Consider the following 257,562-nt stretch of genomic DNA (forward strand, 5'->3'; position numbering starts at 1 on the left):
GAATAACAATCTCCTCTATAGATTTCTGATTTTTTCCCCCGTAAATATCGAACACAGAAAAAAAAATTAAAGGAAAAACTGCCCGTTTCTTCTCTATTGGTCTTGAATCTTGCTGGAGTCTCCGTTGCCATCACAATTGATAGAGCCTTTAGGCGCCGATACAGCAAACATTTTACTTGCTTGTAGTGCTCACACACATCCCTTCCCCCCGCTTTCTGACATTTCTGATTGTGTCCCGTTTCCCTGTTTTTCCTAAGGGATGCAGGGTATCCAGATGCATGTGTTTTGTTGTGGCGTCAGAACCCGGGGCTGCTGCTGCTGTTGCTCGGGCACCCAGTGTTTTGCAGTAAACAAAAACCTAACAAAAAATGAAAAATATTGTTTTCTTCATCTCATACGTCTTGTTCTGTCGCGTTGCTCTACTTATGCAGTGGTTATTTGTGACACACCTGTTCAGGCACCTACGATGGGTATTTTTGGAGCCCACGCCCGCTTTTTTAACGATCCTGTCCACGCAGGCAGGGCTGCAACTATGGGGGAGCAGGCGGAACTGGTGCCCCGGGTGCTAAACCAGGAGGGGCACCGAATTCATTCTTTAACTGCTTCCTCTACATGCAAGGGGCACTAAAATTCTGGCTTGCCCCGGTTGAAAAAGTTGCGACCCTGCACGCAGGCATACTTCCTTTATCTCAGGGTAAAAGTGTTTTACAATAAATGAAGTTCTGCATTGATGGGATGATCCAGACACACGTTTGAATCGAGTAAATGAATGCCTGCAAAGATTTTTTAAGGAAAATTTGTTCCCTTGTTTATGACTGATACCGGCAGACATTGGCGTACACACAAGGTCCCCGAGCCAAGATTATAGTGTTATTTTGCAGGAAAAACCCTCCCCGAAGGAAAAGAAATCTGAACCCTCCTCGAGAAAACTCAGCGTACGCCTATGCCGGCAGATATGAGATAATTTGCTTATAAGGTTTTGACAGTGGTTCAATTGTGCGTGCATTTATTTCCTTAGACCAGCGGTTCTCCACCGGTGCTCCACGGAGTCCTTGAGGCTCCATGTACACTTTGGGAAGGGATCCGCAGTCACTCGAAGAAAATAAAATAAATCAGTAAATTTGATAAATAAATAAAAGAGACGAATCTACGGAGCTCCGTCATAGAAATTATATACTAAAAAGGGCTGCGAGTAGATAAAGGTTAAGATCCGCTGCTTTAGACTGTTCATCAAGTCCTCCGAGTGTTTGGACCTTCTTTCATTTACAAGCAGCTATGTAAGCAATAGTTCCACTTATACAATATCAATTGGTTCTCAAGTGTTTGCGAACCACGGCTCTCTCGTGCATGGCCCCTCCAGGATGTGGAGGCCATGAGATTGTGAGGGCGCAAAAGATGCCAGCCCCTAGAATGGTATATTTTGCGGGGGGGGGCAGCAACCTGACATTCACGGGCCCCTTTATAATGAATTTATGGCGTGAAATACAAAAAAAATGAGAATCGTCCCGGGCCCAGGACTGCAGCCTGTCAGCCCCACCCTTGTGGGGGGGCCCCTGGTCCTAGCCATTGTTTCTCCTCCGCCTTTTAGAAGTACTGAAAGAAATTAATTTAGAGCACGGAACAGGCACGCATCAATGTTGCAAAGTCACAGTGACACCCACTAGGAACCGCAACGTGCACTTTTTAGAACCACTGATATCTAAATTTGTTTATGTAAAAAAATTTCGTTACATTAATGTATAGCAAATTTGTTTTTTTCACTTTCCATTTTGTTGAAGCAGACCAGACCTAGGCAGTTGACATTGAGTTGACAGGTCGATTGGGGTCCCGGAAGCCACTGTGGTAGTGGTCCATACCCCCTTCATCATTTCGCCGCCATCTGCGTAGCGATTAATGCGGAGTAGCCATGGCTGTTGTGCAGATTAATTATATATATAAGTTGTTCTCCTTATGAGAACTAGCGCCCCCTTACGGGGGATACCAGAGTTCAGAATGTTTAGTTCATCGTGCAGTATGGATAGTGTAGACCTGTAGCAGCATGTGCATGATCGATCGTGCTCGTTATTTTGCGCTTTCTCTTCCGTCGGCTGTTGCGAGGGGGGGTGGGGGTGACTTGCCCAAGTCATGACTTTCTATCAAAAAACGGATTCTCCTAAGGGCCCAGGTGTTGATCACCTGACTGATATGTTCTGATACTTGTACTACTGTTTATTAGGTATGTTCTAATCATAATGTTCTGATAATACTAATTCAGAAATCGAGGATATATATATATTCAATAAGGGTATCTATACTATATTTACAACATTAATCCCACCACCAATAGTTATATACGTGTTATATGGTATATTCTTATCATAAGGTTCAAATAATTCAAGTTCAGTAATCAAAGAAAATTATATTCAAAAAGAGTATCTACACTATATTTACGACATTTAATCCCACCACCAATAGATATATACATATTTTTACAGTTTATTTACACCGTCATACGACGGGGGGTCCTAGGCAGTTGCGGTCGCACCTGGCCGCAAAATTTAGGGGCGGGGGGGACGCAATTTTCGTAAAAGAAATCCTTTTCTTCTGAAATGGGAAACATGGCCTCTTTCTTTTCTTTTTTCCGAAGTTCTTTCATTTTCCCCAACGCTAAAAATGCTATCAAACGATCAGTGAAGTCTGCCGACAACCAGCTGTAGACGCTTGTGAGATTTTTTTGGTTGTCCGATTTTGCCAATGGCCAATTCTTTATGTTATTAGTATGGTTGTGCCTACAGCAACGGCATTGTGCTAATTGCCTTAGTCGTCGTCGTCTTTTTTTTGCACGTTGGATAGCGAGTAAAAGTACAGTACTCCCGATTTTTAGGCTGCCGGCACACTACGGTTCGGCTGGCGCGGTTGATCTTACCAGCAACCGTGGAATTTCGCGTGAAACACACACTGCTGTTAGCAACCGGGGTTTTTTTATTTTTTAATGTCACGTGACATCTCGGGATTGGCCAAATTATTTTCGCCAAGCTGAAGTTGGCTCCAGTTAGCATGCAAATTCGTGATCATAAGCTGCATTGCAGTAAAACCCCCTCTTAACGGATACTTCCTCTTTTACGGTCAAATAATAATTTACAGTTGTATAATATATAAAAGTATGAATTTCAAACCTCTTTTTAACGGTGACCCATTTTACATGTATTTAATTTTTTTGTCCTGTCCGTGTTCACAAGAAGGAGTGGTTTCACTGTATATACTAATAAAAATATTCATGTAATGGAATTTAATTTTCTGTAACAATATTTGCCGTTTGAAATTAATTCAAAGTTGAAGAAAGACAACCTACAAGTTGACCCATTTTTGATGCTTTTACGATTCGTGACCAAATCGCACAAATTTTTTTATATATCATGACTGGAATCATCATAATTTATTTAAATAACATATATTATTAAAAACTATTTAAATAACATATTTTTGTCATGTAAAGCTGGTCTTTTTTCAACCGCGCTTATGATTTTTTTCGGAATAACTATCGCTAGCCATTAACGAATCAGAATCTGCTGAAGACATGGTGGCACAAAAAAATTTCGTTGACACAGCTGACTGATGGAACTGGTAAATAAGAAATGAGATGGATAAAATATGATTAGTAATGTACTGCAACACTGTGCAAGCGCCCTCACGCGTTCCAATAATAATCGTAGCTGCGGCTTCAGATTGGCTTACTGATACCAAAACCTTTCTGAAGTGGACACCTCTACGGTTCCATTACAATTAAATTAAGCCGTTCGGTATTGCCGACATTCTGTGTTGTAGGATTATGACGGTGCCTTTCAAAGTTGCCCCCATGTAGGAGATGTCCGAGTTGACAGGATCCACGAAATTTGTTTTATGTTTCGCGAAGTCCCCTTTTTTAAAAGACCATTCGTTTTCCCAAGGGCGTTCATGGAAGGCTAGTCAATTGGGCTTAAATGGAAGTACAGTATCTAAATTTTATTTCTTTTCCCAACAGGTCTATTGCCCTTAAAATAGATAATGGTTTTTCTTATAATTCTCAGAAATCCGGATGAAGGCAAACAAACTGAAAAACGGTTACCGACTGGTATACCCGTTTGGAAGACCTTGGCAGGGGTTCTTGAAACTTTTGCCACTCGCGGCTTCTTCGGGCTGCTCGTGAGAATAGCAAGAGCCATTCCAAAGCACTGCAGGGGTTCACGGCAATGCAAAGTCGTCGTGACGTCCTTCCGAGCGATAATGCCGAACATTCCCAGAAAAAGCGACCCACACCTCGAGAACTTCTGTTTTGGGTTTGGGGTGTACATCAGAAAGAAGGGGGGGGGGGGAAGGGACTACTTTGCGAACTCAGCAAAGCTGTTCGTGGGACCAAGGCCATCTTAAAGCCACCCGTATTCGCGTGACCCTGGGCTTCTTGTTCACATAGGGCCTACATGACCAGATGTAGTATAATGGTTTAGAGCAGGCATCTTCAACCTGTTGCTCGTGAGCACCACGGTGCTACCTGAAGCAACTGGAATTCTCGAAGCTCCTGTCCAATAATTGCTTGCTAGAATTCGATCGACGTTTCAATCAAATTACCTCGTTCAAATTGCATTCGAGGATTAAAATCATCCTAATTTTTCATGCATACGTATGATCAAACTTGTAAGGGTGCTCTCCTTTCGATGATGGGTACAGCCAGTGCCCACAACTAGAAAAAGGTTGAGGACCTCCGGTTTAGAGTGTAAATAATTACATAATGGGTGATTACAGTTTAAGTTCTCGTACTTCGAGTAGTTTTTCCTCAAAAACTGCTTAACCGAGTACATCCAAATTTTCAGAATATCTCAATGAGACCATGGGGAGATTTATGAAGTAAAACAAATACAGTCTAACTCCGTTTTAACGAATACCGTTACAGTGAAAATCTCGTTCTAACGAAAACTTTTCTAACCTCCCACAACAGTTTACATAGGCACAACGGCAACAACCTGGAATTCCTTTACAAGGAAATTTCGTTGTAACGAAGTGATTTCTCCGGTCTCTTGGAAGTTTGCTATAATGGGATTAAGCTGCAGTTCAATTTTCGACCAACAAGTGAAACAGTGCCCCACCCGGGGTAGAAGGTCCTGGGGAAAGATGGGGGGGGGGGAAGCACGAGAAGGAAATACGGTACAAAGGGCCATTAGCTCACAAAATAATTGGCAACCACTGGAACATATGATATTTTAGTTTAATGTAATTTTTTTTTTAATTTATTCAATCACACATGATACAGTATAACACTATATAATAATACTAAACATCCATCAACGGAGGATTAGTAAATTCGTTGTGATGAGCACGAAGAACCGTGGTAACGAAAAACGTCATAAAAACTTCTTCGTTTATCATTTCTACCGATCAGTTATCAGATGATTTTTTCCAGATGATGCGATGACACGAAGGGAACGTAATGTCCTTATACGAAATTATTTACATGCTTCACACTAAATCCGTTTCCAGACACAGATTTATGTATGCGCCACGTGCTGGCTATTCGAATTGCTCTGCCCCCATTCACGTTATAATTTAAAGTTCTTGACCACGAATTACTCAAATTTGCCGCCCCTCTGAACTTGCTACCCCGGCCCACTTCTGCTGGCCAGAATGATTGCCAATATAGCGGCATTGCCCCTTTCGCAGCTCCCCACAATAGTCTAACAAAGAATCGCTTCAAAGCACCGCACCGGCACACACATCAATATCGACGGCTCAGCGCGGTGCCCCTAGTAGCCGCGACGCACACTTTGAGAACCATTGTTGTGAACTGTGAAGATGAAGTGCAAACATAATTACTCTATCGAAGATCTAGGCATTTCGTATTTGGATTTTCCAACAGGCGAATTCACTAGATAGTGGTAAGATTCATATATATAATTCGATGTTAAATGAAACTGTTATCAGCGATATCTCAGTTGATTTTTCGTACAGAAACTGTTTCCCATAGGATCTTGTTTCGAAACTTAACGGCAGAGTGTTATTTCTATTAATTACCGGACTTGAATCGATAGATTTACAGTTGAAACTGTCGTGCTCGAGTGTGTAAGAAAAGTTTTTCTTCGATGAAAATACATCAGGGTGAGTTTGTGTATTCTAATTTTCATTATTAATCTTATTATTTGAAAAATAAGCAGTGCGTGAGCTGAATCCAATGAAGATTGGCGAGAACAGGTTATGTAAAATGCAAAGAATTCTATATTTCATGTGAAATTCATTTTCCCCGACGATTTCCTTATATGTATTTCAATTTTTTTTTATCACTATTCAAAGCAGGGCCGTAACTAGGATATTTGCCGCCCCCCACAACTTTAAAATTCTGTAATGGTGTTTTTTGTTCCCACCTAAAATTGCGCCCGGGGCAATTGCTCCCCCCCCCCCTAGCTACGGCCCTGTTCAAAGTACGAAATGAAATATTTTACTGCGGTATAAATTTTCATGATGATAAATTAATGATGTATTCGGTGCCCAAGCTAGCTACTGTCCTGAAGTTGGTGCACCTGACTGCGTGAAAATTGCTGGAACAGCCAAACCTCCTTTTCATTGCACTCTTAGGAAAATTTTTCAAACTTTTCTCTAATTATTTTTTTCCTTAACCCTGATGTGGTGCCTCTTCTGTGGCTCCATGGGTCTGCGTGAGTCACACTTCATTTGAGCCGCCACTGAAAAAAAAATGTATTTTAATTGTTGTTCCCCCCTCCCTCAATTGTAGAAAAAACTGATAACCAGTGCTCTGGCACGGCTAAATACTAATTCAAATACAAATACTACAAATACAACGCCACAACAGGCAAATTGCCCAACGAGGTGGCTGACTTAAGAACATCATGGATCCCCGAGCCATTTTTTGGAGGCCCTACCACTTTTGGAGGCTACTACTGCTACACCACACATGCACCCCGCACACAACCCCCCCCCCCGCGGAACCCCCAACGAATCGGTACATGCGGGAATGTGCGTGTACGTGTAGTGAAACCTGTCGTGAAGTTTTTTTTTTGTTTCTCTGTAATGCTTGTTATGTGTAGTGCTGCCATCTGCCACCAGTTTTTCTAACTATGAGTGAAGTGTTATGATTGAATGATCTATCGTTGTAGGACTGTTGCTCTCTGTGGCGAGACTTTTTAACGGGGAGATCGGCTCGCATTTGCGCCTTGAAGTTGGGAACCACAGAAAACCAACTTCAGCCGACCACCACTGTGGGGTTGGAACCCGGATCCTCGCATCGCGAGTCTGTCACTATAACCACTCGAGCACCACAGCGGCTCAATTAAATTGGTTATGATTAGCGCCACAATAAATTTGGTTGGTAGTTGCCAAATTATTTGAAATTTAATTTACTCTTCGATGGCTCGACAGTCTGCTTAAAGACCCTATTTTTAGTTGACCTCTTCACAGTCAGCATTTTCAGGTTGTAATTATTGTATGCTATTCCGAAAGTACCCATCTACCTTAACCAGTCAGGTTTATTTAATCTAATTATTTCAATTTTTGAAAATTAATTAGTAATTATTTAAATTCTCATATTCTTTTTTTGGTTGGTGATTTAAAAAAAAAAAATGAGGAAGTCAGTTTAAATGTATTCATAAAAAATTGTAATCAGGAAAATTCCTTTTATTAGCTTCAAACTTTTAAAAAGGAGAAATTAATTGGTCACCTGACTGGTTAATTACCTTACCCTATCATAATTACATGCAAGTAACCGTTGAAAACATTCTGTATAAAAATTCAAAGATTTACGTAATAAAATATTTTCATAGATTAGGCTCGTAGCAAAAATAGTTATAAGGAAAAACCATGACTCTTGTTTATATAAGATTCCAATAATGAATTATTAGAAATTATTACTAAAGTATCTTATCACGGGAAATAAAAAATTAATTTATTAAGTACTGGAGCCGAAGAGTAAATAGATGAGAGATACAATATTGTAGCAGCATATAAACAGGGATGGCTCTTACTTACTATGGGGGAAAGTATTAAATCAGGAGTAAAGAGAAATATAATTGCAGAAAAGTTTAGACTTGAACTATAGTGCATTAATGACTCTCGGAGAAAAATAATTTTTTTATGCATTTTATCTAGCTAGGAACACAGTTGCGAATTTTCGGGATCGCTTCACTGAAGCGGCTTATACACCATAGTGACGTGTAACCAATGTCGTCTCGCATGGTGAGAACTTTTGCCCCGAGGCTCAAGCCACCCATGACATACAGAATTTATACAAAAATATATTTGTGTTTTTTTAAATATTTATTTTTACAAATACGTTTTCAATTTTTGATATCCTTCAAGGAGCGGGGGTGTCCCCCCCCCCCCGGTGGACGCCTGTGTGAGCACCCACTGGTCAAAATACTTCCGACGCCCCTGGTCGGACGAATATTTATAGGGAGTTATAACGTTTTGCACGTGTCATTTTCGTAACGATCAGTCACCAAACCCCAGCAGAGGGTTACAGATTTTTAAAAATGAACCGATATTAAATCCCGTGAGAAGCCAAGTTTGATCTTGAATCACGATTGACACCTTTTCTCTCCATGTGGCGCGTGATGTTATAATCTTGTTATTACAAAACAAATTCGCTCCACTATATTGGCAAAATTTTCACGAGAATCGTAAAGTGTTAGCCAAATGAGATCTATTTGAGCAATTAGTGTTAACCAAATCAACGTTTTTTTTTTTGCCAAAATGTGGTAATTTGTTCTCCATTACAATACATAGTGTTAAATGCGTGATTTCTTTTTTCTTCACCTTGTCTTTCGAATCAGATTATATGTTGATCAACATATAAGAGGATATACGGGGTGATTATAAAAAAACTATCCCGACATATGGGCCCCTAACTATCATACCATTCACAGAAACTGAATGAAATTTTGGCATAAGGTATTTTGATGTATGCGCTCAAGAATGATATGGAAAACAATAGTGTCATTCTAACAATTACGGTTACAGTGAGAAAATTTCGAAAATATCAAATGGCAACACCAAGTTTTTTGTATTGGAATGCGATCTCCATACTGAAAAACACTAAATAGCGTTGGAATGGCACCTGTAGCACGAAAATCCCCGGAGCAAGGCAAAAGTAAAAAGGATTTTGCCGTGCATTAATGTTCGTTTCATTCGTCACACCGTTTCTTCGGCTGAGATCCCAGCCTGATTAGTCCTCCACAAGGTCATGTGGAAAATTTGTGAAACACAATAAAATGCTTTATTTTATGCTGCTTCTCTGTCCTTATTGGTTGTCCTCACTTTTAGCCTATCTACCGCCGGTGATTTTCATGCTACAGTTGCCGTTCGAACACTATTTAGGGTTTTTCACAATGGAGATCACATTCCAATACAAAAAAACTTGGTGTTGCCATTTGATATTTTCGAAATTTTCTCACTGTAACCGTAACTGTTAGAGTGACACTGTTGTTTTCCATATCATTCTTGAGTGCATACCTCAAAATACCTTATGTCAAAATTCCATTCAGTTTCTGTGAATGGTATGATAGTTAGGGGCCCATATGTAGGGATAGTTTTTTTATAATCACCCCGTATATAATATTTGTTCAGAGTTATTTTAAACTTATTTCATCGAAACTATTACACGTACAAAAACTTCAATGAAGACTAAAAATGGTAGTTTGTGACAAAGGTAACTGGTGGAAATAATAACGATTCAATCAGATAATTCTAATCAAACTAATTATATTGTGAATTGACATAATCAAAATATTTAGTAATTTCGGATTTTTTCCCATTGATTATTCATCCTATCATATTTTCATACCAAATTCCACATGTTGCGATGAAGATGTTTTTTTATTTTCTTGTGACTGCATTTAAAATTTATTGAGCTGGATTGTTATCAAATTTACTTTATACCTTTTTACAAGAAAGATTTTGACGACTTCGAAATTTATCCCGGGCTGCGTGATTTACGCAGAACTTGCTCATTTTTTCAAATGAATTTTCATTCTGGGTCGTATTTATTAGGGGGCGGTTGCCTCCAACACTCTTAGCAGAGACGGTATATCTAAAAATACTAATTTTTATCAGTTGTGTTTCGTTTCATGATGCAAGTCTAAGAAGGGGTTTTTCAAAATTTGGCACCTAAAATGTGGCGCCTAATGGGGAGGGGGGGTCATAAGGGGGGTTCAAAGGTAACATGGCGAAAGATGTTACCATCATGCCGAGATTAAACCGCTGAAACTGTGAATATAAATTTTTTATCAGTAAGTACATTTCATGATGTAAAGACTCACTAAGAAGAATTTTTTTATATCCGAACCCCCCTATATATATATATAAGGAGGTCATAAGGGGTGTTCAAAAGCTATATATATGGGAAATCACGATGAGACAAAACCGCTGAAACTATGAATATGAAATTTGCCAATAATTTCGTTTTATCATGTAAAAGCTCAGTTGAAGTGATTTTTTAGAAATTCGACCCCGAAAGGGGGTCAAAGTCTGGATGGAGCAATCATCGCTGAGCCGAAATCGCTGAAGCTATAAATATGAAATTTGGTTACTAGTTTCATTTCGTAATGTAGAGACTTATAAAAAAGGGATTTTTTTTGTCAAAATTCACCCTCTAATTGGGTCATAAAGGGGTGGAGTTTCGATGGTTACATGTGGCAATCATCACTGAGCCTAACGTACTATAAATATATGAAATTTTGACAATATTTTATAATATAGTCAGACTCACTAAGAGACGAGATTTCTGGAAATTCAACCCCCAAGGGTACCATGGGGTGTTCAAATTTTATATGGGGGGAAATTGTCGACAATCAATTTTCAGATTACCAAGTCCACGCGAGTGAAGCCGTGGGTACAGCTAGTTTTATACAGGGTGGTTCAGAAAAGAGAAACTTTTAAGAGGTGATAGTACACACCAATACAAACAATTGTTATCAAAGAATGCATGGTCTAACGTGGAACTCAAAGGCGCCAGCGCGTTTCGAAACGGCCGCTCCGCAAACGTTAAAATGACATTCCTGTTGAAATTTATCGGGAGAAAAAGAACGCCATGCATGCAAATGTAACCTGGGGAAAATACGCTAAGTACTTTCATACTGAAATGCATGTCTGCTTTCCCAGTATTCCTAAAGTGCGCCATTACCCCGTACATTACAACTGTTAAAACGGTTACACGCTGGAATAACTTCACGGGGCTGCCGTCCGCGCCTTTTATTCACTGTGACGCAGATTTGCAAGATTTGCATATGGTTTCTTCTTCTTCCCCAGGTTACCTTTGCATGCATGGTGTACTTTTCCCCCGATAAATTTCAACAGGAATTCCGTTTTAACGTATGCGGAGCGGCCGTTTCGAAACACGGCTAGCGCGCTTGCGCTTCATGTTAGACCATGCATTCTTAGATGGCAATTGTTTGTATTGGTGTTTACTATGACCTCTTAAAAGTTCTCTCTTTTCTGAATCACCCTGTATACATAATATTAAAAACAATACCATCGTATACCAAAATCTACTCTTACTATTTACGAACAATTAAAGAAATATACATTCTATATATACGCAATTCTATATTTTTTCCTGTACTTACATCTGAGAACGGAAAGATAATGATAACATTGTAATGAAATCGAACTCACATAAAATATGATACAATGTATAATGAGCAATGAAAACAGCATAAATTTTAACAAAAAGTATTGAGCCATTTGACTGCCTTTCTCTTTCTTCTCTTAAATAGTACTGGAGTGAACTTGAATATCATTTCCTGATAGAAAATGTCCCAAAATGGTGGAAACAATAATAAATTTTGGTCTACTTACGGTATCCGACTACGTTGAAAACGTCATTTTGGTAGAAAATACAGATTTTCATTTTTTTTCGTTTTTATAAAAGCCCTGTCTGTTGTAATTCCAAAACGGGCCTTGTTTTGTTTATATGATGCTTGGAATCAAAGTTACGTTCATTTTCGTGTTGCGTTTTTACATACAAGTAATACCCGAATAAAGACTTTAAACGACTTTAAAAGACTTTACGAAGAATGCTATTTTTGACATTTTACTTGAGTTTGTGACATGACAAAAATTTATTCATTGCATTCTTACGAAATTTTAATGTGATATTTTGCTATATATTGTTGACGTTATGAACCAAAATCTAAGGTCTACCACATATATTTTTTGAATTACAGTGTTTTATAGACAAAATGTAGGATGAAATTTGAAAAAATTCACACGTACATAAACATATTTTGGTGTAACTTATGACAGCATATCATGCAGTCCTTTAAATTTTGGTTCGTAACCTACAACATTACTAGCTAAATGCACTGTGAAAATCACGAAGCATTTCATTAACAAAAATCTTTTGCAATCATGTTTCGAATGTTACATGAATTTTGCCTAAAATTTGACACAAAAACGACGTTTTCATAGAAAATGTCGTAGGTAGACCAAAATTTATCACAGTTTTCACCGTTTCGAGACACATTCTATCAAAAAAATTTATTAAAGTTCACTCCAGTACCATTTTAAAGAAAAGTGACAAGAAAGGTAGCCGGATACCTTAAATGTCATTTTCTATGAAAAATTCGTTTTCACGTAAAATTATAATCAAAATTCCTGTAATATTTGGAACACAATCAGAAAAAATTCTATGAATGAAAAATTTGGAGGATGTAAGGTATACCTGATTTGACTAATTTTTGAATTTCGTTTAACATATCGTGCGTATGAAACATTGCGATTAGACAAATACATGTATGTGATAGACCTTGGATTTCGATTCATTGCGTTACAATGGCAGAATATCCTACTAATAATTTCGTAATATAATATCAAGATTTTTAGAAAAATCATGTTTCAAACTCATGTAAAGTGTCAAAAATATCCTTCCCCTCGTGAAACGCGTTTAACGTTTCTGTTCACCGATTATTTGTATGTAGAAACGCGCAGCAGCACTAAAATGGACGTAACTTCAGTTTTAAGCGTCATAAACAAGTCCCGTTTTGGAATCACAAGAAATGAGGCTTTCATAAAAAAATTGGAATAAAAAGAATCGATATTTCCTTTCAAAATTACGTTTTAAACGAAGTGTCGGTTGCCTTAACGTCATTATGTCAATCATTAATAATAAAAATACAGGGTGGTCAAAACTTTAAAAATTCATAAAAACCGGAAAAATAACCGAAACAAAAAACGATTTGCAGGGTTAGCATCTCTGGTGACGGGAATTTTTTTTTTTTTAAGACAGCGGAAAAAATAGCCAATAGGTGGCGCTGGTACGAGTGACTTCGGTGGAAATATGCGAATGAGACAGTTAGAAGAACTTGTGCTCCTAATCCACAAGCAGTTGACCGTTTTAAACCGTGTATGTGGACCTGCTGCACTCTGGCGTTGCTGGATTTGTGACTCGCCTGCAACGTGTTATTCCCGTGGTCATGTGGAACACATGCTGCAGTAATGAACGAATTGGTGGCATTCTGTTCGTTATTCGAGTACCTTTTCTTTGACTTGTGTGCGTCACGCCACCTATCGGCTGTTTTATGTACCCTGCAAAATGTTTTTTGTTGCGATTATTTTTACAATTTTTATAAATGTTTAAAGTTTTTACGCACTTTTTTGCCCACCCTGTATGACAATCGATCGATATTTAAAATATTTATTTATAATAATTAGTCAAAATTTCATTTATAAACCCCGAGTGTGACTGAAATACCCTTTGAATAAAAATTGTTCTAACAATGAAACAATTTTAAAACCAACAGAAAGGCTATCTGGAAATGTCATACAGCCGTATCATAATATAATTGCTGTCAATAGCACTGATCTATATATTATAGGTGATATTTTATTATCAATCATGTCCATGTGGTAGAGAGAATGTCACGAGCCTTTGACATTTTGCGATACTCGTGAAAATATAACTTCTAGAACGTTAAGTATCCTCCTATTACGTGGTCCTCCAGTCAAAACTGACCGTGGTCGTGTGGCATCGTGAGGATCCGGGTTTGAACCCCGTTGACATCCACACAGTGGTGGTTGTCTAAAGTTGGTTTTCTGCGGTTTTCCAGCACCGAAGCGTGAATGGGTGCCGGTCTTCCATCAAAAAGAAAAGTCTCTCCGCAGGCAGACCTACAGCACCCCGACACTGACAACATTAATTTGCATAATAAAATTTCCTACGTCATATCTACTATTCCTCTTGCTCAACTGAGTAAATAAGCCGTCGTGTAATAAGTACCCAATCCTCTTGCTCGAATAAGAAAATAAGGTATCGTGTGTATTGGGTACGAGTACCTATTAAATGAGAAGTTTATTTTCAAAAGAGAACATTTTTCCACTTTTGCTAAATTTACAGTAGAAGTAAACTGAATACGTTTGCCTTGCAAAAGTGGGAAATAGCCCAACACGTAACATATAGGGGAATGATGGGAAGAATATTTAAATATTATGTTTCTTGATCAACATTCAATGGAGTTTTATTTGCATTTGAATTTCCGAAATATGCTCCGTTTTGAAAGAAAATTATTGGAAATGTTACCTTTTGATAAAAATTGGAGCTGGTTAACTTTGATCACTTTTGTCGCACACGAGGGCTAATTAAATACAAATACAAATACAAATACAAATACAACGCCACAACAGGCAAAATTGCCCAACGAGGTGGCTGACTTAAGAACATCATGGATCCCCGAGCCCCTACCTACTACTGCTACACCACACATGCACCCCCCCCCCTACAATTTATTGCCGATTCCGAACGCCAGGCTTGTTTTTTATACTCATCGAGGGGTAGGTGCGCCTAACCCCTCGATGGGGTCATGTCGCCGTTTCTTCTGTTGTATCCCTGTGTCAGAAGGACGAACCGGGTATCGAACTCGAGACACCTCTAAACACCCTTCGGTACTTTAGGCGAGCATCTTGTCGACCTGGGCTACCGCGCCCGCTGGTCAGGTTTGAAGAATTGGAAATTTGTACAGAGCCTGTTGATTCCAGACGGTTTTACCTATCCCATGAAGGTACCTTTACTCTTGTCATTAAGATAAGTAACACAATCATTCTACAGTGGAACCTCCCATAACGGACATTCCCGTTGGCGGACACCTTCCGCTAACGGGCACTTTCTTTCAAATTGAATTGACGGGGCTCGATGTGTTTTGTTATCAACTAACGGGGACACTCTTCCTCGTTAGCGAGGATTTCGTTAGTTGCAGTTTTTACGAACTTTGAGGGCTCGACGAGAGCCGAGAGAGGTCTGGGGGTGCCCTCAAGGGAGGACACCGAAGACCACTCTCCCTCCCTCTCGTGGGCGGAGCTCGAAGAGAGCTGAAGATGGGGGGGCTTTGGGTGCAATGCAATCCCGCCCTATGAGCGCCAGGGCTGGTGGCCCCTGTCGCCAGAGGCGAATATAAAGGGGCTACAGTTGGCGGGGGGGGGGTGTTGGTTACAGGGGCTAGAATCGCGGTCTTTTTAACCGCTATTGCAAAAATTCGTGATACTGCTGTAAATGATGTTATATTTTTAGATTAAACAGAGTGCCATAAGAACTAGGGTAGCCGGTTTTGAAATACTATCGTATGAGGGTTTTTAGGGAAACGGGTGACCTTGGGGCCTCCAACCCTGTGAAAAAAACTATGTTCATTTTTCTTTTCGAATTTACATTGGTATATATTATTCATAGATTTAAAAATTTCGGAATGTAAATTGTTCCACGACAATCAAGTGATACCCCCTCCAAGGGGTTCCGATAAGACAAACAAATGAAGGGTTGCTAGGGATGCCAGAATTTTCGTATGTATAGGATCCAATAAGACACGCGTGGTGGGGGCAGGGTACGGGTATTGCTTTGGATGTCCATGAAGTAGTGACGGCACGCTTCACAAAAAATTCTTGTGGGGAATCAAGTGGTCCATAGGGTTCCGCGCCGCACCCATTCCAGTTAGAGCACTCAAGAGAATTTACGTTTGAAGCTAATACTCGATTTACTAGCAGAAAGAACGTGAGGTGTTGCCGTCGCAATTCTGTTGCTTTTGTTTTCAAGTTGTTGCAACAGGCAAATAATTGTATCATTTCTCATATAACTGCATAATGATGTCAAAATAGTTTTGTTATATACATGTAAAGACAGATTATTTGAATGCATTCTACCGACTTTTAGAAATTAGCCCTTCTTTTTTTTGAAACACCCTGTATTTTTGCTTAGGCCTAAAATGTAACAAAGCAGGGTTGATTGGGTACTCTATTTTTAGAAGAGGAAAAAATACATAATAATATTGTATTTCTCTCTCTCTCTCATAAAAAATGTATCCATAGTGTATTTAAAACCTGGATAAAACAAAATGTCTCCAACTGCGTTCAAAATGACTAATCCGTAGAGTTTCGGACAGTGCAATAAACGGATGTATGTGGACCTGCTGCACTCTGCCGTTGCTGGATTTGTGACTCGCATGCAACGTGTTATTCCCGTGGTCATGTGGAACACATGCTGCCGTAATAAACGAATTGGTGGCATTCTGTTCGTTATTCGAGTACCTTTTCTTTGACTTGTGTGCGTCACGCCACCTATCGGCTGTTTTTTGTACCCTGCAAAATGTTTTTTGTTGCGATTATTTTCACAATTTTTATAAATGTTTAAAGTTTTTACGGACTTTTTTGCCCACCCTGTATGACAATCGATCGATATTTAAAATATTTATTTTTATAATAATCAGTCAAAATCTTTATAACCAACAGAAGGGCTATCTGGAAATGTCATACAGCGGCATCATAATATAATTGCTGTCAATATGGTCCAACTGCGTTCAAAATGGTGTTTCGGACACCAACCAGTACAGTAGCTATCAAAGCACAAACCAGTTCATAACTATTGCTTTTCCAACTGAGTCCTGGTTACACGGATTTTATCCCATCGTGCATCATTTCAGAGCACAGGAAAGTGCGATCATAGCCTATGAATAATACGTAACTCTGTGTATATATATATATATATATATATATATATATATATATATATATATATATATATATATATAAAAGCATATTTTGAAACTTACCCTGTGCATATGACACTGAAGGAAAAGAAAACGACAATAAATTTAGAAGAAATGCAGAATATTGAAATAAATCTCTCGAAAAGAATTCACACAATGAAATAACATTAGAAAAGTTTTACTGAGATCGGTAACGCAAGTTATTATACAGGGTGATGCCACAAGTCCCTTGGCCGCATTTTGCTGGCGGACCGTTGATCCTAGAGGCATTCTTCCCATTAGAAAAAAGTATCCAAACAACACGCAGACCTCAGATACATCATTCATGTCACAAGAGATTGTATAGTTATTAAAATATATATATATATTTTTTAAAAATTTGTATGAACACCCTGTCCTAAAAACCCAATAAAAAAGTTATTTCCCCGTCTCTTCTGAGGGCAGCAAAAGTAATTGCCATGTTTACTTCATATTTGAATTCAAAATTCATTTCCCCTCAAAACTTTTCTTAATTGGGTTTCTTTAGGGCAGGGTGGCCAAATAAAAAGATAATTTTTTTCCTATTTGAATAGCTGTACAACTCCTTGGCCGCTGTGGTGGTCGCGTGGTTATAGTGACGGACTCGCGATGCGAGGATCCGGGTTCGCACCCCACAGTGGTGGTCGGCTGAAGTTGGTTTTCTGTGGTTCCCAACTTCAAGGCGTGAATGCGAGCCGATCTCCCCGTTGAAAAGTCTCGCCACAGAGAGCAACAGGCCTACAACGTTACAAATATTCAATCATTACACTTCACTCACAATTTGAAGTATAGATGGCAGCACTGAAATATCATACACAACACTAGCTACACACTCAGACTGTTAGGTGCACTCACTTTGTTACAGACTCTGCCACGAAGCTGGGCTGGAAGAGATCTCGGCAACGGGATAAGTCTGGTGGCAGAGACCCTGGCGTTCATTCATGTACAACTCCTTGCAATATGAATGACGTAACTCAGGTCTACACGTTACTTGTGGATACAGTTTCCTACTTGGAAGTGTGCCTCTAGGATCAATGGTTCGCCATTCATTTTCAGTAGTAAAGGCGACTTTCCTAAGCATTCTGTATGAATACATACTTAGCAGCTTAATATTTGTAAATGATGAGAGACTATTATACATATCCATTATCGAATGCTAACGATACGTCTTGAGGGCTTTCAAATAATCACTTCGTTCATATTCCCTACCCACACAGTTACTGTTACGCGCAGCACAGTTTCAGAACACTTAAGAGACCCCCGTTGGCACATTTCCAGATTATTTAAGGAACCCTCGTACATTTACAGATAAAGTATTTAACCTGCGAGAGGTGATGTTTCACATCGCTCAAGTGACCCACACTCTCCAACACACAGCTACTGAACAGTGAAATCATTGTCACTGATAAAGTCTCTCGCCCCCTAGAGCTTTATGAATACTAGTGTGACTCATCCGCCATCTTTGAGCGGAACTGTGACGTCAGTATTATTTCTACATCCAATCGCTGTTTGCTATAATGCTTTTTTTTTTCCCTGCTTATAAATGCTCTGGAACTGTGCCGAAAGTCAGAGATTGGTAAATATGATAGGGGGTCACTTAAGTGGTCTGCGAATGTGGGGTGGTCACTGGAGTGATGTGGAACTGCATCGCGAGTCACTCAAGTCATCTGCAAATGAATCGCTCAGTTTATTTTTACAAAATTAGGATTTGTGGTCATGGATCATATCAGATGTAAATATGTATGTGTTCCGCGGGCCATTCGAGTAATCTGAAAATGTACCAAACGTGCCCACTTAACCCTTCCAGTAAAACATAATGAAAAAATGAAATAATTATAGCAAGAAAATTTTGGTGGGTAGCTTTAGTTCCAATTCAAGACTAGAAACTACAACCATTTGACAGCGAGAATGTTTTCCAATAATAGAGGACATTCTATCCGGTACTGCTCAACGTGATGCAGCCGCTGTGATGGTCAAATGGTTATAGTGACGGACTCGTATCGAGAGGATACGGGTTCAAATCCCACCGTCACCGCAGTGGATGTCGGCTGAAATTGGTTGCCTGCGGTTCCCAACTTCGAGGCGCGAATGCGAGAGTCGATCTTCACGTTAAAAAAAGTCTCGCCGCAGAGGGTCTCATGCCTACAACGCTACAATTATTCATTCATTATACTAATTCACTCACTATAAATTGAGGGAAAAACTCAGTTTATAAAAAATTGATTGCAGATGGCAACACTACAAATAACAAGTGTTACTACTTTAGTAGTATCAGTACTTTTAGTAGTATCAGAAACAAACATCACGGAAGTTTCATTATATGTACACGCACATTCCAAAATGTAGAAGTTTGAAGTTCCGCAGAGAGAGAAAGAGTGAGGAATACGAACGAGAGGTGCATGTGTCTGGTTTAGTAGTATCAATGCCATCTATTGGACTGTAAAAGAACTAAAACAATGATTCATACTCCTACCTAAAGATGCCACCACAAGTGCAAATTTTTGTCAAATCGTAGCAATATTACTACTACAGTCTACCATCGTTGCAGTTGTGTTCTTTCTTTTGCGCGTCAATTTGATTTTATGTTTCCTTTATTTAAGATTTTTAAACACAGTTGCAAAATGTTTAGAGGCTAAGCAAGGTTGTGAGTCCACAAAACAATATCCGATACATATCTGTCGGCATAAGCAATAACGAGAGAAGAAAAGAAAGAAAAAAATCACACATATATATATATAACACCAACAAATAAGTGGCAACAGGGAATGGGATTGATAAACAAAAAAATTTGGCATTTAGCGGTGTTATGCAAGATAAAAGAATTTACAAGGATGACGTCACTCTCCGCTACCATACACGAAGGTTTTTAACAACTGGCTGTTGCGAAGATATATTTCGGAAAGAGAGAAAATTCAACTGCCCCTGCGGGGGCATAAAAGATTGAGAGATTCGGTGCCTCTGTAGTCTAGTGGTCTAGGGCGTCCACCCGGAAAGTGAAAGGACGTGGGTTCGATTCCCCGCAGGGGCAGTTGAATTTTCTCTCTTTCCGAAATATATCTTCGCAACAGCCAGTTGTTAAAAACCTTTGTAAGAATTTATTGGTCTATATTTTTTTGTGACATTTGATATTATTTTTTCTTATGGTAACTAATAATTTTGCCACCTCCACAACTATAAAATTCGATAATTTTTGTAACAGTGCTCCTTGTTCCCAACTAAAACTGCCACCCCCCATAAATTTTACCGCACGAGGCAGTTGCCCTTTTCTAGTTCCAGCCCTGCGTGGACCACTAGTAAAAAAAGCCGTGGACTCCAGAGGGTCCAGGCATCTCCGATTGGGAACCGCAGCACTAGGTGTTCCTCAGAGGAATTTTACCGAGATGCGTATGTGGTCTCCGAGAGAACCATTGAGCGACTCAAAACTGGCGCTGGTCAAAAAATGTTGTGTACATTTTTTTTTTCCCCCGAAAGATCGATAATTATCACTACTAACACAGATTTCGATACATATCGCTAAAACATAATGCTACCTACCCATGAGACATACGGTCACTAAGACCAATCCAATGACCAAACAGCTCTTGGACAGCATCTTACTCCAATTTGTATATGGTAGTTCGTTTGTGCGGAAAATTTCGAGATCGCTGAGGCTATTTATAAAGTTATCAAACAATGAGTTAGTTCACTATGCATGCATGTTGGCATAAACGTCCTGCGTAAATAGAGCTTAGTCATGTAAATCATTTGGCAACAACTTGAATAGGATCACAATTTCTTGTTCCGAACTTCGTTACGCTCGTTTCGAGCGACTCACCTGCTCCATACGCAAATGCCTAATAGCACAAATGTTCTTATTTCTAATTACCTGATCGTGTGGTTGTCCTGGGGAAATATGATTATCGTGCATGATTTCCCCGGTATGATGTCCATGCAAATATAGGAAATAGTTATATTGCAGGTGGGATATGCGTTTACTTGGAAGAGATATCTCCTTCCACATATATTTTTCAGTCATTAATTTCGACAAAACGTTCCTCAATGAACACAAGTAAATACCTCATATTTTTTTTCAAAAAAAAAAAAAACCCCCATTAGGAATTTAGTCTAAGGGTGCGTCCACATTTGTGCCCCACTTCCCGCTTAAGCCGCGGCAGTTGCAGAAAGCGGGATGACCCCGCTCGATTCTAGCCGGTGGCGGTTAGTGCACCCCTCTCGTCCGCCTGCATGATCATCAGTTGGCGTCGTAGGGATCTATTATGTGTTTTGTTGACAACTGATAATATTTATCATCAAATTGAACATGAAAAAATGACAAACGTCCATGAAATCAATAGGACTCACCTTGTAGCTAATTAATTAATTGACAATTTTATAGTTAATTAATTAACGATTAATCAGCGATTTCACTTTCGTCATAACTAATTTTCAATTAGAAAAACGATAATTAATCGTTACTAAATTCCGTTGGTTTTATCGTTACGGTGAAACAAAATCCAATGGAATTTTGATTAATTAACGATTTCGTTTTTATCATGTCAAAACTAATTCACGATTGGTGCTAACAATTATTAATCGTCACAGAAACTCCATTAGATTCACTACAATCATTGATTACCTTATATTAATGACTAGTTAACGATTTCTACGAGTAGGTTATTATGTCATAACTAATTAACAATTGGTATCAACACCAAACCGTCACAATATTCCGTTGGATTCAGTACAATCATTAATTATTGTCGCTTCTCAATTTTCATCAATTGCTGAATTATTAATTCCATTTATTTCTCTATTTTAATCAATTTCGGCATTATTACTTTTATTAATTCTGAATTTTTAATAGTCCTGGAATTATTTTTTCCGTTAATTCTAAATTTTAATCTATTCCGAAATTATTTCTTTTATTATAAACTAGCTGATACCCGGCGACGTTGCCCGCCTCGTAAAAAATGTATGTAAGCATAGCTTATTAATTATTTCTTAATCAAAAACATTTCTGCATAAAGCAAGAAAAAATTATTTTTAATGTATTTTTAAGTAGTTTAATTAAAAACTTCAGGCAATCACTTGTGGATACACAATACATTTTGTTTTTCAATCTGGTGCGCAGATGTACAAATTTTTTGGATTACCAACATGCAAACAGTCCGTGTGAAAAACAGGGCTCAAGTAGGTTGATACCTGCCACTGCTAACGACTGGCCTTGCACTTTGTTGATTGTCACGGCAAAAGCTAAATGAATCGGGAACTGTAATCGCTTGAAAGTGAATGGCATTTCTTCGGTGATAATTGGGATACGTGGAATGAATACGTCTTCTTCTCCGGCACATCCAGTTAGAATCGTGGCTTCAATGATGTAATTGTGCAATTTCTTCACGCAGAGGCCGGTGCCATTGCAGAGTCTCGGTGTCTCCAAATTTCTTAAAAGCATTATAGGTGCTCCGACATTGAGGGTCAAGTTGTATGGTGGCACACCCGGAATATCCAAAGAGTTCAGAAATTCTGCAGGATACAGAACTATCTGCGTTGAGTCTGTGACAGTGTCAACCGATTTGTAAGATGTGGTGTCTCCCGGAATAATTTTTAGGACTTTTTCGTTGATCTTGTTCACACTGTCATTTTTCGGTGCCACAATCGCTCTCTCACAAAGCCACTCATGGTTTCGGTGATTTTGTTGAATGTTTGGGAAGACTTTGTCTGCAAGTTCTTGAACTGAGTTTAACAACTGGCAAAATCCATTTGGGAACGTAATGAGTCCAGTGCTTGGATCTACGGGAATTCTTCCATTGCCAAGTTTGACCAAGTTTGATGTGAAAATGATAGCAGTGCTGAGTAATTTTGCAGTTGAAACTCGCCATGTTGGTGGATAATAATTTTTTTTTTAACTTCGTGCCAGAGTGTTGATGATTTGAGGTAAGCATTGAGTTCATCTGATGGCATTGAACAGTTTTATTCTCAGTTTTGTCGCCGTAGTAGTTGTTCTCTGACGTCAGTGACGTCATGCGTCCAGCTTGTGCAGCGAATATTATTCAAACGCCTTTTAAGCATTTTTTAAATTGAAACTATACCTCTACGATTAGCGGATGATGAGATAAAGGCCGCATTACACTTACAGAACACCCTGTATATAGGCAAGGAAAAATGCCTGGCGCTTCCCGGGTTTTCTTCAATTACTGGGAGGATTGGAAAAGTGACAAACCATTATAAAGGAATAAACTGTTATAATGGCAGAATTAAAGATTTGACAAACCATTGTAAAGGCATGTATACACGTCTGAAACGCATTGTTGGGAACCACGGCAACCAAAGTAAACGTTCCGAAAGTGATTGTTGAGGCCCCCAAAACCATTGTTTCCCGACAGTTTTTCGCCCATTTCGGGCATTTGCCCAGCTCTGACGAACTTTTGAAGTAGCCTACGGTTCAGTCCCGGTCCTCTTTGGTATACATGCAAAATCTGGCGACGATTGGCCTAAAACTGTAGATTTGTATAAAGGACATACATACATACTTTCACATTTATATATAAGACTAGCTGATACCCGGCGACGTTGCCCGCCCCGTAAAAAATTTATTATATGTATAGCTTATTAATTATTTCTTACTCAAAAATCTAATTAAAATCTTCAGGCAATCGCTTGTGGATTTTTGTTTGTCCATCTGGTGTGTAGATGTACAAATTTTTGCTATTACCAACACGTGAACAGGTGACGAAAAGGTGTCCGTGTGAAAACAGGGCTCAAGTAGGTTGATACCTGCCACTGCTAACGACTGGCCTTGCGCTCTGTTGATTGTCATGGCAAAAGCTAAATGAATCGGGAACTGTGAGCGCTTGAAAGTGAATGGCATTTCTTCAGTGATAATTGGGATACGTGGAACGAAGACGTCTTCTCTCCTTTGGCACATCCAGTTAGAATCGTTGCTTCAATGATGCAATTGTGCAATTTCTTTACGCAGAGTCTGGTGCCATTGCAGAGTCTCGGTGTGTCCAAATTTCTTAAAAGCATTATAGGTGCTCCGACTTTGAGGGTCAAATTGTGTGGTGGCACACCCGGAATATCCAAAGGAGTTCAGAAATTCTGCAGGATACAGAACTAAATGTCTGCGCTGTGTCTGTGACAGTGCCAACCGATTTGTAAGATGTGGAGTCTCCTGGAACAATTTTTAGGATTTTTTCGTTGATCTTGTTCACACTGTCATTTTTCGGTGCCAGAATCGCTCTCAGAAAGCCACTCATGGTTTTGGTCATTTTGTTGAATTTTTGGGAAGACTTTGTCTGCAAGTTCTTGAACTGAGTTTAACAACTGGCAAAATCCATTTGGGAACGTAATCGGTCAAGTGCTTGGGTCTACTGGTTGGTCAACTGATGTGAAAATGATAGCAGTGCTGAGTCATTTTGCAGTTGAACTGGCATGTTGGTGGATAATGATAATTTTTTAACTTCGTGCCAGAGTGTTGATGATTTGAGGCAAGAATTGAGTTCATCAGCTAGCGTTGAACATTTTTATTCTGAGTTTTGTCGTCGTAGTTGTTGTTCTCTGTTGTTAGCGACGTCATATGTCCAGCTTCTGCAGCGAATATTATTCAAACTCCTTTTAAGCACTTTTTAAATTGAAACTATACCTCAACGATGGGTGGTTGATGAGATAAAGGCCACATTAGCACTTACAGGATTACAGGACAACCTGTATATAGGCTAGCAGAAATACCCAGCGCTTCCCGGATTTTCTGCAATTAAATTGGAAAAGTGACGAACCGTTATAAAAGAATAAACTGTTATAATAACAGAATTAAAGGTGTGACAAACCATTGTAAAGGCATATATTCACGTCTGAAACGCATTGTTGGAAACCACGGTAACCAAAGTAAACGTTCCGAAAGTAATTGTTGAGGCCCCAAAACCATTGTTGCCCGACAGTTTTTTGCCCATTTCGGGCATTTGCCCAGCTCTGACGAACTTTTAAAGTAGCCTACGGCTCAATCCCGGACCTGTTTGGTATATATGCAAAATCTGGCGACGATCGGTCTAAAACTGTAGATTTGTATAAAGAGCATACATACATACATACATACTTTCACATTTATATATAAGACTAGCTGATACCCGGCGACGTTGCCCGCCCCGTAAAAAATTTATATATGTATAGCTTATTAATTACTTCTTAATCAAAAAAATTTCTGCATCAAGTAAGAGAAAATTACTTTTATATTTAAATATTTTAATTAAAATCTTCAGGCAATCGCTTGTGGATACACGATATATTTTTTTTTTCCATCTGGTGTGTAGATGTACAAATTTTTGCTATTACCAACACACGAACAGGTGACGAAAAGGTGTCCGAGGGCTCAAGTGGCTTGATACCTGCCACTGCTAACAACTGACCTTGCACTTTGTTGATTGTCATGGCAAAAGCTAAACGAATCGGGAACTGTAACCGCTTGAAAGTGAATGGCATTTCTTCGGTGATGAGTGGGATTTACGTGGAATGAAGACTTCTTTTTCTTTGTAACATCCAGTTAGAATCGTTGCTTCAATGATGCAATTGTGCAATTTCTTCACGCAGAGTCTGTTGGCATAGCAGAGTATCGGTGTCTCCAAATTTCTTAAAAGCATTACAGGTGCTCCGACTTTGAGGGTCAAATTGTGTGGTGGCACACCCGGAATATCCAAAGGAGTTCAAAAATTCTGCAGGATACAGAACTGTCTGCGCTGTGTCTGTGACAGTGTTAACCGATTTGTAAGATGTGGAGTCTCCCGGAATAATTTTTAGGATTTTTCCGTTGATCTTGTTCACACTCATTTTTCGGTGCCAGAATCGCACTCTCACAAAGCCACTCATGGTTTCGGTGGTTTTGTTGAATGTTTGGGAAGACTTTGTCTGCAAGTTCTTGAACTGAGTTTATATATATAAGAACTGGCAAAATCCATTTGGGAACGTTATCAGTCCAGTGCTTGGGTCTACGGGAATTCTTCCATTGCCAAGTTTGATCAACTGATGTGAAAATGATAGCAGTGCTGAGTCATTTTGCAGTTGAACTCGCATGTTGGTGGATAATGATAATTTTTTAGCTTCGTGCCAGAGTGTTGAACAAACTCGAGACGACCACCGATAGATAGAACCTTCACTTCCAACCCATCTCACTAATGGCAGTAAATTGCAATGTAGCGATATGGCCAGAGTTGGTGTTTGGTGAAGTAGAGTGCTGATGATTTGAGGCAAGCATTGAGTTCATCAGCTGGCGTAGAACATTTTTATTCCCTGTTTTATCGTTGTAGTTGTTGTTCTCTGTTGTTAGTGACATCAGATGTCCAGCTTCTGCAGCGAATATTATTCAAACTCCTTTTAAGCAATTTTTAAATTGAAACTATACCTCAACGATGGGTGGTTGATGAGATAAAGGCCACATTAGCACTTACAGGACACCCTGTATACATGCAAGCAAAAATATCTGGCGCTTCCAGGGTTTTCTTCAATTACTGGGAGTATTGGAAAAGAGCCAAACCATTATAAAGGAATAAACTGTAATGATGGCAGCGTTAAAGGTGTGACAAACCATTGTAAAGATATATACACGTCTGAAATGCATTGTTGGAAACCACGGTAACCAAAGTAAACGTTCCGAAAGTGATTGTTGAGGCCCCCAAAACCATTGTTGCCCGACAGTTTTTTGCCCATTTCGGGCATTTTCCCAGCTCTGACGAACTTTTAAAGTAGCCTACGGTTCAATCCCGGACCTGTTTGGTATATATGCAAAATCTGGCGACGATCGGCCTAAAACTGTAGATTTGTATAAAGAGCATACATACATACATACATACATACTTTCACATCTTATATATAAATGTGAAAGTATGTATGTATGTATGTATGTATGTATGTATGTATGTATGTATGCTCTTTATACAAATCTACAGTTTTAGACCGATCGTCGCCAGATTTTGCATATATACCAAACAGGTCCGGGATTGAACCGTAGGCTACTTTAAAAGTTCGTCAGAGCTGGGCAAATGCCCGAAATGGGCAAAAAACTGTCGGGCAACAATGGTTTTGGGGCCTCAACAATCACTTTCGGAACGTTTACTTTGGTTACCGTGGTTCCCTAACAGTGCGTTTCAGACGTGAATATATGCCTTTACAATGGTTTGTCACGCCTTTAACGCTGCCATCATTACAGTTTATTCCTTTATAATGGTTTGGCTCTTTTCCAATACTCCCAGTAATTGAAGAAAACCCTGGAAGCGCCAGATATTTTTGCTTGCATGCATACAGGGTGTCCTGTATGCATATGTGGCCTTTATCTCATCAACCACCCATCGTTGAGATATAGTTTCAATTTAAAAAGTGCTTAAAAGGAGTTTGAACAATATTCGCTGCAGAAGCTGGACATCTGACGTCACTAACAACGGAGAACAACAACTACGACGATAAAACAGGGAATAAAAATGTTCAACGCCAGCTGATGAACTCAATGCTTGCCTCAAATCATCAGCACTCTACTTCACCAAACACCAACTCTGGCCATATTGCTACATTGCAATTTACTGCCATTAGTGAGATGGGTTGGAAGTGAAGGTTCTGTCTATCGGTGGTCGCCTCGAGTTTGTTAGGACATCAACACTCTGGCACGAAGCTAAAAAATTATTATTATCCACCAACATGCGAGTTCAACTGCAAAATGACTCAGCACTGCTATCGTTTTCACATCAGTTGATCAAACTTGGCAATGGAAGAATTCCCGTAGACCCAAGCACTGGACTGATAACGTTCCCAAATGGATTTTGCCAGTTCTTATATATATAAACTCAGTTCAAGAACTTGCAGACAAAGTCTTCCCAAACATTCAACAAAATCACCGAAACCATGAGTGGCTTTGTGAGAGTGCGATTCTGGCACCGAAAAATGAGTGTGAACAAGATCAACGGAAAAATCCTAAAAATTATTCCGGGAGACTCCACATCTTACAAATCGGTTAACACTGTCACAGACACAGCGCAGACAGTTCTGTATCCTGCAGAATTTTTGAACTCCTTTGGATATTCCGGGTGTGCCACCACACAATTTGACCCTCAAAGTCGGAGCACCTGTAATGCTTTTAAGAAATTTGGAGACACCGATACTCTGCTATGCCAACAGACTCTGCGTGAAGAAATTGCACAATTACATCATTGAAGCAACGATTCTAACTGGATGTTACAAAGAAAAAGAAGTCTTCATTCCACGTATCCCACTCATCACCGAAGAAATGCCATTCACTTTCAAGCGGTTACAGTTCCCGATTCGTTTAGCTTTTGCCATGACAATAAACAAAGTGCAAGGCCAGTTGTTAGCAGTGGCAGGTATCACATCAACTTACTTGAGCCCTGTTTTTCACACGGACACTTTTTCGTCACCTGTTCGTGTGTTGGTAATAGCAAAAATTTGTACATCTACACACCAGATGGAAAAAGAAAAAATATTGTGTATCCACAAGCGATTGCCTGAAGATTTTAATTAAAATATTTAAAAATAAAAGTAATTTTTTCTTACTTGATGCAGAAATTTTTTTGATTAAGAAGTAATTAATATTAATAATATAATTATTATTAATATAATATAATTATATAATATATAATATTATAATATTATAATATTATAATATATAATATTATAATTATATAATATAATTATATAATTATATAATATAATATAATTATAATTAATATAATTATCTTATATATAAATGTGAAAGTATGTATGTATGTATGTATGTATGTATGTATGTATGTATGTATGCTCTTTATACAAATCTACAGTTTTAGACCGATCGTCGCCAGATTTTGCATATATACCAAACAGGTCCGGGATTGAACCGTAGGCTACTTTAAAAGTTCGTCAGAGCTGGGCAAATGCCCGAAATGGGCAAAAAACTGTCGGGCAACAATGGTTTTGGGGGCCTCAACAATCACTTTCGGAACGTTTACTTTGGTTACCGTGGTTTCCAACAATGCGTTTCAGACGTGTATATATGCCTTTAGAATGGTTTGTCACGCCTTTAACGCTGCCATCATTACAGTTTATTCCTTTATAATGGTTTGGCTCTTTTCCAATACTCCCAGTAATTGAAGAAAACCCTGGAAGCGCCAGATATTTTTGCTTGCATGCATACAGGGTGTCCTGTATGCATATGTGGCCTTTATCTCATCAACCACCCATCGTTGAGATATAGTTTCAATTTAAAAAGTGCTTAAAAGGAGTTTGAACAATATTCGCTGCAGAAGCTGGACATCTGACGTCACTAACAACGGAGAACAACAACTACGACGATAAAACAGGGAATAAAAATGTTCAACGCCAGCTGATGAACTCAATGCTTGCCTCAAATCATCAGCACTCTACTTCACCAAACACCAACTCTGGCCATATTGCTACATTGCAATTTACTGCCATTAGTGAGATGGGTTGGAAGTGAAGGTTCTGTCTATCGGTGGTCGCCTCGAGTTTGTTAGGACATCAACACTCTGGCACGAAGCTAAAAAATTATTATTATCCACCAACATGCGAGTTCAACTGCAAAATGACTCAGCACTGCTATCGTTTTCACATCAGTTGATCAAACTTGGCAATGGAAGAATTCCCGTAGACCCAAGCACTGGACTGATAACGTTCCCAAATGGATTTTGCCAGTTCTTATATATATAAACTCAGTTCAAGAACTTGCAGACAAAGTCTTCCCAAACATTCAACAAAATCACCGAAACCATGAGTGGCTTTGTGAGAGTGCGATTCTGGCACCGAAAAATGAGTGTGAACAAGATCAACGGAAAAATCCTAAAAATTATTCCGGGAGACTCCACATCTTACAAATCGGTTAACACTGTCACAGACACAGCGCAGACAGTTCTGTATCCTGCAGAATTTTTGAACTCCTTTGGATATTCCGGGTGTGCCACCACACAATTTGACCCTCAAAGTCGGAGCACCTGTAATGCTTTTAAGAAATTTGGAGACACCGATACTCTGCTATGCCAACAGACTCTGCGTGAAGAAATTGCACAATTACATCATTGAAGCAACGATTCTAACTGGATGTTACAAAGAAAAAGAAGTCTTCATTCCACGTATCCCACTCATCACCGAAGAAATGCCATTCACTTTCAAGCGGTTACAGTTCCCGATTCGTTTAGCTTGACATTCGTTACCATGACAATAAACAAAGTGCAAGGCCAGTTGTTAGCAGTGGCAGGTATCACATCAACTTACTTGAGCCCTGTTTTTCACACGGACACTTTTTCGTCACCTGTTCGTGTGTTGGTAATAGCAAAAATTTGTACATCTACACACCAGATGGAAAAAGAAAAAATATTGTGTATCCACAAGCGATTGCCTGAAGATTTTAATTAAAATATTTAAAAATAAAAGTAATTTTTTCTTACTTGATGCAGAAATTTTTTTGATTAAGAAGTAATTAATAAGCTATACATATATAAATTTTTTACGGGGCGGGCAACGTCGCCGGGTATCAGCTAGTTTATATATAAGATTCTGAATTTTCATTGGTACTGAAATTATTTCTCCCAATTATTTTTAATCCCTCGATTCTAAATTTTTCATTAGTTTCGAAAACGGTTTCTCACATTAGTTTAAAATTATGTCCATCAATTTTTGTGTTAATTAACATTTAATTGTGTGTTTAATTATTTTTTTTTGTACGGATATTTCTCAGCGCTAACTGGGACATTGAGAATGAGTGATTTGAAATTATTATCGTAATACTGCCGAAGTTTCAACATTTAGTACAAGTTTCAAGGCTTTCCACATGAGCTTAAAAATATTCCCTTTCAGACAAACACCCCTCCCCCTATTTAATAGCATGTAACAAAATTGCGTTTGGAGATTTCTATTAAAATAATACACTGGTGTAAGAAATTAAGAGAATTTGCAGACTTGGTCGATTATCTCTAGAACTACTGGAACCGATTTTAATGAAATTTGATACGTACATACATTGATACAATACAAAACAAATAACCATTCAATAATTGTAATACACACGCATGATCGTGCGTAACACTCGTTGTAGTCGGAAGGTATGAAACAGCGGTTGCAGAATAAACAAAAAAATGGGTTAATAGGGGGGTATGGTCCCCTCTTACAGATATACAGGTCTCGCAGTGATTTCATACTTGAAATAAGGCAGTTTATCATTTCCTGTGGCAATTGGTCCCACTCGTTCAGCAACGCTGTTTTCATTCAAGGAGGGGGGTTGCGAGTTGCAATTGCCGTCCCCAGAACGTCCCAGACATGCTCTATAGGGTTAAGGTCTGGAGATCTGGCTGGCCAATCCATCCGGCAAATATCCTCACTCTCTAGAAAATCGTCGAGCAGAAGAGCTCTATGTGGCCTCGCGTTATCGTCCATTAAAATGAACTCAGGGCCAACTGCACCCCTGAAAAGGCGGACATAGGGCTCCAAGACCTCATCCCTATACCTCACACCAGTCACAGTGCCTCTTTCAAAGACATGGAGAGGTGTGCGGCCATCCAACATGATGCCTGCCCAGACCATTAAACCTCCTCCGCCATAATGGTCGATTTCACGGACATTGGAGGGTAGGTAGCGGGTCCCTGGTTCTCTCCATATGAACGTACGGCGAGAATCGGTGCTTAGGCTGAAGCGGGACTCATAAGTGAAGAGAACGGTCGCCCATTGATCCATACTCCAATCTCTATGCACCATGATAAACGGATTCTCCTGTCCGTAGAAGTGAGCGGGAAGCAAACAGCAGGTCTTCTTGCAAACAACCGTCTCTCATGAAGTCTTTTGGAAACAGTCACCCTTGATACACGGGTTCCTGTGGCTGCATACAAGTCACGAGAGAGCTGAGAAGCTATAGCACTCCTGTTACGCCTCGCTATAATCGACAAATGGCGATCTTCTCTGGCCGTCGTGGCTCTTGGACGACCTTGCCCAGGCTTTCTCTCGATGGATCCGGTATCCTGGAACTGTTTCCATAAGTTACACACGACGCTGGGCGTTACAAATCTGGACTTGAGATTGGCCTGCTTCTAGCCTCCCCACAATTCGCCACCTCATTCCATCACCTAAACGTTGGTGGTTACTCATTTTTACTATTACAATTTGAAATTAACCGATTGCTGCAAAATAACACCAAGAAATTCGCCGAGGTGTGCTAGCGAACGGAATGCGTCTTAACTTACTCGCGCTTATGCAGCCTGTTTCTCTACTGGCTTCGCCTACACACACGCGTACGCTTACGTATTTGACGTACAAGATTTGCATTTTTGTCTAGAAGCAGTGGTTTTACATGCAGTTCAGTTCTTTTCATGAAATTCGATAAAATATGCAAATTCTCTTAATTTATTTCACCAGTGTAATAGAATAATGAACTTAAAAACTTTGTGAATGTGTTCAATCCTCAATGCTCCATAAATAAAACACTATTTCGGTTGGAACATGCATTCGATAGAAAATGGTTCAAACTTTTTTCCCCGTATATGAAAATATAGGAAACATTTTAAATTCAGTACTTACCCAACATGAAAGAACAAGAATCAGAACACGCAACATGCTTCGCTATATCCGACATGCCCCCCCCCCCACACACACACATCCTGCAACAGGATCCCTGGGCTGGGATCTTTGGTGGGTTTCCAGATCGGGCTTTTTATGGGGGATCCTGTGTAGTAAATTTATGCAGTGAAAAAAAAGAGATAATAATCGTCTTAGTTCCCGGGGCTGGTGCTCTATCATCACTCCTCCACTGAACACTATTCGGTGCTCTCTTGTGAAGGCCATGACATCGGACATTGCTGTTCGAGAGACTGACTTTGGCAATAAATACTTTAAATTATCGAATATTGTTATGTAAACGGAAAAAACGCTCTGGGAGACCAACGATTTCCACTACATTTGTCACCAATCGCAATGTGCAGAAGGGCGAATTCTGGGTTAGAAGATTCTACATACGTACACAAAGTGGGATATGCTGCTTCTATGTAACTGTGAGGAAGGGTAGTATACACCCACAACTGAGGTCTTATCGCAATTTGACACCATCAGACAGAGTTGCCAGGTCCTTCAAAAATTCCCAGCTAAAATCCTCTTCAAAAGTAGCCAAAAAAATGGAACTCGTGCTGCCATCTATGAAGCAACAAGCGAGCTACAGTTTCACGATATTCTAGCCTGCAAAGGTGTGGTTTATAGCTCTCTTTTCTTGTTATAGTCCCCCCCCCCCCAACTTTTCACTTTTTCGTAAAAAATATGTTTTTTTTTACCGAATAAATTGATTTTGAAAATTTGCGAAAGTCAGGGCTACACATTCTCTCTCCTGGGAAAACGGCCCAGAGATGGCCTGGAGTCGAGGCCGTCTTAAAAGGATCATGAGCCCCCCCCTGGGCAAATTGATTCTGCTCAGCCCGCTATCCACACTGCAAATGCCTACTTATCAATTCACATGCTTAATCTCGCAAATCTTAACCATATATCATTTTTTATTCCCCCCCCCCCCGCTCTTCATTCAAGGCCTCCGTGACGTGCCCCCGGGTTGGCCCATGCGTCAAGACGGCACTGCCTCAAATTGTGCATTGGTGTCTATGAAATTTGGTACAATGATTTTAAATATTAGGAATGGGTCCCAGACCAGATTTTTCACGGTCTAGTAAACAAAAAAATTAAGAACTCTTCTGGGTTCCTGGCAGGGTCGTTTTAAGAGCATCATGGGCCCCGAGAGCCAATATTTTTCTGATTCCCTACATGGAAAATCCCCGAAAAATACAACTACCTCTCGATTTTCTGAGGCCCCTCTTCTCTTGAGGCCCCCGGGCTCATGCGTTAAGACAGAACTGGTTCCCGGGCTTGAGCCCTGCCAGCTCCACGCTTGTAGAGGTCTAGACATGGCCCCCAGAAAGGGTGGGCTGTCAAGGCTTCAGCCCTGGGACCCGGGATTTTCAACTTTTTTTTTTTCACGCTATAAATTCATCATAAAGGGGACCCGTGGAAGTGTTGTCGGGGGCCCCGCAAAAGCTCGCAGCCCGGGGTCCTGCTTCAGGATGGGGGGGGGGCCATGGGTCTAGATACTGTGTTTCCCAACCGTCGGGCCGGAGCAACACCTTCTATAGCAGAAGGCCTCCGCGCGAAGCTCGTGACGTCACTGATGTCTCCCATTTCCCTTATAATGTTGGATATACTACTTCCCTTATACTACATTGGATATATTATAACCGATTGGCCGCGGTAAAGGTTGAAAACCACTGATCAGTGGACAAGGACAATAGTGGAACCTAGGACAATTTCCCAAGTTTTTTGTTTTACGGTCCCTTCAATTATTGGGTGGCAAAGGCATTATAGTTGAAAGTTCTGGCTTTCCATAGTTGGGTGAGATGCCCCCCACCCCCTTCTGCCTTATCAGGAACAAAACACAACATGAAGTGGGGACTGAAGTGAAAAGGAAAAACTTTTCCTTCAAGCAAAGAAAAATAGGGAGAAATTTGCTATGAACAAAATTTTGGAAAAACCGCCACCCGCCAAAGCCAAAAATTTCTCGCCGAACCGTTTTCAAACCAGCCCAATTTGGCAGGAAAACCGCCGATCTGGCAACTCATCAGATGACTGCTGATTCTGAAAAATAAAATAAAATGTGTGTGTGTGAGGAAGAGTAACTCTCTCCACTGGTATTTCTTACTTTTCAGTGACCTTTTTTCCTCAATACATCTCTCCAGGAAATTATTTCCTCTCTGCCAACGGCATATAAACAAAAATATAAATATACACACGGTCAAATAGCACCGGGCCTGGCCATCTCTCTTTTTACTCTCAGCTGCTCTTAGGATTCTATAGTTCTTGCAAGTTCCTGTTTGGTACCTACAAAACAATTTGGTGCAGGTTAGTCCAAAACACCACACAGAGACAGAAGAAAAAAATTATATGCATATATGGATAGATTATTCACAGTAGGAGTATTTACTTTATTCATTCCATACATTAAATTGTTCTACACGCATCTATGAAATATTTTTAGAATTTACATTTAAAAGTGAAAACCCAAATAAAAAACTTTGCAAAAAAAAATAAGGATTTTTCTTGAACAGTTTTTCAATCTAAAATTTTCAAGTAAACAATAATTTCTTATTAACGCCTGGATGTAATGTCAAATAAATTATGGCCTCGTAGCGTAGGGAGAAGATTATATTACAAACATTAACGAAATTTTGTGAAAATGCAAAATTAATTTAATAAAATTTTTTCTGATTTAAATGGAAGCATTTAACTACACACATTTTGACATCTTATCCATGAGACATTTATACTTTTATAAAATCTGTTTCGCCGTCCCAAAAAATTGAATTCAGTACAATAGAGATGTGATTGTTAATAAAAACTTCATTTACTTGCTTCAAAGCACGCAATTTTGCAATAGCTTTTGTTTTACCAATTTCTTTTCCTCGATTTTGCAACTTTTATTTTCAAATTCTCCTCTTCCTCCTCCTCCTCTAACGACAGGGTTATTATAGCCAAATCACCATTACTAAATTTGCTGAGCAGTTTTGAACCGGCTACGTACAAAATCATAAAGCAAACTGACACGGTTCGATGGCCAGCATACGGTGACGGCACGGGCTACACGCGGAATGGTGTGGTCTGAAGGGGGACGAGTCACGGCCAAGGGGTCGTTCAAGTATTACGTAAACAAATTTTTCAGCCTTTTTTGACCCCCCCCCCCTTGTCAGCAAAATTTCGTCCTTACTCGTATTTTCATAAGGGGTGGTTGACGACGAAAGCATTATTCACACCCCCCCCCCCTTGTCATCAAAAGTCAGCGAATCAGACCCCCTCCCCCATCGATAATGACGTAATACTTGAACGGCCCCCAACTGATGCCCAAGCTACGGTCCATGCACGGTGCGGATATGCGTGTCCAGACCTTTAAAGTGCAAGCGGTGAGCAGGGGAAGCGAAACAAATAATAACAAAAATAATTAATTTCGGTTAAAGCGGTTTGAGCCAGTGAAAACAGGTAGGCGGTCGCACTATGGCCGCCGTCCCATTGAGTTTTTTCACAACCTTTTTTTTCAACGCGATAAAGGGATTCACTATGGGGACCGTACCCTAAGAATGGAATCAGCAGCGTTGCGACGCTCGATATGCCCTTCTCTCTCGGGTACAAGTACAATACAATACAAATACAACGCCACAACAGGCAAATTGCCCTACGAGGTGGCTGACTTAAGAACATCATGGATCCCCGAGCCATTTTTTGGAGGCCCTACCTACTACTGCTACACCACACATGCACCCCGCCCACACCCCCTCCCCCCCGCGGAACCCCCAACGGATCGGTACATGCGTGAATGTGCATGTACGTGAAGTGTTTTTTGTTTCTCTGTAATGCTTGTTATGTGTAGTGCTGCCATCTGCCACCAGTTTTTCTAACTATGAGTGAAGTGTTATGATTGAATGATTTATCGTTGTAGGACTATTGCTCTCTGTGGCGAGACTTTTTAACGGGGAGATCGGCTCGCATTTGCGCCTTGAAGTTGGGAACCACAGAAAACCAACTTCAGCCGACCACCACTGTGGGGTTGGAACCCGGATCTTCGCATCGCGAGTCCGTCACTATAACCACTCGACTACCACAGCGGCAAAAAAGTACTATTCGATTTTTTTTTTAATAGAGTGAAACACCCGTTTCTCTCAATGAATCAAAGAACTGAATGGATGAACGCCAGGACTCTACCCCCTGACTTATCCCGTTGCCGAGATTTCTTCCAGCCCAGCTTCTTGGCAGTTTCTGGACTAAAGTGTGTATGTATACAGAGCGTAGGTGAAAATTAACGGTCGCCAATCGTCACGTGGCGCCCAGACATTTGAGAGTAGAGAATGTTTTTTGCTCTATAGTCACCGATTTTCCAGTCTCACAACTATGAGAGAAAAAATAAAACAAATGTGAAGGGTCATTTTATGGTATATGGCACTTGGCAGTCATAGGCGGGAATAGACTTGGAAGTCTGGGGGGGGGGGCAAGATGATGATGATGACAATTCATATATGCATATATACATTAGATCAGTCGACTCCACCTTTGACGCTGGGGGGGAGCAATGCCCCCACGCCCCCCCCCGTATCTCCGCCCATGTTGGCAGTGTAAACAATTGGGGAAAATACTTTTTTGGAGATGGCTTTGTGGAAAATCAACATGTGTTCCCATGGGTCAAAAAAGTAAATATCATTTTCCCTCATTCAGACGGGTAGTTTCAACAATATGGGGACATTGAGACGAAAAAAATGTGCCAATTATTTGGTCTCCCTACAGAAAGAGCACGTCTGACAGTGAATCCAGTACTGCAAAGGGGGTAGTTGGGCATTTAGGAGTAGGATCCGGCATTTTAACTCGGGCCTAAAGCCGGGTTTTCCTAGGAATAGGTTTCTTGCGCCGCGTGAACCGAACTGGATCATTTCGCGTCGGCAGAAACTTGTTACGTAATCACGCTACGCGTTTGTGTTTTCCTAGCGTGGCACATCAGCTCACGGTGGCTACATAAAGTATATGGCCCTGGCATCAGCTACTCTGTCGTCTGCATGCTCTGGTTTGAAGGGAAGGGAAAGAAAAGCACAACAAAAAATGAAGGGAAGATCGGTGAAACGCGCGACGCACGACGCATTTGACTCCTCCAGGAGCAGTCGGCCAATCACGCCAGACGTAAATCTCTGTCGTGAGCCGCGTTACGCTCTGTAGCCGGGTTTTCCTAGGAGCAGGTTTTCTATGATGCGTGCAACGTGAAAACGCGGATTGGTCTACGGGAATTCTTCCATTGACATGCATTGATCAACTGACGTGAAAATGATAGCAGTGCTGAGTCATTTTTCTGTTGAACTCGCATGTTAGTGAATAATGATAATTTTTTAACTTCGTGCCAGAGTGTTGATGATTTGAGGCAAGCATTGGGTTCATCAGCTGGCGTTGAACATTTTTATTATCAGTTTTGTCGTCGTAGATGTTCTCTGTTGTTAGTGACGTCATTTGTCCAGCTTGTGCAACGAATATTATTCAAAAGTCTTTTAAACATTTTTTTAAATTAAAACCATACCGCTACGATGGGCGGTTGATGAGATAAAGGCCGCATTAGCACTTACAGGACACCCTGTATATAGGTTATCAAAAATACCCAGCGCTTCAATTACTGGGATGATTGGAAAGTGACAAACCATTATAAAGGAATAAACTGTTATAATGGCAGCATTAAAGATGTGGTAAACCATTGTTGGGAACCACGGTAACCAACGTAAACGTTCCGAAAGTGATTGTTGAGGCCTCAAAATCATTGTTGCCCGACAGTTTTTAGCCCATTTGACCAGCTCTGACGAACTTTTAAAGTAGCCTCCGGATCTTGTTTGATATATACGGGGTGATTATAAAAAAACTATCCCGACATATGGGCCCCTATCATACCATTCACAGAAACTGAATGAAATTTTGGCATAAGGTATTTTGAGGTATGCGCTCAAGAATGATATGGAAAACAACAGTGTCACTCTAACAGTTACGGTTACAGTGAGAAAATTTCGAAAATATCAAATGGCAACACCAAGTTTTTTGTATTGGAATGCGATCTCCATACTGAAAAACACTAAATAGCGTTGGAATGGCACCTGTAGCACGAAAATCCCCGGAGCTAGGCAAGGAAAAAGTAAAAAGGACTTTGCCGTGCATTAATGTTCGTTTCATTCGTCACACCGTTTCTTCGGCTGAGATCCCAGCCTGATTAGTCCTCCACAAGGTCATGTGAAACACAATAAAATGCTTTATTTTATGCTGCTTCTCTGTCCTTATTGGTTGTCCTCACTTTTAGCCTATCTACCGCCGGTGATTTTCATGCTACAGTTGCCGTTCGAATGCTATTTAGGGTTTTTCACAATGGAGATCGCATTCCAATACAAAAAACTTGGTGTTGCCATTTGATATTTTCGAAATTTTCTCACTGTAACCGTAACTGTTAGAGTGACACTGTTGTTTTCCATATCATTCTTGAGCGCATACAGCAAAATACCTTATGCCAAAATTTCATTCAGTTTCTGTGAATGGTATGATAGTTAGGGGCCCATATGTCGGGATAGTTTTTTTATAATCACCCTGTATATACAAAATCTGGCGAGACGATCGGCCTAAAACTAGATTTGTATAAAGAACAGACACTTTCACATTTGTATATAAGATGATAGTTGTGGATGGCTCAGGCCGTGTAGTCATTACGGAATCTCGGGCAAACGATTGGGATGAATCATTCGTACACATATCAGGCTGCGATACTTTTTATTTCTCGAAAATAAATCTGGCAGGAAAAGAGATGGAGTATTGATTTATACTTGAAATTCATGTTCGCTGGCTCGAGAGGGTTACAGTAACGATCCTCCCTCTTCGTGGCCGTGTAACTGAACACGTACTCATTGATGAGTCGTCTTTCAAAACAATAATCATATTTATTTTGATTAAGGAGGATCGAGAAAAATGCTACACGTACACAACGAGCACATCACACCTTACAACACCCCACTAATCGTCATCGTCAGGAAAAAAGACAAGAATCCCCAGGGGGGAGCGTTTTTTCTTTTCTTTCTGTGGCTCCCGCGCTCTCTTTTTCAGGGTAGTTTTTCCCTCTTTTGCTTCTTCGTTTAGCAGCTTCCCTGACGATTCGTCCCGGAACCTTACTCGTCCCCCCCTGGGAGCTCATTGTCTATTTTTTTTGAAGACAACTGAGCTTACCACATTTAGGAAAAGAAATGAACAAAGAAAAACATGTTCAAGCACACATACAAAAATCACTAAATCAACAATTACCATCGTGGGATCAATGAAAATACCATACTGAATACACATTAGTAATACATATGCACTGAAATACATTCACATTTACAAACATTTTCCGTGTACTTTCCTAATATATACATTTCCCGACTTTTGCTTGTCCAGGCGTGCTGCTGAACGTCTGAAAATTCTTTCGGTTTCGAATAATTGCCTGTTAACTTCCAGCTTATTAGATAACCCCATTACGTGGTTCTGAATGTGCTGGACTGATTTCATTTTTATGTGAACAGGAGCGTAGTCCACATCTCCAAATTCTACGTCCTGATCAAATATCAGTCCCACGTGTTGTACTCTGGCAATGTATGGCCTCTGCTTGACTTGGGTTCTAAGGGTCAAATATAGTCATCGCTCCAGACCTCGAATGGGTTTTCGGGTCTCACGATTGGTTGGATGGGTAGGCGATCTTTATACGTGACGGTGCGTCTGACTTGGCATTCTCGACGACTCCTACGAAACTTCTGAACATCCTTATTGATGGTAGGCCAGTAGGACGAAAACTTCATGCGTTGTTTCGTTTTGCGCTCCCCTAGATGTCCTGCCAAAGGTATTTCATGGGCCATCCGAAGCATTTCCATTCGTTTGCAGGTGGGAACGACAACCTGTACGATATTTTCGCCGTTTACGTTCTCGGAGTGAGTGAGAACACCATTCCTTACGCCATAAGATTTTTGCCCCAGACGTACTAAGTTACAGCCCTCCTTGAGATCGCCATCTCCAATTTGCAAACCGATAAAGTCTTTGTCTCCTTTATCGGGGACTTGTGATGCATCAGGGATGCAGTTCCCTCCTTCCACGTTCGAATCCAGGAGTTGTACGACCGACATCGTTGAGTCTCCGGTATGCCGAATGGACCCAGTGAGCTGCACACTTTCTGACAGCGCCTCGTACGCAGTTGAGAATATTAACATGTCGTTAACAAGTTTCTTCGACACGGCACAAGTTACAGGAATGTCGCTGTGCATACCATCATCGATTCTTATCGGGATAACTTTCAGTGCCGCTACCTCAGTTTCCCCGAACGCAGATATTATTCGTATAGTACCTTCTCCGTCGCAGTTCAAAGGCACCAAATCCTCTCTCAGAACTGATATATGAGCTCCATTATCAATAATCGCTTTAAATTTTTTCGTTCCGCATTTGATGGGTGCTATTTTAAGTTCATCGATTTTCCCCGTGACCTTCGCAGAAGACACAGGAACTGAAACCTTCACCGTCAAAATATTCGAGGCTTCACTTGGTTCCACCGTCGTTAATTGACTCTGTGCATTCACAACGGCATGCCCTTTCGCGTTATTGTTGCAAACCCTCGATATGTGCCCAACCGAGCCACACGAATAGCAAGTTGGCTTCACAAAGGTTCTACGTGTTTCGGTTTTGAGTCCTGGCCTGGAATTCGGTGCTTTAGGAGGAAAACTTCTACTGTTACCATATTTGCCTGCTTCATCTTTCACGTTATCATTGCCCGAGCCCACCTTCTTGAAGTTTGACCGCACACTTTCGTATTCATCTAGCTTGTCAGCTAGGATAGACGGAGATATGAAAGAGGCCCATTCGTCCACGAAATGGTCACGTATATCGCCGGGAACTCGTCGCTTTAGTTGGTCAGTAATGACAAGGCTCTTCAGTGTCTCGAAGTCACCATCGTCCAGACCCCGGATCCACTCTTCGAAGAAATTCGATATTTCGAAGACAAATTCTCGCCATGATTTCGCCGGGTTGCGTTGATGTTTGGTGAATTTTTGCCGGAAATGTTCTGGACTTAATTTGAATTTCCTAAGGAGGATCTCCTTAATGTACTCATAATCATCAAACTTCTCTTCCGATTCTCGGGCGATTAATTGGGTTATGTCTGACGGCAATAAGGTCAGCAAAGCTGACACCCAGTTTCTTTTGTCCACCCCGATCCTATTCGCCTGGCGTTCAAATATTATGAGAAATATGGAGATGTCATCCTCCTTGGCGTCAAATTTTGGAACAAGCCTCGTCAGTTCCGTACTGAATGAGGTTAAATTCTGTCGTCCATTTGTGGACGCGTTCGTCCTTTCCATCTCCAGACGGAGTTTTTCCATTCGAAAGAGGTGTTCTCGTTCTTCACGCATCCTCCCTTCAGCTAGGTCACGCTCTTCTCGTGCTTCCCTGTCTCCCTTGATGACGGCTAACTGCTCTCGGATGAACTCCTCGTCATAGCCGTCACATTTGAGAATGCTATTCCTCAAGTCCAATATGTTCGATCCGTCCTTGACCACCAGACCCAACTCCTCTGCCAAAACCACCAAATCATCCCTCCTTGCACGCCCGAGGTATGCCATGTTGCTTGGTATATCGTTGTTTCCCCCCCCCCCCACTTATATAAATGTTCGCACCTAGTCTACGTCATATACTAATGACTAATCATTCGAGAAAAAAAAAAAATATATATAGACAGATATATGCTCAATAATACTGACGTATTTCCAACAAACCAAAAAAAAAATAAAATCGTGCGATAATACTGCTGCTCAAATAATAATAATAATATTTTCAATTATAAACTGACGTTTCAAAAAAAATAATAATAATATGTTCAACTGACGTTTCGAAAAAAAAAAACCATTTGCTGAGCGAATAATACTGACGTATCTTTCCAAGAAGAAAAAAAAAATCAGTACTCACGTAATTACCGCCGTTTCAACACACAACAGAGCAATGATGCTCTCACTTAATAAACAACAGAGCAATGATGCTCTCACTTAATAAACAACAGAGCAATGATGCTCTCACTTAATAAACAACAGAGCAATGATGCTCTCACTTAATAAACAACAGAGCAATGATGCTCTCACTTGACACACAACAGGGCAATGATGCTCTCACGTATATCACTAGAGCTGATGCTCGCCACCCAAACTGCTGGAGCTGATGCTCGCTCAATACGCCACTGAAGCTGATGCTCGCTACACAAACCACCGGAGCAATGATGCTCACCACCTATGCCACTGGAGTTGATGCTTGCTGAATACGCCACTGGAGCTGATGCTCGCTGCCTACGCCTCTGGAGCAATGATGCTCGTCAACTATGCCGCTGGAGCAATGATGCTCGTCAACTATGCCGCTGGAGCAATGATGCTCGTCAACTATGCCGCTGGAGCTGATGCTCGCTGAATACGCCACTGGAGCTGGTGCTCGCTGCCTACGCCTCTGGAGCTGGTGCTCGCTGCCTACGCCTCTGGAGCAATGATGCTCGTCAATTATGCCGCTGGAGCTGATGCTCGCTGAATACGCCACTGGAGCTGATGCTCGCTGCCTACGCCTCTGGAGCTGATGCTCGCCACATACGCCTCTGGAGCAATGATGCTCGTCAACTATGCCGCTGGAGCTGATGCTCGCCACCTATGCCACTGGAGCTGATGGTCGCTGAATATGCCATTGGAGCTGATGCTCACTCAATACGCCACTGGAGCAAATGATGCTCTTCACCTTTCAACTGCAGAGCAATGGTGCTCTCAGGGACCACCCGTCATCAGCAGTCCATGCTTTCTCTTTCAGCTTGACAATGGAGGGACGCTGTGGCCATTTTTTCCTTCTTCATAAGTGTTATTCTTCAAAAATGTTCCCCCGATTTTTTTTTTCAGTTCTAAATCCTGTCGACTGCGCCAGTAACGATCCTCCCTCCTCGTGACCGAATAACTGAACACGTACTCATTGATGAGTCGTCTTTCAAAACAATAATCATATTTATTTTGATTAAGGAGGATCGAGAAAAATGCTACACGTACACAACGAGCACATCACACCTTACAACACCCCACTAATCGTCATCCTCAGGAAAAAAGACAAGAATCCCCAGGGGGGAGCGTTTTTTCTTTTCTTTCTGTGGCTCCCGCGCTCTCTTTTTCAGGGTAATTTTTCCCTCTTTCGCTTCTTCGTTTAGCAGCTTCCCTGACGATTCGTCCCGGAACCTTACTGTTACCAAATACAGATGTGATATTCAAACTACATGGGTTGAGTTCGAAAACAAAGTGTTATAAGCTTATAGTAAGGCCGGTATTAACACTATAAAAGTTTGATAGAATCCCTTGTATAAAACTCAAAAAGTTCAACCAATAAAGCTCATAGGTTATATTCGAGCAAATGAAACTGATAATCTTATTGGTGGCATTTTTCAAGTTTTATAAAATTACTTTTATCAAACTTTTATAGTGTAATCCCGGTCTAAGGGTTTGCTATAATTTGAAGGTTTGTGATTTCTAATTTTTTTTTTTAAATAGTGATCATCACGTATTCCCAAGAGATCTTTACGATCTGCCCAGGGAGAATTGAATTGTCGCTTGAAGTGTTTAATTTTGATTTATTTACAGAATTTTTGAGGTAAGTATAACTGTCTGTTACCCGCGGCTTCGCTCGTGCGGATTTGATAATCTGAGAATTGCTTGGCAATTATTCCTTCGAATAACATTCGAATCGCTGATGACCCCCACTTGGGTATTGCATTTCCAGAAATCCCGTCTAGGCGAGTGTCTATATTATAATACTGGAGGAACCGCGAGACACCCAGGCCCTGTCGCAAGAAACAACGTAAGCTCTTCGTGCCTCCCCGAAGTGGGGAGGTCCAGGGCACATCTCCGGCAAAACCAATATTTATTGATACGTCGAAGATTACATATAGTGAAAGGAAATTAAAAATTATGTAAAACGAAGAATCAAATTAATCAAGTTAAAATGCAACGAGCACGGATAATAATCATAGAAAGTTGTCATATCGCAAAAGGCGCAATTTGATTAAATTAAATTGAAATTAAATAAATTCGATCAAGGATTGATTGTGACAAAGGCAGAGCAATATTGGAAGCTATAAATATGCAATTCCATCAGTACTATTTGTGTTTAATATTATAATACTGATGGAATTGCATATTTATCGCTTCCAACGGCTTAGGCTCAGCGATGACACCACCATAAAACTTTTGAACCCCTCCCTATGTCCCTCTTACAGTATTAATGTTTGAAAAATCTATCGTTAGCGAGTTTTAACATTACAAAAAAATACTCACCAAATTTCATATTTAAAGCTTCGGCGATTTCGGCTCAGTAATTATATATTGTCCTATATAACCTTTGAACAACCCACGACCGCTTTAAAGGCCGAATTTCCAAAAACCCCTCTTGGTGAGTCCTGACGTCATGAAATAAAAATACTAACCAAATTTCATATAGCTCCAGCGGTTTCGACCCCTCTCATCCTTTCTGCCGAGGGTTATTTAGTGGTGGTCCCATGGCTCTGTGACTTCTGGTTCGCGAGTTATAAGGGTTTGTATCAGAGGGTTGACGAGAGCTCGTCCACTCCCTGGACCAGCGGCGATTGGCGGAAATTTTAAAACAACTTTTGTTTTTTGAACGGTTGCACGTAGAAAAACGCGACAAATACCTTGGTCTTGAAATCGACCATGGCCGAGCCAATGGAGTGGTTGCCGAAGCTCTAGAACGAATGCTTGATATTTTCCCATGGAATTCACCCGTTTTCGACCCGATTAAAATGCGATGACAACGGTGGGAATATGTCACCGCGATGGGCGGAGATACGGGGGGAGAGTCAAACGTGGAGTCGACTGATCTAATATATATATATATATATATATATAGATGAATTGACATCATCATCATCGTGCCCCCCCCCCCAGACTTCCAAATCAATCTCCGCCTATGGTCACCGCCGCGAGGCCTGTGATCTGCGAGACGAAAGGAAGACGACACCTATAAGGAACAGGCAATGACTGTCAGATTGTCTCGAATCAACGAAATTAACACTTTCTGAAAGTGTAAACCCGAATTCTCCACCCCGATAGCTTGGTTGATGTCATTTATATATCATCCAGCCGCCGCCTGGCAATTTGCCCATTGAAATGAAAAGTTCGGCCTCTAAATAATGCATCTTAAAGATAAAAAAAAAAGATGGAGAACTCATCGTTTTCCTTTTTTTGAAAAGATTTCATTAATGCTGGAATTATTTCCTTTAATTAAGCCGCTGTGGTGGTCGAGTGGTTATAGCGACGGACTCGCGATGCGAGGATCCGGGTTCCAACCCCACAGTGGTGGTCGGCTGAAGTTGGTTTTCTGCGGTTCCCAACTTCAAGGCGCAAATGCGAGCCGATCTCCCCGTTAAAAAGTCTCGCCACAGAGAGCAACAGTCCTACAACGATAAATCATTCATTCATAACACTTCACTCATAGTTAGAAAAACTGGTGGCAGATGGCAGCACTACACATAACAAGCATTACAGAGAAACAAAAAAACTTCACGTCAGGTTTCACTACACGTACATTCCCGCATGTACCGATTCGTAGGGGGTTCCGCGGGGGCGGGGGTGTGCATGTGTGGTATAATTACAAAATTAATAAGATATAATTTTCACAATCAATGAAGCAAATTTCAGTATTAATGAAAGAAACGTATCTCCGGAATCGAAAGCAATTATTTTCCAGAAGTTACGAAAAAAATACAAATACAACGCCACAACAGGCAAACTGCCCAACGAGGTGGCTGACTTAAGAACGTCATGGATCCCCGAGCCATTTTTTGGAGGCCCTACCTACTACTGCTACATGCACCAGGCCAATGCAAACCTACAGAAGATGATGGCCATAGCAGGTCCAAGATGGGGAATTAACCAGAGGATGAGGAGAGTGCTCTATGACCAGGTGGCAACCAAGACAGTAACGTATGGAGCAGCCGCGTGGTACGCTAGCCCGACAGACAAAATGAAAAGACAGCTCGATACCATCCAAAGAGGGTTCCTGTTCTTTATGACAAGGGCGTATCACAAAATATCGACGGCGGCAATGCAGAGCATAGAAGGAGTACCCCCCCTGAGTTTGTATACCGACTTCGTATGCAAATCAGCGAGAATATCCAGACTCAACAGAAGGGTGACAGTTGCAGAAAGGCTGATAGTACCAGAGGAGGTGGAGGGAAGAGCTATAGGATGGGGCGACCACCCAGCTAACGAAATCCAGGAGCAACAGGTCGTAACGACGGAGCGAGAAGAAGCCATCTCATACGAGGGAAGGACAATATTTACGGATGGGTCCAAGACGGATAGTGGAACAGGAGCAGCGTACGTGGAGTATCAAGGGGGTGAAAGAATCAAGTCCTGGAGAGAGAAACTGAGAGAGGGATGCACGGTATTTCAAGCAGAGCTGTGGGCGATCCGAAAAGCAATGGAACAACGGGAGGATAATTTGGAGAAGATGACCATATATTCAGACAGTAAATCAAGCTTGGAAGCTATCAGGGACCCTTTAACAAGACACGAAGATGCTAGAGCCATAAGAAGAATACTGAAAAAGAAGAGGAATGTAGCACTGATGTGGGTGAGAGGCCATGTGGGCGAACGTGGAAACGAGGAGGCAGATCAGTTGGCGCGGGAAGCGACGAAACTGGAGACAACGTCCCAGGAGAAGAAGATCGCTGCGGCAACGGTCAAAAGAATAATTAAGGGGCAGACAATAGTGGAATGGCAGAAGCAATGGAATGATCCAAAAACAAACGGACGGCTTATTCATAGAGTCATCCCAAAAGTCCAGTGGAAAGAACGTTACTGGAGTAGGGAAAAGACAATCTTCTTCTCGGGCCATGGACCATTTCCCACCAACTTCAAGCGCTTCAAAATTTCCGACAACGAGCAATGTATATGCGGAGGAGTGGGAAGTCCAATTCACTTTGCTACGGAATGTGTCCACACCAGTCGTTTCCACTTAGTTAAGCCACGGCCGCAATTGGAGAACGAGTGGTTTAAAAGAATGGCCAAGGATGATGAGGCACTCGGGAAAATCAAGGAACTGGTCGGCTTTCTGGAAGAGAGTATGGAGTGGCTCCATAATAAGCGGACGGGTGCGGCAGATCGAGCGACGAGCCCACCTGCACCCAGGAGAAGGAGTGAGAGAATCAGAAGGCGTCAGGAGACAGAACAGGAGACGGGACGACAGGGAGAAGAAGAATGGACTGAGGAGGAAAACGAAGATCAAGAGGCAGACGATCCAGGCTCCGACTCCGACTTCCAATGAGGACGAGGCGAAGAAGGAGGAAGTCACGAATTAGTATTTAATTAAATAAGGGTGTCAGGCAGTTGAATGCATACAGTCGCTTTCGTGGCCCGGGGTATTTGGGGGGGACACACACTCATACTTCCGGCACAACTCAATCGGTAGTAAATTGCCTATGGCGATAGACCGGAGTTGTGCTTGGTTTGAATGAATGAATGAATGCTACATGCACCCCGCCCCACTGGAAAATAATTTCTTTCGATTCCGGGGATTCGTTTCTTTCATTAATACTGAAATTTACTTCATTGATTGTGAAAATTATATCGCATTAATTTTGTAATTTATTGCTGCAGTTATTTCATTGTGAAATCATACTCATTAATTCTGGAATTGGCACTTTCATCAATGCTGAGAAATTATCTTTAATTCTAGAAAAATTTTTCCTTCATTAATTTTAAAATTCTCTTACATTCCGGTATTATATATAACGCTTTCATCAATCGGAAATTACCTCTTTCATTGATTTTTTTGGAATTATCTGTCTCCCTTTATAATATTACTAGGGGGGCAAAGCCCCCCTGACGCCTACGGCGTCCAACCCCCCCCCCCCTCCCAACTCCTCCAATGGAGCTAACTACTCGTCACATCTTTTTTAATTATAAAGCAAAATATTCCTCAGGCATTCCAAATGCCAGCGAAATAGTCAGTTCCCATTCTGATTTTGATAAGCAATGCACTGCCATCATAAATACAACAGAATACTCGATGCACCGCAATACATACGTGATACATACACCATGATAGGCAATACAGCATAATAAGTAATGCATCACTATATGCAATGCACCACCATATCAGCAATATAGCAAATTAAGTAGCGATTCACTATATACGGTGTATCACAACACGCAAAGCACCACTATCGGCAATAAAGAACAATACTCAATCCACCACTATATGCAGTGCACCACAATACAACACAAAACACAATGTACCACCATCGGCAATGCAGCAATAAGCAATGCACCAACATCAGCAATACTGCAAAATAAGTAGTGTACCATGATAAGGAATGCACCACAATACGCAATACAGCGCAATACGCAATGCATCGCAATAGGCAAAGTACCATAATATGTACCACATTACACCGTAAGCACTGCATTACAATAACAATACAGCACAATATGCAATGCACCACAGTACGCAATGTATCGCATTCAACAAAACACAATAATACGCAATAAGCACTCTGCGTTGCAATAAGCATTACAGCATGCGATGCACTACAATATGGAATGCACCACTATTTGCAGTACGCCGCAATAAGCAATACACCCCAATATACAATAAGCACTCATTAAAATAAGCAATACAGGTGGATATGCAATCCACCACAATACGCAAACGCGATGTATCGCATCAAGCAAAGCAGAATAATACGCAATGCACCTCAATACGCAATAATAACTGCATTACAATAAGCAATACAGCACGTTATGCACTACAGTACGTAATGCATAACAGTAAAAATCAACAACCAGCAAAATCCGCAATGCACTGCAATCAGCGAAACATCGCAGTAAGCAATATACCACAATACGCAATACAGACTGCATCGAACTGCATTATAATAAGCATTATAATAAGCAAAACAGCATGCGATGCACTACAATATGTGATGCATAACAATACGCGATGCACCACAATCAGCAATGCACCATATTGCAGTGCACTACAATAAGGCCTACAGCACAATCAGCAGTAGACACAGCATTATACTAAGCAATATGGAACACGATGTACTACGTAATGCATACAATACGCAATGCACAACAAAACGCAATACACCAAAATACGCAATACGTACTGCATTATAATAAGCAATACAGTACGCGATGCACTACAACACGTAATGCATAACAATACGCAATGCACACCATAATGAGCAATACAGCTCAATGCGCAATAAAGCACTATACATCGCAATAAGCACCGCAATACGCCATAAAACCACTGAAACACAATAAGCAAGCGATACACTATAATCAGCGATGCACACCTATTTGCAGTACACCAAAATAAGCAATACAGCCCAAAACGCAATGCGCCACAATAAGCAATACAGCCCAATACGCAATGCGCCACAATAAGCAATACAGCCCAATACGCAATGCGTCACAATGAGCAATACAGCCCAATACGCAATGCGCCACAATACGCATTAAGAACTGTATTGCAATGATAAATACAGTACACGATACACTATAATGCAATTAGCAACGCACCAGAATAAGCAATTCAGCACGCGATGCACCACAATACATATAACTATATGCACAATACAGTACAATACGCGATGCACCACAATACATATAACTATATGCACAATACAGTACAATACGCGATGCACCACAATACATATAACTATATGCACAATACAGTACAATACGCGACGCACCACAATACATATAACTATATGCACAATACAGTACAATACGCGACGCACCACAATACATATAACTATATGCACAATACAGTACAATACGCGATGCATCACATAAGCAATGCATTAGAATAAGCGATACAGCCCAAAACGCAATGCGCCACAATAAGCAATACAGCCCAATACGCAATGCACCACAATACGCATTAAGAACTGCATTGCAATGATAAATACAGTACGCGATACACTATAATGCAATTAGCAACGCACCACAATAAGCAATTCAGCACGCGATGCACCACAATACATATAACTATATGCACAATACAGTACAATACGCGACGCACCACAATACATATAACTATATGCACAATACAGTACAATACGCGATGCATCACATAAGCAATGCATTAGAATAAGCGATACAGCCCAATACGCAATGCGCCACAATAAGCAATACAGCCCAATACGCAATGCGCCACAATACGCATTAAGAACTGCATTGCAATGATAAATACAGTACGCGATACACTATAATGCAATTAGCAACGCACCACAATAAGCAATTCAGCACGCGATGCACCACAATACATATAACTATATGCACAATACAGTACAATACGCGATGCACCACAATACATATAACTATATGCACAATACAGTACAATACGCGACGCACCACAATACATATAACTATATGCACAATACAGTACAATACGCGACGCACCACAATACATATAACTATATGCACAATACAGTACAATACGCGATGCATCACATAAGCAATGCATTAGAATAAGCGATACAGTCCAAAACGCAATGCGCCACAATAAGCAATACAGCCCAATACGCAATGCGCCACAATAAGCAATACAGCCCAATACGCAATGCGCCACAATACGCATTAAGATCTGCATTGCAATGATAAATACAGTACGCGATACACTATAATGCAATTAGCAACGCACCACAATAAGCAATTCAGCACGCGATGCACCACAATACATATAACTATATGCACAATACAGTACAATACGCGATGCATCACATAAGCAATGCATTAGAATAAGCGATACAGTCCAAAACGCAATGCGCCACAATAAGCAATACAGCCCAATACGCAATGCGCCACAATAAGCAATACAGCCCAATACGCAATGCGCCACAATACGCATTAAGATCTGCATTGCAATGATAAATACAGTACGCGATACACTATAATGCAATTAGCAACGCACCACAATAAGCAATTCAGCACGCGATGCACCACAATACATATAACTATATGCACAATACAGTACAATACGCGATGCATCACATAAGCAATGCATTAGAATGAGCGATACAGAATGCGATGCATTACAATACGCAATGCACCAAAAATAGCAATGTACCACTATTTACAGTGCCTCGCAATACAGCATAAAACGTAATGCTCCACAATACGCGATGTATGGTGCGACGCAATAAGCGAAGCACCATAATATACGCAAAAATTACTGTATTACAGTAAGCAATATATCACGCGATGCGCTGCAATGTGCAATGCACCACAATAAGCAATACAGCATAATACGCAATGCACCACAATAAGAAATACAACATAATACGCAATGCACCACAATAAGCAATACAGCATAATACGCAATGCACCACAATAAGCAATACAGCATAATACGCAATGCACCACAATAAGCAATACAGCATAATACTCAATGCACCACAATAAGCAATACAGCATAATACTCAATGCACCACAATAAGCAATACAGCATAATACGCAATCCTACGCCATCGGCGATTCGGTGCAATAAGCACTGCATCATTTTAGGCAATGCAGCACAATAAGTAGTACCTTATATTAAGGGCACCACAAAAAACAATGCACCACTATATCAGGGCACCACATTTAGCAATACAGCACAATACATAATTCACCTCCATCGGCAATACAGGACAGTGCTTATTGCTCCACCATCGGCAATACAGCACAGTGCTTATTGCACCATCATCGGCAATGCAGCACAATAAGCAATGCGCCACCACAGGCAATACAGCACAAAAATTAGCGCACCACCATATTCAAAGCACAACAATAAGAAATGCACCAGTATATTCAGTGCACCACATTAAGCACAATACGCAGTACACCACAATAGGCAAAACGACAAAATGCGTAATTTATCCCCATCGGCAATACAGCACAATAACAAATACACCACCACCGTAGGCAATACAGCACAATAACAAATACACCAGCATACCTCATGCACCGCAATACCGCATAATATGCGATGCATCGCACTAAACAAAGCACCATAATACGCAATGAGCCACAATAATCCATAAGCACTGCATTACAGTAAGCAATACAGCACTCAGTGCACTACAATCGTAAAGCATCACAATCAGTAATGTGTGTAATCAGTAATATTGTATACCACAAATAAGCAATGCAGCATAGTATGCGATGCATCGCAATAAGCAAAGCACTATAGTACGCAATGCACCACAATACGCATTAAACGCGGCATTGCAATTGACAATACAGCACGCGATGCACTACAATATGCAATGCCCCGCAATCAGTAATGCACCATTATTTTTTCAGTGCCACAATAAGCAATGCAGCACAAGTATTCATCCTCGACGCAAAATGAAACCTGTCAATTTCCCCATAAAGAGATCTGTCCAATTCCTCACCCTGGGTACCCGGACCCTGTGTGTTGGAAGCACTGGTGATGTATACATACCTCTGGGTACATGCACAAAACTTGATCCCTACAGCTCAAGCGGTTCCCGATGTCCTCAGGTGTTAAATGAATACTGGACCCAAAATCGTAACTGACTTCCGTCACTCGGTTGCTTAGCAACAGGCCCTTTTCGAGTTTGTGATTTTATATTATAGAGTAGATATATATATATATTTATTAACAATCACATCTCTATTGCACTGAATTCAATTTTTTGGGACGGCAAAACAGATTTTATAAAAGTATAAATGTCTCATGGATAAGATGTCAAAATGTGTGTAGTTAAATGCTTCCATTTAAATCAGAAAAAATTTTATTAAATTAATTTTGCATTTTCACAAAATTTCATTAATGTCCGTGATATAATCTCCTCCCTACGCTACGAGGCCATAATTTATTTGACATTATATCCAGGCGTTAATAAGAAATTATTCTTTACTTGAATTTTGGATTAAAAAACTGTTCAAGAAAAATCTTTTTTATTTGGGTTTTCAATTTCAAATGTAAATTCTAAAATATTCAATAGATGCGTAGAGAACAATTTAATGAAAATGGAATGAATAAAGTAAATACTCCTTCTGTAAATAATCTATCCATATATGCATATAATGTTTTACTTCTGTCTCTGTGTGGTGTTTTTTATTTGTACTAACCTGCACAAAATTGTTTTGTATGCACCAAACAGGAACTTGCAAGAACTATACAAGCTTAAGAGCAGCTGAGAGTAAAAAGAGAGATGGCCAGGCCGGGAGCTATTTGACTGTGTATATACATATTTTTGTTTATATGCCGTTGGCAGAGGGAATAATTTCATGGAGAGAGATATTTTTTGAGAAAAAAAGTCACTGAAAAAGTAAAAAATACCAGTGGAGAGAGTTGCTCTTCCTCACACACACACATTTTATTTTATTTTTCAGAATCAACAGTCATCTGTTGGGGCAGATGGTGTCAAATTGCCCAGCCTCAAAGACCCCAGCTGTGGGTGTATCGCATCCTCACAGTTACGTAGAAACAGCATATCCCACTGTGTGTACCTATGTAGAATCTTCTAACCCAGAATTCGCCCCTCTGCACATTGCGATTGGTGACAAATGCAGTGGAAATCGTTGGTCTCCCAGAGCGTTTTTTCCGTTTGCATAACAATATTCGATAATCTAAAGTATTTATTGCCAAAGTCAGTCTCTCGAACAGCAATGTCCGATGTCATGGCCTTCACAAGAGAGCACCGAATAGTGTTCAGTGGAGGAGTGATGACAGAGCACCAGCCCCGGGAACTAAGACGATTATTATCTCTTTTTTTTCACTGCATAAATTTACTACACAGGATCCCCATAAAAAGCCCGATCTGGAAACAGACCAAAGATCCCAGCCCAGGGATCCTGTTGCAGGATGTGTGGGGGGGGGGCATGTCAGATATAGCGAAGCATGTTGCGTGTTCTGATTCTTGTTCTTTCATGTTGGGTAAGTACTGAATTTAAAATGTTTCCTATATTTTCATATACGGGGAAAAAAGTTTGAACCATTCTCTATCGAATGCATGTTCCAACCGAAATAGTGTTTTATTTATGGAGCATTGAGGATTGAACACATTCACAAAGTTTTTAAGTTCATTATTCTATTACACTGGTGAAATAAATTAAGAGAATTTGCATATTTTATCGAATTTCATGAAAAGAACTGAACTGAATGTAAAACCACTGCTTCTAGACAAAAATGCAAATCTTGTACGTCAAATACGTAAGAGTACACGTGTGTGTAGGCGAAGCCAGTAGAGAAACAGGCTGCATAAGCGCGCGTAAGTTAAGACGCATTCCGTTCGCTAGCACACCTCGGCGAATTTCTTGGTGTTATTTTGCAGCAATCGGTTAATTTCAAATTGTAACAGGAAAAATGAGTAACCACCAACGTTTAGATGATGGTATGAGGTGGCGAATTGTAGGGAGGCTAGAAGCAGGCCAATCTCAAGTCCAGATTTGCAGAGAGTTCAATTTAACGCCCAGCGTCCTGTGGAACTTATGGAAACAGTTCCAGGATACCGGATCCATCGAGAGAAAGCCTGGGCAAGGTCGTCCAAGAGCCACGACGGCCAGAGAAGATCGCCATTTGTCGATTATAGCGAGGCGTAACAGGAGTGCTACAGCTCTCTCGTGACTTGTATGCAGCCACAGGAACCCGTGTATCAAGGGTGACTGTTTCCAAAAGACTTCATGAGAGAGGGTTGTTTGCAAGAAGACCTGCTGCTTGCGTCCCGCTCACTTCTACGGACAGGAGAATCCGTTTATCATGGTCCAGAGAGCATAGAGATTGGAGTATGGATCAATGGGCGACCGTTCTCTTCACTGATGAGTCCCGGTTCAGCCTAAGCACCGATTCTCGCCGTACGTTCATATGGAGAGAACCGGGGACCCGCTACCTACCCTCCAATGTCCGTGAAATCGACCATTATGGCGGAGGAGGTTTAATGGTCTGGGCAGGCATCATGTTGGATGGCCGCACACCTCTCCATGTCTTTGAAAGAGGCACTGTGACTGGTGTGAGGTATAGGGATGAGGTCTTGGAGCCCTATGTCCGCCTTTTCAGGGGTGCAGTTGGCCCTGAGTTCATTTTAATGGACGATAACGCGAGGCCACATAGAGCTCTTCTGCTCGACGATTTTCTAGAGAGTGAGGATATTTGCCGGATGGATTGGCCAGCCAGATCTCCAGACCTTAACCCTATAGAGCATGTCTGGGACGTTCTGGGAGGGCAATTGCAACTCGAAACCCCCCCCCCCCTCCGGGAACCATCCAGGGAATGAAAACTGCGTTGCTGAACGAGTGGGACCAACTGCCACAGGAAATGATAAACTGCCTTATTTCAAGTATGAAATCACGCTGCGAGACCTGTATATCTGTAAGAGGGGACCATACCCCCTATTAACCCATTTTTTTGTTTATTCTGCAACCGCTGTTTCATACCTTCCGACTACAACGAGTGTTACGCACGATCATGCGTGTGTATTACAATTATTGAATGGTTATTTGTTTTGTATTGTATCAATGTATGTACGTATCAAATTTCATTAAAATCGGTTACAGTAGTTCTAGAGATAATCGACCAAGTCTGCAAATTCCCTTAATTTCTTACACCAGTGTATTATTTCAATAGAAATCTCCAAACGCAATTTTGTTACATGCTATTAAATAGGGGGAGGGGTGTTTGTCTGAAAGGGAATATTTTTAAGCTCATGTGGAAAGCCTTGAAACTTGTACTAAATGTCGAAACTTCGGCAGTATTACGATAATAATTTCAAATCACTCATTCTCAATGTCCCAGTTAGCGCTGAGAAATATCCGTACAAAAAAAAAATAATTAAACACACAATTAAATGTTAATTAACACAAAAATTGATGGACATAATTTTAAACTAATGTGAGAAACCGTTTTCGAAACTAATGAAAAATTTAAAATCGAGGGATTAAAAATAATTGGGAGAAATAATTTCAGTACCAATGAAAATTTAGAATTAGAATAAAAGAAATAATTTCGGAATAGATTAAAATTTAGAATTAACGGAAAAAATAATTCCAGGACTATTAAAAATTCAGAATTAATAAAAGTAATTATGCCGAAATTGATTAAAATGTGAAGAAATAAATGGAATTAATAATTCAACAATTGATGAAAATTGAGAAGCGGCAATAATTAATGATTGTACTGAATCCAACGGAATTTTGTGACGGTTTGGTGTTGATACCGATTGTTAATTAGTTATGACATAATAACCTACTCGAAGAAATCGTTAACTAATCATTAATATAAGGTAATCAATGATTGTAGTGAATCTAATGGAGTTTCTGTGACGATTAATAATTGTTAGTACCAATCGTGAATTAGTTTTGACATGATAAAAACGAAATCGTTAATTAATCAAAATTCCATTGGATTTTGTTTCACCGTAACGATAAAAGCAACGGAATTTAGTAACGATTAATTATCGTTTTTCTAATTGAAAATTAGTTATGACGAAAGTGAAATCGCTGATTAATCGTTAATTAATTAACTATAAAATTGTCAGTTAATTAATTAGCTACAAGGTGAGTCCTATTGATTTCATGGACGTTTGTCATTTTTTCATGTTCAATTTGATGATAAATATTATCAGTTGTCAACAAAACACATAATAGATCCCTACGACGCCAACTGATGATCATGCAGGCGGACGAGAGGGGTGCACTAACCGCCACCGGCTAGAATCGAGCGGGGTCATCCCGCTTTCTGCAACTGCCGCGGCTTAAGCGGGAAGTGGGGCACAAATGTGGACGCACCCTTAGACTAAATTCCTAATGGGGTTTTTTTTTTTTTGAAAAAAATATGAGGTATTTACTTGCGTTCATTGAGGAACGTTTTGTCGAAATTAATGACTGAAAAATATATGTGCAAGGAGATATCTCTTTTTTTCTAGTAAACGCATATCCCACCTGCAATATAACTATTTCCTATATTTGCATTGACATCATACCGGGCAAATCATGCACGATAATCATATTTTCCCAGGACAACCACACGATCAGGTTATTAGCAATAAGAACATTTGTGCTATTAGGCACTTGCGTATGGAGCAGGTGAGTTGCTCGAAACGAGCGTAACGAAGTTCGGAACAAGTAATTGTGATCACATTCAAGTTGTTGCCAAATGATTTACATGACTAAGCTCTATTTACGCAGGACGTTTATGTCAACATGCATGCATAGTTGAGCTAACTCATTGTTTGATAACTTTATAAATAGCCTCAATGATCTCGAGATTTTCTACACAAACGAAGTACCATATACAAATTGGAGTAAGATGCTGTCCAAGAGCTGTTTGGTCATTGGATTGGTCTTAGTGACCGTATGTCTCATGGGTAGGTAGCATTATGTTTTAGCGATATGTATCGAAATCTGTGCTAGTAGTGATAATTATCGATCTTTCGGGGGGAAAAAAAATTTACACGACATTTTTTGACCAGTGCCAGTTTTGAGTCGCTCAATGGTTCCCTCGGAGAAGACCACATACGCATCTCGGTAAAATTCCTCTGAGGAACATCTAGTGCAGCGGTTCCCAATCGGGGATGCCTGGACCCTCTGGAGTCCACGCAGGGCTGGAACTAGAAAAGGGCAACTGCCTCGTGCGGTAAAATTTATGGGGGGGGGGGTGGCAGTTGGGAACAAAGAGCGCTGTTATAAAATTATCGAATTTTATAGTTGTGGAGGTGGTAAAATTATTAGTTACCATATCAAATGTCACAAAAAAATATAGACCAATAAATTCTTTAAAAGAACGCAACAGCCAGTTGTTAAAAACCTTCGTGTATGGTAGCGGAGAGTGACGTCATCCTTGTAAATTCTTTTATCTTGCATAACACCGCTAAATGCCGAATTTTTTTGTTTATCAATCCCATTCCTGTTGCCACTTATTTGTTGGTGTTATATATATGTGTGATTGTTTCCTCTCGTTATTATTTATTCTGACAGATATGTATCGGATATTGTTTTGTGGACTCACAACCTTGCTTAGCCTCTAATCATTTCGTAACTGTGTTTAAAAGTCTTAAATAAAAGAAACATAAAATTAAATTGACGCGTAAAAGAAAGAACACAACTGCAACGATGGTAGACTGTAGTAGTAATATTGCTACGATTTGACAAAAATTTGCACTTGTGGTGGCATCTTTAGGTAGGAGTATGAAACATTGTTTTAGTTCTTTTACAGTCCAATAGAGGACATTGATACTACTAAACCGGGCACATGCACCTCTCGTCCATATTCCTCTCTCTCTCTCTCTCTCTCTGCGGAACTTCAAAATTCTACATTTTGGAATGTGCGTGTACATATAATGAAACTTCCGTGAAGTTTGTTTCTGTGTAACACTTGTTATTTGTAGTGTTGGCATCTGCAATCAATTTTTTATAAACTGAGTTTTTTCCTCAATTCATAGTGAGTGAAGTAGTATAATGAATGAATAATTGTAGCGTTGTAGACCTGAGACCCTCTGCGACGAGACTTTTTTTAACGTGAAGATCGTACACGTAAATAACCTGCGCGCGGTACAATTTCACATCACTCAAGTGACCCGCGATACATTTCCAGTGAGGTGGCCCACACTCTCCTTAAAGGTTGAGCTACATTGCCTTGAAAGCAGAACAGGGATCGCAGATGATGGTAACTCTCGAGTTTTATCCGTAGGCAACTCTGTCAGATGAGTTAGAGTGAGTTAAGGAGCACATATAAAAGACAACGGACTCGTCGCTCTGCATCTTTGAGCGAGCAGGAGTGATGTCTCGGAAATCATCGAAGGGAAAAAAAAAGCATTATAGCAAACAGCGATTGGATGCAGCAGTAATACTGACGTCACAGTTCCGCTCAAAGATGGCGGATGAGTCACACTAATATTCATAAAGCTCTAGGGGGCGAGAGACTTTACCAGTGAGAATGATTTCACTGTTCAGTAACTGTGTGTTGGAGAGTGTGGGTCACTTGAGCGATGTGAAATATCACCTCTCGCAGGTTATATACGTTATCTGTAAATGTACGAGGATTCCTTAAATAATCTGGAAATGTGCCAACGGGGGTCTCTTAAGTGTTCTGACACTGTGCTGCGCGTAACAGTAACTGTGTGGGTAGGGAATATGAACGAAGTGATTATTTGAAAGCCCTCAAGACGTATCGTTAGCATTCGATAATGGATATGTATAATAGTCTCTCATCATTTACAAATATTAAGCTGCTAAGTATGTATTCATACAGGATGCTTAGGAAAGTCGCCTTTACTACTGAAAATGAATGGCGAACCATTGATCCTAGAGGCACACTTCCAAGTAGGAAACTGTATCCACAAGTAACGTGTAGACCTGAGTTACGTCATTCATATTGCAAGGAGTTGTACATGAATGAACGCCAGGGTCTCTGCCACCAGACTTATCCCGTTGCCGAGATCTCTTCCAGCCCAGCTTCGTGGCAGAGTCTGTAACAAAGTGAGTGCACCTAACAGTCTGAGTGTGTAGCTAGTGTTGTGTATGATATTTCAGTGCTGCCATCTATACTTCAAATTGTGAGTGAAGTGTAATGATTGAATATTTGTAACGTTGTAGGCCTGTTGCTCTCTGTGGCGAGACTTTTCAACGGGGAGATCGGCTCGCATTCACGCCTTGAAGTTGGGAACCACAGAAAACCAACTTCAGCCGACCACCACTGTGGGGTGTGAACCCGGATCCTCGCATCGCGAGTACGTCACTATAACCACTCGACCACCACAGCGGCCAAGGAGTTGTACAGCTATTCAAATAGGAAAAAAATTATCTTTTTATTTGGCCACCCTGCCCTAAAGAAACCCAATTAAGAAAAGTTTTGAGGGGAAATGAATTTTGAATTCAAATATGAAGTAAACATGGCAATTACTTTTGCTGCCCTCAGAAGAGACGGGGAAATAACTTTTTTATTGGGTTTTTAGGACAGGGTGTTCATACAAATTTTTAAAAAATATATATATATATTTTAATAACTATACAATCTCTTGTGACATGAATGATGTATCTGAGGTCTGCGTGTTGTTTGGATACTTTTTTCTAATGGGAAGAATGCCTCTAGGATCAACGGTCCGCCAGCAAAATGCGGCCAAGGGACTTGTGGCATCACCCTGTATAATAACTTGCGTTACCGATCTCAGTAAAACTTTTCTAATGTTATTTCATTGTGTGAATTCTTTTCGAGAGATTTATTTCAATATTCTGCATTTCTTCTAAATTTATTGTCGTTTTCTTTTCCTTCAGTGTCATATGCACAGGGTAAGTTTAAAAATATGCTTTTATATATATATATATATATATACATATATGAGTTACGTATTATTCATAGGCTATGATCGCACTTTCCTGTGCTCTGAAATGATGCACGATGGGATAAAATCCGTGTAACCAGGACTCAGTTGGAAAAGCAATAGTTATGAAACTGGTTTGTGCTTTGATAGCTACTGTACTGGTTGGTGTCCGAAACACCATTTTGAACGCAGTTGGACCATATTGACAGCAATTATATTATGATGCCGCTGTATGACATTTCCAGATAGCCCTTCTGTTGGTTATAAAGATTTTGACTGATTATTATAAAAATAAATATTTTAAATATCGATCGATTGTCATACAGGGTGGGCAAAAAAGTCCGTAAAAACTTTAAACATTTATAAAAATTGTGAAAATAATCGCAACAAAAAACATTTTGCAGGGTACAAAAAACAGCCGATAGGTGGCGTGACGCACACAAGTCAAAGAAAAGGTACTCGAATAACGAACAGAATGCCACCAATTCGTTTATTACGGCAGCATGTGTTCCACATGACCACGGGAATAACACGTTGCATGCGAGTCACAAATCCAGCAACGGCAGAGTGCAGCAGGTCCACATACACGGTTTAAAACGGTCAACTGCTTGTGGATTAGGAGCAGAAGTGCTTCTAACCGTCTCATTCGCATATTTCCACCGAAGTACTCGTACCAGCGCCACCTATTGGCTATTTTTTCCGCTGTCTTAAAAAAAAAATTCCCGTCACCAGCGATGCTAACCCTGCAAACCGTTTTTTGTTTCGGTTATTTTTCCGGTTTTTAGGTTTTTCACGAGGGGAATGCTATTTTTTTGATATTTTACGTGAGTTCGAAATATGATTTCTAAAAATCTTGATATTATATTACGAAATTATTAGTAGGATATTCTGCCATTGTAACGCAATGAATCGAAATCCAAGATCTGTCACATGCATGTATTTGTCTAATCGCAATGTTTCATACGCACGATATGTTAAACGAAATTCAAAAATTAGTCAAGTCAGGTATACTTTACATCCTCCAAATTTTTCATTCATAGAATTTTTTCTGATTGTGTTCCAAATATTACAGGAATTTTAATTATAATTTTACGTGAAAACGAATTTTTCATAGAAAATGGCATTTAAGGTATCCGACTACCTTTCTTGTCACACTTTTCTTTAAAATGGTACTGGAGTGAACTTTAATAAATTTTTTTTGATAGAATGTGTCTCGAAACGGTGAAAACTGTGATAAATTTTGGTCTACCTACGACATTTTCTATGAAAACGTCGTTTTTGTGTCAAATTTTAGGCAAAATTCATGTAACATTCGAAACATGATTGCAAAAGATTTTTGTTAATGAAATGCTTCGTGATTTTCACAGTGCATTTAGCTAGTACTGTTGTAGGTTATGAACCAAAATTTAAAGGACTGCATGATATGCTGTCATAAGTTACACCAAAATATGTTTATGTACGTGTGAATTTTTTGAAATTTCATCCTACATTTTGTCTATAAAACACTGTTATTCAAAAAATATATGTGATAGACCTTAGATTTTGGTCCATAACGTCAACAATATATAGCAAAATATCACATTAAAATTTCGTAAGAATGCAATGAATCAATTTTTGTCATAAATAGCATTCTTCGTAAAACACGTTTAAAGTCTTTATTCGGGTATTACTTGTATGTAAAAACGCAACACGAAAGTGAACGTAACTTTGATTCCAAGCATCATATAAACAAAACAAGGCGAGTTTTGGAATTACAGCAAACAGGGCTTTTATAAAAACGAAAAAAAATGAAAATCTGTATTTTCTTCCAAAATGACGTTTTCAACGTAGTCGGATACCGTAAGTAGACCAAAATTTATTATTGTTTCCACCATTTTGGGACATTTTCTATCAGGAAATGATATTCAAGTTCACTCCAGTACTATTTAAGAGAAGAAAGAGAAAGGCAGTCAAATGGCTCAATACTTTTTGTTAAAATTTATGCTGTTTTCATTGCTCATTATACATTGTATCATATTTTATGTGAGTTCGATTTCATTACAATGTTATCATTATCTTTCCGTTCTCAGATGTAAGTACAGGAAAAAATATAGAATTGCGTATATATAGAATGTATATGGCTTTAATTGTTCGTAAATAGTAAGAGTAGATTTTGGTACACGATGGTATTGTTTTTAATATTATGTACACAGGGTGATTCAGAAAAGAGAAAACTTTTAAGAGGTCATAGTAAACACCAATACAAACAATTGCCATCCAAGAATGCATGGTCTAACATGAAGCGCAAGCCGTGTTTCGGCCGTTACACGGCCGCTCCGCATACGTTAAAACGGAATTCCTGTTGAAATTTATCGGGGGAAAAGAACACCATGCATGCAAAGGTAACCTGGGGAAGAAGAAGAAACCATATGCAAATCTTGCAAATCTGCGTCACAGTGAATAAAAGGCGCGGACGGCAGGCCCGTGAAGTTATTCCAGCGTGTAACCGTTCTAACAGTTGTAATGTACGGGGTAATGACGCACTTTAGTAATACTGGGAAAGCAGACATGCATTTCAGTATGAAAGTACTTAGCGTATTTTCCCCAGGTTACATTTGCATGCATGGCGTTCTTTTTCTCCCGATAAATTTCAACAGAAATGTCATTTTAACGCTTGCGGAGCGGCCGTTTCGAAACGCGCTGGCGCCTTTGAGTTCCACGTTAGACCATGCATTCTTTGATAACAATTGTTTGTATTGGTGTGTACTATCACCTCTTAAAAGTTTCTCTTTTCTGAACCACCCTGTATAAAACTAGCTGTACCCACGGCTTCACTCGCGTGGACTTGGTAATCTGAAAATTGATTGTCGACGATTTCCCCCCATATAAAATTTGAACACCCCATGGTACCCTTGGGGGTTGAATTTCCAGAAATCTCGTCTCTTAGTGAGTCTGACTATATTATAAAATATAATATTGTCAAAATTTCATATATTTATAGTACGTTAGGCTCAGTGATGATTGTCACATGTAACCATCGAAACTCCACCCCTTTATGACCCAATTAGAGGGTGAATTTTGACAAAAAAAAAATCCCTTTTTTATAAGTCTCTACATTACGAAATGAAACTAGTAACCAAATTTCATATTTATAGCTTCAGCGATTTCGGCTCAGCGATGATTTCTCCATCCAGACTTTGACCCCCTTTCGGGGTCGAATTTCTAAAAAATCACTTCAACTGAGCCTTTACATGATGAAACGAAATTATTGACAAATTTCATATTCATAGTTTCAGCGGTTTTGTGTCATCGTGATTTCCCATATATAGCTTTTGAACACCCCTTATGACCTCCTTATATATATGGGGGGGTTGGGATATAAAAAAATCTTCTTAGTGAGTGTTTACATAATGAAATGTACTTACTGATAAAAATTGATATTCATAGTTTCAGCGGTTTAATCTCGGCATGATGGTAACATCTCTCTCCATGTTACCTTTGAACCCCCCTTATGACCCCCCCCCCCATTAGGTGCCAAATTTTGAAAAACCCCTTCTTAGACTTGCATCATGAAACGAAACACAACTGATAAAAATTAGTATTTATAGATATACCGTCTCTGCTAAGAGTGATAGTGATAGGAACCGAGAGACACCCAGGCTCTGTCACACTCAGTGATATAAGCACATTGTCCCTGGGGACTCGGGTGCCTCCGGGGAAACCTAACCATTTATTGATCTTGAGAAAGATATAAAACATACATGGGCAGGTGCCATTATGCACCTCGCCAGTAAACAAGTATAAAATTTGTAATCGAAAAATGGTGATTCATGTAAATAAATCACAATTGTAAATCACAGGTTATAAATCACATAATAATCGTCATAATAGGGAATAGTTCTTGATAAAATTGATCTGCTTCTCTTCAGGGATTTTCATTGGATCAGTAACTATCACATCAATGAAAGCTGTCAATCTGCTGCTGGGTTGATCTAATCGCTGCACCGTGTAGTTTGATTTGGTCCAAAGATATTCGTCAGTAATTGCTGCTGCCTGTATCCATCTTTTCGATAAGCCAGCGTGGATCAAACTATTCTTGACTACTCAGGCTCCTCTTCTTCTTCCTCTTCTCTAAACAGATGTACGAGATCGCTGTCTGGGTGTAGTTGACGTCGTAGTCTAGTGGATCTCCTAACTGGCATAGGTGGCTCTCTATCTAGTTCTGGCTCCGGGACTGTAGTCTGATATCCTCAGGGTGCTGCTCTAGAAAGCGGACCAGTTTACGTATTTTACTTTTCGAATCTTCCCGCTTCAGGATGCACTCAAGCCAAGGTATTCGCAGATGTTCAGCTGGCTCTCTGAAGTGGAAAGCCGTTGTCTTGGGGCATAGAGTTGCGTAGTGAAGAGGCGTGCCTATGGCCAAACATGAGCATTTATCACTGGGGATTGATTTGAACCTATGAAGGTTAGCCGGAAATGGACCATGGCCCGTTACGAACATAATCATCTCACGTGACCATTTATGGTTCCGAGGCATTACATGTCGGAGGATGCTATGACTTGATCGACCGGCTCTGTGTTGTCATCCCACCTCTGTTGCCATTTATTCATTAGATCCTTCCATAGGATTGCTTTGGCGTGTTATGCGGGAAGCAGCAGATCACCTGTAATGATTCCGCCTTCGGTAGATTCCTTCGCCGTGGTATCCGCCAATTCATTACCCCATTGGCCTATATGTGCTTTTACCCAAGAGAGGCTCATTCTGGTATGATTGCAGAGAAGTTTTCTTATTGTCCTAGCCATTTCATGACTAGACTGAGGATTAGAGACCGCCAGTATGCTGGAGCGACTGTCAGATCTAATTAGGGCAGCTTTTCGATGTAAAGAAGCATCTAAGACTGCGTTGTAGATGGCGAAAAGCTCAGCCTGAAACACTGAGTTATCATCCTTTAGCTTGACCGACCATCGGGCTATTACTTGTTTACCTTTAGTCTTAACGTATGCTGCTCCAGTCCCTTTTTCCGACTTTGATTCATCCGTGTAGTATATAAGTGTGGATGACTGAAGCAGCTCACCTTCGTTTTCTGGTACGCCAAAACGTATTTGGCTATTCCGCAGCCCGACTGACGGGTGGGATGACCAACCCTTTATTTTTCGTTCATATGCCTGAGGATCCAATGTATTTTCCGTCGTTGAGACTGTCTTGCGGAGCTGGAGTAGGCGAGCCGACTTAGCTAGAAACTCCATTTTCAGGCTCAACGGAGGGAGGCCCAAGATAGTCTGGAGAGCATTTGTCGGGGTTGTACTATAAGCTCCTGAGGTGTACAACAGGTATCCTCTCTGAGTTGAGTTCAGTCTGTGTGAAAGCTGTACCTGATGCGATGCACACCAGATTGACGCACCGTAAGCCATAGTTCGCTCTGCCACCGTCAAATAGAGGATTCTGCGCATTTCTTGATTAATGCCCCACTTTGCTCCGGCCATAAGTCGCATCTTCTGCATGGTAGCAGCAACTTTATCCTTCATTTTCTGGATATGGGACTCCCATTTGAGATCTTGGCTAATGGAAACTCCTAGATACTGCAATACTGTAGTTCTTTTTATTGTCTTTCCCATCATCCAAATCGATGGGGAACGCTTCTTTGAGATCCAGAGAAATCTCGTCTTGCTCGCCGACAGGCAAAGGCTATGGGATAATAACCAATTTGTGATGGATTGGAGCGCCTTTTCCGCTAGCTCTGCAGTTCCTTTGATCGTCTGGTGAGACGCAATAACAAGTATATCATCGGCAAAGGCCTGGACACGGATATTGACTGGCCACTCCATTTTCAACAGCTCTCGAGAACTAGATTCCATAAAAGAGGACCCGAGCACGACCCTTGTGGTGCTCCCTTTTGCAGATATTTAGTAGTCGATCCCGCGTCAGTCACAATCGCAGCTTGTCGATCGTGCAGAATGTCACACAAAATTGCCTTGAGCTGTGGAGGGACAGGCATTTCCACGATTCGGCGAAGGATAGATTCGTACCTTATGTTATCAAAGGCACTTTCAATGTCTAGAGATATGACGGCTACATCGTTTCCTTTGTCTCGCTGAGACTTAAATTTCTACCATCATACCTTCCAAAGCCATCTCAGCTGATTTGCCTTGTCGGAACCCATACTGATGAATGTGCCACCAGTCAACCCTTTCCGTGTAATACATGATACGCTGAACTATAATTCGCTCCAATATTTTACCAACAGAGGAGAGTAAAGATATTGGCCTATATGACCTCAAGTCATTGGGGTTACGGCCTCTTTTAAGAAATAAGAGAAAGTTTTATTCGATGAGAGTTAATTAATCGTCGGGGTCATTTCCTGTAGTTAAGAGAGGCTACTGAGCTTCTACTTCACCGCGTTCGCAGTAAGTAAACGTAAAGGCGCGTATACACTAGCGCGCAGATCATGCAATGAAAGCATTCGCAATTGGTTATCCAGTAATTTGTACGGTGTTGCGAACGATTCTTGAGCTGTTTTCACTGGACCCACCTGGAATCGGTTTTTTTCAACGAACACAAAGGAAAAAAAAAGGGACACAAAGGAAGTTTGTGTTCCTTCCCACGAGCGGATTAGAACCACTGCAGGGGGGTCGTGCGTTGCAAGATCAGCCCGCCGGTGTTGTGGCGACAGCGTCCACCACTGGATGGCGCTGTCCGCCTAATAGGGAAAAGAGCGCGCCTGCACGATGGTGGAACGGGAGCTTGGACTTGGCAGCTCAAACGAGACAGTCACGCGGTTCACTCGTTCTTGTAGATTCTGTTTATTTATGTTTAATCGTTTAATAAATGTTCAATAATATCTCTGGATCGTAGAGGGAAGTGTTTGTCGTCAATCGCATTATCCCTTCTGCGACAAGTACCTGAATGGGCCAGACATCGAAGTTCCATCAACACCAGAACAGCAGATGACAACGACTATTCCAAGCCCCCGACACGTGTCATTTGCGCCCACTACGACTCAGCGTACCCGGTCTGGCAGAATAGTCCGAGCTCCGGATAGACTAAATTACTCAACGATGTGACTCCGTCACTTAGAGGAGGGGTACTGTGGCGACAGCGTCCACCACAGGATGGCGCTGTCCGCCTAATAGGGAAAAGAGCGCGCCTGCACGATGGTGGAACGGGAACTTGGACTTGGCCGCTCAAACGAGACAGTCACGCGGTTCACTCGTTCTTGTAGATTCTGTTTATTTATGTTTAATCGTTTAATAAATGTTCAATAATATCTCTGGATCGTAGAGGGAAGTGTTTGTCGTCAATCGCCTTATCCCTTCTGCGACAGTGTATATGCGCCTTAAATGAGGAAGGAATAGTCATTTCCCCTGTGGCGTATATGGATAGCGGCGCGCTTGCCCGGTTTACAAGAAGACCTAGGTTCGATTCCGGGTGAAGATCAGTACACTTTTCTTTCCGAGTTCACCTCGGCATGATATGCAAAAAAAAAAGTATATCCCAGTTACGAAAATAGTTCACACTGCCGTATAGATGACATTGTATAACATGCACAAAAGAGAGAGATTGTTACCGAAATTATTATGTTCATAACATTTTTTTTTCACCGACCAACACACACTACCAAGTACTAATTATGTCGGCTAAGTTTCAAGAAAACATGGAATTTATATCTAAAAAAGAATAAATTTCATTGAATATGAAAAAACAATCTATATTCATAAAAAGACCTGCTAGGGAAGGGGTTGCACAACCTTCGGCGCAAGGGGCAAATGAGGCTCGCCAAGGCTTTTCCATCCAGCCCGCGAAAATTTTTTTTTCGCAGGAAAGGATCAGACACACAATATGAAATGACGATATTCTTAAGCCGGCTGATATGACGATATTCCTTTCATAAAAACAGGGTATCACCAAAAAAAAGGTTTCGAGGCAAGTAAAATTGCCAACTACACACTATCTCGCCCCTTCCCCATTCTATAATTAGATAAATTGGATTGGAATATTCAAAATTATTCTATAAACTAAACTTCAACGTTTCAGAATTACTTATTAGTTCAAAATTGGTTTGTCAGGCTGCATTGATAGCTGTTGCTGCCCACCCACGATCCGTGAGTTGTACATCCATGCGTTAAGATTATTAAATAAATAGGGATAAAATGATGAGAGAGTTGACACAGACATTCCTGTATCAGACTTGAAAATCAGTGAATTCAAGTTGCTGATTCAATTGATCCAAATTGCAATGTTTTCATTCTATATGACCCGTAATGATTCTATCTTCTGTATTTTCCATTTTCAGGAGGTTCCAGTAGGAATGCCAGCTCCTGATGTGAGTATAGTTTTCATTACAGTGCATAAAAAAAAAAATTTCGATGTTGTTGTATTATACGCATATTTTCTACATGTGAAAATGTCACTGCCAAGTGCTCAACAAAAGTGATCCGTAGTTATTACTCAGACTAGTGGTTTTCAAAGTGTAGCTCGGGCCCTCCTGGAAAAAGGGCCATGTTAATGAACTATGGAGGGGGGGGGGTCTCTAGCTATTTCGAAAAACAAAAACCTGTTAATAAGAAATTTGTTTTCATCTTTCGCAATGAAAATAAGAATATGTCAAACCTTTAAAAAAACTTCAAATCCAAACTGATACTTATATCCATGTGAGCACTCAGTAGTCAAGGGTGAAGCACATAACGATAAAGCATTTTCTGCATCCGAGACGAAAATACAGTCGGACCCTGATTTAACGAACTACGATTCAACGATTTTTTCTGAAATTTTGGCGAAAATAGAGGACAAGCCCCTATTTAATGAATTAAAAACATCGTTAAATTATATTTTTAAAAAATCTTATTTATTTACCCCAAAACCACAATCCGAAGATTCGACCTTCAATTCCCAGGAATTGACCTTCAGCCCTTCTTTAGAAACAAAGTAGAAATGAAGGAACAGGAATCTGTTCCTTTTTGAGAAAAGGAGACAATATAAAACTATCCAGAATGTACGGGGAAGGTTTCAGCAATCGATATAATACCATAAAACATTCTGCTGAGGATGATGTCATTCCCCGCTATCCGTACAAAAGTTGTCAACAGCTAGCTGATGCAAAATTGAATTCAGGAAAGAGCGCCCCAGACCGTTAGACTACAAAGCCAACGAATGCCAATCTTTCCTTAGAACTCGTGTGCCCTGAAAGGGGACTGTACATGGACGGCCGCGGACCTGACTCGCGCCAAGCTCACAACTGCTGACGCTGCCACCAGATGTCCCTCTTTCTCTCCATCCAAAAATCGCGCACACAACGGCAATTGAATTTTCTCTTATTCCAAAAAAAAATTCATCTTTGGCTAGTTGTTAAAAAAACCTTCGTATGATAGCGGAAAGTGACGTCATCCTTTAATTTCCATCTTTACTTTAGGAAATGAAATACAGATAGCAACACACGAAAAAAGTACATCTTGACAACATGAATACGTTAGGGCCACACACACTCAGGACACACCGCTTCGTTAGCATTCCCGTGGAGGAATGTGCACTAGGTACACATGTACGGTTAAGTAGTAGTAGTAGAACCTCTTGACAAAACGGACACCTATGGGAACCACATCTTTTGTCCTCTAACGGGGAGTGTCCGCTATTGGGGAGGTACGACATACCGTAGAACCTCGTTTATACGACTTTCACATTTATACGATGAAAATTATTGCTTCCGTCGCAATTGGTTCCTATATGTTACTGTGCGTAAAAGTGATGCACCAAAGGTTATGCATAGTCATCTCAATCGCCTCGATATATATATATAAAAGAAAGTCCGATTAAATTTCACTATATTTATCACTTTTACCAGTGATTATGCATAGCTCCCAAACAAAGTCGGAAAGTCTAATAAAAATATAGAAAAATTTATAACCTAAAAACCTACTCTTCATTAAAGCAATTAATTATCTTTACTCGTACATGATACGTGCATTACGCATATTTTGCAATAAAAATTAAATTGATAAGATTGTGAAGAACAGAGGGAAATGAACGTTCATAAACAACATTATCAGTTATGTTGGCTTTCTTCACACATGCCTGCATGTGCAAACAAAACCAACATTACCATTCACCATCCTGGACCAGCTATATTATGTTAATGAGATAATTAATTGACGATTTATCATGGATTAAATTTGGCCGAACATAATCGGTTTGGATTAAACATAATCTTAGTTGAATACGATAAATGATCGGTTTGTGACCAAAAAATTAATAAATTAGAATTTTAAAAAAAAATTAAAGTTAACCTGATTTTACTGCCCGCTATCGAGAGTGTCCGCTTACGGGGAGGGAAATGCATAAAAGCCCTATTCCACGGGACCGGCGGAATCATAAAAGTGTCCGTTAACGGGAGTTGTCCGCTAACGGGGAATGTCCGTTAAGAGAGGTTCCACTGTATCATCGGACCGTTAGTCGTGATCATCATTACTGTAAATGAATGCAAGTAGCTTGATTCTATAAGGTTATGATGCCTCGTGATCATAAATATGATCTAATATGATTCTTTTTGCGTTTTCAGGCGGCTGACGAGGTGAGTGTAATTACATAGAATGTTATTAAAAAAACATGAGGTTGCTTAATTTATTCATTTACTGGCAAATGAAATTTTCTCACAGTCACTAAAATTTAAAACTCCAATGTAGCGTTTGTTAGATGCAGTACAGACGGGAAGTTTCTTCTCCAAAATTATCTGGAAGTGTAAATAATCCTTTCCTCGATATATAACCACAAACCAAGATAAAGAAAGAAACAAGGCAGAGATGCATTGTAAAATACAAAATCCCTAATGCATTTCGACGCACTATGGGTGAAGATGACAATGACCACTATCCACGTTGACTGGAGATCTCACCTGAGTTGGATCTTTACTTGCTCAGCGGTAAAAAGACGTCTGCTCAAGTCAAACGTCATGGTCAGAATGAAGCTGAGCGCCTGCGCGTAAGTCTAATGTGACGATCTGATCACCGGCTTGAGAGAAATTGGGTTTTATAAATGAGTATAAAGTTTACTATTGTACTTTTGAAGACACGTATATATTCGTGCTTTCAAAAATACATTAGTAAACGATAACAAATCAACATCACCAATCACAGTGACATGACTTAGGCCGGGATTACACTATCGAAGTTGGATATAATATAGATCATTTACAAAACTTGAGAATACAATCAATAAGCCTAACGGTTGCATTTGCGCGAATGTAACCGGTACGATTATTGGTTGCATTTTTCCAAGTTATATAAATGAACTTTTATAGTGTAATCCCGTAATTAAAGAAATAAATTTCCAAAAAAGAATAAATTTCATTGAATATGAAAAAACAATATATATTCATAAAAAGACCTGCTAGGGAAGGGGTTGCACAACCTTCGGCGCAAGGGGCAAATGAGGCTCGCCAAGGGTTTTCCGTCCAGCCCGCGAAAATTGTTTATTGGCAGGAAAGGATCAGACACACAATATGAAATGACGATATTCTTAAGCCGGCTGATATGACGATATTCCTTTCATAAAAACAGGGGTATCACCAAAAAAAAGGTTTCGAGGCAAGTAAAATTGCCAACTACACACTATCTCGCCCCTTCCCCATTCTATAATTTGATAAATTGGATTGGAATATTCAAAATTATTCTATAAACTAAACTTCTCAGAATTACTTATTAGTTCAAAATTGGTTTGTCAGGCTGCATTGATATCTGTTGCTGCCCACCCACGATCCGTGAGTTGTACATCCATGCATTAAGATTATTAAAAAAAAGATCAGGGATAAAATGATGAGAGAGTTGACGCAGACATTCCTGTATCAGACTTGAAAATCAGTGAATTCAAGTTGCTGATTCAATTGATTGAAATTGTAATGTTTTCATTCTATCTTCTGTATTTTCCATTTTCAGGAGGTTCCAGTAGGAATGCCAGCTCCTGATGTGAGTATGGTTTTCATTACAGTGCATAAAAAAAAATTTCGATGTTGTTGTATTATACGCATATTTTCTACATGTGAAAATGCCACTGCCAAGTGCTCAACAAAAGTGATCCGTAGTTATTACTCAGACTAGTGGTTTTCAAAGTGTAGCTCGGGCCCTTCTGGAAAAAGGGCCATGTTAATGAACTATGGAGGGGGGGGGGTCTCTAGCTATTTCGAAAAACAAAAACCTGTTAATAAGAAATTTGTTTTCATCTTTCGCAATGAAAATAAGAATATGTCAAACCTTTAAAAAAACTTCAAATCCAAACTGATACTTATATCCATGTGAGCACTCAGTAGTCAAGGGTGAAGCACATAACGATAAAGCATTTTCTGCATCCGAGACGAAAATACAGTCGGACCCTGATTTAACGAACTACGATTCAACGATTTTTTCTGAAATTTTGGCGAAAATAGAGGACAAGCCCCTATTTAATGAATTAAAAACATCGTTAAATTATATTTTTAAAAAATCTTATTTATTTACCCCAAAACCACAATCCGAAGATTCGACCTTCAATTCCCAGGAATTGACCTTCAGCCCTTCTTTAGAAACAAAGTAGAAATGAAGGAACAGGAATCTGTTCCTTTTTGAGAAAAGGAGACAATATAAAACTATCCAGAATGTACGGGGAAGGTTTCAGCAATCGATATAATACCATAAAACATTCTGCTGAGGATGATGTCATTCCCCGCTATCCGTACAAAAGTTGTCAACAGCTAGCTGATGCAAAGTTGAATTCAGGAAAGAGCGCCCCAGACCGTTAGACTACAAAGCCAACGAATGCCAATCTTTCCTTAGAACTCGTGTGCCCTGAAAGGGGACTGTACATCATAGTTTCCCAAACTTTTTGTTCCATCGCCCCCTTCTTCAGAGAAATTTTTTTCTCATCGCCCCCCAACTCAAGCGAACCCATAGGATCCTATGTTATACCCGTGGCTTCTATCGCCCCCTTGGACCTTTCCATCGCCCACCGGGGGCGATATTGCCCACTTTGGGAAACACTGCTGTACATGGACGGCCGGACCTGACGCGCGCCAAGCTCACAACTGCTGACGCTGCCACCAGATGTCCCTCTTTCTCTCCATCCAAAAATCGCACACACAACGGCAATTGAATTTTCTCTTATTCCAAAAAAAAAATTCATCTTTGGCTAGTTGTTAAAAAAACCTTCGTATGATAGCGGAAAGTGACGTCATCCTTTTATAAGTCGCCATCTGGCGGCAGCGTCAGCAGTTTTGAGCTTGGCGTGAGATTGAGGGGTTCGTTGGCGTTGTAGTCAAGTGGTCTTGTGCGTTCTCGACGTGGGTTCAATTCCCCGCAAAGGCAGTTAAATTATCTCTTTCCAAAAATTCATCTTTCGCAGGATGCCAGTTGTCAAAAAAACCCTTCGTGCGATAGCGGAGAATGACGTCATCCTTTAATTTCCATCTTTACTTTAGGAAATCAAATACAGATAGCAACACACGAAAAAAGTACATCTTGACAACATGAATACGTTAGGGCCACACACACACACACACACTCAGGACACACCGCTTCGTTAGCATTCCCGTGGAGGAATGTGCACTAGGTACACATGTACGGTTAAGTAGTAGTAGTAGAACCTCTTGACAACGGACACCTATGGGAAATACATCTTTTATCCTCTAACGGGGAGTGTCCGCTATTGGGGAGGTACGACATACCGTAGAACCTCGTTTATACGACTATCACATTTATACGATGAAAATTATTGCTTCCGTCGCAATTGGTTCCTATATGTTACTGTGCGTAAAAGTGATCCACCAAAGGTTATGCATAGTCATCTCAATCGCATCGATATATATATATAAAAGAAAGTCCGATTAAATTTCACTATATTTATCACTTTTACCAGTGATTATGCATAGCTCCCAAACAAAGTCGGAAAGTCTGATAAAAATATAGAAAAATTTATAACCTAAAAACCTACTCTTCATTAGAGCAATTAATTATCTTTACTCGTACATGATACGTGCATTACGCATATTTTGCAATAAAAATTAAATTGATAAGGTTGTGAAGAACAGAGGGAGATGAACGTTCATAAACAACATTATCAGTTATGTTGGCTTTCTTCACACATGCCTGCATGTGCAAACAAAGCCAACATTACCATTCACCATCCTGGACCAGCTATATTATGTTAATGAGATAATTAATTGACGATTTATCATGGATTAAATTTGGCCGAACATAATCGGTTTGGATTAAACATAATCTTAGTTGAATACGATAAATGATCGGTTTGTGACCAAAAAATTAATAAATTAGAATTTAAAAAAAAAATTAAAGTTAACCTGATTTTACTGCCCGCTATCGAGAGTGTCCGGGGGAGTGAAATACATAAAAGCCCTATTCCACTGGACCGAGGAATCATAAAAGTGTTCTTTAACGGGGAATGTCCGTTAAAGGAGGTTCCATTCTATCATCGGATCGTTATAGTCGTAATCATTATTACCGTCGTACATGAATGAAACTAGCTTGATTCTATAAGGTTATGATGTCTCGTGACCATAAATATGATCTAATATGATTCTTTTTGCGTTTTCAGGCGGCTGACGAGGTGAGTGTAATTACATAGAATGTTATTAAAAAAACATGAGGTTGCTTAATTTATTCATGTACTGGCAAATGAAATTTTCTCACAGTCGCTAAAATTTAAAACTCCAATGTAAAGTTTGTTAGATGCAGTACAGACGGGAAGTTTCTGGAAAGTTTCTTCCCCAAAATTATCTGGAAGTGTAAATAATCTTTTTCCCCGATATAATCACGAACCAAGATGAAGAAACAAGGCAGAAATACATTGTAAAATACAAAATTCCTAATGCATTTCGACGGCACTATGGGTGCCGTGTTCGGGTGATGAATGACACACAACTATCCACGTTGACCGGAGATCTCACCTGAGTTGGATCTTTACTTGCTCAGCGGTAAAAAGACGTCTGCTCAAGTCAAACGTCATGGTCAGAATGAAGCTAAGCGCCTGCGCGTAAGTCTAATGTGACGATCTGATCGGTTGCTTGAGAAATTTAGTTTTATAAATGACTATAAAATTTACTATTGTACTTTTGAAGACACGTATATATTCGGGCTTTCAAAAATACATTAGTAAACGATAATAAATCAACATCACCAATCACAGTGACATGACTTAGGCCGGGATTACACTATCGAAGTTTGATATAATATAGATCATTTACAAAACTTGAGAATACAATCAATAAGCCTAACAGTTGCATTTGCGCGAATGTAACCGGTACGATTATTGGTTGAATTTTTCCAAGTTATATAAATGAACTTTAATGAAACTTTTATAGTGTAATCCCGGCCTTATTCTCATTACGAGCTGGAACTGTAAGGAAAATTCGAACACACCAATTACATAATTACATTTCACAAGCAACCCATTAGAATAGGAAATTAGACATTTATCTGGATATTATACCTCTATGTTTACACGGAAAGGAAACCCATCTTCTGTTCTCCGCCTGGATACGAAACCAGGTACCCCCCCCCCGCTAGAATACACACCACTGGAGACGTGGCCCTGCTTTCCTTATTTCTAATTGCCAGTATCTTATATTCAAAACATCTGGGTCCTTGATGGATCGGACTGAGAAAAAGCCATTTCACTATCTCAATAAATCAGAGAATGTTGCAATAATCTTACACGCAGGCGCTCATTTCCATATCTTTTAAGCTGCCCCCGAAACACCTCCAGATCACTTAAGCGACCCAAATCACATTTCTTGACTTGTGTTATTCCTCCGAATCCCTTAAATGATCTTCAGCACATCTCAGATCAATCAAGTATACCCGCGATATGTTTCAAAACCAATGAAATGACTCGCACTCTTCAAAAGGTTAATGGGTTGAAAAGTTGGTGTTAGATCATTCAATCATGTATGACGTTCAAGCATTAATTAATTATTAGAGATGATTATGAACTCGTTTTTTCTACGCATTACGCCAATGAAAAAAATTTCTCAAACCTATTTAAATCCAGTCACCAGATATCCATGCATTCATTTACAGAATGTTTGCATTGAAAATGCAATTTTCATTCTCATTGATACGTTATGCCTCGATATCATAAGCACATCGTTATAATGCTCATAAAAAGCACAATAATATATATTCACTGAATATATTCTCATAATATCCTCCTATTTATGCAGTGAAATTAGGTCCTTCATCTTTAATCAGTTATTATTTTTTAATACTTTATGCCAGGGGTGGCCAACTTCTGTTCACGGGCCAACATAATGGTCAGCTATAGCGTCAAATTCGGTGTAGAAGCCGCTCCATTATTTATTGAATTAATTAGTTATTAAATTAATTCACCACGAATAAGAAGATTGTAAGCGGTTTGTAATCAAGAAATCTGCTGTTGTAACCGATATTTCAAATAATGATCACAAATTCAATTTTTTCACGGTACATTTACCTTGTCGTGGACCGCACAAAATCATTCCACGAGCCACATGCGGCCCGCGGACCAGCTGTTGGCCACCCCTGCTCTTTATGCAATTAATACAAATGAATTCGCTTCATCATTTTAAATATTATCGATCAATAAGTATTTATGCATGTGTGTTTTTAAACGCCCGTGTCTCTCTTTAACTAAATTTCTTATTTCTGCACAGAATGTAATAAATTATAAACGAATGTAATGTGCCGCTTTTTGTTTATATAATGCTTATGTTTTGTTTTTTTTTTCAGTTGGATGCAAAACAAGAGAAAGTGAGTCAAAAAACTTATTTTAGACTTAAGTCTTAGCAATGCTATTGACGTTGATGACAAAACTCACGTTAAAAACTCATATATGAAAAGAAAACGTTGACGGCAAACTTTTCTATCCCTTTAACTGTTTTTAAATAAACAATCAGAAATATACAGAAAAAAAAATAGTTGTTTTTGTTAAAAGCATATCAAGGAGATTAAAATTTCACGAATATTTTACTGCAAAGGAATTTACAAAAAAAAAGAAGCCAAAATTAGGTATGTAATGTAACTCCACTTTTGTATGCAATTGTAGTAAGCTGTCCCGCGCGCTCCTGGAGGCATACAGAGATTCTGTGGTTCACGCTGCGAGACCAATCCGTCCAATACAAGAAAATTTTAGCAATGGTATTATGAGGGGAAATTACTATTATTGAGATATAAGATCGAGTTATTTGAGCTTCAGAGCTTAATTCAAACCTATAAACTTTCAGTGGAATAAATGTTCGCCCTATTTACAATTCCAAACCAATCAAAAATTTACCCATTTACTTAACTATAAAAATATCTCTCCAGTCTATACAGTGCAACAACATAACATCTAAATTTAAAAAAAAAAAAAAAAAAACGATTACACGATTCTCAATTCGATCTACTCTCAATACAATGATTATATGCTTGTCAGCCTCATTTCAGCACATAATTAACAAATAGCAAACAATAGGAATAGCTCATAGCAAAGCTGCTGATGACATTGTGTATATACAGTAAAACCTCTCCTTCACGGACACCGGCGGTACAAAAGAATTTGTCTGAAAGAGAGGGGTGGTCGTTAATCAGGGATTTGGAATGCATACTTTCATTATGAACGAGGAAATTATTTTTTAGCCGTAAAAGAGGGGTGACCGCACTTGAGGGGTGTCCGTTAAGAGGTGATTTACTATACATAAAATATGTGTTTTTATTTCAATATATATGTAAATATGTAAATCCGCTAAGCCAAGAAACGGTTGTTGATTACGTACTTTTTTTCCATGCATTTATAGTTCGTGAGTAATTAAATTGATTTAATTCATTCTGAGTGTTATAAATGTGCGTTTCTTTGAATTAAGAGTTACTGTAATTATCATATTAATCAAATAATTATCATTATTAATCAAACATAACGCACATGATAACAAAATTTCACGGTTTATTCTTAACAAAAATGAAATACTATAAAAACAGCCAAATTTATATACTAAAAAGTTGCTCTGCTGCAATAGCTAATAATTTAGGAATCATAAAAATTGAAATTTCATACGACTCATTTTTTGTACGCCAATTCATGCATGAATGATGACATGAAATTTGGGGGAAAAAAAACAGCATTAAATGCGGGAAGAACGATTTACCCGCATTTAAAACTGTTTTTTTACAAACTTTCTGCCATTTCTTCGAATTAGAATATTTCAGTGAATAATGCATTCTGCATTTTAAAAAGACAAAATTACACTTTTTCTAATCTATTTTTTTTCCAGTTAATACTGATATTTGCTTGATTGATTGTATTCAAAATAATAATATATCCATTATATTCATTGATTACATTCTTATATCCCTTATATTCATTGATTACATTCTTATATCCCTTATATTCATTGATTACATTCTTATATCCCTTATATTCATTGATTACATTCTTATATCCCTTATCTTCGTTCATTACATTCTTATATCCCTTATCTTCGTTCATTACATTCTTATATCCCTTATATTCATTCATTACATTCTTATATCCCTTATATTCATTCATTACATTCTTATATCCCTTATATTCATTCATTACATTCTTATATCCCTTATATTCATTCATTACATTCTTATATCCCTTATATTCATTCATTACATTCTATTCCTTATATTCATTCATTACATTCTTATATCCCTTATATTCATTGATTACATTCTTATGTCCCATATATTCATTCATTACATTCTATTCCTTATATTCATTCATTACATTCTTATATCCCTTATAATCCATAAACATTGATGCCAAAGTATTTTTAGCAAAAAAATCACAATGAAAATATTTCTTTTCGGAGGACTTGATTCAATGGTTGCGTGAATAAATCAAGCTTATATCATTCCAAAAAAAAATTTTTTTAGCACAGTACTTCAAAAATAAACCACATGAAATTACAAAGTATAGTTTGTATTTTGGATATCGATCACTGATCACATACTTCGTGTAGAATGGAATTTCACACAAAATATAAGAAAAACAACCGATTATTTAAAATTAAAATATATACACTTGAAAAACACATTACAGTGGAACTTCGGTTAACGAGCTTAATTCGTTCCACCAACGTGCTCGTTATGCAAATCAAACTTCCTCATAGGAAATAATGGAAACTTGGATAATTCGTTCCACAAATATTCTTTTACATGCAAATGACTAATAAAAAGTTCTGCCCTGATCTTTTTTGGAGTATTTTCCATGGTTTATGTGCTTTTTCCTTGTAGTCACGACGAATTCCTTTCGAGGAAACACGATAGGGTCTCACATTGCATGATTTTCAATTTTCTTAAAAGTGACTGAAGAAGTTATTCTATATTTAGACAAAATTTAATGCTTCGAAGTTCAAGGGAATGGCTTAAATTGTGTGTGTGTGTGTGACTTTTCATCAATGTACGGGGTGATTATAAAAAAACTATCCCGACATATGGGCCCCTAACTATCATACCATTCACAGAAACTGAATGAAATTTTAGCATAAGGTATTTTGAGGTATGCGCTCAAGAATGATATGGAAAACAACAGTGTCACTCTAACAGTTACGGTTACAGTGAGAAAATTTGGAAAATATCAAATGGCAACACCAAGTTTTTTGTATTGGAATGCGATCTCCATACTGAAAAACACTAAATAGCGTTGGAATGGCACCTGTGGCACAAAAATCCCCGGAGCTGGGCAAGGAAAAAGTAAAAAGGACTTTGCCGTGCACCAGAGCATTAATGTTCGTTTCATTCGTCACACCGTTTCTTCGGCTGAGATCCCAGCCTGATTAGTCCTCCACAAGGTCATGTGAAACACAATAAAATGCTTTATTTTATGCTGCTTCTCTGTCCTTGTTGGTTGTCCTCACTTTTAGCCTATCTGCCGCCGGTGATTTTCATGCTACAGTTGCCGTTCGAACGCTATTTAGGGTTTTTCACAATGGAGATCACATTCCAATACAAAAAACTTGGTGTTGCCATTTGATATTTTCGAAATTTTCTCACTGTAACCGTAACTGTTAGTGACACTGTTGTTTTCCATATCATTCTTAAGCGCATACATCAAAATACCTTATGCCAAAATTTCATTCAGTTTCTGTGAACGGTATGATAGTTAGAGGCCCATATGTCGGGATAGTCTTTTTATAATCACCCTGTATTTGATCAACAGACTCGTTGACCTTCTAAAAATCAAGACCAATCCACCATTGGTACTGTGATTAGCCATACGTAAAGTAATTTTAAAAACTTATTACAAAAAAGGGGTGGCAATGGATCAACAATACAATGCGTTCACCCACAACATGTAAAACATCCGAAAAGAAGTTTCACGTTGGGACAAAGTTGGACTTTTTTCGTAAACCCGGGATTATACTATAAAAGTTTTATAAAAGTTCGTTTATAAAACTTGAAAAATGCAACCAATAGGCCGATCAGTTTAGTTCGCTCGGATGTAACAGATGTGTTTATTGGTTACATTTTTCAAGTTTTATAAAATAATTTTTATCAAAGTTTTATAAAATAATTTTTATCAAAGTTTTATAGTGTAATACCAGCCTAAAGGCGGATACACACTACACTGACGTGGCGTGTTACCACACGTTAATGCGTGTGATATAAAGTTCCACCAATGAGTCTTCTGTAGGTACGTTCACACTGTGCTGACGCAACGTGGTAAAGTCTGTGATGATGTAATCTGACATAACGCGCAAAAATCCGTGCACACTACTCTGACGTGACGTGGGACCACGTAGAAATGCGTGCGATATAAATTCCACCTATGAGCCTTCTGTAGTTGCGTTCACACTGTGCTGTCGCGACGTGGGAATGTGTCGGATGATGAAATCCGACGTAACACGCCTTATTACGTGTCACAAAAAAATCAAATCGTTCAGATTTTCGTCAGTCGTGCGATGGCACGTGAAGACGCCATATTTGTTTCCCTCGTTCTTTTTGCTTCGTTCGTGTTTTGATCAATTTTGCTTTTTGTTCGTGTTTTCATTTAATTTGTTTTTTGCTCGTGCGTTGATGATGGACGAGCAACTGATCGAACACGTTCGGTCAAATTCTTTGCTCTATGACCCTACCCACTGAAAATACAGAAATCAAAATGCGCGGAGGAAGGCCCTGGACGAGATCGGAGAAAAACATGGAAGTTTCCGGTCAGTAAACAAATGATTTATTTAGTATTTGAAATTTTAAAATTTAACAAGTGTATTTGAATATGAGATAAATAAACACATAGGCTACGTTACGGTAAATTTCATATATGCGGTTATTACACATAACTGATTATTATGTACTTACTAATCGTCTTGGTGAGTTTGATAAATTGTCCTAAATTTATATCACTTTTACCGGTGATTATGCATAGTACCCAAGCATCATTGGTTAATTTAATAACTAATAAGAAATCGTAGCTTTTACTGGCGATTATGCATAATAACCATGCGATAAAACATGATAAAACGTATTATGTATATGATATACATAATAATTCATACATGTATTGTATCAATATATTGGAGTACGATAGTAAAATTTATTATCATTATATCGGGGCACGATCGTCAAATTTGTTATTATATCGGGGTCCGACTATATTCATCAGACATAACTAACTCATTTGGAGTTTTAGGGAATTATTTTTTTTATATGCAAATTATCAAAAACAATACATTTTGTGCAGGGCCGTCATTTCAACTTTTTCCAGGGGGGGGGGCAAAGAACATGCACTCAATGCATTTATAATTATATATATATTTGTGTATATGTATATATATATATGTATATATATATATATATATATATATATATATATATATATATATATATATATACATATACGATTTTTAGTGTATTTTCAAAAGCCGGGGGGGGGCAACGGCCCCCCCGACCCCCCATGACGGGTCTGACATTTTGGACAGAGGCGCCGACATGTAGAAAACATTGAAGGGAGATGAAAATCATTTTTATTCCTGTATGTATATACCCCCATACGCGAAAGATGCGAAATGCTGCATTGCATTGCACATTAATTAATTATTTGGGGGGGGGGGAGAAAGGCTCAGCCTCCTCATAAAATTTATTTGAGGAGGTCTCGTATAGCTGCAGTCCCCAGCGTCTATGATTTTAAATTTTATTTGGGGTTTGCATCTCGAAATTGAACTTCAACACAAGAGGTCGGTGATATCAAAAATGTTGAGAAACGCTGCAATGTAACGACCAGTAAATATCATTAAATCGATCAAAACAACGACGGAAATCAGCTTCCTCCCTCCACCACCAAAGAAATGGACAAAATTCGTCTTTGAGTGTGTTTAAAATTTCTGTTTAATCCTTTTTTTAGAGTACAAAATGGCAGCCAAAGTACGATTCTCGGCCGAAGAGCACAGATTGAAGAATGCAGCTGAATGACAGAATAGCTGAGATGGGCCACGCTTGTGGAAAGCGCAAACGCCTAGCGCAATAAAGTTGCACGTCATGCCAGAGACGTTGTGAATTCAGATTCGTGGAAATTCTGTGATGTAGGAATTCCACGTCACATAATTTGTACGTCACAGAATTTCCACGAATAAGATTCCACAAATTCGACATCGTAGTGTGTTTCGGTCTCGATGCATCACACCAGTGTGCACACAGTATGATGTCTGATATGATCCCGTGCCATCTGACGTCACGTGGTTACACGTCACGTCATAGTAGTGTGTATCTGCCTTTAGTCACTTTTTGCGCTCAAAACTACTATATCTACTCAAAAATAAGCAAAACCGTAGCATTTGCTAAACCAGTTTGTTCGACAAAAAAATTGACAAACAAATAAAATTGCAACCATAAATGATCCTTCAAAATAGAATTATTGAGCAAGAATGTGTGCGTAAAAAACCAATATAGTTTAATATCAATAGTTATTTTTTAAATAATAATATAAATTAAATTGACAAATTTGCTGCAAAATTTTATCAGTTGATGTTTTAATACAATAAAGTAACATTAATAAAACGAACATCTTTGTGATTATAACCGAATAGTGAATTATAATAGAATTATAACGGAATAGTGGTTGGGGGGAAATTCATTGAACCTGTTATAAGTACTAAATACCTGGGAATAATAATTGACAAACGATTGAAATTTGTGCAACAACGCAATTATGTAATACGAAGAGCAGACGTAGCAAAACACACTTTAAAACGCATACTTGCAAGCAGATCAACATTGACAATCAAGAACAAATTAAATGTATACAAAATGGCTATCAGATCCATACTTTTATATGCTGCACCAGTGTGGCTCTACTCGAGCAATCAACACATGGTTAAATTAGAACAATATCAAAACAAAACAATTAGAGCTATGCTGGGAGCCAATTGGTTCATCAGAAATAGAAGTATAAGAAAGGATACTGCAATGCCCACAATACACGCATTTGCACAAAAGCTGGCTAATAATCTCTTCCAAACTCTTGAAGAGTCAGAATACCAGCATCTTAGAGAAATATCCACTTATCCAAAAGATCAGATATCAGCTTTCTCCAGACCCAAAAACTTTCTGGTTATGACAAGACCGGAGGTACCGGGTTTGTGAAAAATGTATATAAGCAACTATATATAGTGTAAATAATTAGACCAACTGCAAAATATCAAATTTTGTAGATAATATATATTTAATCAAATAATCATAATTAACTGCATTTAATAACATATAATAGCATTTGTTAGTATGGTGTATGGTTGACGCTGAATATAAGAATGAGAGTAGGTAATATATGCATTGTGATGAATGATTGGTGTTAAAAGAATAGCATTAATTATAACTTAATGACGTCCTAACAGGCTGATGAAGTGACATTCTGCCACTGCCCTGTTGAGTGACACTTTCTGCTTTTTATTTCCCCTCCAGCCTACTTAAGCTTTCATTTCCCCCTAGATTAATAACCCAATATGGGTAATATTAAACTCTAAGTAGTTTAAAAATAATAACATATACAACCATGGCGAAAATCGCACTACTAGTCCAGGATAGCTAAGAAATGACTCAGGGGTATGCACTGTTTGCCAATTTCAGTCGGAACCCACAGGCCACTATGTCATATTTAGGATGATTATAACCGAAAAAACAGTTCGTTCCAGTTTTATATGCTTTATCGATTATAATTATAAGAAATGAAGGACATACTTTTTGAATGTTACTCATGTTAATTTACTTTATACAAATATCAACTGTTAGAATTTTGAAGTAAATTTGAAATTTTAATTAATATTATTGCTCAAAAAACATTATTATCATGGTATATTGCACTTTATGCGCAATTAATTTTATTTTTTTTTACTTTACGTCTGAAAGCATGTAAATCCACCAAGCTAATAAGTAGTGAGGGAAACAGTTGTTGATTATGTTTTTCTTTTTCCATGCATCTAGCTTGTGAGTAATCAAATTGTTTTAATTTATTCAAGTGTTATAAATGTGTATTTCTTTGAATTGTGTGTGTGTGTGTGAGGTGCTACTGTAATTAATAACGAATGAAACCTACCATGCACGATATCAAAAATCTAAGATTCATTGTTATTAAAGATGAAATACCATAAAAAAAAATCCAAATTTATGTATTAAAAGTTGCACTGCTTCAATAACTGATAATTCAGGAATTATAAAAATTGAAATTTTTGTTTAACTCATTTTATATACTAATTCATACGTTATGCCTTGATGACATGAACACATGCGTTACAGTGTTTTAAATACTCTAATATTTACAGAAGATTCTCATAAGATGATAAATTCGTAATGACATAATACTTTTAGATTACAATCAGCACATAGCCGATGACAGGATAAAGATTTGAATGAAATTTTTTTTCTTTTACAAATCAATACTCACAAGCAGAATACGTAGATCCACGAAGTTGAAACCAACCCCTGGGGCTCTTTCTGCATCATCCCCAACGCTGGCCGGAGGCAAAAACGTTTCTGAGAGCACACTTTAGCACTGCTAAAACAAAGCACTCGAACCCCCAACGTTTTTGCCATATAATACTGTACTTTAGATGTCCATGAACATAGAAATCATGAATAAAAACTATACATTTAAATCATAATATTCTGTACAGATGAAGATTACAGTATGAATGCAGTCCAAAGAAAAAATACAAAATACTATTGTTGAAGTTGAAAATACGTACCACGTGAAGTTTAGGCTTAGTGGAATATAAGTTAAAACATAAAATATTATATGTATGTATCACACTGTATATTTCAGCTATCTATGGCGTCAGCATTGATGTTATTCGACAACTATATTCAACTTTAGAGTCAATTTCAACATTTATGTGTTTGTACTTATATATGTATGTTTTTACTTAGCTAAAATTAGAGCTAAATAGAGAGGCAGAAACGGTTGTTGATTGTGTCCGTTTTTTCCAAATGTATCTAGTTCGCGACTAATTAAATTGATTTAGTTTATTCAGATGTTATAAATGTATGACGACCCTTAACGTCGAATTTTCAAAAATTACTTCAAAAAATATTTCATTCGATTGCAAATAAAATACTAAAAATTTCGTGTCAATCGGTTAATTTGTTCTTTCATAGTTAAAGAAAGAAATACTGGATTACAGTGTAAGCGTATACTAGAAAACTCACTTTGAATTTCTCAGATTGCAGTTTTTGATCTCACCCGTAAGATTTAACGAAGATTACTGCCCCAAAAATTTTGAATTTTTGCAAAAAGTTTAGTCAATATGTGTTAGTAGAATAGACCTCGGATTTAGTAATTGGGAAGTATTTTTTTGGAAAAAATGTTGAATTTAGAGTTTTGAAATTTATATATATTTTTTCAAAGTTTAAAAATTGTAACGAATAGTCAGATATCGAAGTCCGAGATCTATTCTACTAACACATATCGACTAAACTTTTCTGCAAAAATTCAGAATTTCTCTGGCAGTAATTTTCTTTAACTCTTACGGATAAGCTCAAAAACTGCAATTTGAGGAAATCGCGTTCAAAGTGTTTTTTCTTGTATACGTTTACACTATAGTCCAATATTTCTTTCCTTAATTATGAAAGAACAAATTAATCGATTGACACGAAATGTTTAGTATTTTATTTGCAATCGAATGAAATATTTTTTGAAGTCATTTTTGAAAATCCGATTTCAAGGGTCGTGAGACCCCTTAAGAGCCACTGTAATTGATTAATAAGGCATGAAACAACACGCACGATATGAAAAATTTACGGTACATTTTTATTAAAAGTAAAATATGATAAAATACCTAAATATAAAATATAGTTAAGAAATAAGGGAAATTGAAATTTTTATATCATTCTTTTTATATACAAGGTGCATCAAAATATATGTACCCGTGTTAATCTTATACATTAAATACGGGTAAAACGGTTTTCCCATTGTATATAACGCTTGTTTTTTCCGAACTTTCCTTTGTTTTTGGGATTTGAATTTCCCAGTAAATATCGCGTTTAAAAACGTGGAACTTTTTTTTTTTGGCGTCAGGAGAGACAGAGCAACAGCTTTCTTATTGCGTTCTCGGACACAGGGTGTCCGTATAAAAAAAGTTAGCATTTTTATTTCAATAACTAGGCAGTGCCCCTCGCAACATGAATGCCATATCCCAGTACTACACGTTAGTTGGATACTTTTATTTAATTGAAGTACAGTCGAATCCCATTTTAACGAATACCGTTATAGTGAAAATCTCGTTTTAACGAACACTTTTCTAATCCCCCAGATGCGTTTTCATAGGAACAATGAAAAAACCTGAAATTCCTTTATAACGAAATTTCGTTATAACGAAGTGATTTCTCCGGTCTCTTGGAGTTCGTTATAATGGGATTCGACTGTACTTCCATTCTCAGTCGTTTCTGAGACTCTAAATGTGTATGTTTTGTGTGCTGATTAACCATAACAAAAACATAATATAACATTTCTTAGTTCATAGCCAACAAACCGGCAAAAGAAAAACAGCCAAAATATATCACTTGACCCTTTTTCCTGCCATCTATGAAATAAAATTGCAACCATAAATGATCTTTCAAAATAAAATTATTGAGCAATAATGTGTGCGTAAAAAACCAATATAGTTTGAAATCGATAGTTATTTTTAAATAATAATATAAATGAAATTGACAAATTTGCTGCAAAATTTTATCAGTTGATGTTTTATTACAATAAAGTAACATTAATAAAACAAACATATTTATGATTATAACCGGCAGTGGATTTGCACTGTAGCGCTTAGAAATTCTGATGATCTTGACATTACCAGCCAATCAGAGTCAAGCAACTGTGATGTCATAGAAACGTCACAGTAGGCCACGAGGCTACCGTAACTTTTGATGCATTTGGCGCCACCATATTTCCTAGCGACATTTAATAATGGATATTCTAAATTTAGCTACAGTTCGGCAACCAGGATTGATGCAGTGGGAAGTTCACGGGACGCTCAAAACGAAGGTTATGAGTTCGAGTCCCTTCGTAATCATCCAATTTTTTTTCTAACATCTTCGTTTGAAAAGTTTAATTTCTTATTACATTTAATTTTTTTCTTTTAACCGTTGCACGGGATAAATGTGATTTATCATATTATAATTCACCACCAATTGTCAGATGCACGGGAATGGGGGGGGGGGTGTTCCCAAACAGCGAACTTGGCGATACGGGGGAATAGGGGGGCCACCCCCGTATAATAAGTTATCGTTTATTGAATCACTAAAAAATGTTTTCATTTTTTTTCTGATTTAATCCAAATGTGGTTCAGTTGCATCAAGTTGATAATAGTAACGGCTCGCGAAGCGAGCGCCCAGCGAAGCTGGGCCCTGCTATCATTTATTGATTCATAATGCTAATAGATTCGTTAGAAAATCAAACATAGAAATTGTGTTTCGGCAAGCCACTGTATTTATTGCATGTCAATATAATTATTATTATATAATATATATCATTATTATTATGATCGTTATAGTATTATAGTATTGTTAAATTATATAATTGTAATATTATAGTGTGAGCAAACGAGACGTAATGACAAAATAAAAGCGAAATCGTTAATAGACGCTGGTGTTTGGCGATAAGTTGCCAAACGTAACAGCAGGAGGTACACTTTACACATACGGTGATGTTTCTATAACGTCACAGTAGCCTGATTCTGATTGGCTGATAATGTCAAAAATATAAAAACTTCTTAGCGGTGATTTAAATTCTAAATCACCAATTTGGAATTCAAATAATTACAATGCAGCAGGACGTATATTAGAGCAGTATTGCAGAAATAAAAATATTATTACATACGGGCCAAGTGCTGCGACACACTATCCGGATGACAGCAACCGAACACCAGACGTCCTAGATATTACACTGGTCAAAAACCTCAGTGTTCCTTTAGCAGTAGAGGTAATATCTGCACTTACATCAGATCACATTCCAACAATTATTGATGTTGATTTCGAAATTCCCATACAACAAAAAATCAAAAAAATTACAAACTGGCCACTATATAGGCAAGTGCTTACAGGAATTGAAACACCAGATAATGTTAGTGAGTGTACCATAGATATAGAAAATGAAATAAACTCATTAACACAAAAATTGCAGGACCCTGTTAATAATTCCACTCGGGAAAGGTCAAACGAAAACAACCCATTAGCACTCCCCAGATATCTGAGGGAAATGATAAGAGAAAAAAATAGAGCTAGAAGAAGGTGGCAAAAAACCAGAGATGCTACACATAGGCTCAGATATACAACATTACGAAACAATACACGTCGAGAAATCAGGGAATTTACAAGTGAACGATTTCTAAGGTTCCTAGAAGATGCTAATTGTGAGGATGGGTCGTTTTATAAAATTTATAGAGCACAAAAACCCCGTAGCCAAAGACTTACATCTATACATGGCCCGCATGGACTGGTATATACAGATGAAGATAAGGTAGAGGTATTTGCAGATACCTTTGAACTGCAATTCTCACCAAACACTAATACTTCAAATGTTCAGGTCGAGAGAGTGCTTAGAACTATTAACGAATATTTTGATAATCCTCCACCTGAAACACAAACAGCTCTCACTCCAACAGATATCAATGAATTAAAAACAATAATAAAACATTTGAAAATTCGGAAAGCATCTGGGCATGACCTAATTTCAAATATGGCACTGAAGAATTTGCCCAATAATATTTTAGAATATATTGTCAAAATTTTTAATAGATTGCTGGAGCTCAAATATTTCCCATCTAACTGGAAAACAGCAATTGTTAAAATTATACCAAAAGCTGGCCAAGATTTGCACTTTCCAAGCAATTGGAGACCCATCTCATTGCTTAGTAATTTTGGAAAGTTATTCGAGAGAGTTGTGGTAACACGTATCAACACTTACGAAAAGTCTCATCCAACAATTGGGCCCGAACAACATGGATTTAGAGACGGTCATTCTACAACCACATAATTATTAAGAGTTATAGAAACACTCCAAGAAGCTAGAATTTATCATGATACAGCTGCAGTTGCACTGTTGGATTTAAGTAAGTCATTTGACAAAGTGTGGCATGAGGGGTTGCTCTATAAAATGATTAGAATGGCCCTACCCTTTAGCATAATTAAAATTGTACGTCATTATCTTGCAGCAAGAACTTTTTATGTAAAAATCAATGACACAATATCTACAACTAGACGAATTAGATCATCTATAGTGCAAGGCAGTGTTATAGGACCTTGCCTCCACAATTATCACATGAATGATTTTCCAGTGGCAATTAAGGGTATTACTGCGCTGTACGCAGACGATTCAATGATAATTTGTACAGATAGAAAACCACAGAAGGCATTAAGTAATTTACAAGAATTAATTGATCAAGTCGAAACATGGTGCGAAAACAGCAGAGTTAAACTTAATGCAGACAAGACAGTATTTATGTGGATCACAGGAAAACTAGATCTACCCCCAGATGCCGGAATAGTGGTTGGGGGGAAATTCATTGAACCTGTTATAAGTACTAAATACCTGGGAATAATAATTGACAAACGATTGACATTTGTGCAACAACGAAATTATGTAATACGAAGAGCAGACGTAGCAAAACACACTTTAAAACGCATACTTGCAAGCAGATCAACATTGACAATCAAGAACAAATTAAATGTATACAAAATGGCTATCAGATCCATACTTTTATATGCTGCACCAGTGTGGCTCTACTCGAGCAATCAACACATGGTGAAATTAGAACAATATCAAAACAAAACAATTAGAGCTATGCTGGGAGCCAATTGGTTCATAAGGAATAGAAGTATAAGAAACGATATAGGAATGCCCACCATACATGCCTTTGCTCAAAAGCTGGCTAATAATCTCTTCCAAACTCTTGAAGAGTCAGAATACCAACATCTTAGGGAAATATCCACTTACCCAAAAGATCAGATATCAGCTTTTTCCAGACCCAAAAACTTTCTGGTTATGAAAAGACCGGAGGTACCGGGATTGTGAAGAATGTATATAAGCAACTATATATAGTGTAAATAATTAGACCAACTGCAAAATATCAAATTTTGTAGATAATATATATTTAATCAAATAATCATAATTAACTGCATTTAATAACATGTAATAGCATTTGTTAGTATGGTGTATGGTTGACGCTGAACATAAAAATGAGAGTAGGTAATATATGCATTATGATGAATGATTGGTGTTAAAAGAATAGCATTAATTATAACTTAATGACGTCCTAACAGGCTGATGAAGTGACATTCTGTCACTGCCCTGTTGAGTGACACTTTCTGCTTTCTATTTCTCCTCCAGCCTACTTAAGCTTTCTTTTCCCCCCAGATTAATAACCCAATATGGGTAATATTAAACTCTAAGTAGTTTAAAAATAAAACATATACAACCATGGCGAAAATAGCACTACTAGTCCAGGATGGCTAAGAAATGACTCAGGGGTATGCACTGATTGCCAATTTCAGTCGGAACCCACAGGCCACTATGTCATATTTAGGATTTAGGATTATAACCGAAAAAACAGTTCCTTCCAGTTTATATGCTTTATCGATTAGAATTATAGGAAACGAAGGAGGACAGACTTTTGGAATATTACTCATGTTAATTAACTTTATACAAATATCGACTGTTAAAATTTTGAAGTAAACTTGAAATTTTAATTAATATTATTGCTCAAAAAATACATATTATTATCATGGTATATTGCACTTTATGCGCAATTAATTTTTCATTGATTCTATTTTGAAGAATTCCTCAACAGTTGTGTTTTTTATTTGATAGGTGGCAGAAAGGCATTCAGTTTAATGATGTTTATCAATATACATTCTATGATGTAAAGTTATTTTCTCAAAGGCATATTTTATGGCTGATAAAATTTTAGTTTTACCCGTTTGTTGGTTATGGACAAAAGTAACTAAGAATTTCACCATTTTTTCCATGGTTTATAAGTTTACAAAATATGTGATATCTCCGGTCTCTTGGAGTTCGCTATAACGGGATTCAACTGTATACCTCCAAGATCAACGATCCACCAGTAAACACCCTATGCACCCTGTATCTATTTTACTTTACGCTTGTGAATATATAAATCCACCAAGCTAAATAGTGACAGAACGGTTATTGATTACGTATCTTTTTCCCATGTAATATAGTGGGTAAGTAATCGAATTGATTTAATTTATTTAGAGTGGTGTAAGTTTACATTTGTTTGAATTAAGAGCTATTTTCATGAATAACGAATCAAACATAACACACAATTATTTTTTCTCTGAATATCGGTATAACACGTGTTTTCAAATACCGATTCGAATTTAGAGCCGTTTGAATTTGGACTGTTTTTTTTTTAGAAAACACATTTGCAGTAAAACCTCCTCTAACATTTGTTGGAACCGAAAGCGTCCCATAGACTTATCATTGCAGGTACCCTCCCAACAACGGCCACTTTAGACATGAAGTCCGGAAAAAATATGCATATCACTATGAGAATAAAATAATATTCTGCGTATTCCCTGGCCACACGGGACTATATTTCGCATTCAAATGCATGTTTTGTGACGTCACAGTGCCAGCACCTAATTGGCTGCACTGTTATGACACTGCACATCCAGAGCGCTTTACTTTTTTCTTACTCTTCACTCGTATTAGACCCCTGTACTAGACAACGGTTCCTAGAAAAAGCACCTCCCCCCACTCTGATTTAGAGCGAACCACAATTATCGCCAGAGCTTTTAAGCGGACAAATCTGCCAAACATGGGATTATTACAGCATTAAATGAATTTAAAACTTCCAAATTACGAGGAATAATTCTTCCTCGTAAAAATAATTTTTCCTCGTAAAACTATAATAAAATTTTTTTTTATCTATTTAGGACCAAAAATTTACAATACCTTGGATTCACACATAAAAAAATTAAAAATGCATAAAAAATGTAAAACTCTGATTAAAACATATGTGTAAAATATCAATATCATAAATATTGTATGAAGTTTTAAGACACACCAATAAACACAAACATAAAAACCATGGGACAATATATATATATGTTTGTGCATGTACGTGTAACACATACGTGTATATATTAAACGATGTGTTGCCACGAGAAAACATTTTGGTGTTATTTTCATGGATCTGCCCTGGATGGCCATAGGTCCCTCGGGAGATCATACCCTTGTATACAGTTTTTGTGTAGTTCATGTGTTGTGTTGTTTTTGTTATGTTGTTGTATGTAGTTTATTCATACAAATAAACCTTTACTCTCAAATTCAATTTTAAATAATTAAAATTAAATTGTGGTTTATCTAGTCATGTAAAGCCTAGAAGTTCCACTTGTATCGCGCGAGATTCTCGTGCAGATTTGTTTTTATTTATTTTGACAACTATACAACCCCTTGCAACACGAATGGCATATCTTAGCACTACATGTTATTTGGACACTTTTCCAACTGGAACCAATTAATTTCTCACTCACAACCTAAGTAAAAACACAAGCAACAATATTGACAATGGACAATTATAAGCTGAATATTGACAAAGCGGTTATTGATTATGTATTTGTTTTCCAATGTAATCTAGGCGGTAAGTAATTAAATTGAATTAATTTATTCAGAGTGTTATAAATGTGGATTTCTTAGAATTAAGAGCTGTTGTAACTAATTACGAATCAAACATAACGGGTTTTTTTTCTCTCTCTGAACACGTGTTTTCAAAAACCGATTCGAGTTCAGAGCCGTTTGAATGTGGACGGTATTTTAGAAAACACAATTACATTCTTTTCGCAATTTTTTATTATTATTATTGTCAAAATCCCATCAAAAAGGAATTAAAACGTCACTGTATGTTTCAGTTTAAAAGATAATATCGGGTGGGCAAAAAGTCCGTATAAATTTTAAAAATGAATAAAGACCGGAAAAATAACCGAAATAATAAATTGTTTGCAGGGTTAGTATCGCTAGGTCACGGGAATTTTTTTAAGACGGGGAAAAAATTCAAAAAATAGCAGATAGGTGGCGCTGACTTACACAAATCGAAGAAAATATACGCAAACATCGTAATATACGCATAGCAGTACGTGTTCCACATGACTACCACCACCACAGGGGTTAACATATTGCAGGCGAGTCACAAATCCAGCAACGGCAGCAAGTCCACATACACGGTTTACAACGGTGAACAGATTGTGGATTAGGAGCGCAAGTTCTCGTTTGCATATTTCCACCGAAGTCGCTCGTACCAGCGTCACCTATCGGTTTTTTTACCAATTTTTTTCCTGTCATAAAAAATTCCCGTGACCTAGCGATACTAACCCTGCAAACCGTTTTTTATTTCGGTTATTTTTTTCCGGTCTTTATTCATTTTTAAAGTCTCTACGGACTTTTTGCTCACCCTGTATAGTGGAAAAATTCGAAATTAAATATGTAATGTAACTGCTTGCATAAATAACAAATAGCTTAACCCTGCTGTACTGTTCATATTTACCCCCTACAGCTGTAACGTTCGGGTCAATTTGGCCCGACTTGTTTGTTTTTACTTTAACGCTTGTCTATTATTGAATAAAATTAAGAACTTCAAACCTTTGGAACAATTATACATAAATACAACATTATTTCAATTTAGTCATAAAATTTTAATTTTTAATTGCATTAATTAATTGCAAGTACAGAGATAGCTCAATTTGTGGATATTATAAAAATACCCTATAAACTACTACCTCACCAAACACCAACTCTGGCCATATCGTTACACTGAAATTTAATGCCATTAATGAGATGGGTTGGAAATGGAGGCGGTCGCCTCAAGCTCATTGGGGGAAAATATATTATGTATATCCTCCCTAGGGTATAAAGATCCTGATCCCTGGACTGTGACGACAACATTCACTTGGGCCATATAAACTACTGGTTTCCCCGAAAACAATTATCTGTTTCTACACAGAAACATTATACACTATGCACTCGGTATAACATCAACCCCCCTTTTAACGTCGCGCCGCTTATAAGGTCACTTTTCGAAAGTCTGTTCTTTTTGTATTATATATCATGGTTGTCTTACTTGTTCTCAAGTCACCTCGCTTATGAAGTCATCATCGATATAGGTGATATATCGATCGCTTATCCGATATAGGTGATGTTATACTGAGGTCTGACTGTAATATGCAGGAGACGTCCGGTTCCCTCCAACATATGAGGGGGGGGGGGCAGCATGATAAACCCAGGGTCCAAGGATGAATCTGTTGTTTATACCCCATATACAGTATTTACTATGCAGGCCCCCAGGCTCAATGATATCTGGGTTTTCTTTCAAACGGAATACGGTCCATGCTCTAACACCGTGATATTTGGGCTGTGCCTATTGTTCATATTTCAATACTTTAAGACTATTTTGCATATTTGAAGGGACCAACACCTATATACATCTAACTAACTTATCGTCAACTGTACAACTCTCACGAGGTATATTACAGTCCAGGAAAGTTCTTTACTCGATTTTACGGCTAAATATTTAGATTTGCAGCTGAAACAATCTCTGTGTTGTCTTAAGCAGCCAACTGGGAGATGAACGATTTCAAGATATATTTTCGAAACCTGTAACTTTTATACCAGTTTTTTTTATCATTCATGCTTCTCAGCAAGCATCGAAATTCTGACTTGACATTTCATTCCTCGATCTTTATTGCACACAAATCAGTATTAGGAAATATTATTTCGGACCTAATATTGTTTCGAAATATTATTCAGACATAGATTCTCCGCAGTCTGATATTTCAAATGTTTCATTTTTTTTATTGGTGAGAGTTTTGATTTGAATAAGAAAATATAACTACGTATTTAAAGAACGTGAATAAATATTATTATTTCATAGCAAATAGGAACAGAAAATACTGAGAAGTATTTTGATTACACTGTTCAACAGTTTTTCATTTTCTACCGGAATGAAAGTAACCACCTTTTATAAATTTTGGGTCGCTGAACATGAAAATCACCTTTAAAATTCTATCTTGGCTCAAAGTTTTGAGAAATTTTACTGTTTACATTTTGCATATTACGCTATGGGACGTTATAATTACGATACGCGAAATATAAGAAAATAAATAAAGGAAAAGAGAAATAAAATAGGTATATACTGTCGTGTTCTCTTGATAAAGCTGCTATCGACTTGGAACCTTTTCTTCCGGTCAATCACCTGATTGAGCGGTGACTTACTGCATTAATGACTTAGTAGATTTTAACATTTTACGCGTAAATTTTGTGGTCCACTGAATGTGCAGCAATGCCCTGCTGCTGTATAAATTCGCCGGATAACTTTTGCTTCATATGCGCTGACGAGATTTGTATTTCCAGGAAGCGGCCATTGACTCCAGCAGTGAAAAAGGCATATGTACTGTACTTTTGGTGGGTGTTGCGTCGGAAACCATGATAAATCGTGGGCTCCTCACGTTTGTTGTACGACTTGTTCATCCACCCTGAATGCTTGGGAAAAAAGTTTCCTTGCGTTTTGGTTTGCCCGCCGTTTTGGAGAGAACCAATAAACCATAACACTTATTTGCTATTTCTGCATGGTAGTGCTTGAAGGAAGGAATAAGTACGAAGAAGATTGAAAATACCCAGTGAAACCATCTCTCATTGCAAGGATGACATCACTCTCCGCTACCATACGAAGGTTTTTTAACAACTGGCTATTGCGAAGATGAAATTTTTTGGAAAGAGAGAAAATTCAACTGTCTTTGCGGGGAATCGAACCCACGTCTTTTGACTTTTCGGGTGAATGCCCTAGACCAGTAGACTACAAAAGTGAAAGAATGTGGGTTCGATTCCCCGCAAAGGCAGTTGAATTTTCTCCTTTTCCAAAAAGGAAAAAAAAACCATCTTCACGCAACAGCCCAGTTGTTAAGAAACCTTCATCTTTCATTCGTCCAGTGGTCCTTGGAGAAGGATTGCGAGTTCCCCCGAACCCCCGGTAACATTGAGGCAGACAGTAATATGGAGGATGGTCGAAGTGAACTTGATGTGTTATAGAAAGTGTTCCAAGCATCAGTGATGCAGATCCAACATTTCAACCGACAAGTACTTCCTGTAACGTACACCGAATCACACAATGTGAACTTCATGACCTGATTAGAGATTTAGAACTGCCAAAGAATAAAGCTGAACTCTTAGCATCACCACTGAAGCAGTGGAACCTCCTGGCGGACACAGTTAGAGTATCAACTCTTCGCCATCATCAAAAAGAACTGTCAACATCTTTCATCAGTGACGATGATATTGGAGGTTTAATGCTGAAACCGAGCATTCCAAACAAAGCAGACGATCGGGATGTTTATAGGTGACTCAAAAACTAGCCTGAAGGCTGTGCTGTTGCATAATAGTAATGAAAGGGGTAAAAGAAGTATCCCATGTGCCGACACCTTCTGGATCTTATAAATTACAATCAACATAAGTGGTTAGTATGAGGTGATTTCAAAATGATAGCAAATGTGCTTGGTCTACAAGGTGAGTACTATCAGCAGATTTCTGCTGGATGATCCATAGAGATGCTCCGGACGTTCCCTACAACCGACAGGTAAAAAAGACAGCGTGTATAAGAAAGAAAGTTTGTTGAATGTTATTCGTACTATTGTATTCTTATAGCGTTATATGCAAAATGTAAACAGTGAAATATTCCTCAGAAACCTGAGGCAGGAGGCAATTTTAAGCTCAATTTTCGTGTTCAGTGACCTGAAATCTATAAAGCACGGATATCTTCACCTGCGTAAAATTTTCACTGTTGAACATTGTTATGGAAAAAAGCATGTTAGTTCAAGAACCACGTTCAAGTAAATAAGTGAAAGAATTATAAGCCGCCTGTGCACTAATATGCAATTGAATTAAGCTCAAAAATCAGTATTATAGCAATAAACAATGTCCCCCTAGGTGAATGATTTTCTACAATTCCTATAAATTATGTGGAAGGGATTATTCAAACGTTTTTGTAGAAAAGCATAGTGAACAGAAAGCTTTCCCATCGCTGATCATCCCCTCACATTCATGTGTATTAGAAGACTTCGAAGTGCTTTTTCAACGTTTTCCTGTATAGCGGAACCTCTTAAGTACCATTCAAAGCCTAAGGAGTCCAAAAAGTGCATTAAAATACTTAGGGCAACCTCGATAAAGCTACAACATGGTCTAGACTCTAGAGAGGTATTTCGAACTATTTTTAACCTTACTGTTCATCCTCGTTGAACCGCTAGTGAAGTCATATGCCCCCCCCCATGTTCCGCAGACCACTAGTTGGGAAACCCCCGTGCTTCAGTGATCTTAAAAGGAATTTCAGAGATGCAAACTAGTTCCAATAAAAAAAATTCATCCTGAAATTAATGTTTAAAAGAGACTTTTAAGGCCTTTGAAAGGAATTCTTCTTCAGGTCATATTAACTCGAACGTAACAAATGGTAAAAAATGGAAATTAAGAAAGGAAAAAATAAAATGATTCGAAAATACATCGAAAATTATTCAAAGTTGGGTTATCGCAACTGATAAAGTCAGAAAAAAAACCATAAACATTCATTAACATTTATCTAATAAACGAAACAATTTTCGTATCCGGTCAAATAGACACGAACAGTGCAGCAGTGTTAAAGAGTGTAAAATTGAATTTTTGGAAAAATTGAATTTTGCAGTGCTCTATCTTTAGTAAAAAGTGACAAAATTGATACAAATACAAATACAAATACAACGCCACAACAGGCAAAATGCCCAACGAGGTGGCTGATAAAAAGATGCCCATAAAAATATGGATGTCATATGTTTCAAAAATACAGCAACCCCATTAAAAATGCAATTAACACAAATTATAAACAATATATACACATGATAAAATATTATACAATGCCCATAAAGAATAATTATGGTTGTCTTATTCTAAGAATGGATAGCTTCTCGATTTACCCCAACATGTTTATCGTATTTCTTTTTAAACGTGTCAATTGTGTTACAATTTACTACCTCCGGGGGTAAGCTATTCCATTTATTAACAACCCTATTAGAGAAAAATTCCCTGCGACACCATAACCTTGCATTGTCCCTCACCAATCGATACTGGTGTCCCCTTGTAAAAGCGGTTGATTGGCGGTGTACTAAAAGTTCATGGTCCATCCTATCCATCCCATTGAAAATTTTGAACACTTCGATCATATCTCCTCGACACCTGCGTTCATCCAATGTAAACATATTCAAAAAATGAAGTCTCTCTTCATAACTCAAGCCCTGTGTGCCAATAAGGACACGCGTAGCTCTTCTCTGCACCCCTTCAATCAAGTCTATGTCCCTCTGTAGGTATGGTCTCCAAAACCTTACCGCATACTCCAGTCCAGGACGAACTAAGCCTCGAAAAAGCGGAAGAATGACTTTAGGAGAACGCGAAGAGACCTTTTTGAAAATGAGACCAAGCATTCTATTCGCTTTTTTGACAACCGCTGAACAATGTTCAGAAAACTTAAGTCGCTCGTCAATGAGAATTCCCAAATCGGTGACTCTAGTTGCATCCGGGATAGTGACACCATTCAACTCGTAAGAGAACCGTGGGTTGTTCGAACCAAAATGAGCGACCATGCACTTATCTACGCTGAACGTCATGCTCCATTCATTTGCCCATGCTGCAATCTTGTTTAAGTTGGTCTGGAGCAACTCCCTATCGCTTTCATTCCCGATTACCCCCATTAGCTTCACATCATCTGCAAATTTGCTAGTAATTCCATCGATACCCTGATCGAGTTTGTCGATAAAAAGTGAAAAAAGTATGGGGCCAAGGACACTTCCCTGAGGAACTCCACTTGTGACGTCTGTCCAACCAGAGAATTCCCCGTTCACCATAACTCGTTGCGACCTATCTCTTAACCACGATTCTATCCAATTCAGCAAGTTGCCCCCTATTCCAATCTCGTGTAAACGCTTCAAGAGTTTGCCATGTTGTACCCGATCGAATGCCTTCTGGAAATCAAGGTAAACAACGTCGACATTTTTGCTCTTACCCAAAGCCTTAGTCACGTAATCATAGAAGCAAAGGAGGTTAGTTACACATGAATTCCCCTTCCTGAACCCATGCTGATTATCCGACAATACATTATTCTCGTCTATCCACTTCACAAACTGCCTTTTGATGATAATTTCCAAAATTTTCGAGAGGGAGCTCGTCAAACTCACTGGACGATAATTAGACACCACTTCTCTACTACCCTTCTTAAATATCGGAACAACGTTAGCCAGTTTCCAATCTCTCGGGACGATACCCTCAGCAACACTGCTCCTGTATATCTGTGCGACTGGCCCCAACAATTCATTAGCACCTTCCCTGAGAACCCTGGGATAGATATCATCTGGTCCTGGTGCTTTGCTTGCACATACATTTCTGAGAAGATTTAGGAACTCCACGTCTTCTACTTGAATATCGTTGAGGGTTTTATTACCCCATGCAACACCCGTATATCGAATATCATTATCTCCATTAAAAACCGACGCGAAAAAGTCATTGAAAGCACTACACATGCCTACATTGCTCTCTACCTTAGAGCCTCCTATCGAGAGGGGACCAACTGCCCCCTTACATCCATTATTGACGTATCGAAAAAATGATTTTGGGTCAGAGCCAATGTTATCTGCCAACCTAGATTCAACTTCCTTTTTACTATCCCTTATCGCTTTCTTCAACAGTCTTCTTTTATCAGTAAACAATGATAGGTCACCACGTCCACTTTTATACTCCACGTCCACTTTGATGTTTTTTTAATATTTTTTTAAGTCTTTAATGTTTTTTAATTGATATTCATCATTATTGATATTTTTATTAAAAGCTTATCGAATAGATTTATATTATTACGGTGTGTTTTTTTATTTAAAATTGAGTGAAGGTTCAAGGTTGAATAAATAACAAATAAAAGAGCACCGCTGGTGCTCATTATCGAAGACAGAAAATGAGTAGAAGAGAGAAAGATAGTATTCCATGTGGATATCATTGACTGATGAGAGTGAAAAATTTAATATATTTAATTATTATAAAAGTTTAATAATAGCTCTTTTATAAAACTTAAAAAATCCAACCGATAAGCATATTGGTTACATTTGAGCAAATGCAACCGATGATCTTGTTGGTTGCACATTTAAAGTTTTATAAAAGCACTTTTATCAAACGTTTATAGTGTAACCTGGCCTTACTGTGTGCTGCCTATGCGAATTAGCTTTAGGCCGGTATTACACTGTAAAATTTTGATAAAATCCCTTTTATAAAACTTGAAAAATCTAACCAATAAGGTTATTGGTTACATGAAATTTTTCCTCCACCCCCCCCCCCTTTCCCGAAGGGCCCACGAGACAGTCAAAAAACCCAAGGATTACCATCGATATAGACACCTTGGAGAGTGGTATTGCAACATTTTCTAGTCGTCCTGCTCCTCCACGGATTAAAGGGTGTTGCAGATGACCTTGGAACACACACACACACACACAAGACAAAAACACGATGGTGAACTCACGAGAACGAAGAAAATCACAAAATGGCGTACCGACGCCACAGACAACAATCTCTCGGTAAATGTCTGGGCCAGAGGCCGGCTAGAACTACGACCATTGGCCGGCGATCGGAGCGTGATAAAAACACGTATTATCTCATCCGTGGCAAACACGAGTTTAAATCAACCGTGACTTCAATGTACTACTGCCTTTAATGGGCTGAGCGATGATGGAGGGCGTATGAGCTATTATAGTTTCATCTACGGTACCCCGATATATGGGTAGAAGCTCTAGGTGAATTGTTTCTTCAGCCGACAGCAGGCAATGGGTAACTTTTACGAATGAAATTATTTCATTCCGTCGCAAATTCGTCACTCACATACGAGAACCATTTCCAATATATCGTTTTCATAATCCAGTCAGACCTCGATATAATCAGCGCCTGTGGCCCCAGATTAACAACGATTTCCTAACCGGGTGATGAGTTAATCAGAAATAGTCATTTTTTGCTAATTATTTCTACAGAAACCTTTGAAAAACTAACCTCATCAGTGGGGTGAAGGTGAGAATTACACGCATTCTGTCGAGGTCTGATTGTGTTACATTTATTTGAGATTATTGCAATTAATATTACTATTTTCGCTATGAAAATTGAAATGCGTCTACTTATGCGAAATTAGTTGTCTAACTGTGCGCGGCTGCCTATCCGAATACGCTTTTGTTGGGCTCACGAGATTTGGTATACGGTACTGTCAATGTGTGTGAGATAAATCTGGTTATATTATGCATAATCGTCGACCATTTTTTGGTAAGTTTGACAAATGTCCCAAAATCTATATCACTTTTCCTGGCGATTATGCATGATATCCCGGCGTCATTGATATATTGGTAGTCAATTTGATAATTGCTAAAAAATTATCGCTTTCATTAGCATTTGTGCATAATACACAAGTGCCTTTGTTATCATGATAATCCCTACTAAATTCATCGTATTTGCTGGTTGATGTTATTTATTATTTAGAGAAGACCGTCTAAACCATCTCATAATGAACTCTTATTCAACAAATTTTTCGACCACCGCCAAAAAAAATTCTATAATTTACTCCTATTTGACGAAATCTGTAATCGGACCTCCATATGACACGACCTCATGTTCACTAAATTTTAAGATCTACCACACGATGTGACAAACTCTCATCTAACAAATTTTACGATCGTGCACCGTTATAACGAACTCTAATTTTAACAATTTCTTTGAGATAATGAAATTTTACGAGTTCATGTGCGTATGCGATCAGACGCCAATAGAACAAACTCATATTTAACGAATTCGATAATCGGACGTGGATATGACAAACTCCTGATTAAGAAATTTCACAATTGCATCCCCCCGAGCCAAATTACCAAGTACCAAATTACCAAATCACTGGTAATTTGGTAATTAAATTTTTCTTCACCAATGTTTAATGTTTGTTTTTCAGGCGCTTTGGTCACTCTTAATGTCTAACAGTCCCGCATAGTCAACTTTACAATCCCAAAAACAAAAGAAGTAGCATTCATAACCAAATTAGTGAATTCCCCTTTAACCAGCTACATGACGGCATCATTTGGCGACTTTATCATTATTTATTATAAATTGAATCATATATTATCACATATTATTAACTGACATCAATTATCATTAATACGAGGGAGTAACCAAAAGTAACCGGAATCGCCTTTCGTTAACCGGAGCATCCGTAGTGCGCAGTTCTCCCACTGAGTAAGCATAAACCACTCTAAAGCCGGGGTTTCCAAGGAACAGGTTGTCTATGGTGTGCGTAGCATGAAAACGCTGATTGGTCAAAAAACCTGAATTGCAGGTTTTCAACCAATCAGCGTTTTTACGCTGCACAGAATTGTTTTTACACTGCGCAGAAATTCTGCACCTAGAAAAACCCGGCTTAATTGCTGGGATGTTAGAAACAGCTTACGGGGATGCTCCCATGGGTAAAACTCAAGTGTACGGCTATTTGTTTTACAAGCTAGCTGCTAAGAAGATTGCACAACACTGTGCGAAGGAAAGACACGATTTGCATCACGGTTTTTGCATCACGACCATGCTCCGTTTCGCACATCCTCCACAGTGCGCCAATTGTTAATTAACAAGAAACAGTATGGCTCCTATGCCCCATCCGGACTATTCACCTGATTAGATTCGTGTTACTTCTCTGTATTATTCCGGATGAAGACCGATCTGAAATCAAAGCATTTTTCCATCATGGATGTGGCGAAAAGAAAAAACGATAGAGGCATTGTTGTCCGGCGTCACAATAGATGGAATGTTTTCAGCAATGAAGAAAAGACTCGGCAAGTATATTATCTCTAATGGGGCGTAATTTCAAGGGAATTGTGGAATTATTATAAAAAAAATGAATAAACACACATAAATAATTGGAATAAGGAAATTCCGGTTACTTTTGGGGTACCCCCTCGTATATTATCCATTAGTTCTTGTAAAGGTGGCTGATAACTCACGGGGTAAATATGTGCAATCTTCCAGTCCCATTTCTTTTCTGAAATTATCACCATGTTAGTGATTGAGTGACATGGCACATGAATTGTCATAATCTGTATTCTCCTATACCAGTGTTTCCCAAAGTGTGCAATATCGCCCCCTCGTGGGCGATGGAATGGTCCAATGGGGCGGTAGAACCTACTGATTTAACATAGGATCGTATGGGTTTACTTGAGTTGGGGGGCGATGAGAGGAAAAAATTTCTGATGAAGGGGGCGATGGAACAAAAAGTTTGGGAGACTATGTCCTATACCAAAGCTCATGTTTGAGTTAGGTCCGACCGTCTATGAGCGGTCCTATTCAGCGCACGCGAGCTCCGAGGAAAAGCGTGAGAATCGTTGCCTTTGTAGCATAGGGCGGGGGATAGACTTGAATGTGTGGAGGGGGCATGATGACGCCAATTCATATATACGCAAATACATTAGATAAGTCGGCTTTATTTTTAACGCTGGGGGGAGGGGTGCCCCCATGTCCCCTGTAACTCCGCCTATGCTTTGTAGTCTAGTACGCTCAGCCGGCAAATGTGAAGACGTGGGTTCGATTCCTCTCAAGTGCCGTTGAATTTCCTCGCTCTTCGAAATTCATCTTCGCATCAGCCAGCTGTTGAAAACTTACGTACGGATAGAGAAGAGTGACATTATCCTCGGTTATCTCATTTCGTCGCAAATTCGTCAAACACGGGCGAGAACCATTTCTAATATAAAATCGTTTTCATAATTCAGTCAGACCTCGGTATTACCAACCCGAGGGGGGATCCAATTCAAAAGTAGAGTAATAACTTACTAAAGAGTAAACTCTTTTTATCTGGCAAATAATTTCTACAGAAACATTTGAAAAACTGACGCCATAAATGGGGTGAAGGTGAGAATTTTAGACATTCTGCCGAGGTCTGACTGTATTATAATTACCTGAGATCACTTGCCATTAATATAATACTAATTTTAATAAATGAAGTTTTCCAAAAAATAAAAATTGAACATTTATCGCAACTTTATCTGTCTTGTACAGCCAACAGTAAGTAGTATCATAGAGAGTATCATCGATATGCATCTCCTTATGCGAAATTAGTTGTCTAAGGCCGGCATTACACTATAAAAGTTTGATAATAGCTCTTTTATGAAACTTAAAAAATCCAACCAATAAGCATATTGGTTACATTTGAGCAAATGCAACCGATGATCTTGTTGGTTGCACTTTTAAAGTTTTATAAAAGCACTTTTATCAAACGTTTATAGTGTAATCCTGGCCTTACTGTGTGCTGCCTATGCGAATTAGCTTTAGGCCGGTATTACACTGTAAAATTTTGATAAAATCCCTTTTATAAAACTTGAAAAATCTAACCAATAAGGTTATTGGTTACATGAAAGTTTTCCTCCACCCCCCCCCCTTTCCCGAAGGGCCCACGAGACAGTCAAAAAACCCAAGGATTAGCATCGATATAGACACCTTGGAGAGTGGTTTTGGAACATTTTCTAGTCTTCCTGCTCCTCCACGGATTAAAGGGTGTTGCAGATGACCTTGGAACACACACACACACAAGACAGAAACACGATGGTGAACTCACGAGAACGAAGAAAATCACAAAATGGCGTACCGACGCCACAGACAACAATCTCTCGGTAAATGTCTGGGACAGAGGCCGGCTAGAACTACGACCTATTGGCCGGCGATCGGAGCGTGATAAAAACACGTATTATCTCATCCGTGGCAAACACGAGTTTAAATCAACCGTGACTTCAATGTACTACTGTCTTTAATGGGCTGAGCGATGATGGAGGGCGTATGAGCTATTATAGTTTCATCTACGGTACCCCGATACATGGGTAGAAGTTCTAGGTGAATTGTTTCTTCAGCCGACAGCAGGCAATGGGTAACTTTTACGAATGAAATTATTTCATTCCGTCGCAAATTCGTCACTCACATACGAGAACCATTTCCAATGTATCGTTTTCATAATCCAGTCAGACCTCGATATAACGAGTGCCTGTGGCCCCAGATTAACAACGATTTCCTAACCGGGTGATGACTTAATCAGAAATAGTCATTTTTTGCTAATTATTTCTACAGAAACCTTTGAAAAACTAACCTCATCAGTGGGGTGAAGGTGAGAATTACACGCATTCTGTCGAGGTCTGATTGTGTTACATTTATTTGAGATTATTGCAATTAATATTACTATTTTCGCTATAGGAAGTTTTCCAAAAAATATATATAACATTTATTCCAACTTTACCTATCTTGTACAGAGAAAAGTAAGTAGTACTAGAGAGTATATCATTGAAATGCGTCTAGTTATGCGAAATTAGTTGTCTAACTGTGCGCGGCTGCCTATCCGAATACGCTTTTGTTGGGCTCACGAGATTTGGTATACGGTACTGTCAATGTGTGTGTGTGATAAATCTGGTTATATTATGCATAATCGTCGACCATTTTTTGGTAAGTTTGACAAATGTCCCAAAATCTATATCACTTTTCCTGGCGATTTTGCATGATATCCCGAAGTCATTGATATATTGGTAGTAAATTTGATAATTGCTAAAAAATTATCGCTTTCATTAGCATTTGTGCATAATACACAAGTGCATTTGTTATCATGATAAACCCTACTAAATTCATCGTATTTGCTGGTTGATGTTATTTATTATTTAGAGAAGACCGCCTAAACCATCTCATAATGAACTCTTATTCAACAAATTTTTCGACCACCGCCAAAAAAAATTCTATAATTTACTCCTATTTGACGAAATCTGTAATCGGACCTCCATATGACACGACCTCATGTTCACTAAATTTTAAGATTTACCACACGATGTGACAAACTCTCATCTAACAAATTTTACGATCGTGCACCGTTATAACGAACTCTAATTTTAACAAGTTCTTTGAGATAATGAAATTTTACGAGTTCATGTGCGTATGCGATCAGACGCCAATAGAACAAACTCATATTTAACGAATTCGATAATCGGACGTGGATATGACAAACTCCTGATTAAGAAATTTCACAATTGCATCCCCCCGAGCCAAATTACCAAGTACCAAATTACCAAATCACTGGTAATTTGGTAATTAAATTTTTCTTCACCAATGTTTAATGTTTGTTTTTCAGGCGCTTTGGTCACTCTTAATGTCTAACAGTCCCGCATAGTCAACTTTACAATCCCAAAAACAAAAGAATTAGCATTCATAACCAAATTAGTGAATTCCCCTTTAACCAGCTACATGACGGCATCATATGGCGACTTTATCATTATTTATTATAAATTGAATCATATATTATCACATTATTAACTGACATCAATTATCGTTAATACGAGGGAGTAACCAAAAGTAACCGGAATCGCCTTTCGTTAACCGGAGCATCCGTAGTGCGCAGTTCTCCCACTGAGTAAGCATAAACCACTCTAAAGCCGGGGTTTCCAAGGAACAGGTTGTCTATGGTGTGCGTAGCATGAAAACGCTGATTGGTCAAAAAACCTGAATTGCAGGTTTTCAACCAATCAGCGTTTTTACGCTGCACAGAATTGTTTTTACACTGCGCAGAAATTCTGCACCTAGAAAAACCCGGCTTAATTGCTGGGATGTTAGAAACAGCTTACGGGGATGCTCCCATGGGTAAAACTCAAGTGTACGGCTATTTTTTTTACAAGCTAGCTGCTAAGAAGATTGCACAACACTGTGCGAAGGAAAGACACGATTTGTGATAGACTGGTGATTGGTTTTTGCATCACGACCATGCTCCGTTTCGCACATCCTCCACAGTGCGCCAATTGTTAATTAACAAGAAACAGTATGGCTCCTATGCCCCATCCGGACTATTCACCTGATTAGCTTCGTGTTACTTCTCTGTATTATTCCGGATGAAGACCGATCTGAAATCAAAGCATTTTTCCATCATGGATGTGGCGAAAAAAAAAAAAACGATAGAGGCATTGTTGTCCGGCGTCACAATAGATGGAATGTTTTCAGCAATGAAGAAAAGACTCGGCAAGTATATTATCTCTGATGGGGCGTAATTTCAAGGGAATTGTGGAATTATTGTAAAAAAAATGAATAAACACACACAAATAATTGGAATAAGGAAATTCCGGTTACTTTTGGGGTACCCCCTCGTATATTATCCATTAGTTCTTGTAAAGGTGGCTGATAACTCACGGGGTAAATATGTGCAATCTTCCAGTCCCATTTCTTTTCTGAAATTATCACCATGTTAGTGATTGAGTGACATGGCACATGAATTGTCATAATCTGTATTCTCCTATACCAGTGTTTCCCAAAGTGTGCAATATCGCCCCCTCGTGGGCGATGGAATGGTCCAATGGGGCGGTAGAACCTACTGATTTAACATAGGATCGTATGGGTTTACTTGAGTTGGGGGGCGATGAGAGGAAAAAATTTCTGATTAAGGGGGCGATGGAACAAAAAGTTTGGGAGACTATGTCCTATACCAAAGCTCATGTTTGAGTTAGGTCCGACCGTCTATGAGCGGTCCTATTCAGCGCACGCGAGCTCCGAGGAAAAGCGTGAGAATCGTTGCCTTTGTAGCATAGGGCGGGGGATAGACTTGAATGTGTGGAGGGGGCATGATGACGCCAATTCATATATACGCAAATACATTAGATAAGTCGGCTTTATTTTTAACGCTGGGGGGAGGGGTGCCCCCATGTCCCCTGTAACTCCGCCTATGCTTTGTAGTCTAGTACGCTCAGCCGGCAAATGTGAAGACGTGGGTTCGATTCCTCTCAAGTGCCGTTGAATTTCCTCGCTCTTCGAAATTCATCTTCGCATCAGCCAGCTGTTGAAAACTTACGTACGGATAGAGAAGAGTGACATTATCCTCGGTTATCTCATTTCGTCGCAAATTCGTCAAACACGGGCGAGAACCATTTCTAATATAAAATCGTTTTCATAATTCAGTCAGACCTCGGTATTACCAACCCGAGGGGGGGATCCAATTCAAAAGTAGAGTAATAACTTACTAAAGAGTAAACTCTTTTTATTTGGCAAATAATTTCTACAGAAACATTTGAAAAACTGACGCCATAAATGGGGTGAAGGTGAGAATTTTAGACATTCTGCCGAGGTCTGACTGTATTATAATTACCTGAGATCACTTGCCATTAATATAATACTAATTTTAATAAATGAAGTTTTCCAAAAAATAAAAATTGAACATTTATCGCAACTTTATCTGTCTTGTACAGCCAACAGTAAGTAGTATCATAGAGAGTATCATCGATATGCATCTCCTTATGCGAAATTAGTTGTCTAAGGCCGGCATTACACTATAAAAGTTTGATAATAGCTCTTTTATGAAACTTAAAAAATCCAACCAATAAGCATATTGGTTACATTTGAGCAAATGCAACCGATGATCTTGTTGGTTGCACTTTTAAAGTTTTATAAAAGCACTTTTATCAAACGTTTATAGTGTAATCCTGGCCTTACTGTGTGCTGCCTATGCGAATTAGCTTTAGGCCGGTATTACACTGTAAAATTTTGATAAAATCCCTTTTATAAAACTTGAAAAATCTAACCAATAAGGTTATTGGTTACATGAAAGTTTTCCTCCACCCCCCCCCTTTCCCGAAGGGCCCACGAGACAGTCAAAAAACCCAAGGATTAGCATCGATATAGACACCTTGGAGAGTGGTTTTGGAACATTTTCTAGTCTTCCTGCTCCTCCACGGATTAAAGGGTGTTGCAGATGACCTTGGAACACACACACACACAAGACAAAAACACGATGGTGAACTCACGAGAACGAAGAAAATCACAAAATGGCGTACCGACGCCACAGACAACAATCACTCGGTAAATGTCTGGGCCAGAGGCCGGCTAGAACTACGACCATTGGCCGGCGATCGGAGCGTGATAAAAACACGTATTATCTCATCCGTGGCAAACACGAGTTTAAATCAACCGTGACTTCAATGTACTACTGCCTTTAATGGGCTGAGCGATGATGGAGGGCGTATGAGCTATTATAGTTTCATCTACGGTACCCCGATACATGGGTAGAAGTTCTAGGTGAATTGTTTCTTCAGCCGACAGCAGGCAATGGGTAACTTTTACGAATGAAATTATTTCATTCCGTCGCAAATTCGTCACTCACATACGAGAACCATTTCCAATATATCGTTTTCATAATCCAGTCAGACCTCGATATAATCAGCGCCTGTGGCCCCAGATTAACAACGATTTCCTAACCGGGTGATGAGTTAATCAGAAATAGTCATTTTTTGCTAATTATTTCTACAGAAACCTTTGAAAAACTAACCTCATCAGTGGGGTGAAGGTGAGAATTACACGCATTCTGTCGAGGTCTGATTGTGTTACATTTATTTGAGATTATTGCAATTAATATTACTATTTTCGCTATGAAAATTGAAATGCGTCTACTTATGCGAAATTAGTTGTCTAACTGTGCGCGGCTGCCTATCCGAATACGCTTTTGTTGGGCTCACGAGATTTGGTATACGGTACTGTCAATGTGTGTGAGATAAATCTGGTTATATTATGCATAATCGTCGACCATTTTTTGGTAAGTTTGACAAATGTCCCAAAATCTATATCACTTTTCCTGGCGATTATGCATGATATCCCGGCGTCATTGATATATTGGTAGTCAATTTGATAATTGCTAAAAAATTATCGCTTTCATTAGCATTTGTGCATAATACACAAGTGCCTTTGTTATCATGATAATCCCTACTAAATTCATCGTATTTGCTGGTTGATGTTATTTATTATTTAGAGAAGACCGTCTAAACCATCTCATAATGAACTCTTATTCAACAAATTTTTCGACCACCGCCAAAAAAAATTCTATAATTTACTCCTATTTGACGAAATCTGTAATCGGACCTCCATATGACACGACCTCATGTTCACTAAATTTTAAGATCTACCACACGATGTGACAAACTCTCATCTAACAAATTTTACGATCGTGCACCGTTATAACGAACTCTAATTTTAACAATTTCTTTGAGATAATGAAATTTTACGAGTTCATGTGCGTATGCGATCAGACGCCAATAGAACAAACTCATATTTAACGAATTCGATAATCGGACGTGGATATGACAAACTCCTGATTAAGAAATTTCACAATTGCATCCCCCCGAGCCAAATTACCAAGTACCAAATTACCAAATCACTGGTAATTTGGTAATTAAATTTTTCTTCACCAATGTTTAATGTTTGTTTTTCAGGCGCTTTGGTCACTCTTAATGTCTAACAGTCCCGCATAGTCAACTTTACAATCCCAAAAACAAAAGAAGTAGCATTCATAACCAAATTAGTGAATTCCCCTTTAACCAGCTACATGACGGCATCATTTGGCGACTTTATCATTATTTATTATAAATTGAATCATATATTATCACATATTATTAACTGACATCAATTATCATTAATACGAGGGAGTAACCAAAAGTAACCGGAATCGCCTTTCGTTAACCGGAGCATGCGTAGTGCGCAGTTCTCCCACTGAGTAAGCATAAACCACTCTAAAGCCGGGGTTTCCAAGGAACAGGTTGTCTATGGTGTGCGTAGCATGAAAACGCTGATTGGTCAAAAAACCTGAATTGCAGGTTTTCAACCAATCAGCGTTTTTACGCTGCACAGAATTGTTTTTACACTGCGCAGAAATTCTGCACCTAGAAAAACCCGGCTTAATTGCTGGGATGTTAGAAACAGCTTACGGGGATGCTCCCATGGGTAAAACTCAAGTGTACGGCTATTTGTTTTACAAGCTAGCTGCTAAGAAGATTGCACAACACTGTGCGAAGGAAAGACACGATTTGCATCACGGTTTTTGCATCACGACCATGCTCCGTTTCGCACATCCTCCACAGTGCGCCAATTGTTAATTAACAAGAAACAGTATGGCTCCTATGCCCCATCCGGACTATTCACCTGATTAGATTCGTGTTACTTCTCTGTATTATTCCGGATGAAGACCGATCTGAAATCAAAGCATTTTTCCATCATGGATGTGGCGAAAAGAAAAAACGATAGAGGCATTGTTGTCCGGCGTCACAATAGATGGAATGTTTTCAGCAATGAAGAAAAGACTCGGCAAGTATATTATCTCTAATGGGGCGTAATTTCAAGGGAATTGTGGAATTATTATAAAAAAAATGAATAAACACACATAAATAATTGGAATAAGGAAATTCCGGTTACTTTTGGGGTACCCCCTCGTATATTATCCATTAGTTCTTGTAAAGGTGGCTGATAACTCACGGGGTAAATATGTGCAATCTTCCAGTCCCATTTCTTTTCTGAAATTATCACCATGTTAGTGATTGAGTGACATGGCACATGAATTGTCATAATCTGTATTCTCCTATACCAGTGTTTCCCAAAGTGTGCAATATCGCCCCCTCGTGGGCGATGGAATGGTCCAATGGGGCGGTAGAACCTACTGATTTAACATAGGATCGTATGGGTTTACTTGAGTTGGGGGGCGATGAGAGGAAAAAATTTCTGATGAAGGGGGCGATGGAACAAAAAGTTTGGGAGACTATGTCCTATACCAAAGCTCATGTTTGAGTTAGGTCCGACCGTCTATGAGCGGTCCTATTCAGCGCACGCGAGCTCCGAGGAAAAGCGTGAGAATCGTTGCCTTTGTAGCATAGGGCGGGGGATAGACTTGAATGTGTGGAGGGGGCATGATGACGCCAATTCATATATACGCAAATACATTAGATAAGTCGGCTTTATTTTTAACGCTGGGGGGAGGGGTGCCCCCATGTCCCCTGTAACTCCGCCTATGCTTTGTAGTCTAGTACGCTCAGCCGGCAAATGTGAAGACGTGGGTTCGATTCCTCTCAAGTGCCGTTGAATTTCCTCGCTCTTCGAAATTCATCTTCGCATCAGCCAGCTGTTGAAAACTTACGTACGGATAGAGAAGAGTGACATTATCCTCGGTTATCTCATTTCGTCGCAAATTCGTCAAACACGGGCGAGAACCATTTCTAATATAAAATCGTTTTCATAATTCAGTCAGACCTCGGTATTACCAACCCGAGGGGGGATCCAATTCAAAAGTAGAGTAATAACTTACTAAAGAGTAAACTCTTTTTATTTGGCAAATAATTTCTACAGAAACATTTGAAAAACTGACGCCATAAATGGGGTGAAGGTGAGAATTTTAGACATTCTGCCGAGGTCTGACTGTATTATAATTACCTGAGATCACTTGCCATTAATATAATACTAATTTTAATAAATGAAGTTTTCCAAAAAATAAAAATTGAACATTTATCGCAACTTTATCTGTCTTGTACAGCCAACAGTAAGTAGTATCATAGAGAGTATCATCGATATGCATCTCCTTATGCGAAATTAGTTGTCTAAGGCCGACATTACACTATAAAAGTTTGATAATAGCTCTTTTATGAAACTTAAAAAATCCAACCAATAAGCATATTGGTTACATTTGAGCAAATGCAACCGATGATCTTGTTGGTTGCACTTTTAAAGTTTTATAAAAGCACTTTTATCAAACGTTTATAGTGTAATCCTGGCCTTACTGTGTGCTGCCTATGCGAATTAGCTTTAGGCCGGTATTACACTGTAAAATTTTGATAAAATCCCTTTTATAAAACTTGAAAAATCTAACCAATAAGGTTATTGGTTACATGAAAGTTTTCCTCCACCCCCCCCCTTTCCCGAAGGGCCCACGAGACAGTCAAAAAACCCAAGGATTAGCATCGATATAGACACCTTGGAGAGTGGTTTTGGAACATTTTCTAGTCTTCCTGCTCCTCCACGGATTAAAGGGTGTTGCAGATGACCTTGGAACACACACACACACAAGACAGAAACACGATGGTGAACTCACGAGAACGAAGAAAATCACAAAATGGCGTACCGACGCCACAGACAACAATCTCTCGGTAAATGTCTGGGACAGAGGCCGGCTAGAACTACGACCTATTGGCCGGCGATCGGAGCGTGATAAAAACACGTATTATCTCATCCGTGGCAAACACGAGTTTAAATCAACCGTGACTTCAATGTACTACTGTCTTTAATGGGCTGAGCGATGATGGAGGGCGTATGAGCTATTATAGTTTCATCTACGGTACCCCGATACATGGGTAGAAGTTCTAGGTGAATTGTTTCTTCAGCCGACAGCAGGCAATGGGTAACTTTTACGAATGAAATTATTTCATTCCGTCGCAAATTCGTCACTCACATACGAGAACCATTTCCAATGTATCGTTTTCATAATCCAGTCAGACCTCGATATAACGAGTGCCTGTGGCCCCAGATTAACAACGATTTCCTAACCGGGTGATGACTTAATCAGAAATAGTCATTTTTTGCTAATTATTTCTACAGAAACCTTTGAAAAACTAACCTCATCAGTGGGGTGAAGGTGAGAATTACACGCATTCTGTCGAGGTCTGATTGTGTTACATTTATTTGAGATTATTGCAATTAATATTACTATTTTCGCTATAGGAAGTTTTCCAAAAAATATATATAACATTTATTCCAACTTTACCTATCTTGTACAGAGAAAAGTAAGTAGTACTAGAGAGTATATCATTGAAATGCGTCTAGTTATGCGAAATTAGTTGTCTAACTGTGCGCGGCTGCCTATCCGAATACGCTTTTGTTGGGCTCACGAGATTTGGTATACGGTACTGTCAATGTGAGTGTGTGATAAATCTGGTTATATTATGCATAATCGTCGACCATTTTTTGGTAAGTTTGACAAATGTCCCAAAATCTATATCACTTTTCCTGGCGATTTTGCATGATATCCCGAAGTCATTGATATATTGGTAGTAAATTTGATAATTGCTAAAAAATTATCGCTTTCATTAGCATTTGTGCATAATACACAAGTGCATTTGTTATCATGATAAACCCTACTAAATTCATCGTATTTGCTGGTTGATGTTATTTATTATTTAGAGAAGACCGCCTAAACCATCTCATAATGAACTCTTATTCAACAAATTTTTCGACCACCGCCAAAAAAAATTCTATAATTTACTCCTATTTGACGAAATCTGTAATCGGACCTCCATATGACACGACCTCATGTTCACTAAATTTTAAGATTTACCACACGATGTGACAAACTCTCATCTAACAAATTTTACGATCGTGCACCGTTATAACGAACTCTAATTTTAACAAGTTCTTTGAGATAATGAAATTTTACGAGTTCATGTGCGTATGCGATCAGACGCCAATAGAACAAACTCATATTTAACGAATTCGATAATCGGACGTGGATATGACAAACTCCTGATTAAGAAATTTCACAATTGCATCCCCCCGAGCCAAATTACCAAGTACCAAATCACTCGTAATTTGGTAATTAAATTTTTCTTCACCAATGTTTAATGTTTGTTTTTCAGGCGCTTTGGTCACTCTTAATGTCTAACAGTCCCGCATAGTCAACTTTACAATCCCAAAAACAAAAGAATTAGCATTCATAACCAAATTAGTGAATTCCCCTTTAACCAGCTACATGACGGCATCATATGGCGACTTTATCATTATTTATTATAAATTGAATCATATATTATCACATTATTAACTGACATCAATTATCGTAAATACGAGGGAGTAACCAAAAGTAACCGGAATCGCCTTTCGTTAACCGGAGCATCCGTAGTGCGCAGTTCTCCCACTGAGTAAGCATAAACCACTCTAAAGCCGGGGTTTCCAAGGAACAGGTTGTCTATGGTGTGCGTAGCATGAAAACGCTGATTGGTCAAAAAACCTGAATTGCAGGTTTTCAACCAATCAGCGTTTTTACGCTGCACAGAATTGTTTTTACACTGCGCAGAAATTCTGCACCTAGAAAAACCCGGCTTAATTGCTGGGATGTTAGAAACAGCTTACGGGGATGCTCCCATGGGTAAAACTCAAGTGTACGGCTATTTTTTTTACAAGCTAGCTAAGAAGATTCCACAACACTGTGCGAAGGAAAGACACGATTTGTGATAGACTGGTGATTGGTTTTTGCATCACGACCATGCTCCGTTTCGCACATCCTCCACAGTGCGCCAATTGTTAGTTAACAAGAAACAGTATGGCTCCCATGCCCCATCCGGACTATTCACCTGATTAGCTTCGTGTTACTTCTCTGTATTATTCCGGATGAAGATCGATCTGAAATCAAAGCATTTTTCCATCATGGATGTGGCGAAAAAAAAAAAAACGATAGAGGCATTGTTGTCCGGCGTCACAATAGATGGAATGTTTTCAGCAATGAAGAAAAGACTCGGCAAGTATATTATCTCTGATGGGGCGTAATTTCAAGGGAATTGTGGAATTATTGTAAAAAAAATGAATAAACACACACAAATAATTGGAATAAGGAAATTCCGGTTACTTTTGGGGTACCCCCTCGTATATTATCCATTAGTTCTTGTAAAGGTGGCTGATAACTCACGGGGTAAATATGTGCAATCTTCCAGTCCCATTTCTTTTCTGAAATTATCACCATGTTAGTGATTGAGTGACATGGCACATGAATTGTCATAATCTGTATTCTCCTATACCAGTGTTTCCCAAAGTGTGCAATATCGCCCCCTCGTGGGCGATGGAATGGTCCAATGGGGCGGTAGAACCTACTGATTTAACATAGGATCGTATGGGTTTACTTGAGTTGGGGGGCGATGAGAGGAAAAAATTTCTGATTAAGGGGGCGATGGAACAAAAAGTTTGGGAGACTATGTCCTATACCAAAGCTCATGTTTGAGTTAGGTCCGACCGTCTATGAGCGGTCCTATTCAGCGCACGCGAGCTCCGAGGAAAAGCGTGAGAATCGTTGCCTTTGTAGCATAGGGCGGGGGATAGACTTGAATGTGTGGAGGGGGCATGATGATGATGACGCCAATTCATATATATGCAAATACATTAGATAAGTCGGCTTTATTTTTAACGCTGGGGGGAGGGGTGCCCCCATGTCCCCTGTAACTCCGCCTATGCTTTGTAGTCTAGTACGCTCAGCCGGCAAATGTGAAGACGTGGGTTCGATTCCTCTCAAGTGCCGTTGAATTTCCTCGCTCTTCGAAATTCATCTTCGCATCAGCCAGCTGTTGAAAACTTACGTACGGATAGAGAAGAGTGACATTATCCTCGGTTATCTCATTTCGTCGCAAATTCGTCAAACACGGGCGAGAACCATTTCTAATATAAAATCGTTTTCATAATTCAGTCAGACCTCGGTATTACCAACCCGAGGGGGGGATCCAATTCAAAAGTAGAGTAATAACTTACTAAAGAGTAAACTCTTTTTATTTGGCAAATAATTTCTACAGAAACATTTGAAAAACTGACGCCATAAATGGGGTGAAGGTGAGAATTTTAGACATTCTGCCGAGGTCTGACTGTATTATAATTACCTGAGATCACTTGCCATTAATATAATACTAATTTTAATAAATGAAGTTTTCCAAAAAATAAAAATTGAACATTTATCGCAACTTTATCTGTCTTGTACAGCCAACAGTAAGTAGTATCATAGAGAGTATCATCGATATGCATCTCCTTATGCGAAATTAGTTGTCTAAGGCCGGCATTACACTATAAAAGTTTGATAATAGCTCTTTTATGAAACTTAAAAAATCCAACCAATAAGCATATTGGTTACATTTGAGCAAATGCAACCGATGATCTTGTTGGTTGCACTTTTAAAGTTTTATAAAAGCACTTTTATCAAACGTTTATAGTGTAATCCTGGCCTTACTGTGTGCTGCCTATGCGAATTAGCTTTAGGCCGGTATTACACTGTAAAATTTTGATAAAATCCCTTTTATAAAACTTGAAAAATCTAACCAATAAGGTTATTGGTTACATGAAAGTTTTCCTCCACCCCCCCCTTTCCCGAAGGGCCCACGAGACAGTCAAAAAACCCAAGGATTAGCATCGATATAGACACCTTGGAGAGTGGTTTTGGAACATTTTCTAGTCTTCCTGCTCGTCCACGGATTAAAGGGTGTTGCAGATGACCTTGGAACACACACACACACACAAGACAAAAACACGATGGTGAACTCACGAGAACGAAGAAAATCACAAAATGGCGTACCGACGCCACAGACAACAATCACTCGGTAAATGTCTGGGCCAGAGGCCGGCTAGAACTACGACCCATTGGCCGGCGATCGGAGCGTGATAAAAACACGTAGTTATCTCTTCCGTGGCAAACACGAGTTTAAATCAACCGTGACTTCAATGTACTACTGTCTTTAATGGGCTGAGCGATGATGGAGGGCGTATGAGCTATTATAGTTTCATCTACGGTACCCCGATATATGGGTAGAAGTTCTAGGTGAATTGTTTCTTCAGCCGACAGCAGACAATGGGTAACTTTTACGAATGAAATTATTTCATTCCGTCGCAAATTCGTCACTCACATACGAGTACCATTTCCAATATATCGTTTTCATAATCCAGTCAGACCTCGATATATTTAGCGCCTGTGGCCCCAGATTAACAACGATTTCCTAACCGGCTGATGACTTAATCAGAAATAGTCATTTTTTGCTAATTATTTCTACAGAAACCTTTGAAAAACTAACATCATCAGTGGGGTGAAGGTGAGAATTACACGCATTCTGTCGAGGTCTGATTGTGTTACATTTATTTGAGATTATTGCAATTAATATTACTATTTTCGCTATAGGAAGTTTTCCAAAAAATATATATAACATTTATTCCAACTTTACCTATCTTGTACAGAGAAAAGTAAGTAGTACTAGAGAGTATATCATTGAAATGCGTCTACTTATGCGAAATTAGTTGTCTAACTGTGCGCGGCTGCCTATCCGAATACGCTTTTGTTGGGCTCACGAGATTTGGTATACGGTACTGTCAATGTGTGTGTGATAAATCTGGTTATATTATGCATAATCGTCGACCATTTTTTGGTAAGTTTGACAAATGTCCCAAAATCTATATCACTTTTCCTGGCGATTATGCATGATATCCCGAAGTCGTTGATATATTGGTAGTAAATTTGATAATTGCTAAAAAATTATCGCTTTCATTAGCATTTGTGCATAATACACAAGTGCATTTGTTATCATGATAAACCCTACTAAATTCATCGTATTTGCTGGTTGATGTTATTTATTATTTAGAGAAGACCGTCTAAACCATCTCATAATGAACTCTTATTCAACAAATTTTTCGACCACCGCCAAAAAAAATTCTATAATTTACTCCTATTTGACGAAATCTGTAATCGGACCTCCATATGACACGACCTCATGTTCACTAAATTTTAAGATCTACCACACGATGTGACAAACTCCCATCTAACAAATTTTACGATCGTGCACCGTTATAACGAACTCTAATTTTAACAAGTTCTTTGAGATAATGAAATTTTACGAGTTCATGTGCGTATGCGATCAGACGCCAATAGAACAAACTCATATTTAACGAATTCGATAATCGGACGTGGATATGACAAACTCCTGATTAAGAAATTTCACAATTGCATCCCCCCGAGCCAAATTACCAAGTACCAAATTACCAAATCACTGGTAATTTGGTAATTAAATTTTTCTTTACCAATGTTTAATGTTTAATTTTCAGGCGCTTTGGTCACTCTTAATGTCTAACAGTCCCGCATAGTCAACTTTACAATCCCAAAAACAAAAGAATTAGCATTCATAACCAAATTAGTGAATTCCCCTTTAACCAGCTACATGACGGCATCATATGGCGACTTTATCATTATTTATTATAAATTGAATCATATATAATCACATATTATTAACTGACATCAATTATCATTAATACGAGGGAGTAACCAAAAGTAACCGGAATCGCCTTTCGTTAACCGGAGCATCCGTAGTGCGCAGTTCTCCCACTGAGTAAGCATAAACCACTCTATAGCCGGGGTTTCCAAGGAACAGGTTGTCTATGGTGTGCGTAGCATGAAAACGCTGATTGGTCAAAAAACCTGAATTGCAGGTTTTCAACCAATCAGCGTTTTTACGCTGCACAGAATTGTTTTTACACTGCGCAGAAATTCTGCACCTAGAAAAACCCGGCTTAATTGCTGGGATGTTAGAAACAGCTTACGGGGATGCTCCCATGGGTAAAACTCAAGTGTACGGCTATTTTTTTTACAAGCTAGCTAAGAAGATTCCACAACACTGTGCGAAGGAAAGACACGATTTGTGATAGACTGGTGATTGGTTTTTGCATCACGACCATGCTCCGTTTCGCACATCCTCCACAGTGCGCCAATTGTTAGTTAACAAGAAACAGTATGGCTCCCATGCCCCATCCGGACTATTCACCTGATTAGCTTCGTGTTACTTCTCTGTATTATTCCGGATGAAGATCGATCTGAAATCAAAGCATTTTTCCATCATGGATGTGGCGAAAAAAAAAAAAACGATAGAGGCATTGTTGTCCGGCGTCACAATAGATGGAATGTTTTCAGCAATGAAGAAAAGACTCGGCAAGTATATTATCTCTAATGGGGCGTAATTTCAAGGGAATTGTGGAATTATTGTAAAAAAAATGAATAAACACACACAAATAATTGGAATAAGGAAATTCCGGTTACTTTTGGGGTACCCCCTCGTATATTATCCATTAGTTCTTGTAAAGGTGGCTGATAACTCACGGGGTAAATATGTGCAATCTTCCAGTCCCATTTCTTTTCTGAAATTATCACCATGTTAGTGATTGAGTGACATGGCACATGAATTGTCATAATCTGTATTCTCCTATACCAGTGTTTCCCAAAGTGGGCAATATCGCCCCCTCGTGGGCGATGGAATGGTCCAATGGGGCGGTAGAACCTACTGATTTAACATAGGATCGTATGGGTTTACTTGAGTTGGGGGGCGATGAGAGGAAAAATTTCTGATGAAGGGGGCGATGGAACAAAAAGTTTGGGAGACTATGTCCTATACCAAAGCTCATGATTGAGTTAGGTCCGACCGTCTATGAGCGGTCCTATTCAGCGCACGCGAGCTCCGAGGAAAAGCGTGAGAATCGTTGCCTTTGTAGCATAGGGCGGGGGATAGACTTGAATGTGTGGAGGGGGCATGATGATGATGACGCCAATTCATATATACGCAAATACATTAGATAAGTCGGCTTTATTTTTAACGCTGTGGGGAGGGGTGCCCCCATGTCCCCTGTATCTCCGCCTATGCTTTGTAGTCTAGTACGCTCAGCCGGCAAATGTGAAGACGTGGGTTCGATTCCTCTCAAGTGCCGTTGAATTTCCTCGCTCTTCGAAATTCATCTTCGCATCAGCCAGCTGTTGAAAACTTACGTACGGATAGAGAAGAGTGACATTATCCTCGGTTATCTCATTTCGTCGCAAATTCGTCAAACACGGGCGAGAACCATTTCTAATATAAAATCGTTTTCATAATTCAGTCAGACCTCGGTATTACCAACCCGAGGGGGGGATCCAATTCAAAAGTAGAGTAATAACTTACTAAAGAGTAAACTCTTTTTATCTGGCAAATAATTTCTACAGAAACATTTGAAAAACTGACGCCATAAATGGGGTGAAGATGAGAATTTTAGACATTCTGCCGAGGTCTGACTGTATTATAATTACCTGAGATCACTTGCCATTAATATAATACTAATTTTAATAAATGAAGTTTTCCAAAAAATAAAAATTGAACATTTATCGCAACTTTGTCTTGTACAGCCAAAAGTAAGTAGTATCATAGAGAGTATCATCGATATGCATCTCCTTATGCGAAATTAGTTGTCTAAGGCCGGCATTACACTATAAAAGTTTGATAATAGCTCTTTTATGAAACAAAAAATCCAACCAATAAGCATATTGGTTACATTTGAGCAACCGATGATCTTGTTGTTGCACTTTTAAAGTTTTATAAAAGCACTTTTATCAAACGTTTATAGTGTAATCCTGGCCTTACTGTGTGCTGCCTATGCGAATTAGCTTTAGGCCGGTATTACACTGTAAAATTTTGATAAAATCCCTTTTATAAAACTTGAAAAATCTAACCAATAAGGTTATTGGTTACATGAAAGTTTTCCTCCACCCCCCCCCCTTTCCCGAAGGGCCCACGAGACAGTCAAAAAACCCAAGGATTAGCATCGATATAGACACCTTGGAGAGTGGTTTTGGAACATTTTCTAGTCTTCCTGCTCCTCCACGGATTAAAGGGTGTTGCAGATGACCTTGGAACACACACACGCACACACACACAAGACAAAAACACGACGGTGAACTCACGAGAACGAAGAAAATCACAAAATGGCGTACCGACGCCACAGACAACAATCACTCGGTAAATGTCTGGGCCAGAGGCCGGCTAGAACTACGACCCATTGGCCGGCGATCGGAGCGTGATAAAAACACGTAGTTATCTCTTCCGTGGCAAACACGAGTTTAAATCAACCGTGACTTCAATGTACTACTGTCTTTAATGGGCTGAGCGATGATGGAGGGCGTATGAGCTATTATAGTTTCATCTACGGTACCCCGATATATGGGTAGAAGTTCTATAGTTCGTTTCAGGTTAACTTTGCAGTGAAAGGGAAGCTACGAGGGAACCACATCACACGTTGCTATGACAACGAAAGCCTTTCAACCAATGTATCGATGCGCAGTCGTGGTAAGGTATAGCTGATTCTCGCCAATCTCACTGAGAAAAACCTTTTTTTTACGCATAATGGTGATCATTTTTTTTTTCTATTTTAAAATTCTTAAACGAATAAAGATCGATTCAGAACACTATTTTTTCAGTATTCATTTTCAATTATTCAAAAAATTGAAGTATTCTGCATAAATGATGATCGTAAGCCTCTGATATATGGGAACTATATTTTGCGGCGAAGGAATACACTCTCTACCTTTCTCTGCACTGCAAAGTTAACCTGAAACGGACTATAGGTGAATTGTTTCTTCAGCCGACAGCAGGCAATGGGTAACTTTTACGAATGAAATTATTTCATTCCGTCGCAAATTCGTCACTCACATACGAGAACCATTTCCAATATATCGTTTTCATAATCCAGTCAGACCTCGATATATTTAGCGCCTGTGGCCCCAGATTAACAACGATTTCCTAACCGGGTGATGACTTAATCAGAAATAGTCATTTTTTGCTAATTATTTCTACAGAAACCTTTGAAAAACTAACATCATCAGTGGGGTGAAGGTGAGAATTACACGCATTCTGTCGAGGTCTGATTGTGTTACATTTATTTGAGATTATTGCAATTAATATTACTATTTTCGCTATAGGAAGTTTTCCAAAAAAATATATATAACATTTATTCCAACTTTACCTATCTTGTACAGAGAAAAGTAAGTAGTACTAGAGAGTATATCATTGAAATGCGTCTACTTATGCGAAATTAGTTGTCTAACTGTGCGCGGCTGCCTATCCGAATACGCTTTTGTTGGGCTCACGAGATTTGGTATACGGTACTGTCAATGTGTGTGTGATAAATCTGGTTATATTATGCATAATCGTCGACCATTTTTTGGTAAGTTTGACAAATGTCCCAAAATCTATATCACTTTTCCTGGCGATTATGCATGATATCCCGAAGTCGTTGATATATTGGTAGTAAATTTGATAATTGCTAAAAAATTATCGCTTTCATTAGCATTTGTGCATAATACACAAGTGCATTTGTTATCATGATAAACCCTACTAAATTCATCGTATTTGCTGGTTGATGTTATTTATTATTTAGAGAAGACCGTCTAAACCATCTCATAATGAACTCTTATTCAACAAATTTTTCGACCACCGCCAAAAAAAATTCTATAATTTACTCCTATTTGACGAAATCTGTAATCGGACCTCCATATGACACGACCTCATGTTCACTAAATTTTAAGATCTACCACACGATGTGACAAACTCCCATCTAACAAATTTTACGATCGTGCACCGTTATAACGAACTCTAATTTTAACAAGTTCTTTGAGATAATGAAATTTTACGAGTTCATGTGCGTATGCGATCAGACGCCAATAGAACAAACTCATATTTAACGAATTCGATAATCGGACGTGGATATGACAAACTCCTGATTAAGAAATTTCACAATTGCATCCCCCCGAGCCAAATTACCAAGTACCAAATTACCAAATCACTGGTAATTTGGTAATTAAATTTTTCTTTACCAATGTTTAATGTTTAATTTTCAGGCGCTTTGGTCACTCTTAATGTCTAACAGTCCCGCATAGTCAACTTTACAATCCCAAAAACAAAAGAATTAGCATTCATAACCAAATTAGTGAATTCCCCTTTAACCAGCTACATGACGGCATCATATGGCGACTTTATCATTATTTATTATAAATTGAATCATATATAATCACATATTATTAACTGACATCAATTATCATTAATACGAGGGAGTAACCAAAAGTAACCGGAATCGCCTTTCGTTAACCGGAGCATCCGTAGTGCGCAGTTCTCCCACTGAGTAAGCATAAACCACTCTATAGCCGGGGTTTCCAAGGAACAGGTTGTCTATGGTGTGCGTAGCATGAAAACGCTGATTGGTCAAAAAACCTGAATTGCAGGTTTTCAACCAATCAGCGTTTTTACGCTGCACAGAATTGTTTTTACACTGCGCAGAAATTCTGCACCTAGAAAAACCCGGCTTAATTGCTGGGATGTTAGAAACAGCTTACGGGGATGCTCCCATGGGTAAAACTCAAGTGTACGGCTATTTTTTTTACAAGCTAGCTGCTAAGAAGATTGCACAACACTGTGCGAAGGAAAGACACGATTTGTGATAGACTGGTGATTGGTTTTTGCATCACGACCATGCTCCGTTTCGCACATCCTCCACAGTGCGCCAATTGTTAATTAACAAGAAACAGTATGGCTCCTATGCCCCATCCGGACTATTCACCTGATTAGCTTCGTGTTACTTCTCTGTATTATTCCGGATGAAGACCGATCTGAAATCAAAGCATTTTTCCATCATGGATGTGGCGAAAAAAAAAAAAACGATAGAGGCATTGTTGTCCGGCGTCACAATAGATGGAATGTTTTCAGCAATGAAGAAAAGACTCGGCAAGTATATTATCTCTGATGGGGCGTAATTTCAAGGGAATTGTGGAATTATTGTAAAAAAAATGAATAAACACACACAAATAATTGGAATAAGGAAATTCCGGTTACTTTTGGGGTACCCCCTGGTATATTATCCATTAGTTCTTGTAAAGGTGGCTGATAACTCACGGGGTAAATATGTGCAATCTTCCAGTCCCATTTCTTTTCTGAAATTATCACCATGTTAGTGATTGAGTGACATGGCACATGAATTGTCATAATCTGTATTCTCCTATACCAGTGTTTCCCAAAGTGTGCAATATCGCCCCCTCGTGGGCGATGGAATGGTCCAATGGGGCGGTAGAACCTACTGATTTAACAATTTCTTTGAGATAATGAAATTTTACGAGTTCATGTGCGTATGCGATCAGACGCCAATAGAACAAACTCATATTTAACGAATTCGATAATCGGACGTGGATATGACAAACCCCTGATTAAGAAATTTCACAATTCCATCCCCCCCGAGCCAAATATGTCCCATGTATCTCCGCCTATGCTTTGTAGTCTAGTACGCTCAGCCGGCAAATGTGAAGACGTGGGTTCGATTCCTCTCAAGTGCCGTTGAATTTCCTCGCTCTTCGAAATTCATCTTCGCATCAGCCAGCTGTTGAAAACTTACGTACGGATAGAGAAGAGTGACATTATCCTCGGTTATCTCATTTCGTCGCAAATTCGTCAAACACGGGCGAGAACCATTTCTAATATAAAATATTTTTCATAATTCAGTCAGACCTCGGTATTACCAACCCGAGGGGGGATCCAATTCAAAAGTAGAGTAATAACTTACTAAAGAGTAAACTCTTTTTATTTGGCAAATAATTTCTACAGAAATATTTGAAAAACTGACGCCATAAATGGGGTGAAGGTGAGAATTTTAGACATTCTGCCGAGGTCTGACTATTATAATTACCTGAGATCACTTGCCATTAATATAATACTAATTTTAATAAATGAAGTTTTCCAAAAAATAAAAATTGAACATTTATCGCAACTTTATCTGTCTTGTACAGCCAACAGTAAGTAGTATCATAGAGAGTATCATCGATATGCATCTCCTTATGCGAAATTAGTTGTCTAAGGCCGGCATTACACTATAAAAGTTTGATAATAGCTCTTTTATGAAACAAAAAATCCAACCAATAAGCATATTGGTTACATTTGAGCAAATGCAACCGATGATCTTGTTGGTTGCACTTTTAAAGTTTTATAAAAGCACTTTTATCAAACGTTTATAGTGTAATCCTGGCCTTACTGTGTGCTGGCTATGCGAATTAGCTTTAGGCCGGTATTACACTGTAAAATTTTGATAAAATGCCTTTTATAAAACTTGAAAAATCTAACCAATAAGGTTATTGGTTATATGAAGAAAATGCAACCGGTGACCTCATTTTTCAAGTTTTATAAAAGGACTTTTACCAAACTTTTATAGTGTAATACCGGCCTTAGTTGTCCTCATGAAATTTTGTATTTGGTGCGGTGAATGTGATGAATCTGATCTGATCATAATATGCATAATCGTTAATCATTTTGATAAAATTCATAAATTTTTTCAAATTGTATATCACTTATACTGGCGATTATACATGATATCCCGGCGTCGTTGATTAACGCTAGAAAAAAGATTACCGCTTTCACAGGTGTTTGTGTACCCAAGTGTCTTCGGTAGACATGATACATCATACTAAATTGATCACATTTGCTGGTTACTATTATTTATTATATATTTAGAAATCCGTACTCCAGAGGTAGAGTCTAAACCGGGCATAATGGATTCTGATTTAAGGAATTTTTCCGAACAACCCCGAAATAACTCCCATAATCAACTCATATTTTACGAAACCATATAATCGGACCTCCATATGACGACCTCACATTCACCAAATTTTAAGATCTTACCACGATGTAACAAACTCTCATCTAGTATCTTCTACTACCGTGCACCCGTTATAACGAACTCTAATGTTAACAAGTTCTTTGAGTTAACGGAATTTTAACGGCATTCAGACGCCAATAGAACAAACTCATATTTGACGAATTCGCGATAATCAGACCTGGATACAACGAGCTCCCACGTAACAAATTTTATGATTTTACCCCGATTTAATGATCTCCCATTTAACAACGCCTTAACTATAACCAAGTACACGCTTTGTATTATACACTGAAGAGCCAAAAAAAATTGTTCACCTGCCTAATATCGTGTAGGTCTCCCGCGAGCCCGCAGAAGTGCCGCAACACGACGTGGCATGGACTCGACTAATGTCTGAAGTAGTGCTGGAGGTAAGACACCATGAATCCTGCAGGGCTGTCCGTAAATCCGTAGGAGTAAGAGGGGGATCTCTTCTGAGCAGCACGTTGCAAGGCATCCCAGATATGTTCAATAATGTTCATGTCTGGGGATTTAGGTGGCCAGCGGAAGTGTCTGAAGTCAGAAGAGTGTTTCTGGAGCTACTTTGTAGCAATTCTGGACGTGTGGGGTGTCGCATTGTCCTGCTGTCCTTCGGAATGCACAATGGACACGAATGGGTGCAGGTGATCAGATAGGATGCTTACGTACCTGTCAGAGTCGTATCTAGACGTATCAGGGGTCCCATATCACGCCAACTGCACACGCCGCCGCATACCATCACAGAGCCTCCACCAGCTTGAACAGTGCCCTGTTGACATGCAGGGTCCATGGATTCATGAGGTTGTCTCCATACCCGTACACGTCCATCGGCTCGAAGCAATTGGAACCGAGACTCGTCAGACCAGGCAACGTGTTCCCAGTCCTAAACAGTCCAATGTCGGTGTTGTCGGGCCCAGGCGAGGCGTAAAGCTTTGTGTCGTGCAGTCATCAAGGGTATACGAGTGGGCCTTCGGCTCCGAAAGCCCATATCGATGATGTTTCGTTGAATGGTTCGCACGCTGACAATTGTTGATGGCCCAGCATTGAAATCTGCAGCAATTTGCGGAAGGGTTGCACGTCTGTCACGTTTAATGATTCTCGTCAGTCCCGTTCTTGCATGATCTTTTTCCGGCCGCAGCGATGTCGTAGATTTAATTTTTTACCGGATTCCCGATATTCACGGCACACTCGGGAAATGGTCGTACGTGAAAATCCAAATTTCATCGCTACCTCGGAGATGCTATGTCCCATCTCTCTGCGCGCCGACTATAACACCACGTTCAAACTCACTTAAATCTCGATAGCCTGCCATTGTAGCAACAGTAACCGATCTAACAATTGTGCCAGACACTTGTTGTGTTATATAGGCGTTGCCGACTGCAGCGCCGTACTCTGATTGGTTTCGTATCTCTTTATTTGCATACGCATGCCTGTACAAGTTTTTTTCGCTCTTCAGTTTATATAATCACTGGTAATTGGGAAATTATATGTTCCTTCTCCAATGTTTAATGTTGGTTTTCAGGTGCTTTGCTCACTCTTAATCAGTCCTGCATAATCTACTCTATAATCCCAAATAAAAACTCGTCAGCTTAATTACGACATTACTAAATTCCTCTTCTGCAGCTATGTGACGTGTGACCGTGAACTTTGGCAGGAATCTTGTGATTTACAGAGCTCTCCTCATTCGCGAAAATATTTACGTAAGCAGCCTATTATTTACTGATAATTAACTGCCATTTCACTTCTGAAACAGGGGATTCATAGTCCGTGGAATCTATAACGGTACTAGATCTAATTATACGGTATTTGTGCATTCAGGTGACGCCATCGGTATTCAGAATCAGGAACGGCAATCGATAAATATTTTTATGCGTGCATTTAAATGTTGTGATGAGTGATTGTCAAATTTTGTGACCGTACAATGACCATCACTTAGGGGGGTCATTTAAGTATTACGTCAGCATCGAGGGGTGTTTCGGATTTGCTGACTTTTGATGACAGGGGGGGGGGAGTTTGAAGGTTGCTAACGTCATCAACCACCCCTTTTTGAAGATATGAAATATTCTAAGCTGCTGACGAAATTTTGCTGACGGGGGGGGGGGGGGAAATCAGTGTTTTGCTGACTTTAGCTGACAGGGAGGGGGGGTCAAAAATGACTGAAAATCTGCTAACGTAATAGTTGAATGGCCCCTTATAAGAACCACCAGTTATAAGAATCAAATCAGCCACAAACGAAAACCAAACACCTTTTTAACATAGGGAAATCAACGGTTATAAGCGGAGCCCGGAAGTTCAGGCAAAATGCCATAAATGCCTTTTTTTGCCTACTTTCAAACTTTTATGGTGAAATTGCCTTTTTTTCTTTCATTTTCGTCCCACAAATGTGCTTATTTCAACATAGTCTGAAGTTTATTAGTGAATTTTAGAGGCCACATAATCTCTAAAACTTGGATATTTTGAGAATTGAGAACTTTCAAACTAATTTCTACAATTTCAGAATCAATTGCAGGATTTTTATTATCCCTTTCGGGCACTTTATACATGTATTTATATATACAGTATATAGTCTTTTTTAAAAAAATATATTTTAATTTCTTACATACACTTAAAAAGAAGCTTAACTAATCATCGATAAACCGTTCTAAACGATGAAAACGACTTCTTTACAGTTTCCCAAACTTTTTGTTCCATCACCCTCTTCTTGAAAAAAATTTCATCTTATCGCCCTCCCCCCGTACCTCAAGCCAACATATAGGATCTAATACTACTCTGTTTTCCATTGATAATACTATACTAATTTTATATAAGGAAGTTTTTTCCCAAAAAAAAAAAAAAATAAACAACGCTTATTGCACCTTTTTTCTGTCCTATACAGACAACTGTAAGTAATACTGGAAGGTATATCGAGATGATGCAGATATTCCTCCGCCATCTGTCTTTAAGGGGGTTGTGGCTCGCAAATTTTACAAAATAATATATATTTTCCCATTTTTTCAATTTTTAAATACTATGAAATTTTCTGCGTCTAACTGTGTTAAAGTTTTTGTTCTAGCTGTATTAAAAGTATTTTGATATAAACTGCTGGGCAGGCATTACACATGCTAATGTTTTTCACTAAAATGCGTTTTTCTCAAAGCTATGTTTTTTTGTTAGATAAGGAACATTTTTTCGAACACCGCTCATTCAAATGTATTGGAAATTTGTTTGCCTCTCAACACTATAGGTGTTACACACTTTAACACGAGGATTTTTTTATTAAAATTATTTTAAAAAATTTTATGGCACAAAATATGGGCAAATTTTAATCATTTTGATAAAATTCATAAATTTTTTCAAATTGTATATCACTTATACTGGCGATTATACATGATATCCCGGCGTCGTTGATGAACGCTAGAAAAAAAATTACCGCTTTCACAGGTGTTTGTGTACCCAAGTGTCTTCGGTAGACAGGATACATCATACTAAATTGATCGCATTTGCTGGTTACTATTATTTATTATATATTTAGAAATCCGTACTCGAGAGGTAGAGTCTAAACCGGGCATAATGGATTCTGATTTAATGAATTTTTCCGTACAAACCCGAAATAACTCCCATAATTAACTCATATTTGACGAAACCATATAATCGGACCTCCATATGACGACCTCACATTCACCAAATTTTAAGATCTTACCACGATGTAACAAACTCTCATCTAGTATATTTTACTACCGTGCACCCGTTATAACGAACTCTAATGTTAACAAGTTCTTTGAGTTAACGGAATTTTAACGGCATTCAGACGCCAATAGAACAAACTCATATTTAACGAATTCGCGATAATCAGACCTGGATACAACGAGCTCCCACGTAACAAATTTTATGATTTTACCTCGATTTAATGATCTCCCATTTAACAACGCCTTAACTATAGCCAAGTACACGCTTTGTATTATACACTGAAGAGCCAAAAAAAATTGTTCACCTGCCTAATATCGTGTAGGTCTCCCGCGAGCCTGCAGAAATGCCGCAACACGACGTGGCATGGACTCGACTAATGTCTGAAGTAGTGCTGGAGGTAATTCACACCATGAATCCTGCAGGGCTGTCCGTAAATCCGTAGGAGTAAGAGGGGGATCTCTTCTGAGCAGCACGTTGCAAGGCATCCCAGATATGTTCAATAATGTTCATGTCTGGGGATTTAGGTGGCCAGCGGAAGTGTCTGAAGTCAGAAGAGTGTTTCTGGAGCTACTTTGTAGCAATTCTGGATGTGTGGGGTGTCGCATTGTCCTGCTGTCCGTCGGAATGCACAATGGACACGAATGGGTGCAGGTGATCAGACAGGATGCTTACGTACCTGTCAGAGTCGTATCTAGACGTATCAGGGGTCCCATATCCCGCCAACTGCACACGCCGCATACCATCACAGAGCCTCCACCAGCTTGAACAGTGCCCTGTTGACATGTAGGGTCCATGGATTCATGAGGTTGTCTCCATACCCGTACACGTCCATCGGCTCGAAGCAATTGGAACCTAGACTCGTCAGACCAGGCAACGTGTTTCCAGTCCTCAACAGTCCAATGTCGGTGTTTACGGGCCCAGGCGAGGCGCAAAGCTTTGTGTCGTGCAGTCATCAAGGGTATACGAGTGGGCCTTCGGCTCCGAAAGCCCATATCGATGATGTTTCGTTGAATGGTTCGCACGCTGACACTTGTTGATGGCCCAGCATTGAAATCTGCAGCAATTTGCGGAAGGGTTGCACGTCTGTCACGTATAATGATTCTCGTCAGTCCCGTTCTTGCATGATCTTTTTCCGGCCGCAACGATGTCGTAGATTTAATTTTTTACCTGATTCCCGATATTCACGGTACACTCGTGAAATGGTCGTACGTGAAAATCCAAATTTCATCGCTACCTCGGAGATGCTATGTCCCATCTCTCGTGCGCGCCGACTATAACACCACGTTCAAACTCACTTAAATCTCGATAACCTGCCATTGTAGCAACAGTAACCGATCTAAGAACTATGCCAGACACATGGTGTGTTATATAGGCGTTGCCGACTGCAGCGCCGTACTCTGATTGGTTTCGTATCTCTTTATTTGCATACGCATGCCTGTACAAGTTTTTTTCGCTCTTCAGTTTATATAATCACTGGTAATTGGGAAATTATATGTTCCTTCTCCAATGTTTAATGTTGGTTTTCAGGTGCTTTGCTCACTCTTAATCAGTCCTGCATAATCTACTCTATAATCCCAAATAAAAACTCGTCAGCTTAATTACGACATTACTAAATTCCTCTTCTCCAGCTATGTGACGTGTGACCGTGAACTTTGGCAGGAATCTTGTGATTTACAGAGCTCTCCTCATTCGCGAAAATATTTACGTAAGCAGCCTATTATTTACTGATAATTAACTGCCATTTCACTTCTGAAACAGGGGATTCATAGTCCGTGGAATCTATAACGGTACTAGATCTAATTATACGGTATTTGTGCATTCAGGTGACGCCATCGGTATTCAGAATCAGGAACGGCAATCGATAAATATTTTTATGCGTGCATTTAAATGTTGTGATGAGTGATTGTCAAATTTTGTGACCGTACAATGACCATCACTTAGGGGGGTCATTTAAGTATTACGTCAGCATCGAGGGGTGTTTCGGATTTGCTGACTTTTGATGACAGGGGGGGGGGAGTTTGAAGGTTGCTAACGTCATCAACCACCCCTTTTTGAAGATATGAAATATTCTAAGCTGCTGACGAAATTTTGCTGACGGGGGGGGGGAAATCAGTGTTTTGCTGACTTTAGCTGACAGGGAGGGGGGGTCAAAAATGACTGAAAATCTGCTAACGTAATAGTTGAATGGCCCCTTATAAGAACCACCAGTTATAAGAATCAAATCAGCCACAAACGAAAACCAAACACCTTTTTAACATAGGGAAATCAACGGTTATAAGCGGAGCCCGGAAGTTCAGGCAAAATGCCATAAATGCCTTTTTTTGCCTACTTTCAAACTTTTATGGTGAAATTGCCTTTTTTTCTTTCATTTTCGTCCCACAAATGTGCTTATTTCAACATAGTCTGAAGTTTATTAGTGAATTTTAGAGGCCACATAATCTCTAAAACTTGGATATTTTGAGAATTGAGAACTTTCAAACTAATTTCTACAATTTTAGAATCAATTGCAGGATTTTTATTATCCCTTTCGGGCACTTTATATACTGTATATATAAATACATGTATAGTCTTTTTTGAAAAAATATATTTTAATTTCTTACATACACTTAAAAAAAAGCTTAACTAATCATCGATAAACCGTTCTAAACGATGAAAACGACTTCTTTACAGTTTCCCAAACTTTTTGTTCCATCACCCTCTTCTTGAAAAAAATTTCATCTTATCGCCCTCCCCCCGTACCTCAAGCCAACATATAGGATCTAATACTACTCTGTTTTCCATTGATAATACTATACTAATTTTATATAAGGAAGTTTTTTCCCAAAAAAAATAATAATAAGCAACGCTTTTTGCACCTTTTTTCTGTCCTATACAGACAACTGTAAGTAATACTGGAAGGTATATCGAGATGATGCAGATATTCCTCCGCCATCTGTCTTTAAGGGGGTTGTGGCTCGCAAATTTTACAAAATAATATATATTTTCCCATTTTTTCAATTTTTAAATACTATGAAATTTTCTGCGTCTAACTGTGTTAAAGTTTTTGTTCTAGCTGTATTAAAAGTATTTTGATATAAACTGCTGGGCAGGCATTACACATGCTAATGTTTTTCACTAAAATGCGTTTTTCTCAAAGCTATGTTTTTTTGTTAGATAAGGAACATTTTTTCGAACACCGCTCATTCAAATGTATTGGAAATTTGTTTGCCTCTCAACACTATAGGTGTTACACACTTTAACACGAGGATTTTTTTATTAAAATTATTTTAAAAAATTTTATGGCACAAAATATGGGCAAATTTTAATCATTTTGATAAAATTCATAAATTTTTTCAAATTGTATATCACTTATACTGGCGATTATACATGATATCCCGGCGTCGTTGATGAACGCTAGAAAAAAAATTACCGCTTTCACAGGTGTTTGTGTACCCAAGTGTCTTCGGTAGACAGGATACATCATACTAAATTGATCGCATTTGCTGGTTACTATTATTTATTATATATTTAGAAATCCGTACTCGAGAGGTAGAGTCTAAACCGGGCATAATGGATTCTGATTTAATGAATTTTTCCGTACAAACCCGAAATAACTCCCATAATTAACTCATATTTGACGAAACCATATAATCGGACCTCCATATGACGACCTCACATTCACCAAATTTTAAGATCTTACCACGATGTAACAAACTCTCATCTAGTATCTTCTACTACCGTGCACCCGTTATAACGAACTCTAATGTTAACAAGTTCTTTGAGTTAACGGAATTTTAACGGCATTCAGACGCCAATAGAACAAACTCATATTTAACGAATTCGCGATAATCAGACCTGGATACAACGAGCTCCCACGTAACAAATTTTATGATTTTACCCCGATTTAATGATCTCCCATTTAACAACGCCTTAACTATAACCAAGTACACGCTTTGTATTATACACTGAAGAGCCAAAAAAAATTGTTCACCTGCCTAATATCGTGTAGGTCTCCCGCGAGCCTGCAGAAATGCCGCAACACGACGTGGCATGGACTCGACTAATGTCTGAAGTAGTGCTGGAGGTAATTCACACCATGAATCCTGCAGGGCTGTCCGTAAATCCGTAGGAGTAAGAGGGGGATCTCTTCTGAGCAGCACGTTGCAAGGCATCCCAGATATGTTCAATAATGTTCATGTCTGGGGATTTAGGTGGCCAGCGGAAGTGTCTGAAGTCAGAAGAGTGTTTCTGGAGCTACTTTGTAGCAATTCTGGATGTGTGGGGTGTCGCATTGTCCTGCTGTCCGTCGGAATGCACAATGGACACGAATGGGTGCAGGTGATCAGACAGGATGCTTACGTACCTGTCAGAGTCGTATCTAGACGTATCAGGGGTCCCATATCCCGCCAACTGCACACGCCGCATACCATCACAGAGCCTCCACCAGCTTGAACAGTGCCCTGTTGACATGTAGGGTCCATGGATTCATGAGGTTGTCTCCATACCCGTACACGTCCATCGGCTCGAAGCAATTGGAACCTAGACTCGTCAGACCAGGCAACGTGTTTCCAGTCCTCATCCAATGTCGGTGTTTATGGGCCCAGGCGAGGCGCAAAGCTTTGTGTCGTGCAGTCATCAAGGGTATACGAGTGGGCCTTCGGCTCCGAAAGCCCATATCGATGATGTTTCGTTGAATGGTTCGCACGCTGACACTTGTTGATGGCCCAGCATTGAAATCTGCAGCAATTTGCGGAAGGGTTGCACGTCTGTCACGTTTAATGATTCTCGTCAGTCCCGTTCTTGCATGATCTTTTTCCGGCCGCAGCGATGTCGTAGATTTAATTTTTTACCGGATTCCCGATATTCACGGTACACTCGTGAAATGGTCGTACGTGAAAATCCAAATTTCATCGCTACCTCGGAGATGCTATGTCCCATCTCTCGTGCGCGCCGACTATAACACCACGTTCAAACTCACTTAAATCTCGATAACCTGCCATTGTAGCAACAGTAACCGATCTAACAATTGTGCCAGACACTTGTTGTGTTATATAGGCGTTGCCGACTGCAGCGCCGTACTCTGATTGGTTCCATATCTCCTTATTTGCATACGCATGCCTGTACAAGTTTTTTTCGCTCTTCAGTTTATATAATCACTGGTAATTGTGAAATTATATGTTCCTTCTCCAATGTTTAATGTTGGTTTTCAGGTGCTTTGCTCACTCTTAATCAGTCCTGCATAATCTAAGTCATTTAAGTATTACGTCAGCATCGAGGGGGGTTTCGGATTTGCTGACTTTTGATGACGGGGGGGGGGGGGGGTTTGAAGGTTGCTAAAGTCATCAACCACCCCTTTTTGAAGATATGAAATATTCTAAGCTGCTGACGAAATTTTGCTGACGGGGGGGGGGGGGTGGAATCAGTGTTTTGCTGACTTTAGCTGACAGGGAGGGGGTGTCAAAAATGGCTGAAAATCTGCTAACGTAATAGTTGAATGGCCCCTTATAAGAACCACCAGTTATAAGAATCAAATCAGCCACAAACGAAAACCAAACACCTTTTTAACATAGGAAAGTCAACGGTTATAAGCGGAGCCCGGAAGTTCAGGCAAAATGCCATAAATGCCTTTTTTGTTGCCTACTTTCAAACTTTTATGGTGAAATTGCCTTTTTTTTTCTTTCATTTTCGTCCCACAAATGTGCTTATTTCAACATAGTCTGAAGTTTATTAGTGAATTTTAGAGGCCACATAATCTCTAAAACTTGGATATTTTGAGAATTGAGAACTTTCAAACTAATTTCTACAATTTTAGAATCAATTGCAGGATTTTTATTATCCCTTTCGGGCACTTTATATACTGTATATATAAATACATGTATAGTCTTTTTTGAAAAAATATATTTTAATTTCTTACATACACTTAAAAAGAAGCTTAACTAATCATCGATAAACCGTTCTAAACGATGAAAACGACTTCTTTACAGTTTCCCAAACTTTTTGTTCCATCACCCTCTTCTTGAAAAAAATTTCATCTTATCGCCCTCCCCCCGTACCTCAAGCCAACATATAGGATCTAATACTACTCTGTTTTCCATTGATAATACTATACTAATTTTATATAAGGAAGTTTTTTCCCAAAAAAAAAAAAAAATAAACAACGCTTATTGCACCTTTTTTCTGTCCTATACAGACAACTGTAAGTAATACTGGAAGGTATATCGAGATGATGCAGATATTCCTCCGCCATCTGTCTTTAAGGGGGTTGTGGCTCGCAAATTTTACAAAATAATATATATTTTCCCATTTTTTCAATTTTTAAATACTATGAAATTTTCTGCGTCTAACTGTGTTAAAGTTTTTGTTCTAGCTGTATTAAAAGTATTTTGATATAAACTGCTGGGCAGGCATTACACATGCTAATGTTTTTCACTAAAATGCGTTTTTCTCAATGTTAGATAAGGAACATTTTTTCGAACACCTCTCATTCAAATGACGTGAAACTTTGTGTGTCTCTTAACACTATTATGTTACATACTTTAACACGAGCTTTTAGTATTTTAATTGTTGGTTATGTTTTTATCGAAATTTAACCCGGACAACATGCAACTTTTTCAAAAATCATCAAAATTTGCCCATATTTTGTGCCATGAAAATTTTTAAAATAATTTTAATAAAAAAATCCTCGTGTTAAAGTGTGTAACACCTATAGTGTTGAGAGGCAAACAAATTTCCAATACATTTGAATGAGCGGTGTTCGAAAAAATGTTCCTTATCTAACAAAAAACTTAGTTTTGAGAAAAACGCATTTTAGTGAAAAACATTAGCATGTGTATGCCTGCCAGCAGATTATATAAAAATACTTTAAAAATACTTTTAATACAGCTAGGACAAAAACCTTAACACAGCTAGACGCAGAAAATTTCATAGTATTTAAAAACTGAAAAATTGGAAAATGTGGTTTTTGGAGAATTTGCGTGCACCAACCCCCTTGAGGAACGGAGATTGATAGATATTTTTATGCGTGTATTTGGATTTTTTTCACGTGTCGCTCGCTTTGGGCGTCTCCCTAAAACGACTGAGTTTGCCTGTCGTAAACTGCAATTCACTTTTCTAATAAATTTGTATATGAGACTATTTATACTATTCAACAAAAATATTTCTCAACGAGAAATAAAAACCATCCCTGATATAGAATCGTTTTCATAATTCAGTCAGACTTCGGTACAATTAGCCCTGGAGGCAGGGTTAAAAACGATTTCTCTCCTTAGCAGAGCGATGACTTGTTAATGAATAAATTAACTTTGCTAATTATTTCTACGGATACCTTTGAAAAACTAACGTCATAATGTGAGAATTATAGACATATTCTGCGAGGTCCGACTGTATAATAATCATTCGAGATTATTTGCCATTGATAATACTGTACTAATTTTATATAAAGAAGTTTTTTTTCCATAAAGAATAATAAACCATACTTATTGCACCTTTTTCCTAACCTATACAGACAACTGTAAGTATTACTGGAAGGTATATCGAGTTGCATATATTCTCCCGCCATCTGTCCTTAAAATAAGGAACGGAGATTGATGGATATTTTTATGCGTGAATTGAGATTCTGTGATATGTGCCGGTCGCTTTAGGCGTTTTCTTAAAAAAAATCAATTTATTTTATGTGCCCTAAATTGCATGCCATTTTTTCAATGGCTTTAAATGGATGGATAACTAATTAACATTCATGAACTATAACAGATCAGAGAAGTAGTAAGGGATCTTGAAGTCAACACTAGTTGTGATGAAATGCAAGTGCCACTGAAACCTTAGGCTTTTAGGTAAATAATGTTGTCGTTCAACTCAAAGTGCTTTGAAGCCGAAACAGTAAGTGTTCTCATACGTCTGTGGGTAGTACACCTCTCCAGAATGAATGAAAATAAAGAAACTTCTCTCATCGCCTGAACTATTTGAGAAACAGAGATGAATAGAAAAGAAACGAGAGACACAACTCCATTTAGAAAAGAAACTAAGTCACGTTTGATGACATAGTTATAAGTATGGAAACATGCAAAACGTAATTTAGATAATGAACCGAAGTGAGCCAAATGCATTGAACACCGTAACAGCTTTTAGTGTTCAAAAATGAAAGGTAATAAGGTAATGGCATTACTCAGTGCATTAATTGCCACAAATCCTTCCTAGCAGTTATCGTGAATGCATATCTTATCCTGTAGTCAGAAAAAAAATCAACAAATTGTTAGTGACAATAACAAAGCCATTTGAAACAAAACCTAATAGGAAAATAAACGAAGCCTGATCAAAAAGTATGATAGCAGCCAGCTCTGAGTCAGATAGCAGTTCTACATCGATTAAATCCAGAGCAGTAGCTAAGAATATTTTATCCAAAAACGCCAGATATATATAGTCACTGCACTCCAGAGACGATATTATTTTTGCATCCAGCATCATCCAGCAAAAAGTAGCTTTGAAGAAACATTTCTCTCATGCATAAAACAAATGACTTCATTAATGAACTTTAGTGATGGAGGGACTCTTTCTACTGCAGCCACTACTTTACCGCACGCACACCAACTCCTTTCATGTCTCGTCATGTGACAATTTCCAACCAGTGAAGTTAGGTTGGGAAATGAAGGTGCCATCTATCAGTCGTCACCCCAGGTTCAGTAGGTAAAGAACTTGTTCCTGATGTTCATGCCCGGATGCGGGCCCTTGACGGTAACCTTCACAGGAGAAGACGGACATCTTATCACTGCGCCAATCGGGCGATAACGAAAGCTACTGATAATCAAACAGGTGCACCTGTATAAAAGACTGGAATCATGGTAGAGGAGATGGCGTAGCTATTTACACTAAGCGTAAGTTTACCAATGATGTTTTCGATTTGTCCACATCTAATCAAGTTAAGGCACTTGCTATTGACTTATACACTTCACCAAACAGAAAAATAAGAATCGGAAATTGTTATGAAATTCCTAATAATAGTCTTTGACACCACACTTCGGCAGTCATCATCCTGCAGTTTTATCGAGTCCTGAACTGCAAAAGTTTTATCCAGTTTAGGAGAAGAAATCTGGCGGCACCATAATATTTGAAGTATTTTCTGTATATCCTATTAGTCATTTGCTTAGCGCAGGAATGTTCTCGAATCGGCATAGATATGATGAAGAGGCTATCAGCTGAGCCGGCACCCAGCGAGGAAACCTCGTTCTACTGTTCAAGGTTTAATGGATTGTTTCTTCAGTTGACAGCACGCAATAGATTATTCTGACGATTGAAATTATTTCATTCCGTCGCAAAATTCCTCAACCAAGGATGAGAACCATCCGTAATATGTAGAATCGTTTTCATAATTCAGTCAGACCTCGGTATAATCATCCCCTGGTGATTAAATACGATTCCCTAAGCCGGGTGATGACTCAATAAAGAGTATAAACTCATTTTGCTAATTATTTTTACAGAAACCTTTGAAAAACCAACTTCATAAATGGGGTGAAGGAGGGAATTTCATAGACATTCTGCCGAGGTCTGACTGCATGATAATCATTTGAGATTATTTCCCATTCATATAATACTAATTTTAATAAATGAAGTTTTTTTTTCAACAAGAAAAATAAAACACACACACTTATCGCAACTTGTTTCTGTCTTGTACAGACAACTGTAAGTAATATTGCAGAGTAATTCCGAGATGCATCTGCTTATGAGAAATTATTAGTCTAACTATATGTGATCCCTATCCCAAATGGCTTTGTTGGCTTCGTCGAATCCTAGTATATACACAATTTCGAAGCCGCTTCGAAATATTGTATATGCTACGAGCGAGGTAAATGTGATAAATCCGGTTATTATGCATAACAGTGGACCATTCTAATGAGTTTGATAAATTTTCCAAAATCTGACACTTTTTACTAGCGATTATGCGTGAGCCGTTGATAAATTTGAGCTCTAGGCTTGCTTCAAGAACTGTTCGTTGGATCTTTCTTTCTTAGCATTGTTTCTAAGTTATGCCATTGTAAAGTTATAGTGTACTGTACACCCTGTATGGCCGAGTCATGTTATGCTTCGCAAGCTGTAATAATTAGAAATCAGCAATTGGTGCTGTCGGGGGATTTCATAAACGTCAGCCCCATCCCCTATGTTTGTTGTCCTGCTTTATGGAAGAGTCTTTCTGTTCCCTAATTTATAGAAATTATGTTTATTTCGAAAACAAAACGAACGCGTTTCTTATTTTTCTTCCCAATATAATATTTTACAGCCTGTAAGTATAATGAAACCGAATTTGAATCTGCATCAAAGTTAATGGGATGGTGAATTGATTTTAGTTAATCCCATCATAAGAATACTCGCGACATTCATTCGCTTGTACACTTATTAAAGGCTGTAAGTATGACTGGATTGTTAAAAACAAAGCTTCCGAATCGTATCATCTTCTCGTTTGAGAAAAACACAGTGTTAAAATTTTTTTTGACTGAATTTTGTTTATTGTTACTTGAAAATTCACTTTGAAAAGAAAAAAAAATCAATTAACTAATTGAAATGTGACGCTATATATTCACTAGTGCCATTTGAGTTAGTTACACTTCTGTGTACTTCAGGTCGTAATTTCAAAGAAGAATCATTGAGAAATCATTTATGCCGTTGAAAATGAGGTCCACAAATGCGTACCTGTAGAGCGAAGAGGTTACAAAATGCGATCCAATATCTCAATGAGTATAAAAGTAATCAAAATGCTTAAAGCTGCCGTTTGGAATCGACAACATATGGTCCCACACTCTTAGTTTGTTTTTCAGGCACTTTGGTGTGAATTACTCTCAGGCCTGCATAATCCATTGTATAATTTTAAATAAAAAATTCGGTAGCATTTACAATATTAAATTAGTAAACTGCTGTCCCGAAGTTATATTTCTACATCTGAATTGCAGATGACTGGGACCGAAAACCATCTTTAATACACTCATGTCCATAAATTAAGGATAATGCCAGCTCCGGCAAATAAAGGTTCAGAAAGAAAACAAACGTTACTTATTCATAAAATCCATTTATTAAACGAAAGGTAAAGAACAAAAACGATGGTGTATGCATGATACCATTCATATAAACTACGATTTTTGCTCCCTGGAGCAATTGTATAAAAAATATCTCCTTTACAAAAACTTACTATTACATGGTTGGTATGATGGTTAATACATTGTATGTCTCCCATGCGATGAAATACAGTCCGCACAACGCCTAGGCATGCTGAGTATCAAATTATCGATCTGATCTTGGGGAAGATCACTCCACTCAGCAAGCAATGCTCTCCGAAGTACCGGTACCATGTATGAGGTGGTTGACGGGCTGCAACTTGTCGGCCAAGCATGTCCCACACATGCTCTATCGGATTCAAGTCAGGTGAGAATGCTGGCTATTCCATACGGGTTATATCCTCAGATTCAAGGCATTCGTTTACGATGTTTGCTCGGTGAGGACGGACGTTGTCATCCATAAACACAAATTCTGCGCCCATGGCACCCCTAAACAAACGTACATGTTGTTCCAGAATGATGGCCCGATAAATTTGGGCTTTCATGGTTCCGGTTTGAACATGCAGATCTGTTCTGGAACCCAGTATAATTCCACCCCAAACGAGCAATGCTGCACCACCGTAACGGTGTCGTTCAATGATGTTGTTTTGGTGGTAACGGGTACCTGGCGTTCTCCATATGAAAGTCCGACGTGCATCAGACTGCAAGCTAAACCTGGACTCGTCGGAAAACATCACACAAGCCCACTGTGACGATGTCCACATTGCATGTTCTCTAGTCCAGGCTAATCGCTGCCGACAGTGAGTTGCCGTTAGCGGACACACATCTGACAGGCCTGCGAGCATATAGACCAATATCTCCCAAACGTCTGTACACGGTTTGCCTTGAAACTGTGGTACCCGTGGCTGCAGATAGCTGACGAGACAGGTCGGATGCTGTGCTCCGTGTGCTTCTTTTGACAGTTACTGCCAAATACCGGTCTTCATTCGGCGTTGTAACTCGGGGGCGACCTGTACTGTAACGTCTACTGACATTTCCGTTATCTTGGAATCGTTGCCAAAGCCTAGAGATGACACTTTGGGCAATTCCAAGTTCCTCGGATACTTCCATCTGAGTGCGCCCACATTCCGATAATTCTACCACGTAAAAAATCACCCGCATGCGTCCTCTGTGTCATAACCATTCGCTTATGGCACTGAGCGCCTTACAGAACTCTTGTGAACAATTTTACTTCTTTGCCACCATTCCTTATATATCCCCTCCCCTCTTACACTCTCGTCATTGTGACGTACTATCGGCATCATCTGGTGGCTTCCTGAAATTTGCATATCATTGTTGCAGATGCGTGTGATAATTCTACAGGTGAAATTTTTACTTCAGATTTCGATTTCCGTGTGATTCTGAATTATCCTTAATTTATGGACATGAGTGTATTTACAGCCAGAATCTTGCAGTTGAGAATCCAATTTCAAAAGTTCGAGCCAATGTTACGACTCGCAAGCTGTAATAATTATAAATCTCAGTGTTTGCTGCTGGCTGGATTATACATAAACACCAGCCCCCCCCCCCCCCCACAATTTTTGTTTTCCTTCTTTATGGAAAAGTCTTAACTCTCCGCTAATTCATAGAAATGACGTGTATTACGAAAACAGAACGAAAATTTTCTAATTTTTCTTCCCAATATGATATTCTACAGCCTGTAAGTATAACCAAAACGAATCTGAATCTGTATCATAGTTAATGGGTTGGTGAATGAACTATAGTTAATCCAATCATTAGAACGCTTTCGACATTCATTTCATCTATATTGTATACATATTGCAGCCTGTAAGTATGACTGAATTGTTAAACGTAAAGCTTCGAATTGTATCCTCTTCACGCCTGAGAGAAAACAGACTATTGACAAAAAAAAAATTTTTTGATTCATTAGCGCTTATTTATTGCCAAAATATCCTTTATATCTTTATGTCCTTCTTGTATCTCTGGAGCGAAGAGTTAACAATATTCGAATGAAAATCCGTGGAAAAGATCGAAGAAATTCATAGAACGTTCATCGTGGTTGGAACTTTATTTCTCACGAAAGGATGACCAATATCCAATTTGTCCAAAACCAGGCAATCAAATCATTTTAGCATAAGTATTGCGAAATAATGCCTATTTATGACCAAGTTTTATGAAGTTTTTGTGGATCGACTCACGGAAATCTGAAGGGGTGCGCGCGCACAGGTCACTTCCTTCTTTCTCTATTTCGTTTTGCTCTAGGCCAGGGTAGCATAACCTCGTCGATCCGTGGGCAAGAAAATTGCATACCAGGGTGAGTGACCATATGACCCGTATTTCCCGGGAAATCGTATCTCGTCCCCTCCCCCCTCTTCTTATTTTCAACGATGCTAACTTGAATTTCTGAAATCAATAACTAAGATTATTTTAATGATTTATGAGATATAGCATACAGTATTACGTTATGATAATTATGACTATTCATGATTACTTACAGTCATATAAATGCATTCACCTCATTTGTCAAAGTACACATTTTTTACAACCGATTATTTGAATTACATTCTCACACGTTGCGACTCCCAGTAGCCGTCTAATTTCCGCCGTTGACGAATATTCAACAATTTCAGCGACAGTTGGCCACTTCACTCGCTTTTGATAATGTTTTGCCCGCAATTAGCTGCTCTACTTGTCTGGCATTTATTTTATTTATTTTTTGGCTGATTGCCAGCTTTACTTGCTTTTGACAATTTGTTTCGATGAAACTGACAATTTTACTCGTTTTTGACAATTTTTCAGCTACTGTATATTGGCGTTATTACTTTTTTTTGGCAGTTCATTGGCGATATTTCCCAATGAATTCTGATTTCTCATACATTTATGAAGAAAATATGGTTAAGTATTTACCGTGTTGGGTGTATGAATACTTTTCAACCGGAACAATTTTAGCGAGCCGGATAGAATGTTTGGTGGGCTGCGTTCAACCCCGCGGTTGAGCTCTCCTGCTCTATCACAGAGCCATTCTGGATGAAATCTCAGCAACAGGACAAGTTCGGTAGCAGGGTTCTGGCATTCTTATCATCGACAAAGCCTTTCGAATCGAGACTGTTTGGTACCTATACGTTAAACTTTACTTTTTGCAACATTTCAATGAACCACACCAGAATTGAACATTTTTGTCGGTTCCTAGCTTTTGCAGGCTGTCTTCCGACCTACATATTGCCTGGGATTGGCATATGAAGGAAAAGACAAGTTTGTGGTTGCGTGTCAGTAGTGTAGTGAGTGTATATTTAGAAATAAATTTTCATGTAAATCCAAGTGGGCAATTTACAGATCTTTGAATTCAGAGCACTCATCACGAGAAATATGTGCTGTATTCTGAAAAAATTTAGGGGGGGGGGAAGAGTAGCTGATGTTGTGTTACCCAAAAATCCCTCACGGATAATGTGACATAATTGAGAGATGCTAATCAGTGATTTATGTTTATAGAGCATGAGTAACTTTTTGTTAAATATCGTTCATTCGTTTTAAACAGTACAATAATTATACACTTTCACTGTCAACATGAGTGTTTTCCCTTCCAAAAGAACATTTCATTCAGTGATAATTTAACTCTGGGAGTTAGAAACAATGTGAGACCAATTTTTATGAATTTTAGCATAATCAGTACCTCCAATGCTAGCAACGCAGTGCCGTGGAGCATTAGTGTGCACAATAGCACGTTTATCAACATGTGCACAAACATTATATTTCAAAAATCTTTGTGTTAGAATGCAATGAATCATTTACAACATCAGTTTTATCGTTCAAAGTGATATTACCATTAAGAATAATTTCAGTGGTTTGAGCATTACACTCTGAGAGACAATCATTAGAGCAAAATATATTATAATCAGTACCATTAGTAATAGAAACACAATTTACATCCAAAAGTTTTTTGTCCACTCAGAGTGGCACTATTATTAGGAACTTCTTCTAAAGTTGGAGCATCACACATAAAATTATAATCAGTTGTGTCACAATATATGTCAGAATTATCACATATAGAAACACCTTTTTTCATCAAAACATTTTGTGACATTCAAGGTGGCACCATCACTAATTATACCTTCTGAGATATTAGCATCACACACTAAATGACGATCATTAGCATCACTATATTTATCGGTGTCATCAACAGATGTATCATGTTTATCCAATGATTTAATGTCCCCCAGAGAGACACAACCGTTAGTAACTACTGAGGTTTGAGCACGACACACAAAATGTCAACCATTAGTTGAATTTGGAACAAAGGAAACACTATTTTCATCCAAAACATTTTCACTCTTTCTCAACACATTTTGCTTTACGTATACTTTTTTTTTACTAATTACTGGCAATTTATCGTCTGTTTCAAAGTGAAAGCTCTTTTTGAAACCACAGTCAGTTTATGTGGTTTCGTTGTGAGATTGTGTTCAGTTTATGTATACAATCAAAACCATCCAAATTATTAAAAAATCTGACAGCTTCAATTACTACTTTGGGGCCATTCAATTATTACGTCAGCATCGGGGGGGGGGGTTTCGTATTTGCTGACTTTTGATGACAAGGGGGGAAGGAGGGTTTGAAGGTTGCTTACGTCATCAATCACCCTTTTTGAAGATATGAAATATTCTAAGCTGCTGAAGAAATTTTGCTGACGGGGGGGGGGGGGGGGGAAGGGGGTCAAAAATGGCTAAAAATCTGCTTACGTAACACTTGAATGGCCCCTTTACGGCATATTTCTCCATTGGACGGCTCTACCAGATACTCGACATACACAGAAATTTACATCCAATAACTTCACAGTCCTCAACAAAACCATCATTGCCTGCATCATACTGAGCTCGAATCCAGGGAAAGAAATTTTCCGCGGAGGTTTAGGGATCCCTCCCTTTGTCATCGTGACCATTTACCGCAAGCCTGCGAATCCCCAGAATTTCGGCCCTGTCAACGGAATACATACAGCAAAGTGGCATGACGAGCTAAACCTTCGGTAAGGGCCAGGTTTTTACCCCGGGAAAAGCTATCATAACACTATTCACGGGGCAAAAACCGTTACGACACTAGTCGATCCGGCGGCGAATCACAAACTCACACCCACCATATTGTTGAATCAAAAATTATTTGCTTTGTTTTTATAATTTTCAATACTTTCTTTAAAAATCAACGAATCATTATTTCACCGCTATCATACAATTTCTTGAGACTTTAGAATCCAAAAGTCATTGATATGATTTAATATCGTACGGGATAGGCGAAAAACTCTACGTTACATTTTAAAAATTGATAAAAGAAATCTCCTTATTCACATTAAGAAGTCTGGTTATATCTAAAATGTGTGCTCATTAGTCCCGTTTACACGGGAACTCCCAACGCTACCGCAATGTTGCACATGTAAACGGGAATTGTGATAGAAAAACTGTAGCGTTTAACTTTGTTTTTTTTCCCCAAAAAGTTCAAAATTTCACTCACAGATGGCACTTTATCGTTTAAAACTTGGTATAACTCGAAACACGGCACTAACAGTGCATACTTGGTGTTTATATAACGGTATGCGTCACATTTTACGAGTTGATGTCTAGTTTTTCGTGGTCCATCAATGCATAGTTCCTTTTTTTTTTCTTGCTAAGTACAATGAATGAATGAATGAACGCCAGAACTTTGCCACTGGACTTATCCCGTTGCCGAGATCTCTTCCAGCCCAGCTTCGTGCCAGAGTCTGGAACATTTGCCAAGTACAAAGAGTTCAATTTACGTTGTTTTCTAAAGAAAAAGTTTTCTCAGTTTTTTCAGGATCGATTAATGAATAATTTTCACCGGAAAATTGTATAATATGTGTGTAAATATATATTTGTAAATTGTATAATATGTAAATGCAGCAAGTAAGTGTTTCTATTCATTATTCTTTCCAACAACTTTTTTTCCCCCCTTACAAGTGAATATATACTTACAGAGGGACACTGACTTGATCCAAGGAAGAAGAGCCACGTTCCCTCTTGATGACACGGGGATTAAGCTATGAAGAGACTTTTTTTTAAATGTATACATTGGTGGAGCGCAGGTGCCGGGGCGGGAGGATATGATCGAAGTCTTTACAGAGATGGATATTATGGACCATGAATTGTTGATACACCGTTAATTGGCTGCTTCGACAACGGAACAGTCAGTATCATTTAGTAACGGACAGTTAAAGGTCGTGGTGTGTCGCAGGGAGTTTTTTCCTAATGAGGTTGTGAATATAAATGGAATATCTTACCTCTGGGGAGTCGTGAATTCTGAAACAATTGACACATTTAAAAAGCAACACGATAAACATATTGGGTAAATCAAGAAGCTATCCATTAAGTTTATATTTTACCATAATTACTGTATTTTATTGCTGTTATTGGGTTGCTGTATTCTTGCTATAGTTTATAGATATATTCGACAACCATATTTTTATGGGCATCTTTTCCCAGCCACCTCGTTGGGCATTTTGTCTATTGTGGCCTTTGTAGTTATACTTGAGTAATTATTTGACGATTTCAATCCTCGTTCACTTTAAGACAGTGGTTCTTAAACTCTTGTCGTTTGCGGTTCCCTTGACCAGTTCATGCTCATCCGTTTCTCCCCAGAACAGTTTTGTAGATATTTGCACTTATGAAAGAACCAGTTCAAAGCCTGAATAGGCATACAAATGAATATTTCCAGCTCTAGCAACGACACGCTCTTTGAGAAACACTGCCTCAGGCATTTAGGCGTATGCATCGATATCAACTAAAGTGTTCGTAAGCCGAATCCGTATTTGTTAGCCGAAGAAAAAAAATCTTCGTTATCATAAAAATCCGTAAGCCGTGCTGTCACTGTATACGAGGTTATATTTAACAGTATTATATAATGAGTATTATTAATAGTTGCAAAGGGTATAACGAGAAGAATCATTTGTTCAGCGTGTAAGTACCGTTGTCTATTTTTAAAAAAAATTTTCTCAGAACATAATATGTATTTCAACTTATATTCTCCCACTTATTGGTAAAAGACTACTTTTTGTCCATTATTGTTATTAGTCATTGATGAATAGTAATGAATAATCCTAAGTACATTGAAGTAGATTTATATACAGTATGATTTTAAGTAAATGGGACAAAATTTAAGAGGCGTTATAATTGTCCTAAACAAGCATTTTCTGGTCTTAGGTTGTGCTGTCGAACCGCAACATCAAAAGTGGTAGAGGTTTTTACATAAATCCGTAACAACACTTCAACAAAAACAATATCGCGTTTTTCAGACGGATTTACTGTAATAAGCTCAATAAACCATTCGAGGGTGCAGTATTTTGTAATGCGCGGTAGTCCTTCTCATGGTGCAACATGGGCAACACAAATTCTATGACAAGTCATTGTAACACTTGATCAGAGTTGCTCAAATCCCAGGCCCCAGGTCGCCCCGGCGAATAAAAAATTGGTATTGACTTCCTAAAATCTTCTTTGTGTAGTTACTAAATTTCGGGTTAGAGCAGCACAGAATGTTTGGAATTCATATCAGCACATATCTGCTGACATGAAAGAGGGTCACTATGTCCTGAAAATGTCAATACAAGTATTATTTTGGACCTTTTTCTTTGGTTAAAAATAATTTTTAGCTCTTAGGAAATTGTTCTGGCGCCTAGATATTTTGCGATTTGTCTATCCCTGCGCTTGACCATTGTATGGCGGCGCAGCGTAACCCTGATGGTCCATGATGCACCAGCAAAAAAAGCAAACTCCTATCCAATCCGAAAGTACGTATGCACCCTCGAATGGTCGATAGCACATATCGCAGCAAATTCGGCGGGAAAAAAATGATATTTGTATTTGATGAAATGCTGCTGTGCAATCTCTATATAAAAACCATCCTCTAATGCCTTTGCTATAGTGATTCAACCGCACATTCTATGATCAAAAATGTTGGTTAGGTGTCTTACACAGTATCACCTCTTAAAGTTTGTCCCATGAATATTGAATCACCCGGTACTTGTTCTAATAATAAGAAGGCTGATCAGTAAGAATGCTATCTAATGACTTATACACAGGGTGCATAGCAAACGATATCTTCTGTACAGCGACACGGCGCATGGATCACATTTTACTGTCGGACCACGGATCCTAGCCTAGAGGTACACTTCCCGTTAGAAAAAGGTTCCAAAAAAACATCGTTGAATGTGGGTAAAAGGGTTTATCTCCGCATTTAGAGCTGTTTTTTCCCCCCAAATTCCCTCCATTTTCCGATTTCGAATATGTCAGTGAATATTGCACTTACAAACATGGAATTTTTTTGTTGGCATCGGGAGAGACATGGCAACAACTTTATAATTGGGTTTTAGGGTACACGGGGACTGTATATGTAAAAAGGTAGTTTTTACACTCATTGCCATAAAAATTTGCGCGCCAAGAAATAATTGTGGGATCGAAACGAAAGTTCGCCTGAAGGTACATGTCGGGCAGATATGCAAATGATTAGAAATGCAGCGTGATTGTGCATTGCGTAATGCCACTAGAGGGCGTTGAACTTCGTTCTCCTTGGAGTATAAAACAGGTAAGCAGAGCTTGCTGGAGTGTATTTAATCGTTTGCAAAGCAAATGCTGAGGTAGACATGCCGTTACGCCGCCGTCGAAGACCATATGAGCAGTTGTCAGAGTTCGATAGGGGAAGAATCATCGGGATGATGGATGCTGGGTGGTCAGCTCGGCGAGTAGCTCGTCAACTAGGCCGTTCTGATTTTACTGTGAGGAGGTGTTAGGACCAGTGGACAGAAGAGACGTCATTTACACGGCGACCAGGTTCAGGACGCCCTCGACAGACCAGTCGTCGAGAAGACCGTCACATCATCGAAACGCACGCGTAGAGCCAACTGCCTCATTGGCCGCTATCCATACACAGACAGCAGCTTCACTACGGGCCCCTGTGTCTTCCCGAACCATCGTAAGGCGCCTGGCTGAAGGACATCTGGTATCGCGGCGCCCATTACGTGTGCTGCCAATGACACCCACCCACCAACGCCTCCGTTTGGAGTGGTGTCGAGCACGACGGGATTGGACTGCAACGGAATGGAACCAGGTCGTCTTCAGCGACGAATCGAGATTCAACTTGAGCAGTGATGACAATCGTGTTCGTGTGTGGAGGCCCCGTGGTGAACGCTTCAATCCTGCCTTCGCTTTACAGCGACACACCGCTCCCACTGCTGGTGTCATGGTATGGGGTGCCATTGCTTACGATACACGGTCACCCCTAATATTGATCCAATGGCACAATGACAGCCCAGCGGTACGCCCATAACATCCTTCAGCCACATGTGTTGCCATTCATGGCAGGGCTCCCAGGAGCCATTTTTCAACAAGACAATGCTAGGCCACACACAGCAAGGATGTCACAAGACTGCCTCCGCCACATTACCACCCTTCCCTGGCCTGCTCTATCCCCAGATTTGTCACCAATCGAGCATATCTGGGATCATTTGGGACGGCAAGTTGGATACCCTACGAGGTTGGTCGAACTAGAGGCGCATTTACAGCAACTGTGGAACGAGACGGAACTTGTATGCCTCAATGCCCGCTCGTATTGCAACCTGCATTCGCGCTAGAGGGGGGTCCAACAGAGTACTAAAACTTCTGTTCATCTGTACTTTTTTCTGCAATAAATGATCCTTTTTCTTGGATTTTCTAATCACTTGCTTATATCAACGTAGTACTTACATGTGTAAAATTTCGTTTCATTTTGACGACTTCTTCTGGGTGCGCAAATTTTTATGGCAATGAGTGTATTATTATTTAATAATTATGCAACCCTTTGAAACATGAATGACATATCTGAGTATATATTACACGTTATTTATAAACCTTTTCCTTATTGGAAGCACATCTCTAAAATCAACGGTTCGCCAACAAAATGTCACACCCTCCGTTTGCGCTATGCACCCTGTATATATTAAGTAACGCAATTAGTTCCGTTCGATTCGGGAGAAAAATAAACATCTTCTCTCGAACGTGAATTTCACTAATTTCTGATATTAATGATATATTTGATTTTTAAAAAAAATCAGCGGGTAAGTAAGATATTGCGCAATTATTACCTGCAGAGATTAAAATACAAACACGTATTTGAAGGGGGAAAAAATGATTTTTTTTAGTTCAAAGACGACGATCCGATGTGTGAACAGAGAAGAAGGAAAAATTAGCATTTTTTACCTAGAAGTAGAAAAAGTTTGCTCCTGTGAATTAAGGTCTGGACACACATATCCGCACCGTGCCCGACACGTGCGTCGGCCGAGTGTAGGTCATCACACGGTCAAAGAGTAATTCTTTGCTAAGCAATGCAGGCGTTCACACATATCCGCACCGTAGCCGAGCACCGTCACCGCACCGTCACCAACTAGTTTATTTTATATTTTTACGGTGACGGTGCGCTCTCGGGAGAGAGAGAGAGAGCGCAGATTTTTTTTATAAAAGAGGAGAGAGCGCTCATTTATTTTATGTCGCTTCTCAATTTTCATCAATTGCTGAATTATTAATTCAATTTATTTCTTGATTTTAATCAATTTCTGCATTATTACTTTTATTAATTATGAATTTTCAATAGTTCTGGAGTTATTTCTTCCTTTAATTCTAAATTTTAATCTATTCCGAAATTATTTCTTTCATTAATTCTGAATTTTCATTGGTACTGAAATAATTTCTTTCAATTATTTTTAATCCATCGATTCTAAAGTTTTCCTTAATTTTTGTGTTAATTCACATTTGTGTAGTTATTTTTTTTTGTATGGGGGGGGGGTATTTCTTAGCGTTCGTGTATATTCAGTATGCCGATTCCCTCTTCCCACAAAATATATGAAATCTTGTTAAAGAGAGGGGGGTGTCCTAAACATTTTTCGTGCCCCGAAATTGTTTAGACGCACCTGGCCTCGCTTCTGTGGTACTAGCGTAATATGTAGAAAACATATGGATAAACATTTTCACAACTTTGATGGGAAAACAAAGTTTAAAATTATGTTTCACTTAGTATATAACGAAATTTTGCCGGGGAGATTTTTGTTAAAATAATAATGTAAACTTGGAAAACTAACTGGGTTTAATTTCCGATGCTCTATAAATGAATCATTGTTTTGGTTTTAACATAAATTATATATATAAATAGAAAACGGTTCGAAAATTTTTGGGTTTTTTCTTATGGGAAAATATAGGAGACATTTTAAATTTGGTACTCACATCAGATGCAACATGTTAAGCCATAAATGCTTAACCCATGTCCTGTGCTCCAAATGCGGCCCTCGGAAGCATTTGATATGGCCCGTGACAACAGAAAACAAAACAAGGCTCTCGAGTGGTCTCAAGCACATTTCAAAATAACTTGAACGACTAACGGCGCACCTCCAGTTCACTTAAGTGGATCGTGATACATTTGCAGATTATCCTATTTGAGTGGTTAGTGGCACATTTCCAGATCTCTCGAGTGGCCCGCGGCACGCCTGCAGATCACTTAAGCGGCACGTGCTACTTCTTTTTAGATAATTTTGGAGGATCGAAACTCATTTCTGGATAACTTAAGAAGCCCGCGAAATATTTCAAAACAATGAAGTGGCCCACACCTTCCAAAAAGTCGAGCACCTTTGTGCTAAATATCTGACAAAGGTGTTTCAGCGACTGGGACTTTGGCAATGAGTGCTTTAAATTACTATCGAATACTGGTGAGGCTTTATCATTGTGAATCAAGCCCCGGCAGACTAAACACCCCAATTGCTATTGATTTTAATATCCATTTGTGCCATCTGCAGAGGAGCCAATTTTTATAAAAAATTATACGTTATTATACGTTATTATTTACGTTATAGTTTAGAAGATTCCACGTACACACACACACACACACACACACACACAGTAAAAGATATGCGCGCTCTTCCGTACAATATGCTCCTACTGAGCTGAGATACACTTCTCCGAGGTGTTATCGGAATTTGACACCACCTGCCCCTACAGATGATTATATTTATGATGGCCGTTGACTTTGAATAAAAACGAGTGTGTACGTGAGGAAGAGAGTACCGCTCTCCCCCACAGATTGTTTTAATTTCTATATGGCTTTTTTCTTCTCTCTCTCCATTTTTATCACTCCGTAAATAATCTCCTCTCTCCAAACTATAAACAAGAATGTATACAGTCAAACTAAGCAAATGGCCGTCTTTTTATTTCCAGCTGCATTTAAAGATTCCATCCTTTTTTGCGGGTTTGTCACATACAAAAAATCAATCTATCGGAGATCAATCCAAAATAAAAACAAAATTAAAATTTCTATAAAAAACACATCCACACACACATATACAGACAGATAAAAAATTTATATACATGTGTAGATTATTTACAGAAATGTTTAGAACAATTAATTATTGTTAATTTACGCTAGGGCTATTATATCCAAATCACTCTTGTTAATTAATTTACTGACCATTTTGATTACACCGAACCGGCTGCGTTAAAGACGAAGCAATCGACACAGCTTCGTAGTCAGCATACGGCAGCGACACGGGCAACACACGGAAAGGTGTGGTCTGAAGAGGAACGAGCCGAGCCACGGCCAACTGACGCCCGAGCTACGGTCCTGGCACGGTGCGGATATGTGTGTCCAGACCTTTACACGCGAGAAATTTCTGTATATAGAGCCGTGTCTAAGGGTAGTATTACACTGTAAAAGTTTTGTAAAGTGCTTTGATAAAACTTGAAAAATACAACCAATAAACTGATCGGTTGGATTGACTTGAACGTAACCCATCAGCTTATTTGTTGTATTTTTCAAGTTTTATACAAGCACTTTTATAAAACCTTCATAGTGTATGGAATACACTATAAAAGTTTGATAAAATTCCTTTTATAAAACTTAAAAAATCCAACCAATAAAGCTCATAGGTTACATTCGATCAAATGCCACCGATAATATCATTGGTTAAATTTCTCAAATTTCATAAAAGCTCTTTTGCACAGCTTGAAAAATGCAACCAATAAGCGAATCGGTTACATTCGACGAATATAACAAATGCGGTTATTGGTTGCATTTTCAAGTTTTATAAAAGAACTTTTATTAAACTTTTACAGTGTAATTCCGTCCTAAAGCGGGTAGAATGTGAATATAAAATGTGTGATTGTTCATACAAACTAAAATATTACATATATTTTTGTTTTTATGGCAATGATGATGATGACGACCAATTTGAAGGTGTAATTTATTACATTCGAACTACAGTGTATGTAGCAAAATTTATATCAGCAAAACTTGTTTATTTCTATATCCCAGAGCCAGATCAACGTACTTTGAATTTTCGCATTTTTCAACGTTTTATAATGATTGAATTGTTGAGTTTTGTTTTTGTTTTCTCACGTTCCGTACTCATTCTACGGATCATTCACCTCAATCATAGGCATTCATTGCTTTAGAAATGATCAAAATATAGCGACTCCGATTTAGGCCAATCCTAAAAATTTGATTTTTTTTCCGGCTACTCTGTATAAAATCAGGTTCTTTATAAATTTTTGTTATTCCCAGGCACAGATTTATATTTCTCTGCATCTCACTGATGAGTATTTTGTTCAGGTCGGTAAGTACGCGCAAGATCCTTCCTCCATATTTTGGGTTCACTAGAGCAGGGCTGAACGAATCACCAAAAAAGCTTTCGTGCCAGAATTTAAAGTAGCACATATGGCCAAATCGATGTTACAGATAACAAAATAACTTCGCCGATATATACGAGCCACTAGCACCCACGAAAAGCAACGAATTTGAAAGAAATTAGAGACATAGGTGTTCGAAGTTGCCCTCGACAACGAAGAGAAGAACAAAACCATAGCTTTGGCGGTTACGGTCTCACAGCAATAAAATTTCTAATACTTCGAATGACAACACCCACTTTTCTGTGCATTGCAAAGTGATCGGCGCAGTAAAACACCGCGAATGACGTTGGAACGCTACCTGTAGCAAAATAAACGCCGGCGCGCTGGGCGCAGACAAAGATATAATATCTCACCAAGGTGTTGGGGGGTACGCCAGTGTAGGGGCGTACCAACACCTTGGTACATCCATATGCACTGTAGGGGAGTTTCCCGTGGTAGTAATGTGATTTTCACTGGTTGTTTCCGCATAGTTCTGCGTCTCCGACACCCACGAATAAGTGAAAATCTGAAAAAAAAAGTGGAGCTGTTTGATTCTTGCACCCACGTCTTCAATTTCATTCGCATTCGTTGAATTTTTGACGACGCTAGCGGTGCTCGTATATTGGCAAAGTATTTTATTACCATAATGCACCATCCTTTTTTAATATATAGCGAAAGAGGATGTATATATATATATAGAAAATTGGCATTTCATATTCCAGTATTTGCCATCGAGAACTTAAAATTATAATAATCTGGCATAATTTCCATCTCATAAAATCTGCAAATGCAAATTTCATCTAGAAGTAGTAAAATTTTAAAAGATTAGTCGGGAATATTAATCCCGTTTTTATAGAGAAAAAAAAAGTAGATTTTCATTTTCGTACTCTCTTAAGGGGTTTCCACGACCCTTGAAGTCGAATTTTTTCAAAAATGACTTCAAAAAATATTTCATTCGATTGCAAATTAAATGCTAAAAATTTCGTGTCAATCAATTAATTTGTTCTTTCATAATTAAAGAAATACTGGATTATAGTGTAAACGTATACTAGACGCGATTTTTCTCAGATTGCAGCTTTTGAGCTCATCCGTAATGATGATTTAAAGCAGCGGTTCTCAACCGGTGCTCCGCGGCCACTCGATTGAAATAAAATAAATTAGTAAATTTGATAAGTAAATAAAGAAAAAAAAAGAAGCTTACAGGGTTCCACCATAAAAACTATTCACAAAAAGGGCTTCTCGTGTCAAGCAGGGAGGGCTCCGCCATAGAAATTATAGACCGAAAAGGGCTCCGCCAGTCAAAAGAGTTGAGAACCACTGATTTAAAGAAAACTACTGCCCCAGAAAATTATGAATTTTAGCAGGAAATTTAGTTGGTATGTCTTAGTGTAGAATAGACATCGAACTTCAGTATCTGGCACTTTTATGAATGCTTGAAGTTTGAAACAAAATGTATAGGCCTATAAATTTCAAAAAATCTAAGTCCAGTAATTCTTTCTTTAATTATCAAAGAACAAATTAATCGATTGACGCGAAGTTTCCGGTATTTTATTTGTAATCGAATGAAATATTCTTTTGAAAATTCGACTTTAAGGTTCGTGAGACCTCTTAGGAAAAGGAAATCTCTCCAAAAGTTTGGTCAGCTAATCCCTCCGTAGCGGACTACCTGCGGTGGTAGTCATGTAATCTGCACAAGTTGTTTCTACATGTTTGTTCGTCTGCGTTTAGCTCCGGCGTTTATCATGCCAGATGGCATTCCAACGCCTTTCGTGGGTTTTCACTGCGCCAATTGCTGTGTAATGTATGAGAGTTGGTGTAGGGATCCGAAATATTTTTGCTGTGGACCTAACCGCGAGAGTTTGTTTTTCTTCTGTTTCATGCTACTGAAACACACTGTTTCTCGATATTCATACACAATCGTTGGTGTTTGCGGCCACACAGGGTTCGTATATCGGCAAAGTTATTTTAGACCACCCTGTACTACCACCAGCCATGTGATTGAAAATATACATACTTGATTGAAATTTATGCATGTTCCGGTCACGGAGCGCAAAAAATCCTTCAAACCAGTTGTTTAGAATTATTTCCATGCTTAAGAATTATAGAATTATCAATGCAGTATGTCTACGTAATGAGGTTAACTCAAAATGTACTTTTTTTTTGTCTACTTTATAGTGTACAGATACCACAACGTTGACAAATGAGCTCAAGTCATCTCATGAGCAACATGAAGTTATTCATGTGCGCGGCAAGTTGGATGATTGTGCAACCCGGAACATATATTTTCTCAATAAACTTGTTTTTGATTTTTTCCTCCATTTCGGTGTCGTTATTTTCACTGACGTCTCTGCATTATTCATAAATAAATCAAAAATTAATATAAATAATAAATTTATTTCTTTCGTTTTAATCATTGCTTCCTTTCGGAGCATCCGTGCATACGTTTGTAAAAGCACGTTACTTGACCCTCTAAGCGGAAATGACGAGATATCTCGCCTTCATACACGCCTCTTATTTCAGCATTGACAAGCCCAGATGATCTGTACGGTCAATTTCTCCTCCGAGTAGGCTTGCTGTATATTCCTCTTCATCCTCACCATTGTTACATAAATCCGGAGCCGTGGCGTGTGCAGGTCAGAATAGAGCGCACATGATCCCCCCCCCCCCCCCATAAGACTAAAAATGCAACTTTTTAAAAAATATTTTAATGAAAAGATTACAATGCAGTAAAATACCTTCCTCGCGGACACCTGCGACACAGAAAAAGTCCTCCGTAAAAGAGGGGGGATGACCATTAATCAAGGGTTGGAAATGCATGTTCTAATTATACAAGGGAAATTTTATTCCGCTGTTGATGGAGGTTTTACTGTGCATTTTATGCGATATTTCAATCAATTTCTGCTAATACAAATGCTTTTTTGAAGGCTGGTAACTCGAAATTTCTCCTGAACGAATTCAATGTGCCCCACCCCTTTCTTCCCGAAAAACAGATCCTGGGTACGCCTCTCCAGTCTGGAGTAATGTTTTCTCCCGGCAGAGAACATGGCCCTGCTTCCCGTGCATGAAAATAACTAAATTTACAACGTTAACGAGTATTGAGGTAAATAAGGTAAGAAGTTGAATGTGTGGGACTTGTGGTAGAAAGTTTCCTTCAGTGTAAACAGCCACGGCAACGCCGATCAATGCCTAAAATAAGGAATCCCGTGAAAGGTTTGTGGTATCAGGGCTACACACTGCGGGTGATTCCCAAATCTCACTGTTAGATAGTGACTCTTCGGGAAGCAAAATAATCAATAGACCAGTCCATTATACAGGGTGTTACTCATATCGTTTCTTAAAGGTGATTTCACATCTGCAGGCACGCACCGTGGTTTGTGCGTATTGTTGTGTCACACACACACAACATATTTATTTATTATTGCTTTTAGAAATCAATGAAGATGTTCATATCTATCCTATCATGGCTGCGGAGGCGCAGACAGATACGTACCACGTTGGAGCGACATTCGAGGTCAGAATATTTTATGCCTGCACTGAAAGCATGTCTTTGCATGTTTTTGTAGCCATGAATAGGCCGATGAGTCATCACTTCAGCACGCAATATAAATTCGTTCATTGCATACCAACTATTGGTAGCGGAAATTTATAGAATTCGCGAGGGATTAAATTTTTGTTTATGAACCGCATGAAAGAAAGTACACTGAAGAGAGAGATCAAAGGAGGATGAGACATCGAATCTAATCATAGAGAGAAACGATGTCACTCTCCGCTGTTCATACCAAGTCCGCTTATACGGTCAATCACTCACTTGGTAACTCATACAGGCAATCACGCGGTCACTCGCTCGGTAACTCATACAGGCAATCACTCGGTCACTCACACAGGCAATCACGTGGTCACTCATAAAGGCAATCAATCGGTCACTCACTTGGTCAGTCATACAGGCAATCACTCGGTCACTCACACAGGCAATCACGTGGTCACTCATAAAGGCAATCAATCGGTCACTCACTTGGTCAGTCATACAGGCAATCACGCGGTCACTCACTTGGTCAGTCATACAGGCAATCACGCGGTCACTCATATGATCAATCACTCCGTCACTCATGTGGTCAATCATTCAGTCACTCACTTGATCTAATAATGATTTCAATTAGCATCAGGATCATTAATAAATGTAAAACTATCGAAAAACAAGCTAAATTAAACATGGTTATGCCGATGTTGACGTGATACAGCGCCATCTGTGATTTATTATATTTACAGGTGCCGTTTCATCGAAGCTCACGCGGTTTTCCACTGCGCCGTTCACTTGGCAATGCAAAGATGTGTGTTGTCATTTGAATTTTTGAAAATTTTGTTTGAGTCAGTGTCGGCTCGTCGCAAAAAATTCTAGGGGGTTGCCAAAATCGTTTTGTAGTTGACTATGATAAGGACAGGAAGAGAGAGAGATCGAGAGTATTTTATACTCATGTGGGCAACTAAGACATTTGCCCAGGGTCCTCAAAATTTAAACAATGCAAACTCGGTGACAAAAATATTTGATTTCAGTTGCGGGGGGGGGGGGTGCTTTTAATTTCTGCTTAACTCAAGGATCATTCACTGCATTGCCTGTGAACATATTCAGCTAAATACCCTACTGATATATTAGCAATGTCCCTATTGTTGAAATACATAACAATTCACATAGTATCTGTTTGTCTGATCTCATGGTGCAGGTCCCGTGGACGACCGTCCCGTATTTCGGGCAAAATTGTAATGGAAAATAGCATGCGTATTTCTCATCACATATAACCCTGAACGTCAAAGCCGTTCTCCTCGCTTATCGTGTTTCACCACAAAGAGTGCCGTAGCTGTCATGCTACGGCAGTTTCTTGAATCTTTTCTGGTTTTCTTTAAAAATATAATAACTCGCAGATGGCGCTGTATCAGGACAATCTAGTCATAACCATGTCTACTACAGCTTGTTTCGACAGTTTTGCATATTTATTTATTAATATTATATTAAAGCCCGAAAAAACGTATTCATGTCGGGCTTTTACCAAACAAAAAACTTCGATAAGTGCTTGGTAAAAGTCATGATGTCATTCATGTCTCAAGGGATTGTACAATTAGTAAAATAAAAAAATTAGCTTTATATACGTTCCCAGTGTGCCCACAAACCTAATCAAAAAAGTTATTGCCGTGTCTCTCCTGATGCCAACAACAAAAAATTCCACGTTTCCAAGTGCAGAATCCACTGTGATGTTAGAATTCAAGAAACGGAGGGAATTTGGGGGGAGGGAAACAGCGTTAGAGAGACAGCGGGTAAAACGATTTTTTCCCACATTTAGAGATGTTATTTTTCCTTCGTTTTTCGAATTCAAATATCTCAGTGAATATTGCACTTAGAAATGTGTGATTTTTTTTACATGCAGGGAAATACCTGTAGGTTTAGAGTGACCATTCCCCGATATGGATTAAGCAACCTATTCTTTCTTTTGATCAATCTAAATAATCAGAGGAGAACCATGGTGCGAATTTACTTTCCTTAGTCCTGAACATACGAATACACTTATTCAATATGTCGTAAATCACATCATCAAAAACGTGCAAGACTTTATCAACATTTGAAAATTTTAACAAAAAATTCCAATTGACAGAACGTAACGAATCTCAGTTAAAGCAAAAAAATTAATGATATTTCTTGAAAAATTACTTATATTTCAAATAAAAATTAAAACTAGATTAGAAGTAGAGTTGACTGTAATACAGTCTCCTAAACGTATATTTAGAAAACTATAATACGTTTAAGAAATAATATGAGTATTACATTGCCAATCGATCGAAGACATATTAAAATCACCAGAAACTAAAATATTAGATCTACAATTTAGATAAAATATCAACTGTATTGTAAAATTCATTATACAGTGAGTGAGTAGTTGGGGGAAGGTAAATAACACGTATATGAGGATGTTTAAAACGCATCAGCAATGTACATCCGGTAAACCTATCGCGCAACAAAACATACCGATGCAACTCTCCTGTTCGGGAATGAAACGGAATTGAATTATCAACAAAAGTTTCAATTTTAAGAATGAGAGAGAATTTCAACAATGTCGGTGAAATTAATTCTATCTACATTGTTGAAATACATTCCTAAACTGTCAACAATAAGCACTCTGTATCATTCTTTAACAATGGATACGACGGGATCAAACATTATAAAAAAGAAAGGTTTGGTGCGAATTCTTTGTATGCGATGTCTGGGTGAGAAGGACTCCTTCTTCCACGAAAGGCCTATTACAAATTAGGTTCGTGTCAGCCTATCGTTATCGTTGGCTCGACAGTGTTCGGAGCTATTTGGCTTGCCCATATAGAAGACGGCTGGATTCATTTCTTGGTTTTCTTCTGAGTGAGCTGAGTGAACGGCAGGCATACCGCGGTCACTCCTTTCAGAGTTTTCTCTTAATATGCGAGATTAGGAGAAGCGATCGGCAACCCGTCGGTCGTGATCGTCAGAGCGGAAATCGTTCGGAATTTGATCAATCACGAAAGATATAAAACAATCATTAAATTAGACTTTCGTTTTCGATATATTTGAATTTGTAATATCCATTAGGTGTGCGAAATAACGCGAAGTTTTTAGTTATTCACGATCTAAGTCGATTGTCATGGGAGAGAAAATCGACGAAATTCTGAAATGATTTTTTTGTTACCAAATGAAATACGAATTCCTGGTGTAATTTTTGGTGCAAACCGCATGTCAAATATACGGTTGAAAGTTTTGAGTAAACTATGAGTTTGCGTAGTTTATAAAGATTAAAAATGGTTGTAGAGTAGAACCATGTTGCATTGTTTTTTGTGTACAGTATCATAGTTTGCAGTGAAACCACGAGGCTGGAGGATTTTTTTTTTCTCCACTCTCTTTAAAATTCGAGTTTTAAATTCCGCTTTTTCTATAGAAAGCTCCCAAGTTGAACTAAACTCCTCTAAACTAATGTAGGACACCGCACTGGCTGGCTGATTGCATGTTTTGGAAAACAGTGGAAGAATCTCAAAGTCTTCACTCATTAATAGTCCCAATCTGGAACAGAGAAAGCTTGATAGGAATTCCGGGATAGCATGTACACTGCTGGCCACCCAAATTGCAACACCAAGAAAGACAAGAGATATCGCAGCAATATTTATTTTGTAGATAACATGTTGACCAAGCATCAAATGATTAAATTTATAGACTTCTGTGAAGTGTGGTTCCTGCCAAAATCAGTAGCCAGAGTAGGCGCCATTGTTGGAGATCACCGCTGCCACACGCCTCGGCATTGATTCAAAGAGACTTTGGATGTGTTCTTGGGGTACAGCAGACCAAGCAGCTTCCACGCGTTGCCAAAGTTGATCTGGTGTGGCAGCTGGGGATGTAATCTGGGTCAATCGTTGAGCAACCATGGACCACATGTTTTCTATCGGCGAAAGATCCGGAGAGCGAGCTGGCCTGGGAAGCAATTCAATCTGGCGATTGACGAAGAACCTTTTGACAATTCGTGCCACGTGTGGTCGCGCATTATCCTGTTGAACTATGGCTGTGGGCAAGCCCTGAAGGTAAGGAAGGACAACTGGCTCCAACACCTCGGAGATGTAGCGCTGGCTTTTTAAAGTACCGGCAATGCGTACTAGAGGAGTGCGAGAGTGATATCCAATACCGCCCCATACCATAATACCGTGCAGGACCAGTGTGGCGGTGCATAACGCAGCTGTTCAGCATCCTCTCTCCACGGTGTCTCCAGACTCGAATCCGACCATCGTGGTGTGGCAGACAGAAGCGTGACTCGTCAGTAAAGACAATTTCATTCCATTGTGCCGTCCACATCCTTCTTTCATCGCACCATTGGCGGCGGAGACGTCTGTGGTTCTGCGTCAATGGTAGACGAAGCAATGGACGTCTTGCGGACAGACCACTCTGCTGTAAACGGTGTCGAATGGTACGCGCAGACACTGGATGATGCGGTACAGACTGAATGTGCTGTGCTATGGTTCGTGATGTGGCTGAGCGATCCGTCACTGCCATACGCCTGTCATCACGTGAAGTGGTGCACTGAGGTGGATGCGATCGAACACGTCGGTCCGTCGTACCCTCCTGCATCCAACGATCACATATCCGCATTACAGTTGTTTGGTTTCGTCCAACACGACTACCGATTTCCCTGAAAGATAATCCACAATCTCGGTAGGCCACTATCCTTCCTCTGTCGAACTCGGATACTTGATCAAAAGATGATCGTTTTTTTTGAAAAAACCACAAGAAAAACACAATTGCCGTACTTCAAATCGTCGAAATCTCCAAGCCTTAAATAGCGCTTTGAAGTGGCGCCACAGGCGCGCGTGATGTGCGTCTGCGCTGAAATTCTAATCATTTGCATATCTCACCTCCGCTAATGCATGTTGTAAATTTCATATTATTTGCATGCTTCCTTCAGGGTGTTGCATTTACGGTGGCCAGCAGTGTATTTGGTGGACTCCAAATAGTTTTGGACACGGGATTGAGTGAAACACGGAAAAGAGCTCATAAAGGGTCATTGAAGTATTGCGTCAGCATCGTAGATGGAGGACGGGGGTTGAATAATGCTTACGTCATCAATCACACTTTATAAAAATGTGAAATATTCTTATGGCATCTTATACTGGGTGTTACCATCTTATACTTCCCCTTGTTTGTGAGCACCTGTATGACTTATCTCTGTGGGACTTATCAATGCGAAGAATGTGAATTCTTTGCATTGATAAGTCCTCTGCAGAACCTTAGTGATCTGTAAATGTCCCGCTGATCCTCAAGTGATCTGGAAATGTGTCCGGGCCGTTGAAGTGTTCTGAAACTGTGCCGCACGTCACTCAAATGATCTCTAAGCATGCCGCGAATCACTTACATAATCTGAGAATGCCCCCGGGTAACTTGAGTGATGTAGAACTGCACTGTTGGCCGCTCCAAACAATGCCACGGGCCTGCCCGAATGATCTAAAAATGTGCCAGGGCCGCTTAAAAACCCTGAAATTGTGCCACGGGTCACTTAAGCGATCTGCAAATGTGCCGCTTTGTTCATTTTTACAAAATTAGGTTTGTGGTGGTGTGCCACATATGGCGCTCGGGCCATATGTTTAACATATATGGCTTAGAGGGTTTGTCGTAATGAATTTGTTCTAGAGAAATTTTGAGTTCTTAGACTTCAAATAGCAATGAAATTAACAGATATTGATTATAATAACATATAAAGGTATTTTCTTCAGAAATTTTAATTTGCTTTTAAAAATATTTTTTTGCAATCATCGGGGGAAGGGGGAGGGATAGCGGAGTTCCTGCCCCCCCCCCGTTCTTCTCTGATCCCAATTATGACAGCGTTAGGAGGTGGGGGGGGGGAGTACTAAAAAATGGCTAAAAATCTGCTGACGTAATACTTGAACGGCCCCCTAATAAACACAGACAGATTAGAACTCCAATGGAGAGCTCAACGGAAATTTCAATAAACCGGCGTTGTAACACACACATCTATCCAAAATCCAAAGACAACAATTGTTTACGAGTAAATTAGTCTGGAGAACACAGACATCATTTTGCTCTTGCCCACCATAGTGTAACCTCCTTTGGTTTCCAGGCGAGGTAGCTAACACGGGAACAGTGCCGGGGACCAAGTGACTAGGTCTAACTAAACCAGGACTGTATATCTAGACTGGGTTCATGATATAGTTTTCACTTTCCATTGTTTATAATTATTTTTTATTTTCTTATTTTTCGTTTAGCCGTCAAATATTATTGTTACAATTCCAGAATTCTGTGTTGTTTTCTTCTGTTTCTCATTAGACTATTATGACAATTCCGACAGGATGTTAAGCACACACACACACACACGTGGTACTCAAAAGAGCATAATAAATTCATAATGAACATTGTGTGATGTGTGTTTTTATAATAGAAAAATATTTATTTGGTGTTGTCTAGTCGGACCCGCCAGTTTGGCATTCCGGGCATTAAGTATATCGAAAAGTTGCAAATAGCTATTACAGGTATGTATAGAAAGCATGAATATGCAAATAAAAATCGCCAAGTGTTATCGCAAATGAAATACGGACAAGGTTTCAAACTTTTTCCCGAGAGCTAAATAACTTACGATCGAAAAATATGACCGCACTTTACTCGACATATCAACAAATATTTCACCGATTTTAGTTAATCCACCAAAATTTACTGGAGTAAGCAAAAAATGAAATGCATTATCGAAAACTAAATTTCGGATGTTCTGCCATCTGCCGACGATTGCAAAAAACAAATGTAGAATACCCGTTTTAAAATTTCAGCCGTATTATTATTCAACATGAAATTGATATAAACCAGATAAAAAAGTCTTTTGGATATGAAAATATGCTCAAACTAAACAATTAATATATTTTTGTTATATTTTTGAAATCGAACTTATCTTCGGTTTAATTAAATTAAAGTTGAAATTTTATACATTTTTTTGTCCCTTTCTAAATATTTTTTTGATTTGTAGCATCAACTTAGTACGGCGCTGTCGTTACGTAGTAACGAGCGTTTACATCGTCGCGCTTATTGGTCTGCGGCAATTCTTAACCATTTTCAGAACATCTTTGGGACTTCGTTTTTCAAAATTAGTGATGCAATATGTGCATTTATAAAAGGACTGTAAGCGAGTTTGTGGAATGGGAAAGTGTTTTGCCCTCAGGGCTATTTCAGCTGCTTAAAGATCTGGCAGGCCGAATTTATGACTGAATAAAATGTTTTAGACTCTTAATGACACAACCTAGTGTTTGCATATACATAACTACTGTTTTTAGTTTAGTGGGTGCCGATAGGTGGTAGTCAGTGCGTGTATGTGTGTTCGTTTTTTTTCTCTTTTATATTATATTTTTTATTCTATACGGATGTGTGGATCTTGTTGTAACGTGTGTCCAAGTTGATCATTTTTGTTGCACCACGGTCATTTTCTGCACACGAGGGCTAATTAGACCGGGACGCACAAGTCCATTATGTACACATTATGTACATTTTAACATGGGATACGCTCATTGGCGAAGATCACAATGACGTCATTTAAGATCGAGGGAAATTCTGACTCCGAACCTTTCTCGTGACGTACTAGCCGAAGAGCCGAACATTACCGATTCTAGAACATTAGCTATGGCTGTTACGTTTGGCAACTTATCGCCAAACACCAGGATTCATTAAAGATCACGATATAATATTACAAAGATATAAAATTTTATCGCAACATAATATGATTATCATAATAATGATATACAATATAATATCACAACTCAAAAAAACATGCTTCCGACTACTTTATTAATAAATGTAGGCCGAACTTCGTTCGTGCTCGGACGTCGCTTCGCTCCTCCGGCCGTTACAGGGGGACCCTGCCCCCGGACTGAAAATATCAACTATATTGTCACCACAACCGAAAATATGGCAAAACTTGTAAGTTGAAACAAGATATTCCAAAACAGACCGCGGGTAACACTATTAAAAAAAGAATTCGAGCGGGTTTACATTGAAATTCGAACCCACAACCTTCAATACACAAGCCCTGTATTCTAACCATTACACCGATTGCCACACGCTGGTTGCGCCTAAAATTAGGTATATGTATTATTAAACGTTGCCAGGAAGTATATTGGCGCCAACCAACATTCGCCGGAAAAACGCGCGCCAATAAATATGTCGCGCATGCGCATTACATCGAGTTCCGAAGTCACGATCGGGTGTGACGATTTAGTGACGTAATAGTAATCTTAGCCAATGAGGCACATCCCATGTTAAAAATCCTATGTACGGTATGGAATTACGCGACCGACCGGGACCTACAATTTATTGCCGATTCCGAACGGAAATTTATACTCATCGAGAGGTTTGTGTGCTAACCCCTCGATGGGGATTCCCTGCGGTAGCAATTTCTTTAGCGCTCATGTCACCGTTTCTGTTGTACCCCTGTGTCAGGAATGTTTTCTGACAAGGACGAACAGGGTATCGAGCTCGCGACACCTTTAAACATCCTTTGGTACTATAGGCGAGTATCTTACCGATCTGGGCTGCCGCTCCCCGTGTCCAAGTTAAATGTGTGGTCGCCTTTCCTAAAGCATACTCGTGAGACAATCCGGAGGCTGCGGACTCCACTCAGCGCTTCACGCTACTAATGCGTTTTAAAAGGCATTGAAAAGTGTGTCTCTGGTGTATTGGTTAACGCATTTGCCCGGCATTCAAGGGGATCGGGTTCGATTCACAGTTAAACAATAAAAATGTATGAGGTTTATCCAGTGGCCCTGACCTGGAGGTTTGTCGGAAATCCCTCCTGTGAGGGGCCAAGAAAATTTTTGATTTTTATTAATTTTACAATGAATAATATCCAGGGCCCCACATCCAGTAGTGGGGACCCAATACGCAGATTTTAGTGGAGACCCAGACTGCATTTATCCGGGCTTCATCTGTTGCAAATTCCACAATTTTAAACAGAAAACTGGAATTAATCCAGGGCCCCCAAAATGAAAACTGTCAATTTCTACATGGGGGCCCCAACTTGGAAGCTTGTGCGAAATCGAGAGAATTCCCGCTGCGAGTGAAACAAAAAATTTTCATTTGTATTCATTTTACGAACGAAAAATATACAGGGCCCCAACTAATTACCTGGTTCCCAATTCGCATACTTTTAGTGGGGCCCCAGACTTTCTTTATCTCGGGCTACCGATTTTGCAAATTTTACAATGTTTAACAATAAAAATATATGAGATTCATCCGGGGGTCCCGAAATGGAATCTCAAATTTTTCATGGGGAGGCCCTGAGCTGGAGGCTTGTCGGACATCCCTCGTGTGTAGGGCCACGAAAGTTTTTGATTTTTATTAATTTTATGACGAATAAAATCCAGAGCCCCATATCCAGTAGCGGTGAACCACTACGCAGATTTTAGTGGAGACCCAGACTGCATTTATCAAGGCTTCAGCTGTTGCAAATTCCGCATTGTTTAAACAAAAGAAAACAATGAGATTAATCCAGGGCCTCCAAAATGAAACCTGTCAATTTCCACATGGGGCCCACGACTTGGAAGCTTGTCCGACATCCCACGCTGCGAGTGCCACGAAAAATTTTCATTTGTATTCATTGTATCAACGAATAGGGTCCCAGACTGGCTTTATCTTGGGCTTCGGCTGTTGTAAATTCTACAACAGAAAAGAATCAGATTCATCCAGGGCCCCAAAAATGAAACCTGTAAACATAGGGCCCCCCGACTTGGAAGCTTGTCGGTCATTCCCCGGAGCGAGTGCCATGAAAAATTTTCATTTGTATTCGTTTTACCAACGAATAAAATCCAGTGCCCCAACCAATTACTTGGGTCCCGATTCGCATACTTTTAGTGGGGCCCCACACTGGCTTTATCTCGGGCTACCGATGTTGCAAAGTTTACAATGTTAAACAGTAAAAATGTTTGAGATTCATCCAGCGGGCCCCCAATGAAATCTGTCCAGTTTTTCATGGGGCCCTTAGGGGCCGTTCGAGTATTACATCATCATCATCGATGGGGGGGTGAGGGGGTTTCCGATTTGCTGACTTTTGATGACAAGTGGAGGAAGGGGTTTGGATAATGCTTACGTCATCAACGATACCTTTATGAAAATATGAGTTGGATTGAGAGGGGCTGATGACGAAATTTTGCTGACGGGGGGGGGGGGGTCAAAAATGGCTAAAAATTTGCTTACGTAATACTTGAACGGCCTCTTACCTGGAGGATTGTGGGACATCCCTCGTGTGAGGGGAAACGAAAAATTTTCATTTTTATTAATTTTACGACAAATAAAATCCTGGGCCCCATATCCAGTAGCGGGGACCCAATACACAGATTCTTAGTGGGGGACCCAGACTGCAAATTCTACAATGTTGAACAACAGAAAAAAATGAGATTCATCCAGGGCCTCCAAAACAAACCTGTCAATTTACAGATGGGGCCCTCGACTTGGAAGCTTGTCGGACATCCCCCGCTGGAGTGCCAAGAAAAAATTTCCGTTTTTCTAACGAATAAAAACCAGGGGCTCCCAACAAATTACCCCAAACCCAGAAAAGAATTAGATTCATCCTGGGCCCCTAAAATGAAACGGGGTAACTGACTCGGAGGCATATCGGGCATCCCCGTGAAGGCCCCGGACACAAATTTCATTAGTATTCATTTTACATTCATCAGAGCTTATATTGATGACTTAGTATATAAAGACTCATTAGATGTCACGGCGAACAGTTACTTGTCTGTAACAAATATAATTAAACAAATCTACTTTGTACCAATCCCTAAAAGGTAGTAAAAGCCCAATACACTTTTCACAGCTCATGATATCATTGCATATAAAGACTCAATAGATGTCAATGTGAACAGTTACTTGTCTGTAACAAATATAACTAAACAAATCGACTTTGTGCCAATGCCTACAACGTAGTAAAAGCCCAATACACTTGTCAGAGCTTCTGATATCATTGCATATAAAGACTCATTAGATGTCACTGCAAACAGTTATTTGTCTGTAAGAAATATAATTAAACAAAACGACTGCGTACCAATGCCTAGAATGACCATATTTCCTCGAGAGAAATACGGAAAATTGGAATTCCCTAACAAAAATTTTTTAGTTTTAATGAAACAAATTTTTTTTAGTTTTAATGAAACAAATTTTTTTTAGTTTTAATGAAACAAAAATTTTTTACTTTTAATGAAACAAAAATTTTTTACTTTTAATGAAACAAAATTTTTTTACTTTTAATGAAACAATTTCAGTTCCAAAATAAATGAAAGAAAAATTCTAGAATCAATTAAAAATATAATTCGAAATTAATGAAAGAAAAAATTACAGAACTAATGGAAGAGATAATTCCAAAAGCGATGAAAGAGGTAATTTCAGCATTAAGGAAGTGGTAATTCCAAATTAATTGAAAGCGATAATTCCGATCCAGCATTAATGAAAGATAATTTCAGATTGATGAAAGTGATAATTCCAAAATTAATGAAAGAAAAAATTCTAGAATTAATGAAAGGAAAAATTCTAGAATTAATGAAAGGAAAAATTTCAGAATTAATGAAAGGAAAAATTTCAGAATTAATGAAAGGAAAAATTCTAGAATTAATGAAAGGAAAAATTTCAGAATTAATGAAAGGAAAAATTTCAGAATTAATGAAAGGAAAAATTTCAGAATTAATGAAAGGAAAAATTCTAGAATTAATGAAAGGAAAAATTTCAGAATTAATGAAAGGAAAAATTTCAGAATTAATGAAAGGAAAAATTCTAGAATTAATAAAAGGAAAAGAAAAAAAAGGAAAAAAAACTAGAATTAATGAAAGAAATAATTCCAAAATTAATGAAAACGATGATTCCAGAAGTGAGATAAAATTTCAGAATCAATGAAAGAAATAATTTCAGCATTAATGAAAGAAATAATTTCAGCATTAATGAAAGAAATAATTCCAGAATTAATGAAGGAAAATTCCAGAATTAATGAAAGGAAAAATTTCAGAATTAATGAAAGGAAAAATTTCAGAATTAATGAAAGGAAAAATTCTAGAATTAATGAAAGGAAAAATTTCAGAATTAATGAAAGGAAAAATTTCAGAATTAATGAAAGGAAAAATTCTAGAATTAATAAAAGGAAAAGAAAAAAAAGGAAAAAAAACTAGAATTAATGAAAGAAATAATTCCAAAATTAATGAAAACGATGATTCCAGAAGTGAGATAAAATTTCAGAATCAATGAAAGAAATAATTTCAGCATTAATGAAAGAAATAATTTCAGCATTAATGAAAGAAATAATTCCAGAATTAATGAAGGAAAATTCCAGAATTAATGAAGGAAAATTCCAGAATTAATGAAGGAAAATTCCAGAATTAATGAAGAAAAATTCTAGAATTAATGAAGGAAAGTTCAAGAATTGATGAAACAAATTTTTCAGCATTAACGAAAAAAATAATTCCAGCATTAATGAAAGAAATGATTCCCCCCAGTATTAATGAAAAATAAATAATTTAATCTTTTTCCACACCTTTAGATGAGTTACTCTGTACCTTTTTTTTTATCTTTAAAACGCAATATGAAATGTGCGCTCGGACATTTCTATGAGCAAATGAACTTTGTTTTCACCGAGTCACGTGGTTTCCTTGCATTACATGTAGCCGCCGTCGCGGCGGTATGATGCTCCCTCCAGTAATATAAGTTCGATGTTTTGAACTCTATCCATAGGCAAGTGAAATGAACAGATGTCCACCTGTCGTCTGTTACATTGGACGCTACTTGTTTTGGATACCTCCTTACGTGCTGACCCAAGATCTGAACTCCTCATCAAGTTCAGTTTGTGAGCTCCGTTTATAAGGAACTGAAATGAATAGATGTCCACCTGTCGTCTGCTTCTTTTGGTCCTATTTCTTTTGCATGCCTTCTTATGCGCGGACCCAAGAACTGAACTGTCAATCAAGTTCAGTTTGTGGGATCCATTCAGAAAAAACTGAAATGAACAAATGTCTACCTCTCGTCTGCTTCTTCGAAGATTATTTGTTTTCGATGCCTCCTGAAATGCTGACCCAAGATCTGAACTCCAAATCAAGTTCGGTTTGTGCGAGCTCTGCTCATAATGAACTGAAATGAATGAGACTGATCCCCATATTACATAAGACTGACCATATTTCCGAGACAAATACGGGAAGTAGGGGGATCCTAAATACGGGTTATTGTTAATCGTTGATAAATAAAAAAGCCCGCGGCCTTGTTTGATTAGCAAATTACCACCTAAATCGGATCGGCAATGGTAGCAAATGAAAGAAGAAGAAACATTCATAGAACAAATATGAGACATGATTTATATTTATAGCCATAACTATCGTAACGCAATAAATCTTTGATTTCAGTGAAAACTCAATTAAGCCCCATAAAAAACTAATGGGGCGTTTTTATTTGGAACAAAGAAGACGAGAACAGCAAAAATCACAGGAAAATATGATAATGTCCCATAAAGTACGGGTCATATGGTCATGGAATCTAGACATGAGATTTAAACGCGTAATATATTTTTTTACACGATTTTCATGTCTTTTTATGACTTTATATGTAAAAATGTTTTAAAGCATGAAATTGATATTTAAGCCCTAAAAAGACTTTTAATAAAAGTTCTCTCAACACTTTAAGCGGCATAGACGAAATATCTCGCCTTCTCAAAAGCTTCCGCCTAACCAAATCATGGCTCGCCGCGCTATAGTGTTGGCGCGTACTTGCCCGTTTTCGAGAGCATTTGTTAGACGCGTCTACACGACTTCGATTGAAGAGTTATAACCAACTCCAAGAGAGCGGAGAAATCATTTCGTTAAAATGAAATTTCGTTATAAAGAATTATAGGTTTTTGCATTCTCAAGTAAGCTTACCTACTACTACAAAGAACACCCATTCCGGCCATATCGCTATATTTTAATTTACTGCCATTAATGAGTTGGTTGGAAATGAAGGCGCTGTCTATCATCGGTGGTCGCCTAAAACTAGTCATGGAAAATATCTTATGTATATCCTCCCTCGAGTTTGAACCTGGGACCGTGAAGCGGCTGGATGATATGTTGTGTTATAAATCACATAAGGGACATCCTGATATTACATATCTAAGTAGTAGATCAAGTGACACTTTAATGATGCGCAACCGCAGTAATTGGCTTCTTTGAATTTTCACTATGCATAGTCAATACGTCAAATTGTTCTCGCAAAGTTTTCACTTTCTCTTATCTTTCAGAAAGATTTCCAGAAGCACTAGAAAAGCGAAGACAAAATTCGCGAATACCGAGGGCCGACATATTATTATTATGATGTATTAAATATTAATTATTCACCACATTTATATATAATCGTATTTACCATAATATGAGTTATGAAAATAACCTTAACCTATGATTTCAGTAGATAAAAATAGAATCAAGTAAGCTTGGTTGGATTTGCGGAATATTTTTATTTAAAAAATATTGGGAAGGCCTCTCAACAACGATAGCGTCCTGTTAAATTCGGATTATGCGGTGAACCTATATATAACAGTTTCTGGCCCGCGAACTGGAAATGTCACGCATTCCCGCTTTAAAACTTGCTTTTCTTTTTGATCTTATTCCCCGTTTATGCGTTTCAAAGTTGACTCGATGCACACGTTTCGTATGACCTTCTTATGTTGAGCATTGAGAACATGGGAAATGTAATTCATGAGAGAAGGGAAATCTTGTTTATTTTCAATGTCTTTGACACCATTAACTTCTACTAGCGGCGCAAACTTTATGAAAATTTCCTCGGGAAAAAAAAATAATGATTTGAAGGGATTTCGCTACACTTACAGAAGTTATGACATCACCATCAAGTTGTACTTGTAGATAGAATCCATTGAATAAAAGAAATACACAGAGCAGTATGATCAAGAAACTGTGGTGTCGTCGTCACGCTTTACACTTTCGAGAAAACTTTCTGAATGCGTCAAACATGTTATCTCAATGTTGGTTGAGGAAAAATCCTTCCACCTTTTTGCTAACAAATACAAAATTTTAATACTCTGCATTTTTAGTGGAAATGATAGAATTAACAATCAGATATCCAGCTATTAATCTTCGTGATATAAATAGATTACATTCCTACATACCGGGAAATAAACGTAGAATTGCCATATATACAGCTGCCAGACTATATCAACAATGCAATTGACTAAAGCATAAGGCACATTTCGAAAGACCATACGTCTTCTAGCGTATTTGATTAGATCAGGTGCTTAAATACGGTTTATATTGTCTAATGTCAACATACATTTCACAAATGAGATGTTATGAAAAAAATTGCTGTCTTAGTCTAAAGCTACAAAGGGGGAAGAAAAGCAAATTTCATCGCTCTACATCACCGTTTTTCACAAATTTCACAAATCTAATAGAGTGAAAGTACGATTAATATTGGTACTATAATAATATTTACCGTATTTAATTCAGGTGGAAACTACGGGGTATAACAAGAAAGTAGTTGGAATGTTGAAAAAAAAAATCACTTTACGTCACGTTCTTGCAGACGTGATCATCTATGAAAAATGAAATGCCGACAGTGAAATTAATTACGGTGCGTCTCTTGAATATACAGTACACCGCAAAAGTTTAGACACTAGTTGAGATCACACAGTATTTATAAAATGGCAGTTGCGAAATCACACAAATTAATTACCAATTATAAAAGTGAATACGTTTTTTTTATTTCCGAAGTAATAAAATTAGGCAACACAATGAAAAATAATAATAATAGTAGTAACATAAACACAATCGATGCAAAAGTTTTGACAGAGCTACATTTTCAGCAAAATGAAAATTAGTTAAAATCTGGTTTTGGATGTCGCTTCCCACTAATAATCTCGTTAATGGCTGTTTCCATCGAAAAAATTAGGTCTTTGCGTCTCGAAATTATGCCACTATCTCTCAATCGAAGCTCTAAGATCTTTTACAGACGAATAAAGATTGAAAATAGATTTGAGATCGGAACCACGTGTGGCCCAGTCGAGATCTTCAATATTTTGCGCATTAAACTAGACTTTTGCACGACCTGTTTACGACTACGACGTGTTTGCATTATCTTGCTGAAACTTCAACTGAAGACCAGATAGAATAGTGTTTATAGTGTTTCCCAAACTTTTTTAGACCATGCCCCACCAAAGCATATCTGATGCTCCCCCGTACTTTTTTTCAGGGGTACCCCCTCCGGTGAAAATTCAATTCATAGGAATACTTATTTCTAAAAAACGAGTTCATAACGAATATTTATTTTCCAAATGTAAGAACCATTAGTTTTCGTTTGCCTTCGTTTTTCTTCATTTTATTGGCATATGGGGGTCCGTAGACTTAATCTTGCTGGCACAAATTTTCCGTGGAACACAAATCATTAGGAACCCTTAGTTAAGCCCCTTCCACCGAAAGAGAAGAACAAAAGAAAGACGTCATCAAGAAATTGTTTAAAAAAAATTGAACTGATACACAAAAAACGGAAAGGAGCTCGGAAACTTCCAAGTCTTCATAGATAAACCCAAATTGTTCGTCCTTAAAAATCAAACTGCCCCCTTGTGGGGCGAGCAACCCACATTGGGAATAACCGATCTAGAGGTTCGCTCTAGTGTCTATATGTTATGCTGAGCATGCATTTTGGTGTCCTCTAATAAAGGCTATTGATACCTGCTCATTGCCGCAGAATGAAGCCGAAACCATCGGTGAACAACGGGATGAAAACTGTTCCCCAGTTGAGGGTTTTTCCCTAACGAGCGACCACCGTTAGATGGTGCCTTCAATTCCACTCCAACTCGTTAACGGCAGTAAATTTCGTGTAACGATATGGCTGAAGTTGTTGTGTGGTGAAGTAGTGGAAATAATTCAATCCAGTTCTCAGCGTTTTCTTCCCTGTCTACTCATCACCACGAAGTTTTATTGCAACCCCATGAACCAAAGTTGTTTTTTTTTCCTCCCTATTTTCTCTATTTTACTTTTAGTGATCCCCCCCCCCCCATATATAACGTAACTTTCAACTATAAACATGTAAGAGCGAAAGAGGGTCACGTAGGGTGAAGGTGAAAAGTGAAATCTCCAGTATACTCGCATACCTACTTATCTTTTATACTATTTTTCCTGTTCTATTTTTTCTTCTTTTCTTCAATTTATTCCTTTTTCCCTTCTTCTTCCGTTTTCTAACGTCTGGTTAAGTTAGCAAAAGGTTGCCAGATTTATCGTCGATTCGTCAAATAGAGATCATCCAAATTTGCTGCCGAAGCTTTTGCGCAAAGCAGTTAAAAATTAAAACCGAATATATAAGATGTAGTTTAAATTTTGTTGGGCCAGTTATTGCGCAACAAGATAACCTCAGCAGTCGCACAGATCCTAATAGTTCAGGAAACGTTTAAAAACCTAGTTACTCGATGGAAATACACTTGCAATAATCATGAAAATATCGCAAACATAATCAGCATCTATATTTTTGATCTTTTAATATTTTTTTATTATTTTCTTTAGCAAAAAATTGTTTTGGCGCCCCCCCCCCCCAGAACATTCAACCACGAGCCGCCACAGCTGAATAGCCACTGCAAAGTACAGGAGATAATTGAATGCTTTGGTTAGAGCATCAGATTCACAAAACCTAGAATAGGCCTATGTATCCAACAGCTCTGTTATGTTTGAAACGGTTATTTCACCTGTACCCAAAATGTGCACCATAATTTTGAATGATGAATGTTAGGTACTACTGTGCAATGAATAATCTAAACCATAGTTTCCCAACCTTTTTTGTCCCATCGCCCCCTTCTTCAGAAATTTTTTTCTCTCATCGCCCCCCAACGCAATCTAACCCATAGAATTCAATGTTATATCCGTAGTTTCTACCGCCCCCTGGAACTTTCCGTCGCCCTCAAGGGGGTGTTAACACACACGTTGGGAATCACTGGACTAAACCAATAAAGTAGTATAAACACAAAATTATTATTTTTTTCTATCCTGATCGAAGTTTTTAATGACAACTCGGAACATTGACTAAAAATGAGTTTTTGAGCCCTGAAAATAATCAAAAGAAAAATATATCAATCAAATGGTCCACATGCCCCCACCACCAAATAACCTAAAAGAAACGATAAAACTTCTGCTTTGGCAGGATCATTAGTTGCAATGTACTACATTTGTATTATTTGGCAATATTTCGATGATTCCTTTTTTCATTTAAAAAAAGTTGCACGAATTCTGTTGACAAGATTTACTAAAAAAGAGGTAGAAAAAGTAAGACAGAACCTAGAAAGTAGGGCATTTTACCGAAAAGTAGGAAAAGTAGAAGAAGTGGGAGAACTGCATGATAAAATCCTTTACAAACAAACAACTCAGGAATTGGATTTATTTTCAGGCTGGGGGGGGGGGAATGTCCGGATTAAGGTTTACCGGATAATAGAGGTTCCACTTTTTGCATAACACTTCACATGCTGCACAGCACAAGTCACTAAATCCCTTTCACAAAATGTCATTTATTTTTAAATTTTTATTTAAGAACCGATTTGTGAAGTGTTGAGAGCGTTCCTTTGAGAAATCAACTGTACAAAATACGGGCGTGTCAAAGCTAAAATAAGAGGCGCGATATCTGGTCAATGCCGCTTAAACAGTTAACACTGCAAAGATACATGCAATATAACCACCTTTACTTGATTCATTGATTAAGGTGCTTGATGGATGTAGTCCCGTCATTATGTAGGCTAATATTCTGAAATTTATTTTGGTTTCGATTTCGTGACTTTTTCGCCATAAAAGTAATCCTTGAGGTGATGGCTCCAGCGTCATATTCCGTATTTCGATTCATGGAAACGCAGTTAATCGGGCGTCCATTTGAAAAATTTAACACTACGAGTACCTTAAAATTAGCATTTCGGTCTTTGCAACGCTGCTGATTAAATTCTTAGAATAAATTACCTGCTTTTTTGCATGAAATCAAAGATATCGGCGTTCAGCAGGGAAAGTTTTGTCAAAATTATTGACTGAAAAATATAAATGGATACATCATCCCACCTGCAACGTATTACCTGTAACTATCTCCTGGTATTTGCATGAATATAATAGTGGGTAAATCATGCGCCATAATCATATTTTCCCTGGGCAACTACGATCCAGGTTATTAGAAATGAAAAGAAAGAACCTTACTAGTTATTCGTACATTGCATTGGCATGAGGCAATTTGAGTATCGAGCAGGTGAGTTGCTCCAAACGAACGTAATGACGTTCGGAACAACAAATTACATAAAGTTATGATCTTATTTAAATTGTTTCCAGATTATTTCCTGACTAAACTGTATTTACGCAGTACATTTTGCTGAAAATGTATGCACAATGAACTCATTAATTGTTCCATATCTTTATAAATAGGACTGAATGGTTTTGAGATTTTTTGCACAACGAAGTACCGTTTTCAAATTGAAGCAACATGTTGTCCAAGAGCTGTTTGGTCATCGGGATCGTTTTTGTGACCGTATGTCTCATAGGTAGGTAGCATTATGTTTTGACCGATATGTATCGAAATATCTTATAATAATGATGGTCATCGATCTTATCGGAAAAAAGATTTACTTTACTGTGAGTCTGATTCTGATCCGTGGCAGGTCTGAGTCGACCTATGGTTCCCTCGGAGGAAACCATCTCACTGTGACCACAGATTCATCACGGTCAAATTCCTTTGAGGAACACCTAATGAATATTAGTTCACATGCTGGGATGATTTTATTGTTGTATAGTAACAGAACATGTATATGTCTATAGGATCGGGCGTAATGTAAAAATATGGGTGTCACCATCTATTGCACATTGAGGATGAAAAAAAGTAGTATTAATAGCTTTCGTAATGATTTCCATTCTTTTGTGTTTTTGTTTAGCTCAGCCTTTCTAGCATTGTCTGTTTTATCACGTGTAGCATGTTCCGAATTCCACGTAGATGCAGATTTTTCCTTATAGCCTAAAAGGCACATTCACAACTCATTTCTCTCGGACCAAATGGGGCCCTCGGATCTATTGTGAACCGTGACCGCGCATTTACAAATGACTCCTCTGACACCTAGTGCAGTTCCGCACCACTTGAGTGGCCCGCGGCACATTCACAGATTATATAAGTGGCACGCAACACACATTTAAAGAACATTTTACCCCCCGTCAGAGTTTCAGATCCCTTGAGCGGCCCACGACACGTTTCCAGATTATTTAAGAGATCCTCGGCACATTTACAGATCACGTAAGTCACCTGCGGTGCTGTTTCAGATCACTTAAATGTCCTGCGACATGTTTTCAAACAGATGAAGTGGCCCGAACTCTCCTAAAGGTTGAGCTTTTCTGCCCTAAACACTCGGGTAGGGATCTTGCACAAGGAGTGTTTATTTTGCATAATAATTCTGGTAGTACTTTATATGATGTCTCATGAGGTATATTGGAAAACAACTTAGTCGGAGAGAGTAAAGGGGGGGGGGGTTCGCAACTATAAGAGAGAATGGTTTCATCACCCTCTCTCTTTGAACAAACAGGAAAGAATAATAATCACAAGGAAGGAATGCCTTATTTGCTTCTATAACGTATTGGTAGCGCACTCGCCCAGTATGCGAGAGACCATAGGTCCGATTCCCCGAAGAAACAAGATTTCACTGTTGGATTGCTGTTTTGGTAAGGAATGTGAACAAAGTGATAATTTCAGTGCACTGAATTTGATAGCTATGATTCAACAATGGACATGTTTATTGATTATATGCAATCATATTTGAGTTGTATGAAGAGAAACTTTTCTTTTGTACCTGTTTATATAAGGTGCACAGAATATACTGGCAAAATGTAGAGATGTTGATTTTTTCGAAAGAAAAATTCATCTCTTTATCTACGGGGACTCGAACGCACAACCTCTCGTATATATTCGATAAGTGCGCTACCACTACGCTATATAAAAGCAAGTAGAATATTTCTTTCTTGGAACGTTTTATGTTGATGCCACCATTTACGAGCCATTAGCTGATTGCTGTCGTTGTCCATCGGATGGTGCCGTTCAGCATGTATACGCTCCAAGGAAGAGATATTCTATCTGCTTCTATAGAGTGGTGGTAGCTTACTCACTTGGCGTACGCGAGAGAGCGTGATTGAGTCCCCCGTAGGAGAGTTTAATAATTTTTCAAAAAAAAAGAAGAAAACTGTATCTTTTATACTGTATATATATATTCTCTATATCTAACCAGTATTCTCTATATCTTGTAATCACCGAGTTCTTAACAATTTGTAATACAATTTGCACGACATTCACACACACGTGAATTTTTTGGTAATTTTTTCAATAGTTCTCTGAACATTTATTTTAAATTTTACTGTTCTTTTCTCTTCTTCAGAAACATATGCACAGGGTGAGTATAATAACATGCCGAGTATTACATTATTCGTCTGCTATGATTGGTAATTTTTTTGTTCTCTAGACCAGTGTTTCTTAACCTTTTTCAGCTCATGGCCCCCGAAGGATCACATTTTTTTCTTGTGGCCCCCTGTCCTATCCAGGGCCCCCCTACCCTAATCCAAGAGTGAGATACTTTCTATTTTTTTCTTATGAATGGAATTTTAATAAATCGGACCAATCTCTAGAATCCTGGCTAGGCACGGATTCAAATGATGGATTATCTCTCCCATGATTCAAATTATATGGAAAAAGATGGATCTGTGTATAATACTGGACGATCCAACGAACATGCACAATAAATCGACCCTCCCAACACATGAACCGTTGCTCTGGCAGCCCTCCATACTAAGCGGGTACTAGATTTGGTACTACGATTTTCACATGTAAGCTGTTCTTACATACGAAAATCATATAGTACCAGATCCCATATAGTGCAGTCCCTCTCCCTCCGTTATAGACATGAAGATCCGGGTCATGCCCACATAGACCCAAGGGTTAAGATGACCCTGGTTCTATGAACGGATCTGTGATGAATTCTGAAAGTAGTAATATTTTTTTCAACCATGTTTCACTTTTAAACCTTTTTTCTCTTCACAGCTCTCTGACTCTCTTCACCACCTGTCGTGGATCACCTTTCTTCTGATTTTCTCCCGTGGCCCCCCTAGAATGTCCCAGGACCGCAAGGGGGCCATATGGCCCCAGGTTGAGAACCACTGCTCTAGACCAGTGTCCTTCAACCTTGTCTGCGGGCCTGTGAATGTGGTGGAAAAACTTTTGCGTACCAGCAAAGTGGAAACTAACCGGAGGGATAATTCGAGGAACGGCAAAAAATTAACACCCTAAATAGGAGAAATAACTTGCGGACCGTCAGGAAAATTAATAAGTGAGAGAAAAATATTAAGACAGGAAAAGAGTAAATATAAGTAAGATAAATAATTTTTAGGCCGGGAAGCAATAAACACTGTAATTAAAATAAATAATTTGTCGATTGAGGCCAATATGAATAAATGGAATAAATAATTTGCGTGACGGGGTAACAAAAATAATAATAATTGGTAGGCCAGTAAAAATAAAGCAACGGGAGAAATAATTTTTCGACAGCAAAAAAAAAAGGGAAAAATAATTTGAGGGCAGGCGAAAACAAACAAAAAATAGTTTGCGGTCCGGCAAAAATAAATACCGTAAATACAAGTGTGAGAAATAATTCGAGGTTCGGTAAAAATATAAATAAGTAGGAGAATTAATTTCTCCGATAATTTTCGGAGAGTAAAATAAATAAATAAATGGGAGGAATAATTTAGAGAAAGGGGGGGGGGAGGCGGCAAAGAATAAATAAAAAGAACAAAACAAATTGCTTGTGGTCTTACAAATATACACTGAAGAGCCAAAAAAACTGCCAACCTGTCTAATATCGTGTAGTTGCGGCAGAAGTGCCGCAACACGACGTGGCATGGACTCGACTAATGTCTGAAGTAGTGCTGGAGGTAATTCACACCATGAATCCTGCAGGGCTGTCCATAAATCCGTAGGAGTAAGAGATGGTGGAGATCTCTTCTGAACAGCACGTTGCAAGGCATCCCAGATATGTTCAATAATGTTCATGTCTGGAGATTTTGATGGCCAGCGGAAGCGTCTAAACTCAGAAGAGTGTTCCTGGAGCCACTTGGTAGCAATTCTGGACGTGTGGGGTGTCGCATTGTCTTGCTGAAATTGTCCAAGTCCGTCGGAATGCACAATGGACATGAATGGGTGCATGTGATCAGACAGGATGCTTACGTACCTGTCACCTGTCCGAGTCGTATCTAGACGTATCAGGGGTCCCATATCACGCCAACTGCACACGCCCCATACCATCACCAGCTTGAACAGTCCCCTGTTGACATGCAGGGTCCATGTATTCATGAGGTTGTCTCCATACCCGTACACGTCCATCAGCTCGAAGCAATTGGAACCGAGACTCGTCAGACCAGGCAACGTGTTTCCAGTCCTCAACAGTCCAATGTCGGTGTTGTCGGGCCCAGGCGAGGCGTAAAGCTTTGTGTCGTGCAGTCATCAAGAGTACACGAGTGGGCCTACGGCTCCGAAAGCCCATATCGATGATGTTTCGTTGAATGGTTCGCACGCTGACACTTGTTGATGGCCCAGCATTGAAATCTGCAGCAATTTGCGGAAGGGTTGCACGTCTGTCACGTTTAATGATTCTCGTCAGTTGGTCCCGTTCTTGCATGATCTTTTTCCGGCCACAGCGATGTCGTAGATTCAATTTTTTACCGGATTCCCGATATTCACGGCACACTCGGGAAATGGTCGTACGTGAAAATCCAAATTTTATCGCTACCTCGGAGATGCTATGTCCCATCTCTCGTGCGCCAACTATAACACCACGTTCAAACTCACTTAAATCTCGATAACCTGCCACACCTAGAATGTCCCAGGACCGCAAGGGGGCCATATGGCCCCAGGTTGAGAACCACTGCTCTAGACCAGTGTCCTTCAACCTTGTCTGCGGGCCTGTGAATGTGGTGGAAAAACTTTTGCGTACCAGCAAAGTGGAAACTAACCGGAGGGATAATTCGAGGAACGGCAAAAAATTAACACCCTAAATAGGAGAAATAACTTGCGGACCGTCAGGAAAATTAATAAGTGAGAGAAAAATACCCCGCTTATTTGTAGCAGCAGTAACCGATCTAACAACTATGTCAGACACTTGTTGTGTTATATAGGCGTTGCCGACCGCGGCGCCGTACTCTGATTGGTTCCATATCTCTTTATTTGCATACGCATGCCTGAACCAGTTTTTTTGGCTCTTCAGTTTACATACCGTAAGTAGGAGAAATAATGTGGTGTTAGGCAAAAATATAAATAACTAGGAGAATTAATTTGTGAGCCTGCAAGAAATAAATAAATATGATAAATTATTTCTGGACGGCACAAAATATATATATATATATATATATATATATAAATGGGAGAAATAATTTGGGGACAGGCAAAAATTTATATATCAGTAGAAGAAATAGTTTCGTAAATATGAGAAATAATTTACGGACTGGCAAAAATAAGTGAGACAAATAATTTGAGCAAATAATTCACAGACCTGATGGCGGGCTGAGACAGAAAAAAAAGCCAAGATTGGGTGGTTTTTTGAAATGGAGAAGTCCTAATTTTGCTCAGTACTTGTGAGCGTGCTTGAAAGGGAAACTACAAGCATCACCTCTTTCCCCTCAAACATTGTGTGTTGAGTCTGTTAATTTCAATGCTATTCGAGAGAAGTCCAAGAACTAAATATTTACTTTTAAGAAATTCATCGCCCCCCCCCCCAAGCCATATATGCTAAACGCATGGCACGCAGACCAAATATACTGGCTCAGGGGGTTATCTGATGTGGCCTGGTCTCAAACCTAATTTTACAAAAATGCAAATTTTCAGATCGCTTAAGTGACCCGTGGCACAATTAAGTGACCCGTCCAGAACATTTAAGCAGCCCACGGCACATTTTCAGATCATCCAAGTAGGTCCGTTATGCATTTTCAGATCACTCAAGTTACCCGCGGAGTATTCCCAGATTCGCGGCATAATAACGGATCACTAGAGTGATGCGTGGCACAGTTCCAGAGAACACTTACGCAGCCCAGACGCATTTCCAGATCAGTTGGGTCCGCGAGACATTTAGAGATCACCAAAGAGGCTCTGTAAAGAACTTGGTTCAGGTGCCCACAAACTAGCAATTGGTTTACTCGTTTTTGGCGCACCGAGTAAGATGTCATTAAGATATAGTCAGTTAAGATTAAATGGCATTTCATAGGGCGGTTGATGACGTAAGCATCATCTAAACCGCCCCTTCCCCCCTTGTCATCAAATGCAGCAAATCGGGACCCCCCCCCCCCATTCACCGATGCTGACGTAATACTTGAATGACCCTCTTACCATTGATTGGGGTTAAATTACAAGTATCATGTACACTCATAGATTACTCATAGATACTAAATATTTAAACCATTTCAATACCTTGATATTGCAGTGTCATATTTTATAAAAATTGGTTTTTATTGTTACATGTGATCGTTATTTTTCCGTACTGAGAAGTAAGTACAGGAACATGAAATTTTGGCTCCAATTTTTCGTAAATACTGAGAGTACATTCTGATGAACGACACTTTTTATTTACACAGTCTATTCCCGTTTCAACGAATACCGTAATAGCGAAAATCTCGTTTTAACGAAGACTTTTCTAGCTCCCCCACATAAGTTTATATAGCAACAATGCGAAAATCTGAAATTCCTATACAACGGAATTTCATTATTACGAAGTGATTTCTCCAGTCTCTTGAAGTTCGTTATAACGGGATTCGAATGTATATTTTGGATACAAATTGCTTTATTTATCGATAGACATCTCTAAAACAGGCAAGCACTGCCCATACACAGAGATGGACAAACAATACGGAGAAGAGAAACACATTAAACACACGCAGTAAGACTTGAGAAAGATGATTAAAAGAAATCATAAATAATAACGTGACACGGAGATTGCTGACGAAATTGATGCATAAATACAGTTGATAAAACAAAATCATGATTCCCAAAACAAAATCATATTGTTGAGCACAAACAATAAAGAAATGGAATTAAAAATTATGATACGAATGATTGGAAAAATGCTAAGGAGATACTGTGAAAAAATTCAGGAATATTTGAATATAAAATGGACGCAATGTTATCGTCGCTCAGGGTATTTGAAATGCATACACCGCTCTCTTATTTCGATAATCGTCATTTCCTAAAGAATTTGGTTTGGTTTGAGAGAGATTTTCAGCTGTATGTCATGACCTGTTGAAGAAAAATGAAAGAAAAATTCTAACAATTGCCTCTTCATTTATACTTAAGAGTTATAATAATCATTTATACGGTGTCGGCCCCGATTAAGCGGACATTAAAGGTTCCAGGACATATAATATCCGATTAAGGGAAGGGGACGGTTAAACGGGAAACAATTCAATCGCTGTTTAACACCGTTAGTATAGTTTGTATATTGGGATCTCTGATGAAGGATCAAATATTAATGAAGTTGCTGGAATAAATCAGACATCAAAATGAAAATTATATTTTTAAACTGATCGCAATACCCATTTTCCCCTTTTTATTAGGATATTTCGGTTTAAAAACCGAAAGAAACAATCGAAATATCAATTTGTGTAAAACTCTCATCACTCAGGTACTTCCATGAAGTAACTTGAATACAGCTCATTGCATCGCACATATCTTTCAAGATTTTCATGATATTCAACTGGAATTTTCATACAAGTTTCACTGTGTATAGTAAGGCATATAATTATGAAAAATAAAATTTATATATCTTTCTCGCGCATACGTACTTGAAAACTATTTCCTTCAAATGCTTATATCTCGGGAAATATCAAATAGCTTCATTTCAAATTTCAGTATAAAGTATGATTTCAGCGTTGCCAAATTTTTTGTAAGTCTTGTGGAATTTGGTGAAATTGCCACTTGTTATAAGTGGAAAAACGCGAGAGATAAAAATAAAAATTTTTAGAAGAAACATTTTTAAGAGTAACGTTCATAAAAAGTTGTGAAAATACTTGTAATTTTCACGGAAATGCATACGAACATTGAAAATAACACGTGTAACAGGCAAGCTGTTAACAAGGATGTACAGCAATGCTTTTATTCACGAGACACGTGAGATTTAAGTTGTATCGAGAGACGAAGACATTCTCGAGGAGTTCGATTTTAACCTTCATCACGAAGGGGTTGTGTGTTTCGCAGGTTAATGCAAAATAAAGGCATGCTTCATGTTCGTCGCTTCGTATACACCTCACCAATCGTCACACACGTAAAATATTTTGTGAAATTTACAAATTATTTGAAGCTTTATCTGATACAGGGTGGATCAAAAACGATTTTTCTTATTTAGTTTTTTCGCCAGTCCCCCTAAAATGCACTCCAGAATAAATTCCCATTGAAGACTGTGAGTACAAGAACAGGATTTACACGAGTAAAGTTTCAGAAGAACTCATCGTATATTTGTCAAGAAATTAAAGGAAGAAAAAAACAATTCTGAACACCAAAGTATCCATTGATTTATGTCTACAAGATGTACCACATAAAACTATAAACTTCTCTTTCCAATTCTGATAAAAAGCGAGCAAAACTCTTTTCCTTGTAGAAAAACACGCTGGAACTTGACAGTTAAAGTGCTAAAATTATTTTGTAGGATAGGAAATACCGACCAAGGATCAGGATCGCAAGATCTTCATCATCAAGAGCTGCATTGTTGAGAACACTTTGATCATTTTGATGATCCAAAAAAAGGTGGAGAAGAAGCCAACATTCCACAACCATGTTGATGAAATTGGATGGTTACATTTTTTTAAAATATAATAAATAACTTCTCAGCACATTTTAAAATTACTTATTAGATCAAAATTGGTTGTCAGGCTGCATTTGCAGCTATTGTTGCCAACCTACGTCCCGCGAGTTGGGCTGTCCGTGCAGTAAAACGAACACTTTGGGAACAAAATAATGATAATGATAAGAGTGGACAGACACCACTGTATGAGACTTGGGAATCACTAAATTAAAGTTGCTGATTGAATTGATTCAAATTGCGATGCTTTCGTTTTATATATCACCATACTGTACTGATTCTATGTGTTCTGCGCTTTCCATTTTCAGGAGGATGCGGTACCGATTCCAGGTCCGGTAGAAACACCGGTTCCTAATGTGAGTAAAGTTTTCACTACCTTGCATTTAAAAAAATTCGAGGTTTTTGTGTAAGGTGTGGCCCAAAATGTGGAGGCATGTGGAAATGTTCTATAAATGTCAGAATTTATTATCTTAAGTGTTTTTCTTTTAATAAAATCCCTGATTACATGGAAACAAATAGATAACAATAATTTAACCCTTTAAGCGGTTTTTGAAATTTTCCTGATCGGCATTGTAACGGTCACATTTGAAAAAGCGAAACCTTCACAAATTGCCACCTATTTTTATAGGATATTCATTTCTTTTTCCGGTTGCTAGTCGATAACTGTTCCTCCCCCTTCAACAAGAAAATTTACTCCTCACATGACTTTTATTTCTTTCACTGTGATAAAAAACACCTGCCATGACGTGTATGACTTTCTATAGGAAGAGAGAAATAATCGTTTTTTCCCAATATATATATCTACTAGCTATATTACCCGGCGTTGCCCGGGTTTTCTTCAATGAGGCTTTTTGGATCACGTGATATTTCCCTCTTTCTTTGAGAGACATACAAACTGTGTCCAAGTAAACCAATATGCTGATAATGATTATGACGTCATTCAAAAAACCTCATTACTGGGAGAATTGAAAATGTGGCGAACCATTATAAAGCCATAAATATTATACATATATTGACAGCGTTGAAGAAGTGGCAAGCCATTGTAAAGGCATAAACACGTCTGAAACTCATCACTAGGGAACCACGTAAACGTTCCAATGTAAACGTTCGGAAAGTGATTGTTGAGGCTCAAAAACCATTGTTGCCCGACAGTTTTTTGCCCATTTGGGGCACTTGCCCTGCTCTGACGAAATTTCGACGAAATGACGTCAGAGCGGGGCAAATGCCCCAAATGGGCAAAAAACCGTAGGGCAACAATGGTTTTTGGGCCTCAACAATCACTTTCCGAACGTTTACTTTGGTTACCGTGGTTCCCTAGCAATGCGATTCAGACGTGTTTTATGCCTTTACAATGGTTTGTCACTTCTCTAATCCTGTTACTATATGTATAATAGTTTATGCCTTTATAATGGTTGGCCACATTTTCAATACTCCCAGTAATGAGGCTTTTTGAATCATCATCAGCATCGCTTTGAGGGTCAGGAAAAGGGTGATCCTCATAGAAATCAATGTTAAAATTGCCGATTTTACTGTAGAAATGCGAAAATTTGGTGATGTTTTCTGTTGCATCAATAATTTTAAAAATTGTATAGAAGTCTTGATTTTTGAAGTATTGCGTTCACTTAGAGATATATACAAAGCCCAGGAGATCAAATATGACATAGTTATCCGGACCTACTTTTGAGTTGAATATCCAGACAATAACATTGATTTCAACTTTTTATTTATATCTTCTCAAGCATGTGAAAATTAAGTTATCTGTATTGTCTTTTGATATTCAACTGCATAAACTGATATAGTTTAGATTGTTTTAAAATCAATTATGGGTCCGTAAAGTACATCGAAGAAATTCCACAGCTTTAATTAAGCATTTTTAGAAGCAGAAACAGGCAGAAATAAATAACTTGAAAATCGGGGGGGGGGGGGGATCGGAATACTGAGCGACCCTTAAAAAAGAGGAAAAAAATATTCGTTTCTATGTTTCTTTAAATCTAGATTTGTTTATTTCACGAAGTCGCGCAGGAAGTCGCCATATTGGTTAACTTAGGCACGGTTTGCATGTCCTTCAGAGAAAGAGGGAGATATCACGTGATCCAAACAGCTTCATTGAAGAAAACCCGGGCAGCGCCGGGTAATATAGCTAGTTTGAAATAAAAGTGGCAGATGCTTCAATTTTTGTTATTTTCGTCAATGTAAGCAAGAGGTGGAAGGTTTGCCTGTTCCTTGCGGAGAGACACTTTTAAATAAACATTTCACCCCCGACGTTTGGTGAATGCAATTTCATCCCCGATACATTCCCCCCCCCCTTCCCCGGATATTTAAACCGACATTTCGCCTGCCCAGACCCTATCAGTGACCGAATGAATGACCCCTATGATTGAACATATGAATGATGGTGTGAGTGACCTTATGAATAACCAATTGAGTTGGACATTAACCCCCTGACATATTATTGACTGTTCTGACTATTTGACGACGAAGTGATTGACTCCATGAATGATCAGTTGAGTTGGACACTTATTCCCTGGCATTTCTCTTTCTCTGACCATAGAGTGGCTGTATGAGTTATTAATGACCATATGAATGATGATGTGAGTGGCCGTATGAATGATCAAGTGAGTTTGATGTTAACCCCCTGACATATTGCCTGCACTGACCATATGAACAACAAAGTGAGTGACCCGATGCATGATCACGTGAGTTGGACATTTACCCCCGATATTCCATCTACCCTGACCGAATGAGTGACCTTATGGATGGCTGTATGAGTAAACGGTTAAATGTTGGTATGTTACCCTATGAATGATCAAATGAGATGGACATTTCACTAGCCCTGATCGAATGAATAACCGCATGAACGAAAATATGAATGATGGTGTGGGTGGACAAGTTAGTGACCATATGAGAGATCAAGTGAGTTGGACAATTAAACTGTCACATTCTCCCTGCACTGACCCTATCAGCGACCGTATGAATGACTGCATGAGTAAACATATGAATGATAATATGATGGTCACTAATGTGGTTAATCACTCAGTCAGTCACTTAGTCACTCATACGGACAATCACTTACTTGGATACTCATACTGTCACTCACTTACTTGGACACTCATACACTGTCAATCATTTACTTGGACACGAATACGGTCACTCAGTTCGTCATTCATACGGTCGGTCACTCAGTAACTCACATGGTCGCTCATATGGAAATCACTCAGTCACTCACTCGGATAATCATTTCACCCCCGGTACATTTGGCCCCAGGGAATTTTATCCCTTAAAGAGCTCACTCACTTGTTCATTAAAGGGCTGAATCCTTTGCTCATCAATGTTCACTGACTTGCTTATCAAAGCGCCCATTCACTTGGTCATCAAAGCTGCACTTACTTGCTCATCAAAAAGCACCCATATACTTATTCACTAATGCTCACTAACTTGCTCTTTTAAGGGCTCACTTGTTTGCTCATCTCAGCGCCCACTCGCTTGCTCATCAAAACGCCCACCCACACTCATCAATGCCGAATACTTGCTCACAAATGGTCACTCACTTTGCTCATTAAAGAGTTCAATCATCAACTCAACAACTCCTTAATTCACTTGTTCAATTAACAACATCCCCACCCAGTTACGCAAACAATTTTACTATCGGGCGCGGAAATTTCACTTTAAAAGAAACTTCACAACTAACACGGTGATGAAAACTCTACTGCAAACACAGTTACGGAAACTTCATATGAAACACGGTTATGAAAACTGTTAAAACACGGTAACAAATACTTCAGATTACACGGTCACGAAAACTAAACTGTTAGCACGGTTAGGAAACGATCTTTCGATACATGGTTACAGATAACCACACTGACTCATGGTCATCGAATAACATGATGAGAACACGATTTTGGGCACCACCGCCATCAAGACGACGTACATTTTGAAATATCTGGTAATTTATCATTACTATCTATGCACACACATCTTTCACAGCAAGCTAGTGAGCTTGGGAGTGAGCGAATGAGAAAATTATGAGCAGGTGAGCATAAGAGTGAGTGAATGAGCAAACCATGAGCGGGTAAGCATAGGAGTGAATGAATGAGAAAATCAGTGTGCAAGTGAACAAACAAGTGAATGCTTGAGCAAATGAATGAGGGAAACGAGCAAGTGTGGCATAGTGAGTAAGTAAGCACATGAGTGAGTAAATGAAAAAATTAGTGATCAAGTAAGAACAGAAGTGAATGAGTGAGCAAATCGGTGTGCAAGTACGTTACTAACACGGGAGTGAGTGAATGAGAAAATAAAAGTGTGATTGAAGAAATGAGTGATTGAACAAATAAATGACAGAATGAGCAAGTTTGTGAGCAAGTGGGGCATAAGAGCGAGCGAATGAGCAAATCAGTGAGCAAGTAAGCCCAGAAGTGAATAAAGGACCAAATCAGTATGCAAGTGACCATATGAGTGAGTGAGTGAACAAATCAGTTCAGAAGTGAAAGAATGAGCAAATCAGTGTGAAAGTGTACACTGTCATCCCCCGCTGCGAGTACCATGAAAATTTTTCATTTGTATTCATTTTACCAACGAATAAAATCCAGGGCCCCCAACCAATTACCCGGGACGCCAATTCGCATACTTTTAGTGGGCCACCAGACTGGCTTCATTTCGGGCTACCGATGTTGCAAATTTTACAATTAAAAAATAGAAATCAATGAGATAATTCCAGTTTCCCCCGAATTGGAACCTGTCAACATTTCCGTGGGGCCCCGACCTGGATTCTTGTCGGACATCCCCCCCCCCCGTGAGGGACCACGAAAATTTTTAATATTTATCAATTTTACTAACGAATAAAATCCAGGACCCCCAACGAATTACCAGGGACACCAATTCGCATACTTTTAGTGGGGGACCCAGAGTTGACCAACGAATAAAATCCAGGGCAGCCCAACCCATTTCCCGGGACGCCAATTCGCATACTTTTAGTGGGCATGCAATATATTGCCCTGAAGGTTATCTGATGTGGCTTGCCGCCCGCCCCCCTCCCAAAACCTAATTTTGCGCTGTAGAATATTTCTCTCTGGCTCGTCAGCTCTGTCTCTGGAATTGGCGGGAAATTTCAAGCCTTCTCATTGGTCATTGGGCCAACTTTCACACATCCGGGAGCTCTTACTAACTTGTTGATGCTCCTGGGAGAGACAAACAGAAGGAAGTCGTCTGCTCTCTCTCTCTGTTGGCGGGACATTTCAAGCCCTTTGATTGGTGTTACTTCTGATCCGGGGATTTTGAAACTTTGTGTATACCAAAGAACGAGAGGCGAGCCAATCAGGTGTTGGGAGAGGAGGGAAGGAAAGTCACGTGGGGGGAGGGGCTCAATATAGAAACGTTTCATGAAACATAAATGTTTAGAAAATTTGTAGAAAATTTAAGACCTATTTTGTAACCTATGCATTTACACATGCAACACTTTTTTTTATTTCCTTCTTCATGTGAATGTTATTTAAATGGGGGGGGGGGAGAGGTAAGATATTCTATGCATTTCGTTTGAAATTGAATTTTTTTGTCACTCTTTTCACAAATTTGTTCGCGGCTCTCCTCTTGCAAGATTTTCATCCGTGCCCCCCCCCCCCGGAATATCGTGGGGCCCCCGGTTGAGAAACACTGCTATACAGGACTCATGTAATTCATTTTTATAGGCGAACCGTCGATCATAGAGGTATACTTCCAGTTAGAAAAGGTTTCCAAACAACTTCCGACTACAGCGTCGGTAATGTAGAAAAAACTCGTGTTCTACATTACTTTAGCTTGATTTCTTTCTTTTACGCTAAAGTTCTGTTATTTTTTCCAACGACATCCTCTCTAATATTCTGGTTATAGTAACATAAAGTTGTTTTTTGCTCGAAAAGTTCTATAAATGGTGAAAGAAGGAGGGAAAAAGCTCCAGTGCAATTCTTCCATCTACTATAAACTGAGATATCACACTTGGTACGAAAAGAGGTTGAAGAGAAGTCGAACTCTCGTAAAAAAAAAATCCTTGATCGCTATAATTCATTCTTTCTTAACAGTCAACAAGCAGGCAGACTTTCTAGCTTTCATACAAAATAGTGATTTCTTTTCCGCATGCATTTGTTGATCTTAAAGAAACCCCACGCCGTTTTAGTGATCTCACAGCCCCTCGACCTGGGCTACCGCGCCCTCACGGATTACACAAGTTATCTGTAAATGTGCTCCGGGCCGCACTAGTATATATACAGCTTTGATAACTTAGTATATATATAGCTCCGTAATTTCTACTCCTGGGCTAACGAAAAATTCTTTTATTTTCCGAATTTCGCCTGCGATTGTAAAAAATCCCTTTACATTTAGAAGAAATATTCCCCAAGAATTTATCTGTAATTTGTCGCCATTTCGTCAAATCACAACAATAATAATAATAATTTTTGGTGCGAAAACACAAAATTCGCCAATCAGCAAGCGTCAATCCGGCCTTTCGAAATCCAAAAATTGCACGATCGCGTGTATCTGCTTTATCCACATGTCCCGTTTCCGGTCCGACGAGATTTTTTGTTTTGCGAGATTACATTTTTAAGGGGTAATTTAACCCAAGGACTTTAACCTGCTGGTTGGCCATGATTGGCGATGAACTTGCACGGTGCCACGGTTTGTACAACGGGAAAATATCCCTAAAATTTCCCTTTTACTAATGAAAAATTCCTAAAATTCTTTAAAAAAGATGCCTTTTAGATTTTTTTTTCTGTACAGAATTTGGATCCGAGCGAAAACCTCCCGAGTTGCCTCTGTCCAAAGTTGGCAGCTATGCTTTAGTTTTTCTGGTGCCATTCCCTTGTATTTAAAAACACAACTATATACTACTACACGCGGAATCGGAAAATTGACTTTGAAATAGCTAGACATAACAATCTATTCCAATGCAATTGCCGAACTGTTAGTGATTTTCCTAAACTTGGGTGACATATTTTGGGACACTTTTTTTTAAATAAGGTATTCGATAGCAAAAACTATTCAGTATCAAATTTGCAATCTGATGGTTTTTCTTTTTCTTTTGCGCTTTTAGGCGGCTGAAGAGGTAAGTGCAATTATATAAAATGTTAAATATGTTACTGAGAAACACACACAACTGAATTGTCACTGAAACAACTACATTTCGCCAATTTAACATTGCTCAATAAATATTGACGCATGTTTTTTCGAACACTCGTGTTTCCTCTTTAAACAAATATTATATTTCTGCACAAAACATGGCAATAATAATCGAATATGATGTGCCGCTTGTTATTTATATAACGATTTTTTTTCCTTCAAAATTTTTGCAGTTTGATGCGAAAGACGAGAAAGTGAGTAAATCATTATTTTAGTACTTGGATCTTGACAGCGCTGTCTATTGACAAATACGACAAAACTCGTGTTTTCTTTATCTTTGTTTCTTAAAATACGCAATTGAATGTTTCCTTATCAATTTCTTAATTGTTATAATTTTTTTGTTGTTGAAAACATATGAAAGAGATTAAAACTAACTGATTTATATTCTAAACGGAAATAAAGTGAAATGAAAGCATTCAAAATTAATTGCGTTATGCGGATTTCAGAATGGTTGAGGGAGTGTAAAATTGAATGATTTTCAATATTTCAATTTTGCGAAACGCTATCGATAGACGAACATTATAAAACTGATGATGCTTCTTTTTCATCGTATTCAACGTATTTTTTCGGCAATTTTTTAATCATTATGAATCATTATTAATTTTCTTGTTTTTGAAAGCATATGAAAGTGATTAAAATTTCACGTTGCATTTCAATTCAAAATAAAATAGACTAAAAAAAACTCCGAAGTAAATTTTTACAGTCGTTTCGCTTGAATTACTAAGTATTTAGGAAGTGTAAAAATTTCGCTTAATATGCGAGGATTGCTCTTTCATTTCATGGAAAGAGATGTTTTCGCGCCCCCTAATATTTTGATTAAAATTCACACATATATAAATCATTTAAAATTCAATTTAAAAAAAATTGCGTCATTTGAATTTTATCGAGATAATACTTTCTTAACAAGATACAAATATGGTATGCGATATAAATGGAATATGATAAAACGATGGTATGCAAAACTTAGGGACGGAGTTGAAAAATTGAGGTCGAGTTCTCTTTACGAATGAAAGCAGATTTAGTCTGACTAGCGATTCTGAACGCGCGCACACACATCTGGAGAGAGCGAAGAACACGCATTAACTCGTTCAACATGATCGAAAGGGACCGGTTTGGGGGATGGTGGCGAAGTTCCCGTTCGGGAACGTAATCATGCTCGGTAATCATGCACCGTCTCGTCAACCTGTACATCTTCCAGCGTGGTTCAGTCACTGGTGCCCGCTATTCTGCCGAGGTTCTTCTTCCTGACGGTGTTATTCGTGCTATGGATCCTCAGTACTTCACGGACGGCAACGCTACACCCTTATCTTACAGTGGCTGTCGCAGAGCTACTGGACACTGATCAACACATCGATTGATCGGCAACGTCTCCGGATCTAAACCCAATCGAACACGTGTGGGACACTCTAGGGAGACGCATTGGCAATACGTCACCAGCTGCCAGCAACGATTTTGGAGCAGCGATTCGCACTGCAACAGGAATGGGCAGCAATGCCTCTTTGACAACCTTGTACTTAGCATGGGCGGACGATGTAAATTCTGCACACCAGTCAGGTGTGATCCTATCCCCTACTATAGGATAGACTTTCCCTACCAGTCACTTGTCACATGGACGTTTCGGTCTTCTGTCCAATGGCGCTCGAAGCGAAATTTTTCGATAAAGTTCCTATTTGGATTTCTTTTTTGAAAAATGTTTGTTTACATTACCCATATCTTGGGGATTTTATGATATTATTTCTGTTGATTTGGAACACTTTATACACTGAAGAGCCAAAAAAACTGGTATACCTGCCTAATATCGTGTAGGGCCCCCGCGAGCCCGCAGAAGTGCCGCAACACGACGTGGCATGGACTCGACTAATGTCTGAAGTAGTGCTGGAGGTAATTCACACCATGAATCCTGCAGGGCTGTCCATAAATCCGTAGGAGTAACAGAGGGTGGCGATCTCTTCTGAACAGCACGTTGCAAGGCATCCCAGATATGTTCAATAATGTTCATGTCTGGGGATTTAGGTGGTCAGCGGAAGTGTATAAAGTCAGAAGAGTGTTCCTGGAGCCACTTTGTAGCAATTCTGGACGTGTGGGGTGTCGCATTGTCCTGCTGAAATTGTCCAAATCCGTCGGAATGCACAATGGACATGTGGGTGCAGGTGATCAGACAGGATGCTTAGGTACCTGTTAGAGTCGTATCTAGACGTATCAGGGGTCCCATATCACGCCATATCACGATGTTTCGTTGAATGGTTCGCACGCTGACACTTGTTGATGGCCCAGCATAGAAATCTGCAGCAATTTGTGGAAGGGTTGCACGTCTGTCACGTTTAATGATTCTCGTCAGTCCCGTTCTTGCATGATCTTTTTCCGGCCGCAGCGATGTCGTAGATTTAATTTTTTACCGGATTCCCGATATTCACGGTACACTCGTGAAATGGTCGTACGTGGAAATCCTAATTTCATCGCTACCTCGGAGATGCTACGTCCCATCTCTCGTGCGCCGACTATAACACCACGTTCAAACTCACTTAAATCTCGATAACCTGCCATTGTAGCAGCAGTAACCGATCTAACAACTATGCCAGACACTTGTTGTGTTATATAGGCGTTGCCGACCGCAGCGCCGTACGCTGATTGGTTCCATATCTCTTTATTTGCATACGCATGCCTGTACCAATTTTTTTGGCTCTTCAGTTCACGTTACATTAAAAAAAAACACTCTCGTCCTTAATTTTTGCACACCAGTATAAATATCTCTCAACAAATTCTAAAATAACTGAAATAAATTCAGTCACCGATATATATATCGCCCAGTTTTCATCGAAATTGTCTCTGGATAACTTATTTTTCCAGTACAATACTGAGGATGAAATATACTGTGAATGCAGATTTTTTGGTTTATAATGTGGCTAATAAAGTTAAATTGCACGACACTATTGAAAAGTAAAAGGGTCTTTTGTCTACGTCTCACTGGATGAGAGCAATAAGTTTTATTAAATTGATTTTTTTTTTGTATTTGTTAAGGGCCCCGATATCCATTAGGTTGGAGAATGTCGAACTTAACGATGAAAATCGGAGTATTTTTGCCAGTAGAGTGGATTAGTGAACATGGTTATGGGACCCTAAAAAGTTATTCATTTTCACTGTCCATAACACTGTTCAAAATGAGAGTTCCCAAGATAGTGTTAGCTATTTTAAGGTAAACGCTATCTTAAAATTGGGGATGCTGATTTCGAAACTAGTTTTGGTTTTGCGGAATTGGCACTTGTTTTTGAGATGATATACATAGTCTCAATATTTCTCTGTAGTCTCCAGACACTAATTTTTGTGTCGAATTTTTACTCCAATGTTTTTATTTATTTTCCTATGTTATTACGTTTATGCCATCATCAGACATCTGTGGTCTATATGTATTGATACTCATTGTTCATTATTGATTTATATTTCTCACAGTTTTAATGTGATTTTTATGCGGCTTATGCATTACTGCTGAAATATAATTTTCACTTCACCTCCAAAAAATTGGAGCCAGTCTGACTAAACTAATGCCAGATATGGAGCAAGTTCCACAAAATCAATCCAACATCACCTTCTAATCACATTTCGGCAGTTATTTACATTTCGCACAGTATCGATGTGGTTTTTATAATGCTTATATATTACTACCGATGTTTAATTTTCACTTTAACTCCAAAACTAGAGTATCCGAATAAAAAAAAAAACCAATGCCAGATTCGGATTCAGTGCCCCAAAATCACTAAAATAATGTTCGGGAAGAAAATCAGTGTGTGGAGCACTGTAATTATTAAATACGAGTGAACCCGTTGTTTTGGACATTAAATAAAAATCGCAAATGTATTTAAATTCAGTCCAGATGCGTGTATTCAAAAGATTCGTTTACATAATTTTTGTATTAAACATGTAATTTCCATTCTGATTAAAACATTATGCTTTGATGATGACATGAATACAATGATGTTTGGAACATGATAATTTTCTCCAAAATTTCTCATAATACCCACGTATTTATGCAGAAAGTAAGTGTATCTGTGCAGTGAAATTTTTGATTTTGCACTTTCGATAAAATCCGTTAGATTTTCCAGTGCTTTATGAAGTTAATCAAAATAAATTCACTTCATCATTTTTCAAACATTTCATAATCAATTTCATATATTTTTCGATGCAGGGAGTAAGTTTATACAGTTAATCAATCGATATAAATTTAGAATACTGTTCGTGCTTTTCACATTTTGTAAACAGAACTCGATATTACGTGCTAAACAATGCTATGTTTAAAATAGAATGAAATATATTAATAATAATAATGACATATATATTATGCAAATTTGTATAAAATTTGCTACTTCTAACGCGTATGTGGTTAATTATTTATCTACAGTTTGTAAGTATTCGTTGACACTGTCAATATTATTTACAGCAAAATATTAGTCTAAATCAGTGGTTCCCAACAGGGGGTGAGCGCACCACTAGGGGTGCGGGCGAGCATTTTTTGGGGTACGAGACGTGGAAAAAATTACAAAATCTTGACGTTACTCAGGAAAATGAAAATGATGACAAAAATAGAATTTTTCGATTTCTAAAGAAATATATGAATCATGCCAATATCTTGACGCTTCACCTGCTGACTCTTGCACGCAGAAATGTGTTATACAAATTTTGCGTTGGAAAAGTTTCATTTCGGATAAGCGATCGTTACTTGTTTTCCATTTCGGTTGAGAAAAAAATATCATTATTTACCTAAACTATTTCGTGGTTAGTTATTAGCATACCGTACCTCGTGTTATTGTTGCATGTTGTGTTTAGATTTGATACTGTCGTGTAACACACGACTCAGGAGAAACGTCAAAAAATTCAGTCAAGTGTCAAAGAAGCATTACAGTTCAGAGGTCCTCAACCTTCCTCCAGTCGCTAGCACTGCCTGTACTATCATCTGAAGAAGAGCACCCCTCACGGCAAATTTAACATTCGAATGCATGGAATGACGATGATTTAAAATTGACGATGATGATTGAATGCAATTCCTTCGTGGTGTTTAATTGGAACTTTTGATCAAGTGCTCGCGAGCACGAAATCGGACACGAGCATCGAGCACTTAGGGAGAAACTTGGTGCTCGCGAGCAACGGGTTCAAGTTGCCTGTTACAGTTGGTGCGGCTGGAAGTAATAAGTGAAGAACTATTTTCAATGAATTTTTTTTACAAATCTCAAAAAAAAATTATAAAAAGTTTTTTTTTTTAGTTTTAGTTCCGAATTAATTTAAAAAAAGCCAAAATTAATTATGTCTGGATATTATATTTAGCTTATATTTGGCTTCATAGTCAAAAATACATTAAACAATAAGTACAAGAATTGATAGAAGTTAATTAGTCAATTACACAAAAAAACCCTGAATTTTCTAACATAAAAAACATATTACCCAAGGGGGTGCGGGAAGGGAAAAGGTTGGGAACCACTGCTCTAAATAAAGAGAAAGTTTCGAGATATTTACAAAAGAATTGATTACGAATTCGTTTTTTACGATTTTGGTGCTACCTTCAGAATCTTATGTATTAAGCTGGATCCACACCGACTGTTTGTGCGGCCACGCGATCCTGGCCTGCTCAAAACCGGTTTTGGAGGTGGTAGATACGCACAATGAAATTTCCTGCTCCGTGCTGGCCACACTTAAAAACCGGTTTTTCCGCAGTTTGAAGCTGCGCAGTGCTGCTGGTGTGGATCCGGCTTCAGATAACAAACACCAATTGCCATATATTAAGATGCGAAAATTCGCTTTTGTTCTCTGAAACGATAGTTTGTAAGTATTCTTAATAATTCCTTGTTTTATTCATCTGTTATAGCGATTCCTGTAGAGCATGAAACTTTAGTTAATCGTAATTAGTTAGTAATTATCCAGGATGATTCCAGTGATTTTTTTCAACAAGTTAGCGGCTCCATTAGAAGAGTATAACGTGATTATTTGTATGGTTTCATGGTATGATGCTCCATATAAATTCATCGGGATCCGGAAATTTCGTTTACAAAATTTCGTCCCCCGGTACATTTCACCCACCGGAAATTTTGCCTTGAAATTTTCACCTGCTCTGATCGTATGAGTGACCGAGTGAGTGACAAAAAAGTGACGGACTGTGTGAGTAACTGAGTGATTGGGTGAGTGACCGTATGAATGACCAAGTGAATGCGACTCATTGTATGAGTGACTGTTTTCGTGATAAAGGCCGTATGAGTGATCAAGTTAGTGACCGTATGAGTGACCACACTCGCTTGCTCACCCATACTGTCTCCACACATTTTCACTTTTTCACTCCTACGGTCACTCACTCGGGTCAATTGGTCACTCATGCAATCACTCACTCATTCGGTCACTAACTTAATCACTCACTTGGCCACTCATACGGTAATTAACTTGATAACTCATACAGTTACTCAAATGGTCGCTCAGTTACTCATTCGGTCACTCATACCGTCAGTGCAGGCGAAATGTTGGAGTCGAAAGTTCAATGAACCAATTTCATGTGTCCTGGAGTTTCTTTCGCTCTAAAAGACTTGATATTGTTGAGATTTCGGATATTTCTAGAAATCAGTTGACATTTTGATTCAGTTTCGTTGTTTTTGTGGTTTCGGTGTGTATAGTTTTGCAATACCTCTACGTTTATTGTGCTTCAGCAGTATTTTATTTTGCATCAGCTGCAGCACCGTCGCAGGTATAATTTTATTATGATTAGCAGTACACTGATTAGCACTACACATACTTCCCATGCGTTCTGCTGGTGTAGTTTTCGATCTTCTCTGAATTCTCTCACCGGTGATTCTGTGTCAATGTTCTCAAATTTAATATCTACCAACTCTTGAAGTATTTTTCTTCCCGGTGATTTTGCGTGTTCTTTACAGAACTAACAATTTATCGTACAAAATGATTAAAGTACTTGACAAAAAATGTTTAGACACCTGATAACAAACATTTTTGGATGAGCCTGATATTAGAAGAATTTTTCACTAACAGAAATAAATTCTGGCGAAATGAGAAGTTAATAGTGCGACGCGTGTGCTTTAAAATATATGGAACTGTGACCCCCCTTTTCTAGCCTTTCTGGGTGTAAAAGTCCGTATCTCCTTTGTTACGAAAGATAATAATAAAAAAGCTGACGGGGTGATTCAGTAAAAGTCTGGAAGTTATCAGACTTCTGGTTTATTCTTATTTGAGATTTAGGTGAAAAACAACGAACCGGGTCATACAGATTACAACCGCATTTTCAATTTTCAAAAATGTGTTGTATATTGTGTGTATGTGTTAATAGTGTTAAATAGTATTTTGGTGTTCAATGTAACACTTAAAAATGGCGTGTCTTTGAATAGTTAGATTGTACCTTTGGCTAGTTAGATGGCACGCTCTGAAAAAATGAAAATAAGCAGGTTAGTGGCCCGCGAAAACTTTTCATTTTTATGCAACTGCATCTATTCTCTTGAAAATGAAATAGAAGCTGTAGAACATCGAAACTAGACCTTTCTTTTTTACTTTTGTTGGTGAGCATAATACATCGACTATTTACGATGTTGAAAGACAGAACATAGCAGTAACTAAGTCGAATATTGACACAAGCAGTTGTTGATTATGTACTTTTCATACAAACAATTTCATTTCAAAACAAGGCCTGTTTTCTTCATATATCTAGCATGTAAGTAAATGAATTGATTTCTGACACTCATTTGCGGTATTCTGAGTTATATAAATGCTTATGTTTCAGAAGTTAGAGCTATTGTAATTAATAACTAGAGCCCGGGTTATATGCTCGGAAAGCATGTGAAGATGCACTTAGAAATGCTGAAATATGCACTTAAAATTGCCAAAAGGCACTTATAAAAAGAAAACACATAGAATGGATAAAAAAAAAACGTAGAATAAGTCATGCACTAAAAAATACTGAAAAAGTTGAAAAATTCCGGAATTTGTACCAAAAAATGAGTACATTTTTTTAATGATACATTTAAAAAAAATCACAACGAAGAGAAAATAAACAGACATTTTCAAAATGCATATTCTTTATTTCTTAATGTATATTAATTTACAAAATAATATCCCCCACATATGTATATAATGCATATGAGTGCACAAGAAGCCTCAAGGGCTCTGTGGAGCACAGGTTGAGAACCCCTGGCTTATAGCTTATAAACAGATTATGAAGATACCATACGCGCATACCTGTAACGCTACAACAACACCATAAAAAAGAAACCACTCACTTGAAAAACAGTAACAAGAGATCAATCACTTAAAAATCAGTAAACAACTGAAATGTTGAAAAGGCACATAAATTCTGCACGCCTCGTGTGCTGAGGTCGTTTGCTGAAAACGTGTTTCGAACAGTGACGTCACGTGGTAGCTCCGGGACCACGCCCACTGAGCCAAGGTGGCAAGCGTGACCTCAAATGGCTGAAACAGTCCTTAATAAAGCCCCGGGAATTCTTTCTCTTAGGTTTTTCTCGGGTGCTTAATATTTAAGAAAGCGGAATCCTTCGAAGAGTGCACATAAACTATTATAGAAACATAAACTATTTCTCTTTTTGTTTTCATCGAGAACTTAAAATTTCTAGAAACAATATGATTACCACATTTTGTCAGTACGTTCATTACATAGTTTTAAAACAATATTCTGTATGTTTTTTTCCGAATTCTTACTGCATTTACCAAAGTTGCAATAGTGTGATTGCACGAAGTTAATTTTTCTCTTATCAATAATTGAATGCTTATCAATGATTCTAAATTCCCTACTGACATTTTATGTTACTAAAAATTGTTTTCAGAATGTAAGTAAAGGTTTTCTGTCTCTCTCTTTTGCACGCCGTCAAAAAAATTGGAAGATTTCGATCAAACATTATCCATTGTACATGCAGTCAACCCTCAGTTTGCGTACTCCTGGGCATGCGTACAGTTCCGTTTAAGAGAAATATTGATTCTGTTTACGAACTTGTTTTGGTTTACGAACATGCCAGCAGGAAAAAAACTCGAAGGGGCAATAGAGCGGTTGTGAAATCTACGTATACATCCAAACACACGTATAAAACGATTTTTTTTCTCAAGTTCTTTTCTAACAAAAAGAGGGCTCCTTTTATCCGGTTCACTGATCATCAGGTCATTTTAAAATTTGAGAATTCTTACGTCAAGGGTGCTCAACTTTTACACGAGGGTGAGGGCCACTTCATGAAAACATATCGCGGGAAACTGAAGTTATCTGTTGATGCACCGCGAGCAACTATAGTGCTCCAGCATTGCATCGCGTTTCACTCAAGCGACAATAAGCGTCACTTGAGTGATCTGGGAATGTGCCGCTGGCCACTTAAGTCGTATGTAAATGGGCCGCTGGCCACTGAAGTCATATGTAAATGTGCGACCGGTCACTTAAACATATGTAAATGTGCGACCGGTCACTTAAACATATGTAAATGTGCGACCGGTCACTTAAGCCACATGTGAATCTGCCGTGAGCCACTTGGATGATCTGGAACTGAACCACACGTATTGCTTAAGTTATCTGCAGATACGCAATTTAGATAATTTAAAAAAAAATTGTTTGAAGTAGCTGGCCACATCACATGACTCCAAGGGCCATTTTTGCCCGGTGGGCCTTGTGTTGAGCATTCGTGGCTCATACATCAACGAAAATTTCCAGAGTTGTTTTGCAATAATCTTTGACACAGAATCAATCTCATTGACTTCTGGACACATTTTAATATCACGCATTGCTTATAGTGCTTATTTTTAAAGCCTGGTGGCAAGTGAAAGAAAGCCCCGAATTCGGTTTGGAAAGCACCGTGGCCAGATTTTCGAGTTGCAAGCAGAAATTTCGAGGGCTTTGACACTGCGATTAATAGATTCAATTAACGGAACTGGATATGGGGGCCCGGCTCTGGACTTTCGCCCCGTTGTCTCGTAATTCATTTTTTATTATTTTTGCCCGTTACCGGGGGTCTCACAGGAACGAATTAATTCTTTACATTGATTCCTATCGGACATATTATTTCGATTTGCGAACAATTCGGTTTACGAACGGACTTCAGGAACGAATTAAGTTCGTAAAACCGAGGGTTGTCCTCTTACACCAATAGTCTGCAATTTTACCCATTGCGGAACACAGGTAGCTTTTTAATGAGGCCCAGTGGCCAGTAGGGACTAGCCGACTTCGGGCTTTGAACGTAACATATACAGACTTCAAAACATCAAATAACAGTACCGACATGTACAACTCTGACAGCATATACGTTAGGGCCATACATAATACCGGGAACTTGTACATTTTGGCATGCACCAGTTCGTTGAAAATTTCGCAGAGAAACGTTTATACCACGAGTATTTGTACAGTCAAGTAGTAATGTGTAATGAATTGTTAGTAAGTTATGTGTACTAACAATTTTAACCACCTGTCATCCTGCGGTAGTGTATATATTACGGTAAATATAATAAATCTGGTTATTATACATAATAGCCGGTTATTGTGCAACCGCCGAGCATTTTGGTGAGTTTGATAAATTTTCCCCTAAATTAATCACTTTAACCGTGATTACACACAATACCCATACTCATACGCACACAAGCACCGTTTATAATTTCGATAACTCCATCGAGAGTGGAATCTGAATACACGTATTGTGTTAGCATTCAAGTGTTAACATCAGAATACACGTTCGGAGAGGTTAATGAATATACGATGCATTACCATTCACGTTTTCAACTCCAACAATGAGATTTAAATGGAATGTCTTTGTTTTTTTGCTGTTGCAGTTGGTGAGTAACAGAATATACATATGCTTGTGGTCAGCACCCGAAATCTGAGCTTTTCACAAACTAGAATATGAACTAGCCTATCTCTGAATTCGATTTCAGAGTTTAAATTCAGAATTTTTTATCAGAATTTTCATTCACAATTTAATTATCTCGAATAAATTACTTCAATAACAAGATTATCGACTAAAATCTTCAGATATACCGTCGTGTGGCTTGGGTGACTCTGTCCAGTTTTGAAAAAAAAAAACCGGTTTCTGGTGATGTAAAAAAATTGGTTGCGTTTTTGTGGCGCTGCGGTCGTCAAGGCATTCGCTTTAAATATAAATGCATAGCGGCCAAATTTGGAGAATGAGAATTTGAGAGGTTTTTTCACGCGGATCCACATTCCGTACAGAAATAAATGGAAAAGGGATCTTTTTTTAAAGCATTTTAGAGGACTTTTTCATTAGTAAAAGGGAAATTTTGGTGATATTTTCACGTTGCGAAAACCGTGCAAGCTATCGCCAATCATAGCCAACCAGCAGGTTTAATGTCCTTGGGTTAAATTACCCATTAAAAAATCATATCTCGCAAACCAAAATATCTCCGTCGGGCGCGAAACGGGACGCATGGATAAAGCAGATACACACGATCATGCCAATTTTGGATTTCGAAAGGCCGGATTGGCGAATTTTGTGTTTTCTCCCCAAAAATGACTATTTTTTTTTGTGATTTGACGAAAGGGCGACAATTATTTACACACATCTTAGCAGCAGGTTGTTTTTTGTTTTTTTTTCGGGTAAATTCTTGGGGAATAATTTTTTCCCTGCATGTGTGGAGTTTTTTGCAATCACGGGAGAGAGAGGGGGAATTCGGGAGATGAAAGAAATTTTCCTCAGTCCGCGAGATAGAGTAAAAATCCTGGAGACTTGGCAGCTATGTAAATGTAACGACTTCATGTTTGAGGGCGTTTCCCTGAGAAGTGATATTGCCAACGAGCGAGTTTTTCGAAGTGATTCAATATCAAGAAAAATGTGTAGACCTGAAATGTTTCATTTGTTGCAGTGTAATAATAATAACTGATTAAAAAGCTGATTAAAGAAACTACTCTGAAGCTACTTTAATGCATATGATTTACTTAATTTCAACTTGAACGGGTACTTTTCTAATTTATCGTAATGTTTCTTGGACCCGATTTAAAGAAGAGTCGGGAGTAAGTCACATTGTTCGAAAAAATTAGATGTCGTTGCATTGTTTCGCATAAATTTTGGTTGTCATTGCGGTTCTCTTTAGACCCCGTGTTGATCATTTTGTCCTATAACCACTCACATCTTTGTTATATACGCAAATCGCGTGTTTTGTCAAAGTCACCGGAAGACTTAGCTCTTCCTGTTTCTATTTTTTTTTTCAGATAAAGGAGGGGTAAACTCATCGAAATAAACATTACACAAATCTTATCCACGAACCATGGACTAAACATAAAAAAAATATTTTAGACTTCTAACCTATGTACGGATTGAATGAAAATTTCCAATTTCTATTTCAAAACTGGGCAAAGTTACCCCCGTTGATGGTAGTGATTTTTTCGAGAGATATGTAAAACATCAATTTTCTCTTATGCTTGGTACTCACTATTCTTTATTATCTTGAGTTATTATGGAATCATTAATGGTGTTTTCAATTTATTACCAATTCCAGGCTTCTGGCGTCGGTGGCACTCTTGGTAACATGGTAAGCGTCTGTTTTTTTTTTGGTTTCCCCCCCCCCTTTTCATTGGTCAAACAATTATAACATGATTCATTTCGATTTAAATTGCTCAGTCGTTTGCAAATCGATGCGGAATAGTTCACAGCATTCTTCCGTAGGTTTATCTATTCGACAAATCTTTAAAATTAACCAAACGTTTTTGAAGACTTTTATTTTTTTGAATTCATTGGATAACACATTTTTATGTATTTTCTGTGATGGAAAGTGTCTCGAAATGGTGAGAACAGTAACAAAGTTTGGTCTACTCGCGTCATTTTGTATGAAAAAAAATAATTTTTATGTCAAATTTTGGGCAAAATTCACGTAATATTCGAAACACGAGAGCAAAACATTTTGTTACTGAACTGCTTTGTAAGTTTCACAGTACATCTAGAGCTAATAATGGCGCAGGTTATGAACCGAAATCTAAAGGACTGCTCATAAGTCACTCAAATCTGTTAATGTTCGCGTGAATTTTTTGAAATTTCATCCTACATTTCGCCTATAAAACACGTTAATTCGAAAGTACACGTGATAGACCATTGGTTCATAACCTCAACAATGTATAGCAAAACGTAATATTAAAATTTCGTAATGATACAATGAATAGATGTTTGCAAATCACGTCACAAACTCAAGTAAAATGTCAAAAAAATATCATTCTCCGTAAAACACGTTTAAAGTTTTCATCCACGGATTACTGGTGTGTACAAACGCAACACTAAAGTAGACGTAACTCCGGTTCTGAGCACCACATTTAAACAAAACAAGGCCTGTTTTGGAATCGCAACGAACAGAGCTTTTGTAATAAAATAAAAATCGCTATTTTCTTCCAAAAATGACGTTTTCAACGTAGTCGGATACCTCTTAATTCATATATATAATACAATTGACCCCGCTTATAACGTTTTTCAAAAATAAACCGTGACGAAAAAACGTAATTAATTTTATTTAGCTACAAGTGCTGAGAAAGTACAATTTGCGTGAAACCCAATGCACCGTATGGCACAAAAACCTAATTTTAAAAACTTGCACATACCTGTTGATGGTTAAACGGAAAATGAAAGGGCGACTAATTATTACGGTGAACTAAATATTTGTACGAAAATCCATAATTAATTGGTCTCCAATAATTTGGGATCTTGCACTTGTCACGCAGCCTTGTGCAAGCCCTATTAGTCCTCCAATTAAGACGTCACAGCTTGTAATACATGTTGTCCATCGGACGAGATTTTAATTTTGCTTTGAACCTAAATTACCAAGAATATTTGATGCCAATCAGAGAAACATATAGATATACTGAAATGAATAATTTTGATTAATTGTGTGATTTTTTCAGGCAGGAAATATTGCCAGTGGCCTCAAGAATCTCGTAAGTGTCATTTCAACCCTCTCTATTCTTGATCGCTCGTTATTTATCGTGTAGGAGGAACGCATGACTTACAGGGGGAAAGGGTCCCAGTAAACTACCTTCTACAGCGCGAAGCTCGTGCCATCACTGAAGTCGCCCATTTCACCTATAGTCATTGAATATACTGCACAAAAAAGGTAAAGATTTGGCATTCGTCGGACTGTTATATTCAATTGCTGCAGGTGAAATGGACAACTTCAGTGACGTCAGAGCTTCGCGTGGAGGGTTTCTGCTACAGAAGGTGTTGCCCAAGATGGTGGCGTCTTCAGAAAGTTCTGAACAAATTCCACTTTAAATGCGAACAAAAATATTTTAAAAAATCTAGCGGAACTGTCACATGTCGCTTGAAGAAAAAGTAGGTACTGTATAAATATTTTGAACGCCAATTATTGAGGCCACGAATGACTAAAAATCCCACAATTTTTTTGTCCCATCGCCCCCCTTCTTCAGATATTTTTCCATCCATCGCCAACTAACGCAATCTAACGCATAGGATCCTATGTTACACCCTTAGCTTCTACCACCCCTTTGGAACATTTCATCGCCCACGTTGGGAATCACTGGTTTATAATAACACTACTCCGGCATATATAGCGCCCGTTGTGGTGGGAGTATTTCATTGAAACTTGGTATGTATATATGTTATTTGTACCTCTTGGTAAAAAGATAACCGCAATAAAAAAGCGCTACTTTTTCACCTGGTGGTAAAAAAGTTGATCTATTTCTTAGCGAATCGTTCTTTTCCCCATGACCCGTTTATCCTCTATACCAAAATTTCATCGAAATACCTCCATCAGAATGGGCACTACATACGTCTGAGTAGTGTCAGTTTATTTATAACTACCCTGCATTTTAATAACCGTTTGTCAGTGGTTACTACTTTACCGCACACCAACTCTGGTCATATACATCGCCATACGGCAATTTCCAACCGGTTGGAAAGTTGGTTGGGAAATGAAGGTTCCATCCACATCGGTGGTCGCCCTATAGGCTCGGTAGGTAAAGAACTTGCTTCTAACGTTCTATGCCTGGATTCGAACCTATGTAAATTGATGGCAACCTTCATAGTGGAAGACGAGCATCTTACCGCGGGGCGCCACTCGGGCCCCAGAATCCGTTCTCTGCGACTACTTCACCAAACACCAACTCTGGCCATATCGCTATATTGCAATTTAATGCCATTAGTGAGATGGGTTGGAAGTGGAGGCGCTGTCTACCGGTGGTCGCCTCGAGTTCATTAGGGAAAATATCTCATCTACATCCTCCCTGGGTTCGAACTCGGGACCCTGACAACAACCTTCACGATGGTAGGCGAGCATCATGCCACTCGGGCACCGTTCCCTGGTACTGTCTCATTGTGTTACCGTTTCATTTCAGTTTTGATGCGATTTGTTAAATTTCTCCTACAGTGAACCTAATTACTTCTGATGGTTCACCTTTATTCCCTCTTTTCACGGCCATCTCTAATTTAATTAGATTGGTGAATTGATGATCGGTAAATTAGTTAAACTTGAAATCTTCATAACATTTTGAAAAATGTTTATTTAATCTAAACAACACCTAACATTAGGTGTTTCTAGGTGAGAATGTTTTCATTATTTTTCGAGAAAGACACCTTGGGACCCTTTTCTTGTTCGTAAAAAACTCATCTGAGCGTTCTTTCAATGTTATTGAAAATGACATTTTTGTCATTATAGACAGTTGAGATGAAAATTCCGATATTAATCGCTTTTTACGAATTAACGCAGGGCGTAAGTACCATCGGAATTTTATGATTCATTTTATAGAATATTATATCGCATTTCATCTGAGCCAAATCTTTTGCTGATTAATTTGTGTTTATTGTATGTCAAAATGTCCATGTAGGAGCGTCGAGTTTACATTTTTCTCGTTTGTGCCACGATTTTATGAATCGCGTTACTTTGATGTTGTGTGCCGTTACTTACTCACACACGTGGAGATACGAGACATAACTCTTGAAGATGATTGCATCGTTTTCCCGTAAATTTAGTGCGCATTTTCGCTTTTGTGAGAACGACTGATTAAACTACTTTCGACTGAGAAACTGCCAACTGGAGAAAATTTCAGTCCATGCCTTCGCATAATGGCGGTGACTAGAACGGCTGAATGACAAATGTGTTGTTGTCTTGGCCACTTATGATATCTAATGGTAATATTTTGAGTAGGCATAGACAATGGTAATAATCTGAAAGTTTAATGTTTATATTTCAAGTGTGTAATGATTGTATTTGGAATGTGTAAAGATACTTTTTTGATGTCTGATGATACTTTTTTTTATCTCTAATGATTCTTCTTTTTGGGTATCTAATTTTCAGGTTTTGGATATCTATTTTTAATTCTCCCCCGCCCCCCCCCCCATTCTAAGCGATAATATAGATCAAAGTCCAACGTTGAAGCTCAAAATACCGAAAATAGAATCATCACTAAACAGCTGTTCCAAGACTAGTATAGCCTTTTCTTCAGTGAAGAAAGTCTGTTATAAAGCGCAGACTATACTCGTTTGTGCAAAAACGCGTGTTTGAATGACGTGTTTTGGTCAACCACGTGCTTTTGTTCAAGCGAGTATAGACTGCGCTATAACCGACTTTTTCCACTGAAGAAGAGGCTTTAATGGGCTTGAAACAGCTGTTTTTGGTGATGAAACGTTTTTGTTATTTGGAGCTTCAACTTTTAACTGTAATATTATCATTTATGAACTATACTCAAAAGGTATTTCCTTTCCCATTAAAAGCTTTTAAATAGAACTCAATAATTTTTTTTTATTCTTTATCGAGTATTAATTGCTATTTTTAACGCACCATTTGATAATGTAGTTTTTATCTTCAGGTGAAAGTATTCGTACATTCATTTTTGAACGTTTTTACAAAAATCCGACGCAATTTCTCACGTTTAACTCACCAATTTGTTTAGCGTATATTCAATTCAACTTTTATTTTTTAGGAAGGAGACTTGAAAGGACTTTGGAATGACGCCGTAAGTTTCTCTATTTTTACGTTCATTTCATAAAGAAACACTATTATTTAGAGAAAAACTACTGAAAATGTTTCGTCCTTCTCTCGTTTGTGAATCCACATGTAACATTTCTTTGAATATATTTAGTTAATTCCATATTGGTTTTTTTTTTCTTATAGTTTGGGACTGATATCGATAAGGTTGATGTGAAAGTAAGTCCGATTGAATTTTACTATCATCATAAAATGTACGAATGAAAAATAATTTTTTTCCAATCCCATTTGTCTACAATATTATGATGCATCCGTGTTTTCCAAAGTGAGCATTCGAAGGGGACGACAGAATGGTCCACGGGTGCAGAAACCTATTGATTGGCTTAAATTTTGGGGGTGATGTAAAATTAGAATTTTTGAAGAAGTGGGGAGGCGTTAGAACGAAAATTTTCTGGGATACGTGGATCCGAGCATAGAGACATTCACAATGATCTTAAAATGAATCGAAGATTTATTTCTCCGCCAATGTTCTAATGTTTATTTCTCAGGTCCGCGTGCAATACACTCTATAGTTTCAAATAAAGAATTCGGCAGCATTTATAACCACATTAATTGAATGAACTCCCTTTCCTCAGTTACACGACGCCCAATTGCAGTGCTGTCGTATTTATAGGGATCTAATGATATACAGAGCTCTACTCATTTGCTGAAACGTTTGCTTACGCAGCCTATTGTTGAGAGAGAATTCACTGCCATTTTACCTCCGCAAGAGGTGGTAGATAATTTGTGGAAACTAACAGCGCTTAGATCTAATTATCGTACATATATGTGTTCAAATGACGCCATCTATCGTCAGAACCAGAAACGGCAATGAATTGATATTTTTATAAGTGTATTTCTCTCTCAATTTTGTGATACTTGTTGCTCGCTGTTATCCCTGAATCCCGGATTAAAAATAGTTTCCAAAGAAGGGTAATGACTCTGAAGAGTCGACTCCTTTTGCTAATCATTTCTTTTGAAACCTTCATAGGGATAAAAGAAAAACTAAACTAACATATTTGAGAAAACTGTCGGGGGTGAAGGTGAGAATTATGGACATTCTGCTAAGCCTGACTGCATGATAGCCATTTGAGATCGCGTGCCTTTGATAATACCAACTTTACTGAAATAAGCTTTTACACCATTATTTTCTGTTTTGTACAGCAACTTGTAAGTAATAACAGAGACAATATGCACCTCCTTATGCTAAATGTGTGCTTCATATTCGAATCCACTTTTGTTGGTCTCGCAAAATTTTGTAATGTGCAGTATAATATTTCTTTCTTAACTTTGTATCTGTGCAATAACTATATGCTTTCCACGATTTTAAACGCATGTTATATTTTGAGAATTTCGTTAATTTGCAAACAAAAAAAAAGACCATTGTGACCACGTGATCCGTATTTTTTACGGGACATTCCAATTATTTCAATTCAAATACAAAAACAACGACACAACAGGCAAAATGCCAAGTTATCGTTAATACTGTGTTTTGAAGTTTCAATAGAATCTCACTCTGATGCGGTCACCTCTCTTTCACGGTCGAATTTTTTTGTCCCGCGAGTGTCCGAAAAGAAGGGTTGTTACTGTACATATAAACACAACACAAATGCATAAAAGCAAAACAAAAATGCATAAAAAATCAAGATATATCGTAGCACTGTAACTCATTCATTTCCAACACTGTAATATTTCCAACGAAGAAGAACGATTGAAAACTTTCATGGTGACATTCGTATTCAGTAGGCCAGAAACATTCGCATTTTTGCATTTTTATGTCGGCAATTCAATTCTTATGTATATCGAAATGTCCTCTCAACTTGTTATTACAAGATTCATCGAAAGACTGGTTATTTGCGGAGATGATGATTACAAGGAAGAAAATTCATTTCTGCCCCCACGGGTGCTCGAACCCTGGTCTCTCATTTACCGGGGTTCGAGTCCCCGTGGGGGCAGAAATGAATTTTCCTCCTTGTAATCATCATCTCCGCAAATAACCAGTCTTTCGATTAATCTTGAATTCAATTCTTGTCCACAGAAGCCGCTCGTAAAGCACTTTTTCAAAACATTGCATGGTATTATCTCTAAAAAAAAGACGATAGAACTTCTTCATGGTGATATTCGTGTTCAGCATGTCAAAATCATTCGGAACTAAAAACTTTCATGTCGGACGCGATTTCATTGTTATCTCAGCCCTATTTTCTTTATCTTTACGGAAGTCTTGCGTTTCTATAATTTAAAGAAACTATATGTATTACGAAGACCAGACGAACAAGTTCTAATTTTTTCTCCCCAATATGATTTTCCTACAGAATGTAAGTATAACTGAATCTGAATCAAAGTTAATGGTTCTATGAGTTTTTTTGGACGAATTCAATCATGAAAACACTTGGAACATTCATTCCAACTATATTTTATACATATTACAGCCTGTAAGTATGACTGGATTGCTAAAAACAAAGCTTCCAAATTACAGAAAATCGAATGAATATATATCACACGGAGATACCTTGAGGGAAGAGAAATTGGAATGCCTAGCAAATCGGGTGACCAGATTTCAATCGTCCAAAACTAGGCATTTGGGTCAATTTTAGGACACAAGTATCGCAAAATGATGACTATTCATCACATATCGACTTTTTCCGGGACAACTGAAAAAATGCCGGGACACACTGGTCAGGTCCTTCTATTTACTTCTTATGGTCTAGGGTAGGGGGGTGCACAACCTTTTCAGTCCATGGGCCAGGCATGCGGCATTTCTGTCGTTCAAATGCCAGAAAATTTAAACCCCGGGCGACCACATGATCCGTATTTTACGGGACATTCCAATTATTTTAACCGTCTCGCAATCAAAAATTTGTAAAGGCAGGGCTGGAAGAGTTCTCAGCAACAGGACAAGTTCGATAGCAGGGTTCTAGCATTCATGTCACCTGAGAAGCATCGCAAATCGAGACTGTCCAGCACCCCCCTAGAGATGGAAGGCCTACGCTGGCACCTCCCACAGTTGGAAGGCCTCCGCAGTCTGCTTGTGACGTCAGTAAGTAGTCCATTTTCCCTCAGAATATTTGGGAGGAAAAATTTCCTGCTCGTGCCAGTATCATCGTTGTTAGGAAAAGAAATGATCGGGCTCAGAATTGGCGATTTCTATGCTCCACATCCAATCACTATGCGGTATTTGTGAGCCAATCAGGAAGATTCTACGCCAAAATAAGAAGAAACGAAATAGGATGCTGTGATTAAAAATGTAAAAAACTTGCTAGGTAGCCTGAATGACGTTTATGGTACACACTGCAGACACCTTCTATCCTAGGAGGCGCTGCCTACGCAAGGATTGCCAAGTTCATCTGAACGTCATGAGAGTCATAGTCCGGTAAGACCACCTAGCAAGTTTGCAACATTTTGAACCACAGCGTCCTATTTCGTTTCTTCTTATTTTGGCGTAGAATCTGACTGGTTGGCTCACAAATTCCACATGGTGATTGGATGTGGGGCATAGAAATCGCCAATTCTGAGCCCGATCATTTCTTTTCCGCACGACGATGGTATTGGCACGAGCAGCCGAATTTTTTCCTTGGACATTCTGAGGGAAAATGAACTACTTGCTGACGACACGAGCAACGTGCTTAGGCCGACTATCTCTAGATGCTCCTGGACAACCAAGATTTCCGATAGACATACATGAAGATATGCTAGAAACGCATTTTCCTATCTTCAGTACATTTTTTATCTAATTCTCAATACTTTAGTTTGACATCAATGAATGATTATCTCACTATTATCATACAAATTCGTTAAGCATAACGCTCATGCGTTATTTTAAAAATTAAATGCAAAAAAGCCAAGTTAATAAATAAGAAACTGCGGTTCTCAGTGAAATTCTTATCATAGGGTAGTCCTTTCTTTTTAAAAAAAAACGTTCTAAATTTAACTCACAGATGGCGCTGTATCACCAGAAACGATATCGCACAAGGAATGCGTCGAGAAAAAGTTGCAAACTATAATGTTTGTTACGGTATGATCATTTGTGTCCCATTTTCTGCACGAGGGCTATTCAGACCGGGACCTACCATTTATTTCCGATTCCAAACGGCAGCCTTTTTTTGTTATACTCACAGAGAGGTTGGGGCGCTAACCCCTCTCTCGTTGTGGTAGCATTCTTTTTCGGCGGTCATGTCGTGGTTTCCGTTGTGTCTCCGTGGCAGGGAAGTTACTGATAAGGGCGAAACGTGGGTATCAAACTCGCGATACCTCTAATAACCCTCTGGTATTTTAGACGAGTATCATATAGACTGGGGCTGACAGGGTGACCTCCTTGGGGCCCAGGATGATTCTTAATTTTGTTTCGTATTTCACACATAAATTTACTATATACAGTGAAAAATCGGGCCTGGGGAACACCAGATATCCCAGCCTAGAGGCCCGAATGTAGGATGTGGGGAAGGGGTTATGCATACTCAATGATAGTTTAAGACTTTGCTTCCTCATCTCTCGGGGAATTTTCAATGTCAATCTGAACACTCCGATAAAGGTGTAAAGTAAGAGATTGTTCATAGAATGCACGGACACTTATTTATTCACGTGATTTTACATTTAGATCCCGGGCTACCGCGTGTTTACGGTACGCGTTGCATAAAATCACCACATTCAAATATGAGCGACCTTCCGCTCGTTCAGATGTAGTTCGAGCTAGAAAGGATGCTTGTATTTTTGAATCTGGTAATTTTATGGAAACGTAAATCGTGATAAGCATTGATGTCTAATTCTTCGCGATACACCAGTACATATTACTACTTAATACTTATTAATTTTCATCTAAATAAGTACGATTCAATTGTATGACAATATAGCAAGTAAGTGTATTTACTTATTTTATTCTTTGTAAGTGGACACATTGAAAGACGATTTCAATACTCGTTTCACTTTGAGCATTCGCGATGCAAAACGTGAAATAAATTTAGAAAACTGATTGTGATTAATTTTCATTGGAATAAATATCATTGCATTGTTTGTTCAAACGTAGCAAGTAAGTGCATTTTTTTTGTAAATAAACGCGTTCTTTTCAAATGATTTTCATCATCATCGTTTCTTTGCACATGTCTTCCGGTGCGGCGAAGTTATTTCCGGTATTTCTCGCGTAATTTGTGTCCATAATCCAAGACGATAAAATAAACTGATAAGTAAAATTTTAAATTTATTTCTAATACACCTGATGCGAAATTAAGGTGTTGAAAAACAATTCTATCACGCATAATAAAATAATAATAGCTGCTCTATAGAGCTTTTTTCAATCGGTTCCGATAACAACTTATGCTACGATATTCCAATTTTGTTTTTCAATTTCGTTTAGATTTTAAAATTCATACCTGATAATTTCGGGGATTTTCTCTTGGCCATAAAATAATTTACAGCGGACTTCGGGATCTCGAAATCGGACAAAGAAGGACGGTTAGTGGTGATACCCCCAAGAATTTTCTCACGTCGGCCGATTTTGGCAAACTTTCAAGAGCAAGTAACCATTACAGGACGAGATGTTTAGGAAGTACATCTTCATAGAAAATCAACCATCACCTTTAAGAGGCAGTCACCTTCACCTAAGAACCATCTCTCAAGTTGTTCACCTCGTCGCTTTGGACTGTGAGCACTGCAGTTGCGAGCCATCGTATACGTCATTCAGAAATTGTTTGGCTTCTTTAAAAATGCATAATTTTATTAATCTATTAATTATAATCATATCGGTAACAGATTTATCTCTAATAAAAGCAGACAGAAATCAACGCATGAAGACTTCAAATTAGTTTCATCACATGCTTTTTACCGACTACGAATACGAGTATTATAAGGTAAAAAACAGCGCCTTAACGAGCACCCTTGAAATGCGGTCACCTCTCTTTTACGGCCTAACAATAATTTTCCCGTGTGTAATAAAACTATGCTATTCAAACCCCTGATTAACGGTCATCCCTTTCTTTACGGACCATTTTTTCTTTGTCCCGCCGGTGTCCGCAAAAGTTGGGCTTTACTGTAGTTGAAAAGAGTATAACGAGCAGATTCATTTATTCAGCGCGTAAGTAATGATATTTATTTTCAATATTTGTATTTGGAAAGTAATATAACTACTATTTTCAAACTTATATTTACGAAATTTTTACATTAGTAGAAGTCTGATGTTTTTGCTGTTATTGACTTCACCCTGATGAATAATAATGATAACAATAATCTTAAACATAATAATGACAATAACCATAATAATAATATTGATAATCCTGTGTACTCAAGGTTTATTGTATTTGATTGTAGTGATAGAAATAAGAATGTACCTATATATAGTATATATATTACATAATATGGGATCAATTTCATTCGATTCTAAAAAAAATGAAATTCCTCCCTGAAAAGGAAAAAGCGTTCGTCAATTTCACTAATTTCTAATATTTATATTGTAATTTATTTGGCAAAATGCAGCAAGTAAGTGAAATATTACGCATTGGACATTCGATATGGAAATGGCTTTTCACAAGCGTAATTTGTGGACTGATTTCAATCTTTTTCCCTTTTTATATGTCCCGTTCTGATCCTTTATTTCCGAGACATCGACCGGAAAAGTTATAGGAAAATATTTTTTGCATGTTTTCTAGACTTGCCCGTACCCATAAAAACAACAATAAAATTACAAACAACAAAATTAAATTTTACTTTTCCTTAAAAACAGGTAATATAGAAAATATAAAAATTTATGCCAAAAGTGCTGAGAATAACCCTCTATGGTTGGTTCACCTCAATAATAAGCGCTTTGATTTTTTGTTTGTTGCAAAAATGGATTCCTTTAGCAAATTTGTAATTGAAACAACACATCAATTAATTAATCAGAATGGTTATTTGATCAGCTAAAGTTGTTAATTAATTAAGGGTAAAATATACAGTTTGCCTCAATTTTTATGTTGTCTACAAGCGGATAATATCCTATTTAGCTAAGTTGAACAGTTTCTACTTGGAAGTTTACTTCCAATTCCGTGTGTGTGTGGATTTTGTGTACTTTATAAATCTCTGAACACGTAAAATTCTAGCAACTCTTGAACACAGACAAGGAATCACCTTTTTCTAGATGAAAAGTAATTATACTTTTGAAGCCGTATTTCGTACAGAAATGACACTAAAAGATGTAATTCCTTGTGTAAAGATGTAAACCCAATACATTTCGAACATTGTGGACAACTGACGATTGTTGAAGTCGCGCGCTCAGATTTACTGAAGCAAGTACGTCACACAGCTCCTTTTAATGTAAACAGTACATTTTACAATAGGTAGAATAATACTATAATAATGCAATAATACATTACAAAATAAAAAATTTTATTCCATCGTTATCTTCTCAATAATTTTTATCGAACAAAATATTTAAAAATTTACTTAGTTTTTGCGTTGCTTCGTCTAATCATTTTGAAACACGCAATTGTTAACAATGAGAAATACTTACGCAACAATACGTCCGATCGCTTTGCAAACTGCAATAAATGCGACGGAGCGATGAGAAAAAGACGACAATCGCGTTACCTAACAAATACAAGAAGCGCTGTTGCTCCGATTGGGATTCGTCGATGTAAAATAAAACAAGCGCTATATCGCGTTGCTTGGGTCTTTCCGTACTCATTTAGAGAAAGCGCGGTTGCGCTGTTTGGGATTCTTCGACAGTGTTTTTTCAATACCCCCTGGGACTCAAACGGTTAAAATTTGGCAGGCAATGCATAATACAGGATATATTGTTTCATACATATCTACAAAACCTGTGTGTGAATTTCTGTTACCCAGAACCAGATTAAACTGACACATTTTTTTTGAATTTTTTAGTGTTTTATTACATTAATGAAATTGTTGTGTTTTATGCATTCTACTTGATATCTTTCTGATGGGTATTTTCTTCAGGTCGGTGAGTACAACGTACAGGTATACTTCCTGTATACAGGGTGTTCTGTTATTGGACCGACAAACTCAGAGGGTTGTAAGTAGGCATCAAGAGGAACAAAAATTGCAATGGAACATGGTGTCGCGAAGCACGTTGAGAGGGTGAAAATCACGAAAAACGCACGCAGGCCGAGTCCAGAGGAGACGAAAGGTGGATGTCAGTTGATCGGTTAATGTGTTCGCTCACCATATCCGACGTAAGCAGCGTCGCGAAACGCATGCGCTGGGGTAGGAAGGATCACGCGCTGCGGACGACGCAAATTAGCGCTATTGCGGTTACATACCCAAGGAGGTAGACTGGACGCGTGGGACCAGTTGCTTGGCCTTCACGTTCACAGGATCTCAATCCGTGTGACTTTTTCCTATGGGGGTCACGTTATATCGCTCGTTTATGCGACGCCTGTGGACACACCGGAGGATCTCATAGCGCGGATTGTCGTCGCTGCGGCAGACATCAAAAAGCATAACTGGTATCTTCGAGCGCGTCCGGGAATCGTTTTTACGTCGTTGTAGACTGTGCAATGGCATCAGCGGCCGCCACTTCCAACAACTCTTGTAATAATTAATCAAATGAATCTTTTTGTACTTATTATTGCACTTTTTTTGGCGTTCCAGCGTGACGTCGAAACTTGCATGCGTTGTTCGCGACTTTCACCCTGTCAACGTGCTTTGCGACAATATGTTCCATTGCAATTTATTTTCCTTTGATGCCTTCTAACAACCCTGTGAGTTTGTCGGTCCATTAACAGAACATCTTGTATTTTGACTCATTTAGCAGGAATGGACCAAATCTCTGAATACTCACATGTCCGACTTGAAATAAATCGTGACCGAATCAATAGTTTACATACAGGGTGGTCATAAAACAACTTTGGCGATATACAAGCCCCTGGCGGCCACAAAAGATCAACGAATGCAAACGACATTGTAGCTATCGATTTTTTCAAAGAATGCGATCAAGGGGATGAAGAGAAAGATAAAAGCCTAGCTCTCGCGTTTACGGTGGTCACAGCAACAAAATTAAAAAAAAAAAAAGAGTTCCAATGGCAACCACTATTTTTTATGCATTGCTAAGTAATCAGCGCCGTAAACAAACTACGAACGGCGTTGAAACTATACTTTTAACGCCATAAACGACGGTTCCGCAATGCAGACAAAGAAAGAAAATTTTATCATGTTGTTGGTGCGCTAACCTCTCAGTGTGGGACTTCCTGTGGCAGCAATGTGATCTGCAATGGTTGTTTCCGCATGTTTCTTTGTGTTGGTCTCGCGCCGACGTTTATGGTGCGCTGCAGATACCGTTCTAACACCGTTCATATATTTTTTGTTTTTGTTTTTTTCACTGTGCCAATCATTCAGCAATGCATAAAAAAGGGCATTGCCGTTCATGCAATAATTTTGTTGTGTCCGTAACCGCGAAAGCTAGGGGGGGGGGCATTGTTTTTCTTCTTATTCTCAAACGCATACTCTGAGAAATAGTTATTACTCGAATTTAATCCACATTCGTCGAATTTCGGGGTCGATAGGGGGCATAGGCGGAATACACGTGAAAGTCTGGGAGGGCACGATGATGATTGCTGAGGGTGCATGATGATGCTAATGTCAATTCATACATACGCATATAAATTAGAACAGTAGGGTCCACCTTTGACGCTGGGGTGGGTGGGGGAGGGGCATTACCCCCCACGCCCCCAGGTATCCCGCCCATGTCTGAGTCATATATGGGCAAAGATTTCGTGACCATCCTGTACTAAAGTCAGGAACGTGGTTGAAAAATATGCATAACTGGTCAAAAATATTGTATGCACACGCTGGACATGTCGGGCAATAAATTCGTCCATCCCACAGTTCTTTAGATATTTTCATACTTGAAGCATTTGGAATTATGAGTGCAGTGTGTCTGATGATGATAGAGGTTATCCTTATGCGTATGTATTTATTTTTTTGTTCACCTTATAGTGTACAGATACCACGAAGTCAAGGGGCAATAAGTATGAGCCAGCTAATGAGCAACATGAAGCTTCTGATGTAGGCGGCAGGTTGAATAATTGTGTAGAACGAAAAATACGTTTCAGAATAAACGTTTGTTTGTTTTTCCTCCATTCCGGTCTCGTTCTTTTCGTTGATGCTTCTCCACTATTAGTAAATACTAGTAACAAAAACTAGTTTCTTTTTGTTTTATTTATCGTTTTATTTCAGAGCATCCACGTACGTTTACAAAAGCAATTATGTGACTGCAATTTTCTCATCATCAAGAGCACCGTCGACGTCTATTATCAGAACATCTCTAAGGAAAATCTATTTGAGTTAAATTAACAAGTGATGCCAATTGTGTGTGTGTGTGTGTGTGTGTGTGTGTGATTCTCCTAGAATGTGTGATTCTAGGAGAATAGTATTAGTATAAGTAAGCATATAAGTAATATTATGCTTATTAGAGGCCTATATTTTCATAGATACTGTATTATAGAGAGGCTATGTCCAAATGCTCACCTTCTGCAGCAGGGCTTTCAAGCTAGGTTTTTTTTTTTTTTTTTTTTGGGGGGGGGGGGTGTTGCTGAGATCTTTCACACTACAAATCAAAAAATGATTAGAATTGTCCTGAGCCCTGTTAGCCTCACCCTGTGGAGGGCCCTTGTCAATGTCATTATCAGTGAGCCCGCAAACGAATTGTTCACCCTTGCTTGTTCGGTTACGTGCCCTGTGGGACCAAGGAAAGAATCGTGCTCTGTGCGACCAAATCCTTTTCTGTTGTTCACTTGCACTACAAGGGGTCATCCCTCATATCGTGGCATTATAACTGAATCGCTATTCTATTTCTGTAATCCATCTACTATAGAGATTATGAAACGTTTAGTTTAGTATGTGATGGAAGCAAAAAATCTTTTTTTTTAGTTTATTTAAAATCGTTTTTATATTTTTTTGATACCGTAATCGTATCGCATCAACTGATTTAGTTCATCGAGACGAAAACTTGGATATGCAATTGATAATAAATACACGAACATGGTTTCCAGAAAGGGAGCCGTTGCATTTTACGGTGCTGCGAGGCATTTTGAGAGTAACATTACTGGAGATAACGGAGCATATATCAATGCTCAACAAAGTAGTTTAAAACAAAAGATCACACCATTGACTCCCACTAGAAGCTCTGTAGATTGAAGTCATTATCTGAAAATCATCCAAGATCTTACACATAAAAACAATTAAAAACTCGTCCCTGTAACAAAATTTTACAAACAGCGAAGAAAAAAAATTTACTACATCTCGGTAATATCGTATTAGCGGAAATAAACTTGCAAGATGAAAAAACACAAACTACAGTCGGATCCCGTTATAACGAATACCGTTATAGCGAAAATCCCCTCATAACGAATACTTTTCCAGTCCTTCAAATCACTTTACATAGAAACAATATATTGTGTAATTCCGGTATAACGAAACGAAAAATCCGTTATAGCGAACTCGAAAACAATTGTCCGAAAAGCAAAAGAGTTAATCTTCATCTACTCTTTCAACGTTTTTGAAAAAACGGGACGAAATCGAAATATTGAAAATTCAAACAGTGGTTATAGGATCTGCTAGGGGAAAAAAAAGATCTAACTTTCGAATTTACAAGATATGTGGCTGCCGCTGTCTTTACCTGGTTTCAGGACATTTCGTTCCCGAAATGTGCCAGTTACCGGTCCACTCATAGGAGAAAAAGGTTTTGGAATTTGCACGTGATTTTGGATGCGAAAACTTTCAAGCAAGTGTCGGTTGGCTGAATCGTTTCAAAGAACGGTATGGTGTGGTAGCAAAACAGACTTGCGGGGAAGCAATTTCAGTTGATATGAAAAATGTGAATGAATGGAAAGCTGGTGAAATAGTGAAAGTAATAGTCATATGATCCTTCCGATGTATTCAACGCAGAGATAGCCGGGATTTTTTTCCAACTGTTACTTAACAAAACTGACATTTAAAAAAAATAAGTGGATTGGTGGAAAATACCTTCCGGGTCCCATTGGTTTAAGCATGCGTTTACTTTAGAGCAGCGGTTCTAAACCTTTTTTGACCCACGGAGCCCTTTCCTACGACCCTACACTTCCAACAGACATTCTTAATCAGACAACTCCACATACACGTGTCTCATATTCTGATTTTGTCACACAAAAAACAACACAACTGCAGTACACATTCAACAAAGTGCGTGAAAGTCTAATTACATCAGCAGAGAGGCAGGAAAATTACCAACGAAAATTCGCGAAAGATAGGAATTTTTACCCAGGTCAATTAGTATTCTTGCATCAACCCGACGCTGATAGACACGCTTCGCTTCCTAAGCGAAGAAATTTCGTCGGTCCCTACAGAATTCTCACAGTTCACAATCCTGTAAATTTTACAATAATTGATACAAGAAATCCAAAAGCAAAACCTATTAAAGTACATGCAAACAGGTTGATCCCATTCAAAGAAAGACGTCAAGAATTGGATTATATGCACAGTACTATTAGGGAAAACAGGAATAGTAGAAATCCGGCAGACTCCAATGTACAACAAAGGCCACACGCTAGTTTCGATGAATTGTCTGACCTTCAATGGCTTCAATGTATTTCTCCTAGTGCCGCACGTTCGGTGGGGAACCCACCCAGCAGTAGCCCTGGGCACTATTCCGAGGAGCCTTCTCGAAACACAGATAACACTGCCGTTGTAATACCACAATCTTCTATTCAAGGATGTCAAGCCCAAAGGCCTTCCACAAGTACAGCAAGTGATGCACCCCCTGCTCTGGATAATATGTCCCGTAATTTATTGCCTCAGCGTTCCGTTGGTCATCGATACAATTTGCGCTCTAACCGGCCGGCACAAATTAACACTTTCACTTTTGGAACATATTAATCAAGTGTTGTGTATGTAAATAATATGGGACTTGAAAATATAATTTTTTTTTTAAAATTTCTATAACGATTATTCGAAAATTAATTCATCGAATTTATAATCGTATTCAGTGATAAGTTTTTTTTTTATTACTGGAATTCCGTCGTGGATACAAATATGCTGTTGATTGTTCAGTGAGAAGGGCCCCTCATTGGACGGTGAACGCTTATTTGTTTCCAATTTTCTTTTTTTTTTTCATGCAAAATTTTTCTTCAAACTCACTATCCCTCCTTCACAAATTAAATTTGAGGTAGACATTGAAGAGCACTGCAAGTTTGATCAAGTCCCACCTTATTTAAAAAAAAAAAAAAAAAAATTCATATATGTACATATCTCTATTTCTGAAGAAGCAGAAGATGAAGCATTCAGCAACAATGACTGTCAAATTATGTTTATATTGAAAACTATATGTTTAATGGATGCATTTACATTGTTCATTTCTATGCGTAATCAATTTCGCACTATTATATTTGAGAAAAAAATTGTTAAAACCTTGAAAACAAAGTAGAGTTATAATGGAATTATGAAAAAAAAGTTATGAAAGTGTGAGAGAAAAAAATGAGACTATGAAAAAAAAAAAGATGAAAGAAAAAAAAATGAAATTATAAAAGGAAAATTGAACGTATAGAAAAAAGATGAAAGTATAGAAAAAAAAAAAGGGAAATGAAAGTATACAAAAAAGACAAAAACAAAATAAGGATGAAAAAAATGAAATTATGAAAAAAAATGAAATTATGAAAGAAGAAAAAATGGAAGTGAAGAAAAAGAAAAAAAAATTTTTTTTTGTCAAAATGTTAAAAATGTGCATGAGGAACAAAAGTATTAATGTTGTACACTTATGCATGCAAGTACTTTCATGTAAATATCCACATATAGCATATATGCAATTTTGTGTTAAGAATACAACATACTGCGTATTAGTGTAGTATAATTTGATGTTGGAATCTATAATCCCTCAGAGTTATTAGGGTTTTAATATTTATATTGAGCATTTAAACAAGTTTAATTTGGGAATGATTATAAATGATCACTGTGGTAAGATTTTTTCTTTCTCTGCCAAATGTTTTATATTCTATGTTTCTATATTCCTTCAAAGTTCATAATTCATAAGTGAAATGTGCCCGTACTCTCAGGACACCGCTCGCAAATTTCAATTATCTCTGCTTAGAGGAGACAGTTATCAACTGTTTCAAACTCGCCGTTCGAACGATGCAAATTCCTTTCCAGCAGACAACGACATCGATCACTCAGACTCGTTGATGCGATGGTTCACCGCGTAATGTGGCAGTGATATCTTCAAGCAAAGAAATTTGCTAACTTCACTAATGTGTTCAAAACTTCACATTGAACTGCCGTTTCCAGACACCATACACTGAAATTGTTTACGTGCAATTTCTCTTGGATACGCCTACGGAACGAGATGCATCGCCGGTGTCGCACTTTGGTTGTCCTCAGTCGTCTGTGTAACAAATAGTGTTCGGGACTGACTACACGTCTGAACACGAACGAACGGTCGAATAATTCGTTTCGTAATATTTTAGTGTAATAATTTTCGCTTCGACAGTACTCCAGCGTCGTCCTCTATTCAGTGACTGACATGTGAAAAGAACAAACACATTCGACGCTCTCTACGATACACATTCGCTGCAAAGTGCAACCCACGCTGAACATCATGAGGACTGATTCCTGACATTGGGTCTAGTGCGGATTGAGCCACGACAAGCCAATTTGTTTCCTGTACAGCTGGATTTTGAAAATGTACACTTTCGAACTAATAACTCTCGAGGCACTGAACAAGTACGTTGAAGTTCAGAGTAATGAATGTGCTGTAACTTATCTCGAATCAATGCGCAGCATTTTCAGGGAAACATGTTCTGCGACACTTAATGTTACATTTATTTCAGTGATAAATGCAACACTGATTTTCTTGTTGCTATGTCTAAACGTATTATTGATATATTTTTGTGACGTTATACGAAGAAATTATATGTATCTTCGCTATTCCGAGAAAAAAAAAAAAGTACTTCCGATAAATCATCGAAAGGGATGATACGTAATCTACGTTATGAATTCATGAGATTTTTAAAAGCTTCTGTGTATTTCATGCTCAGTGATCTTTGCAAAGATCTTTGGTATATTATTTTATTTCTGCTTATATTATCTTTCTACAATTCACTTACGACGATATCGGAGCACATGTATATATCTACAACACATAATGTATATTCACTTCTAATTTTTATATTACATATATATATTTTTTTTTCTTTTCGCATATGTATAAGTATATCTAGGTACGAGTATTCTTTTCCATGCATTCCTACATTGCTTACCTTTGTGTCAAGTGATGTACATTTTTACATGCCAGATTTTCATTCATGTTTTGAACAGCAAACATAATTTTATTGCCAGTATTGTAATCTCCCGACTTATATTTTCTTTTTCTTTTTTTTTCGTTTTTTTTTTTTCTTTTTCCGCAAGATGGATGTGCATTGCTATGGCGTCAATAGCCATCGCTATCAGATGAAGCGGGAGAGGTCCAATTTCCAGCCCAATATAATATAATAATAAGAGAAAAGGGAAAAGGGGACTTGAGCCATTTAAATTGTAAAAAAACATGCTCTTTCGCCTCCATCAACACTCCTTAATTTTATGGCCACTTACTTAAAGGGCCCCTTCAAAGTTTGCGTAATAGCCGCTTCGCATTCTTCTTTTCTCTCTCTCTTCCCTATATACTGAAGCCTATTGACCATTGTATTGCCACCTGCAGGCAATTGACTTTATTTCTGACTTTCTTGCTTCCTCTCTACTTTTCTTTTCCTTCTTTTTTGTACAACTTCCCCCCCCCCCCCCACAGAAAACATCTTCCTCCCATATGCTTCGAAAGATCGTAGGGGGTGAACCTTGACCAATGATGTCAATTTTAATACTATTTGTACCTACGTAATCCTCATCATCCAATGGAAGGATCTTTCTTTGAAGCCGGACTACCAATTAGAAATAGGGGGTTGGTACCCCTCAAAACTTTACTTTTTTTGGAATCTTTGAAAAATTAAAGCAGATTGATTAGTGCAAGCTAGAAATCAAGTTGGAAAAAATGTAGAAAGAGCAGAGTTTTTTTTTTTAAAGCACATTTCAACTGTAGCATCAGGAGCGGCGATCATCCGTGATGAAAGGGATGGAGGAAAAGGTAGGAAAGAAATTCTTACCACAATTTTAGTAAATTATAGACGTTTAGTTAAGATCTAAATTAGGAGGAATTAACCGGGGGCAGAGATGGTGAAATTAGGTATAAAAGGTGATTAAAAGAGAGATATTCCAACATCAAGTTAAAATTATTATAATTGAACATACAGTATTTTGTTTATGTATTATCCAGAATTTGATATCGTAGAAATGGATTTTTTCTAATTGACTTTTATTTTGTGTAAATATAACTCGTTCTTTTCATATGATCATTTGATTAAATATTAAATGCTAATGAAATTTAAAACTGATTCCTTCTTTTCATGAGTCATCGTTTTATTCTAAATGTATATTGGACCACTAGGAGCCTGGGTTAATCTAGATAATTATATATATATATATATTCTTCCAGTGGTTCGATATAACATTGGGGCGACCCCGGTTTCTACACCATTATCGCAAAAATGACTGCATTGGGAATTGAATGAAGTGAAATCAGTATGGAATGTTCATCAAGCCTATCCTGCAAGTGGATGAATCCTCGAACAGATGTAGGAAAAAACACATCACCTGGAAATATGCTTTAACACATATTTTGGACCAAAGACTGATATTAAACCGTTTCTTATTTTACCAAGTTAGTTTTTTTTCAGAAAAGCATCTTATTCAAGGATGAATAAAGAAGTATGTACCTGTGGTAAACCCCATGGTGTGCGTGTTGTAACAGCTCGAAAAATCTGCTGCCTTCATGCATTCATGTCAAATCGGATCGTTACAGTCTGTACATCGTATTGAAGACGGCTGAGGAATGTTTTACCACCATTAAGTGACTTATAAATAAATATCAGTCGTATTTCCACCTGCGCAACGAAACATGCCCTTAACTTTATTTAAAATAAGTAGGCAAATCATATACGATAATCACTGTTTTCCCAGCGCATCAGTTTCTTGAACATATTGTGCGGATACTATATAGTCTGTGTGCACAAACGCAGATTGTATGCTCCCCTAACGAAACAGAATACTTCAAATTATCAGTGGTTACGACACTAAACAAAACTTACTTAACAAGCAGATGACCATTTTGGTAGCAGGTGGGTATTTTGGAATGGGGAGAAGAGAGTTACGTAAAGTCGATATCTTATTCGAAGTTCATTTGTAATCTATTTCAAATGAACTCTGTGTTTACGCAGGTTTATTCTACTTAAGTGGATGTGAATCGAACTGTCTTACGATTCTATAAATACTTCTTCCCAGATTCCGATTTTTCGCACAAAAACGAAGAACCGTAAACAAAGCAGAACAAGATGTTGTCCAAAAGCGTTTTGGTCTTTGGGTTGGTCTTTGTGACCGTATGTATCATGGGTAGGTAGTATATTTCGCTTGATTCCCTGAAATATCTGATATTAGAGCGTAGATTAAACTCTGAAATATTTTTGATCATTATATGATCATTACTATTGATTAAAAGCAGAGTGGCGCAATAACGTCCTGATCAGCAATGATGGATTTAAGTCTTCATTGTTGTTGTGAACTCATTACGATCCCCCTGATTGTTCTTATTCCATTATCCCGTCAAAGAGTTACTATAAGATATGAATTGTTATTAAATTGCCACCAATTTTCAGCATAAATGTTTAGTATCCCAAAAATGTGCTTTAATTGTCTCATACCTTTCAACTGGCGAAAACTATGTTCTAGTCGAAATATAAGTAAAAATACTGTTTAACATTGATTTATTTAAAATTATTTATACATATTTCTGTTTGTATATAATATTGCATGCTTGTATAAAGTTTTACACATGTCTAATACTTATTATTTTGTAAATTTTCAAAAGAATGCTTGTGCGCATGATAAAATAGCATTACATCAATGTAATTGAATGAAAATTGATTCGAAATAAAGAAAACTGTTTAGTTCAGGAAATGAAGCAGAAGTTAAGATTTTATTGACTCGATCTTATTTAAAATCAACTTTAAAATGTAAATTTCCAAAAATTTAATTTCAAAGAAGATTGACTCAATGAGATCTCAAACTTTTACTTTATTTCATGAACTTAACAGTTTCGTTTACATATATTTTGAATCAATTTTTATTCAACTACTTTGATGTAATGCTATTTATCATGCGCAAGCATTCTTTTGAAAATGTACAAAAAATAAGTATTAGATTATTTATAAGTAAAACTTCATACTAACGTGCAATATCACATGAAATCAAAAAGATATGTGTAAAGATTTTCAAATAAATCAAATGCTAAATATTATTTTTACTTATTTTTTTACTAGAGCATAGCTTTCACCATATTAAAGGGTAAGAGGGCCCCTTAATATGATCAGTATAGCCCCCCCCAGTAGGCCACGCTTGGCCCATTATATGCTAAAATTCAATTACAATATTTAATTAACTTTTTCAAAAACAATTGCATTAAAAATGATAACATGAATAGAAATATAAAAGGAAAATATATTTGTGGGAGAAAAAGTTTTATGAAATTGAAATTATTAATTAATCAATCATTATTTATTTAAAAAATTATAATATTTTTATTGATTTTGTAACGTTTATAGCTTATTTCAAAATTTAGGTGCAACAATCAAAAGTAAAAATTCCACTGCTTAATTAGAGATGGAAAACGAGCATCTCAGAAATAATGGGCAGTGGTTAATAATGGGTTATACACACATCAACGGTTCTAGAATATGGTATCTCGATTATACGGTTGAACTATTCAATTGCCACTAGTATAGTTTGTAAAATGTCTTATACAGTTTAGAATGCCTTAAACTTCGAACTGCTCCTTTGCTGCTGCCATATATGTAACCATCGTTTTGAAGTTTTCTTTCAAAATAGCTCTGCTATTTCGTCTACTTTTTGCTAAAGGCCGGGATTACACTGCAAAAGTTTGATGAAATTCCTTTTATAAAACTTGAAAAATCCAACCAATAAAGCTCATAGGTTCATTCTTTACATTGTAGCAAATGCAACCGATAATCTTATTGGTTGAATTTATCAAATTTTACGAAAGAACTTTTAGAAAACTTTCATAGTGTAATCCCAGTCTAACCACTGTGAGTTTGATTAATGCATTTTTGGCCCTTTCATCATGAAAACTTTGCAACACAGTTATATTTTCTATTCGGTTTTCTGATAAAGCTACCGTTTTTTCTCCTTATCTACACAAATACAAACATATGCACAAATTTAAACATATGTTTCACAAATACAAACACATACACAAATTTAAGCATGTAAAATACACAAATACCGATACATAATAAACAAACACTCCATACCTCAAGGGGCTGAAAAATTCTTCCTGCAGGCCTAAAGGAATTAGTTGTTAAATATCTTTTACCACAACAGCGTTATTATTATTATTTTTTTTTTTTTTATTTTTTTTTTTTTTATTGAACAAACAGCACAATTGACAAAACAGACAAAAAAGAAAAAAAAAATTAAACAAACACTTTTCGACCCAAAGGGATATAAGAAACCTTCCATGGGTCGTATTGATACATTACATAAAGAATTTCTGGCAACATACATAGATATATTTTACTACAATTGCTGCATTCAAGTCACACCAACTATATTACCTTAAAAGTTAAACTATAGTCTGATATGTCGAAATACAGATATATTTTCTTACACAACAAAAATATAAACAAATTTTACTCCTTATATCATTTGCAATTGCATTAACTATCGAACGAAACGAACCGCTCCATATCTGCTATTTCCAGTATACGATCCTTTATAGTCTTTTTAAACATATAAAATGATTGCTGTTGTCTAATAATATCATCAAATTCTCTACATATTCTTGGAGCAAGAAAACATATTGATTTTTTGAAAATTTATTACATATTTGTTCAAATGTGTTTTTGTTTACGTATATTTTTCAATAAAGTTCAGAATTAACTTACTTATTGTGGAACTTTATATAACATAATTACCATGCATCGTTTCGCTATTTCATTATTATACTCTTTACTTGTGGTCTGTTGAATATTGTTTTTACATATTCATATAATACATTCATCAAAATGTTTCAAATCTATGCTGCTAAAGAAGTCAAATGTTCTATGATTTACGTTTTCATTTTATTAAGTTGTTTTTCTTCGTGAAGCATGTTTGATATCTTAGATGCAATGTAGGAAAAGTTCTTTTTATAGAACACTGCTCAACACTGATTTTGCTATTAAAGATATTTCAGTGATTTTAAGGTGTATTGGAGCTGCTGATTCCGAATCTGACATTAGTTTTGTCAGATCGGCGCTAGTATTTGAGATAACGTGAAAATTAAATTTCAATGGTAATACCATAAGCAGCATACGAACCACATTGAAACTGTGCGCTATAAACAAATATAGCAAAAGGTTGCCAAAGATAATTCAGTGATTTTAGAGTGATATTGGGGCGCTAATTCCGAATCTAACATTGGTTTTGCCGAATTGGCTATAGTTTTTGGGATAATACATTCTCTGTACAATGTGATTCATATGCTGCTTATGTATTACTATTGAAATTTACTTTCCCTTTATCTCAAAAACCAGAGCCAATCTCACAAAACCAATGCCAGATTCAGAATCAGTAGTCCCAATACATTCTAAAAACATTAAAATTTGCTTAAGAACATGAATTTTTTTGTTGTTGTTGAACAGTGTAATACTATTTGCATACATGCATTTTTTCTCAATAATGGTACACATTATAAAACAAAATCGTAGCCAATTCAGCTTTTTCTTTGGCATATTCGTATTCAGCACATTGAATTAATTAGGAAATTTTAATCTCGGAAGCAGGAAATTTATGAAATTTTGTTGCCTAGCGTGATATTTTATTAGGTTTTGGTACTTGATAAACTCGATTATATAAACTGAAGAGCCAAAAAAACTTGTACAGGCATGCGTATGCAAATAAAGAGATATGGAACCAATCAGTGTACGGCGCTGCGGTCGGCAACGCCTATATAACACAACAAGTGTCTGACATAGTTGTTAGATCGGTTACTGCCGCTACAATGGCAGGTTATCGAGATTTAAGTGAGTTTGAACGTGGTGTTATAGTCGGCGCACGAGAGATGGGACATATCATTTCCGAGGTAGCGATGAAATTTGGATTTTCCCGTACGACCATTTCACGAGTGTGCCGTGAATATCGGGAATCCGGTAAAAAATTAAATCTACGACATCGCTGCGGCCGGAAAAAGATCATGCAAGAACGGGACCAACGACGACTGACGAGAATCATTAAACGTGACAGACGTGCAACCCTTCCGCAAATTGCTGCAGATTTCAATGCTGGGCCATCAACAAGTGTCAGAGTGCGAACCATTCAACGGAACATCATCGATATGGGCTTTCGGAGCCGAAGGCCCACTCGTGTACCCTTGATGACTGCACGACACAAAGCTTTACGCCTCGCCGGGGCCCGACAACACCGACATTGGACTGTTGAGGACTGGAAACACGTTGCCTGGTCTGACGAGTCTCGGTTCCAATTGCTTCGAGCTGGTGGACGTGTATACGGGTATGGAGACAACGTCATGAATCCATGGACCCTACATGTCAACAGGGGACTGTTCAAGCTGATGGAGGCTCTGTGATGGTATGGGGCATGTGCAGTTGGCGTGATATGGGACCCCTGATACGTCTAGATACGACTCTGACAGGTGACAGGTACGTAAGCATCCTGTCTGATCACCTGCACCCATTCATGTCCATTGTGCATTCCGACGGACAGCAGGACAATGCGACACCCCACACGTCCAGAATTGCTACAAAGTGGCTCCAGGAACACTCTTCTGACTTTAGACACTTCCGCTGGCCACCTAAATCCCCAGACATGAACATTATTGAACATATCTGGGATGCCTTGCAACGTGCTGTTCAGAAGAGATCTCCACCCCCTCTTACTCCTACGGATTTATGGACAGCCCTGCATGATTCATGGTGTGAATTACCTCCAGCACTACTTCAGACATTAGTCGAGTCCATGCCACGTCGTGTTGCGGCACTTCTGCGTGCTCGCGGGGGCCCTACACGATATTAGGCAGGTAAACCAGGTTTTTTGGCTCTTCAGTGTATATTGTAGTTCTATTTCGATTTTTCGTGAAGTATTTTTCATTTAATTGTAAAAATTTGATAACTCTGTCGAAAATGTTTGTCTTTTTTCTTTATAAAGACAAAGTACGGCATTGTACTTTGGAACTACCTATGAATAGTTTAGACTTATTCTGTTATATATATATTATCTAATTTCCGAATATTCTCGTAATATGCTCCTGCCCAGGCTCTGATTTCATAATTAATAATTGAATACATCCATGTGTAAAATAAACCTTTTTTTACAAAAGTGTTCATCAATCAAGTTTTTCATTTTGTAAATACTCACTGCATATTTTCTAATAGTTTGCATTAAAATATCACATTGCGACTTCATTTAAGATCATTCTGTATTCTGGTACCCGAATAATAATATTATGGATGGTCTTCTTTAACTTCATCCGAATTTTTCTTAATGCTTGATACCTAAGGTTAAGAAATTCCAATGCCTCTGGCAATTTCATTTTGCGTTTTCTTTTAATTGCAATCAAAACTTTTATTTAATTCAAAAACTCAAAGCATTTATTTTCGTGTTTATAGTTATATATATATATTTTAAGGCGTTGCTTGAAGACATGGCTTTTATGTATATTTTTACTTCAAAAAGTTAGCGCTCTCTCCTGGGTAAACAGAGGAAACAAAAAATAAAATAATTCAATACTGAAGACAGCTCAGACACTTGGAGACCAAAATTCTGTTTCTTATAAGTCATATGTAGCATATAATATGTAAAATATGTCTAACAACATATTTTGCATAATTTTCTCAAATGTTTTATCTTATAAAAATAGTTTGTATACAGTGGTTAGTACATACATATGCAATTCTCGCGTGAATCATATATTTGATCCAATGCTTGTAGTGACAAGATAAAACGTAATGAAAACTTAACGATTTAATATACGAAAGAAACATAACGAGAAGGATGACACGTGTATACAAATCGGTGGTACAATTTCAACTGCCATTTTTTTCTTTTTTTTTACAATCACCAGGAGCGTGAGGAGGGTGCGCCATCTATACAGATAAGAACGGACTACAGCACTCCCCCTCCAGTCGAAGACGAAACATTTAAGAGAAGAAAAATTGAATAACAATCATACATTAATTAAAAAAAATTGCAATATATATACCATACATAATTACGAATCATATAGCTAATTTCGAAGGGTCAATACGAAATCGCACTCTTCGGCCAGACCTGGAAATATACTGATTTTTGAACGTGTCACATAAATTATTATTTAACATAAAACATGGCTTAAGGCGATCTATGGATACATTTTTATGATTGCCATTAATGTTCAACGTAAAATACTTATCAGTTCTTGAAATAACTTCAAATGGTCCGGTGTATGGTTGTTGTAAAGGTTTGCGTACACAGTCTTGTCGGACGAATACTGATGGAGAAGTTAGCAAGTCTGTCGAGACGAAGGGCTTAGACGAATTGTGATGAGAGGTTGGTACTGGTCTCACACGGGAGAAATGGTCTCTCAGTCTCTGCAAAAAGTCATATCGAGGTAGGACGTCTCGCTCATCCGAGTGCCGGAAGAGTTCCCCAGGAAGGCGTAGGGCTGTGCCGTATACCAACTCAGCGGTTGATACATGGAGGTCTTCTTTGATGCTGGAACGTAACCCCAACAGGACTGTAGGTGGAACCTCTGTCCAGTGCTCGTTACCTCTGAGGACACACATCAGAGAGGCTTTGAGATCGCGGTGGAATGTCTCAACCTGGCCATTACACTTTGGATTGTGCGGGATTTTTCGATGCCGCACAGCCGTGCAAGAGAGCGAAATAGATCACTCTCGAACTGACGACCTTGATCTGTGGTCAACTTTTCGGGAACGCCAAACCGACACACCCAGGTAGAAAAGAATGTCTCAGCTGTAGTTTCAGCGGTTTGGTTAGACATTGGTACCGCTACGGGCCACCGTGTGTACCGATCAACGCATGTCAAGAGATACGTGTATCCTTTAGAGGGAGGCAAGGGTCCGACAATGTCCAGATGAACGTGTGCAAAGCGAGAATCAGGAACCTGAAAAGAGCCTAAAGAAGACTTGGTATGTTTGATAAATTTCGACTTTTGGCAAGTGATGCAAGTACGACACCAATCTTTGCAGTCTCTCGCAATCGATTTCCAAAAAAATCGTTTGCGTACCATACCTAGAGTAGCTTTTATACCAGGATGGGACAGATTATGCACAGAGTCGAACGCTAGACGTCGCATTGAAACGGGTACATACGGGCGTATATCGTCAGTAGACACATCGCAGTAGATATTAACACCGGAGATATCGAGGCGTTTTAGCTGAAGTCCAGTTTCACTTTGAAGCAAGGTATGCAATTCGTCATCAACTGCCTGCGCCCGTGCCAATTCTGCATAATCGATTGCACAAGGAGTGTGAATTTCACAAATTCTTGAGAAAGCATCAGCTATGACGTTACTATCCCCAGGCAAATATCGTAAATCTGTCGAAAACTGACTAATATATTCAAGATGTCTAAGTTGCCGGGGAGAACATTTATCGTTACGTTGTTTGAAGGCATACGTGAGAGGACGATGATCACTGAAAATTATGAAGTTGCGTCCCTCCAAAATGTGCTTGAAATGCTTAACAGCTGAATATATTGCTAAGAGCTCTCTGTCATATGTACTGTACTTTTTTTCAGTCGAACTGAGCTTGCGTGAAAAAAATGACAATGGTTGGGTTTTGTTTCCTATTTGCTGTTGAAGGACTGCACCCAATGAACCCAATGAAGTGTCGGAAGCATCGGCAGTCAGAAACAATTTTGCATTCAGAACAGGATGGGCCAGAAGTGCGGCGTTGGCAATTGATTGCTTGCATGACAGAAAAGCGGATTTGGCCTCCTCGGACCAAACTATTTCGGTTTTATCTTTTTTTATCTTGCTTTTTGCTAATTCATGCAAAGGAGCTTGCACCCTGGCGGCATCTTTAAGGAATCTGTGATAGAAATTTACAATTACCAAAAAACGCTTCAATTCAGTCACTGTTGATGGCAATGGATAATCGAGCAATGTTTGCACTCAATCTGGTAAAGGTGCAATCCCATCAGGAGAAACAAGAAAACCCAGAAAATTAATTCGACGTTGACCGAATACACATTTAGATGGATTGATCACGATACCATAGTCATTTAGTCTTTGAAAAACACGTTTTAAGTCAGCTTCATGAGATTTTTCGTCAATGGAAGCTATTAATAAATCATCAAGATATGCGTAACAACAATCTAAGTCACGAAATGGTTCGTCAATAAAACGCTGAAACGTTTGAGCTGCATTTTTCAGGCCGAAGCACATATAAACATATTCGTATAGCCCAATGGGCGTAATTATGGCGGTTTTGGGAATGTCTTTAGGATTGATCGGTATTTGGTGATATGCTTTTATTAAATCGATTTTTGAAAAAATCTTTTTACCACTCAAGTTGATGGAAAAATCCTGTATATTTGGAAGCGGGTATCTATCTGGGATGGTTATTGCATTGAGTCCACGGAAGTCCCCACAAATTCTCCATTCGTTGCTTTTTTTGGGTACAAGATGGATAGGACTCGACCAAGGGCTTTTTGAGGGCCGAATTATACCTTGTTGCAACAGTTCATTGAATTGTTTTTTAACAGCTGCAAGTTTTTCCGAAGACAATCTTCTAGCTTTTGCGAAAACCGGTGGTCCCGTAGTTTCGATGAAGTGCATGACAGAGTGTTTCTTTGGAACTGCATTTAAAACTGAGCTGGTAAGCTGAGGAAATTTGGCGAATATGCGGTGGTATGGAGAATCACCAGAGATCGGCGTTAAACCAAAAGAGCCGTTTTGGAATTCTAAACCATTCACTGATAGCGATGTTTCGTTATCGATCAAACGAGAATTTTTAACATCTATAAGCAAACCAAATCTTTCCAAAAAGTCGGCTCCAATAATGGGATGTGAAACATCTGCCACAGTGAAAACGAAAGGAAAGTCCCTCCTTAGTCCAAGATTCAGAACTAGATTTTTGTTGCCAAACGTTTGGATTTCGGATCCATTTGCAGCATATAGTGAGAGTTAGTGAGGTTTTGTCAAGTTAGTCAGGCGTTTCGGAAAACAACTGATTGATGCGCCAGTGTCAATTAGAAATCGGAAACCCGTATTAACCAGTATCGATGACAAATAGGCGACTATGGAGAAGGCTTTCGTCAGCTGTCGCCGAAACAGACGAGCCCACTAGTTTTCCTGAAACTGACATGGAGGAATACATTTATGAGCTTTTTTTTCCAAACTGCTCATGGTACCAGCAAAGCCTTCCGTTTTTCAAAGCATCGCCGAATTTATTTCGGTTACGAGATTGAGATCGTTTGCGATAACCGCGAGATGGTCTAGGAGATCGCGAAAGCCTTTCAAATGATTGCCGTAGCGAAGCAATTTCGTTTTTCAAATCATCAAACTCTGAAGTGTGAGACACAGCTGAAGTATTAGATGACACATGAGAAACCTCACAGATTTTGTCAGCTATTTTCGCTAACCCAATTAACGGTTCACTAGAAGCTTGTAATATTTGTTGGGAGTGCAAAGGTAATCTCTGCATCCAGCGGACGTTTGTCGCCTAGTTGAAGCTCCTGGAGTAACATTCGCAATTTGGAAGATTCTGATTGTTGAAACTGCTCGAGCACGCGAGTTTTGAGAGTCTCGTACATGTGCTGTTGGGGAGGATTGCGAACGATATTAGAAACATAGTTCAAAACTTTACAATCAAGAGCTCCTACAACGGCGTGAAATTTAGTTTCATCAGCGGTTATGCCCGCAGTTTTGAATTGTGACTCAATTTGAAGAAACCAAATCTTTGGATTTGCTTCCCAGAACGGAGGGGCTCGAAAGGCAACACGTGAAACTTCAGCTGATGCAATAGGTTGAGCCATGACAAATGCAAGTATGGAGACCGGCAAATCGGGAGTAGAAAGTTTATTCCTCACCTTGAATTTCCAGGAACGTCTCTATATTGGGTAGAAACGAGTAGGCTTGGCTTGAAAAAAAAAAATATATATATATATATCCAAAAGACTAGGAGATTAGAAAAGTTTCATCTTTGAAGAGCGCACGAACGGAAAGCACAAGGCGCGAAAACGAAATGTAAACGATGGAGAAATTAACTTCAATGTCCAAAATCAGATGCGTCCTATAGGCCACCAGTGATCCAATGCTTGCAGGGGCGTAGCCAGAAATTTCGTTCGGGGGGGGGACCAAAGTGACAGAACAATGGATTTGGCCATCTTTTTCCCTTTTTTCGGTCATTTTCTCACATTTCGGGGAGGGGGGGGAGGACCAGACCACCAAGTCCCCCCCCCCTCGCTACGCCCTTGAATGCTTGTAGTGACAAGATGAAACGTAATGAAAACTTAACGATTTAATGTACGAAAGAAACATAACGAGAAGGATGACACGTGTATACAAATCGGCGGTACAATTTCAACTGCCATTTTTTTCTTTTTTTTACAATCACCAGGAGCGTGAGGAGGGTGCGCCATCTATACAGATAAGAACGCACTACATATTCGATAAAGCGGTGGAAAGTTGAAATTATTCTATTAAGCGGAAGACTTCAACATTGTCTCTATGGGAAAAATTTTGGTTCCACAGGATTTCATCTGTTTAATCGGGGTTATCCTTTTATTCGTTCCCGATTAAACGAATCCGACTGTACATAGATTTTTAGTGTTATAATTTTTTCCCGAGAAAGCATTTATCTTAGTTTCAAATAATTTTTTAAAAAATCTATTACTTAATTACGTTTTAATGAGAGAGTGCGTGTGTGTAATCCATTATTTTTTATCTTTTCAGGATCATACGCACAGGGTAAGTGTAAGGAATTTGACTGTGATTAATCGAATGCAGTTGAGTGATTTCCCGACTTCACTAAACATACAAGATAAAGACAATAAACTGAATTACAAATGCTATCCTGATAAAGCACCGTTTAAATGACATATGACAATAATGACATAAGGGATTGGATAAAAACTGATTGTTCATATGTCCTATCGACCTGATCAAATTTTTCAACACCGAAGCATTAAGGCATTACATGCGACGCTCCGATAACGACCCAAAGGGTTCCCCAAAAAAACAGATGTGTGATCTTTATGTTACGGTAAATGTGATTAATCTGGTTATTATTCACGGTCATCGAGCATTTTGAAAAGTTTGATAAATTTCCCTACTTTTATCACTTTCATCGGTGATTATGCATAGTACCCAAGTGTCGTTGGCAAATTTAAAAACCAAGTACAATAAATATAATATAAATAAATAGATTTGAAATAAGTAATACAAATTTAAAATGACCGAACTAGTGATTATGCATAATACACAAGCGTCGCGTCGTTGGTACATATGAAATCGTAAAATTTGTTATTATATCGGGGACCGGCCATATTCATCACATATACTCTACTAATTAGGAATTTTTATTTTCATATTCACCAAATTTATCAATGACGCTTGAGTATTATGCATATTCACCGGAAAAAAGTGATAATTTGATCACTTTTATTTTATTATGTAATTAATAACTTTCTGCACATCCAGAAGTAAGTGGAATTGATTTACTTTTGTTGTCTATGTAAACTGAAGGTGTATATATCAACATGCTTTGTGGATGATATATTTTATTTTGTAACGTGAATGAAACATGAAATGCTTAGGAGAGAAAAAAAATTTTTCATTCATAAATAATTTAATTTAAATAAAGAAAACGTGATTTAATTCAGAAAAAACAATGATACTGTGTATAGAATGTCATTTATAATCGATCGATGAGGAAAATCGTTACATATCTTCTCCATCTTACTGATTCCATGATTTTTTTAAGCATTCTTGATAAACTTGACACTAGAACGTGCGGGTGAAGCGGTCATTTTGATCGCAAAGTCACTTTGACATGCGATTATACCCAGACGGTTTATCTCAGGTTGTTGATGTTGCACAGGAATTTTCTCTCACCTTATAAATTCCTAAAATATATAAGTGTCCTAGGTTTCTTACTTTAGTGGGTTAAATTGACTTCTACCTTGAACGACGGTAGCGGTCAAAACGACCGCTATTGAGATATTTAACGCTAGAAAGACGGGTCGGGGGGGACTATACCTAGAAAGACCGAAAGGGGTCTTTGTGATCCCCTTGCTTTTTCCGGCAATTTATGAACGTTTTAATATTTTACAACATGGTAAAATATTTTTATAATCTAATAGAGTTTTAACACAAAGAAAAAGTGGGTGAAATCATTGATATATGAATATATTTTCATTATTATTTAGTTTTTAAGGCATTCTCTGTGCAAACGACCTACCTCTCTCGTTGTGCGTCAGTGTGGAGGAAACTCGAGACTGAGGGGATCTGTATTTTCCATATTCCCGATAGGATTTTAGATATGAATATATCTAAGATATGAATATGATCAACAAATTTTTGTGATATATATTTTTTTTCGTAGTTGGCACGACGATTATCACCTGACTAAAGGGTTTCAGCCAAGATTGTTGGCTTAGATTTGAAAAACATTCACATAGTTTCAGTGATGTGGAATCCGTATCTGTAAAAGAAATGGGTTTCTCGTAAAATGTTTTGGAATCCTTGACGTCCGATTGACCTCACACGATGTTTCTTACTTTCATTCGCAGCAGCTTCTTCGCTACCGATAAACGGGATATTATCGAGATCTCTGATATTTATGGAAATCGACGTTTTGTTGTAGTTCTAGGTTCTCATTGGTATCATCAATGTAGTTTGCATTAATATTTATAGTAGCATTGCATTTTGCTTCAGCTGAGGCATTGTTAGAGGTATTATTTCATTCTGATTCACGCATTCATCATCAATAATTCACAAATCTTGTGCTCGTGGTAGTTTCTATTCTCCCCTGAATTCTCATCATCAGCACAAGTCCTTGTGGGTTTGTCTCACAGTCTTTGCCAACTTCTGAGAAATTCCCTATTCGGTAAATATGCGTCTTTTTGCCATTTCTACAGCACTCATAAGCTAAGCACGTTGATATTTCTATTTTCCAGCACAAACAATTTATCGGACAAAATAACAAAATTACTTGGCAATAAAAGCTGAGAATCCTGCTGACCGACATCTGCAGATGAGAGAATGAAGGTGCAAAAACTTCACGAATGTTTGATGTAGGGGAACCATTATTTTATGAAATATCATGCTTTTAACTGAGAAAAAAAATAGTTCTACAGTCCGTAATCAGAGAAGATATTGGTCTTGAGTACTATGCACACACAAAATGGAAAGCGTGGACAAGAGAAATTTCTTCCAGAAAAATTATGAAATTTTACTACTCTATCAGTGAGTGTCGAACATGTTTTGAACTGATTTTTCCAATTCATTCGGTCCACAATGCGATCGGCGTCGAAAAGTTGCATTTTGCATTGGTTGGGATTGGGCGGTTATTAACGGTTTTCCATTCTGCGCATGCAATTCACAAATTTCTCAAACGTATTATTATTTAAACCTTTTCCAAGTGAAGCCACGAATCACAAGAACTCAAAAAATCGCCACCAGACCTCGTTTTAAAATTAAAAAAACACGGGATTAGTCTTTGTCATCACAAGCCCTATTCTTCGAAAATACATTTTAAAACAATGGCATTACAAGGTTTTATTGCAAAGTTAAGTCAAAAGAGCCTGATGCGTACTGTTTTAAGAAGTTTCGGTGAAGAAAAATTATGATTTATTTACGGACACCCAGTGCTCAAGAACCCAATTATAAAGTTGTTTCCCCGTCTCTCCTGATTCCAACAACAACAGTAAAAAAATTAAACATTTGCAAGTGCAATATCCGCTGAGATAATCAAACAAGAAAAACGGAGGAAAGGGTCTCTAGGATTAACGGCTCATCAGTAATTTTCGGAAACAGGAATTATGGAATCACACTGTATGTAGGTTGGAAACTTTCGTAATTATTTACGCAAATAAGAATAAAAATTATACTATCGCCTATCCTTGATATCATGATATTCCACATTTTGAAAATAAATGATGTTACGAATTATACGATGATGAACACTGATAAAAATAAAAAAAACACCCACGGTTCATATGTAAAATGGTCATTACGCTAGAAGGGCATGTCTATTTTTGTTTGACAAATAGAAGAAAGTTTCCTCTCTTGCCAATTTATATAAATTTTTTGTTTTCAAGCCTCCACCTGCTGAACCTGTCCCAGAGCCAGCGACCGATGTGAGTATTCTCTCTCTCTTACTTAGCAAATAAAAGTTATCAAATAATGCGTAACCATGATGCGCATTCACATATTTCCAGCATATACGTAAGATGACACCAGATGTCGTGCATTTTAAATAATCAAATTCCTATTAAGATGGGACCTCTTAACATGGAGGAAAAGTTAAAATATCATAAAAAATACTATTTAACCATTGATTTATTAGTAAATGTATTCATATATTTTTGATTACGTATGCTATCCTAAGCTGTTGTAAAATTTTACATATCTCTGATACTTAATTTTTAAAAAGTTTCGAAAAATACATTAAAAACACCTTGTCCGCATGATAAAGTGATATGACATCAATATAACCACACAATCTTGGAATAATTAAAATGAAGAAAATTGTTCGTTTCATAAAAGACACCAACATATTTCAGAACAATTCATAAATATTTGATTGATTAAAAAACAATATTTTTTTGAATTTCTGAAAATATAAATTTTAAATTAAATTTTGAATGAGCAATGCAATTTCAATCTTTTTTTAGGTAATTTTATTTTTTTTCATTTTCAATATTGTATGGTTATATTGATGTCATATCATTTTATCCATGCGCGCAAGCACTTTTTAATGTATTTATTTGATTTTTGTTAAAAAATTAAGTATTAGAGATATGTAGAATTTTATACCAAAATAGGATAGCATATTTAATCAAAAACATACTAAAAAAATTCTAATAAATCAATGGTTAAGGGGGTTTGTGCACGAAAATTTTCCAAGAAAAAATTTTTTTCAAATTTTTCAATTTTCAATAGCTACGAAATTTTCTGCGTCTGTGTTCAAGTTTTTGTTCTATCTGTACTAAAAATATTGTTAAAATATTTTAATATAAACTGCTGGCAGGCACTATACTCATACTAATGTTTTCCACTAAAATGCTCTTTTCTCAAAACACTGACTATTTTGTTAGATAAGGAACATTTTTTCGAACAACCCTTATTCAAATGTCTTGAAACTGTGTGTTTTTCCCAACACCATGGTTTTAACACGAGGATTGCTAACTAAAATTATTTAAAACGTTTTTATGGCGCAAAATATGGGTAAATTTTTGTGATTTTTGAAAAAGTTGCATGTTGTCGCGTAGTTAAAATTTAATAAAAAAAATAATCAATAATTAAAATCCTAAAAGTTAGCGTTAAAGTATTATGTAACACCATAATATTGAGAGACATGCAAAGTTTCAAGACATTTGAATGAGTGGTGTTCGAAAAAAATGTTCCTTATCTAATAGAAAAAACTAAGATTTGGAGAAAAATGCATTTTAGTGACAAACATTAGCATGTGTAATAATGCCTGCCAGCAGTTTATATTAAAATATATTTAGTGCAGGTAGAACAAAAACCTGAAAAAAGTTTAGACGCAGAAAATTTCATAGTGTTTAAAAATTAAAAAATTGGAAAATTTTCCTGCACCCCAATCCCCCCTTAAATAGTATTTTTAATGATATTTTAACTTTTCCCATGTTAAGACATATGCGACCCCCCTTAAATAATATACAGTATTGTTCAAGTTTCTGAAATCTAATATAAAGTGTTCTATTTCTAGGGTGGTGAAGTGAGTATCATTTCTAGTAAAAAGAAATCACAGGTTTTTGTGTGAAAACGGGACATTCAACAGAATTTTATCCCTTTTGATCCCCCTCCCAACCCCACCGTCAGCAAAAGTGGGCAAAGAACTGATCCCCCCGTCGGGTAAAATTAAGTAAGCTGGACCAAGTCCTCCTAGTCTGGTTTAGAGCCACTGTGGTGGTCGAGTGGTCATATTGATAGACTCGCATGGCGCGGACTCGGGTTGAAACACCTCCTTCGCCCCAGTGATGGTGGTCGGTGCCCGAGTGGCGTGGTGGTAAGATGCTCGTCTACCATCGTGAAGGTTGTTGTCAGGGTCCCGGGTTCGAACCCAAGGGAGGATATAGATAAGATATTTTCCCTAACGAACTCGATGCGACCACCGATAGACAGTGCCTTCACTTCCAACCCATCTCACTAATGGCAGTAAATTGCAATATAGCGATATGGCCAGAGTTGGTGTTTGGTGAAGTAGTAGTGATGGTGGTCGGCTGGAGTGGGTTTTCCGTGGTTCCAACTTCGAGGCGCAAATACGAGCCGATCTCCCTGTTGAAAAGTCTCATCACAGAGCGCGACCGGCCTCTACAACGATACGATCAATCATTACACTTCACTCATAGAAAAATTGATGGCCGATGACAGCACTATGCATAACAAACAAGCATTACCGGAGAAACAAACATCGTGCAACTTCACAACACGTACGCGTACATTCCGGCATGTATGAATTCGTTAGCAATTCTGTAGAGTAGCGGTTCTCAACCTTTTCTGACTCGCGGAGCCCTGTTTAACTCGAGGAGCCCTTTTTGTATATTATTTATATGGCGGCACCCTTTAGGCCTCTTTCTTTTTGTTTGTTTATCAAATTTATTGATTTATTTCATTATTCTCGAGTGGCCGCGGAGCACCGGTTGAGAACCGCTGCTGTAGAGGATGTGTACGAAGTAATAGGTTGGTTTCGGCCATAGACATAACAGTCAAATATATTTTAAGCTGCGAAAAGTCGAGAAATATATCTTAAGCTGTGAAAAGTCGAGAAAGCTATCTTAAGATGCGGGGATGAAGCAAACATAGAAATCTTCAGCTATGAATGTAGCCGAGACAGATATGTTGACTGCGAATGGAGCGGAAGGATACATATTCAGCCGTGAATGAAACTGAGACACATCTTTTCAAATTCGAATGGGACGAAATCAGATATTCAGATATCTTCAGCTGCGAATGTAGCGGAGACAGGCGAATCCAGGGTGATGTGTCGGAGAGGCGACTTATTTTGCGTAAATGCATTGGATCATCCCATCAGATTTTACGGGTCAGCCAAATTTACTCCATGTTATTCAGCTCTTGGGAGGACAGATCGCTCCCCCCCTTCACCTCCTCCCCATCCCTTTCGATCCGCACTTGCATACTGTACTTTCGGAGAGCAGACAATTTCCCAATATCATATTTTCCATGACTTATTGCTTGCATAATCATCATTCGCGAACCTCAGTCTTATCATTCAAAAGTCAGCAAATGCGAATCCCTCCCACCTACAAATATTACGGTAATGACGTAAGAATTTTTAAATCGCATTATTTTTTTTCCGGATTATAGCCATAAACTATAAAATCATAAACGTAACGTAACGTAATAAACGTAAAATCAACTTTTCCGACTAAAAATTTGTGTTACAACAAAAATACAATATCTAATTTACTCATTGAAAATCGATTTATTTCCATCTCATATTCATGTTTAAGGGTATTCAGCTTCAGAATTTAAATGCAAAATTTCTTGCATTCAAATTTTGGTGCACATATTTTTCTTTTTTCCCTTTCTTAAATATATTTCGATTTCATTTCTTAATAAAGAAATGACCTGAATGAATTCATAAGCTTTCTCGTCTTACTTTAATATAATTTTCTTTACCAAATTTCCAGGGATTCGATGGAAAAGATGAAAAGGTGAGTTGAGAGAGCAATTTTGAACACACATTCATATGTCTAATCTCTAGAGCGCAGAAGTATATAGGCAAAGGAATATAGGCAATAAAAAAAGACATTTATGGTGAAGAAGAAAACTAATTAAAAGATAACTAAAGCTAAAAGCTATTAAAGGTCCGGAAAACTGGCTAAAGTCTTGGCTGCACCCACTGAATCTTTGCTGTGCGTGCGTGCGCGTGCTTGTTCTCTATACAAATCTACAAGTTTAGATCAATTTTCGCCAAACATTGCATATGGGGCCCGGATTGAACGATAGGCTTTTTTAAAAGTTCGTCAGAGCAGGGCAAATGCCCGAAATGGGCAAAAAACTGAAATCGGGCAACAATGGTTCTTGGACCTCAACAATCGCTTTTGGAATGTTTACTTTGGATACCGTGGTTCCCTAGCAATGCGTTTCCGACGTGCATATGCCTTAGATTATAATAATATTGAATTTTTTTGCCGAGTTATATAGACTGTATATATATATATATATATATATATAATTTGTTATATGATGAAAAAGAAAAAAAAAATGTTTGGTCCCTCGCGGTTGGGTCGGAGTATGATAGAATAGAACACTTGTCACATAATTAGCCAACGTGCAAAATTAGCGCCAGCTGAATTCAGATTTATAACCAAACCGTGTCGATCTCTTATCCAAAAATTGTGAATACAGTTTAAACCACGTCGGTGAATACGGCCCTTAGGGAGGAATTTAGGCTCCCGTGATTGATCGCAATGAAAGACGAAGGAAAGCATTACGGCGATTTTTTTTTTCCCTCTTTTGCTTATCGTTTACATTCATTATCTTTCCACACGAGGTTTTGACGACACTTATTTTTTACTTCCATCACTTTTCTAAATTTCACTGTTGCATTTATTTACCACTTTACGATCAAGGACGTAATTTTGCGTCCAAACGGCGCAAGTTCTCTCTGTTTTCTTCCTCTCTCTCTCCTCATCATCGTGAACGTTTGTTGCGGTCCTATAGTTTGTTCTTTGTGTACCCTGATAGTGATTTTTTCCCCCGCACATATGATATATCTTTCTTACAATCTTATAAGTGTGAAAGAGAACAGGTAGTGTGTGAGGGGGGAAAGTATATAAATGTACTTTGAATACCTACATTCTTATCAACTTATCCATTATATTGTTTTTCTCTTTCATTTGCATTTTTTCTTACTTTTTACTTCTACTTTTTTTTATTTCTTTTTTTATTTTAGGTTATTTTAGGACAAGATCACCATATTTATTGTCGATTCGTCAAATAGAGATAATTCGAATTTCTTGAGAATCGCTTTTAAGCGAAGGGGTATATAAATTCACCTAAAGATTTTTTTTCCCACTTACATCGTTGGATACGCAGAAGTTGAGAAAAGAAACTCCATTCTCTGTCTTCTTCTCAAACATTGTCAAAAACTACGTGAATGATACACGTACTGCCTTCGTTGTTGTTCGTACTTCACTCATTGTAAACAATAACGACGCATTCCAATTATTGTTCGTTTCCTGCCCGTATAAATGTTAAGAATGCAAATATACATCCTGGTTGTGAGCTAAGTGCCACCATTTTTATGCTTCGATATTATCACTAGCATTTCTCCGTGCGTGACACTTCCTATTGAAAATTCAATTCATTCGAATCAGATCACATTTCCAAACTGGTTGATGATAATTTTTTTGTTTTTGTTAGTGAATTAGCAAAGTTGCTGCGAGATGATTTATAATACGTTGCCACTCAAGAGACTAGTAATTATTTAGATTTATTCCATGATATTATCGAGAATGACGAACCAAGGGAAAAACATAAATTTTGATCATAGTGTAAATAAAACATAATTAATATAAGACGTACGCGAGTATGTGAATAAAACTCAATAGTTACATGACGTTATCTTCCGGTGCAGAAAGTAAGTGACTTTATGTTATGAAATTTGACCGATTGTTTTACAAAATCACAATATAGTATCACATTGTTATATGGGCTGACAAAAGTATTGATCTCTTTCTAATTATTTTAATAAATATTATCGTATAGGGAGTAAGTTACTTTATCATCAATTCTATTTGTTTTCATTTATTTTATGCCTTGCTTGGAATATTTTGTTATGTCATACCGACCACTGGTATGAGAATGTGCATGGTGTTGCACGAAGATATCGACCAAAAGGACTAACAATTTTTTACTATAAGCAGTTTATTCCAAAATTTATAAAAATCCAGGAAACAGTTATGTTCCGGATATTATGCTGAGGTGAACTCGGAAAGAAAAGTCATCACGTCTCTGCCGGTACACAAACGCAGGCCCTTTTGCATACCGGGCAAGCATGCTACCATCTACACCACTGGAGACATGACCCTGCCTTCCTTATTTCACGCGGTGTGGCGTGAGGCGCTGAAGTAGAGGCATTAGTAGCCTCTCTTAACTTCAGGAAATGGCCCACGGGTGGGACGGTTTTAGAGAGCGATAGATGGCTTTTTGTCAGCTCGGGATATCAAGGAAACAGTGAAAAAGGAGGTGAACTCGGAGAGAAAAGTCCCCCGGAAAATAACTGTTTCCTTGATATCTCGAGCTGACAAAAAGCCATCTATCTCTCATTAATAAAAATATCGACAAAAATGGATGAACGGAAGCTATGTTGACACGGACACACTTTAAACGTGAATAGGTCTTTCAAACCCCGATATAGTGCGATATAATATCACACAGTGCTGCGGTAACTTCCTAAACAAGATGAAGTAAGAGGATGGTGATTGCAAAGAAAAATATTTATCTTCCCTGTGTGCTATCAAACACATTCGTTCTTGCATTATCCCACTTTCAGATGTCGCCATTATATAGCAATCGTGTTTCTTTTAGATTTTTTTAGTTGTGTTACAAACTGTATTTTCACCCTCACAACTAGGCAAAGGCTAATGTTTGAACGTCTTTTGGGTATTTTCTTTAAATTGGAATCATACATCTACGACGGATGGTTGATGAGATACAGGCCGCATTACCACTTACAGGACACCTTGAATATTTCTACATCAACTTTCGAACCAAAACTTTCATTCCGCTCGGACATACACCGTTTGTGAAACATTGTGCATATTCGTGTAACACCTATGCATACGTTAGAAAATTGAATAATTCATTTTATGTGGAAAAACTACCCTCCAAAAGGAAATTAGACATAATTTTTTCTTTTAACGAGAAAAAAAAATTAATATTCTTTTTAAAGAAACGATTTTTAACCCTAAAATGCGTGAAATTTTACGTATTCGATTGGCAATGTTTAGCCAATGTATATCTTCTTACCTGATGCACCGATTTGAAGTGCATACAATAATTACAGCTGTTACATGTTCTACACCAGAAATTACTCAGCGAGAATGAATTTATACATAACTAGCCATAACTTGCGGCTTCACTTTGGTAGTCTGAAATATGTTCGACGATGTGTGATTTCCCCACCAATAACATTTGAATCCCCCTCATGACCCACTTGGGGAGGTTGCATTTCCAGAAATCCTGTCTTGACGAGTCTCTATATTACAAAATATAATATTGAACGAATTTCATATTTATAGCTGTCATGCCTAGGGGTCTTACAGGAAAGAACTGATTGAGAAAAAAGAGACTGCGGGGGAGTGAATTCTTGTTGGGGGGTCCGGGGGAAGAGAAAAAGAAGAAGAGACGTAGGGGGAGTGCATCTCTGGTGACGAAGGCCGGAGGGTTTTTCTTTTATATATATTATATGTGTGTGCTCGAGAGAGAGAGAATGTGGTTTTCTTGTACTCTCAGTTGGTAATTAAATATATTGTTTGTTTTCATAAATATGAGTGGAATTACTTTTGTTCGAAGAGATGTTGGTAGTTGATGGAGAAAGGGAGTTCCCATAGTGTCGCAGTCGCAATGGATTCGAACCAATTTAGAAAAAACTTTCCGTGAGAACGCTGTATATTCGTAGTGAATTTCCGGTGTCATGGCTTCCATTTCCAGGGAGGAAGACGCGCTAGGCTTGATGGTTGTTTGATGCGCGACGAGTGCGGTTTCGTCAACGGGATGGTCAGCGATCGTCTGTGGTGATGGCATCAGTGATTCAACATCGGGAAATAACTATGGATAGTCAGCGATTGTTGATGGTGAAATCCGACCAGTGTGCTTGTATCAACGGGATGGTGAAGGATCAGCAATCGTCGGTGATGTGATTGGTGAGGAAACGTCCGTCAACGAGGCAATATAACTCTCTACGTCGAATCTCGAGGAAAAGAACAAGGTCTTGTGATCAATATCTAGCGAAGGTCATTCATACACAGGATGAGTGAATCCCTATACTTGTGTTCTCTGAGCCATTTGTAGTGTATTCAGGAGTAATAGCAGTTTTACGTATGCGTATATATTATGTATAGGTAATTTTTTTTGTATGAATTATGTATGCATAGTTATTATTATTGCATAATTATAAGAAGATAAAAAGAAAAAAATAAATAAATCATGGCGTGTTTCGGTAAGGCAAGGAAGGAAGATTTACTTGTTTTGGCGGAAGAGATAGGAGTGGAGGTACCACCAAATACAAAGGTGTATGATATTAAAGAAATGATATTGAGGTCTGACAAATTTGACGAAGAGGTGGTGAGAGAGTTAGCGAAGGCGATAGCCGATGAAAGGCTAGGAAAAGAAAAACGGGAGTATGAGTTGCAAAAGCAAGAAAGTGAGGAAAAATCGAAAAGAGAAGAACGGGAGTTTGAGTTGAAAAGGCAAGAAAATGAGATGAGATTAAGACAACTGGAAAATCAGAATGGTGCTCAAAGTGGAGAAAAAAATTTGGTTTCAGCGTCTGGTAACGGTGTGAATAGGGCTGGCAATAACTTTATGGATTTGTTTAAGGTTATCAAGGGAGTCCTACCGGAGCCACCAGAGCGGTCTGAGGAATGGCCATTTTTCTTTCACCAGGTAGAGACCATGTTCAAATTGTATGAAGTCCCGGAATCTTATCAGGGTAAGATTATGTTGTACACTCTAAAGGGAAGGATAAAGGGATTGAGCACTATGTTGACTGGTGATGAGTTGGATAACTATACTAAAATTAAAGACTGTGTGCTCAAGGAACACCAAATCACCTCCCTACAACATAAACAGAACCTGGAAAAATGCGAAAAAAGGATTAATGAGTCGTATACCCAGTATGTGAATAGGTTGGGACATGCGTGGGAACTGTATTTGGAATCTAGACAAGTGGATACTTTAGAAAGGTTGAGAGACCTGTTGGTAGTAGATAGAGTTAAGGATAATCTGCCAAGGGATGTCAAGTCTCATATCTATTTGAAAGAAACCGAAACTTGGTTGTCGAGCGATGAGTTAGCTAAAGAACTGGACAATTTTGTATTAGCAGGCAAAACCTCATATTCGAATTATATAAAAGGTAGACTAGGAAGTTCTGATGCTAGGTCTGGGAAGATTGATTTTCATGATTCATCCATTAAAACGGTACAGGGTAGGGTTGTTAAATGTTTCAAATGCAATCAAGAAGGTCATATTCGGAAGTTTTGCCCAAGAATAAACACAATCGCAAAATCTGTAGTCAAGAGCAATGAAGAGAGGAACAAAGCATGCGCTCTAGTGAAAAGTACCATGGAAATGATGGACGAGATAGTAGACAGAGGAACGGATGAGGGTTTACCAAAGATTGAGTTGGCAATCGGTCCGGTAAAGTTACAGGGCATTGTGGATAGTGGTGCCGAAATCTCAGTGTTACGACAATGCTTGGTTCCCAAGGAGTATCTCGAATCAGCTGGTAAGGTTATGTTGAGACCTGCTTTTGGACCACAAGTAGAATCTAAATTAGTAACATTACCCTTAAGTTTGTGGACGGAGGAGGGGGAAATAAGACCCTTTGTGAATGTTCACGTAGCAGTGGCTGAAAATCTGAACGAAATGGCATTGATAACACCAGAGGTGTATAGATTGTTAAAGGATCAAAAAATAAAGTACCTTGGAGAAGAGACTGATTTCTTCAGACCAAGTAGTGGTCATGGGGTAATTGAAGAAATTAGAGAACTGGAGGAGCGGGAAGGGGGTGAGGTCACGGCGGAATCAGCGGAGGTTACGAGGAAAGGTGCTGATGCCGGGCTGGTAGTTCCTGTGTGTCCAGTGACAAGCGAAAGTGTTGAGGTACACCTGGAGAGAGAAGGAGGTAATAATAACCCATTATCTCAGACTCAGAAATTTAGGCAAGAACAAGCAGAATGCGAATCCTTGAAGAGAGCGTTTGAGGAAGCCCGGCGGGGGAAAAACGGATATTATTTGCAGACTGATATATTGTATCATACAGGGTCCGTAGCTGGCCAGAAATATAGTCAGTTGGTGATTCCGAAATCCCGGAGAAAGGAAATTCTCAAATTGGCTCACGAAACTTCGGGGGGTCATCTGGGTTATAGGAAGACCAGAGACCGGATTTCCTTGTCGTTTTGGTGGGATGGCTTGTTAGCTGATGTTAAAAAATTGTGTGAGTCATATCATGATTGCCAGATGCGTCGGAGAGTGAAGATTAAAGATAGAGCACCCATCGAAGCTGTAGGAAGGCCAGAGTTACCATTTCAGGTAGTCAACGCGGATGTGTTAGGGCCCATCGAGCCTAAGTCATCAAGAGGGCATAGTTATGTGTTGTGCATAATGGACCAACACAGTAGGTGGCCGGAAGCTATACCACTTAAATCTTTAACTGCTAAGGCTACTTGCGACGCTTTTATCCAAGTTTTCATGCGGACGGGAATACCGAGAATGATAGCGATGGATAATGCTACAAATTTTTCCCCGAGTCTCACACAGGAATTTTTGAGTAGACTGGGGTGCTGCCCAAGTTTTCTACGCCGGGTTATCCACAGTCGAATGGGCTGGTTGAGCGTTTCGTGGGAACGATGAAAAACATGCTGCATCACGCAATTCATAGTCATGGTAGAGCATGGGATAAACAATTACCGTTTTTACTGTGGGCTTACCGAGAGGTTCCCAATTCAACGACCGGAGTACCTCCATTTCTGCTTGTGCATGGTCATATGCCAGTAGGTCCTTTGGCCATACTAAGGTCTAGTTGGGAGGATGATGAGGTTTTACCACAGGGTATTGGAGGTTCAGTGTCACAGTATTTGCGATCCCTTCGGGAAAATATAGCGGAAGCAGAGCAATTTGTGTCTACAACTGTTAATAAACAACAAGAAAAGTATGTACATCATTATAATTTGCGATCTAAGGATGAAAAATTCGAAGTGGGTGATGAGGTGGTAGTCCTTATCCCAGATTCAACAAACAAGCTTTGTTCGAAATGGAGTGGTCCAGGAGAGATCGTAGACATCAGGGGACCCCATTCATATTTTGTTAGGTTACCCGACGGAAGCGTAAGGAATTTACACCAAAACAAATTACGCAAATACATACAGCCGATACGGGCGGTGGGTTTAATCTATGAGGAAGACGATGACTTTGGTGAAATTCGGCATGTCCCCGTGGAGCATCGGAAAGTAGACGGTTTGTTAGAAAAATCTAACGGAATGGAAAAATTAAGCCATTTGGATGAAAAACAGGTCAGGGATCTGAAACAAATTATCAGGAAGTTTCAAACCTTGTTTGAAGGGGAAATAAAACGTGCCAAAGTAGGGTCTCACTTAATCCAGCTGAAACCGGGAACAACAAGGAAACAGCCCCACATCTACAGAGTTCCAGAAGCACTGAAACCTCAAGTAGAACGCCAGATTGGAGAGTTGTTGGATAGGGGTCTAATTGAACCTTCTAGAGCTGAGATCGTGTACCCTATTGTGTGTGTGGCCAAGAAAGATGGTACTGTAAGACTTTGTTGTGACTATCGGGCACTTAACGCAGCTAGTAAGGTGGTCCCATTTCCAATGCAGAGTTCCGAAGAATTGAGGTACAAAGCAGGAGCGGCACGTTATTTGACTACCCTAGATATTTTAAAAGGATATTGGGAAATTCCTTTGGATAAGGATTGTAGAGAGTTGACAAGTTTCGTATCGCCAAGAGGCCAGTATCAGTGGAAGGTGATGCCATTTGGTTTATCGGGGGCTGCGGCAACGTTCCAAAGGACGATGAACCAGGCTTTGAGAATACATAGTGGGTACGCTGAGAGTTTCATAGATGATATTGTTATTTATTCAGGTAGTTGGGAAGAGCATATGACTCACTTGGAAGCAGTGCTGAGCACATTAAAATCGTTGAACTTCTCGGCCAATCTGGAGAAATGTACATTTGGAAAATCGGAAGTAAAGTACCTGGGACACGTCATTGGTTCAGGGAAACATGGTCCTGATCCGGCGAAGTTGGCAACTATAAAAATGCTGAAGGTTCCCAAGACGAAAAAGATGCTGAGGTCAGTGTTAGGACTGTTTAACTATTACCGGGAATATATGAAAGATTACTCGACCGTGGCTAAACCATTGACCGATCTAACGAAAAAGTCAATACCGAATGATGTTCCGTGGACGGAAGAGGCAGACACCGCTTTTCGGAAACTAAAAGGAGCATTGTGCAGTGTGGTTTCTTTATTCACGCCCGATTTAGAGAAACCATTTGAAATCCATACCGACGCATCAGAAACAGGAGTTGGTGCTTGTTTAGCGCAGCGAGGTGTCGATGGCAAAGTCAGACCGATCACCTTCGTGAGCCAGAAACTGACTCCCACTCAGAGTAAATGGAGTACAATAGAACGAGAGGCTTATGCGGTCGTTTGGGCTTTGGGAAAATTTGAGCACTGGATTTTAGGTAGGATGACCCACCTGTACACGGACCACAATCCGCTCAAATTTCTATGCGAAGGGGTGCCCAGAAATACAAAGTTGCAGAGATGGACTCTGGCTCTTTCAAAGTTTCAACTATCTATAAGTCACAAAGCCGGAAGCCAAAATACAGATGCGGATGCTCTATCCAGGCTCTACTAATGATGTTGTACGAAAAGGGGAAATATGTCATAGCAAATTATATTTACCAGTATGATCCACCTCATATGTGATTTAATAAGTGTGGATGTGGGAAAAAAAAAATGTACGTTGTGCTGTGTGTTATTTGCATTTCATGTATTTGTATGTTATTTGCATTTCATGTATTTGTATGTTATTTGCATTTCATGTATTTGTATGTTATTTGCATTTCATGTATTTGTATGTTATTTGCATTTCATGTATTTGTATGTTATTTGCATTTCATGTATTTGTATGTTATTTGCATTTCATGTATTTGTATGTTATTTGCATTTCATGTATTTGTATGTTATTTGCATTTCATGTATTTGTATGTTATTTGCATTTCATGTATTTGTATGTTATTTGCATTTCATGTATTTAGGTTGGCATTTGAAGTATCTATATGTTATCTGCGTATTATGTATTACCTGCATATAGTGTATTTTTGTTTTTTTTTTAATTCCGATCATGGCTCAGAGTAACATAATGAATGAACCGTGGTTATTTTGGTGAATGAGTTTACGAATTATGGACAATTGTCCAGTAATTGTAAACTGGAGGGGAGGTGTCATGCCTAGGGGTCTTACAGGAAAGAACTGATTGAGAAAAAAGAGACTGCGGGGGAGTGAATTCTTGTTGGGGGGTCCGGAGGAAGAGAAAAAGAAGAAGAGACGTAGGGGGAGTGCATCTCTGGTGACGAAGGCCGGAGGGTTTTTCTTTTATATATATATTATATGTGTGTGCTCGAGAGAGAGAGAATGTGGTTTTCTTGTACTCTCAGTTGGTAATTAAATATATTGTTTGTTTTCATAAATATGAGTGGAATTACTTTTGTTCGAAGAGATGTTGGTAGTTGATGGAGAAAGGGAGTTCTCATAATAGCTTTCAGCGCTTTGAGCTCAGCGATGATTGCCGTGTATAATTTTTGACCTCCTCCCCTTATGACCCCCTTACAGTATGAATTTCACAAAATCCCCTTGTTAGTTTCTACATGACAAAATAAAACTACAGACCAAATTTCATATTTATAGCTTGAGTGATTTCGGCTCAGCGATGATTGCCCCATATAATGTTGAACCCCTTCCTGATCATTTTAGGGGCCGAATTTAAAACTTCTTAGTGAGTCTCAACGTCATGAAGTAAAACTACTGACAAAATTTCATAAATATAGCTTTAATCGTATCGGCTCGGCGATGATGTATCAGTGAGTGTAACAGTCAGGGCAAGTTATTATGTATATATAATTTATCTGAGAAAATGTTAATTACACTCACCAGTACATTACTTTCAAAATATTAGAATTTTGAAAGTAATGTACTGGAGAGTACACAGTAATGCCTAAATTTGTTCCATTCCATTTATATAAATTACTATAATTATTCCGTAAAACTGCCACAGTTTGTAAGTATAGCATGGCATATTTGTACTTCACATTCAAAATTGAGAATTTATCTGCAATTATGTCAGTTATGATATACATTGATATGCTTTCTCGTGTATCTTCCTGCACTTGTATATCGCCATAATATTCAGCAAAATATATTCGCACATTTTCGTAATACTGTCGATAATATTCATAATATCCTGCATAACACAGTCGACACTCGTTTTAACGACTTTCCCCATGGTTCCACGGAAAACGGGCGTTATATTTGGAGGTCGTTTATCTGAAGGGGTTATCTCTTATTAGAGTCGTTTATCTCTTATTACCATTTCATATAACGCAGTCGTTATATGAAAATACTTGGGACTTCCTACGTGTCTTCGTAATGGAATGGTCGCTATAACGTGGGGTCGTTATAACGAGTGTCGACTGTATTTCTGCTATAACTTCACAATATTTTGCATGTATTCTCGTATATCTCCATAATATTTTGCATAATACTTTTGTCCATCCTCATAATACTCGAGGTATTATGATCACTAATTAATACGTAGTAATTACGTATCAACCTCATAATATCCGAGTAATAAATATATTTCCGCACATATCTTCATTATACTCTCAGATAAAATTTTTGCTCATCTTATTAATTATTCTCCATAATATTCTCGTTATGTCTCCATAATATTCTCGTTATGTCTCCATAATATTCTCGTTATGTCTCCATAATATTCTCGTTATGTCTCCATAATATCCTACATATATTCTTGTATATCTCTATAATACCCTGCATATATCCCTGTATATCGCTATATTCTATATACAGGGCGTCCATAATTAAAAGACCCTATTTAAAAGTAGCCTACAGACGAAACCAGTCATCGGGAAATTGTGAAATTTTGTGGAGGACTTCATGAAGTGTGATGGAAATGTGTTCAAGTGGGCAAGACATTAGTTGCTCATGTCACCGCTAGAGGGCGTTTCGCTTTGAATACCTGTAGTAAACATGTAA

At 38.4% G+C, this 257,562-nt stretch overlaps 3 long non-coding RNA genes across 4 annotated transcripts; 2 read left to right on the plus strand and 1 right to left on the minus strand.

Annotated features, from left to right (window-relative positions):
- Nucleotides 1-17,033: 17,033 nt before the first annotated feature.
- Nucleotides 17,034-227,982, minus strand: LOC149081345 (uncharacterized). 2 transcript variants are annotated; one of them, XR_016193430.1, is made up of 4 exons: nt 227,968-227,982; nt 34,769-34,856; nt 20,532-20,647; nt 17,034-17,057 (listed from the first exon to the last, which is right to left on the minus strand). It is a non-coding gene; the product is annotated as an uncharacterized LOC149081345 (long non-coding RNA). The 2 variants fall into 2 exon arrangements; XR_016193431.1 differs by having other exon boundaries at nt 34,678-34,856.
- Nucleotides 69,178-72,841, plus strand: LOC149081346 (uncharacterized). Its single transcript, XR_016193361.1, has 3 exons — nt 69,178-69,209; nt 71,439-71,450; nt 72,811-72,841. It is a non-coding gene; the product is annotated as an uncharacterized LOC149081346 (long non-coding RNA).
- LOC149081347 (uncharacterized) lies at nt 178,513-180,704 on the plus strand. The gene is made up of 3 exons (XR_016193429.1): nt 178,513-178,530; nt 178,704-178,819; nt 180,689-180,704. It is a non-coding gene; the product is annotated as an uncharacterized LOC149081347 (long non-coding RNA).
- Nucleotides 227,983-257,562: the final 29,580 nt, after the last annotated feature.

The sequence above is a fragment of the Pholcus phalangioides genome, unplaced genomic scaffold (genome assembly GCF_987345545.1).
Source record: "Pholcus phalangioides strain wild (caught in Gottingen) unplaced genomic scaffold, Ppha-v1.0 ptg000010l_1, whole genome shotgun sequence".
In the NCBI taxonomy this organism is placed as follows: domain Eukaryota; kingdom Metazoa; phylum Arthropoda; class Arachnida; order Araneae; family Pholcidae; genus Pholcus; species Pholcus phalangioides.